Source organism: Rhamphochromis longiceps, linkage group LG9 (genome assembly GCF_057381845.1).
Source record: "Rhamphochromis longiceps isolate RC_006_pf linkage group LG9, R_longiceps_female_GT1.1, whole genome shotgun sequence".
NCBI classification, from domain to species: Eukaryota; Metazoa; Chordata; class Actinopteri; order Cichliformes; family Cichlidae; genus Rhamphochromis; species Rhamphochromis longiceps.
Window position 1 is genome coordinate 13698349 of NC_140565.1, and position 276518 is coordinate 13974866.

General features: G+C 43.0%; 7 protein-coding genes, 1 long non-coding RNA gene, 105 other non-coding genes and 3 pseudogenes across 114 annotated transcripts; 6 read left to right on the plus strand and 110 right to left on the minus strand.

Moving 5' to 3' along the window:
* Positions 1 to 2761: 2761 nt before the first annotated feature.
* Positions 2762 to 2833, minus strand: trnag-ucc (transfer RNA glycine (anticodon UCC)). Its single transcript has one exon. It is a non-coding gene; the product is annotated as a tRNA-Gly (tRNA).
* Positions 2834 to 4193: 1360 nt separating this feature from the next.
* trnas-aga (transfer RNA serine (anticodon AGA)) lies at positions 4194 to 4275 on the minus strand. The gene has a single exon. It is a non-coding gene; the product is annotated as a tRNA-Ser (tRNA).
* Positions 4276 to 4850: 575 nt separating this feature from the next.
* trnag-ucc (transfer RNA glycine (anticodon UCC)) lies at positions 4851 to 4922 on the minus strand. The gene has a single exon. It is a non-coding gene; the product is annotated as a tRNA-Gly (tRNA).
* Positions 4923 to 6282: 1360 nt separating this feature from the next.
* Positions 6283 to 6364, minus strand: trnas-aga (transfer RNA serine (anticodon AGA)). Its single transcript has one exon. It is a non-coding gene; the product is annotated as a tRNA-Ser (tRNA).
* Positions 6365 to 8371: 2007 nt separating this feature from the next.
* trnas-aga (transfer RNA serine (anticodon AGA)) lies at positions 8372 to 8453 on the minus strand. The gene has a single exon. It is a non-coding gene; the product is annotated as a tRNA-Ser (tRNA).
* Positions 8454 to 9028: 575 nt separating this feature from the next.
* trnag-ucc (transfer RNA glycine (anticodon UCC)) lies at positions 9029 to 9100 on the minus strand. Its single transcript has one exon. It is a non-coding gene; the product is annotated as a tRNA-Gly (tRNA).
* Positions 9101 to 15096: 5996 nt separating this feature from the next.
* On the minus strand, positions 15097 to 15178 carry trnas-aga (transfer RNA serine (anticodon AGA)). Its single transcript has one exon. It is a non-coding gene; the product is annotated as a tRNA-Ser (tRNA).
* A 15804-nt stretch (positions 15179 to 30982) lies between these two features.
* On the minus strand, positions 30983 to 31064 carry trnas-aga (transfer RNA serine (anticodon AGA)). Its single transcript has one exon. It is a non-coding gene; the product is annotated as a tRNA-Ser (tRNA).
* Positions 31065 to 31639: 575 nt separating this feature from the next.
* On the minus strand, positions 31640 to 31711 carry trnag-ucc (transfer RNA glycine (anticodon UCC)). The gene has a single exon. It is a non-coding gene; the product is annotated as a tRNA-Gly (tRNA).
* A 1360-nt stretch (positions 31712 to 33071) lies between these two features.
* Positions 33072 to 33153, minus strand: trnas-aga (transfer RNA serine (anticodon AGA)). Its single transcript has one exon. It is a non-coding gene; the product is annotated as a tRNA-Ser (tRNA).
* Positions 33154 to 33728: 575 nt separating this feature from the next.
* trnag-ucc (transfer RNA glycine (anticodon UCC)) lies at positions 33729 to 33800 on the minus strand. Its single transcript has one exon. It is a non-coding gene; the product is annotated as a tRNA-Gly (tRNA).
* Positions 33801 to 35160: 1360 nt separating this feature from the next.
* On the minus strand, positions 35161 to 35242 carry trnas-aga (transfer RNA serine (anticodon AGA)). The gene has a single exon. It is a non-coding gene; the product is annotated as a tRNA-Ser (tRNA).
* Positions 35243 to 35817: 575 nt separating this feature from the next.
* On the minus strand, positions 35818 to 35889 carry trnag-ucc (transfer RNA glycine (anticodon UCC)). The gene has a single exon. It is a non-coding gene; the product is annotated as a tRNA-Gly (tRNA).
* Positions 35890 to 37249: 1360 nt separating this feature from the next.
* trnas-aga (transfer RNA serine (anticodon AGA)) lies at positions 37250 to 37331 on the minus strand. The gene has a single exon. It is a non-coding gene; the product is annotated as a tRNA-Ser (tRNA).
* Positions 37332 to 37906: 575 nt separating this feature from the next.
* On the minus strand, positions 37907 to 37978 carry trnag-ucc (transfer RNA glycine (anticodon UCC)). The gene has a single exon. It is a non-coding gene; the product is annotated as a tRNA-Gly (tRNA).
* A 1360-nt stretch (positions 37979 to 39338) lies between these two features.
* On the minus strand, positions 39339 to 39420 carry trnas-aga (transfer RNA serine (anticodon AGA)). Its single transcript has one exon. It is a non-coding gene; the product is annotated as a tRNA-Ser (tRNA).
* Positions 39421 to 39995: 575 nt separating this feature from the next.
* Positions 39996 to 40067, minus strand: trnag-ucc (transfer RNA glycine (anticodon UCC)). The gene has a single exon. It is a non-coding gene; the product is annotated as a tRNA-Gly (tRNA).
* A 1360-nt stretch (positions 40068 to 41427) lies between these two features.
* On the minus strand, positions 41428 to 41509 carry trnas-aga (transfer RNA serine (anticodon AGA)). Its single transcript has one exon. It is a non-coding gene; the product is annotated as a tRNA-Ser (tRNA).
* Positions 41510 to 42084: 575 nt separating this feature from the next.
* Positions 42085 to 42156, minus strand: trnag-ucc (transfer RNA glycine (anticodon UCC)). The gene has a single exon. It is a non-coding gene; the product is annotated as a tRNA-Gly (tRNA).
* Positions 42157 to 43516: 1360 nt separating this feature from the next.
* trnas-aga (transfer RNA serine (anticodon AGA)) lies at positions 43517 to 43598 on the minus strand. Its single transcript has one exon. It is a non-coding gene; the product is annotated as a tRNA-Ser (tRNA).
* Positions 43599 to 44173: 575 nt separating this feature from the next.
* trnag-ucc (transfer RNA glycine (anticodon UCC)) lies at positions 44174 to 44245 on the minus strand. Its single transcript has one exon. It is a non-coding gene; the product is annotated as a tRNA-Gly (tRNA).
* Positions 44246 to 45605: 1360 nt separating this feature from the next.
* trnas-aga (transfer RNA serine (anticodon AGA)) lies at positions 45606 to 45687 on the minus strand. The gene has a single exon. It is a non-coding gene; the product is annotated as a tRNA-Ser (tRNA).
* A 575-nt stretch (positions 45688 to 46262) lies between these two features.
* Positions 46263 to 46334, minus strand: trnag-ucc (transfer RNA glycine (anticodon UCC)). The gene has a single exon. It is a non-coding gene; the product is annotated as a tRNA-Gly (tRNA).
* Positions 46335 to 47694: 1360 nt separating this feature from the next.
* On the minus strand, positions 47695 to 47776 carry trnas-aga (transfer RNA serine (anticodon AGA)). The gene has a single exon. It is a non-coding gene; the product is annotated as a tRNA-Ser (tRNA).
* A 575-nt stretch (positions 47777 to 48351) lies between these two features.
* On the minus strand, positions 48352 to 48423 carry trnag-ucc (transfer RNA glycine (anticodon UCC)). The gene has a single exon. It is a non-coding gene; the product is annotated as a tRNA-Gly (tRNA).
* Positions 48424 to 49783: 1360 nt separating this feature from the next.
* trnas-aga (transfer RNA serine (anticodon AGA)) lies at positions 49784 to 49865 on the minus strand. The gene has a single exon. It is a non-coding gene; the product is annotated as a tRNA-Ser (tRNA).
* Positions 49866 to 50440: 575 nt separating this feature from the next.
* trnag-ucc (transfer RNA glycine (anticodon UCC)) lies at positions 50441 to 50512 on the minus strand. The gene has a single exon. It is a non-coding gene; the product is annotated as a tRNA-Gly (tRNA).
* A 1360-nt stretch (positions 50513 to 51872) lies between these two features.
* On the minus strand, positions 51873 to 51954 carry trnas-aga (transfer RNA serine (anticodon AGA)). Its single transcript has one exon. It is a non-coding gene; the product is annotated as a tRNA-Ser (tRNA).
* A 575-nt stretch (positions 51955 to 52529) lies between these two features.
* Positions 52530 to 52601, minus strand: trnag-ucc (transfer RNA glycine (anticodon UCC)). Its single transcript has one exon. It is a non-coding gene; the product is annotated as a tRNA-Gly (tRNA).
* A 1360-nt stretch (positions 52602 to 53961) lies between these two features.
* Positions 53962 to 54043, minus strand: trnas-aga (transfer RNA serine (anticodon AGA)). Its single transcript has one exon. It is a non-coding gene; the product is annotated as a tRNA-Ser (tRNA).
* A 575-nt stretch (positions 54044 to 54618) lies between these two features.
* On the minus strand, positions 54619 to 54690 carry trnag-ucc (transfer RNA glycine (anticodon UCC)). Its single transcript has one exon. It is a non-coding gene; the product is annotated as a tRNA-Gly (tRNA).
* A 1360-nt stretch (positions 54691 to 56050) lies between these two features.
* On the minus strand, positions 56051 to 56132 carry trnas-aga (transfer RNA serine (anticodon AGA)). The gene has a single exon. It is a non-coding gene; the product is annotated as a tRNA-Ser (tRNA).
* A 575-nt stretch (positions 56133 to 56707) lies between these two features.
* trnag-ucc (transfer RNA glycine (anticodon UCC)) lies at positions 56708 to 56779 on the minus strand. Its single transcript has one exon. It is a non-coding gene; the product is annotated as a tRNA-Gly (tRNA).
* A 1360-nt stretch (positions 56780 to 58139) lies between these two features.
* Positions 58140 to 58221, minus strand: trnas-aga (transfer RNA serine (anticodon AGA)). Its single transcript has one exon. It is a non-coding gene; the product is annotated as a tRNA-Ser (tRNA).
* Positions 58222 to 58796: 575 nt separating this feature from the next.
* Positions 58797 to 58868, minus strand: trnag-ucc (transfer RNA glycine (anticodon UCC)). The gene has a single exon. It is a non-coding gene; the product is annotated as a tRNA-Gly (tRNA).
* A 1360-nt stretch (positions 58869 to 60228) lies between these two features.
* Positions 60229 to 60310, minus strand: trnas-aga (transfer RNA serine (anticodon AGA)). Its single transcript has one exon. It is a non-coding gene; the product is annotated as a tRNA-Ser (tRNA).
* Positions 60311 to 60885: 575 nt separating this feature from the next.
* On the minus strand, positions 60886 to 60957 carry trnag-ucc (transfer RNA glycine (anticodon UCC)). The gene has a single exon. It is a non-coding gene; the product is annotated as a tRNA-Gly (tRNA).
* Positions 60958 to 62317: 1360 nt separating this feature from the next.
* Positions 62318 to 62399, minus strand: trnas-aga (transfer RNA serine (anticodon AGA)). Its single transcript has one exon. It is a non-coding gene; the product is annotated as a tRNA-Ser (tRNA).
* A 575-nt stretch (positions 62400 to 62974) lies between these two features.
* On the minus strand, positions 62975 to 63046 carry trnag-ucc (transfer RNA glycine (anticodon UCC)). The gene has a single exon. It is a non-coding gene; the product is annotated as a tRNA-Gly (tRNA).
* Positions 63047 to 64406: 1360 nt separating this feature from the next.
* On the minus strand, positions 64407 to 64488 carry trnas-aga (transfer RNA serine (anticodon AGA)). The gene has a single exon. It is a non-coding gene; the product is annotated as a tRNA-Ser (tRNA).
* A 575-nt stretch (positions 64489 to 65063) lies between these two features.
* Positions 65064 to 65135, minus strand: trnag-ucc (transfer RNA glycine (anticodon UCC)). The gene has a single exon. It is a non-coding gene; the product is annotated as a tRNA-Gly (tRNA).
* Positions 65136 to 66495: 1360 nt separating this feature from the next.
* Positions 66496 to 66577, minus strand: trnas-aga (transfer RNA serine (anticodon AGA)). Its single transcript has one exon. It is a non-coding gene; the product is annotated as a tRNA-Ser (tRNA).
* Positions 66578 to 67152: 575 nt separating this feature from the next.
* On the minus strand, positions 67153 to 67224 carry trnag-ucc (transfer RNA glycine (anticodon UCC)). Its single transcript has one exon. It is a non-coding gene; the product is annotated as a tRNA-Gly (tRNA).
* A 1360-nt stretch (positions 67225 to 68584) lies between these two features.
* Positions 68585 to 68666, minus strand: trnas-aga (transfer RNA serine (anticodon AGA)). Its single transcript has one exon. It is a non-coding gene; the product is annotated as a tRNA-Ser (tRNA).
* A 575-nt stretch (positions 68667 to 69241) lies between these two features.
* trnag-ucc (transfer RNA glycine (anticodon UCC)) lies at positions 69242 to 69313 on the minus strand. The gene has a single exon. It is a non-coding gene; the product is annotated as a tRNA-Gly (tRNA).
* Positions 69314 to 70673: 1360 nt separating this feature from the next.
* On the minus strand, positions 70674 to 70755 carry trnas-aga (transfer RNA serine (anticodon AGA)). The gene has a single exon. It is a non-coding gene; the product is annotated as a tRNA-Ser (tRNA).
* A 575-nt stretch (positions 70756 to 71330) lies between these two features.
* trnag-ucc (transfer RNA glycine (anticodon UCC)) lies at positions 71331 to 71402 on the minus strand. Its single transcript has one exon. It is a non-coding gene; the product is annotated as a tRNA-Gly (tRNA).
* Positions 71403 to 72762: 1360 nt separating this feature from the next.
* On the minus strand, positions 72763 to 72844 carry trnas-aga (transfer RNA serine (anticodon AGA)). Its single transcript has one exon. It is a non-coding gene; the product is annotated as a tRNA-Ser (tRNA).
* Positions 72845 to 73419: 575 nt separating this feature from the next.
* Positions 73420 to 73491, minus strand: trnag-ucc (transfer RNA glycine (anticodon UCC)). Its single transcript has one exon. It is a non-coding gene; the product is annotated as a tRNA-Gly (tRNA).
* A 1360-nt stretch (positions 73492 to 74851) lies between these two features.
* On the minus strand, positions 74852 to 74933 carry trnas-aga (transfer RNA serine (anticodon AGA)). The gene has a single exon. It is a non-coding gene; the product is annotated as a tRNA-Ser (tRNA).
* Positions 74934 to 75508: 575 nt separating this feature from the next.
* Positions 75509 to 75580, minus strand: trnag-ucc (transfer RNA glycine (anticodon UCC)). Its single transcript has one exon. It is a non-coding gene; the product is annotated as a tRNA-Gly (tRNA).
* Positions 75581 to 76940: 1360 nt separating this feature from the next.
* On the minus strand, positions 76941 to 77022 carry trnas-aga (transfer RNA serine (anticodon AGA)). Its single transcript has one exon. It is a non-coding gene; the product is annotated as a tRNA-Ser (tRNA).
* Positions 77023 to 77597: 575 nt separating this feature from the next.
* Positions 77598 to 77669, minus strand: trnag-ucc (transfer RNA glycine (anticodon UCC)). The gene has a single exon. It is a non-coding gene; the product is annotated as a tRNA-Gly (tRNA).
* Positions 77670 to 79029: 1360 nt separating this feature from the next.
* On the minus strand, positions 79030 to 79111 carry trnas-aga (transfer RNA serine (anticodon AGA)). The gene has a single exon. It is a non-coding gene; the product is annotated as a tRNA-Ser (tRNA).
* A 575-nt stretch (positions 79112 to 79686) lies between these two features.
* trnag-ucc (transfer RNA glycine (anticodon UCC)) lies at positions 79687 to 79758 on the minus strand. Its single transcript has one exon. It is a non-coding gene; the product is annotated as a tRNA-Gly (tRNA).
* Positions 79759 to 81118: 1360 nt separating this feature from the next.
* trnas-aga (transfer RNA serine (anticodon AGA)) lies at positions 81119 to 81200 on the minus strand. Its single transcript has one exon. It is a non-coding gene; the product is annotated as a tRNA-Ser (tRNA).
* A 575-nt stretch (positions 81201 to 81775) lies between these two features.
* trnag-ucc (transfer RNA glycine (anticodon UCC)) lies at positions 81776 to 81847 on the minus strand. The gene has a single exon. It is a non-coding gene; the product is annotated as a tRNA-Gly (tRNA).
* Positions 81848 to 83207: 1360 nt separating this feature from the next.
* trnas-aga (transfer RNA serine (anticodon AGA)) lies at positions 83208 to 83289 on the minus strand. The gene has a single exon. It is a non-coding gene; the product is annotated as a tRNA-Ser (tRNA).
* Positions 83290 to 83864: 575 nt separating this feature from the next.
* trnag-ucc (transfer RNA glycine (anticodon UCC)) lies at positions 83865 to 83936 on the minus strand. Its single transcript has one exon. It is a non-coding gene; the product is annotated as a tRNA-Gly (tRNA).
* Positions 83937 to 85296: 1360 nt separating this feature from the next.
* Positions 85297 to 85378, minus strand: trnas-aga (transfer RNA serine (anticodon AGA)). Its single transcript has one exon. It is a non-coding gene; the product is annotated as a tRNA-Ser (tRNA).
* Positions 85379 to 85953: 575 nt separating this feature from the next.
* trnag-ucc (transfer RNA glycine (anticodon UCC)) lies at positions 85954 to 86025 on the minus strand. Its single transcript has one exon. It is a non-coding gene; the product is annotated as a tRNA-Gly (tRNA).
* A 1360-nt stretch (positions 86026 to 87385) lies between these two features.
* On the minus strand, positions 87386 to 87467 carry trnas-aga (transfer RNA serine (anticodon AGA)). Its single transcript has one exon. It is a non-coding gene; the product is annotated as a tRNA-Ser (tRNA).
* A 575-nt stretch (positions 87468 to 88042) lies between these two features.
* Positions 88043 to 88114, minus strand: trnag-ucc (transfer RNA glycine (anticodon UCC)). Its single transcript has one exon. It is a non-coding gene; the product is annotated as a tRNA-Gly (tRNA).
* A 1360-nt stretch (positions 88115 to 89474) lies between these two features.
* Positions 89475 to 89556, minus strand: trnas-aga (transfer RNA serine (anticodon AGA)). The gene has a single exon. It is a non-coding gene; the product is annotated as a tRNA-Ser (tRNA).
* A 575-nt stretch (positions 89557 to 90131) lies between these two features.
* On the minus strand, positions 90132 to 90203 carry trnag-ucc (transfer RNA glycine (anticodon UCC)). The gene has a single exon. It is a non-coding gene; the product is annotated as a tRNA-Gly (tRNA).
* Positions 90204 to 91563: 1360 nt separating this feature from the next.
* trnas-aga (transfer RNA serine (anticodon AGA)) lies at positions 91564 to 91645 on the minus strand. Its single transcript has one exon. It is a non-coding gene; the product is annotated as a tRNA-Ser (tRNA).
* A 575-nt stretch (positions 91646 to 92220) lies between these two features.
* Positions 92221 to 92292, minus strand: trnag-ucc (transfer RNA glycine (anticodon UCC)). The gene has a single exon. It is a non-coding gene; the product is annotated as a tRNA-Gly (tRNA).
* A 1360-nt stretch (positions 92293 to 93652) lies between these two features.
* trnas-aga (transfer RNA serine (anticodon AGA)) lies at positions 93653 to 93734 on the minus strand. Its single transcript has one exon. It is a non-coding gene; the product is annotated as a tRNA-Ser (tRNA).
* A 575-nt stretch (positions 93735 to 94309) lies between these two features.
* On the minus strand, positions 94310 to 94381 carry trnag-ucc (transfer RNA glycine (anticodon UCC)). Its single transcript has one exon. It is a non-coding gene; the product is annotated as a tRNA-Gly (tRNA).
* A 1360-nt stretch (positions 94382 to 95741) lies between these two features.
* trnas-aga (transfer RNA serine (anticodon AGA)) lies at positions 95742 to 95823 on the minus strand. Its single transcript has one exon. It is a non-coding gene; the product is annotated as a tRNA-Ser (tRNA).
* A 575-nt stretch (positions 95824 to 96398) lies between these two features.
* trnag-ucc (transfer RNA glycine (anticodon UCC)) lies at positions 96399 to 96470 on the minus strand. The gene has a single exon. It is a non-coding gene; the product is annotated as a tRNA-Gly (tRNA).
* A 1360-nt stretch (positions 96471 to 97830) lies between these two features.
* On the minus strand, positions 97831 to 97912 carry trnas-aga (transfer RNA serine (anticodon AGA)). Its single transcript has one exon. It is a non-coding gene; the product is annotated as a tRNA-Ser (tRNA).
* A 575-nt stretch (positions 97913 to 98487) lies between these two features.
* On the minus strand, positions 98488 to 98559 carry trnag-ucc (transfer RNA glycine (anticodon UCC)). Its single transcript has one exon. It is a non-coding gene; the product is annotated as a tRNA-Gly (tRNA).
* A 1360-nt stretch (positions 98560 to 99919) lies between these two features.
* On the minus strand, positions 99920 to 100001 carry trnas-aga (transfer RNA serine (anticodon AGA)). The gene has a single exon. It is a non-coding gene; the product is annotated as a tRNA-Ser (tRNA).
* Positions 100002 to 100576: 575 nt separating this feature from the next.
* Positions 100577 to 100648, minus strand: trnag-ucc (transfer RNA glycine (anticodon UCC)). The gene has a single exon. It is a non-coding gene; the product is annotated as a tRNA-Gly (tRNA).
* A 1360-nt stretch (positions 100649 to 102008) lies between these two features.
* On the minus strand, positions 102009 to 102090 carry trnas-aga (transfer RNA serine (anticodon AGA)). Its single transcript has one exon. It is a non-coding gene; the product is annotated as a tRNA-Ser (tRNA).
* Positions 102091 to 102665: 575 nt separating this feature from the next.
* trnag-ucc (transfer RNA glycine (anticodon UCC)) lies at positions 102666 to 102737 on the minus strand. Its single transcript has one exon. It is a non-coding gene; the product is annotated as a tRNA-Gly (tRNA).
* Positions 102738 to 104097: 1360 nt separating this feature from the next.
* On the minus strand, positions 104098 to 104179 carry trnas-aga (transfer RNA serine (anticodon AGA)). The gene has a single exon. It is a non-coding gene; the product is annotated as a tRNA-Ser (tRNA).
* A 575-nt stretch (positions 104180 to 104754) lies between these two features.
* Positions 104755 to 104826, minus strand: trnag-ucc (transfer RNA glycine (anticodon UCC)). The gene has a single exon. It is a non-coding gene; the product is annotated as a tRNA-Gly (tRNA).
* A 1360-nt stretch (positions 104827 to 106186) lies between these two features.
* On the minus strand, positions 106187 to 106268 carry trnas-aga (transfer RNA serine (anticodon AGA)). Its single transcript has one exon. It is a non-coding gene; the product is annotated as a tRNA-Ser (tRNA).
* A 575-nt stretch (positions 106269 to 106843) lies between these two features.
* trnag-ucc (transfer RNA glycine (anticodon UCC)) lies at positions 106844 to 106915 on the minus strand. The gene has a single exon. It is a non-coding gene; the product is annotated as a tRNA-Gly (tRNA).
* A 1360-nt stretch (positions 106916 to 108275) lies between these two features.
* On the minus strand, positions 108276 to 108357 carry trnas-aga (transfer RNA serine (anticodon AGA)). Its single transcript has one exon. It is a non-coding gene; the product is annotated as a tRNA-Ser (tRNA).
* Positions 108358 to 108932: 575 nt separating this feature from the next.
* trnag-ucc (transfer RNA glycine (anticodon UCC)) lies at positions 108933 to 109004 on the minus strand. Its single transcript has one exon. It is a non-coding gene; the product is annotated as a tRNA-Gly (tRNA).
* Positions 109005 to 110364: 1360 nt separating this feature from the next.
* On the minus strand, positions 110365 to 110446 carry trnas-aga (transfer RNA serine (anticodon AGA)). The gene has a single exon. It is a non-coding gene; the product is annotated as a tRNA-Ser (tRNA).
* Positions 110447 to 111021: 575 nt separating this feature from the next.
* trnag-ucc (transfer RNA glycine (anticodon UCC)) lies at positions 111022 to 111093 on the minus strand. The gene has a single exon. It is a non-coding gene; the product is annotated as a tRNA-Gly (tRNA).
* Positions 111094 to 112453: 1360 nt separating this feature from the next.
* Positions 112454 to 112535, minus strand: trnas-aga (transfer RNA serine (anticodon AGA)). Its single transcript has one exon. It is a non-coding gene; the product is annotated as a tRNA-Ser (tRNA).
* A 575-nt stretch (positions 112536 to 113110) lies between these two features.
* Positions 113111 to 113182, minus strand: trnag-ucc (transfer RNA glycine (anticodon UCC)). Its single transcript has one exon. It is a non-coding gene; the product is annotated as a tRNA-Gly (tRNA).
* A 1360-nt stretch (positions 113183 to 114542) lies between these two features.
* trnas-aga (transfer RNA serine (anticodon AGA)) lies at positions 114543 to 114624 on the minus strand. Its single transcript has one exon. It is a non-coding gene; the product is annotated as a tRNA-Ser (tRNA).
* A 575-nt stretch (positions 114625 to 115199) lies between these two features.
* On the minus strand, positions 115200 to 115271 carry trnag-ucc (transfer RNA glycine (anticodon UCC)). The gene has a single exon. It is a non-coding gene; the product is annotated as a tRNA-Gly (tRNA).
* A 1360-nt stretch (positions 115272 to 116631) lies between these two features.
* Positions 116632 to 116713, minus strand: trnas-aga (transfer RNA serine (anticodon AGA)). The gene has a single exon. It is a non-coding gene; the product is annotated as a tRNA-Ser (tRNA).
* Positions 116714 to 118720: 2007 nt separating this feature from the next.
* Positions 118721 to 118802, minus strand: trnas-aga (transfer RNA serine (anticodon AGA)). Its single transcript has one exon. It is a non-coding gene; the product is annotated as a tRNA-Ser (tRNA).
* A 575-nt stretch (positions 118803 to 119377) lies between these two features.
* Positions 119378 to 119449, minus strand: trnag-ucc (transfer RNA glycine (anticodon UCC)). Its single transcript has one exon. It is a non-coding gene; the product is annotated as a tRNA-Gly (tRNA).
* Positions 119450 to 120809: 1360 nt separating this feature from the next.
* Positions 120810 to 120891, minus strand: trnas-aga (transfer RNA serine (anticodon AGA)). Its single transcript has one exon. It is a non-coding gene; the product is annotated as a tRNA-Ser (tRNA).
* A 2008-nt stretch (positions 120892 to 122899) lies between these two features.
* On the minus strand, positions 122900 to 122981 carry trnas-aga (transfer RNA serine (anticodon AGA)). The gene has a single exon. It is a non-coding gene; the product is annotated as a tRNA-Ser (tRNA).
* A 2007-nt stretch (positions 122982 to 124988) lies between these two features.
* Positions 124989 to 125070, minus strand: trnas-aga (transfer RNA serine (anticodon AGA)). The gene has a single exon. It is a non-coding gene; the product is annotated as a tRNA-Ser (tRNA).
* Positions 125071 to 125645: 575 nt separating this feature from the next.
* trnag-ucc (transfer RNA glycine (anticodon UCC)) lies at positions 125646 to 125717 on the minus strand. Its single transcript has one exon. It is a non-coding gene; the product is annotated as a tRNA-Gly (tRNA).
* A 1360-nt stretch (positions 125718 to 127077) lies between these two features.
* Positions 127078 to 127159, minus strand: trnas-aga (transfer RNA serine (anticodon AGA)). Its single transcript has one exon. It is a non-coding gene; the product is annotated as a tRNA-Ser (tRNA).
* A 575-nt stretch (positions 127160 to 127734) lies between these two features.
* On the minus strand, positions 127735 to 127806 carry trnag-ucc (transfer RNA glycine (anticodon UCC)). The gene has a single exon. It is a non-coding gene; the product is annotated as a tRNA-Gly (tRNA).
* A 1360-nt stretch (positions 127807 to 129166) lies between these two features.
* Positions 129167 to 129248, minus strand: trnas-aga (transfer RNA serine (anticodon AGA)). Its single transcript has one exon. It is a non-coding gene; the product is annotated as a tRNA-Ser (tRNA).
* Positions 129249 to 129823: 575 nt separating this feature from the next.
* On the minus strand, positions 129824 to 129895 carry trnag-ucc (transfer RNA glycine (anticodon UCC)). Its single transcript has one exon. It is a non-coding gene; the product is annotated as a tRNA-Gly (tRNA).
* Positions 129896 to 131255: 1360 nt separating this feature from the next.
* trnas-aga (transfer RNA serine (anticodon AGA)) lies at positions 131256 to 131337 on the minus strand. Its single transcript has one exon. It is a non-coding gene; the product is annotated as a tRNA-Ser (tRNA).
* Positions 131338 to 131912: 575 nt separating this feature from the next.
* On the minus strand, positions 131913 to 131984 carry trnag-ucc (transfer RNA glycine (anticodon UCC)). The gene has a single exon. It is a non-coding gene; the product is annotated as a tRNA-Gly (tRNA).
* Positions 131985 to 135565: 3581 nt separating this feature from the next.
* Positions 135566 to 137216, plus strand: LOC146661987 (uncharacterized). Its single transcript, XM_085417760.1, has 2 exons — positions 135566 to 135884; positions 136339 to 137216. Exons 1-2 carry the CDS (start codon positions 135707 to 135709, stop codon positions 136851 to 136853), a joined length of 693 nt encoding a protein of 230 aa, XP_085273886.1. The 5' UTR covers positions 135566 to 135706; the 3' UTR covers positions 136854 to 137216.
* Positions 137217 to 140325: 3109 nt separating this feature from the next.
* Positions 140326 to 140407, minus strand: trnas-aga (transfer RNA serine (anticodon AGA)). The gene has a single exon. It is a non-coding gene; the product is annotated as a tRNA-Ser (tRNA).
* Positions 140408 to 142953: 2546 nt separating this feature from the next.
* On the plus strand, positions 142954 to 146909 carry LOC146661989 (uncharacterized). Its single transcript, XR_014913286.1, has 2 exons — positions 142954 to 143683; positions 146161 to 146909. It is a non-coding gene; the product is annotated as an uncharacterized LOC146661989 (long non-coding RNA).
* A 6061-nt stretch (positions 146910 to 152970) lies between these two features.
* On the minus strand, positions 152971 to 153052 carry trnas-aga (transfer RNA serine (anticodon AGA)). Its single transcript has one exon. It is a non-coding gene; the product is annotated as a tRNA-Ser (tRNA).
* A 575-nt stretch (positions 153053 to 153627) lies between these two features.
* Positions 153628 to 153699, minus strand: trnag-ucc (transfer RNA glycine (anticodon UCC)). Its single transcript has one exon. It is a non-coding gene; the product is annotated as a tRNA-Gly (tRNA).
* A 1070-nt stretch (positions 153700 to 154769) lies between these two features.
* LOC146661992 (uncharacterized) lies at positions 154770 to 164924 on the plus strand. The gene is made up of 2 exons (XM_085417871.1): positions 154770 to 154898; positions 162521 to 164924. The coding sequence occupies exons 1-2, from the start codon at positions 154770 to 154772 to the stop codon at positions 163013 to 163015; spliced, it is 624 nt and encodes a 207-aa protein (XP_085273997.1). The 3' UTR covers positions 163016 to 164924.
* Positions 164925 to 169939: 5015 nt separating this feature from the next.
* On the plus strand, positions 169940 to 173391 carry LOC146661993 (myelin-associated glycoprotein-like). Its single transcript, XM_085418402.1, has 6 exons — positions 169940 to 170282; positions 171881 to 172186; positions 172274 to 172555; positions 172718 to 172796; positions 172945 to 172984; positions 173149 to 173391. Exons 1-6 carry the CDS (start codon positions 169955 to 169957, stop codon positions 173389 to 173391), a joined length of 1278 nt encoding a protein of 425 aa, XP_085274528.1. The 5' UTR covers positions 169940 to 169954.
* A 5762-nt stretch (positions 173392 to 179153) lies between these two features.
* On the plus strand, positions 179154 to 181472 carry LOC146661994 (zinc finger BED domain-containing protein 4-like; annotated as a pseudogene).
* A 4630-nt stretch (positions 181473 to 186102) lies between these two features.
* On the plus strand, positions 186103 to 190756 carry LOC146661995 (myelin-associated glycoprotein-like). Its single transcript, XM_085418401.1, has 7 exons — positions 186103 to 186175; positions 186406 to 186789; positions 188507 to 188812; positions 188882 to 189142; positions 189300 to 189387; positions 189548 to 189587; positions 190496 to 190756. Exons 1-7 carry the CDS (start codon positions 186103 to 186105, stop codon positions 190754 to 190756), a joined length of 1413 nt encoding a protein of 470 aa, XP_085274527.1.
* A 394-nt stretch (positions 190757 to 191150) lies between these two features.
* LOC146661996 (myelin-associated glycoprotein-like) lies at positions 191151 to 195827 on the minus strand (annotated as a pseudogene).
* A 13340-nt stretch (positions 195828 to 209167) lies between these two features.
* LOC146661997 (B-cell receptor CD22-like) lies at positions 209168 to 212596 on the minus strand. Of its 2 annotated transcripts, XM_085418389.1 has the most exons (8): positions 212464 to 212596; positions 211645 to 212028; positions 211007 to 211312; positions 210636 to 210896; positions 210448 to 210535; positions 210256 to 210295; positions 209871 to 210098; positions 209213 to 209266 (listed from the first exon to the last, which is right to left on the minus strand). In XM_085418389.1, the coding sequence occupies exons 1-8, from the start codon at positions 212543 to 212545 to the stop codon at positions 209213 to 209215; spliced, it is 1443 nt and encodes a 480-aa protein (XP_085274515.1). In that variant the 5' UTR covers positions 212546 to 212596. The 2 variants fall into 2 exon arrangements, with proteins under 2 accessions (XP_085274514.1, XP_085274515.1); XM_085418388.1 differs by having other exon boundaries at positions 209168 to 210098.
* A 7643-nt stretch (positions 212597 to 220239) lies between these two features.
* On the minus strand, positions 220240 to 222875 carry LOC146661998 (cell adhesion molecule 3-like). The gene is made up of 7 exons (XM_085417872.1): positions 222803 to 222875; positions 222079 to 222462; positions 221428 to 221733; positions 221083 to 221343; positions 220790 to 220859; positions 220609 to 220648; positions 220240 to 220482 (listed from the first exon to the last, which is right to left on the minus strand). Exons 1-7 carry the CDS (start codon positions 222873 to 222875, stop codon positions 220240 to 220242), a joined length of 1377 nt encoding a protein of 458 aa, XP_085273998.1.
* A 15583-nt stretch (positions 222876 to 238458) lies between these two features.
* LOC146661999 (B-cell receptor CD22-like) lies at positions 238459 to 242741 on the minus strand. Its single transcript, XM_085418386.1, has 7 exons — positions 242669 to 242741; positions 242158 to 242541; positions 241117 to 241422; positions 240783 to 241043; positions 240612 to 240702; positions 240411 to 240456; positions 238459 to 240273 (listed from the first exon to the last, which is right to left on the minus strand). Exons 1-7 carry the CDS (start codon positions 242739 to 242741, stop codon positions 239962 to 239964), a joined length of 1473 nt encoding a protein of 490 aa, XP_085274512.1. The 3' UTR covers positions 238459 to 239961.
* Positions 242742 to 258420: 15679 nt separating this feature from the next.
* LOC146662000 (B-cell receptor CD22-like) lies at positions 258421 to 265610 on the minus strand (annotated as a pseudogene).
* Between the last annotated feature and the right edge of the window lie 10908 nt (positions 265611 to 276518).

Genomic DNA, 276518 nt, shown 5'->3' on the forward strand with positions numbered 1-276518 from the left:
CAGAAAGGTTTTCTGTTCAGCACACAACAGTAACACTGAAGTCACAGCTACAGTGAAGTAAATAACACTGATCATCTTGTTACAGTGTGATGTTCTGCCGGCCCCTGACATCCATATTGATGTTACTCCTGTAACATCAATATGGTTAGGTAAGGAGTGACATCAATGTGACATTTAGTTATCATTTCAAACCAAACAGACACAACAGCAAATATGACTGATGCAAATATTATAAGAGGTACTAACAAAAAGAATGCCAGACCACGTGACTGAGTAATTTTATTACAGAAAGCTGTCTGTACTCACACAGGTTGTGGAAACTGTGTCCGCAGCTTCCTGTTGACCAGCTTCCTCAATTTGTTTAAACACTTCTTGTTTTATTTAATGACTCATTTATCAGTTGAGCCACTTGGCCAAAAGCAGACATCTAAATATATTTCTCTTTCATCATATCTGGAGTTTTCCCTCTGAAAAAAAGTATCAAAAGTAATCATGTATCACGAGAAACTTCAGAGTAACACCACAATAAGCACAGTTAGGTTGTTGGGCAGGAACAACCTAACTCTGCTATGTTATCTGCTATCAGGAAACTTTAAGTCACATCACAGATTCCAATGTTAATCAACTTAAAAAGTAAATATTATGCATGTTTCATGGCTATTTCTTATTTTATCATCAATATTTGAAAATCATACAACCATACAACACCAAAGTGTTCCCAGGCCAGGTAAAAGAAATAATCACTCTGTCATGCCCTGAGCCTACCCCGGAGATGACTGAAACATCTCACAGAGGCTACGTTCACACCAATGTGTTTTTGTTTGAAAATGCATTGTTTTCTCTCTGTTTGGGCCTCCCGTTCACACTGAGATGGTGTTTTCGCTGATGGAAAATGCAGCATTTTGAAAATGCTCTGAAATACGCATACATTTCCAAACGGTGCTTTCGCGTCGCAGTGTGGACAGCGAAAACGGAGACTTTCTAAAACAATGACGCATGTTAGTCATATGATGCAGTCATGTGGCCAATTAAACTAAGATAGCAGAGGGCATTAAACAGCAGTTGCTTTGTTTGCTCGCAATTTTGACAGCCCTATTAAAGATTAATATCAGGTTGTACATGCTCCAGATAGCTTTTCTTCAAATTCTTTAAATCTCACTCGCTTTTGCAACTTTGTACTTTTCTGTTATTCGCAGCAACAACTCCACCTCATTGTTAATCTTGAAGATTTGAAAACAGCGTTGTCGTCTGAAAACGCTACATGTCCACACTAGCATTTTCAGTCACTTTCACAGAGTTGCGTGTCCAGGGAGCAAAATTAATTTTTCAAATCTGGGTGCATGATCTTATGAGTGTCCTGTGATTGAAATCAGGCATCAGAAGGCTGAGGACTTGGAGGCAGAGGGACCTCACATGCAGGCTCCCTTTCATTGTCTAAAACAGAGCTTCCCAAAGTGTGGGGCCCGCGGTATGAAAAGGGGGGAAATAAAAGAAAGAATGCTTGGACACTGCTAGCATAATGGACAGGTTTTTGACGGGACTCCCACACAAACGCAAAGCAGGAGATGAAGCATAGCTGAATATGTTTCCAAACCAACTTCATTCTAAGCCAAAGACTAGAAAATATGGTGAAGCATATCTTCCCTTTGGCTTCACCTGCACAAGTGCCAAGGTAGGTCTCCCCTGCAGAATTGGTTTTCCCTGCGTCAGGAGCAGCGCTGGGCTCTCCAAATCAGGGGCAAACAGTATCCCACAATCTTGATTTTTATTTCACAAACACTTGTCGTAATGACTAACTACTCCTGACATTTTGGAGATGTTAGTTCTTTATATAGTAAAGTTACAGCGGGATACAAATAACATCAGGCCGTTCTGCCACGATTTGTTCCAAACAGTACAAAACAGTATCCCACAGCTGTTTATGGTTTTGAACCCATTTTGCACAAAGAGGCATTTTTTGAAAAATGTTTTGATAGCAATGTCAAATATTATTACACAGGAAAAAACAACTACACGTAAAATAATTACACCGTGACGCATCTGCCTTTCTAAATGGAGGGACAGTAACTGTGTGTGTATATGTAAGCGTGTAAAAATTGCAGATAGTCAGATTAACAATTCATCTCATGTAAACAATAACGTGAGCACAGCGTGACGTGAAAAAAGGCACATAGCTTTGACGTTGCATGACGAACTCTGTATTCCTTGTCCACATGTAAACGCAAAAAAGGAGTTTTAAAAAATCTTAGTTTTCGGGAATTCGAAATGCTGTTTACGTGTGGACGAAACAGCTGCTTTTTCAAAAGTACCCGTGTAGGTGCGGACGTAGCATAAAAGAGTTAGTAGTTTATTAAGATGTGATTGTACGGGGACGGTGGGAGGTGCGCCTGAAGGGGCCTAGCAAAAAAAGTTTGGGAACCACTGGTCTAAAAAACAATGAAAGGGGAAACTTGATCATCCAAAGCAGAAAAGTCTTAATTTTATGAGTCTGTTTCTGTTAAGGAGGTCGATTCATTCCTTTTTCGTTTTCTACACTTTGCTTCCTACAACCTGCAATACAATACCCAGCTCGTTTTGAATCACTGGAGAAGAGAAGAATGCAGATTAAATTTTATGTAAGAAGGTATATGTATGAGGTGATAAAACATAAAACCCTTTCATATAACAGAACTATAATGATTTACAGAGAGAGCAGAGTTTTACTGGTTTTGTGTAAACCCGCATGATTAACTCATTCGCAAACAGCACAGCGAGTGGCAACTGCGATGGCCGGGAATCGAACCCGGGTCAACTGCTTGGAAGGTAGCTATGCTCGCCACTATACCACCATCGCTGTGAAAGACTACAACATCACTGATTCATTGTCCGGCTTCTACAGATTTTCAGGACAATTAACAAGGTGGGCATTGTGATTACTCGCTTGTCAGGTTCTAAACTGGTCAAAAGGTAGATCACTAAAAAGACTAGTGCTTTCATGCAACTGCACATTTAATCTCATCAGCAAAGCTTCTTTGCTACTCAAGTGTGGCCTCTCACGCATTTAAACTCTTGCGTGATTTTTAGCACCTTGAGAGTCGCAATGGTCACGCGAGTTCTTCAGGTCACAGCAGACAAGGTGAGAATAGGTGTGAATCTGTCTTGGGACGAATCTGGGACGAGGACGTCTTTGGCTCCTCTTTCAAGTTATTGGACTTTGGCAAAAAGGTTTTACGCTTCATTCAAAAATGAGAGCAAGTGTCTGTGTCCCGAATACAAAGTGGGAGCTGGTTCCACAGAGAGGGGCCTGAAAAGTGATGGCTCTGCCTTCCATTGCACTTTAAAATCCCCTCGGAAGCCAGCAGTCTGAGAGCAAAGCACTCTGTTGGGATGATATGGCACTGTGAGATCTTGTAGACAAAATTGGTGGTGATTATTCAAGACCTTGTGTGTGAGGGCAAGTATTTGGATTTTTATTTGGGATTTAATTGGGAGCCAATGAAGAGAGAAGTCCATATGGGGGAAATCTACTCTGTCCTTCCAGTCCCTGACTGTGCTCTGGATGCAGCGTTTTGGAAAACAGTGTAAAGGCTTTTCAGGAAGCTTTTAGGACACTGTGAAAATACTGAATTTGAATAGTGGAGGCTAGAAGTAGTGAATGTATCCTTCCTCTCTATCATTAGATGGAGAGAGTGTACAAAGGCCGGCATAGTGGGTCTGTGGCCACTCTTGCTTGCGCTTTTGCGTGTCTGTCAGCCAGCTGTGGAGAAGAGCAAAGTTTTTACATGCAAAGAGCTGTAGTGAAAAGCAGTGTTCCAAACAATGAAATGTTTCCACTCCTTGTGCTTTTCATGCAGTAATGTTTGAAGCTATTTCTGCTGTTGTCCCATTCCCGGTGAAATCCGCTGTGCCTCCAATCCCGATCCCAGTCCTCTTGCAAAGCAATCAGCATTTGTCAGACGCATGAGTCATTGGCGGTACTCAGACTGGATCCTGGACGACTACACGGGGGCACGTGTGGGGTGGCTAAGAGAGCAATTGAAGGATGCCATGTTTACTGAATATGTGCCTAATTTTGTCAGGACATAGCTGGGTCCATTGCTTCTGCGTGCTCTATTTTCACAAGCAAAGGCCTGGCTCTTTCTCCTGGCACCTTCTCAGGTGATCTCCATGCCTTCTTCTCAAATCAACGTCTGGACTGGCGCAAAAAAGCTGACCGTTGTCGACAGGATTCGAACCTGTGCGGGGAGACCCCAATGGATTTCTAGTCCATCGCCTTGACCGCTCGGCCACAACAACCACAGTGGGCTGTGGAACTACATACTTGAAATACATACGTCTTCCAAGTCCTACGCCACACATCTTTCAAGTAGGATGTGCACAACAACGGCCACACTGGATTGTAAATGCGGTAGCTGCATGACTTTGGTGCGAAAGCTTGTGGTTTTGCAGTTCCGTGAGATTGGTGCAGCACAGCTGCGGTTGAAGCTAGCTGGCTGACATTAGCTTGCTTGTTTGCATGAACAGTAACACACACAGCTGATGATTTTGCCACCGCAAAGAGCTGATCAGTACATGGTTAGTAAAATGTTATCTTCATTCCAAACATTCAGCACAATATTTAAAGTGGGACTGGGTGTCTTTATGAAGAAGTAGCGTGTCCAATCACAGTTTCATGTAAGAAGGTATAGGTATGAAGTGATGAGAACTCAAAGCCTGTTTGAACTGTGTCTTTCCACAGCAAACGGTAGCAGCGAGGCCGATGAAGAATGTACCTGGCCTGACATTGTAAGCATTTGCAGAAAGAGCGGAGAACGTTTTTAGTGTAAAATAGAACGCAGCCCACATGCTTGAACAGCACTGCGAGTGGCAACTGCGATGGCCGGGAATCGAACCCAGGTCAACTGCTTGGAAGGCAGCTATGCTCGCCACTATACCACCATCGCTGTGAAAGACTACAACATCACTGATTCATTGTCCGGCTTATACAGATTTTCAGGACAATTAACAAGGTGGGCATTGTGATTACTCGCTTGTCAGGTTCTAAACTGGTCAAAAGGTAGATCACTAAAAAGACTAGTGTTTTCATGCAACTGCACATTTAATCTCATCAGCAAAGCTTCTTTGCTACTCAAGTGTGGCCTCTCAAGCCTTTAAACTCTTGCGTGATCTTTAGCACCTTGAGAGTCGCAATGGTCACGCGAGTTCTTCAGGTCACAGCAGACAAGGTGAGAATAGGTGTGAATCTGTCTTGGGACGAATCTGGGACGAGGACGTCTTTGGCTCCTCTTTCAAGTTATTGGACTTTGGCAAAAAGGTTTTACGCTTAATTCAAAAATGAGAGCAAGTGTCTGTGTCCCGAATACAAAGTGGGAGCTGGTTCCACAGAGAGGGGCCTGAAAAGTGATGGCTCTGCCTTCCATTGCACTTTAAAATCCCCTCGGAAGCCAGCAGTCTGAGAGCAAAGCACTCTGTTGGGATGATATGGCACTGTGAGATCTTGTAGACAAAATTGGTGGTGATTATTCAAGACCTTGTGTGTGAGGGCAAGTATTTGGATTTTTATTTGGGATTTAATTGGGAGCCAATGAAGAGAGAAGTCCATATGGGGGAAATCTACTCTGTCCTTCCAGTCCCTGACTGTGCTCTGGATGCAGCGTTTTGGAAAACAGTGTAAAGGCTTTTCAGGAAGCTTTTAGGACACTGTGAAAATACTGAATTTGAATAGTGGAGGCTAGAAGTAGTGAATGTATCCTTCCTCTCTATCATTAGATGGAGAGAGTGTACAAAGGCCGGCATAGTGGGTCTGTGGCCACTCTTGCTTGCGCTTTTGCGTGTCTGTCAGCCAGCTGTGGAGAAGAGCAAAGTTTTTACATGCAAAGAGCTGTAGTGAAAAGCAGTGTTCCAAACAATGAAATGTTTCCACTCCTTGTGCTTTTCATGCAGTAATGTTTGAAGCTATTTCTGCTGTTGTCCCATTCCCGGTGAAATCCGCTGTGCCTCCAATCCCGATCCCAGTCCTCTTGCAAAGCAATCAGCATTTGTCAGACGCATGAGTCATTGGCGGTACTCAGACTGGATCCTGGACGACTACACGGGGGCACGTGTGGGGTGGCTAAGAGAGCAATTGAAGGATGCCATGTTTACTGAATATGTGCCTAATTTTGTCAGGACATAGCTGGGTCCATTGCTTCTGCGTGCTCTATTTTCACAAGCAAAGGCCTGGCTCTTTCTCCTGGCACCTTCTCAGGTGATCTCCATGCCTTCTTCTCAAATCAACGTCTGGACTGGCGCAAAACAGCTGACCGTTGTCGACAGGATTCGAACCTGTGCGGGGAGACCCCAATGGATTTCTAGTCCATCGCCTTGACCGCTCGGCCACAACAACCACAGTGGGCTGTGGAACTACATACTTGAAATACATATGTCTTCCAAGTCCTACGCCACACATCTTTCAAGTAGGATGTGCACAACAACGGCCACGCTGGATTGTAAATGCGGTAGCTGCATGACTTTGGTGCGAAAGCTTGTGGTTTTGCAGTTCCGTGAGATTGGTGCAGCACAGCTGCGGTTGAAGCTAGCTGGCTGACATTAGCTTGCTTGTTTGCATGAACAGTAACACACACAGCTGATGATTTTGCCACCGCAAAGAGCTGATCAGTACATGGTTAGTAAAATGTTATCTTCATTCCAAACATTCAGCACAATATTTAAAGTGGGACTGGGTGTCTTTATGAAGAAGTAGCGTGTCCAATCACAGTTTCATGTAAGAAGGTATAGGTATGAAGTGATGAGAACTCAAAGCCTGTTTGAACAGTGTCTTTCCACAGCAAACGGTAGCAGCGAGGCCGATGAAGAATGCACCTGGCCTGACATTGTAAGCATTTTCAGAAAGAGAGGAGAACGTTTTTAGTGTAAAATAGAACGCAGCCCACATGCTTGAACAGCACTGCGAGTGGCAACTGCGATGGCCGGGAATCGAACCCAGGTCAACTGCTTGGAAGGAAGCTATGCTCGCCACTATACCACCATCGCTGTGAAAGACTACAACATCACTGATTCATTGTCCGGCTTATACAGATTTTCAGGACAATTAACAAGGTGGGCATTGTGATTACTCGCTTGTCAGGTTCTAAACTGGTCAAAAGGTAGATCACTAAAAAGACTAGTGCTTTCATGCAACTGCACATTTAATCTCATCAGCAAAGCTTCTTTGCTACTCAAGTGTGGCCTCTCACGCATTTAAACTCTTGCGTGATTTTTAGCACCTTGAGAGTCGCAATGGTCACGCGAGTTCTTCAGGTCACAGCAGACAAGGTGAGAATAGGTGTGAATCTGTCTTGGGACGAATCTGGGACGAGGACGTCTTTGGCTCCTCTTTCAAGTTATTGGACTTTGGCAAAAAGGTTTTACGCTTAATTCAAAAATGAGAGCAAGTGTCTGTGTCCCGAATACAAAGTGGGAGCTGGTTCCACAGAGAGGGGCCTGAAAAGTGATGGCTCTGCCTTCCATTGCACTTTAAAATCCCCTCGGAAGCCAGCAGTCTGAGAGCAAAGCACTCTGTTGGGATGATATGGCACTGTGAGATCTTGTAGACAAAATTGGTGGTGATTATTCAAGACCTTGTGTGTGAGGGCAAGTATTTGGATTTTTATTTGGGATTTAATTGGGAGCCAATGAAGAGAGAAGTCCATATGGGGGAAATCTACTCTGTCCTTCCAGTCCCTGACTGTGCTCTGGATGCAGCGTTTTGGAAAACAGTGTAAAGGCTTTTCAGGAAGCTTTTAGGACGCTGTGAAAATACTGAATTTGAATAGTGGAGGCTAGAAGTAGTGAATGTATCCTTCCTCTCTATCATTAGATGGAGAGAGTGTACAAAGGCCGGCATAGTGGGTCTGTGGCCACTCTTGCTTGCGCTTTTGCGTGTCTGTCAGCCAGCTGTGGAGAAGAGCAAAGTTTTTACATGCAAAGAGCTGTAGTGAAAAGCAGTGTTCCAAACAATGAAATGTGTCCACTCCTTGTGCTTTTCATGCAGTAATGTTTGAAGCTATTTCTGCTGTTGTCCCATTCCCGGTGAAATCCGCTGTGCCTCCAATCCCGATCCCAGTCCTCTTGCAAAGCAATCAGCATTTGTCAGACGCATGAGTCATTGGCGGTACTCAGACTGGATCCTGGACGACTACACGGGGGCACGTGTGGGGTGGCTAAGAGAGCAATTGAAGGATGCCATGTTTACTGAATATGTGCCTAATTTTGTCAGGACATAGCTGGGTCCATTGCTTCTGCGTGCTCTATTTTCACAAGCAAAGGCCTGGCTCTTTCTCCTGGCACCTTCTCAGGTGATCTCCATGCCTTCTTCTCAAATCAACGTCTGGACTGGCGCAAAACAGCTGACCGTTGTCGACAGGATTCGAACCTGTGCGGGGAGACCCCAATGGATTTCTAGTCCATCGCCTTGACCGCTCGGCCACAACAACCACAGTGGGCTGTGGAACTACATACTTGAAATACATACGTCTTCCAAGTCCTACGCCACACATCTTTCAAGTAGGATGTGCACAACAACGGCCACACTGGATTGTAAATGCGGTAGCTGCATGACTTTGGTGCGAAAGCTTGTGGTTTTGCAGTTCCGTGAGATTGGTGCAGCACAGCTGCGGTTGAAGCTAGCTGGCTGACATTAGCTTGCTTGTTTGCATGAACAGTAACACACACAGCTGATGATTTTGCCACCGCAAAGAGCTGATCAGTACATGGTTAGTAAAATGTTATCTTCATTCCAAACATTGAGCACAATATTTAAAGTGGGACTGGGTGTCTTTATGAAGAAGTAGCGTGTCCAATCACAGTTTCATGTAAGAAGGTATAGGTATGAAGTGATGAGAACTCAAAGCCTGTTTGAACAGTGTCTTTCCACAGCAAACGGTAGCAGCGAGGCCGATGAAGAATGCACCTGGCCTGACATTGTAAGCATTTGCAGAAAGAGCGGAGAACGTTTTTATAGTGAAATAGTATGCAGCCCACATGCTCGAACAGCACTGCGAGTGGCAACTGCGATGGCCGGGAATCGAACCCGGGTCAACTGCTTGGAAGGCAGCTATGCTCGCCACTATACCACCATCGCTGTGAAAGACTACAACATCACTGATTCATTGTCCGGCTTATACAGATTTTCAGGACAATTAACAAGGTGGGCATTGTGATTACTCGCTTGTCAGGTTCTAAACTGGTCAAAAGGTAGATCACTAAAAAGACTAGTGCTTTCATGCAACTGCACATTTAATCTCATCAGCAAAGCTTCTTTGCTACTCAAGTGTGGCCTCTCACGCATTTAAACTCTTGCGTGATTTTTAGCACCTTGAGAGTCGCAATGGTCACGCGAGTTCTTCAGGTCACAGCAGACAAGGTGAGAATAGGTGTGAATCTGTCTTGGGACGAATCTGGGACGAGGACGTCTTTGGCTCCTCTTTCAAGTTATTGGATGTTAGCAGAGCTGCTCTGGGCAGCGTTATGGCACGATAATCTTAAGGGAGAATAAAAAGTCGACACACATATCTCATTCCTGACGGAGGACTCTCCCACTACACCTCTCCAGTGCATTCACAGAGTCGTTGCATGGTAAGACCTGGATGGGAAGTGGGCGGAGCCTTTTACCGTCATTTTATTACGGCGCAAAATACAAACACCTGTGGACACACAATCCAACACCCCCACTTGTACACAGGTTGGGGACAAACATCTTACATTCCAAACACAAACACAGAGAATTTTTCTAACTTAGACTTTGAAACTGGTTTCGTCATCATATCTGCTACCATTGACTCAGTTGGACAGTAATCAATGAGCACTTTCCTTTCATGTACAGCTGACCTTATAAAATGATATTTCACATCAATGTGTTTACATCTTTGTCTGTTCACTGGATCTTTTGACAAAGCGATTGTTCCCTGATTGTCCACCAATATCATAGGTATTTCATACTCAAACTCATCAAGATCTTGAATCAAATAAGTCAAATACATACATTCCTGAATTGTTGCTGCTAATGCCATGTATTCGGCTTCACAAGTTGATAGTGCTGTAGTTGACTGCTTTTTGGTTTTCCATGATATCAAAGGACCATTTTCATTTAGGCTTACACAATAACCTGTCATACTGCGTCTATCAGAAACATCGGATGCCCAATCTGCATCACTGTATGCTTGTAGACCTAGTTTTCCACTTGAACATTTCCTAAAGCACAGTTCTTTATCTCGACTACCTTTTAGATACCTCAGAACATGTTTCACTGCTGTCCAATCATCAACAGTTGGCGCATTGAAATGTTGTGACAGTTTGCTGACAACATAGCTTAAATCAGGTCGCGTACAATAGCTCAGATAAATAAGACATCCTACCGCTTCACGATATCTCCTCACATCTGGTAATGTCTCGAATTTATCAGAATGAGTCCATTTCTGTTCACAGGGTGTTAACCTTGGCTTACAGTTTTGCATGTTAAATCTCTTTAAAATGTTCTCAATATATATTTTCTGTGACATTTTGACACATTCTTTTTCTTGAAGAAAATCTATTCCTAGAAAATGGTTAAGTTTCCCCAGATCTTTCATTTGGAATTTAGAAGAGAGCATTTCTTTCACGCCTGAAAGCACATTTTCATTGTTAGCTGCAATGAGTAAATCATCCACCCACACTATGATGATTACTTTTTCACTTTCAGTTTCTTTTGAATACACACAATGATCAGCAATATTTTGTCTAAATCCACAACTGCTTAAATAATCATGTAAGGTTTGGTTCCAGTTACGACCGGATTGCTTCAGCCCATAAAGTGATTTCTTTAGTTTGTACACCAGTTTATTAGTCTCACTTGATTCTGTCTCAAAACCTTCTGGTTGTTGTATATATATTTCTTCATTTATTGGTGCGTGTAGATAGGCGGTTTTTACATCCATCTGGTGAACCAACATATCATCCTGAACCACTTTCTGCATCAAAACTCTCACACTCGATAAGTTAGCAGTCGGTGAAAAAGTCTCCTCATAATCAACTCCTTTTGTTTGACTAAAACCTTTAGCCACAAATCGAGCTTTATATCTGTCTGATCCGTCTGAGTTCTTTTTAACGGCATAAACCCATTTACCCCCCACTGCTTTCTTACCCTCTGGTAAAGTGGTTAAAGTAAATGTGTCATTCTCCTTAAGGGATTGGATTTCTTCATTCATCACTTTTTCCCATTCTTTTGACTCACTTGACACAATAGCTTCGCTAAATGATGTGGGTATTTCACACAACAATCTGTAGCAATAATCAACACTGGTTTGCATCTGTTCATTTTCACACTCTTTCACATCCGTGATATAATCACTCAAATAATCAGGTCTCTTTCTGATTCTGGATGGATAACGTGTAGCTCCAGCATCTACTTTATCATCAGTTTTAACCTCGGACTCAGTTTGACTGCTTTCACTACCATCTGGAATATCCTCATCCTTCGTCTGTTTGGGTTCACCATCTTTTCTGGATTCATAAACCTCATCTTCATACATCTGATCACTCTGTGTTTGTTGATCCATTGTCGCGGGTTTTAGTATTTTTATCAATCTGTGCTTTTCAACTTTCCCGGTTTTTGGGAAATAGATCAAATATGCTGGACTATTTTTGTCATATCCCAAGAAAACACCTTTGTCGCATCTTGGATCCAGCTTTCACCTATTTTGTTTATAAGCATAGCACAATGATCCGAATTTTTTCATTCTAGAAAGATCAGGTCTTTTTCCAGTTAACATCTTATACGCTGTCTGACCTGTGCGTTTGTTAAAACATCGGTTCCGAATCACTCCCGCGGTTTGTACTGCATATGGCCATAAAGACTTTGGCAATTCGCTCTCAACTAACATGCATCTCGCCATGTCAAAAAGTGTACGCCAGTTCCTCTCTGCTGTTCCGTTTTGATGAGGCGAATATGGCGCCGAAGTTTCCTGCCTAATGCCGTGTCTACTTAATAAATCTCTGAACTGTCTGCTTGTAAATTCAGTTCCATTATCAGAACGAATGCACTTGATTTTCCCATATGACGCCACCTCTGCAATAAATCTTTCAGTTGCTTGAGTTGTATCACTTTTGTGTTTCAGATTATATACAAATGTTGCACCTGAATAATCATCAACAAACGACAAAACATACTTAAACCCTTCTTTCGAGTTCGGCGTAATCGGACCAGCTAAATCCGTATGTACCAACTCTAATGCTGCCCTGGCCTTTTCATCTGGTTCTCGGTTCCTAGTTTGAGTAAACTTCCCTTGTATACAGGCTTCACATTGCATGTTTTTGTTGATTTTACCCTTAATTTCCATTCCATCAACGACATTTTGCAGATTTTGAACATCCTCATAATTACAGTGTCCTAGAATTTCATGCCACATTTGCATATCAAAACATCCATTACATTTCTCTTCAAACTCTTGCACAGTGTTTATAAAGAACAGTCTCTCGTGTTCATATATAGGGAATTTTGTTCCATCAACATGTTTAAGAAAACTGTCCCCGCGTTTGAATACCACAGTGGCTCCGTTACTAGTAGCTGCTTTTACTGACAAAATGTCCTGAGGAAACGATGGAATGTAGAGTGCTTGTTTCAATGTTACCTTGTGACTGCGTCCTTTACTGTCAATCATACTTATCTCAGCATCTCCTCGCCGCTTTGCAGCTCCTCTGCTCCGCCTTCCATCAGCCAACTCTACACAATGAGCCTCGGGTCGAAATGTGTCATCAAAAGTCTTAAAACTCTCGATCTTCGTAAAGATATGTGACGTCGCTCCCGTATCCACCAGTAGCTGGTTATTCAGCATCTCTTGGCCGCCGTCCGGGACCCTCTGGGGTTCGGAGCCCGTCCTGAACGCGTAGTCCTTCTCCACAACCCCTCTCGCTTCATCCCGTCTTAGCTTCCTTCTACAGGTCACATCTTTGTGTGTACTACTCCGGCAAAAACTGCACCATACTCTGGATCGGCACGTTCTTGCAGTGTGTCCCTTTAGTCCACATTTAAAACACACAATCTCATTATTCTTTGATCTTCGGTCATCTGCTCGCCATGAAGTAGAATCCTGGTCTAATTGCACTTTTGTCCTCATTACGTTGTCATCAGTTACAGCCGCACGCATTCTCTCGGTTTCTTCATAACTTCTGAGTTTTACTTTAAACTCTGAGAATGTGATTTTTGCTTCGCTCTGTGTAACGTGCACAATCAGGGGTTTAAACGTCTCTGGTAGACCTTTCATTATCATTGCGATCAGAAGTCCATCAGTTAATGACTCACCCGCATTTTTTAACGCTGTGATAATTGCTTCTGCTCGGATAATATAGTCCGTCACACTTTCATTCTTTTCATTTGTGAGAGAAGTAAGTTCGGTGTACAGACTTATGATCCTTGGCTTGCCCACTCCTGCATAATGACCTCTCAAAATTTTTAGGGCTTTCCGTCCGTCATCAACTGCATCTCTCATAACTAACGATAAACTTTTGTCATCCAGAAATTGTATCAACTCTGCATATGCTTCTGCATTTTTATCATCATCTTCACCATCGGCTTCTTCATCACCCTCAGCCTTTAAGATGACATCTTTCAAACCTTGTAGTCTGAGATGACCAAGGAACTTCGTTTCCCATATCTGATATTTCCTTTCATCTCCATCAAACTGCAAACGGGAATATCGACTGCCCGACTCTGCCGTGCGTCTGCTCATGATGCACAAAAACGCTTACTCACTCAATCGTGCCAAACTTTTAACACCTGCCGGTAACCTGCGGCTTTCCAGGAAACGCTGCCCTTCCTTTGGCAGTTACAGGATCTCTAGGATCTCTTTCCTGCTGCTCTGGGCCCATAACCTGTTAGCAGAGCTGCTCTGGGCAGCGTTATGGCACGATAATCTTAAGGGAGAATAAAAAGTCGACGCACATATCTCATTCCTGACGGAGGACTCTCCCAGTACACCTCTCCAGTGCATTCACAGAGTCGTTGCATGGTAAGACCTGGATGGGAAGTGGGCGGAGCCTTTTACCATCATTTTATTACGGCGCAAAATACAAACACCTGTGGACACACAATCCAACATTGGACTTTGGCAAAAAGGTTTTACGCTTAATTCAAAAATGAGAGCAAGTGTCTGTGTCCCGAATACAAAGTGGGAGCTGGTTCCACAGAGAGGGGCCTGAAAAGTGATGGCTCTGCCTTCCATTGCACTTTTAAATCCCCTCGGAAGCCAGCAGTCTGAGAGCAAAGCACTCTGTTGGGATGATATGGCACTGTGAGATCTTGTAGACAAAATTGGTGGTGATTATTCAAGACCTTGTGTGTGAGGGCAAGTATTTGGATTTTTATTTGGGATTTAATTGGGAGCCAATGAAGAGAGAAGTCCATATGGGGGAAATCTACTCTGTCCTTCCAGTCCCTGACTGTGCTCTGGATGCAGCGTTTTGGAAAACAGTGTAAAGGCTTTTCAGGAAGCTTTTAGGACACTGTGAAAATACTGAATTTGAATAGTGGAGGCTAGAAGTAGTGAATGTATCCTTCCTCTCTATCATTAGATGGAGAGAGTGTACAAAGGCCGGCATAGTGGGTCTGTGGCCACTCTTGCTTGCGCTTTTGCGTGTCCGTCAGCCAGCTGTGGAGAAGAGCAAAGTTTTTACATGCAAAGAGCTGTAGTGAAAAGCAGTGTTCGAAACAATGAAATGTTTCCACTCCTTGTGCTTTTCATGCAGTAATGTTTGAAGCTATTTCTGCTGTTGTCCCATTCCCGGTGAAATCCGCTGTGCCTCCAATCCCGATCCCAGTCCTCTTGCAAAGCAATCAGCATTTGTCAGACGCATGAGTTATTGGCGGTACTCAGACTGGATCCTGGACGACTACACGGGGGCACGTGTGGGGTGGCTAAGAGACCAATTGAAGGATGCCATGTTTACTGAATATGTGCCTAATTTTGTCAGGACATAGCTGGGTCCATTGCTTCTGTGTGCTCTATTTTCACAAGCAAAGGCCTGGCTCTTTCTCCTGGCACCTTCTCAGGTGATCTCCATGCCTTCTTCTCAAATCAACGTCTGGACTGTCGCAAAACAGCTGACCGTTGTCGACAGGATTCGAACCTGTGCGGGGAGACCCCAATGGATTTCTAGTCCATCGCCTTGACCGCTCGGCCACAACAACCACATTGGGCTGTGGAACTACATACTTGAAAGACATACGTCTTCCAAGTCCTACGCCACACATCTTTCAAGTAGGATGTGCACAACAACGGCCACGCTGGATTGTAAATGCGGTAGCTGCATGACTTTGGTGCGAAAGCTTGTGGTTTTGCAGTTCCGTGAGATTGGTGCAGCACAGCTGCGGTTGAAGCTAGCTGGCTGACATTAGCTTGCTTGTTTGCATGAACAGTAACACACACAGCTGATGATTTTGCCACCGCAAAGAGCTGATCAGTACATGGTTAGTAAAATGTTATCTTCATTCCAAACATTGAGCACAATATTTAAAGTGGGACTGGGTGTCTTTATGAAGAAGTAGCATGTCCAATCACAGTTTCATGTAAGAAGGTAGAGGTATGAAGTGATGAGAACTCAAAGCCTGTTTGAACAGTGTCTTTCCACAGTAAACGGTAGCAGCGAGGCCGATGAAGAATGCACCTGGCCTGACATTGTAAGCATTTGCAGAAAGAGCGGAGAACGTTTTTAGTGTAAAATAGCACGCAGCCCAAATGCTTGAACAGCACTGCGAGTGGCAACTGCAATGGCCGGGAATCGGACCCGGGTCAACTGCTTGGAAGGAAGCTATGCTCGCCACTATACCACCATCGCTGTGAAAGACTACAACATCACTGATTCATTGTCCGGCTTATACAGATTTTCAGGACAATTAACAAGGTGGGCATTGTGATTACTCGCTTGTCAGGTTCTAACCTGGTCAAAAGGTAGACCACTAAAAAGACTAGTGCTTTCATGCAACTGCACATTTAATCTCATCAGCAAAGCTTCTTTGCTACTCAAGTGTGGCCTCTCACGCATTTAAACTCTTGCGTGATTTTTAGCACCTTGAGAGTCGCAATGGTCACGCGAGTTCTTCAGGTCACAGCAGACAAGGTGAGAATAGGTGTGAATCTGTCTTGGGACGAATCTGGGACGAGGACGTCTTTGGCTCCTCTTTCAAGTTATTGGACTTTGGCAAAAAGGTTTTACGCTTAATTCAAAAATGAGAGCAAGTGTCTGTGTCCCGAATACAAAGTGGGAGCTGGTTCCACAGAGAGGGGCCTGAAAAGTGATGGCTCTGCCTTCCATTGCACTTTAAAATCCCCTCGGAAGCCAGCAGTCTGAGAGCAAAGCACTCTGTTGGGATGATATGGCACTGTTCTGTCCTCACTAAGCGTTGTCCTCGTGAACGTAGGGAACAGGCCAATGTGTTGAGTTGGATGATTTAATAAGGAAAAAGTGTGAAACTGTTGACAAAACCAGAAATAAACCAATAAAAATGTTGCCTCAATATACAGTATAACAAACACATATTCAAAAATATGAGCACAATATTTATCTGCTTAGTGAGTGCCCGAATAAAACATCAAATGAAATCACACTCATGATCAAAACGTTAAAGAAACCACATGACATATGAGCTAGCTTAACCTCACTAGCTTAGGTTATACATGCATTCAAATTAAATTCTAACTACAAACTATATCACGCCTTCACAACAAATAATAATGCACACAAGTTGTCTCAGTGATAACAAACAATATTACTCACAGATGATGCCGTTTATCAGCTTGTGAAGGCATGGATGGCAACAGATTAATGGAGGTGAAACTGCCTCTGGCTCGATCTTACAGAGTAAAAAAAATACACAAAAACAACCACTAGAGGGCAAACTGCTGCAGAACAGAAAATACCTAATGCCAGCATACTCCCCACCTGACATCCCCAGGATGTCAAACTGCACATCACTTGACAGAGTTTCTCTGCAACAGGAGTATAACTTCAGACACTGGCCTTAAGTAAAGTTTTGGAACACTGTCTCTGAAAACTTTCACCTCGACCTTCCTGACCTTCCCATCGTCACTTGGAAAAGTCCTCGTGATCAGTCCTGTGGGCCAGTCATGTCTCTTCAGTGAATTGTCTTTCATTAGAACAACGTCTCCGTCCATGAGATTAGGTCTCTCCGTTCTCCATTTCTTTCGACCTTGTAGACTACTGAGGTACTCCCTTTTCCACCTCTCCCAGAATGTGTTGGCCAAGCTTTGAACCTGATGCCACTGACGTCTGAAGATATTACTATCATCAAAGTTACCAGGAGGAACAGGAAGTACAGCAATCTTCTGAGTTAGCAGCATAGCAGGAGTGAGGATGAGAGGTTCGTCTGGATCTGTGGACACTGAAGTAAGTGGTCTGGAATTGACAATTGCAGTTACCTCTGCCATAAATGTTGTCAGGACCTCATGTGTGAGCTGAAAAGACCCAAGCTTGAGGAACATTGCGTCAAGGATCCGACGTGTGACACCGATCATCCTCTCCCAGCTTCCCCCCATGTGTGAAGAGTGGGGAGGGTTAAACAGCCATACACAGCCCTGATCAGACAGGTAGTTGGACACTTCCTTGTTGTTACAGCCTTTGGAAGTGATCCCAAGCTCTCGACAGGCTCCAACAAAATTAGTACCACAGTCTGACCTTAGCTGTTTGACAGGCCCTCTAACTGCAAAGAAGCGTCTTAGAGCGTTAATGAAGCTGGATGAATCCATTGATTCGATGACCTCGATGTGTATGGCACGCACGCTCATACATGTGAAGATGATTGCCCAACGCTTACTGTTGGCTAGCCCTCCACGTGTCCTCCTTGAGGTGACACACCATGGTCCGAACACATCCAATCCAACAAAGGTGAACGGAGGATCTGTACTCAAGCGATCAGCAGGCAGGTCTGCCATTATCTGCTCCTCCTCTCTCCCACGCAATCTTCGACATGTCACACAGTTGTAGACCAAACTGCTGACAGACCGTCTTCCTCCAACAATCCAGAAACCAGCACTCCTCAAAGCGCCTTCCGTCAAGTGTCGTCCTTGATGGCAGACTTGTTCATGGCAGTGTCTGATAAGCAAGGAGGTAACATGATGTTTACCAGGCATGATAACTGGCTGACCCTCTTCTGCTGTGAGCTGTGACTTTTTCAGTCGTCCTCCGACGCGGAGAAGACCTTCAGAATCAATGAAAGGACAAAGCTTGCTGAGAGAGCACTGTTTAGGGACCTGACCTCCCTTTTGTAAGCAGTGTATTTCTTCTGAATAGACCTGCCTTTGGACAGCAAGAAGAATTCTGATCCTTGCATGATGCAGCTGGTCTGGACTGAAAAGCAGCTTGCAGTTGTGCCAACCGTGGCAAGGACCTTCTTTTGCTGCCCTTGTAAAGGAGTAAGCAATGTGGCAGAGCCTGGCAATAGCTCTGGTGAGTGACCTCCAACTTGAAAATTGCTCAAAGCGTTTACTGCCCAGCTGAAATGACAAATTTGTGGCACAAGTCACTACTTCTGGACGTAGTTCCACATCTGTTGCGGGTTCAACTAGGCTGAAAGCTTCCTGTTTTAAGTGACAATGTTGCTTGTCTACAAGAAAGGCTGGTCCAGACAACCAGGAGGAAGCTGCAAGCTGGTTAGCTGGAATTGCTCTAGTTGCCTGGTCAGCTGGGTTGACATCAGAAGGAACATAGTTCCATTGGCTTTTGTTGGTTGAACATCTGATCCTTTGTACCCTGTTATGAACATAGACGTAGAACCGTCTAGAGTCATTAAATATATACCCAAGCACTACTTTACTGTCTGAGAAAAGCTTGATGTCGTCTACCTGAATGTCCAACTCTGCAGACATAACCTCTGCCAGTTCCACTGCAAGAACGGCTGCACAGAGCTCAAGCCTTGGGATGGTGATGTCAGGCTTAGGTGCCAACTTTGTTTTCCCAAACAGGAATCCAACTTCGCTATGTCCTGCAGCATCTGTGACTCTCAGATAAGCAACAGCAGCAATAGCTTTGGTAGATGCATCACAAAAGATACAGATCTCCTTGCTCTGAGCTGTGGAGAGTGGGACCATTGTGTAGGCCCTTGGGATCTTCAACTCTCTTAGGTCTTGAAGAGATGTGCACCACCTCTGCCACTGTTCAAGCTTTTCTCGGGGCAGTGGTGCATCCCAGTCACAAGTCTCAGTAGTGAGTTCTCTCAAAATGAGGCGGCCCTGAACACTGAAGGGAGCAGCGAACCCCAACGGGTCAAATAAGCTGTTGATAGTAGACAACACACCCCGACGTGTAAAGGGTTTTTCTGCGCAGTCCACATGGAAAGTTAGAGTATCTGTAGCAAGATCCCAACCAAGACCCAGGCTGCGCTGCATGGGAGGGGAGTCCTGACCCACGTCCAGGTCTTGCAGGTTGCTAGCAAGATCTTCAGCTGGAAATGCCCTCATGACCTCAACACTGTTAGACACAATCTTGTGTAGTCTGAGGTTGGATTGCGCTAGCATGTCTTGTGCACCTTTCAGCACTTTGATGGCATCTTCTGCACCGAGGAAAGATTTCAGGCCATCATCAACATAGAAATGTCTGTGCACAAAGCTCCGCACTTCGGGTCCATAGTCCTCTTCACCCTCCATAGCCGTCCTCTTCAGGCCATAAATGGCCACAGCTGGCGAGGGACAGTTACCAAACACATGAACCCTCATGCGGTACTCCAGCACTTTGTCATCAAGTTGGTGGTTACGAAACCACAAGAATCGGAGGTGGTCCCGATGATCCTCCCTCACTAGGAAACTGTGGAACATCTGTTGAATGTCTGTCATCACAGCCACTGGGTCCATTCTGAAACGCATGAGAACCCCAATTAGGGTGTTGTTGAGGTCCGGGCCTTGTAAGAGCACATCATTCAATGAGATGCCTTTGAACTGTGCGCTTGAATCAAAGACGATCCTTATTTTTCCCGGTTTCTGGGGGTGATAGACACCAAAGGAAGGTAAATACCAATACTCTTTGTCAGGCTCTGGTGGAGGAGCTGGCTCAGCGTGTCCATTTTTGAAAATATCCTCCATGAAATCTATGAAATGATGTTTCATCTCCGGTTTCCTATTCAAGGTACGGCGAAGTGACATCAGTCGGCTGAGGGCTTGCTCTCGATTATTTGGTAAACGTGGTCTTGGACTACGAAATGGCAGGGGAGTCACCCAGCTGTTGGAATCATCTTTCTTGAACTCCTTGTTCATGATCTGGAGGAAGATTTCATCTTCGATGGAGGGTGCCAGCTTATCATCCTCTTTTGAATGGCTGAAGACCAGCTCACCTAAGCTTGGCCGACTGGAAGTCAGTGTGTCAGGGGATATTAGCTGTTCCTCTATGAACTTTTCTTTGCAGATGATCCTGTTCTCACAAGGCTTGAAGTAGCTTGGTCGTCCATTCTCAAGGACATTGGTCTTGAATGTGTTGACAGTCGGCCGGTGAGCCCCACCGAGACAGACGTCACCGACTATTACCCAACCCAGGTCCACTTGTTGGGCATAAGGTTCGTTGTGACGGCCGTTACGCTGACTGCGCACTTTGTGAACTCTGATGATGTCCCTCCCAAGTAACAAAAGTATCTCAGCTGACGCATCAAGAGGAGGGATCCTGTCAGCAATACACCTGAGATGCTTGTGGCTTTGGGCGGCTTCTGGAGTAGGGATTTCGTCCCTATTATTGGGAATCAGGTTGCACTCAATAAGAGTCGGCAATGATAAGTGCAACTGTCCATCAGCTGACTCCACCATAAATCCAGAGGCCCTTCTTCCAGCAGTCTCGGTGATTCCTGAGCATGTTTTGAGGGTATAGGGGGAAGCCTCACCCTGGATGTCAAACATGTCAAAGAATGCTGATCTGGCTAGCGACACATTGCTTTGGTCATCCAGCATCACGTATGTCCTCACCTTTTGGTCTGGGCGACCCTTGGGATACACACTGACCAGACAGATTTTGGAACATGATTTACCTTTGAGACCCTGACCACACACGGCTGTGCATGAAGAGGCTGCTATGTCAGTGACACACTCGGTAGGCTCCCCACCATGCTCTGCAGAAGGTGGTCTGGAACTTGGAGCCCAAGGTGCCGGTCCAGGATGGAGTGCTGCAATGTGCCGGTCGCTGTCACACTCAGAGCAGTGGGTGTCAGCTTTACACTCTTTAGCTTGGTGAGTTGCTGAAGCACAACATTTAAAACATATGGAGTGCTCCACCAGGAAGCGTCTTCGCTCTGCAAGTGGTCTTTCTCGAAAGCCTCTGCATTTCCTGAGGGAGTGAGGTTTCTTGTGGAGAGGACACTCTCTGTCTAGATCAACGGTGAGTCCTTTGGAGGACTGAGAGGTGGGGGGGTTTCCTACCTCAGTTTTACTTACGGATAAAGGAGGTTTGGATTTCCATTGTTTGGAGAAGGATCCGTCACCTTTGAACACAGCTGAACTGAAGTTAGCAAAAGCAAAGCTAGGATCATTTCTCATCTCTGCATGGTTATACACGAAGTCCACAAAAAATGAGAAAGGGGGATATGGAACTTGGTGCTCCCTCTTATAGCGAGACCCCTGAGTTATCCACTGTTCTTGGACATTGTGGGGCAGTTTCTCCGCTATAGGGTTTATTCCCCTTGCAGTGTCTAGGAAGCTGAGCCCTGGCAAATATCCCTCTTGCTTAGCAGCTTCGATCTCTAGGAGCAGGTCTCCGAGTTCTTGAAGCTTCTGGTGATCTCTATTTGAAAGCTTTGGGAAGTGGTTCAATCTATCGAAGAGAGAAGCTTCAATGGCCTCTGGAGAGCCATAACACTTGTCCAGCCTTCGCCAAAGCATGTTCAAACCCATGAATGGATTGTTGACATAAACTGCCCTTATCCTCTTGGCGTGGTGTAGCGACTCCCCACCAAGCCACTTAATGAGCAGGTCCAGTTCTTCACTAGGTTTGAGGCTAAGTCCCTCCACAGCGTTAACAAAGCTAGATTTCCATGACAGATAACTAGCAGGCTGGTTATCAAACACTTTTAGTCCAGCTGTGACAAGGTCTCGATGCGCCAGATATACAGCTAACTCAGATACACCTTGAGCCTCCAGTGGTGAGCGGGGTGGAAGTTGGTTTGTTGAGTCTGTGCAGCGATGTGTGTGCATGGAGGGGACATCTCTATCTGTGTTAAAAGGCAGAGGGTCAGGGCGATTCTTTCTCTGGTTGCCTGGGTGCAGGCCTTCAGCCGAGCAAGCAGAAGGATACGGCTGTTGTGTGTCACGACTGACGCAATGAACTTTGATATCTGGGAGGTGTCTGTGTTGTGGTACAGAAGCAGCAGCCTGTGTTTCTTTCTCATTTTGAGCTAAAGCATAACTCTGCCCTGAAGAGAAATGTGCTTGGATGAACTCACCAGTTCGCTGTAATGACTGCTTCGTTGCTTGAGCATGACTGGCTTTACTCCCAAGGTCACAGTTGTCTAAATCCGCAGCAGCCTCAAACACTTGAGCCTCTGCTGAGGCAGCCTCAGCTTCACACTCTTCTTTTAGTGCATTCAATGTAGCCTCTATGCGTGCTTTCTCCACTTGCATGTCTATTTGACGTTTTGCATAGGCTGCTCGTGTGCGTGCAGCTTCCGCCTTTGCACGAGCTTTAGCAGCAGCGGCACTAGCTGAAGATTTATATGAACTTTGCTTGGAAAATGCAGCTGAGGCAGCACACTCTGACCTAACCTCCAGGCTCTGAATATCGGCGTCAATAGGGTTTGAGCTGGACATCGTTTAATACAGGCAGGTGAATGGGTCTTCAAATCCCGTAAAAAGATACAGAAGAAGCGAACGTAGCCTCTTTGATGTTTTTCTTCTACTTAGTGGTTACTGGTGGCGAAGAAATAGGCTGCCGAGATTCCTTCAAAGCTTGATGTGATGATTCATCTTTTCACTGTTCTGTCCTCACTAAGCGTTGTCCTCGTGAACGTAGACTCAGCTATACAGACAGCTAAACACTCTCCTAATCAAAATCCAGGGAACAGGCCAATGTGTTGAGTTGGATGATTTAATAAGGAAAAAGTGTGAAACTGTTGACAAAACCAGAAATAAACCAATAAAAATGTTGCCTCAATATACAGTATAACAAACACATATTCAAAAATATGAGCACAATATTTATCTGCTTAGTGAGTGCCCGAATAAAACATCAAATGAAATCACACTCATGATCAAAACGTTAAAGAAACCACATGACATATGAGCTAGCTTAACCTCACTAGCTTAGGTTATACATGCATTCAAATTAAATTCTAACTACAAACTATATCACGCCTTCACAACAAATAATAATGCACACAAGTTGTCTCAGTGATAACAAACAATATTACTCACAGATGATGCCGTTTATCAGCTTGTGAAGGCATGGATGGCAACAGATTAATGGAGGTGAAACTGCCTCTGGCTCGATCTTACAGAGTAAAAAAAATACACAAAAACAACCACTAGAGGGCAAACTGCTGCAGAACAGAAAATACCTAATGCCAGCATACTCCCCACCTGACATCCCCAGGATGTCAAACTGCACATCACTTGACAGAGTTTCTCTGCAACAGGAGTATAACTTCAGACACTGGCCTTAAGTAAAGTTTTGGAACACTGTCTCTGAAAACTTTCACCTCGACCTTCCTGACCTTCCCATCGTCACTTGGAAAAGTCCTCGTGATCAGTCCTGTGGGCCAGTCATGTCTCTTCAGTGAATTGTCTTTCATTAGAACAACGTCTCCGTCCATGAGATTAGGTCTCTCCGTTCTCCATTTCTTTCGACCTTGTAGACTACTGAGGTACTCCCTTTTCCACCTCTCCCAGAATGTGTTGGCCAAGCTTTGAACCTGATGCCACTGACGTCTGAAGATATTACTATCATCAAAGTTACCAGGAGGAACAGGAAGTACAGCAATCTTCTGAGTTAGCAGCATAGCAGGAGTGAGGATGAGAGGTTCGTCTGGATCTGTGGACACTGAAGTAAGTGGTCTGGAATTGACAATTGCAGTTACCTCTGCCATAAATGTTGTCAGGACCTCATGTGTGAGCTGAAAAGACCCAAGCTTGAGGAACATTGCGTCAAGGATCCGACGTGTGACACCGATCATCCTCTCCCAGCTTCCCCCCATGTGTGAAGAGTGGGGAGGGTTAAACAGCCATACACAGCCCTGATCAGACAGGTAGTTGGACACTTCCTTGTTGTTACAGCCTTTGGAAGTGATCCCAAGCTCTCGACAGGCTCCAACAAAATTAGTACCACAGTCTGACCTTAGCTGTTTGACAGGCCCTCTAACTGCAAAGAAGCGTCTTAGAGCGTTAATGAAGCTGGATGAATCCATTGATTCGATGACCTCGATGTGTATGGCACGCACGCTCATACATGTGAAGATGATTGCCCAACGCTTACTGTTGGCTAGCCCTCCACGTGTCCTCCTTGAGGTGACACACCATGGTCCGAACACATCCAATCCAACAAAGGTGAACGGAGGATCTGTACTCAAGCGATCAGCAGGCAGGTCTGCCATTATCTGCTCCTCCTCTCTCCCACGCAATCTTCGACATGTCACACAGTTGTAGACCAAACTGCTGACAGACCGTCTTCCTCCAACAATCCAGAAACCAGCACTCCTCAAAGCGCCTTCCGTCAAGTGTCGTCCTTGATGGCAGACTTGTTCATGGCAGTGTCTGATAAGCAAGGAGGTAACATGATGTTTACCAGGCATGATAACTGGCTGACCCTCTTCTGCTGTGAGCTGTGACTTTTTCAGTCGTCCTCCGACGCGGAGAAGACCTTCAGAATCAATGAAAGGACAAAGCTTGCTGAGAGAGCACTGTTTAGGGACCTGACCTCCCTTTTGTAAGCAGTGTATTTCTTCTGAATAGACCTGCCTTTGGACAGCAAGAAGAATTCTGATCCTTGCATGATGCAGCTGGTCTGGACTGAAAAGCAGCTTGCAGTTGTGCCAACCGTGGCAAGGACCTTCTTTTGCTGCCCTTGTAAAGGAGTAAGCAATGTGGCAGAGCCTGGCAATAGCTCTGGTGAGTGACCTCCAACTTGAAAATTGCTCAAAGCGTTTACTGCCCAGCTGAAATGACAAATTTGTGGCACAAGTCACTACTTCTGGACGTAGTTCCACATCTGTTGCGGGTTCAACTAGGCTGAAAGCTTCCTGTTTTAAGTGACAATGTTGCTTGTCTACAAGAAAGGCTGGTCCAGACAACCAGGAGGAAGCTGCAAGCTGGTTAGCTGGAATTGCTCTAGTTGCCTGGTCAGCTGGGTTGACATCAGAAGGAACATAGTTCCATTGGCTTTTGTTGGTTGAACATCTGATCCTTTGTACCCTGTTATGAACATAGACGTAGAACCGTCTAGAGTCATTAAATATATACCCAAGCACTACTTTACTGTCTGAGAAAAGCTTGATGTCGTCTACCTGAATGTCCAACTCTGCAGACATAACCTCTGCCAGTTCCACTGCAAGAACGGCTGCACAGAGCTCAAGCCTTGGGATGGTGATGTCAGGCTTAGGTGCCAACTTTGTTTTCCCAAACAGGAATCCAACTTCGCTATGTCCTGCAGCATCTGTGACTCTCAGATAAGCAACAGCAGCAATAGCTTTGGTAGATGCATCACAAAAGATACAGATCTCCTTGCTCTGAGCTGTGGAGAGTGGGACCATTGTGTAGGCCCTTGGGATCTTCAACTCTCTTAGGTCTTGAAGAGATGTGCACCACCTCTGCCACTGTTCAAGCTTTTCTCGGGGCAGTGGTGCATCCCAGTCACAAGTCTCAGTAGTGAGTTCTCTCAAAATGAGGCGGCCCTGAACACTGAAGGGAGCAGCGAACCCCAACGGGTCAAATAAGCTGTTGATAGTAGACAACACACCCCGACGTGTAAAGGGTTTTTCTGCGCAGTCCACATGGAAAGTTAGAGTATCTGTAGCAAGATCCCAACCAAGACCCAGGCTGCGCTGCATGGGAGGGGAGTCCTGACCCACGTCCAGGTCTTGCAGGTTGCTAGCAAGATCTTCAGCTGGAAATGCCCTCATGACCTCAACACTGTTAGACACAATCTTGTGTAGTCTGAGGTTGGATTGCGCTAGCATGTCTTGTGCACCTTTCAGCACTTTGATGGCATCTTCTGCACCGAGGAAAGATTTCAGGCCATCATCAACATAGAAATGTCTGTGCACAAAGCTCCGCACTTCGGGTCCATAGTCCTCTTCACCCTCCATAGCCGTCCTCTTCAGGCCATAAATGGCCACAGCTGGCGAGGGACAGTTACCAAACACATGAACCCTCATGCGGTACTCCAGCACTTTGTCATCAAGTTGGTGGTTACGAAACCACAAGAATCGGAGGTGGTCCCGATGATCCTCCCTCACTAGGAAACTGTGGAACATCTGTTGAATGTCTGTCATCACAGCCACTGGGTCCATTCTGAAACGCATGAGAACCCCAATTAGGGTGTTGTTGAGGTCCGGGCCTTGTAAGAGCACATCATTCAATGAGATGCCTTTGAACTGTGCGCTTGAATCAAAGACGATCCTTATTTTTCCCGGTTTCTGGGGGTGATAGACACCAAAGGAAGGTAAATACCAATACTCTTTGTCAGGCTCTGGTGGAGGAGCTGGCTCAGCGTGTCCATTTTTGAAAATATCCTCCATGAAATCTATGAAATGATGTTTCATCTCCGGTTTCCTATTCAAGGTACGGCGAAGTGACATCAGTCGGCTGAGGGCTTGCTCTCGATTATTTGGTAAACGTGGTCTTGGACTACGAAATGGCAGGGGAGTCACCCAGCTGTTGGAATCATCTTTCTTGAACTCCTTGTTCATGATCTGGAGGAAGATTTCATCTTCGATGGAGGGTGCCAGCTTATCATCCTCTTTTGAATGGCTGAAGACCAGCTCACCTAAGCTTGGCCGACTGGAAGTCAGTGTGTCAGGGGATATTAGCTGTTCCTCTATGAACTTTTCTTTGCAGATGATCCTGTTCTCACAAGGCTTGAAGTAGCTTGGTCGTCCATTCTCAAGGACATTGGTCTTGAATGTGTTGACAGTCGGCCGGTGAGCCCCACCGAGACAGACGTCACCGACTATTACCCAACCCAGGTCCACTTGTTGGGCATAAGGTTCGTTGTGACGGCCGTTACGCTGACTGCGCACTTTGTGAACTCTGATGATGTCCCTCCCAAGTAACAAAAGTATCTCAGCTGACGCATCAAGAGGAGGGATCCTGTCAGCAATACACCTGAGATGCTTGTGGCTTTGGGCGGCTTCTGGAGTAGGGATTTCGTCCCTATTATTGGGAATCAGGTTGCACTCAATAAGAGTCGGCAATGATAAGTGCAACTGTCCATCAGCTGACTCCACCATAAATCCAGAGGCCCTTCTTCCAGCAGTCTCGGTGATTCCTGAGCATGTTTTGAGGGTATAGGGGGAAGCCTCACCCTGGATGTCAAACATGTCAAAGAATGCTGATCTGGCTAGCGACACATTGCTTTGGTCATCCAGCATCACGTATGTCCTCACCTTTTGGTCTGGGCGACCCTTGGGATACACACTGACCAGACAGATTTTGGAACATGATTTACCTTTGAGACCCTGACCACACACGGCTGTGCATGAAGAGGCTGCTATGTCAGTGACACACTCGGTAGGCTCCCCACCATGCTCTGCAGAAGGTGGTCTGGAACTTGGAGCCCAAGGTGCCGGTCCAGGATGGAGTGCTGCAATGTGCCGGTCGCTGTCACACTCAGAGCAGTGGGTGTCAGCTTTACACTCTTTAGCTTGGTGAGTTGCTGAAGCACAACATTTAAAACATATGGAGTGCTCCACCAGGAAGCGTCTTCGCTCTGCAAGTGGTCTTTCTCGAAAGCCTCTGCATTTCCTGAGGGAGTGAGGTTTCTTGTGGAGAGGACACTCTCTGTCTAGATCAACGGTGAGTCCTTTGGAGGACTGAGAGGTGGGGGGGTTTCCTACCTCAGTTTTACTTACGGATAAAGGAGGTTTGGATTTCCATTGTTTGGAGAAGGATCCGTCACCTTTGAACACAGCTGAACTGAAGTTAGCAAAAGCAAAGCTAGGATCATTTCTCATCTCTGCATGGTTATACACGAAGTCCACAAAAAATGAGAAAGGGGGATATGGAACTTGGTGCTCCCTCTTATAGCGAGACCCCTGAGTTATCCACTGTTCTTGGACATTGTGGGGCAGTTTCTCCGCTATAGGGTTTATTCCCCTTGCAGTGTCTAGGAAGCTGAGCCCTGGCAAATATCCCTCTTGCTTAGCAGCTTCGATCTCTAGGAGCAGGTCTCCGAGTTCTTGAAGCTTCTGGTGATCTCTATTTGAAAGCTTTGGGAAGTGGTTCAATCTATCGAAGAGAGAAGCTTCAATGGCCTCTGGAGAGCCATAACACTTGTCCAGCCTTCGCCAAAGCATGTTCAAACCCATGAATGGATTGTTGACATAAACTGCCCTTATCCTCTTGGCGTGGTGTAGCGACTCCCCACCAAGCCACTTAATGAGCAGGTCCAGTTCTTCACTAGGTTTGAGGCTAAGTCCCTCCACAGCGTTAACAAAGCTAGATTTCCATGACAGATAACTAGCAGGCTGGTTATCAAACACTTTTAGTCCAGCTGTGACAAGGTCTCGATGCGCCAGATATACAGCTAACTCAGATACACCTTGAGCCTCCAGTGGTGAGCGGGGTGGAAGTTGGTTTGTTGAGTCTGTGCAGCGATGTGTGTGCATGGAGGGGACATCTCTATCTGTGTTAAAAGGCAGAGGGTCAGGGCGATTCTTTCTCTGGTTGCCTGGGTGCAGGCCTTCAGCCGAGCAAGCAGAAGGATACGGCTGTTGTGTGTCACGACTGACGCAATGAACTTTGATATCTGGGAGGTGTCTGTGTTGTGGTACAGAAGCAGCAGCCTGTGTTTCTTTCTCATTTTGAGCTAAAGCATAACTCTGCCCTGAAGAGAAATGTGCTTGGATGAACTCACCAGTTCGCTGTAATGACTGCTTCGTTGCTTGAGCATGACTGGCTTTACTCCCAAGGTCACAGTTGTCTAAATCCGCAGCAGCCTCAAACACTTGAGCCTCTGCTGAGGCAGCCTCAGCTTCACACTCTTCTTTTAGTGCATTCAATGTAGCCTCTATGCGTGCTTTCTCCACTTGCATGTCTATTTGACGTTTTGCATAGGCTGCTCGTGTGCGTGCAGCTTCCGCCTTTGCACGAGCTTTAGCAGCAGCGGCACTAGCTGAAGATTTATATGAACTTTGCTTGGAAAATGCAGCTGAGGCAGCACACTCTGACCTAACCTCCAGGCTCTGAATATCGGCGTCAATAGGGTTTGAGCTGGACATCGTTTAATACAGGCAGGTGAATGGGTCTTCAAATCCCGTAAAAAGATACAGAAGAAGCGAACGTAGCCTCTTTGATGTTTTTCTTCTACTTAGTGGTTACTGGTGGCGAAGAAATAGGCTGCCGAGATTCCTTCAAAGCTTGATGTGATGATTCATCTTTTCACTGTTCTGTCCTCACTAAGCGTTGTCCTCGTGAACGTAGACTCAGCTATACAGACAGCTAAACACTCTCCTAATCAAAATCCAGGGAACAGGCCAATGTGTTGAGTTGGATGATTTAATAAGGAAAAAGTGTGAAACTGTTGACAAAACCAGAAATAAACCAATAAAAATGTTGCCTCAATATACAGTATAACAAACACATATTCAAAAATATGAGCACAATATTTATCTGCTTAGTGAGTGCCCGAATAAAACATCAAATGAAATCACACTCATGATCAAAACGTTAAAGAAACCACATGACATATGAGCTAGCTTAACCTCACTAGCTTAGGTTATACATGCATTCAAATTAAATTCTAACTACAAACTATATCACGCCTTCACAACAAATAATAATGCACACAAGTTGTCTCAGTGATAACAAACAATATTACTCACAGATGATGCCGTTTATCAGCTTGTGAAGGCATGGATGGCAACAGATTAATGGAGGTGAAACTGCCTCTGGCTCGATCTTACAGAGTAAAAAACAATACACAAAAACAACCACTAGAGGGCAAACTGCTGCAGAACAGAAAATACCTAATGCCAGCATAGGCACTGTGAGATCTTGTAGACAAAATTGGTGGTGATTATTCAAGACCTTGTGTGTGAGGGCAAGTATTTGGATTTTTATTTGGGATTTAATTGGGAGCCAATGAAGAGAGAAGTCCATATGGGGGAAATCTACTCTGTCCTTCCAGTCCCTGACTGTGCTCTGGATGCAGCGTTTTGTAAAACAGTGTAAAGGCTTTTCAGGAAGCTTTTAGGACACTGTGAAAATACTGAATTTGAATAGTGGAGGCTAGAAGTAGTGAATGTATCCTTCCTCTCTATCATTAGATGGAGAGAGTGTACAAAGGCCGGCATAGTGGGTCTGTGGCCACTCTTGCTTGCGCTTTTGCGTGTCCGTCAGCCAGCTGTGGAGAAGAGCAAAGTTTTTACATGCAAAGAGCTGTAGTGAAAAGCAGTGTTCCAAACAATGAAATGTGTCCACTCCTTGTGCTTTTCATGCAGTAATGTTTGAAGCTATTTCTGCTGTTGTCCCATTCCCGGTGAAATCCGCTGTGCCTCCAATCCCGATCCCAGTCCTCTCGCAAAGCAATCAGCATTTGTCAGACGCATGAGTCATTGGCGGTACTCAGACTGGATCCTGGACGACTACACGGGGGCACGTGTGGGGTGGCTAAGAGACCAATTGAAGGATGCCATGTTTACTGAATATGTGCCTAATTTTGTCAGGACATAGCTGGGTCCATTGCTTCTGCGTGCTCTATTTTCACAAGCAAAGGCCTGGCTCTTTCTCCTGGCACCTTCTCAGGTGATCTCCATGCCTTCTTCTCAAATCAACGACTGGACTGCCGCAAAATAGCTGACCGTTGTCGACAGGATTCGAACCTGTGCGGGGAGACCCCAATGGATTTCTAGTCCATCGCCTTGACCGCTCGGCCACAACAACCACATTGGGCTGTGGAACTACATACTTGAAAGACATACGTCTTCCAAGTCCTACGCCACACATCTTTCAAGTAGGATGTGCACAACAACGGCCACGCTGGATTGTAAATGCGGTAGCTGCATGACTTTGGTGCGAAAGCTTGTGGTTTTGCAGTTCCGTGAGATTGGTGCAGCACAGCTGCGGTTGAAGCTAACTGGCTGACATTAGCTTGCTTGTTTGCATGAACAGTAACACACACAGCTGATGATTTTGCCACCGCAAAGAGCTGATCAGTACATGGTTAGTAAAATGTTATCTTCATTCCAAACATTGAGCACAATATTTAAAGTGGGACTGGGTGTCTTTATGAAGAAGTAGCGTGTCCAATCCCAGTTTCATGTAAGAAGGTATAGGTATGAAGTGATGAGAACTCAAAGCCTGTGTGAACAGTGTCTTTCCACAGTAAACGGTAGCAGCGAGGCCGATGAAGAATGCACCTGGCCTGACATTGTAAGCATTTGCAGAAAGAGAGGAGAACGTTTTTAGTGTAAAACAATACGCAGCCCACATGCTTGAACAGCACTGCGAGTGGCAACTGCGATGGCCGGGAATCGAACCCGGGTCAACTGCTTGGAAGGAAGCTATGCTCGCCACTATACCACCATCGCTGTGAAAGAACGCAAAATCACTGATTCATTGCCCGGCTTATACAGATTTTCAGGACAATTAACAAGGTGGGCATTGTGATTACTCGCTTGTCAGGTTCTAAACTGGTCAAAAGGTAGATCACTAAAAAGACTAGTGCTTTCATGCAACTGCACATTTAATCTCATCAGCAAAGCTTCTTTGCTACTCAAGTGTGGCCTCTCACGCATTTAAACTCTTGCGTGATTTTTAGCACCTTGAGAGTCGCAATGGTCACGCGAGTTCTTCAGGTCACAGCAGACAAGGTGAGAATAGGTGTGAATCTGTCTTGGGACGAATCTGGGACGAGGACGTCTTTGGCTCCTCTTTCAAGTTATTGGACTTTGGCAAAAAGGTTTTACGCTTAATTAAAAAATGAGAGCAAGTGTCTGTGTCCCGAATACAAAGTGGGAGCTGGTTCCATAGAGAGGGGCCTGAAAAGTGATGGCTCTGCCTTCCATTGCACTTTTATATCCCCTCGGAAGCCAGCAGTCTGAGAGCAAAGCACTCTGTTGGGATGATATGGCACTGTGAGATCTTGTAGACAAAATTGGTGGTGATTATTCAAGACCTTGTGTGTGAGGGCAAGTATTTGGATTTTTATTTGGGATTTAATTGGGAGCCAATGAAGAGAGAAGTCCATATGGGGGAAATCTACTCTGTCCTTCCAGTCCCTGACTGTGCTCTGGATGCAGCGTTTTGTAAAACAGTGTAAAGGCTTTTCAGGAAGCTTTTAGGACACTGTGAAAATACTGAATTTGAATAGTGGAGGCTAGAAGTAGTGAATGTATCCTTCCTCTCTATCATTAGATGGAGAGAGTGTACAAAGGCCGGCATAGTGGGTCTGTGGCCACTCTTGCTTGCGCTTTTGCGTGTCCGTCAGCCAGCTGTGGAGAAGAGCAAAGTTTTTACATGCAAAGAGCTGTAGTGAAAAGCAGTGTTCCAAACAATGAAATGTGTCCACTCCTTGTGCTTTTCATGCAGTAATGTTTGAAGCTATTTCTGCTGTTGTCCCATTCCCGGTGAAATCCGCTGTGCCTCCAATCCCGATCCCAGTCCTCTCGCAAAGCAATCAGCATTTGTCAGACGCATGAGTCATTGGCGGTACTCAGACTGGATCCTGGACGACTACACGGGGGCACGTGTGGGGTGGCTAAGAGACCAATTGAAGGATGCCATGTTTACTGAATATGTGCCTAATTTTGTCAGGACATAGCTGGGTCCATTGCTTCTGCGTGCTCTATTTTCACAAGCAAAGGCCTGGCTCTTTCTCCTGGCACCTTCTCAGGTGATCTCCATGCCTTCTTCTCAAATCAACGACTGGACTGCCGCAAAATAGCTGACCGTTGTCGACAGGATTCGAACCTGTGCGGGGAGACCCCAATGGATTTCTAGTCCATCGCCTTGACCGCTCGGCCACAACAACCACATTGGGCTGTGGAACTACATACTTGAAAGACATACGTCTTCCAAGTCCTACGCCACACATCTTTCAAGTAGGATGTGCACAACAACGGCCACGCTGGATTGTAAATGCGGTAGCTGCATGACTTTGGTGCGAAAGCTTGTGGTTTTGCAGTTCCGTGAGATTGGTGCAGCACAGCTGCGGTTGAAGCTAACTGGCTGACATTAGCTTGCTTGTTTGCATGAACAGTAACACACACAGCTGATGATTTTGCCACCGCAAAGAGCTGATCAGTACATGGTTAGTAAAATGTTATCTTCATTCCAAACATTGAGCACAATATTTAAAGTGGGACTGGGTGTCTTTATGAAGAAGTAGCGTGTCCAATCCCAGTTTCATGTAAGAAGGTATAGGTATGAAGTGATGAGAACTCAAAGCCTGTGTGAACAGTGTCTTTCCACAGTAAACGGTAGCAGCGAGGCCGATGAAGAATGCACCTGGCCTGACATTGTAAGCATTTGCAGAAAGAGAGGAGAACGTTTTTAGTGTAAAACAATACGCAGCCCACATGCTTGAACAGCACTGCGAGTGGCAACTGCGATGGCCGGGAATCGAACCCGGGTCAACTGCTTGGAAGGCAGCTATGCTCGCCACTATACCACCATCGCTGTGAAAGAACGCAAAATCACTGATTCATTGCCCGGCTTATACAGATTTTCAGGACAATTAACAAGGTGGGCATTGTGATTACTCGCTTGTCAGGTTCTAAACTGGTCAAAAGGTAGATCACTAAAAAGACTAGTGCTTTCATGCAACTGCACATTTAATCTCATCAGCAAAGCTTCTTTGCTACTCAAGTGTGGCCTCTCACGCATTTAAACTCTTGCGTGATTTTTAGCACCTTGAGAGTCGCAATGGTCACGCGAGTTCTTCAGGTCACAGCAGACAAGGTGAGAATAGGTGTGAATCTGTCTTGGGACGAATCTGGGACGAGGACGTCTTTGGCTCCTCTTTCAAGTTATTGGACTTTGGCAAAAAGGTTTTACGCTTAATTAAAAAATGAGAGCAAGTGTCTGTGTCCCGAATACAAAGTGGGAGCTGGTTCCATAGAGAGGGGCCTGAAAAGTGATGGCTCTGCCTTCCATTGCACTTTTATATCCCCTCGGAAGCCAGCAGTCTGAGAGCAAAGCACTCTGTTGGGATGATATGGCACTGTGAGATCTTGTAGACAAAATTGGTGGTGATTATTCAAGACCTTGTGTGTGAGGGCAAGTATTTGGATTTTTATTTGGGATTTAATTGGGAGCCAATGAAGAGAGAAGTCCATATGGGGGAAATCTACTCTGTCCTTCCAGTCCCTGACTGTGCTCTGGATGCAGCGTTTTGTAAAACAGTGTAAAGGCTTTTCAGGAAGCTTTTAGGACACTGTGAAAATACTGAATTTGAATAGTGGAGGCTAGAAGTAGTGAATGTATCCTTCCTCTCTATCATTAGATGGAGAGAGTGTACAAAGGCCGGCATAGTGGGTCTGTGGCCACTCTTGCTTGCGCTTTTGCGTGTCCGTCAGCCAGCTGTGGAGAAGAGCAAAGTTTTTACATGCAAAGAGCTGTAGTGAAAAGCAGTGTTCCAAACAATGAAATGTGTCCACTCCTTGTGCTTTTCATGCAGTAATGTTTGAAGCTATTTCTGCTGTTGTCCCATTCCCGGTGAAATCCGCTGTGCCTCCAATCCCGATCCCAGTCCTCTCGCAAAGCAATCAGCATTTGTCAGACGCATGAGTCATTGGCGGTACTCAGACTGGATCCTGGACGACTACACGGGGGCACGTGTGGGGTGGCTAAGAGACCAATTGAAGGATGCCATGTTTACTGAATATGTGCCTAATTTTGTCAGGACATAGCTGGGTCCATTGCTTCTGCGTGCTCTATTTTCACAAGCAAAGGCCTGGCTCTTTCTCCTGGCACCTTCTCAGGTGATCTCCATGCCTTCTTCTCAAATCAACGACTGGACTGCCGCAAAATAGCTGACCGTTGTCGACAGGATTCGAACCTGTGCGGGGAGACCCCAATGGATTTCTAGTCCATCGCCTTGACCGCTCGGCCACAACAACCACATTGGGCTGTGGAACTACATACTTGAAAGACATACGTCTTCCAAGTCCTACGCCACACATCTTTCAAGTAGGATGTGCACAACAACGGCCACGCTGGATTGTAAATGCGGTAGCTGCATGACTTTGGTGCGAAAGCTTGTGGTTTTGCAGTTCCGTGAGATTGGTGCAGCACAGCTGCGGTTGAAGCTAACTGGCTGACATTAGCTTGCTTGTTTGCATGAACAGTAACACACACAGCTGATGATTTTGCCACCGCAAAGAGCTGATCAGTACATGGTTAGTAAAATGTTATCTTCATTCCAAACATTGAGCACAATATTTAAAGTGGGACTGGGTGTCTTTATGAAGAAGTAGCGTGTCCAATCCCAGTTTCATGTAAGAAGGTATAGGTATGAAGTGATGAGAACTCAAAGCCTGTGTGAACAGTGTCTTTCCACAGTAAACGGTAGCAGCGAGGCCGATGAAGAATGCACCTGGCCTGACATTGTAAGCATTTGCAGAAAGAGAGGAGAACGTTTTTAGTGTAAAACAATACGCAGCCCACATGCTTGAACAGCACTGCGAGTGGCAACTGCGATGGCCGGGAATCGAACCCGGGTCAACTGCTTGGAAGGAAGCTATGCTCGCCACTATACCACCATCGCTGTGAAAGAACGCAAAATCACTGATTCATTGTCCGGCTTATACAGATTTTCAGGACAATTAACAAGGTGGGCATTGTGATTACTCGCTTGTCAGGTTCTAAACTGGTCAAAAGGTAGATCACTAAAAAGACTAGTGCTTTCATGCAACTGCACATTTAATCTCATCAGCAAAGCTTCTTTGCTACTCAAGTGTGGCCTCTCACGCATTTAAACTCTTGCGTGATTTTTAGCACCTTGAGAGTCGCAATGGTCACGCGAGTTCTTCAGGTCACAGCAGACAAGGTGAGAATAGGTGTGAATCTGTCTTGGGACGAATCTGGGACGAGGACGTCTTTGGCTCCTCTTTCAAGTTATTGGACTTTGGCAAAAAGGTTTTACGCTTAATTCAAAAATGAGAGCAAGTGTCTGTGTCCCGAATACAAAGTGGGAGCTGGTTCCATAGAGAGGGGCCTGAAAAGTGATGGCTCTGCCTTCCATTGCACTTTTATATCCCCTCGGAAGCCAGCAGTCTGAGAGCAAAGCACTCTGTTGGGATGATATGGCACTGTGAGATCTTGTAGACAAAATTGGTGGTGATTATTCAAGACCTTGTGTGTGAGGGCAAGTATTTGGATTTTTATTTGGGATTTAATTGGGAGCCAATGAAGAGAGAAGTCCATATGGGGGAAATCTACTCTGTCCTTCCAGTCCCTGACTGTGCTCTGGATGCAGCGTTTTGGAAAACAGTGTAAAGGCTTTTCAGGAAGCTTTTAGGACACTGTGAAAATACTGAATTTGAATAGTGGAGGCTAGAAGTAGTGAATGTATCCTTCCTCTCTATCATTAGATGGAGAGAGTGTACAAAGGCCGGCATAGTGGGTCTGTGGCCACTCTTGCTTGCGCTTTTGCGTGTCTGTCAGCCAGCTGTGGAGAAGAGCAAAGTTTTTACATGCAAAGAGCTGTAGTGAAAAGCAGTGTTCCAAACAATGAAATGTGTCCACTCCTTGTGCTTTTCATGCAGTAATGTTTGAAGCTATTTCTGCTGTTGTCCCATTCCCGGTGAAATCCGCTGTGCCTCCAATCCCGATCCCAGTCCTCTCGCAAAGCAATCAGCATTTGTCAGACGCATGAGTCATTGGCGGTACTCAGACTGGATCCTGGACGACTACACGGGGGCACGTGTGGGGTGGCTAAGAGACCAATTGAAGGATGCCATGTTTACTGAATATGTGCCTAATTTTGTCAGGACATAGCTGGGTCCATTGCTTCTGCGTGCTCTATTTTCACAAGCAAAGGCCTGGCTCTTTCTCCTGGCACCTTCTCAGGTGATCTCCATGCCTTCTTCTCAAATCAACGACTGGACTGCCGCAAAATAGCTGACCGTTGTCGACAGGATTCGAACCTGTGCGGGGAGACCCCAATGGATTTCTAGTCCATCGCCTTGACCGCTCGGCCACAACAACCACATTGGGCTGCGGAACTACATACTTGAAAGACATACGTCTTCCAAGTCCTACGCCACACATCTTTCAAGTAGGATGTGCACAACAACGGCCACGCTGGATTGTAAATGCGGTAGCTGCATGACTTTGGTGCGAAAGCTTGTGGTTTTGCAGTTCCGTGAGATTGGTGCAGCACAGCTGCGGTTGAAGCTAACTGGCTGACATTAGCTTGCTTGTTTGCATGAACAGTAACACACACAGCTGATGATTTTGCCACCGCAAAGAGCTGATCAGTACATGGTTAGTAAAATGTTATCTTCATTCCAAACATTGAGCACAATATTTAAAGTGGGACTGGGTGTCTTTATGAAGAAGTAGCGTGTCCAATCCCAGTTTCATGTAAGAAGGTATAGGTATGAAGTGATGAGAACTCAAAGCCTGTGTGAACAGTGTCTTTCCACAGTAAACGGTAGCAGCGAGGCCGATGAAGAATGCACCTGGCCTGACATTGTAAGCATTTGCAGAAAGAGAGGAGAACGTTTTTAGTGTAAAACAATACGCAGCACACATGCTTGAACAGCACTGCGAGTGGCAACTGCGATGGCCGGGAATCGAACCCGGGTCAACTGCTTGGAAGGCAGCTATGCTCGCCACTATACCACCATCGCTGTGAAAGAACGCAAAATCACTGATTCATTGTCCGGCTTATACAGATTTTCAGGACAATTAACAAGGTGGGCATTGTGATTACTCGCTTGTCAGGTTCTAAACTGGTCAAAAGGTAGATCACTAAAAAGACTAGTGCTTTCATGCAACTGCACATTTAATCTCATCAGCAAAGCTTCTTTGCTACTCAAGTGTGGCCTCTCACGCATTTAAACTCTTGCGTGATTTTTAGCACCTTGAGAGTCGCAATGGTCACGCGAGTTCTTCAGGTCACAGCAGACAAGGTGAGAATAGGTGTGAATCTGTCTTGGGACGAATCTGGGACGAGGACGTCTTTGGCTCCTCTTTCAAGTTATTGGACTTTGGCAAAAAGGTTTTACGCTTAATTCAAAAATGAGAGCAAGTGTCTGTGTCCCGAATACAAAGTGGGAGCTGGTTCCATAGAGAGGGGCCTGAAAAGTGATGGCTCTGCCTTCCATTGCACTTTTATATCCCCTCGGAAGCCAGCAGTCTGAGAGCAAAGCACTCTGTTGGGATGATATGGCACTGTGAGATCTTGTAGACAAAATTGGTGGTGATTATTCAAGACCTTGTGTGTGAGGGCAAGTATTTGGATTTTTATTTGGGATTTAATTGGGAGCCAATGAAGAGAGAAGTCCATATGGGGGAAATCTACTCTGTCCTTCCAGTCCCTGACTGTGCTCTGGATGCAGCGTTTTGTAAAACAGTGTAAAGGCTTTTCAGGAAGCTTTTAGGACACTGTGAAAATACTGAATTTGAATAGTGGAGGCTAGAAGTAGTGAATGTATCCTTCCTCTCTATCATTAGATGGAGAGAGTGTACAAAGGCCGGCATAGTGGGTCTGTGGCCACTCTTGCTTGCGCTTTTGCGTGTCCGTCAGCCAGCTGTGGAGAAGAGCAAAGTTTTTACATGCAAAGAGCTGTAGTGAAAAGCAGTGTTCCAAACAATGAAATGTGTCCACTCCTTGTGCTTTTCATGCAGTAATGTTTGAAGCTATTTCTGCTGTTGTCCCATTCCCGGTGAAATCCGCTGTGCCTCCAATCCCGATCCCAGTCCTCTCGCAAAGCAATCAGCATTTGTCAGACGCATGAGTCATTGGCGGTACTCAGACTGGATCCTGGACGACTACACGGGGGCACGTGTGGGGTGGCTAAGAGACCAATTGAAGGATGCCATGTTTACTGAATATGTGCCTAATTTTGTCAGGACATAGCTGGGTCCATTGCTTCTGCGTGCTCTATTTTCACAAGCAAAGGCCTGGCTCTTTCTCCTGGCACCTTCTCAGGTGATCTCCATGCCTTCTTCTCAAATCAACGACTGGACTGCCGCAAAATAGCTGACCGTTGTCGACAGGATTCGAACCTGTGCGGGGAGACCCCAATGGATTTCTAGTCCATCGCCTTGACCGCTCGGCCACAACAACCACATTGGGCTGTGGAACTACATACTTGAAAGACATACGTCTTCCAAGTCCTACGCCACACATCTTTCAAGTAGGATGTGCACAACAACGGCCACGCTGGATTGTAAATGCGGTAGCTGCATGACTTTGGTGCGAAAGCTTGTGGTTTTGCAGTTCCGTGAGATTGGTGCAGCACAGCTGCGGTTGAAGCTAACTGGCTGACATTAGCTTGCTTGTTTGCATGAACAGTAACACACACAGCTGATGATTTTGCCACCGCAAAGAGCTGATCAGTACATGGTTAGTAAAATGTTATCTTCATTCCAAACATTGAGCACAATATTTAAAGTGGGACTGGGTGTCTTTATGAAGAAGTAGCGTGTCCAATCCCAGTTTCATGTAAGAAGGTATAGGTATGAAGTGATGAGAACTCAAAGCCTGTGTGAACAGTGTCTTTCCACAGTAAACGGTAGCAGCGAGGCCGATGAAGAATGCACCTGGCCTGACATTGTAAGCATTTGCAGAAAGAGAGGAGAACGTTTTTAGTGTAAAACAATACGCAGCCCACATGCTTGAACAGCACTGCGAGTGGCAACTGCGATGGCCGGGAATCGAACCCGGGTCAACTGCTTGGAAGGCAGCTATGCTCGCCACTATACCACCATCGCTGTGAAAGAACGCAAAATCACTGATTCATTGTCCGGCTTATACAGATTTTCAGGACAATTAACAAGGTGGGCATTGTGATTACTCGCTTGTCAGGTTCTAAACTGGTCAAAAGGTAGATCACTAAAAAGACTAGTGCTTTCATGCAACTGCACATTTAATCTCATCAGCAAAGCTTCTTTGCTACTCAAGTGTGGCCTCTCACGCATTTAAACTCTTGCGTGATTTTTAGCACCTTGAGAGTCGCAATGGTCACGCGAGTTCTTCAGGTCACAGCAGACAAGGTGAGAATAGGTGTGAATCTGTCTTGGGACGAATCTGGGACGAGGACGTCTTTGGCTCCTCTTTCAAGTTATTGGACTTTGGCAAAAAGGTTTTACGCTTAATTCAAAAATGAGAGCAAGTGTCTGTGTCCCGAATACAAAGTGGGAGCTGGTTCCATAGAGAGGGGCCTGAAAAGTGATGGCTCTGCCTTCCATTGCACTTTTATATCCCCTCGGAAGCCAGCAGTCTGAGAGCAAAGCACTCTGTTGGGATGATATGGCACTGTGAGATCTTGTAGACAAAATTGGTGGTGATTATTCAAGACCTTGTGTGTGAGGGCAAGTATTTGGATTTTTATTTGGGATTTAATTGGGAGCCAATGAAGAGAGAAGTCCATATGGGGGAAATCTACTCTGTCCTTCCAGTCCCTGACTGTGCTCTGGATGCAGCGTTTTGTAAAACAGTGTAAAGGCTTTTCAGGAAGCTTTTAGGACACTGTGAAAATACTGAATTTGAATAGTGGAGGCTAGAAGTAGTGAATGTATCCTTCCTCTCTATCATTAGATGGAGAGAGTGTACAAAGGCCGGCATAGTGGGTCTGTGGCCACTCTTGCTTGCGCTTTTGCGTGTCCGTCAGCCAGCTGTGGAGAAGAGCAAAGTTTTTACATGCAAAGAGCTGTAGTGAAAAGCAGTGTTCCAAACAATGAAATGTGTCCACTCCTTGTGCTTTTCATGCAGTAATGTTTGAAGCTATTTCTGCTGTTGTCCCATTCCCGGTGAAATCCGCTGTGCCTCCAATCCCGATCCCAGTCCTCTCGCAAAGCAATCAGCATTTGTCAGACGCATGAGTCATTGGCGGTACTCAGACTGGATCCTGGACGACTACACGGGGGCACGTGTGGGGTGGCTAAGAGACCAATTGAAGGATGCCATGTTTACTGAATATGTGCCTAATTTTGTCAGGACATAGCTGGGTCCATTGCTTCTGCGTGCTCTATTTTCACAAGCAAAGGCCTGGCTCTTTCTCCTGGCACCTTCTCAGGTGATCTCCATGCCTTCTTCTCAAATCAACGACTGGACTGCCGCAAAATAGCTGACCGTTGTCGACAGGATTCGAACCTGTGCGGGGAGACCCCAATGGATTTCTAGTCCATCGCCTTGACCGCTCGGCCACAACAACCACATTGGGCTGTGGAACTACATACTTGAAAGACATACGTCTTCCAAGTCCTACGCCACACATCTTTCAAGTAGGATGTGCACAACAACGGCCACGCTGGATTGTAAATGCGGTAGCTGCATGACTTTGGTGCGAAAGCTTGTGGTTTTGCAGTTCCGTGAGATTGGTGCAGCACAGCTGCGGTTGAAGCTAACTGGCTGACATTAGCTTGCTTGTTTGCATGAACAGTAACACACACAGCTGATGATTTTGCCACCGCAAAGAGCTGATCAGTACATGGTTAGTAAAATGTTATCTTCATTCCAAACATTGAGCACAATATTTAAAGTGGGACTGGGTGTCTTTATGAAGAAGTAGCGTGTCCAATCCCAGTTTCATGTAAGAAGGTATAGGTATGAAGTGATGAGAACTCAAAGCCTGTGTGAACAGTGTCTTTCCACAGTAAACGGTAGCAGCGAGGCCGATGAAGAATGCACCTGGCCTGACATTGTAAGCATTTGCAGAAAGAGAGGAGAACGTTTTTAGTGTAAAACAATACGCAGCCCACATGCTTGAACAGCACTGCGAGTGGCAACTGCGATGGCCGGGAATCGAACCCGGGTCAACTGCTTGGAAGGCAGCTATGCTCGCCACTATACCACCATCGCTGTGAAAGAACGCAAAATCACTGATTCATTGTCCGGCTTATACAGATTTTCAGGACAATTAACAAGGTGGGCATTGTGATTACTCGCTTGTCAGGTTCTAAACTGGTCAAAAGGTAGATCACTAAAAAGACTAGTGCTTTCATGCAACTGCACATTTAATCTCATCAGCAAAGCTTCTTTGCTACTCAAGTGTGGCCTCTCACGCATTTAAACTCTTGCGTGATTTTTAGCACCTTGAGAGTCGCAATGGTCACGCGAGTTCTTCAGGTCACAGCAGACAAGGTGAGAATAGGTGTGAATCTGTCTTGGGACGAATCTGGGACGAGGACGTCTTTGGCTCCTCTTTCAAGTTATTGGACTTTGGCAAAAAGGTTTTACGCTTAATTCAAAAATGAGAGCAAGTGTCTGTGTCCCGAATACAAAGTGGGAGCTGGTTCCATAGAGAGGGGCCTGAAAAGTGATGGCTCTGCCTTCCATTGCACTTTTATATCCCCTCGGAAGCCAGCAGTCTGAGAGCAAAGCACTCTGTTGGGATGATATGGCACTGTGAGATCTTGTAGACAAAATTGGTGGTGATTATTCAAGACCTTGTGTGTGAGGGCAAGTATTTGGATTTTTATTTGGGATTTAATTGGGAGCCAATGAAGAGAGAAGTCCATATGGGGGAAATCTACTCTGTCCTTCCAGTCCCTGACTGTGCTCTGGATGCAGCGTTTTGTAAAATAGTGTAAAGGCTTTTCAGGAAGCTTTTAGGACACTGTGAAAATACTGAATTTGAATAGTGGAGGCTAGAAGTAGTGAATGTATCCTTCCTCTCTATCATTAGATGGAGAGAGTGTACAAAGGCCGGCATAGTGGGTCTGTGGCCACTCTTGCTTGCGCTTTTGCGTGTCCATCAGCCAGCTGTGGAGAAGAGCAAAGTTTTTACATGCAAAGAGCTGTAGTGAAAAGCAGTGTTCCAAACAATGAAATGTGTCCACTCCTTGTGCTTTTCATGCAGTAATGTTTGAAGCTATTTCTGCTGTTGTCCCATTCCCGGTGAAATCCGCTGTGCCTCCAATCCCGATCCCAGTCCTCTCGCAAAGCAATCAGCATTTGTCAGACGCATGAGTCATTGGCGGTACTCAGACTGGATCCTGGACGACTACACGGGGGAACGTGTGGGGTGGCTAAGAGACCAATTGAAGGATGCCATGTTTACTGAATATGTGCCTAATTTTGTCAGGACATAGCTGGGTCCATTGCTTCTGCGTGCTCTATTTTCACAAGCAAAGGCCTGGCTCTTTCTCCTGGCACCTTCTCAGGTGATCTCCATGCCTTCTTCTCAAATCAACGACTGGACTGCCGCAAAATAGCTGACCGTTGTCGACAGGATTCGAACCTGTGCGGGGAGACCCCAATGGATTTCTAGTCCATCGCCTTGACCGCTCGGCCACAACAACCACATTGGGCTGTGGAACTACATACTTGAAAGACATACGTCTTCCAAGTCCTACGCCACACATCTTTCAAGTAGGATGTGCACAACAACGGCCACGCTGGATTGTAAATGCGGTAGCTGCATGACTTTGGTGCGAAAGCTTGTGGTTTTGCAGTTCCGTGAGATTGGTGCAGCACAGCTGCGGTTGAAGCTAACTGGCTGACATTAGCTTGCTTGTTTGCATGAACAGTAACACACACAGCTGATGATTTTGCCACCGCAAAGAGCTGATCAGTACATGGTTAGTAAAATGTTATCTTCATTCCAAACATTGAGCACAATATTTAAAGTGGGACTGGGTGTCTTTATGAAGAAGTAGCGTGTCCAATCCCAGTTTCATGTAAGAAGGTATAGGTATGAAGTGATGAGAACTCAAAGCCTGTTTGAACAGTGTCTTTCCACAGTAAACGGTAGCAGCGAGGCCGATGAAGAATGCACCTGGCCTGACATTGTAAGCATTTGCAGAAAGAGAGGAGAACGTTTTTAGTGTAAAACAATACGCAGCCCACATGCTTGAACAGCACTGCGAGTGGCAACTGCGATGGCCGGGAATCGAACCCGGGTCAACTGCTTGGAAGGCAGCTATGCTCGCCACTATACCACCATCGCTGTGAAAGAACGCAAAATCACTGATTCATTGTCCGGCTTATACAGATTTTCAGGACAATTAACAAGGTGGGCATTGTGATTACTCGCTTGTCAGGTTCTAAACTGGTCAAAAGGTAGATCACTAAAAAGACTAGTGCTTTCATGCAACTGCACATTTAATCTCATCAGCAAAGCTTCTTTGCTACTCAAGTGTGGCCTCTCACGCATTTAAACTCTTGCGTGATTTTTAGCACCTTGAGAGTCGCAATGGTCACGCGAGTTCTTCAGGTCACAGCAGACAAGGTGAGAATAGGTGTGAATCTGTCTTGGGACGAATCTGGGACGAGGACGTCTTTGGCTCCTCTTTCAAGTTATTGGACTTTGGCAAAAAGGTTTTACGCTTAATTCAAAAATGAGAGCAAGTGTCTGTGTCCCGAATACAAAGTGGGAGCTGGTTCCATAGAGAGGGGCCTGAAAAGTGATGGCTCTGCCTTCCATTGCACTTTTATATCCCCTCGGAAGCCAGCAGTCTGAGAGCAAAGCACTCTGTTGGGATGATATGGCACTGTGAGATCTTGTAGACAAAATTGGTGGTGATTATTCAAGACCTTGTGTGTGAGGGCAAGTATTTGGATTTTTATTTGGGATTTAATTGGGAGCCAATGAAGAGAGAAGTCCATATGGGGGAAATCTACTCTGTCCTTCCAGTCCCTGACTGTGCTCTGGATGCAGCGTTTTGTAAAACAGTGTAAAGGCTTTTCAGGAAGCTTTTAGGACACTGTGAAAATACTGAATTTGAATAGTGGAGGCTAGAAGTAGTGAATGTATCCTTCCTCTCTATCATTAGATGGAGAGAGTGTACAAAGGCCGGCATAGTGGGTCTGTGGCCACTCTTGCTTGCGCTTTTGCGTGTCCGTCAGCCAGCTGTGGAGAAGAGCAAAGTTTTTACATGCAAAGAGCTGTAGTGAAAAGCAGTGTTCCAAACAATGAAATGTGTCCACTCCTTGTGCTTTTCATGCAGTAATGTTTGAAGCTATTTCTGCTGTTGTCCCGTTCCCGGTGAAATCCGCTGTGCCTCCAATCCCGATCCCAGTCCTCTCGCAAAGCAATCAGCATTTGTCAGACGCATGAGTCATTGGCGGTACTCAGACTGGATCCTGGACGACTACACGGGGGCACGTGTGGGGTGGCTAAGAGACCAATTGAAGGATGCCATGTTTACTGAATATGTGCCTAATTTTGTCAGGACATAGCTGGGTCCATTGCTTCTGCGTGCTCTATTTTCACAAGCAAAGGCCTGGCTCTTTCTCCTGGCACCTTCTCAGGTGATCTCCATGCCTTCTTCTCAAATCAACGACTGGACTGCCGCAAAATAGCTGACCGTTGTCGACAGGATTCGAACCTGTGCGGGGAGACCCCAATGGATTTCTAGTCCATCGCCTTGACCGCTCGGCCACAACAACCACATTGGGCTGTGGAACTACATACTTGAAAGACATACGTCTTCCAAGTCCTACGCCACACATCTTTCAAGTAGGATGTGCACAACAACGGCCACGCTGGATTGTAAATGCGGTAGCTGCATGACTTTGGTGCGAAAGCTTGTGGTTTTGCAGTTCCGTGAGATTGGTGCAGCACAGCTGCGGTTGAAGCTAACTGGCTGACATTAGCTTGCTTGTTTGCATGAACAGTAACACACACAGCTGATGATTTTGCCACCGCAAAGAGCTGATCAGTACATGGTTAGTAAAATGTTATCTTCATTCCAAACATTGAGCACAATATTTAAAGTGGGACTGGGTGTCTTTATGAAGAAGTAGCGTGTCCAATCCCAGTTTCATGTAAGAAGGTATAGGTATGAAGTGATGAGAACTCAAAGCCTGTGTGAACAGTGTCTTTCCACAGTAAACGGTAGCAGCGAGGCCGATGAAGAATGCACCTGGCCTGACATTGTAAGCATTTGCAGAAAGAGAGGAGAACGTTTTTAGTGTAAAACAATACGCAGCCCACATGCTTGAACAGCACTGCGAGTGGCAACTGCGATGGCCGGGAATCGAACCCGGGTCAACTGCTTGGAAGGCAGCTATGCTCGCCACTATACCACCATCGCTGTGAAAGAACGCAAAATCACTGATTCATTGTCCGGCTTATACAGATTTTCAGGACAATTAACAAGGTGGGCATTGTGATTACTCGCTTGTCAGGTTCTAAACTGGTCAAAAGGTAGATCACTAAAAAGACTAGTGCTTTCATGCAACTGCACATTTAATCTCATCAGCAAAGCTTCTTTGCTACTCAAGTGTGGCCTCTCACGCATTTAAACTCTTGCGTGATTTTTAGCACCTTGAGAGTCGCAATGGTCACGCGAGTTCTTCAGGTCACAGCAGACAAGGTGAGAATAGGTGTGAATCTGTCTTGGGACGAATCTGGGACGAGGACGTCTTTGGCTCCTCTTTCAAGTTATTGGACTTTGGCAAAAAGGTTTTACGCTTAATTCAAAAATGAGAGCAAGTGTCTGTGTCCCGAATACAAAGTGGGAGCTGGTTCCATAGAGAGGGGCCTGAAAAGTGATGGCTCTGCCTTCCATTGCACTTTTATATCCCCTCGGAAGCCAGCAGTCTGAGAGCAAAGCACTCTGTTGGGATGATATGGCACTGTGAGATCTTGTAGACAAAATTGGTGGTGATTATTCAAGACCTTGTGTGTGAGGGCAAGTATTTGGATTTTTATTTGGGATTTAATTGGGAGCCAATGAAGAGAGAAGTCCATATGGGGGAAATCTACTCTGTCCTTCCAGTCCCTGACTGTGCTCTGGATGCAGCGTTTTGTAAAACAGTGTAAAGGCTTTTCAGGAAGCTTTTAGGACACTGTGAAAATACTGAATTTGAATAGTGGAGGCTAGAAGTAGTGAATGTATCCTTCCTCTCTATCATTAGATGGAGAGAGTGTACAAAGGCCGGCATAGTGGGTCTGTGGCCACTCTTGCTTGCGCTTTTGCGTGTCCGTCAGCCAGCTGTGGAGAAGAGCAAAGTTTTTACATGCAAAGAGCTGTAGTGAAAAGCAGTGTTCCAAACAATGAAATGTGTCCACTCCTTGTGCTTTTCATGCAGTAATGTTTGAAGCTATTTCTGCTGTTGTCCCATTCCCGGTGAAATCCGCTGTGCCTCCAATCCCGATCCCAGTCCTCTCGCAAAGCAATCAGCATTTGTCAGACGCATGAGTCATTGGCGGTACTCAGACTGGATCCTGGACGACTACACGGGGGCACGTGTGGGGTGGCTAAGAGACCAATTGAAGGATGCCATGTTTACTGAATATGTGCCTAATTTTGTCAGGACATAGCTGGGTCCATTGCTTCTGCGTGCTCTATTTTCACAAGCAAAGGCCTGGCTCTTTCTCCTGGCACCTTCTCAGGTGATCTCCATGCCTTCTTCTCAAATCAACGACTGGACTGCCGCAAAATAGCTGACCGTTGTCGACAGGATTCGAACCTGTGCGGGGAGACCCCAATGGATTTCTAGTCCATCGCCTTGACCGCTCGGCCACAACAACCACATTGGGCTGTGGAACTACATACTTGAAAGACATACGTCTTCCAAGTCCTACGCCACACATCTTTCAAGTAGGATGTGCACAACAACGGCCACGCTGGATTGTAAATGCGGTAGCTGCATGACTTTGGTGCGAAAGCTTGTGGTTTTGCAGTTCCGTGAGATTGGTGCAGCACAGCTGCGGTTGAAGCTAACTGGCTGACATTAGCTTGCTTGTTTGCATGAACAGTAACACACACAGCTGATGATTTTGCCACCGCAAAGAGCTGATCAGTACATGGTTAGTAAAATGTTATCTTCATTCCAAACATTGAGCACAATATTTAAAGTGGGACTGGGTGTCTTTATGAAGAAGTAGCGTGTCCAATCCCAGTTTCATGTAAGAAGGTATAGGTATGAAGTGATGAGAACTCAAAGCCTGTGTGAACAGTGTCTTTCCACAGTAAACGGTAGCAGCGAGGCCGATGAAGAATGCACCTGGCCTGACATTGTAAGCATTTGCAGAAAGAGAGGAGAACGTTTTTAGTGTAAAACAATACGCAGCCCACATGCTTGAACAGCACTGCGAGTGGCAACTGCGATGGCCGGGAATCGAACCCGGGTCAACTGCTTGGAAGGCAGCTATGCTCGCCACTATACCACCATCGCTGTGAAAGAACGCAAAATCACTGATTCATTGTCCGGCTTATACAGATTTTCAGGACAATTAACAAGGTGGGCATTGTGATTACTCGCTTGTCAGGTTCTAAACTGGTCAAAAGGTAGATCACTAAAAAGACTAGTGCTTTCATGCAACTGCACATTTAATCTCATCAGCAAAGCTTCTTTGCTACTCAAGTGTGGCCTCTCACGCATTTAAACTCTTGCGTGATTTTTAGCACCTTGAGAGTCGCAATGGTCACGCGAGTTCTTCAGGTCACAGCAGACAAGGTGAGAATAGGTGTGAATCTGTCTTGGGACGAATCTGGGACGAGGACGTCTTTGGCTCCTCTTTCAAGTTATTGGACTTTGGCAAAAAGGTTTTACGCTTAATTCAAAAATGAGAGCAAGTGTCTGTGTCCCGAATACAAAGTGGGAGCTGGTTCCATAGAGAGGGGCCTGAAAAGTGATGGCTCTGCCTTCCATTGCACTTTTATATCCCCTCGGAAGCCAGCAGTCTGAGAGCAAAGCACTCTGTTGGGATGATATGGCACTGTGAGATCTTGTAGACAAAATTGGTGGTGATTATTCAAGACCTTGTGTGTGAGGGCAAGTATTTGGATTTTTATTTGGGATTTAATTGGGAGCCAATGAAGAGAGAAGTCCATATGGGGGAAATCTACTCTGTCCTTCCAGTCCCTGACTGTGCTCTGGATGCAGCGTTTTGTAAAACAGTGTAAAGGCTTTTCAGGAAGCTTTTAGGACACTGTGAAAATACTGAATTTGAATAGTGGAGGCTAGAAGTAGTGAATGTATCCTTCCTCTCTATCATTAGATGGAGAGAGTGTACAAAGGCCGGCATAGTGGGTCTGTGGCCACTCTTGCTTGCGCTTTTGCGTGTCCGTCAGCCAGCTGTGGAGAAGAGCAAAGTTTTTACATGCAAAGAGCTGTAGTGAAAAGCAGTGTTCCAAACAATGAAATGTGTCCACTCCTTGTGCTTTTCATGCAGTAATGTTTGAAGCTATTTCTGCTGTTGTCCCATTCCCGGTGAAATCCGCTGTGCCTCCAATCCCGATCCCAGTCCTCTCGCAAAGCAATCAGCATTTGTCAGACGCATGAGTCATTGGCGGTACTCAGACTGGATCCTGGACGACTACACGGGGGCACGTGTGGGGTGGCTAAGAGACCAATTGAAGGATGCCATGTTTACTGAATATGTGCCTAATTTTGTCAGGACATAGCTGGGTCCATTGCTTCTGCGTGCTCTATTTTCACAAGCAAAGGCCTGGCTCTTTCTCCTGGCACCTTCTCAGGTGATCTCCATGCCTTCTTCTCAAATCAACGTCTGGACTGCCGCAAAACAGCTGACCGCTGTCGACAGGATTCGAACCTGTGCGGGGAGACCCCAATGGATTTCTAGTCCATCGCCTTGACCGCTCGGCCACAACAACCACATTGGGCTGTGGAACTACATACTTGAAAGACATACGTCTTCCAAGTCCTACGCCACACATCTTTCAAGTAGGATGTGCACAACAACGGCCACGCTGGATTGTAAATGCGGTAGCTGCATGACTTTGGTGCGAAAGCTTGTGGTTTTGCAGTTCCGTGAGATTGGTGCAGCACAGCTGCGGTTGAAGCTAACTGGCTGACATTAGCTTGCTTGTTTGCATGAACAGTAACACACACAGCTGATGATTTTGCCACCGCAAAGAGCTGATCAGTACATGGTTAGTAAAATGTTATCTTCATTCCAAACATTGAGCACAATATTTAAAGTGGGACTGGGTGTCTTTATGAAGAAGTAGCGTGTCCAATCCCAGTTTCATGTAAGAAGGTATAGGTATGAAGTGATGAGAACTCAAAGCCTGTGTGAACAGTGTCTTTCCACAGTAAACGGTAGCAGCGAGGCCGATGAAGAATGCACCTGGCCTGACATTGTAAGCATTTGCAGAAAGAGAGGAGAACGTTTTTAGTGTAAAACAATACGCAGCCCACATGCTTGAACAGCACTGCGAGTGGCAACTGCGATGGCCGGGAATCGAACCCGGGTCAACTGCTTGGAAGGAAGCTATGCTCGCCACTATACCACCATCGCTGTGAAAGAACGCAAAATCACTGATTCATTGTCCGGCTTATACAGATTTTCAGGACAATTAACAAGGTGGGCATTGTGATTACTCGCTTGTCAGGTTCTAAACTGGTCAAAAGGTAGATCACTAAAAAGACTAGTGCTTTCATGCAACTGCACATTTAATCTCATCAGCAAAGCTTCTTTGCTACTCAAGTGTGGCCTCTCACGCATTTAAACTCTTGCGTGATTTTTAGCACCTTGAGAGTCGCAATGGTCACGCGAGTTCTTCAGGTCACAGCAGACAAGGTGAGAATAGGTGTGAATCTGTCTTGGGACGAATCTGGGACGAGGACGTCTTTGGCTCCTCTTTCAAGTTATTGGACTTTGGCAAAAAGGTTTTACGCTTAATTCAAAAATGAGAGCAAGTGTCTGTGTCCCGAATACAAAGTGGGAGCTGGTTCCATAGAGAGGGGCCTGAAAAGTGATGGCTCTGCCTTCCATTGCACTTTTATATCCCCTCGGAAGCCAGCAGTCTGAGAGCAAAGCACTCTGTTGGGATGATATGGCACTGTGAGATCTTGTAGACAAAATTGGTGGTGATTATTCAAGACCTTGTGTGTGAGGGCAAGTATTTGGATTTTTATTTGGGATTTAATTGGGAGCCAATGAAGAGAGAAGTCCATATGGGGGAAATCTACTCTGTCCTTCCAGTCCCTGACTGTGCTCTGGATGCAGCGTTTTGTAAAACAGTGTAAAGGCTTTTCAGGAAGCTTTTAGGACACTGTGAAAATACTGAATTTGAATAGTGGAGGCTAGAAGTAGTGAATGTATCCTTCCTCTCTATCATTAGATGGAGAGAGTGTACAAAGGCCGGCATAGTGGGTCTGTGGCCACTCTTGCTTGCGCTTTTGCGTGTCCGTCAGCCAGCTGTGGAGAAGAGCAAAGTTTTTACATGCAAAGAGCTGTAGTGAAAAGCAGTGTTCCAAACAATGAAATGTGTCCACTCCTTGTGCTTTTCATGCAGTAATGTTTGAAGCTATTTCTGCTGTTGTCCCATTCCCGGTGAAATCCGCTGTGCCTCCAATCCCGATCCCAGTCCTCTCGCAAAGCAATCAGCATTTGTCAGACGCATGAGTCATTGGCGGTACTCAGACTGGATCCTGGACGACTACACGGGGGCACGTGTGGGGTGGCTAAGAGACCAATTGAAGGATGCCATGTTTACTGAATATGTGCCTAATTTTGTCAGGACATAGCTGGGTCCATTGCTTCTGCGTGCTCTATTTTCACAAGCAAAGGCCTGGCTCTTTCTCCTGGCACCTTCTCAGGTGATCTCCATGCCTTCTTCTCAAATCAACGTCTGGACTGCCGCAAAACAGCTGACCGCTGTCGACAGGATTCGAACCTGTGCGGGGAGACCCCAATGGATTTCTAGTCCATCGCCTTGACCGCTCGGCCACAACAACCACATTGGGCTGTGGAACTACATACTTGAAAGACATACGTCTTCCAAGTCCTACGCCACACATCTTTCAAGTAGGATGTGCACAACAACGGCCACGCTGGATTGTAAATGCGGTAGCTGCATGACTTTGGTGCGAAAGCTTGTGGTTTTGCAGTTCCGTGAGATTGGTGCAGCACAGCTGCGGTTGAAGCTAACTGGCTGACATTAGCTTGCTTGTTTGCATGAACAGTAACACACACAGCTGATGATTTTGCCACCGCAAAGAGCTGATCAGTACATGGTTAGTAAAATGTTATCTTCATTCCAAACATTGAGCACAATATTTAAAGTGGGACTGGGTGTCTTTATGAAGAAGTAGCGTGTCCAATCCCAGTTTCATGTAAGAAGGTATAGGTATGAAGTGATGAGAACTCAAAGCCTGTGTGAACAGTGTCTTTCCACAGTAAACGGTAGCAGCGAGGCCGATGAAGAATGCACCTGGCCTGACATTGTAAGCATTTGCAGAAAGAGAGGAGAACGTTTTTAGTGTAAAACAATACGCAGCCCACATGCTTGAACAGCACTGCGAGTGGCAACTGCGATGGCCGGGAATCGAACCCGGGTCAACTGCTTGGAAGGAAGCTATGCTCGCCACTATACCACCATCGCTGTGAAAGAACGCAAAATCACTGATTCATTGTCCGGCTTATACAGATTTTCAGGACAATTAACAAGGTGGGCATTGTGATTACTCGCTTGTCAGGTTCTAAACTGGTCAAAAGGTAGATCACTAAAAAGACTAGTGCTTTCATGCAACTGCACATTTAATCTCATCAGCAAAGCTTCTTTGCTACTCAAGTGTGGCCTCTCACGCATTTAAACTCTTGCGTGATTTTTAGCACCTTGAGAGTCGCAATGGTCACGCGAGTTCTTCAGGTCACAGCAGACAAGGTGAGAATAGGTGTGAATCTGTCTTGGGACGAATCTGGGACGAGGACGTCTTTGGCTCCTCTTTCAAGTTATTGGACTTTGGCAAAAAGGTTTTACGCTTAATTCAAAAATGAGAGCAAGTGTCTGTGTCCCGAATACAAAGTGGGAGCTGGTTCCATAGAGAGGGGCCTGAAAAGTGATGGCTCTGCCTTCCATTGCACTTTTATATCCCCTCGGAAGCCAGCAGTCTGAGAGCAAAGCACTCTGTTGGGATGATATGGCACTGTGAGATCTTGTAGACAAAATTGGTGGTGATTATTCAAGACCTTGTGTGTGAGGGCAAGTATTTGGATTTTTATTTGGGATTTAATTGGGAGCCAATGAAGAGAGAAGTCCATATGGGGGAAATCTACTCTGTCCTTCCAGTCCCTGACTGTGCTCTGGATGCAGCGTTTTGTAAAACAGTGTAAAGGCTTTTCAGGAAGCTTTTAGGACACTGTGAAAATACTGAATTTGAATAGTGGAGGCTAGAAGTAGTGAATGTATCCTTCCTCTCTATCATTAGATGGAGAGAGTGTACAAAGGCCGGCATAGTGGGTCTGTGGCCACTCTTGCTTGCGCTTTTGCGTGTCCGTCAGCCAGCTGTGGAGAAGAGCAAAGTTTTTACATGCAAAGAGCTGTAGTGAAAAGCAGTGTTCCAAACAATGAAATGTGTCCACTCCTTGTGCTTTTCATGCAGTAATGTTTGAAGCTATTTCTGCTGTTGTCCCATTCCCGGTGAAATCCGCTGTGCCTCCAATCCCGATCCCAGTCCTCTCGCAAAGCAATCAGCATTTGTCAGACGCATGAGTCATTGGCGGTACTCAGACTGGATCCTGGACGACTACACGGGGGCACGTGTGGGGTGGCTAAGAGACCAATTGAAGGATGCCATGTTTACTGAATATGTGCCTAATTTTGTCAGGACATAGCTGGGTCCATTGCTTCTGCGTGCTCTATTTTCACAAGCAAAGGCCTGGCTCTTTCTCCTGGCACCTTCTCAGGTGATCTCCATGCCTTCTTCTCAAATCAACGACTGGACTGCCGCAAAATAGCTGACCGTTGTCGACAGGATTCGAACCTGTGCGGGGAGACCCCAATGGATTTCTAGTCCATCGCCTTGACCGCTCGGCCACAACAACCACATTGGGCTGTGGAACTACATACTTGAAAGACATACGTCTTCCAAGTCCTACGCCACACATCTTTCAAGTAGGATGTGCACAACAACGGCCACGCTGGATTGTAAATGCGGTAGCTGCATGACTTTGGTGCGAAAGCTTGTGGTTTTGCAGTTCCGTGAGATTGGTGCAGCACAGCTGCGGTTGAAGCTAACTGGCTGACATTAGCTTGCTTGTTTGCATGAACAGTAACACACACAGCTGATGATTTTGCCACCGCAAAGAGCTGATCAGTACATGGTTAGTAAAATGTTATCTTCATTCCAAACATTGAGCACAATATTTAAAGTGGGACTGGGTGTCTTTATGAAGAAGTAGCGTGTCCAATCCCAGTTTCATGTAAGAAGGTATAGGTATGAAGTGATGAGAACTCAAAGCCTGTGTGAACAGTGTCTTTCCACAGTAAACGGTAGCAGCGAGGCCGATGAAGAATGCACCTGGCCTGACATTGTAAGCATTTGCAGAAAGAGAGGAGAACGTTTTTAGTGTAAAACAATACGCAGCCCACATGCTTGAACAGCACTGCGAGTGGCAACTGCGATGGCCGGGAATCGAACCCGGGTCAACTGCTTGGAAGGCAGCTATGCTCGCCACTATACCACCATCGCTGTGAAAGAACGCAAAATCACTGATTCATTGTCCGGCTTATACAGATTTTCAGGACAATTAACAAGGTGGGCATTGTGATTACTCGCTTGTCAGGTTCTAAACTGGTCAAAAGGTAGATCACTAAAAAGACTAGTGCTTTCATGCAACTGCACATTTAATCTCATCAGCAAAGCTTCTTTGCTACTCAAGTGTGGCCTCTCACGCATTTAAACTCTTGCGTGATTTTTAGCACCTTGAGAGTCGCAATGGTCACGCGAGTTCTTCAGGTCACAGCAGACAAGGTGAGAATAGGTGTGAATCTGTCTTGGGACGAATCTGGGACGAGGACGTCTTTGGCTCCTCTTTCAAGTTATTGGACTTTGGCAAAAAGGTTTTACGCTTAATTCAAAAATGAGAGCAAGTGTCTGTGTCCCGAATACAAAGTGGGAGCTGGTTCCATAGAGAGGGGCCTGAAAAGTGATGGCTCTGCCTTCCATTGCACTTTTATATCCCCTCGGAAGCCAGCAGTCTGAGAGCAAAGCACTCTGTTGGGATGATATGGCACTGTGAGATCTTGTAGACAAAATTGGTGGTGATTATTCAAGACCTTGTGTGTGAGGGCAAGTATTTGGATTTTTATTTGGGATTTAATTGGGAGCCAATGAAGAGAGAAGTCCATATGGGGGAAATCTACTCTGTCCTTCCAGTCCCTGACTGTGCTCTGGATGCAGCGTTTTGTAAAACAGTGTAAAGGCTTTTCAGGAAGCTTTTAGGACACTGTGAAAATACTGAATTTGAATAGTGGAGGCTAGAAGTAGTGAATGTATCCTTCCTCTCTATCATTAGATGGAGAGAGTGTACAAAGGCCGGCATAGTGGGTCTGTGGCCACTCTTGCTTGCGCTTTTGCGTGTCCGTCAGCCAGCTGTGGAGAAGAGCAAAGTTTTTACATGCAAAGAGCTGTAGTGAAAAGCAGTGTTCCAAACAATGAAATGTGTCCACTCCTTGTGCTTTTCATGCAGTAATGTTTGAAGCTATTTCTGCTGTTGTCCCATTCCCGGTGAAATCCGCTGTGCCTCCAATCCCGATCCCAGTCCTCTCGCAAAGCAATCAGCATTTGTCAGACGCATGAGTCATTGGCGGTACTCAGACTGGATCCTGGACGACTACACGGGGGCACGTGTGGGGTGGCTAAGAGACCAATTGAAGGATGCCATGTTTACTGAATATGTGCCTAATTTTGTCAGGACATAGCTGGGTCCATTGCTTCTGCGTGCTCTATTTTCACAAGCAAAGGCCTGGCTCTTTCTCCTGGCACCTTCTCAGGTGATCTCCATGCCTTCTTCTCAAATCAACGTCTGGACTGCCGCAAAACAGCTGACCGCTGTCGACAGGATTCGAACCTGTGCGGGGAGACCCCAATGGATTTCTAGTCCATCGCCTTGACCGCTCGGCCACAACAACCACATTGGGCTGTGGAACTACATACTTGAAAGACATACGTCTTCCAAGTCCTACGCCACACATCTTTCAAGTAGGATGTGCACAACAACGGCCACGCTGGATTGTAAATGCGGTAGCTGCATGACTTTGGTGCGAAAGCTTGTGGTTTTGCAGTTCCGTGAGATTGGTGCAGCACAGCTGCGGTTGAAGCTAACTGGCTGACATTAGCTTGCTTGTTTGCATGAACAGTAACACACACAGCTGATGATTTTGCCACCGCAAAGAGCTGATCAGTACATGGTTAGTAAAATGTTATCTTCATTCCAAACATTGAGCACAATATTTAAAGTGGGACTGGGTGTCTTTATGAAGAAGTAGCGTGTCCAATCCCAGTTTCATGTAAGAAGGTATAGGTATGAAGTGATGAGAACTCAAAGCCTGTGTGAACAGTGTCTTTCCACAGTAAACGGTAGCAGCGAGGCCGATGAAGAATGCACCTGGCCTGACATTGTAAGCATTTGCAGAAAGAGAGGAGAACGTTTTTAGTGTAAAACAATACGCAGCCCACATGCTTGAACAGCACTGCGAGTGGCAACTGCGATGGCCGGGAATCGAACCCGGGTCAACTGCTTGGAAGGAAGCTATGCTCGCCACTATACCACCATCGCTGTGAAAGAACGCAAAATCACTGATTCATTGTCCGGCTTATACAGATTTTCAGGACAATTAACAAGGTGGGCATTGTGATTACTCGCTTGTCAGGTTCTAAACTGGTCAAAAGGTAGATCACTAAAAAGACTAGTGCTTTCATGCAACTGCACATTTAATCTCATCAGCAAAGCTTCTTTGCTACTCAAGTGTGGCCTCTCACGCATTTAAACTCTTGCGTGATTTTTAGCACCTTGAGAGTCGCAATGGTCACGCGAGTTCTTCAGGTCACAGCAGACAAGGTGAGAATAGGTGTGAATCTGTCTTGGGACGAATCTGGGACGAGGACGTCTTTGGCTCCTCTTTCAAGTTATTGGACTTTGGCAAAAAGGTTTTACGCTTAATTCAAAAATGAGAGCAAGTGTCTGTGTCCCGAATACAAAGTGGGAGCTGGTTCCATAGAGAGGGGCCTGAAAAGTGATGGCTCTGCCTTCCATTGCACTTTTATATCCCCTCGGAAGCCAGCAGTCTGAGAGCAAAGCACTCTGTTGGGATGATATGGCACTGTGAGATCTTGTAGACAAAATTGGTGGTGATTATTCAAGACCTTGTGTGTGAGGGCAAGTATTTGGATTTTTATTTGGGATTTAATTGGGAGCCAATGAAGAGAGAAGTCCATATGGGGGAAATCTACTCTGTCCTTCCAGTCCCTGACTGTGCTCTGGATGCAGCGTTTTGTAAAACAGTGTAAAGGCTTTTCAGGAAGCTTTTAGGACACTGTGAAAATACTGAATTTGAATAGTGGAGGCTAGAAGTAGTGAATGTATCCTTCCTCTCTATCATTAGATGGAGAGAGTGTACAAAGGCCGGCATAGTGGGTCTGTGGCCACTCTTGCTTGCGCTTTTGCGTGTCCGTCAGCCAGCTGTGGAGAAGAGCAAAGTTTTTACATGCAAAGAGCTGTAGTGAAAAGCAGTGTTCCAAACAATGAAATGTGTCCACTCCTTGTGCTTTTCATGCAGTAATGTTTGAAGCTATTTCTGCTGTTGTCCCATTCCCGGTGAAATCCGCTGTGCCTCCAATCCCGATCCCAGTCCTCTCGCAAAGCAATCAGCATTTGTCAGACGCATGAGTCATTGGCGGTACTCAGACTGGATCCTGGACGACTACACGGGGGCACGTGTGGGGTGGCTAAGAGACCAATTGAAGGATGCCATGTTTACTGAATATGTGCCTAATTTTGTCAGGACATAGCTGGGTCCATTGCTTCTGCGTGCTCTATTTTCACAAGCAAAGGCCTGGCTCTTTCTCCTGGCACCTTCTCAGGTGATCTCCATGCCTTCTTCTCAAATCAACGACTGGACTGCCGCAAAATAGCTGACCGTTGTCGACAGGATTCGAACCTGTGCGGGGAGACCCCAATGGATTTCTAGTCCATCGCCTTGACCGCTCGGCCACAACAACCACATTGGGCTGTGGAACTACATACTTGAAAGACATACGTCTTCCAAGTCCTACGCCACACATCTTTCAAGTAGGATGTGCACAACAACGGCCACGCTGGATTGTAAATGCGGTAGCTGCATGACTTTGGTGCGAAAGCTTGTGGTTTTGCAGTTCCGTGAGATTGGTGCAGCACAGCTGCGGTTGAAGCTAACTGGCTGACATTAGCTTGCTTGTTTGCATGAACAGTAACACACACAGCTGATGATTTTGCCACCGCAAAGAGCTGATCAGTACATGGTTAGTAAAATGTTATCTTCATTCCAAACATTGAGCACAATATTTAAAGTGGGACTGGGTGTCTTTATGAAGAAGTAGCGTGTCCAATCCCAGTTTCATGTAAGAAGGTATAGGTATGAAGTGATGAGAACTCAAAGCCTGTGTGAACAGTGTCTTTCCACAGTAAACGGTAGCAGCGAGGCCGATGAAGAATGCACCTGGCCTGACATTGTAAGCATTTGCAGAAAGAGAGGAGAACGTTTTTAGTGTAAAACAATACGCAGCCCACATGCTTGAACAGCACTGCGAGTGGCAACTGCGATGGCCGGGAATCGAACCCGGGTCAACTGCTTGGAAGGCAGCTATGCTCGCCACTATACCACCATCGCTGTGAAAGAACGCAAAATCACTGATTCATTGTCCGGCTTATACAGATTTTCAGGACAATTAACAAGGTGGGCATTGTGATTACTCGCTTGTCAGGTTCTAAACTGGTCAAAAGGTAGATCACTAAAAAGACTAGTGCTTTCATGCAACTGCACATTTAATCTCATCAGCAAAGCTTCTTTGCTACTCAAGTGTGGCCTCTCACGCATTTAAACTCTTGCGTGATTTTTAGCACCTTGAGAGTCGCAATGGTCACGCGAGTTCTTCAGGTCACAGCAGACAAGGTGAGAATAGGTGTGAATCTGTCTTGGGACGAATCTGGGACGAGGACGTCTTTGGCTCCTCTTTCAAGTTATTGGACTTTGGCAAAAAGGTTTTACGCTTAATTCAAAAATGAGAGCAAGTGTCTGTGTCCCGAATACAAAGTGGGAGCTGGTTCCATAGAGAGGGGCCTGAAAAGTGATGGCTCTGCCTTCCATTGCACTTTTATATCCCCTCGGAAGCCAGCAGTCTGAGAGCAAAGCACTCTGTTGGGATGATATGGCACTGTGAGATCTTGTAGACAAAATTGGTGGTGATTATTCAAGACCTTGTGTGTGAGGGCAAGTATTTGGATTTTTATTTGGGATTTAATTGGGAGCCAATGAAGAGAGAAGTCCATATGGGGGAAATCTACTCTGTCCTTCCAGTCCCTGACTGTGCTCTGGATGCAGCGTTTTGTAAAACAGTGTAAAGGCTTTTCAGGAAGCTTTTAGGACACTGTGAAAATACTGAATTTGAATAGTGGAGGCTAGAAGTAGTGAATGTATCCTTCCTCTCTATCATTAGATGGAGAGAGTGTACAAAGGCCGGCATAGTGGGTCTGTGGCCACTCTTGCTTGCGCTTTTGCGTGTCCGTCAGCCAGCTGTGGAGAAGAGCAAAGTTTTTACATGCAAAGAGCTGTAGTGAAAAGCAGTGTTCCAAACAATGAAATGTGTCCACTCCTTGTGCTTTTCATGCAGTAATGTTTGAAGCTATTTCTGCTGTTGTCCCATTCCCGGTGAAATCCGCTGTGCCTCCAATCCCGATCCCAGTCCTCTCGCAAAGCAATCAGCATTTGTCAGACGCATGAGTCATTGGCGGTACTCAGACTGGATCCTGGACGACTACACGGGGGCACGTGTGGGGTGGCTAAGAGACCAATTGAAGGATGCCATGTTTACTGAATATGTGCCTAATTTTGTCAGGACATAGCTGGGTCCATTGCTTCTGCGTGCTCTATTTTCACAAGCAAAGGCCTGGCTCTTTCTCCTGGCACCTTCTCAGGTGATCTCCATGCCTTCTTCTCAAATCAACGACTGGACTGCCGCAAAATAGCTGACCGTTGTCGACAGGATTCGAACCTGTGCGGGGAGACCCCAATGGATTTCTAGTCCATCGCCTTGACCGCTCGGCCACAACAACCACATTGGGCTGTGGAACTACATACTTGAAAGACATACGTCTTCCAAGTCCTACGCCACACATCTTTCAAGTAGGATGTGCACAACAACGGCCACGCTGGATTGTAAATGCGGTAGCTGCATGACTTTGGTGCGAAAGCTTGTGGTTTTGCAGTTCCGTGAGATTGGTGCAGCACAGCTGCGGTTGAAGCTAACTGGCTGACATTAGCTTGCTTGTTTGCATGAACAGTAACACACACAGCTGATGATTTTGCCACCGCAAAGAGCTGATCAGTACATGGTTAGTAAAATGTTATCTTCATTCCAAACATTGAGCACAATATTTAAAGTGGGACTGGGTGTCTTTATGAAGAAGTAGCGTGTCCAATCCCAGTTTCATGTAAGAAGGTATAGGTATGAAGTGATGAGAACTCAAAGCCTGTGTGAACAGTGTCTTTCCACAGTAAACGGTAGCAGCGAGGCCGATGAAGAATGCACCTGGCCTGACATTGTAAGCATTTGCAGAAAGAGAGGAGAACGTTTTTAGTGTAAAACAATACGCAGCCCACATGCTTGAACAGCACTGCGAGTGGCAACTGCGATGGCCGGGAATCGAACCCGGGTCAACTGCTTGGAAGGCAGCTATGCTCGCCACTATACCACCATCGCTGTGAAAGAACGCAAAATCACTGATTCATTGTCCGGCTTATACAGATTTTCAGGACAATTAACAAGGTGGGCATTGTGATTACTCGCTTGTCAGGTTCTAAACTGGTCAAAAGGTAGATCACTAAAAAGACTAGTGCTTTCATGCAACTGCACATTTAATCTCATCAGCAAAGCTTCTTTGCTACTCAAGTGTGGCCTCTCACGCATTTAAACTCTTGCGTGATTTTTAGCACCTTGAGAGTCGCAATGGTCACGCGAGTTCTTCAGGTCACAGCAGACAAGGTGAGAATAGGTGTGAATCTGTCTTGGGACGAATCTGGGACGAGGACGTCTTTGGCTCCTCTTTCAAGTTATTGGACTTTGGCAAAAAGGTTTTACGCTTAATTCAAAAATGAGAGCAAGTGTCTGTGTCCCGAATACAAAGTGGGAGCTGGTTCCATAGAGAGGGGCCTGAAAAGTGATGGCTCTGCCTTCCATTGCACTTTTATATCCCCTCGGAAGCCAGCAGTCTGAGAGCAAAGCACTCTGTTGGGATGATATGGCACTGTGAGATCTTGTAGACAAAATTGGTGGTGATTATTCAAGACCTTGTGTGTGAGGGCAAGTATTTGGATTTTTATTTGGGATTTAATTGGGAGCCAATGAAGAGAGAAGTCCATATGGGGGAAATCTACTCTGTCCTTCCAGTCCCTGACTGTGCTCTGGATGCAGCGTTTTGTAAAACAGTGTAAAGGCTTTTCAGGAAGCTTTTAGGACACTGTGAAAATACTGAATTTGAATAGTGGAGGCTAGAAGTAGTGAATGTATCCTTCCTCTCTATCATTAGATGGAGAGAGTGTACAAAGGCCGGCATAGTGGGTCTGTGGCCACTCTTGCTTGCGCTTTTGCGTGTCCGTCAGCCAGCTGTGGAGAAGAGCAAAGTTTTTACATGCAAAGAGCTGTAGTGAAAAGCAGTGTTCCAAACAATGAAATGTGTCCACTCCTTGTGCTTTTCATGCAGTAATGTTTGAAGCTATTTCTGCTGTTGTCCCATTCCCGGTGAAATCCGCTGTGCCTCCAATCCCGATCCCAGTCCTCTCGCAAAGCAATCAGCATTTGTCAGACGCATGAGTCATTGGCGGTACTCAGACTGGATCCTGGACGACTACACGGGGGCACGTGTGGGGTGGCTAAGAGACCAATTGAAGGATGCCATGTTTACTGAATATGTGCCTAATTTTGTCAGGACATAGCTGGGTCCATTGCTTCTGCGTGCTCTATTTTCACAAGCAAAGGCCTGGCTCTTTCTCCTGGCACCTTCTCAGGTGATCTCCATGCCTTCTTCTCAAATCAACGACTGGACTGCCGCAAAATAGCTGACCGTTGTCGACAGGATTCGAACCTGTGCGGGGAGACCCCAATGGATTTCTAGTCCATCGCCTTGACCGCTCGGCCACAACAACCACATTGGGCTGTGGAACTACATACTTGAAAGACATACGTCTTCCAAGTCCTACGCCACACATCTTTCAAGTAGGATGTGCACAACAACGGCCACGCTGGATTGTAAATGCGGTAGCTGCATGACTTTGGTGCGAAAGCTTGTGGTTTTGCAGTTCCGTGAGATTGGTGCAGCACAGCTGCGGTTGAAGCTAACTGGCTGACATTAGCTTGCTTGTTTGCATGAACAGTAACACACACAGCTGATGATTTTGCCACCGCAAAGAGCTGATCAGTACATGGTTAGTAAAATGTTATCTTCATTCCAAACATTGAGCACAATATTTAAAGTGGGACTGGGTGTCTTTATGAAGAAGTAGCGTGTCCAATCCCAGTTTCATGTAAGAAGGTATAGGTATGAAGTGATGAGAACTCAAAGCCTGTGTGAACAGTGTCTTTCCACAGTAAACGGTAGCAGCGAGGCCGATGAAGAATGCACCTGGCCTGACATTGTAAGCATTTGCAGAAAGAGAGGAGAACGTTTTTAGTGTAAAACAATACGCAGCCCACATGCTTGAACAGCACTGCGAGTGGCAACTGCGATGGCCGGGAATCGAACCCGGGTCAACTGCTTGGAAGGCAGCTATGCTCGCCACTATACCACCATCGCTGTGAAAGAACGCAAAATCACTGATTCATTGTCCGGCTTATACAGATTTTCAGGACAATTAACAAGGTGGGCATTGTGATTACTCGCTTGTCAGGTTCTAAACTGGTCAAAAGGTAGATCACTAAAAAGACTAGTGCTTTCATGCAACTGCACATTTAATCTCATCAGCAAAGCTTCTTTGCTACTCAAGTGTGGCCTCTCACGCATTTAAACTCTTGCGTGATTTTTAGCACCTTGAGAGTCGCAATGGTCACGCGAGTTCTTCAGGTCACAGCAGACAAGGTGAGAATAGGTGTGAATCTGTCTTGGGACGAATCTGGGACGAGGACGTCTTTGGCTCCTCTTTCAAGTTATTGGACTTTGGCAAAAAGGTTTTACGCTTAATTCAAAAATGAGAGCAAGTGTCTGTGTCCCGAATACAAAGTGGGAGCTGGTTCCATAGAGAGGGGCCTGAAAAGTGATGGCTCTGCCTTCCATTGCACTTTTATATCCCCTCGGAAGCCAGCAGTCTGAGAGCAAAGCACTCTGTTGGGATGATATGGCACTGTGAGATCTTGTAGACAAAATTGGTGGTGATTATTCAAGACCTTGTGTGTGAGGGCAAGTATTTGGATTTTTATTTGGGATTTAATTGGGAGCCAATGAAGAGAGAAGTCCATATGGGGGAAATCTACTCTGTCCTTCCAGTCCCTGACTGTGCTCTGGATGCAGCGTTTTGTAAAACAGTGTAAAGGCTTTTCAGGAAGCTTTTAGGACACTGTGAAAATACTGAATTTGAATAGTGGAGGCTAGAAGTAGTGAATGTATCCTTCCTCTCTATCATTAGATGGAGAGAGTGTACAAAGGCCGGCATAGTGGGTCTGTGGCCACTCTTGCTTGCGCTTTTGCGTGTCCGTCAGCCAGCTGTGGAGAAGAGCAAAGTTTTTACATGCAAAGAGCTGTAGTGAAAAGCAGTGTTCCAAACAATGAAATGTGTCCACTCCTTGTGCTTTTCATGCAGTAATGTTTGAAGCTATTTCTGCTGTTGTCCCATTCCCGGTGAAATCCGCTGTGCCTCCAATCCCGATCCCAGTCCTCTCGCAAAGCAATCAGCATTTGTCAGACGCATGAGTCATTGGCGGTACTCAGACTGGATCCTGGACGACTACACGGGGGCACGTGTGGGGTGGCTAAGAGACCAATTGAAGGATGCCATGTTTACTGAATATGTGCCTAATTTTGTCAGGACATAGCTGGGTCCATTGCTTCTGCGTGCTCTATTTTCACAAGCAAAGGCCTGGCTCTTTCTCCTGGCACCTTCTCAGGTGATCTCCATGCCTTCTTCTCAAATCAACGTCTGGACTGCCGCAAAACAGCTGACCGCTGTCGACAGGATTCGAACCTGTGCGGGGAGACCCCAATGGATTTCTAGTCCATCGCCTTGACCGCTCGGCCACAACAACCACATTGGGCTGTGGAACTACATACTTGAAAGACATACGTCTTCCAAGTCCTACGCCACACATCTTTCAAGTAGGATGTGCACAACAACGGCCACGCTGGATTGTAAATGCGGTAGCTGCATGACTTTGGTGCGAAAGCTTGTGGTTTTGCAGTTCCGTGAGATTGGTGCAGCACAGCTGCGGTTGAAGCTAACTGGCTGACATTAGCTTGCTTGTTTGCATGAACAGTAACACACACAGCTGATGATTTTGCCACCGCAAAGAGCTGATCAGTACATGGTTAGTAAAATGTTATCTTCATTCCAAACATTGAGCACAATATTTAAAGTGGGACTGGGTGTCTTTATGAAGAAGTAGCGTGTCCAATCCCAGTTTCATGTAAGAAGGTATAGGTATGAAGTGATGAGAACTCAAAGCCTGTGTGAACAGTGTCTTTCCACAGTAAACGGTAGCAGCGAGGCCGATGAAGAATGCACCTGGCCTGACATTGTAAGCATTTGCAGAAAGAGAGGAGAACGTTTTTAGTGTAAAACAATACGCAGCCCACATGCTTGAACAGCACTGCGAGTGGCAACTGCGATGGCCGGGAATCGAACCCGGGTCAACTGCTTGGAAGGAAGCTATGCTCGCCACTATACCACCATCGCTGTGAAAGAACGCAAAATCACTGATTCATTGTCCGGCTTATACAGATTTTCAGGACAATTAACAAGGTGGGCATTGTGATTACTCGCTTGTCAGGTTCTAAACTGGTCAAAAGGTAGATCACTAAAAAGACTAGTGCTTTCATGCAACTGCACATTTAATCTCATCAGCAAAGCTTCTTTGCTACTCAAGTGTGGCCTCTCACGCATTTAAACTCTTGCGTGATTTTTAGCACCTTGAGAGTCGCAATGGTCACGCGAGTTCTTCAGGTCACAGCAGACAAGGTGAGAATAGGTGTGAATCTGTCTTGGGACGAATCTGGGACGAGGACGTCTTTGGCTCCTCTTTCAAGTTATTGGACTTTGGCAAAAAGGTTTTACGCTTAATTCAAAAATGAGAGCAAGTGTCTGTGTCCCGAATACAAAGTGGGAGCTGGTTCCATAGAGAGGGGCCTGAAAAGTGATGGCTCTGCCTTCCATTGCACTTTTATATCCCCTCGGAAGCCAGCAGTCTGAGAGCAAAGCACTCTGTTGGGATGATATGGCACTGTGAGATCTTGTAGACAAAATTGGTGGTGATTATTCAAGACCTTGTGTGTGAGGGCAAGTATTTGGATTTTTATTTGGGATTTAATTGGGAGCCAATGAAGAGAGAAGTCCATATGGGGGAAATCTACTCTGTCCTTCCAGTCCCTGACTGTGCTCTGGATGCAGCGTTTTGTAAAACAGTGTAAAGGCTTTTCAGGAAGCTTTTAGGACACTGTGAAAATACTGAATTTGAATAGTGGAGGCTAGAAGTAGTGAATGTATCCTTCCTCTCTATCATTAGATGGAGAGAGTGTACAAAGGCCGGCATAGTGGGTCTGTGGCCACTCTTGCTTGCGCTTTTGCGTGTCCGTCAGCCAGCTGTGGAGAAGAGCAAAGTTTTTACATGCAAAGAGCTGTAGTGAAAAGCAGTGTTCCAAACAATGAAATGTGTCCACTCCTTGTGCTTTTCATGCAGTAATGTTTGAAGCTATTTCTGCTGTTGTCCCATTCCCGGTGAAATCCGCTGTGCCTCCAATCCCGATCCCAGTCCTCTCGCAAAGCAATCAGCATTTGTCAGACGCATGAGTCATTGGCGGTACTCAGACTGGATCCTGGACGACTACACGGGGGCACGTGTGGGGTGGCTAAGAGACCAATTGAAGGATGCCATGTTTACTGAATATGTGCCTAATTTTGTCAGGACATAGCTGGGTCCATTGCTTCTGCGTGCTCTATTTTCACAAGCAAAGGCCTGGCTCTTTCTCCTGGCACCTTCTCAGGTGATCTCCATGCCTTCTTCTCAAATCAACGACTGGACTGCCGCAAAATAGCTGACCGTTGTCGACAGGATTCGAACCTGTGCGGGGAGACCCCAATGGATTTCTAGTCCATCGCCTTGACCGCTCGGCCACAACAACCACATTGGGCTGTGGAACTACATACTTGAAAGACATACGTCTTCCAAGTCCTACGCCACACATCTTTCAAGTAGGATGTGCACAACAACGGCCACGCTGGATTGTAAATGCGGTAGCTGCATGACTTTGGTGCGAAAGCTTGTGGTTTTGCAGTTCCGTGAGATTGGTGCAGCACAGCTGCGGTTGAAGCTAACTGGCTGACATTAGCTTGCTTGTTTGCATGAACAGTAACACACACAGCTGATGATTTTGCCACCGCAAAGAGCTGATCAGTACATGGTTAGTAAAATGTTATCTTCATTCCAAACATTGAGCACAATATTTAAAGTGGGACTGGGTGTCTTTATGAAGAAGTAGCGTGTCCAATCCCAGTTTCATGTAAGAAGGTATAGGTATGAAGTGATGAGAACTCAAAGCCTGTGTGAACAGTGTCTTTCCACAGTAAACGGTAGCAGCGAGGCCGATGAAGAATGCACCTGGCCTGACATTGTAAGCATTTGCAGAAAGAGAGGAGAACGTTTTTAGTGTAAAACAATACGCAGCCCACATGCTTGAACAGCACTGCGAGTGGCAACTGCGATGGCCGGGAATCGAACCCGGGTCAACTGCTTGGAAGGCAGCTATGCTCGCCACTATACCACCATCGCTGTGAAAGAACGCAAAATCACTGATTCATTGTCCGGCTTATACAGATTTTCAGGACAATTAACAAGGTGGGCATTGTGATTACTCGCTTGTCAGGTTCTAAACTGGTCAAAAGGTAGATCACTAAAAAGACTAGTGCTTTCATGCAACTGCACATTTAATCTCATCAGCAAAGCTTCTTTGCTACTCAAGTGTGGCCTCTCACGCATTTAAACTCTTGCGTGATTTTTAGCACCTTGAGAGTCGCAATGGTCACGCGAGTTCTTCAGGTCACAGCAGACAAGGTGAGAATAGGTGTGAATCTGTCTTGGGACGAATCTGGGACGAGGACGTCTTTGGCTCCTCTTTCAAGTTATTGGACTTTGGCAAAAAGGTTTTACGCTTAATTCAAAAATGAGAGCAAGTGTCTGTGTCCCGAATACAAAGTGGGAGCTGGTTCCATAGAGAGGGGCCTGAAAAGTGATGGCTCTGCCTTCCATTGCACTTTTATATCCCCTCGGAAGCCAGCAGTCTGAGAGCAAAGCACTCTGTTGGGATGATATGGCACTGTGAGATCTTGTAGACAAAATTGGTGGTGATTATTCAAGACCTTGTGTGTGAGGGCAAGTATTTGGATTTTTATTTGGGATTTAATTGGGAGCCAATGAAGAGAGAAGTCCATATGGGGGAAATCTACTCTGTCCTTCCAGTCCCTGACTGTGCTCTGGATGCAGCGTTTTGTAAAATAGTGTAAAGGCTTTTCAGGAAGCTTTTAGGACACTGTGAAAATACTGAATTTGAATAGTGGAGGCTAGAAGTAGTGAATGTATCCTTCCTCTCTATCATTAGATGGAGAGAGTGTACAAAGGCCGGCATAGTGGGTCTGTGGCCACTCTTGCTTGCGCTTTTGCGTGTCCATCAGCCAGCTGTGGAGAAGAGCAAAGTTTTTACATGCAAAGAGCTGTAGTGAAAAGCAGTGTTCCAAACAATGAAATGTGTCCACTCCTTGTGCTTTTCATGCAGTAATGTTTGAAGCTATTTCTGCTGTTGTCCCGTTCCCGGTGAAATCCGCTGTGCCTCCAATCCCGATCCCAGTCCTCTCGCAAAGCAATCAGCATTTGTCAGACGCATGAGTCATTGGCGGTACTCAGACTGGATCCTGGACGACTACACGGGGGAACGTGTGGGGTGGCTAAGAGACCAATTGAAGGATGCCATGTTTACTGAATATGTGCCTAATTTTGTCAGGACATAGCTGGGTCCATTGCTTCTGCGTGCTCTATTTTCACAAGCAAAGGCCTGGCTCTTTCTCCTGGCACCTTCTCAGGTGATCTCCATGCCTTCTTCTCAAATCAACGACTGGACTGCCGCAAAATAGCTGACCGTTGTCGACAGGATTCGAACCTGTGCGGGGAGACCCCAATGGATTTCTAGTCCATCGCCTTGACCGCTCGGCCACAACAACCACATTGGGCTGTGGAACTACATACTTGAAAGACATACGTCTTCCAAGTCCTACGCCACACATCTTTCAAGTAGGATGTGCACAACAACGGCCACGCTGGATTGTAAATGCGGTAGCTGCATGACTTTGGTGCGAAAGCTTGTGGTTTTGCAGTTCCGTGAGATTGGTGCAGCACAGCTGCGGTTGAAGCTAACTGGCTGACATTAGCTTGCTTGTTTGCATGAACAGTAACACACACAGCTGATGATTTTGCCACCGCAAAGAGCTGATCAGTACATGGTTAGTAAAATGTTATCTTCATTCCAAACATTGAGCACAATATTTAAAGTGGGACTGGGTGTCTTTATGAAGAAGTAGCGTGTCCAATCCCAGTTTCATGTAAGAAGGTATAGGTATGAAGTGATGAGAACTCAAAGCCTGTTTGAACAGTGTCTTTCCACAGTAAACGGTAGCAGCGAGGCCGATGAAGAATGCACCTGGCCTGACATTGTAAGCATTTGCAGAAAGAGAGGAGAACGTTTTTAGTGTAAAACAATACGCAGCCCACATGCTTGAACAGCACTGCGAGTGGCAACTGCGATGGCCGGGAATCGAACCCGGGTCAACTGCTTGGAAGGAAGCTATGCTCGCCACTATACCACCATCGCTGTGAAAGAACGCAAAATCACTGATTCATTGTCCGGCTTATACAGATTTTCAGGACAATTAACAAGGTGGGCATTGTGATTACTCGCTTGTCAGGTTCTAAACTGGTCAAAAGGTAGATCACTAAAAAGACTAGTGCTTTCATGCAACTGCACATTTAATCTCATCAGCAAAGCTTCTTTGCTACTCAAGTGTGGCCTCTCACGCATTTAAACTCTTGCGTGATTTTTAGCACCTTGAGAGTCGCAATGGTCACGCGAGTTCTTCAGGTCACAGCAGACAAGGTGAGAATAGGTGTGAATCTGTCTTGGGACGAATCTGGGACGAGGACGTCTTTGGCTCCTCTTTCAAGTTATTGGACTTTGGCAAAAAGGTTTTACGCTTAATTCAAAAATGAGAGCAAGTGTCTGTGTCCCGAATACAAAGTGGGAGCTGGTTCCATAGAGAGGGGCCTGAAAAGTGATGGCTCTGCCTTCCATTGCACTTTTATATCCCCTCGGAAGCCAGCAGTCTGAGAGCAAAGCACTCTGTTGGGATGATATGGCACTGTGAGATCTTGTAGACAAAATTGGTGGTGATTATTCAAGACCTTGTGTGTGAGGGCAAGTATTTGGATTTTTATTTGGGATTTAATTGGGAGCCAATGAAGAGAGAAGTCCATATGGGGGAAATCTACTCTGTCCTTCCAGTCCCTGACTGTGCTCTGGATGCAGCGTTTTGTAAAACAGTGTAAAGGCTTTTCAGGAAGCTTTTAGGACACTGTGAAAATACTGAATTTGAATAGTGGAGGCTAGAAGTAGTGAATGTATCCTTCCTCTCTATCATTAGATGGAGAGAGTGTACAAAGGCCGGCATAGTGGGTCTGTGGCCACTCTTGCTTGCGCTTTTGCGTGTCCGTCAGCCAGCTGTGGAGAAGAGCAAAGTTTTTACATGCAAAGAGCTGTAGTGAAAAGCAGTGTTCCAAACAATGAAATGTGTCCACTCCTTGTGCTTTTCATGCAGTAATGTTTGAAGCTATTTCTGCTGTTGTCCCGTTCCCGGTGAAATCCGCTGTGCCTCCAATCCCGATCCCAGTCCTCTCGCAAAGCAATCAGCATTTGTCAGACGCATGAGTCATTGGCGGTACTCAGACTGGATCCTGGACGACTACACGGGGGCACGTGTGGGGTGGCTAAGAGACCAATTGAAGGATGCCATGTTTACTGAATATGTGCCTAATTTTGTCAGGACATAGCTGGGTCCATTGCTTCTGCGTGCTCTATTTTCACAAGCAAAGGCCTGGCTCTTTCTCCTGGCACCTTCTCAGGTGATCTCCATGCCTTCTTCTCAAATCAACGACTGGACTGCCGCAAAATAGCTGACCGTTGTCGACAGGATTCGAACCTGTGCGGGGAGACCCCAATGGATTTCTAGTCCATCGCCTTGACCGCTCGGCCACAACAACCACATTGGGCTGTGGAACTACATACTTGAAAGACATACGTCTTCCAAGTCCTACGCCACACATCTTTCAAGTAGGATGTGCACAACAACGGCCACGCTGGATTGTAAATGCGGTAGCTGCATGACTTTGGTGCGAAAGCTTGTGGTTTTGCAGTTCCGTGAGATTGGTGCAGCACAGCTGCGGTTGAAGCTAACTGGCTGACATTAGCTTGCTTGTTTGCATGAACAGTAACACACACAGCTGATGATTTTGCCACCGCAAAGAGCTGATCAGTACATGGTTAGTAAAATGTTATCTTCATTCCAAACATTGAGCACAATATTTAAAGTGGGACTGGGTGTCTTTATGAAGAAGTAGCGTGTCCAATCCCAGTTTCATGTAAGAAGGTATAGGTATGAAGTGATGAGAACTCAAAGCCTGTGTGAACAGTGTCTTTCCACAGTAAACGGTAGCAGCGAGGCCGATGAAGAATGCACCTGGCCTGACATTGTAAGCATTTGCAGAAAGAGAGGAGAACGTTTTTAGTGTAAAACAATACGCAGCCCACATGCTTGAACAGCACTGCGAGTGGCAACTGCGATGGCCGGGAATCGAACCCGGGTCAACTGCTTGGAAGGCAGCTATGCTCGCCACTATACCACCATCGCTGTGAAAGAACGCAAAATCACTGATTCATTGTCCGGCTTATACAGATTTTCAGGACAATTAACAAGGTGGGCATTGTGATTACTCGCTTGTCAGGTTCTAAACTGGTCAAAAGGTAGATCACTAAAAAGACTAGTGCTTTCATGCAACTGCACATTTAATCTCATCAGCAAAGCTTCTTTGCTACTCAAGTGTGGCCTCTCACGCATTTAAACTCTTGCGTGATTTTTAGCACCTTGAGAGTCGCAATGGTCACGCGAGTTCTTCAGGTCACAGCAGACAAGGTGAGAATAGGTGTGAATCTGTCTTGGGACGAATCTGGGACGAGGACGTCTTTGGCTCCTCTTTCAAGTTATTGGACTTTGGCAAAAAGGTTTTACGCTTAATTCAAAAATGAGAGCAAGTGTCTGTGTCCCGAATACAAAGTGGGAGCTGGTTCCATAGAGAGGGGCCTGAAAAGTGATGGCTCTGCCTTCCATTGCACTTTTATATCCCCTCGGAAGCCAGCAGTCTGAGAGCAAAGCACTCTGTTGGGATGATATGGCACTGTGAGATCTTGTAGACAAAATTGGTGGTGATTATTCAAGACCTTGTGTGTGAGGGCAAGTATTTGGATTTTTATTTGGGATTTAATTGGGAGCCAATGAAGAGAGAAGTCCATATGGGGGAAATCTACTCTGTCCTTCCAGTCCCTGACTGTGCTCTGGATGCAGCGTTTTGTAAAACAGTGTAAAGGCTTTTCAGGAAGCTTTTAGGACACTGTGAAAATACTGAATTTGAATAGTGGAGGCTAGAAGTAGTGAATGTATCCTTCCTCTCTATCATTAGATGGAGAGAGTGTACAAAGGCCGGCATAGTGGGTCTGTGGCCACTCTTGCTTGCGCTTTTGCGTGTCCGTCAGCCAGCTGTGGAGAAGAGCAAAGTTTTTACATGCAAAGAGCTGTAGTGAAAAGCAGTGTTCCAAACAATGAAATGTGTCCACTCCTTGTGCTTTTCATGCAGTAATGTTTGAAGCTATTTCTGCTGTTGTCCCATTCCCGGTGAAATCCGCTGTGCCTCCAATCCCGATCCCAGTCCTCTCGCAAAGCAATCAGCATTTGTCAGACGCATGAGTCATTGGCGGTACTCAGACTGGATCCTGGACGACTACACGGGGGCACGTGTGGGGTGGCTAAGAGACCAATTGAAGGATGCCATGTTTACTGAATATGTGCCTAATTTTGTCAGGACATAGCTGGGTCCATTGCTTCTGCGTGCTCTATTTTCACAAGCAAAGGCCTGGCTCTTTCTCCTGGCACCTTCTCAGGTGATCTCCATGCCTTCTTCTCAAATCAACGACTGGACTGCCGCAAAATAGCTGACCGTTGTCGACAGGATTCGAACCTGTGCGGGGAGACCCCAATGGATTTCTAGTCCATCGCCTTGACCGCTCGGCCACAACAACCACATTGGGCTGTGGAACTACATACTTGAAAGACATACGTCTTCCAAGTCCTACGCCACACATCTTTCAAGTAGGATGTGCACAACAACGGCCACGCTGGATTGTAAATGCGGTAGCTGCATGACTTTGGTGCGAAAGCTTGTGGTTTTGCAGTTCCGTGAGATTGGTGCAGCACAGCTGCGGTTGAAGCTAACTGGCTGACATTAGCTTGCTTGTTTGCATGAACAGTAACACACACAGCTGATGATTTTGCCACCGCAAAGAGCTGATCAGTACATGGTTAGTAAAATGTTATCTTCATTCCAAACATTGAGCACAATATTTAAAGTGGGACTGGGTGTCTTTATGAAGAAGTAGCGTGTCCAATCCCAGTTTCATGTAAGAAGGTATAGGTATGAAGTGATGAGAACTCAAAGCCTGTGTGAACAGTGTCTTTCCACAGTAAACGGTAGCAGCGAGGCCGATGAAGAATGCACCTGGCCTGACATTGTAAGCATTTGCAGAAAGAGAGGAGAACGTTTTTAGTGTAAAACAATACGCAGCCCACATGCTTGAACAGCACTGCGAGTGGCAACTGCGATGGCCGGGAATCGAACCCGGGTCAACTGCTTGGAAGGCAGCTATGCTCGCCACTATACCACCATCGCTGTGAAAGAACGCAAAATCACTGATTCATTGTCCGGCTTATACAGATTTTCAGGACAATTAACAAGGTGGGCATTGTGATTACTCGCTTGTCAGGTTCTAAACTGGTCAAAAGGTAGATCACTAAAAAGACTAGTGCTTTCATGCAACTGCACATTTAATCTCATCAGCAAAGCTTCTTTGCTACTCAAGTGTGGCCTCTCACGCATTTAAACTCTTGCGTGATTTTTAGCACCTTGAGAGTCGCAATGGTCATGCGAGTTCTTCAGGTCACAGCAGACAAGGTGAGAATAGGTGTGAATCTGTCTTGGGACGAATCTGGGACGAGGACGTCTTTGGCTCCTCTTTCAAGTTATTGGACTTTGGCAAAAAGGTTTTACGCTTAATTCAAAAATGAGAGCAAGTGTCTGTGTCCCGAATACAAAGTGGGAGCTGGTTCCATAGAGAGGGGCCTGAAAAGTGATGGCTCTGCCTTCCATTGCACTTTTATATCCCCTCGGAAGCCAGCAGTCTGAGAGCAAAGCACTCTGTTGGGATGATATGGCACTGTGAGATCTTGTAGACAAAATTGGTGGTGATTATTCAAGACCTTGTGTGTGAGGGCAAGTATTTGGATTTTTATTTGGGATTTAATTGGGAGCCAATGAAGAGAGAAGTCCATATGGGGGAAATCTACTCTGTCCTTCCAGTCCCTGACTGTGCTCTGGATGCAGCGTTTTGTAAAACAGTGTAAAGGCTTTTCAGGAAGCTTTTAGGACACTGTGAAAATACTGAATTTGAATAGTGGAGGCTAGAAGTAGTGAATGTATCCTTCCTCTCTATCATTAGATGGAGAGAGTGTACAAAGGCCGGCATAGTGGGTCTGTGGCCACTCTTGCTTGCGCTTTTGCGTGTCCGTCAGCCAGCTGTGGAGAAGAGCAAAGTTTTTACATGCAAAGAGCTGTAGTGAAAAGCAGTGTTCCAAACAATGAAATGTGTCCACTCCTTGTGCTTTTCATGCAGTAATGTTTGAAGCTATTTCTGCTGTTGTCCCATTCCCGGTGAAATCCGCTGTGCCTCCAATCCCGATCCCAGTCCTCTCGCAAAGCAATCAGCATTTGTCAGACGCATGAGTCATTGGCGGTACTCAGACTGGATCCTGGACGACTACACGGGGGCACGTGTGGGGTGGCTAAGAGACCAATTGAAGGATGCCATGTTTACTGAATATGTGCCTAATTTTGTCAGGACATAGCTGGGTCCATTGCTTCTGCGTGCTCTATTTTCACAAGCAAAGGCCTGGCTCTTTCTCCTGGCACCTTCTCAGGTGATCTCCATGCCTTCTTCTCAAATCAACGTCTGGACTGCCGCAAAACAGCTGACCGCTGTCGACAGGATTCGAACCTGTGCGGGGAGACCCCAATGGATTTCTAGTCCATCGCCTTGACCGCTCGGCCACAACAACCACATTGGGCTGTGGAACTACATACTTGAAAGACATACGTCTTCCAAGTCCTACGCCACACATCTTTCAAGTAGGATGTGCACAACAACGGCCACGCTGGATTGTAAATGCGGTAGCTGCATGACTTTGGTGCGAAAGCTTGTGGTTTTGCAGTTCCGTGAGATTGGTGCAGCACAGCTGCGGTTGAAGCTAACTGGCTGACATTAGCTTGCTTGTTTGCATGAACAGTAACACACACAGCTGATGATTTTGCCACCGCAAAGAGCTGATCAGTACATGGTTAGTAAAATGTTATCTTCATTCCAAACATTGAGCACAATATTTAAAGTGGGACTGGGTGTCTTTATGAAGAAGTAGCGTGTCCAATCCCAGTTTCATGTAAGAAGGTATAGGTATGAAGTGATGAGAACTCAAAGCCTGTGTGAACAGTGTCTTTCCACAGTAAACGGTAGCAGCGAGGCCGATGAAGAATGCACCTGGCCTGACATTGTAAGCATTTGCAGAAAGAGAGGAGAACGTTTTTAGTGTAAAACAATACGCAGCCCACATGCTTGAACAGCACTGCGAGTGGCAACTGCGATGGCCGGGAATCGAACCCGGGTCAACTGCTTGGAAGGAAGCTATGCTCGCCACTATACCACCATCGCTGTGAAAGAACGCAAAATCACTGATTCATTGTCCGGCTTATACAGATTTTCAGGACAATTAACAAGGTGGGCATTGTGATTACTCGCTTGTCAGGTTCTAAACTGGTCAAAAGGTAGATCACTAAAAAGACTAGTGCTTTCATGCAACTGCACATTTAATCTCATCAGCAAAGCTTCTTTGCTACTCAAGTGTGGCCTCTCACGCATTTAAACTCTTGCGTGATTTTTAGCACCTTGAGAGTCGCAATGGTCACGCGAGTTCTTCAGGTCACAGCAGACAAGGTGAGAATAGGTGTGAATCTGTCTTGGGACGAATCTGGGACGAGGACGTCTTTGGCTCCTCTTTCAAGTTATTGGACTTTGGCAAAAAGGTTTTACGCTTAATTCAAAAATGAGAGCAAGTGTCTGTGTCCCGAATACAAAGTGGGAGCTGGTTCCATAGAGAGGGGCCTGAAAAGTGATGGCTCTGCCTTCCATTGCACTTTTATATCCCCTCGGAAGCCAGCAGTCTGAGAGCAAAGCACTCTGTTGGGATGATATGGCACTGTGAGATCTTGTAGACAAAATTGGTGGTGATTATTCAAGACCTTGTGTGTGAGGGCAAGTATTTGGATTTTTATTTGGGATTTAATTGGGAGCCAATGAAGAGAGAAGTCCATATGGGGGAAATCTACTCTGTCCTTCCAGTCCCTGACTGTGCTCTGGATGCAGCGTTTTGTAAAACAGTGTAAAGGCTTTTCAGGAAGCTTTTAGGACACTGTGAAAATACTGAATTTGAATAGTGGAGGCTAGAAGTAGTGAATGTATCCTTCCTCTCTATCATTAGATGGAGAGAGTGTACAAAGGCCGGCATAGTGGGTCTGTGGCCACTCTTGCTTGCGCTTTTGCGTGTCCGTCAGCCAGCTGTGGAGAAGAGCAAAGTTTTTACATGCAAAGAGCTGTAGTGAAAAGCAGTGTTCCAAACAATGAAATGTGTCCACTCCTTGTGCTTTTCATGCAGTAATGTTTGAAGCTATTTCTGCTGTTGTCCCATTCCCGGTGAAATCCGCTGTGCCTCCAATCCCGATCCCAGTCCTCTCGCAAAGCAATCAGCATTTGTCAGACGCATGAGTCATTGGCGGTACTCAGACTGGATCCTGGACGACTACACGGGGGCACGTGTGGGGTGGCTAAGAGACCAATTGAAGGATGCCATGTTTACTGAATATGTGCCTAATTTTGTCAGGACATAGCTGGGTCCATTGCTTCTGCGTGCTCTATTTTCACAAGCAAAGGCCTGGCTCTTTCTCCTGGCACCTTCTCAGGTGATCTCCATGCCTTCTTCTCAAATCAACGACTGGACTGCCGCAAAATAGCTGACCGTTGTCGACAGGATTCGAACCTGTGCGGGGAGACCCCAATGGATTTCTAGTCCATCGCCTTGACCGCTCGGCCACAACAACCACATTGGGCTGTGGAACTACATACTTGAAAGACATACGTCTTCCAAGTCCTACGCCACACATCTTTCAAGTAGGATGTGCACAACAACGGCCACGCTGGATTGTAAATGCGGTAGCTGCATGACTTTGGTGCGAAAGCTTGTGGTTTTGCAGTTCCGTGAGATTGGTGCAGCACAGCTGCGGTTGAAGCTAACTGGCTGACATTAGCTTGCTTGTTTGCATGAACAGTAACACACACAGCTGATGATTTTGCCACCGCAAAGAGCTGATCAGTACATGGTTAGTAAAATGTTATCTTCATTCCAAACATTGAGCACAATATTTAAAGTGGGACTGGGTGTCTTTATGAAGAAGTAGCGTGTCCAATCCCAGTTTCATGTAAGAAGGTATAGGTATGAAGTGATGAGAACTCAAAGCCTGTGTGAACAGTGTCTTTCCACAGTAAACGGTAGCAGCGAGGCCGATGAAGAATGCACCTGGCCTGACATTGTAAGCATTTGCAGAAAGAGAGGAGAACGTTTTTAGTGTAAAACAATACGCAGCCCACATGCTTGAACAGCACTGCGAGTGGCAACTGCGATGGCCGGGAATCGAACCCGGGTCAACTGCTTGGAAGGCAGCTATGCTCGCCACTATACCACCATCGCTGTGAAAGAACGCAAAATCACTGATTCATTGTCCGGCTTATACAGATTTTCAGGACAATTAACAAGGTGGGCATTGTGATTACTCGCTTGTCAGGTTCTAAACTGGTCAAAAGGTAGATCACTAAAAAGACTAGTGCTTTCATGCAACTGCACATTTAATCTCATCAGCAAAGCTTCTTTGCTACTCAAGTGTGGCCTCTCACGCATTTAAACTCTTGCGTGATTTTTAGCACCTTGAGAGTCGCAATGGTCACGCGAGTTCTTCAGGTCACAGCAGACAAGGTGAGAATAGGTGTGAATCTGTCTTGGGACGAATCTGGGACGAGGACGTCTTTGGCTCCTCTTTCAAGTTATTGGACTTTGGCAAAAAGGTTTTACGCTTAATTCAAAAATGAGAGCAAGTGTCTGTGTCCCGAATACAAAGTGGGAGCTGGTTCCATAGAGAGGGGCCTGAAAAGTGATGGCTCTGCCTTCCATTGCACTTTTATATCCCCTCGGAAGCCAGCAGTCTGAGAGCAAAGCACTCTGTTGGGATGATATGGCACTGTGAGATCTTGTAGACAAAATTGGTGGTGATTATTCAAGACCTTGTGTGTGAGGGCAAGTATTTGGATTTTTATTTGGGATTTAATTGGGAGCCAATGAAGAGAGAAGTCCATATGGGGGAAATCTACTCTGTCCTTCCAGTCCCTGACTGTGCTCTGGATGCAGCGTTTTGTAAAACAGTGTAAAGGCTTTTCAGGAAGCTTTTAGGACACTGTGAAAATACTGAATTTGAATAGTGGAGGCTAGAAGTAGTGAATGTATCCTTCCTCTCTATCATTAGATGGAGAGAGTGTACAAAGGCCGGCATAGTGGGTCTGTGGCCACTCTTGCTTGCGCTTTTGCGTGTCCGTCAGCCAGCTGTGGAGAAGAGCAAAGTTTTTACATGCAAAGAGCTGTAGTGAAAAGCAGTGTTCCAAACAATGAAATGTGTCCACTCCTTGTGCTTTTCATGCAGTAATGTTTGAAGCTATTTCTGCTGTTGTCCCATTCCCGGTGAAATCCGCTGTGCCTCCAATCCCGATCCCAGTCCTCTCGCAAAGCAATCAGCATTTGTCAGACGCATGAGTCATTGGCGGTACTCAGACTGGATCCTGGACGACTACACGGGGGCACGTGTGGGGTGGCTAAGAGACCAATTGAAGGATGCCATGTTTACTGAATATGTGCCTAATTTTGTCAGGACATAGCTGGGTCCATTGCTTCTGCGTGCTCTATTTTCACAAGCAAAGGCCTGGCTCTTTCTCCTGGCACCTTCTCAGGTGATCTCCATGCCTTCTTCTCAAATCAACGACTGGACTGCCGCAAAATAGCTGACCGTTGTCGACAGGATTCGAACCTGTGCGGGGAGACCCCAATGGATTTCTAGTCCATCGCCTTGACCGCTCGGCCACAACAACCACATTGGGCTGTGGAACTACATACTTGAAAGACATACGTCTTCCAAGTCCTACGCCACACATCTTTCAAGTAGGATGTGCACAACAACGGCCACGCTGGATTGTAAATGCGGTAGCTGCATGACTTTGGTGCGAAAGCTTGTGGTTTTGCAGTTCCGTGAGATTGGTGCAGCACAGCTGCGGTTGAAGCTAACTGGCTGACATTAGCTTGCTTGTTTGCATGAACAGTAACACACACAGCTGATGATTTTGCCACCGCAAAGAGCTGATCAGTACATGGTTAGTAAAATGTTATCTTCATTCCAAACATTGAGCACAATATTTAAAGTGGGACTGGGTGTCTTTATGAAGAAGTAGCGTGTCCAATCCCAGTTTCATGTAAGAAGGTATAGGTATGAAGTGATGAGAACTCAAAGCCTGTGTGAACAGTGTCTTTCCACAGTAAACGGTAGCAGCGAGGCCGATGAAGAATGCACCTGGCCTGACATTGTAAGCATTTGCAGAAAGAGAGGAGAACGTTTTTAGTGTAAAACAATACGCAGCCCACATGCTTGAACAGCACTGCGAGTGGCAACTGCGATGGCCGGGAATCGAACCCGGGTCAACTGCTTGGAAGGCAGCTATGCTCGCCACTATACCACCATCGCTGTGAAAGAACGCAAAATCACTGATTCATTGTCCGGCTTATACAGATTTTCAGGACAATTAACAAGGTGGGCATTGTGATTACTCGCTTGTCAGGTTCTAAACTGGTCAAAAGGTAGATCACTAAAAAGACTAGTGCTTTCATGCAACTGCACATTTAATCTCATCAGCAAAGCTTCTTTGCTACTCAAGTGTGGCCTCTCACGCATTTAAACTCTTGCGTGATTTTTAGCACCTTGAGAGTCGCAATGGTCACGCGAGTTCTTCAGGTCACAGCAGACAAGGTGAGAATAGGTGTGAATCTGTCTTGGGACGAATCTGGGACGAGGACGTCTTTGGCTCCTCTTTCAAGTTATTGGACTTTGGCAAAAAGGTTTTACGCTTAATTCAAAAATGAGAGCAAGTGTCTGTGTCCCGAATACAAAGTGGGAGCTGGTTCCACAGAGAGGGGCCTGAAAAGTGATGGCTCTGCCTTCCATTGCACTTTAAAATCCCCTCGGAAGCCAGCAGTCTGAGAGCAAAGCACTCTGTTGGGATGATATGGCACTGTGAGATCTTGTAGACAAAATTGGTGGTGATTATTCAAGACCTTGTGTGTGAGGGCAAGTATTTGGATTTTTATTTGGGATTTAATTGGGAGCCAATGAAGAGAGAAGTCCATATGGGGGAAATCTACTCTGTCCTTCCAGTCCCTGACTGTGCTCTGGATGCAGCGTTTTGTAAAACAGTGTAAAGGCTTTTCAGGAAGCTTTTAGGACACTGTGAAAATACTGAATTTGAATAGTGGAGGCTAGAAGTAGTGAATGTATCCTTCCTCTCTATCATTAGATGGAGAGAGTGTACAAAGGCCGGCATAGTGGGTCTGTGGCCACTCTTGCTTGCGCTTTTGCGTGTCCGTCAGCCAGCTGTGGAGAAGAGCAAAGTTTTTACATGCAAAGAGCTGTAGTGAAAAGCAGTGTTCCAAACAATGAAATGTGTCCACTCCTTGTGCTTTTCATGCAGTAATGTTTGAAGCTATTTCTGCTGTTGTCCCATTCCCGGTGAAATCCGCTGTGCCTCCAATCCCGATCCCAGTCCTCTCGCAAAGCAATCAGCATTTGTCAGACGCATGAGTCATTGGCGGTACTCAGACTGGATCCTGGACGACTACACGGGGGCACGTGTGGGGTGGCTAAGAGACCAATTGAAGGATGCCATGTTTACTGAATATGTGCCTAATTTTGTCAGGACATAGCTGGGTCCATTGCTTCTGCGTGCTCTATTTTCACAAGCAAAGGCCTGGCTCTTTCTCCTGGCACCTTCTCAGGTGATCTCCATGCCTTCTTCTCAAATCAACGACTGGACTGCCGCAAAATAGCTGACCGTTGTCGACAGGATTCGAACCTGTGCGGGGAGACCCCAATGGATTTCTAGTCCATCGCCTTGACCGCTCGGCCACAACAACCACATTGGGCTGTGGAACTACATACTTGAAAGACATACGTCTTCCAAGTCCTACGCCACACATCTTTCAAGTAGGATGTGCACAACAACGGCCACGCTGGATTGTAAATGCGGTAGCTGCATGACTTTGGTGCGAAAGCTTGTGGTTTTGCAGTTCCGTGAGATTGGTGCAGCACAGCTGCGGTTGAAGCTAACTGGCTGACATTAGCTTGCTTGTTTGCATGAACAGTAACACACACAGCTGATGATTTTGCCACCGCAAAGAGCTGATCAGTACATGGTTAGTAAAATGTTATCTTCATTCCAAACATTGAGCACAATATTTAAAGTGGGACTGGGTGTCTTTATGAAGAAGTAGCGTGTCCAATCCCAGTTTCATGTAAGAAGGTATAGGTATGAAGTGATGAGAACTCAAAGCCTGTGTGAACAGTGTCTTTCCACAGTAAACGGTAGCAGCGAGGCCGATGAAGAATGCACCTGGCCTGACATTGTAAGCATTTGCAGAAAGAGAGGAGAACGTTTTTAGTGTAAAACAATACGCAGCCCACATGCTTGAACAGCACTGCGAGTGGCAACTGCGATGGCCGGGAATCGAACCCGGGTCAACTGCTTGGAAGGCAGCTATGCTCGCCACTATACCACCATCGCTGTGAAAGAACGCAAAATCACTGATTCATTGTCCGGCTTATACAGATTTTCAGGACAATTAACAAGGTGGGCATTGTGATTACTCGCTTGTCAGGTTCTAAACTGGTCAAAAGGTAGATCACTAAAAAGACTAGTGCTTTCATGCAACTGCACATTTAATCTCATCAGCAAAGCTTCTTTGCTACTCAAGTGTGGCCTCTCACGCATTTAAACTCTTGCGTGATTTTTAGCACCTTGAGAGTCGCAATGGTCATGCGAGTTCTTCAGGTCACAGCAGACAAGGTGAGAATAGGTGTGAATCTGTCTTGGGACGAATCTGGGACGAGGACGTCTTTGGCTCCTCTTTCAAGTTATTGGACTTTGGCAAAAAGGTTTTACGCTTAATTCAAAAATGAGAGCAAGTGTCTGTGTCCCGAATACAAAGTGGGAGCTGGTTCCATAGAGAGGGGCCTGAAAAGTGATGGCTCTGCCTTCCATTGCACTTTTATATCCCCTCGGAAGCCAGCAGTCTGAGAGCAAAGCACTCTGTTGGGATGATATGGCACTGTGAGATCTTGTAGACAAAATTGGTGGTGATTATTCAAGACCTTGTGTGTGAGGGCAAGTATTTGGATTTTTATTTGGGATTTAATTGGGAGCCAATGAAGAGAGAAGTCCATATGGGGGAAATCTACTCTGTCCTTCCAGTCCCTGACTGTGCTCTGGATGCAGCGTTTTGTAAAACAGTGTAAAGGCTTTTCAGGAAGCTTTTAGGACACTGTGAAAATACTGAATTTGAATAGTGGAGGCTAGAAGTAGTGAATGTATCCTTCCTCTCTATCATTAGATGGAGAGAGTGTACAAAGGCCGGCATAGTGGGTCTGTGGCCACTCTTGCTTGCGCTTTTGCGTGTCCGTCAGCCAGCTGTGGAGAAGAGCAAAGTTTTTACATGCAAAGAGCTGTAGTGAAAAGCAGTGTTCCAAACAATGAAATGTGTCCACTCCTTGTGCTTTTCATGCAGTAATGTTTGAAGCTATTTCTGCTGTTGTCCCATTCCCGGTGAAATCCGCTGTGCCTCCAATCCCGATCCCAGTCCTCTCGCAAAGCAATCAGCATTTGTCAGACGCATGAGTCATTGGCGGTACTCAGACTGGATCCTGGACGACTACACGGGGGCACGTGTGGGGTGGCTAAGAGACCAATTGAAGGATGCCATGTTTACTGAATATGTGCCTAATTTTGTCAGGACATAGCTGGGTCCATTGCTTCTGCGTGCTCTATTTTCACAAGCAAAGGCCTGGCTCTTTCTCCTGGCACCTTCTCAGGTGATCTCCATGCCTTCTTCTCAAATCAACGACTGGACTGCCGCAAAATAGCTGACCGTTGTCGACAGGATTCGAACCTGTGCGGGGAGACCCCAATGGATTTCTAGTCCATCGCCTTGACCGCTCGGCCACAACAACCACATTGGGCTGTGGAACTACATACTTGAAAGACATACGTCTTCCAAGTCCTACGCCACACATCTTTCAAGTAGGATGTGCACAACAACGGCCACGCTGGATTGTAAATGCGGTAGCTGCATGACTTTGGTGCGAAAGCTTGTGGTTTTGCAGTTCCGTGAGATTGGTGCAGCACAGCTGCGGTTGAAGCTAACTGGCTGACATTAGCTTGCTTGTTTGCATGAACAGTAACACACACAGCTGATGATTTTGCCACCGCAAAGAGCTGATCAGTACATGGTTAGTAAAATGTTATCTTCATTCCAAACATTGAGCACAATATTTAAAGTGGGACTGGGTGTCTTTATGAAGAAGTAGCGTGTCCAATCCCAGTTTCATGTAAGAAGGTATAGGTATGAAGTGATGAGAACTCAAAGCCTGTGTGAACAGTGTCTTTCCACAGTAAACGGTAGCAGCGAGGCCGATGAAGAATGCACCTGGCCTGACATTGTAAGCATTTGCAGAAAGAGAGGAGAACGTTTTTAGTGTAAAACAATACGCAGCCCACATGCTTGAACAGCACTGCGAGTGGCAACTGCGATGGCCGGGAATCGAACCCGGGTCAACTGCTTGGAAGGCAGCTATGCTCGCCACTATACCACCATCGCTGTGAAAGAACGCAAAATCACTGATTCATTGTCCGGCTTATACAGATTTTCAGGACAATTAACAAGGTGGGCATTGTGATTACTCGCTTGTCAGGTTCTAAACTGGTCAAAAGGTAGATCACTAAAAAGACTAGTGCTTTCATGCAACTGCACATTTAATCTCATCAGCAAAGCTTCTTTGCTACTCAAGTGTGGCCTCTCACGCATTTAAACTCTTGCGTGATTTTTAGCACCTTGAGAGTCGCAATGGTCATGCGAGTTCTTCAGGTCACAGCAGACAAGGTGAGAATAGGTGTGAATCTGTCTTGGGACGAATCTGGGACGAGGACGTCTTTGGCTCCTCTTTCAAGTTATTGGACTTTGGCAAAAAGGTTTTACGCTTAATTCAAAAATGAGAGCAAGTGTCTGTGTCCCGAATACAAAGTGGGAGCTGGTTCCATAGAGAGGGGCCTGAAAAGTGATGGCTCTGCCTTCCATTGCACTTTTATATCCCCTCGGAAGCCAGCAGTCTGAGAGCAAAGCACTCTGTTGGGATGATATGGCACTGTGAGATCTTGTAGACAAAATTGGTGGTGATTATTCAAGACCTTGTGTGTGAGGGCAAGTATTTGGATTTTTATTTGGGATTTAATTGGGAGCCAATGAAGAGAGAAGTCCATATGGGGGAAATCTACTCTGTCCTTCCAGTCCCTGACTGTGCTCTGGATGCAGCGTTTTGTAAAACAGTGTAAAGGCTTTTCAGGAAGCTTTTAGGACACTGTGAAAATACTGAATTTGAATAGTGGAGGCTAGAAGTAGTGAATGTATCCTTCCTCTCTATCATTAGATGGAGAGAGTGTACAAAGGCCGGCATAGTGGGTCTGTGGCCACTCTTGCTTGCGCTTTTGCGTGTCCGTCAGCCAGCTGTGGAGAAGAGCAAAGTTTTTACATGCAAAGAGCTGTAGTGAAAAGCAGTGTTCCAAACAATGAAATGTGTCCACTCCTTGTGCTTTTCATGCAGTAATGTTTGAAGCTATTTCTGCTGTTGTCCCATTCCCGGTGAAATCCGCTGTGCCTCCAATCCCGATCCCAGTCCTCTCGCAAAGCAATCAGCATTTGTCAGACGCATGAGTCATTGGCGGTACTCAGACTGGATCCTGGACGACTACACGGGGGAACGTGTGGGGTGGCTAAGAGACCAATTGAAGGATGCCATGTTTACTGAATATGTGCCTAATTTTGTCAGGACATAGCTGGGTCCATTGCTTCTGCGTGCTCTATTTTCACAAGCAAAGGCCTGGCTCTTTCTCCTGGCACCTTCTCAGGTGATCTCCATGCCTTCTTCTCAAATCAACGTCTGGACTGCCGCAAAACAGCTGACCGTTGTCGACAGGATTCGAACCTGTGCGGGGAGACCCCAATGGATTTCTAGTCCATCGCCTTGACCGCTCGGCCACAACAACCACATTGGGCTGTGGAACTACATACTTGAAAGACATACGTCTTCCAAGTCCTACGCCACACATCTTTCAAGTAGGATGTGCACAACAACGGCCACGCTGGATTGTAAATGCGGTAGCTGCATGACTTTGGTGCGAAAGCTTGTGGTTTTGCAGTTCCGTGAGATTGGTGCAGCACAGCTGCGGTTGAAGCTAACTGGCTGACATTAGCTTGCTTGTTTGCATGAACAGTAACACACACAGCTGATGATTTTGCCACCGCAAAGAGCTGATCAGTACATGGTTAGTAAAATGTTATCTTCATTCCAAACATTGAGCACAATATTTAAAGTGGGACTGGGTGTCTTTATGAAGAAGTAGCGTGTCCAATCCCAGTTTCATGTAAGAAGGTATAGGTATGAAGTGATGAGAACTCAAAGCCTGTGTGAACAGTGTCTTTCCACAGTAAACGGTAGCAGCGAGGCCGATGAAGAATGCACCTGGCCTGACATTGTAAGCATTTGCAGAAAGAGAGGAGAACGTTTTTAGTGTAAAACAATACGCAGCCCACATGCTTGAACAGCACTGCGAGTGGCAACTGCGATGGCCGGGAATCGAACCCGGGTCAACTGCTTGGAAGGCAGCTATGCTCGCCACTATACCACCATCGCTGTGAAAGAACGCAAAATCACTGATTCATTGTCCGGCTTATACAGATTTTCAGGACAATTAACAAGGTGGGCATTGTGATTACTCGCTTGTCAGGTTCTAAACTGGTCAAAAGGTAGATCACTAAAAAGACTAGTGCTTTCATGCAACTGCACATTTAATCTCATCAGCAAAGCTTCTTTGCTACTCAAGTGTGGCCTCTCACGCATTTAAACTCTTGCGTGATTTTTAGCACCTTGAGAGTCGCAATGGTCACGCGAGTTCTTCAGGTCACAGCAGACAAGGTGAGAATAGGTGTGAATCTGTCTTGGGACGAATCTGGGACGAGGACGTCTTTGGCTCCTCTTTCAAGTTATTGGACTTTGGCAAAAAGGTTTTACGCTTAATTCAAAAATGAGAGCAAGTGTCTGTGTCCCGAATACAAAGTGGGAGCTGGTTCCATAGAGAGGGGCCTGAAAAGTGATGGCTCTGCCTTCCATTGCACTTTTATATCCCCTCGGAAGCCAGCAGTCTGAGAGCAAAGCACTCTGTTGGGATGATATGGCACTGTGAGATCTTGTAGACAAAATTGGTGGTGATTATTCAAGACCTTGTGTGTGAGGGCAAGTATTTGGATTTTTATTTGGGATTTAATTGGGAGCCAATGAAGAGAGAAGTCCATATGGGGGAAATCTACTCTGTCCTTCCAGTCCCTGACTGTGCTCTGGATGCAGCGTTTTGTAAAACAGTGTAAAGGCTTTTCAGGAAGCTTTTAGGACACTGTGAAAATACTGAATTTGAATAGTGGAGGCTAGAAGTAGTGAATGTATCCTTCCTCTCTATCATTAGATGGAGAGAGTGTACAAAGGCCGGCATAGTGGGTCTGTGGCCACTCTTGCTTGCGCTTTTGCGTGTCCGTCAGCCAGCTGTGGAGAAGAGCAAAGTTTTTACATGCAAAGAGCTGTAGTGAAAAGCAGTGTTCCAAACAATGAAATGTGTCCACTCCTGGTGCTTTTCATGCAGTAATGTTTGAAGCTATTTCTGCTGTTGTCCCATTCCCGGTGAAATCCGCTGTGCCTCCAATCCCGATCCCAGTCCTCTCGCAAAGCAATCAGCATTTGTCAGACGCATGAGTCATTGGCGGTACTCAGACTGGATCCTGGACGACTACACGGGGGCACGTGTGGGGTGGCTAAGAGACCAATTGAAGGATGCCATGTTTACTGAATATGTGCCTAATTTTGTCAGGACATAGCTGGGTCCATTGCTTCTGCGTGCTCTATTTTCACAAGCAAAGGCCTGGCTCTTTCTCCTGGCACCTTCTCAGGTGATCTCCATGCCTTCTTCTCAAATCAACGACTGGACTGCCGCAAAATAGCTGACCGTTGTCGACAGGATTCGAACCTGTGCGGGGAGACCCCAATGGATTTCTAGTCCATCGCCTTGACCGCTCGGCCACAACAACCACATTGGGCTGTGGAACTACATACTTGAAAGACATACGTCTTCCAAGTCCTACGCCACACATCTTTCAAGTAGGATGTGCACAACAACGGCCACGCTGGATTGTAAATGCGGTAGCTGCATGACTTTGGTGCGAAAGCTTGTGGTTTTGCAGTTCCGTGAGATTGGTGCAGCACAGCTGCGGTTGAAGCTAACTGGCTGACATTAGCTTGCTTGTTTGCATGAACAGTAACACACACAGCTGATGATTTTGCCACCGCAAAGAGCTGATCAGTACATGGTTAGTAAAATGTTATCTTCATTCCAAACATTGAGCACAATATTTAAAGTGGGACTGGGTGTCTTTATGAAGAAGTAGCGTGTCCAATCCCAGTTTCATGTAAGAAGGTATAGGTATGAAGTGATGAGAACTCAAAGCCTGTGTGAACAGTGTCTTTCCACAGTAAACGGTAGCAGCGAGGCCGATGAAGAATGCACCTGGCCTGACATTGTAAGCATTTGCAGAAAGAGAGGAGAACGTTTTTAGTGTAAAACAATACGCAGCCCACATGCTTGAACAGCACTGCGAGTGGCAACTGCGATGGCCGGGAATCGAACCCGGGTCAACTGCTTGGAAGGCAGCTATGCTCGCCACTATACCACCATCGCTGTGAAAGAACGCAAAATCACTGATTCATTGTCCGGCTTATACAGATTTTCAGGACAATTAACAAGGTGGGCATTGTGATTACTCGCTTGTCAGGTTCTAAACTGGTCAAAAGGTAGATCACTAAAAAGACTAGTGCTTTCATGCAACTGCACATTTAATCTCATCAGCAAAGCTTCTTTGCTACTCAAGTGTGGCCTCTCACGCATTTAAACTCTTGCGTGATTTTTAGCACCTTGAGAGTCGCAATGGTCACGCGAGTTCTTCAGGTCACAGCAGACAAGGTGAGAATAGGTGTGAATCTGTCTTGGGACGAATCTGGGACGAGGACGTCTTTGGCTCCTCTTTCAAGTTATTGGACTTTGGCAAAAAGGTTTTACGCTTAATTCAAAAATGAGAGCAAGTGTCTGTGTCCCGAATACAAAGTGGGAGCTGGTTCCATAGAGAGGGGCCTGAAAAGTGATGGCTCTGCCTTCCATTGCACTTTTATATCCCCTCGGAAGCCAGCAGTCTGAGAGCAAAGCACTCTGTTGGGATGATATGGCACTGTGAGATCTTGTAGACAAAATTGGTGGTGATTATTCAAGACCTTGTGTGTGAGGGCAAGTATTTGGATTTTTATTTGGGATTTAATTGGGAGCCAATGAAGAGAGAAGTCCATATGGGGGAAATCTACTCTGTCCTTCCAGTCCCTGACTGTGCTCTGGATGCAGCGTTTTGTAAAACAGTGTAAAGGCTTTTCAGGAAGCTTTTAGGACACTGTGAAAATACTGAATTTGAATAGTGGAGGCTAGAAGTAGTGAATGTATCCTTCCTCTCTATCATTAGATGGAGAGAGTGTACAAAGGCCGGCATAGTGGGTCTGTGGCCACTCTTGCTTGCGCTTTTGCGTGTCCGTCAGCCAGCTGTGGAGAAGAGCAAAGTTTTTACATGCAAAGAGCTGTAGTGAAAAGCAGTGTTCCAAACAATGAAATGTGTCCACTCCTTGTGCTTTTCATGCAGTAATGTTTGAAGCTATTTCTGCTGTTGTCCCATTCCCGGTGAAATCCGCTGTGCCTCCAATCCCGATCCCAGTCCTCTCGCAAAGCAATCAGCATTTGTCAGACGCATGAGTCATTGGCGGTACTCAGACTGGATCCTGGACGACTACACGGGGGCACGTGTGGGGTGGCTAAGAGACCAATTGAAGGATGCCATGTTTACTGAATATGTGCCTAATTTTGTCAGGACATAGCTGGGTCCATTGCTTCTGCGTGCTCTATTTTCACAAGCAAAGGCCTGGCTCTTTCTCCTGGCACCTTCTCAGGTGATCTCCATGCCTTCTTCTCAAATCAACGACTGGACTGCCGCAAAATAGCTGACCGTTGTCGACAGGATTCGAACCTGTGCGGGGAGACCCCAATGGATTTCTAGTCCATCGCCTTGACCGCTCGGCCACAACAACCACATTGGGCTGTGGAACTACATACTTGAAAGACATACGTCTTCCAAGTCCTACGCCACACATCTTTCAAGTAGGATGTGCACAACAACGGCCACGCTGGATTGTAAATGCGGTAGCTGCATGACTTTGGTGCGAAAGCTTGTGGTTTTGCAGTTCCGTGAGATTGGTGCAGCACAGCTGCGGTTGAAGCTAACTGGCTGACATTAGCTTGCTTGTTTGCATGAACAGTAACACACACAGCTGATGATTTTGCCACCGCAAAGAGCTGATCAGTACATGGTTAGTAAAATGTTATCTTCATTCCAAACATTGAGCACAATATTTAAAGTGGGACTGGGTGTCTTTATGAAGAAGTAGCGTGTCCAATCCCAGTTTCATGTAAGAAGGTATAGGTATGAAGTGATGAGAACTCAAAGCCTGTGTGAACAGTGTCTTTCCACAGTAAACGGTAGCAGCGAGGCCGATGAAGAATGCACCTGGCCTGACATTGTAAGCATTTGCAGAAAGAGAGGAGAACGTTTTTAGTGTAAAACAATACGCAGCCCACATGCTTGAACAGCACTGCGAGTGGCAACTGCGATGGCCGGGAATCGAACCCGGGTCAACTGCTTGGAAGGAAGCTATGCTCGCCACTATACCACCATCGCTGTGAAAGAACGCAAAATCACTGATTCATTGTCCGGCTTATACAGATTTTCAGGACAATTAACAAGGTGGGCATTGTGATTACTCGCTTGTCAGGTTCTAAACTGGTCAAAAGGTAGATCACTAAAAAGACTAGTGCTTTCATGCAACTGCACATTTAATCTCATCAGCAAAGCTTCTTTGCTACTCAAGTGTGGCCTCTCACGCATTTAAACTCTTGCGTGATTTTTAGCACCTTGAGAGTCGCAATGGTCACGCGAGTTCTTCAGGTCACAGCAGACAAGGTGAGAATAGGTGTGAATCTGTCTTGGGACGAATCTGGGACGAGGACGTCTTTGGCTCCTCTTTCAAGTTATTGGACTTTGGCAAAAAGGTTTTACGCTTAATTCAAAAATGAGAGCAAGTGTCTGTGTCCCGAATACAAAGTGGGAGCTGGTTCCACAGAGAGGGGCCTGAAAAGTGATGGCTCTGCCTTCCATTGCACTTTAAAATCCCCTCGGAAGCCAGCAGTCTGAGAGCAAAGCACTCTGTTGGGATGATATGGCACTGTGAGATCTTGTAGACAAAATTGGTGGTGATTATTCAAGACCTTGTGTGTGAGGGCAAGTATTTGGATTTTTATTTGGGATTTAATTGGGAGCCAATGAAGAGAGAAGTCCATATGGGGGAAATCTACTCTGTCCTTCCAGTCCCTGACTGTGCTCTGGATGCAGCGTTTTGTAAAACAGTGTAAAGGCTTTTCAGGAAGCTTTTAGGACACTGTGAAAATACTGAATTTGAATAGTGGAGGCTAGAAGTAGTGAATGTATCCTTCCTCTCTATCATTAGATGGAGAGAGTGTACAAAGGCCGGCATAGTGGGTCTGTGGCCACTCTTGCTTGCGCTTTTGCGTGTCCGTCAGCCAGCTGTGGAGAAGAGCAAAGTTTTTACATGCAAAGAGCTGTAGTGAAAAGCAGTGTTCCAAACAATGAAATGTGTCCACTCCTTGTGCTTTTCATGCAGTAATGTTTGAAGCTATTTCTGCTGTTGTCCCATTCCCGGTGAAATCCGCTGTGCCTCCAATCCCGATCCCAGTCCTCTCGCAAAGCAATCAGCATTTGTCAGACGCATGAGTCATTGGCGGTACTCAGACTGGATCCTGGACGACTACACGGGGGCACGTGTGGGGTGGCTAAGAGACCAATTGAAGGATGCCATGTTTACTGAATATGTGCCTAATTTTGTCAGGACATAGCTGGGTCCATTGCTTCTGCGTGCTCTATTTTCACAAGCAAAGGCCTGGCTCTTTCTCCTGGCACCTTCTCAGGTGATCTCCATGCCTTCTTCTCAAATCAACGTCTGGACTGCCGCAAAATAGCAGACCGTTGTCGACAGGATTCGAACCTGTGCGGGGAGACCCCAATGGATTTCTAGTCCATCGCCTTGACCGCTCTGCCACAACAACCACAGTGGGCTGTGGAACTACATACTTGAAAGACATACGTCTTCCAAGTCCTACGCCACACGTCTTTCAAGTAGGATGTGCACAACAACGGCCACGCTGGATTGTAAATGCGGTAGCTGCATGACTTTGGTGCGAAAGCTTGTGGTTTTGCAGTTCCGTGAGATTGGTGCAGCACAGCTGCGGTTGAAGCTAACTGGCTGACATTAGCTTGCTTGTTTGCATGAACAGTAACACACACAGCTGATGATTTTGCCACCGCAAAGAGCTGATCAGTACATGGTTAGTAAAATGTTATCTTCATTCCAAACATTGAGCACAATATTTAAAGTGGGACTGGGTGTCTTTATGAAGAAGTAGCGTGTCCAATCCCAGTTTCATGTAAGAAGGTATAGGTATGAAGTGATGAGAACTCAAAGCCTGTGTGAACAGTGTCTTTCCACAGTAAACGGTAGCAGCGAGGCCGATGAAGAATGCACCTGGCCTGACATTGTAAGCATTTGCAGAAAGAGAGGAGAACGTTTTTAGTGTAAAACAATACGCAGCCCACATGCTTGAACAGCACTGCGAGTGGCAACTGCGATGGCCGGGAATCGAACCCGGGTCAACTGCTTGGAAGGGAGCTATGCTCGCCACTATACCACCATCGCTGTGAAAGAACGCAAAATCACTGATTCATTGTCCGGCTTATACAGATTTTCAGGACAATTAACAAGGTGGGCATTGTGATTACTCGCTTGTCAGGTTCTAAACTGGTCAAAAGGTAGATCACTAAAAAGACTAGTGCTTTCATGCAACTGCACATTTAATCTCATCAGCAAAGCTTCTTTGCTACTCAAGTGTGGCCTCTCACGCATTTAAACTCTTGCGTGATTTTTAGCACCTTGAGAGTCGCAATGGTCACGCGAGTTCTTCAGGTCACAGCAGACAAGGTGAGAATAGGTGTGAATCTGTCTTGGGACGAATCTGGGACGAGGACGTCTTTGGCTCCTCTTTCAAGTTATTGGACTTTGGCAAAAAGGTTTTACGCTTAATTCAAAAATGAGAGCAAGTGTCTGTGTCCCGAATACAAAGTGGGAGCTGGTTCCATAGAGAGGGGCCTGAAAAGTGATGGCTCTGCCTTCCATTGCACTTTTATATCCCCTCGGAAGCCAGCAGTCTGAGAGCAAAGCACTCTGTTGGGATGATATGGCACTGTGAGATCTTGTAGACAAAATTGGTGGTGATTATTCAAGACCTTGTGTGTGAGGGCAAGTATTTGGATTTTTATTTGGGATTTAATTGGGAGCCAATGAAGAGAGAAGTCCATATGGGGGAAATCTACTCTGTCCTTCCAGTCCCTGACTGTGCTCTGGATGCAGCGTTTTGTAAAACAGTGTAAAGGCTTTTCAGGAAGCTTTTAGGACACTGTGAAAATACTGAATTTGAATAGTGGAGGCTAGAAGTAGTGAATGTATCCTTCCTCTCTATCATTAGATGGAGAGAGTGTACAAAGGCCGGCATAGTGGGTCTGTGGCCACTCTTGCTTGCGCTTTTGCGTGTCCGTCAGCCAGCTGTGGAGAAGAGCAAAGTTTTTACATGCAAAGAGCTGTAGTGAAAAGCAGTGTTCCAAACAATGAAATGTGTCCACTCCTTGTGCTTTTCATGCAGTAATGTTTGAAGCTATTTCTGCTGTTGTCCCATTCCCGGTGAAATCCGCTGTGCCTCCAATCCCGATCCCAGTCCTCTCGCAAAGCAATCAGCATTTGTCAGACGCATGAGTCATTGGCGGTACTCAGACTGGATCCTGGACGACTACACGGGGGCACGTGTGGGGTGGCTAAGAGACCAATTGAAGGATGCCATGTTTACTGAATATGTGCCTAATTTTGTCAGGACATAGCTGGGTCCATTGCTTCTGCGTGCTCTATTTTCACAAGCAAAGGCCTGGCTCTTTCTCCTGGCACCTTCTCAGGTGATCTCCATGCCTTCTTCTCAAATCAACGACTGGACTGCCGCAAAATAGCTGACCGTTGTCGACAGGATTCGAACCTGTGCGGGGAGACCCCAATGGATTTCTAGTCCATCGCCTTGACCGCTCGGCCACAACAACCACATTGGGCTGTGGAACTACATACTTGAAAGACATACGTCTTCCAAGTCCTACGCCACACATCTTTCAAGTAGGATGTGCACAACAACGGCCACGCTGGATTGTAAATGCGGTAGCTGCATGACTTTGGTGCGAAAGCTTGTGGTTTTGCAGTTCCGTGAGATTGGTGCAGCACAGCTGCGGTTGAAGCTAACTGGCTGACATTAGCTTGCTTGTTTGCATGAACAGTAACACACACAGCTGATGATTTTGCCACCGCAAAGAGCTGATCAGTACATGGTTAGTAAAATGTTATCTTCATTCCAAACATTGAGCACAATATTTAAAGTGGGACTGGGTGTCTTTATGAAGAAGTAGCGTGTCCAATCCCAGTTTCATGTAAGAAGGTATAGGTATGAAGTGATGAGAACTCAAAGCCTGTGTGAACAGTGTCTTTCCACAGTAAACGGTAGCAGCGAGGCCGATGAAGAATGCACCTGGCCTGACATTGTAAGCATTTGCAGAAAGAGAGGAGAACGTTTTTAGTGTAAAACAATACGCAGCCCACATGCTTGAACAGCACTGCGAGTGGCAACTGCGATGGCCGGGAATCGAACCCGGGTCAACTGCTTGGAAGGCAGCTATGCTCGCCACTATACCACCATCGCTGTGAAAGAACGCAAAATCACTGATTCATTGTCCGGCTTATACAGATTTTCAGGACAATTAACAAGGTGGGCATTGTGATTACTCGCTTGTCAGGTTCTAAACTGGTCAAAAGGTAGATCACTAAAAAGACTAGTGCTTTCATGCAACTGCACATTTAATCTCATCAGCAAAGCTTCTTTGCTACTCAAGTGTGGCCTCTCACGCATTTAAACTCTTGCGTGATTTTTAGCACCTTGAGAGTCGCAATGGTCACGCGAGTTCTTCAGGTCACAGCAGACAAGGTGAGAATAGGTGTGAATCTGTCTTGGGACGAATCTGGGACGAGGACGTCTTTGGCTCCTCTTTCAAGTTATTGGACTTTGGCAAAAAGGTTTTACGCTTAATTCAAAAATGAGAGCAAGTGTCTGTGTCCCGAATACAAAGTGGGAGCTGGTTCCATAGAGAGGGGCCTGAAAAGTGATGGCTCTGCCTTCCATTGCACTTTTATATCCCCTCGGAAGCCAGCAGTCTGAGAGCAAAGCACTCTGTTGGGATGATATGGCACTGTGAGATCTTGTAGACAAAATTGGTGGTGATTATTCAAGACCTTGTGTGTGAGGGCAAGTATTTGGATTTTTATTTGGGATTTAATTGGGAGCCAATGAAGAGAGAAGTCCATATGGGGGAAATCTACTCTGTCCTTCCAGTCCCTGACTGTGCTCTGGATGCAGCGTTTTGTAAAACAGTGTAAAGGCTTTTCAGGAAGCTTTTAGGACACTGTGAAAATACTGAATTTGAATAGTGGAGGCTAGAAGTAGTGAATGTATCCTTCCTCTCTATCATTAGATGGAGAGAGTGTACAAAGGCCGGCATAGTGGGTCTGTGGCCACTCTTGCTTGCGCTTTTGCGTGTCCGTCAGCCAGCTGTGGAGAAGAGCAAAGTTTTTACATGCAAAGAGCTGTAGTGAAAAGCAGTGTTCCAAACAATGAAATGTGTCCACTCCTTGTGCTTTTCATGCAGTAATGTTTGAAGCTATTTCTGCTGTTGTCCCATTCCCGGTGAAATCCGCTGTGCCTCCAATCCCGATCCCAGTCCTCTCGCAAAGCAATCAGCATTTGTCAGACGCATGAGTCATTGGCGGTACTCAGACTGGATCCTGGACGACTACACGGGGGCACGTGTGGGGTGGCTAAGAGACCAATTGAAGGATGCCATGTTTACTGAATATGTGCCTAATTTTGTCAGGACATAGCTGGGTCCATTGCTTCTGCGTGCTCTATTTTCACAAGCAAAGGCCTGGCTCTTTCTCCTGGCACCTTCTCAGGTGATCTCCATGCCTTCTTCTCAAATCAACGACTGGACTGCCGCAAAATAGCTGACCGTTGTCGACAGGATTCGAACCTGTGCGGGGAGACCCCAATGGATTTCTAGTCCATCGCCTTGACCGCTCGGCCACAACAACCACATTGGGCTGTGGAACTACATACTTGAAAGACATACGTCTTCCAAGTCCTACGCCACACATCTTTCAAGTAGGATGTGCACAACAACGGCCACGCTGGATTGTAAATGCGGTAGCTGCATGACTTTGGTGCGAAAGCTTGTGGTTTTGCAGTTCCGTGAGATTGGTGCAGCACAGCTGCGGTTGAAGCTAACTGGCTGACATTAGCTTGCTTGTTTGCATGAACAGTAACACACACAGCTGATGATTTTGCCACCGCAAAGAGCTGATCAGTACATGGTTAGTAAAATGTTATCTTCATTCCAAACATTGAGCACAATATTTAAAGTGGGACTGGGTGTCTTTATGAAGAAGTAGCGTGTCCAATCCCAGTTTCATGTAAGAAGGTATAGGTATGAAGTGATGAGAACTCAAAGCCTGTGTGAACAGTGTCTTTCCACAGTAAACGGTAGCAGCGAGGCCGATGAAGAATGCACCTGGCCTGACATTGTAAGCATTTGCAGAAAGAGAGGAGAACGTTTTTAGTGTAAAACAATACGCAGCCCACATGCTTGAACAGCACTGCGAGTGGCAACTGCGATGGCCGGGAATCGAACCCGGGTCAACTGCTTGGAAGGCAGCTATGCTCGCCACTATACCACCATCGCTGTGAAAGAACGCAAAATCACTGATTCATTGTCCGGCTTATACAGATTTTCAGGACAATTAACAAGGTGGGCATTGTGATTACTCGCTTGTCAGGTTCTAAACTGGTCAAAAGGTAGATCACTAAAAAGACTAGTGCTTTCATGCAACTGCACATTTAATCTCATCAGCAAAGCTTCTTTGCTACTCAAGTGTGGCCTCTCACGCATTTAAACTCTTGCGTGATTTTTAGCACCTTGAGAGTCGCAATGGTCACGCGAGTTCTTCAGGTCACAGCAGACAAGGTGAGAATAGGTGTGAATCTGTCTTGGGACGAATCTGGGACGAGGACGTCTTTGGCTCCTCTTTCAAGTTATTGGACTTTGGCAAAAAGGTTTTACGCTTAATTCAAAAATGAGAGCAAGTGTCTGTGTCCCGAATACAAAGTGGGAGCTGGTTCCATAGAGAGGGGCCTGAAAAGTGATGGCTCTGCCTTCCATTGCACTTTTATATCCCCTCGGAAGCCAGCAGTCTGAGAGCAAAGCACTCTGTTGGGATGATATGGCACTGTGAGATCTTGTAGACAAAATTGGTGGTGATTATTCAAGACCTTGTGTGTGAGGGCAAGTATTTGGATTTTTATTTGGGATTTAATTGGGAGCCAATGAAGAGAGAAGTCCATATGGGGGAAATCTACTCTGTCCTTCCAGTCCCTGACTGTGCTCTGGATGCAGCGTTTTGTAAAACAGTGTAAAGGCTTTTCAGGAAGCTTTTAGGACACTGTGAAAATACTGAATTTGAATAGTGGAGGCTAGAAGTAGTGAATGTATCCTTCCTCTCTATCATTAGATGGAGAGAGTGTACAAAGGCCGGCATAGTGGGTCTGTGGCCACTCTTGCTTGCGCTTTTGCGTGTCCGTCAGCCAGCTGTGGAGAAGAGCAAAGTTTTTACATGCAAAGAGCTGTAGTGAAAAGCAGTGTTCCAAACAATGAAATGTGTCCACTCCTTGTGCTTTTCATGCAGTAATGTTTGAAGCTATTTCTGCTGTTGTCCCATTCCCGGTGAAATCCGCTGTGCCTCCAATCCCGATCCCAGTCCTCTCGCAAAGCAATCAGCATTTGTCAGACGCATGAGTCATTGGCGGTACTCAGACTGGATCCTGGACGACTACACGGGGGCACGTGTGGGGTGGCTAAGAGACCAATTGAAGGATGCCATGTTTACTGAATATGTGCCTAATTTTGTCAGGACATAGCTGGGTCCATTGCTTCTGCGTGCTCTATTTTCACAAGCAAAGGCCTGGCTCTTTCTCCTGGCACCTTCTCAGGTGATCTCCATGCCTTCTTCTCAAATCAACGACTGGACTGCCGCAAAATAGCTGACCGTTGTCGACAGGATTCGAACCTGTGCGGGGAGACCCCAATGGATTTCTAGTCCATCGCCTTGACCGCTCGGCCACAACAACCACATTGGGCTGTGGAACTACATACTTGAAAGACATACGTCTTCCAAGTCCTACGCCACACATCTTTCAAGTAGGATGTGCACAACAACGGCCACGCTGGATTGTAAATGCGGTAGCTGCATGACTTTGGTGCGAAAGCTTGTGGTTTTGCAGTTCCGTGAGATTGGTGCAGCACAGCTGCGGTTGAAGCTAACTGGCTGACATTAGCTTGCTTGTTTGCATGAACAGTAACACACACAGCTGATGATTTTGCCACCGCAAAGAGCTGATCAGTACATGGTTAGTAAAATGTTATCTTCATTCCAAACATTGAGCACAATATTTAAAGTGGGACTGGGTGTCTTTATGAAGAAGTAGCGTGTCCAATCCCAGTTTCATGTAAGAAGGTATAGGTATGAAGTGATGAGAACTCAAAGCCTGTGTGAACAGTGTCTTTCCACAGTAAACGGTAGCAGCGAGGCCGATGAAGAATGCACCTGGCCTGACATTGTAAGCATTTGCAGAAAGAGAGGAGAACGTTTTTAGTGTAAAACAATACGCAGCCCACATGCTTGAACAGCACTGCGAGTGGCAACTGCGATGGCCGGGAATCGAACCCGGGTCAACTGCTTGGAAGGCAGCTATGCTCGCCACTATACCACCATCGCTGTGAAAGAACGCAAAATCACTGATTCATTGTCCGGCTTATACAGATTTTCAGGACAATTAACAAGGTGGGCATTGTGATTACTCGCTTGTCAGGTTCTAAACTGGTCAAAAGGTAGATCACTAAAAAGACTAGTGCTTTCATGCAACTGCACATTTAATCTCATCAGCAAAGCTTCTTTGCTACTCAAGTGTGGCCTCTCACGCATTTAAACTCTTGCGTGATTTTTAGCACCTTGAGAGTCGCAATGGTCACGCGAGTTCTTCAGGTCACAGCAGACAAGGTGAGAATAGGTGTGAATCTGTCTTGGGACGAATCTGGGACGAGGACGTCTTTGGCTCCTCTTTCAAGTTATTGGACTTTGGCAAAAAGGTTTTACGCTTAATTCAAAAATGAGAGCAAGTGTCTGTGTCCCGAATACAAAGTGGGAGCTGGTTCCATAGAGAGGGGCCTGAAAAGTGATGGCTCTGCCTTCCATTGCACTTTTATATCCCCTCGGAAGCCAGCAGTCTGAGAGCAAAGCACTCTGTTGGGATGATATGGCACTGTGAGATCTTGTAGACAAAATTGGTGGTGATTATTCAAGACCTTGTGTGTGAGGGCAAGTATTTGGATTTTTATTTGGGATTTAATTGGGAGCCAATGAAGAGAGAAGTCCATATGGGGGAAATCTACTCTGTCCTTCCAGTCCCTGACTGTGCTCTGGATGCAGCGTTTTGTAAAACAGTGTAAAGGCTTTTCAGGAAGCTTTTAGGACACTGTGAAAATACTGAATTTGAATAGTGGAGGCTAGAAGTAGTGAATGTATCCTTCCTCTCTATCATTAGATGGAGAGAGTGTACAAAGGCCGGCATAGTGGGTCTGTGGCCACTCTTGCTTGCGCTTTTGCGTGTCCGTCAGCCAGCTGTGGAGAAGAGCAAAGTTTTTACATGCAAAGAGCTGTAGTGAAAAGCAGTGTTCCAAACAATGAAATGTGTCCACTCCTTGTGCTTTTCATGCAGTAATGTTTGAAGCTATTTCTGCTGTTGTCCCATTCCCGGTGAAATCCGCTGTGCCTCCAATCCCGATCCCAGTCCTCTCGCAAAGCAATCAGCATTTGTCAGACGCATGAGTCATTGGCGGTACTCAGACTGGATCCTGGACGACTACACGGGGGCACGTGTGGGGTGGCTAAGAGACCAATTGAAGGATGCCATGTTTACTGAATATGTGCCTAATTTTGTCAGGACATAGCTGGGTCCATTGCTTCTGCGTGCTCTATTTTCACAAGCAAAGGCCTGGCTCTTTCTCCTGGCACCTTCTCAGGTGATCTCCATGCCTTCTTCTCAAATCAACGACTGGACTGCCGCAAAATAGCTGACCGTTGTCGACAGGATTCGAACCTGTGCGGGGAGACCCCAATGGATTTCTAGTCCATCGCCTTGACCGCTCGGCCACAACAACCACATTGGGCTGTGGAACTACATACTTGAAAGACATACGTCTTCCAAGTCCTACGCCACACATCTTTCAAGTAGGATGTGCACAACAACGGCCACGCTGGATTGTAAATGCGGTAGCTGCATGACTTTGGTGCGAAAGCTTGTGGTTTTGCAGTTCCGTGAGATTGGTGCAGCACAGCTGCGGTTGAAGCTAACTGGCTGACATTAGCTTGCTTGTTTGCATGAACAGTAACACACACAGCTGATGATTTTGCCACCGCAAAGAGCTGATCAGTACATGGTTAGTAAAATGTTATCTTCATTCCAAACATTGAGCACAATATTTAAAGTGGGACTGGGTGTCTTTATGAAGAAGTAGCGTGTCCAATCCCAGTTTCATGTAAGAAGGTATAGGTATGAAGTGATGAGAACTCAAAGCCTGTGTGAACAGTGTCTTTCCACAGTAAACGGTAGCAGCGAGGCCGATGAAGAATGCACCTGGCCTGACATTGTAAGCATTTGCAGAAAGAGAGGAGAACGTTTTTAGTGTAAAACAATACGCAGCCCACATGCTTGAACAGCACTGCGAGTGGCAACTGCGATGGCCGGGAATCGAACCCGGGTCAACTGCTTGGAAGGAAGCTATGCTCGCCACTATACCACCATCGCTGTGAAAGAACGCAAAATCACTGATTCATTGTCCGGCTTATACAGATTTTCAGGACAATTAACAAGGTGGGCATTGTGATTACTCGCTTGTCAGGTTCTAAACTGGTCAAAAGGTAGGTCACTAAAAAGACTAGTGCTTTCATGCAACTGCACATTTAATCTCATCAGCAAAGCTTCTTTGCTACTCAAGTGTGGCCTCTCACGCATTTAAACTCTTGCGTGATTTTTAGCACCTTGAGAGTCGCAATGGTCACGCGAGTTCTTCAGGTCACAGCAGACAAGGTGAGAATAGGTGTGAATCTGTCTTGGGACGAATCTGGGACGAGGACGTCTTTGGCTCCTCTTTCAAGTTATTGGACTTTGGCAAAAAGGTTTTACGCTTAATTCAAAAATGAGAGCAAGTGTCTGTGTCCCGAATACAAAGTGGGAGCTGGTTCCATAGAGAGGGGCCTGAAAAGTGATGGCTCTGCCTTCCATTGCACTTTTATATCCCCTCGGAAGCCAGCAGTCTGAGAGCAAAGCACTCTGTTGGGATGATATGGCACTGTGAGATCTTGTAGACAAAATTGGTGGTGATTATTCAAGACCTTGTGTGTGAGGGCAAGTATTTGGATTTTTATTTGGGATTTAATTGGGAGCCAATGAAGAGAGAAGTCCATATGGGGGAAATCTACTCTGTCCTTCCAGTCCCTGACTGTGCTCTGGATGCAGCGTTTTGTAAAACAGTGTAAAGGCTTTTCAGGAAGCTTTTAGGACACTGTGAAAATACTGAATTTGAATAGTGGAGGCTAGAAGTAGTGAATGTATCCTTCCTCTCTATCATTAGATGGAGAGAGTGTACAAAGGCCGGCATAGTGGGTCTGTGGCCACTCTTGCTTGCGCTTTTGCGTGTCCGTCAGCCAGCTGTGGAGAAGAGCAAAGTTTTTACATGCAAAGAGCTGTAGTGAAAAGCAGTGTTCCAAACAATGAAATGTGTCCACTCCTTGTGCTTTTCATGCAGTAATGTTTGAAGCTATTTCTGCTGTTGTCCCATTCCCGGTGAAATCCGCTGTGCCTCCAATCCCGATCCCAGTCCTCTCGCAAAGCAATCAGCATTTGTCAGACGCATGAGTCATTGGCGGTACTCAGACTGGATCCTGGACGACTACACGGGGGCACGTGTGGGGTGGCTAAGAGACCAATTGAAGGATGCCATGTTTACTGAATATGTGCCTAATTTTGTCAGGACATAGCTGGGTCCATTGCTTCTGCGTGCTCTATTTTCACAAGCAAAGGCCTGGCTCTTTCTCCTGGCACCTTCTCAGGTGATCTCCATGCCTTCTTCTCAAATCAACGACTGGACTGCCGCAAAATAGCTGACCGTTGTCGACAGGATTCGAACCTGTGCGGGGAGACCCCAATGGATTTCTAGTCCATCGCCTTGACCGCTCGGCCACAACAACCACATTGGGCTGTGGAACTACATACTTGAAAGACATACGTCTTCCAAGTCCTACGCCACACATCTTTCAAGTAGGATGTGCACAACAACGGCCACGCTGGATTGTAAATGCGGTAGCTGCATGACTTTGGTGCGAAAGCTTGTGGTTTTGCAGTTCCGTGAGATTGGTGCAGCACAGCTGCGGTTGAAGCTAACTGGCTGACATTAGCTTGCTTGTTTGCATGAACAGTAACACACACAGCTGATGATTTTGCCACCGCAAAGAGCTGATCAGTACATGGTTAGTAAAATGTTATCTTCATTCCAAACATTGAGCACAATATTTAAAGTGGGACTGGGTGTCTTTATGAAGAAGTAGCGTGTCCAATCCCAGTTTCATGTAAGAAGGTATAGGTATGAAGTGATGAGAACTCAAAGCCTGTGTGAACAGTGTCTTTCCACAGTAAACGGTAGCAGCGAGGCCGATGAAGAATGCACCTGGCCTGACATTGTAAGCATTTGCAGAAAGAGAGGAGAACGTTTTTAGTGTAAAACAATACGCAGCCCACATGCTTGAACAGCACTGCGAGTGGCAACTGCGATGGCCGGGAATCGAACCCGGGTCAACTGCTTGGAAGGAAGCTATGCTCGCCACTATACCACCATCGCTGTGAAAGAACGCAAAATCACTGATTCATTGTCCGGCTTATACAGATTTTCAGGACAATTAACAAGGTGGGCATTGTGATTACTCGCTTGTCAGGTTCTAAACTGGTCAAAAGGTAGGTCACTAAAAAGACTAGTGCTTTCATGCAACTGCACATTTAATCTCATCAGCAAAGCTTCTTTGCTACTCAAGTGTGGCCTCTCACGCATTTAAACTCTTGCGTGATTTTTAGCACCTTGAGAGTCGCAATGGTCACGCGAGTTCTTCAGGTCACAGCAGACAAGGTGAGAATAGGTGTGAATCTGTCTTGGGACGAATCTGGGACGAGGACGTCTTTGGCTCCTCTTTCAAGTTATTGGACTTTGGCAAAAAGGTTTTACGCTTAATTCAAAAATGAGAGCAAGTGTCTGTGTCCCGAATACAAAGTGGGAGCTGGTTCCATAGAGAGGGGCCTGAAAAGTGATGGCTCTGCCTTCCATTGCACTTTTATATCCCCTCGGAAGCCAGCAGTCTGAGAGCAAAGCACTCTGTTGGGATGATATGGCACTGTGAGATCTTGTAGACAAAATTGGTGGTGATTATTCAAGACCTTGTGTGTGAGGGCAAGTATTTGGATTTTTATTTGGGATTTAATTGGGAGCCAATGAAGAGAGAAGTCCATATGGGGGAAATCTACTCTGTCCTTCCAGTCCCTGACTGTGCTCTGGATGCAGCGTTTTGTAAAACAGTGTAAAGGCTTTTCAGGAAGCTTTTAGGACACTGTGAAAATACTGAATTTGAATAGTGGAGGCTAGAAGTAGTGAATGCATCCTTCCTCTCTATCATTAGATGGAGAGAGTGTACAAAGGCCGGCATAGTGGGTCTGTGGCCACTCTTGCTTGCGCTTTTGCGTGTCCGTCAGCCAGCTGTGGAGAAGAGCAAAGTTTTTACATGCAAAGAGCTGTAGTGAAAAGCAGTGTTCCAAACAATGAAATGTGTCCACTCCTTGTGCTTTTCATGCAGTAATGTTTGAAGCTATTTCTGCTGTTGTCCCATTCCCGGTGAAATCCGCTGTGCCTCCAATCCCGATCCCAGTCCTCTCGCAAAGCAATCAGCATTTGTCAGACGCATGAGTCATTGGCGGTACTCAGACTGGATCCTGGACGACTACACGGGGGCACGTGTGGGGTGGCTAAGAGACCAATTGAAGGATGCCATGTTTACTGAATATGTGCCTAATTTTGTCAGGACATAGCTGGGTCCATTGCTTCTGCGTGCTCTATTTTCACAAGCAAAGGCCTGGCTCTTTCTCCTGGCACCTTCTCAGGTGATCTCCATGCCTTCTTCTCAAATCAACGACTGGACTGCCGCAAAATAGCTGACCGTTGTCGACAGGATTCGAACCTGTGCGGGGAGACCCCAATGGATTTCTAGTCCATCGCCTTGACCGCTCGGCCACAACAACCACATTGGGCTGTGGAACTACATACTTGAAAGACATACGTCTTCCAAGTCCTACGCCACACATCTTTCAAGTAGGATGTGCACAACAACGGCCACGCTGGATTGTAAATGCGGTAGCTGCATGACTTTGGTGCGAAAGCTTGTGGTTTTGCAGTTCCGTGAGATTGGTGCAGCACAGCTGCGGTTGAAGCTAACTGGCTGACATTAGCTTGCTTGTTTGCATGAACAGTAACACACACAGCTGATGATTTTGCCACCGCAAAGAGCTGATCAGTACATGGTTAGTAAAATGTTATCTTCATTCCAAACATTGAGCACAATATTTAAAGTGGGACTGGGTGTCTTTATGAAGAAGTAGCGTGTCCAATCCCAGTTTCATGTAAGAAGGTATAGGTATGAAGTGATGAGAACTCAAAGCCTGTGTGAACAGTGTCTTTCCACAGTAAACGGTAGCAGCGAGGCCGATGAAGAATGCACCTGGCCTGACATTGTAAGCATTTGCAGAAAGAGAGGAGAACGTTTTTAGTGTAAAACAATACGCAGCCCACATGCTTGAACAGCACTGCGAGTGGCAACTGCGATGGCCGGGAATCGAACCCGGGTCAACTGCTTGGAAGGAAGCTATGCTCGCCACTATACCACCATCGCTGTGAAAGAACGCAAAATCACTGATTCATTGTCCGGCTTATACAGATTTTCAGGACAATTAACAAGGTGGGCATTGTGATTACTCGCTTGTCAGGTTCTAAACTGGTCAAAAGGTAGATCACTAAAAAGACTAGTGCTTTCATGCAACTGCACATTTAATCTCATCAGCAAAGCTTCTTTGCTACTCAAGTGTGGCCTCTCACGCATTTAAACTCTTGCGTGATTTTTAGCACCTTGAGAGTCGCAATGGTCACGCGAGTTCTTCAGGTCACAGCAGACAAGGTGAGAATAGGTGTGAATCTGTCTTGGGACGAATCTGGGACGAGGACGTCTTTGGCTCCTCTTTCAAGTTATTGGACTTTGGCAAAAAGGTTTTACGCTTAATTCAAAAATGAGAGCAAGTGTCTGTGTCCCGAATACAAAGTGGGAGCTGGTTCCATAGAGAGGGGCCTGAAAAGTGATGGCTCTGCCTTCCATTGCACTTTTATATCCCCTCGGAAGCCAGCAGTCTGAGAGCAAAGCACTCTGTTGGGATGATATGGCACTGTGAGATCTTGTAGACAAAATTGGTGGTGATTATTCAAGACCTTGTGTGTGAGGGCAAGTATTTGGATTTTTATTTGGGATTTAATTGGGAGCCAATGAAGAGAGAAGTCCATATGGGGGAAATCTACTCTGTCCTTCCAGTCCCTGACTGTGCTCTGGATGCAGCGTTTTGTAAAACAGTGTAAAGGCTTTTCAGGAAGCTTTTAGGACACTGTGAAAATACTGAATTTGAATAGTGGAGGCTAGAAGTAGTGAATGTATCCTTCCTCTCTATCATTAGATGGAGAGAGTGTACAAAGGCCGGCATAGTGGGTCTGTGGCCACTCTTGCTTGCGCTTTTGCGTGTCCGTCAGCCAGCTGTGGAGAAGAGCAAAGTTTTTACATGCAAAGAGCTGTAGTGAAAAGCAGTGTTCCAAACAATGAAATGTGTCCACTCCTTGTGCTTTTCATGCAGTAATGTTTGAAGCTATTTCTGCTGTTGTCCCATTCCCGGTGAAATCCGCTGTGCCTCCAATCCCGATCCCAGTCCTCTCGCAAAGCAATCAGCATTTGTCAGACGCATGAGTCATTGGCGGTACTCAGACTGGATCCTGGACGACTACACGGGGGCACGTGTGGGGTGGCTAAGAGACCAATTGAAGGATGCCATGTTTACTGAATATGTGCCTAATTTTGTCAGGACATAGCTGGGTCCATTGCTTCTGCGTGCTCTATTTTCACAAGCAAAGGCCTGGCTCTTTCTCCTGGCACCTTCTCAGGTGATCTCCATGCCTTCTTCTCAAATCAACGACTGGACTGCCGCAAAATAGCTGACCGTTGTCGACAGGATTCGAACCTGTGCGGGGAGACCCCAATGGATTTCTAGTCCATCGCCTTGACCGCTCGGCCACAACAACCACATTGGGCTGTGGAACTACATACTTGAAAGACATACGTCTTCCAAGTCCTACGCCACACATCTTTCAAGTAGGATGTGCACAACAACGGCCACGCTGGATTGTAAATGCGGTAGCTGCATGACTTTGGTGCGAAAGCTTGTGGTTTTGCAGTTCCGTGAGATTGGTGCAGCACAGCTGCGGTTGAAGCTAACTGGCTGACATTAGCTTGCTTGTTTGCATGAACAGTAACACACACAGCTGATGATTTTGCCACCGCAAAGAGCTGATCAGTACATGGTTAGTAAAATGTTATCTTCATTCCAAACATTGAGCACAATATTTAAAGTGGGACTGGGTGTCTTTATGAAGAAGTAGCGTGTCCAATCCCAGTTTCATGTAAGAAGGTATAGGTATGAAGTGATGAGAACTCAAAGCCTGTGTGAACAGTGTCTTTCCACAGTAAACGGTAGCAGCGAGGCCGATGAAGAATGCACCTGGCCTGACATTGTAAGCATTTGCAGAAAGAGAGGAGAACGTTTTTAGTGTAAAACAATACGCAGCCCACATGCTTGAACAGCACTGCGAGTGGCAACTGCGATGGCCGGGAATCGAACCCGGGTCAACTGCTTGGAAGGAAGCTATGCTCGCCACTATACCACCATCGCTGTGAAAGAACGCAAAATCACTGATTCATTGTCCGGCTTATACAGATTTTCAGGACAATTAACAAGGTGGGCATTGTGATTACTCGCTTGTCAGGTTCTAAACTGGTCAAAAGGTAGATCACTAAAAAGACTAGTGCTTTCATGCAACTGCACATTTAATCTCATCAGCAAAGCTTCTTTGCTACTCAAGTGTGGCCTCTCACGCATTTAAACTCTTGCGTGATTTTTAGCACCTTGAGAGTCGCAATGGTCACGCGAGTTCTTCAGGTCACAGCAGACAAGGTGAGAATAGGTGTGAATCTGTCTTGGGACGAATCTGGGACGAGGACGTCTTTGGCTCCTCTTTCAAGTTATTGGACTTTGGCAAAAAGGTTTTACGCTTAATTCAAAAATGAGAGCAAGTGTCTGTGTCCCGAATACAAAGTGGGAGCTGGTTCCATAGAGAGGGGCCTGAAAAGTGATGGCTCTGCCTTCCATTGCACTTTTATATCCCCTCGGAAGCCAGCAGTCTGAGAGCAAAGCACTCTGTTGGGATGATATGGCACTGTGAGATCTTGTAGACAAAATTGGTGGTGATTATTCAAGACCTTGTGTGTGAGGGCAAGTATTTGGATTTTTATTTGGGATTTAATTGGGAGCCAATGAAGAGAGAAGTCCATATGGGGGAAATCTACTCTGTCCTTCCAGTCCCTGACTGTGCTCTGGATGCAGCGTTTTGTAAAACAGTGTAAAGGCTTTTCAGGAAGCTTTTAGGACACTGTGAAAATACTGAATTTGAATAGTGGAGGCTAGAAGTAGTGAATGTATCCTTCCTCTCTATCATTAGATGGAGAGAGTGTACAAAGGCCGGCATAGTGGGTCTGTGGCCACTCTTGCTTGCGCTTTTGCGTGTCCGTCAGCCAGCTGTGGAGAAGAGCAAAGTTTTTACATGCAAAGAGCTGTAGTGAAAAGCAGTGTTCCAAACAATGAAATGTGTCCACTCCTTGTGCTTTTCATGCAGTAATGTTTGAAGCTATTTCTGCTGTTGTCCCATTCCCGGTGAAATCCGCTGTGCCTCCAATCCCGATCCCAGTCCTCTCGCAAAGCAATCAGCATTTGTCAGACGCATGAGTCATTGGCGGTACTCAGACTGGATCCTGGACGACTACACGGGGGCACGTGTGGGGTGGCTAAGAGACCAATTGAAGGATGCCATGTTTACTGAATATGTGCCTAATTTTGTCAGGACATAGCTGGGTCCATTGCTTCTGCGTGCTCTATTTTCACAAGCAAAGGCCTGGCTCTTTCTCCTGGCACCTTCTCAGGTGATCTCCATGCCTTCTTCTCAAATCAACGACTGGACTGCCGCAAAATAGCTGACCGTTGTCGACAGGATTCGAACCTGTGCGGGGAGACCCCAATGGATTTCTAGTCCATCGCCTTGACCGCTCGGCCACAACAACCACATTGGGCTGTGGAACTACATACTTGAAAGACATACGTCTTCCAAGTCCTACGCCACACATCTTTCAAGTAGGATGTGCACAACAACGGCCACGCTGGATTGTAAATGCGGTAGCTGCATGACTTTGGTGCGAAAGCTTGTGGTTTTGCAGTTCCGTGAGATTGGTGCAGCACAGCTGCGGTTGAAGCTAACTGGCTGACATTAGCTTGCTTGTTTGCATGAACAGTAACACACACAGCTGATGATTTTGCCACCGCAAAGAGCTGATCAGTACATGGTTAGTAAAATGTTATCTTCATTCCAAACATTGAGCACAATATTTAAAGTGGGACTGGGTGTCTTTATGAAGAAGTAGCGTGTCCAATCCCAGTTTCATGTAAGAAGGTATAGGTATGAAGTGATGAGAACTCAAAGCCTGTGTGAACAGTGTCTTTCCACAGTAAACGGTAGCAGCGAGGCCGATGAAGAATGCACCTGGCCTGACATTGTAAGCATTTGCAGAAAGAGAGGAGAACGTTTTTAGTGTAAAACAATACGCAGCCCACATGCTTGAACAGCACTGCGAGTGGCAACTGCGATGGCCGGGAATCGAACCCGGGTCAACTGCTTGGAAGGAAGCTATGCTCGCCACTATACCACCATCGCTGTGAAAGAACGCAAAATCACTGATTCATTGTCCGGCTTATACAGATTTTCAGGACAATTAACAAGGTGGGCATTGTGATTACTCGCTTGTCAGGTTCTAAACTGGTCAAAAGGTAGATCACTAAAAAGACTAGTGCTTTCATGCAACTGCACATTTAATCTCATCAGCAAAGCTTCTTTGCTACTCAAGTGTGGCCTCTCACGCATTTAAACTCTTGCGTGATTTTTAGCACCTTGAGAGTCGCAATGGTCACGCGAGTTCTTCAGGTCACAGCAGACAAGGTGAGAATAGGTGTGAATCTGTCTTGGGACGAATCTGGGACGAGGACGTCTTTGGCTCCTCTTTCAAGTTATTGGACTTTGGCAAAAAGGTTTTACGCTTAATTCAAAAATGAGAGCAAGTGTCTGTGTCCCGAATACAAAGTGGGAGCTGGTTCCATAGAGAGGGGCCTGAAAAGTGATGGCTCTGCCTTCCATTGCACTTTTATATCCCCTCGGAAGCCAGCAGTCTGAGAGCAAAGCACTCTGTTGGGATGATATGGCACTGTGAGATCTTGTAGACAAAATTGGTGGTGATTATTCAAGACCTTGTGTGTGAGGGCAAGTATTTGGATTTTTATTTGGGATTTAATTGGGAGCCAATGAAGAGAGAAGTCCATATGGGGGAAATCTACTCTGTCCTTCCAGTCCCTGACTGTGCTCTGGATGCAGCGTTTTGTAAAACAGTGTAAAGGCTTTTCAGGAAGCTTTTAGGACACTGTGAAAATACTGAATTTGAATAGTGGAGGCTAGAAGTAGTGAATGTATCCTTCCTCTCTATCATTAGATGGAGAGAGTGTACAAAGGCCGGCATAGTGGGTCTGTGGCCACTCTTGCTTGCGCTTTTGCGTGTCCGTCAGCCAGCTGTGGAGAAGAGCAAAGTTTTTACATGCAAAGAGCTGTAGTGAAAAGCAGTGTTCCAAACAATGAAATGTGTCCACTCCTTGTGCTTTTCATGCAGTAATGTTTGAAGCTATTTCTGCTGTTGTCCCATTCCCGGTGAAATCCGCTGTGCCTCCAATCCCGATCCCAGTCCTCTCGCAAAGCAATCAGCATTTGTCAGACGCATGAGTCATTGGCGGTACTCAGACTGGATCCTGGACGACTACACGGGGGCACGTGTGGGGTGGCTAAGAGACCAATTGAAGGATGCCATGTTTACTGAATATGTGCCTAATTTTGTCAGGACATAGCTGGGTCCATTGCTTCTGCGTGCTCTATTTTCACAAGCAAAGGCCTGGCTCTTTCTCCTGGCACCTTCTCAGGTGATCTCCATGCCTTCTTCTCAAATCAACGACTGGACTGCCGCAAAATAGCTGACCGTTGTCGACAGGATTCGAACCTGTGCGGGGAGACCCCAATGGATTTCTAGTCCATCGCCTTGACCGCTCGGCCACAACAACCACATTGGGCTGTGGAACTACATACTTGAAAGACATACGTCTTCCAAGTCCTACGCCACACATCTTTCAAGTAGGATGTGCACAACAACGGCCACGCTGGATTGTAAATGCGGTAGCTGCATGACTTTGGTGCGAAAGCTTGTGGTTTTGCAGTTCCGTGAGATTGGTGCAGCACAGCTGCGGTTGAAGCTAACTGGCTGACATTAGCTTGCTTGTTTGCATGAACAGTAACACACACAGCTGATGATTTTGCCACCGCAAAGAGCTGATCAGTACATGGTTAGTAAAATGTTATCTTCATTCCAAACATTGAGCACAATATTTAAAGTGGGACTGGGTGTCTTTATGAAGAAGTAGCGTGTCCAATCCCAGTTTCATGTAAGAAGGTATAGGTATGAAGTGATGAGAACTCAAAGCCTGTGTGAACAGTGTCTTTCCACAGTAAACGGTAGCAGCGAGGCCGATGAAGAATGCACCTGGCCTGACATTGTAAGCATTTGCAGAAAGAGAGGAGAACGTTTTTAGTGTAAAACAATACGCAGCCCACATGCTTGAACAGCACTGCGAGTGGTAACTCCGATGGCCGGGAATCGAACCCGGGTCAACTGCTTGGAAGGCAGCTATGCTCGCCACTATACCACCATCGCTGTGAAAGAACGCAAAATCACTGATTCATTGTCCGGCTTATACAGATTTTCAGGACAATTAACAAGGTGGGCATTGTGATTACTCGCTTGTCAGGTTCTAAACTGGTCAAAAGGTAGATCACTAAAAAGACTAGTGCTTTCATGCAACTGCACATTTAATCTCATCAGCAAAGCTTCTTTGCTACTCAAGTGTGGCCTCTCACGCATTTAAACTCTTGCGTGATTTTTAGCACCTTGAGAGTCGCAATGGTCATGCGAGTTCTTCAGGTCACAGCAGACAAGGTGAGAATAGGTGTGAATCTGTCTTGGGACGAATCTGGGACGAGGACGTCTTTGGCTCCTCTTTCAAGTTATTGGACTTTGGCAAAAAGGTTTTACGCTTAATTCAAAAATGAGAGCAAGTGTCTGTGTCCCGAATACAAAGTGGGAGCTGGTTCCATAGAGAGGGGCCTGAAAAGTGATGGCTCTGCCTTCCATTGCACTTTTATATCCCCTCGGAAGCCAGCAGTCTGAGAGCAAAGCACTCTGTTGGGATGATATGGCACTGTGAGATCTTGTAGACAAAATTGGTGGTGATTATTCAAGACCTTGTGTGTGAGGGCAAGTATTTGGATTTTTATTTGGGATTTAATTGGGAGCCAATGAAGAGAGAAGTCCATATGGGGGAAATCTACTCTGTCCTTCCAGTCCCTGACTGTGCTCTGGATGCAGCGTTTTGTAAAACAGTGTAAAGGCTTTTCAGGAAGCTTTTAGGACACTGTGAAAATACTGAATTTGAATAGTGGAGGCTAGAAGTAGTGAATGTATCCTTCCTCTCTATCATTAGATGGAGAGAGTGTACAAAGGCCGGCATAGTGGGTCTGTGGCCACTCTTGCTTGCGCTTTTGCGTGTCCGTCAGCCAGCTGTGGAGAAGAGCAAAGTTTTTACATGCAAAGAGCTGTAGTGAAAAGCAGTGTTCCAAACAATGAAATGTGTCCACTCCTTGTGCTTTTCATGCAGTAATGTTTGAAGCTATTTCTGCTGTTGTCCCATTCCCGGTGAAATCCGCTGTGCCTCCAATCCCGATCCCAGTCCTCTCGCAAAGCAATCAGCATTTGTCAGACGCATGAGTCATTGGCGGTACTCAGACTGGATCCTGGACGACTACACGGGGGAACGTGTGGGGTGGCTAAGAGACCAATTGAAGGATGCCATGTTTACTGAATATGTGCCTAATTTTGTCAGGACATAGCTGGGTCCATTGCTTCTGCGTGCTCTATTTTCACAAGCAAAGGCCTGGCTCTTTCTCCTGGCACCTTCTCAGGTGATCTCCATGCCTTCTTCTCAAATCAACGTCTGGACTGCCGCAAAACAGCTGACCGTTGTCGACAGGATTCGAACCTGTGCGGGGAGACCCCAATGGATTTCTAGTCCATCGCCTTGACCGCTCGGCCACAACAACCACATTGGGCTGTGGAACTACATACTTGAAAGACATACGTCTTCCAAGTCCTACGCCACACATCTTTCAAGTAGGATGTGCACAACAACGGCCACGCTGGATTGTAAATGCGGTAGCTGCATGACTTTGGTGCGAAAGCTTGTGGTTTTGCAGTTCCGTGAGATTGGTGCAGCACAGCTGCGGTTGAAGCTAACTGGCTGACATTAGCTTGCTTGTTTGCATGAACAGTAACACACACAGCTGATGATTTTGCCACCGCAAAGAGCTGATCAGTACATGGTTAGTAAAATGTTATCTTCATTCCAAACATTCAGCACAATATTTAAAGTGGGACTGGGTGTCTTTATGAAGAAGTAGCGTGTCCAATCCCAGTTTCATGTAAGAAGGTATAGGTATGAAGTGATGAGAACTCAAAGCCTGTGTGAACAGTGTCTTTCCACAGTAAACGGTAGCAGCGAGGCCGATGAAGAATGCACCTGGCCTGACATTGTAAGCATTTGCAGAAAGAGAGGAGAACGTTTTTAGTGTAAAACAATACGCAGCCCACATGCTTGAACAGCACTGCGAGTGGCAACTGCGATGGCCGGGAATCGAACCCGGGTCAACTGCTTGGAAGGGAGCTATGCTCGCCACTATACCACCATCGCTGTGAAAGAACGCAAAATCACTGATTCATTGTCCGGCTTATACAGATTTTCAGGACAATTAACAAGGTGGGCATTGTGATTACTCGCTTGTCAGGTTCTAAACTGGTCAAAAGGTAGATCACTAAAAAGACTAGTGCTTTCATGCAACTGCACATTTAATCTCATCAGCAAAGCTTCTTTGCTACTCAAGTGTGGCCTCTCACGCATTTAAACTCTTGCGTGATTTTTAGCACCTTGAGAGTCGCAATGGTCACGCGAGTTCTTCAGGTCACAGCAGACAAGGTGAGAATAGGTGTGAATCTGTCTTGGGACGAATCTGGGACGAGGACGTCTTTGGCTCCTCTTTCAAGTTATTGGACTTTGGCAAAAAGGTTTTACGCTTAATTCAAAAATGAGAGCAAGTGTCTGTGTCCCGAATACAAAGTGGGAGCTGGTTCCACAGAGAGGGGCCTGAAAAGTGATGGCTCTGCCTTCCATTGCACTTTTATATCCCCTCGGAAGCCAGCAGTCTGAGAGCAAAGCACTCTGTTGGGATGATATGGCACTGTGAGATCTTGTAGACAAAATTGGTGGTGATTATTCAAGACCTTGTGTGTGAGGGCAAGTATTTGGATTTTTATTTGGGATTTAATTGGGAGCCAATGAAGAGAGAAGTCCATATGGGGGAAATCTACTCTGTCCTTCCAGTCCCTGACTGTGCTCTGGATGCAGCGTTTTGTAAAACAGTGTAAAGGCTTTTCAGGAAGCTTTTAGGACACTGTGAAAATACTGAATTTGAATAGTGGAGGCTAGAAGTAGTGAATGTATCCTTCCTCTCTATCATTAGATGGAGAGAGTGTACAAAGGCCGGCATAGTGGGTCTGTGGCCACTCTTGCTTGCGCTTTTGCGTGTCCGTCAGCCAGCTGTGGAGAAGAGCAAAGTTTTTACATGCAAAGAGCTGTAGTGAAAAGCAGTGTTCCAAACAATGAAATGTGTCCACTCCTTGTGCTTTTCATGCAGTAATGTTTGAAGCTATTTCTGCTGTTGTCCCATTCCCGGTGAAATCCGCTGTGCCTCCAATCCCGATCCCAGTCCTCTCGCAAAGCAATCAGCATTTGTCAGACGCATGAGTCATTGGCGGTACTCAGACTGGATCCTGGACGACTACACGGGGGAACGTGTGGGGTGGCTAAGAGACCAATTGAAGGATGCCATGTTTACTGAATATGTGCCTAATTTTGTCAGGACATAGCTGGGTCCATTGCTTCTGCGTGCTCTATTTTCACAAGCAAAGGCCTGGCTCTTTCTCCTGGCACCTTCTCAGGTGATCTCCATGCCTTCTTCTCAAATCAACGACTGGACTGCCGCAAAATAGCTGACCGTTGTCGACAGGATTCGAACCTGTGCGGGGAGACCCCAATGGATTTCTAGTCCATCGCCTTGACCGCTCGGCCACAACAACCACATTGGGCTGTGGAACTACATACTTGAAAGACATACGTCTTCCAAGTCCTACGCCACACATCTTTCAAGTAGGATGTGCACAACAACGGCCACGCTGGATTGTAAATGCGGTAGCTGCATGACTTTGGTGCGAAAGCTTGTGGTTTTGCAGTTCCGTGAGATTGGTGCAGCACAGCTGCGGTTGAAGCTAACTGGCTGACATTAGCTTGCTTGTTTGCATGAACAGTAACACACACAGCTGATGATTTTGCCACCGCAAAGAGCTGATCAGTACATGGTTAGTAAAATGTTATCTTCATTCCAAACATTCAGCACAATATTTAAAGTGGGACTGGGTGTCTTTATGAAGAAGTAGCGTGTCCAATCCCAGTTTCATGTAAGAAGGTATAGGTATGAAGTGATGAGAACTCAAAGCCTGTGTGAACAGTGTCTTTCCACAGTAAACGGTAGCAGCGAGGCCGATGAAGAATGCACCTGGCCTGACATTGTAAGCATTTGCAGAAAGAGAGGAGAACGTTTTTAGTGTAAAACAATACGCAGCCCACATGCTTGAACAGCACTGCGAGTGGCAACTGCGATGGCCGGGAATCGAACCCGGGTCAACTGCTTGGAAGGGAGCTATGCTCGCCACTATACCACCATCGCTGTGAAAGAACGCAAAATCACTGATTCATTGTCCGGCTTATACAGATTTTCAGGACAATTAACAAGGTGGGCATTGTGATTACTCGCTTGTCAGGTTCTAAACTGGTCAAAAGGTAGATCACTAAAAAGACTAGTGCTTTCATGCAACTGCACATTTAATCTCATCAGCAAAGCTTCTTTGCTACTCAAGTGTGGCCTCTCACGCATTTAAACTCTTGCGTGATTTTTAGCACCTTGAGAGTCGCAATGGTCACGCGAGTTCTTCAGGTCACAGCAGACAAGGTGAGAATAGGTGTGAATCTGTCTTGGGACGAATCTGGGACGAGGACGTCTTTGGCTCCTCTTTCAAGTTATTGGACTTTGGCAAAAAGGTTTTACGCTTAATTCAAAAATGAGAGCAAGTGTCTGTGTCCCGAATACAAAGTGGGAGCTGGTTCCATAGAGAGGGGCCTGAAAAGTGATGGCTCTGCCTTCCATTGCACTTTTATATCCCCTCGGAAGCCAGCAGTCTGAGAGCAAAGCACTCTGTTGGGATGATATGGCACTGTGAGATCTTGTAGACAAAATTGGTGGTGATTATTCAAGACCTTGTGTGTGAGGGCAAGTATTTGGATTTTTATTTGGGATTTAATTGGGAGCCAATGAAGAGAGAAGTCCATATGGGGGAAATCTACTCTGTCCTTCCAGTCCCTGACTGTGCTCTGGATGCAGCGTTTTGTAAAACAGTGTAAAGGCTTTTCAGGAAGCTTTTAGGACACTGTGAAAATACTGAATTTGAATAGTGGAGGCTAGAAGTAGTGAATGTATCCTTCCTCTCTATCATTAGATGGAGAGAGTGTACAAAGGCCGGCATAGTGGGTCTGTGGCCACTCTTGCTTGCGCTTTTGCGTGTCCGTCAGCCAGCTGTGGAGAAGAGCAAAGTTTTTACATGCAAAGAGCTGTAGTGAAAAGCAGTGTTCCAAACAATGAAATGTGTCCACTCCTTGTGCTTTTCATGCAGTAATGTTTGAAGCTATTTCTGCTGTTGTCCCATTCCCGGTGAAATCCGCTGTGCCTCCAATCCCGATCCCAGTCCTCTCGCAAAGCAATCAGCATTTGTCAGACGCATGAGTCATTGGCGGTACTCAGACTGGATCCTGGACGACTACACGGGGGCACGTTTGGGGTGGCTAAGAGACCAATTGAAGGATGCCATGTTTACTGAATATGTGCCTAATTTTGTCAGGACATAGCTGGGTCCATTGCTTCTGCGTGCTCTATTTTCACAAGCAAAGGCCTGGCTCTTTCTCCTGGCACCTTCTCAGGTGATCTCCATGCCTTCTTCTCAAATCAACGACTGGACTGCCGCAAAATAGCTGACCGTTGTCGACAGGATTCGAACCTGTGCGGGGAGACCCCAATGGATTTCTAGTCCATCGCCTTGACCGCTCGGCCACAACAACCACATTGGGCTGTGGAACTACATACTTGAAAGACATACGTCTTCCAAGTCCTACGCCACACATCTTTCAAGTAGGATGTGCACAACAACGGCCACGCTGGATTGTAAATGCGGTAGCTGCATGACTTTGGTGCGAAAGCTTGTGGTTTTGCAGTTCCGTGAGATTGGTGCAGCACAGCTGCGGTTGAAGCTAACTGGCTGACATTAGCTTGCTTGTTTGCATGAACAGTAACACACACAGCTGATGATTTTGCCACCGCAAAGAGCTGATCAGTACATGGTTAGTAAAATGTTATCTTCATTCCAAACATTGAGCACAATATTTAAAGTGGGACTGGGTGTCTTTATGAAGAAGTAGCGTGTCCAATCCCAGTTTCATGTAAGAAGGTATAGGTATGAAGTGATGAGAACTCAAAGCCTGTGTGAACAGTGTCTTTCCACAGTAAACGGTAGCAGCGAGGCCGATGAAGAATGCACCTGGCCTGACATTGTAAGCATTTGCAGAAAGAGAGGAGAACGTTTTTAGTGTAAAACAATACGCAGCCCACATGCTTGAACAGCACTGCGAGTGGCAACTGCGATGGCCGGGAATCGAACACCGGTCAACTGCTTGGAAGGCAGCTATGCTCGCCACTATACCACCATCGCTGTGAAAGAACGCAAAATCACTGATTCATTGTCCGGCTTATACAGATTTTCAGGACAATTAACAAGGTGGGCATTGTGATTACTCGCTTGTCAGGTTCTAAACTGGTCAAAAGGTAGATCACTAAAAAGACTAGTGCTTTCATGCAACTGCACATTTAATCTCATCAGCAAAGCTTCTTTGCTACTCAAGTGTGGCCTCTCACGCATTTAAACTCTTGCGTGATTTTTAGCACCTTGAGAGTCGCAATGGTCACGCGAGTTCTTCAGGTCACAGCAGACAAGGTGAGAATAGGTGTGAATCTGTCTTGGGACGAATCTGGGACGAGGACGTCTTTGGCTCCTCTTTCAAGTTATTGGACTTTGGCAAAAAGGTTTTACGCTTAATTCAAAAATGAGAGCAAGTGTCTGTGTCCCGAATACAAAGTGGGAGCTGGTTCCATAGAGAGGGGCCTGAAAAGTGATGGCTCTGCCTTCCATTGCACTTTTATATCCCCTCGGAAGCCAGCAGTCTGAGAGCAAAGCACTCTGTTGGGATGATATGGCACTGTGAGATCTTGTAGACAAAATTGGTGGTGATTATTCAAGACCTTGTGTGTGAGGGCAAGTATTTGGATTTTTATTTGGGATTTAATTGGGAGCCAATGAAGAGAGAAGTCCATATGGGGGAAATCTACTCTGTCCTTCCAGTCCCTGACTGTGCTCTGGATGCAGCGTTTTGTAAAACAGTGTAAAGGCTTTTCAGGAAGCTTTTAGGACACTGTGAAAATACTGAATTTGAATAGTGGAGGCTAGAAGTAGTGAATGTATCCTTCCTCTCTATCATTAGATGGAGAGAGTGTACAAAGGCCGGCATAGTGGGTCTGTGGCCACTCTTGCTTGCGCTTTTGCGTGTCCGTCAGCCAGCTGTGGAGAAGAGCAAAGTTTTTACATGCAAAGAGCTGTAGTGAAAAGCAGTGTTCCAAACAATGAAATGTGTCCACTCCTTGTGCTTTTCATGCAGTAATGTTTGAAGCTATTTCTGCTGTTGTCCCATTCCCGGTGAAATCCGCTGTGCCTCCAATCCCGATCCCAGTCCTCTCGCAAAGCAATCAGCATTTGTCAGACGCATGAGTCATTGGCGGTACTCAGACTGGATCCTGGACGACTACACGGGGGCACGTTTGGGGTGGCTAAGAGACCAATTGAAGGATGCCATGTTTACTGAATATGTGCCTAATTTTGTCAGGACATAGCTGGGTCCATTGCTTCTGCGTGCTCTATTTTCACAAGCAAAGGCCTGGCTCTTTCTCCTGGCACCTTCTCAGGTGATCTCCATGCCTTCTTCTCAAATCAACGACTGGACTGCCGCAAAATAGCTGACCGTTGTCGACAGGATTCGAACCTGTGCGGGGAGACCCCAATGGATTTCTAGTCCATCGCCTTGACCGCTCGGCCACAACAACCACATTGGGCTGTGGAACTACATACTTGAAAGACATACGTCTTCCAAGTCCTACGCCACACATCTTTCAAGTAGGATGTGCACAACAACGGCCACGCTGGATTGTAAATGCGGTAGCTGCATGACTTTGGTGCGAAAGCTTGTGGTTTTGCAGTTCCGTGAGATTGGTGCAGCACAGCTGCGGTTGAAGCTAACTGGCTGACATTAGCTTGCTTGTTTGCATGAACAGTAACACACACAGCTGATGATTTTGCCACCGCAAAGAGCTGATCAGTACATGGTTAGTAAAATGTTATCTTCATTCCAAACATTGAGCACAATATTTAAAGTGGGACTGGGTGTCTTTATGAAGAAGTAGCGTGTCCAATCCCAGTTTCATGTAAGAAGGTATAGGTATGAAGTGATGAGAACTCAAAGCCTGTGTGAACAGTGTCTTTCCACAGTAAACGGTAGCAGCGAGGCCGATGAAGAATGCACCTGGCCTGACATTGTAAGCATTTGCAGAAAGAGAGGAGAACGTTTTTAGTGTAAAACAATACGCAGCCCACATGCTTGAACAGCACTGCGAGTGGCAACTGCGATGGCCGGGAATCGAACCCGGGTCAACTGCTTGGAAGGCAGCTATGCTCGCCACTATACCACCATCGCTGTGAAAGAACGCAAAATCACTGATTCATTGTCCGGCTTATACAGATTTTCAGGACAATTAACAAGGTGGGCATTGTGATTACTCGCTTGTCAGGTTCTAAACTGGTCAAAAGGTAGATCACTAAAAAGACTAGTGCTTTCATGCAACTGCACATTTAATCTCATCAGCAAAGCTTCTTTGCTACTCAAGTGTGGCCTCTCACGCATTTAAACTCTTGCGTGATTTTTAGCACCTTGAGAGTCGCAATGGTCACGCGAGTTCTTCAGGTCACAGCAGACAAGGTGAGAATAGGTGTGAATCTGTCTTGGGACGAATCTGGGACGAGGACGTCTTTGGCTCCTCTTTCAAGTTATTGGACTTTGGCAAAAAGGTTTTACGCTTAATTCAAAAATGAGAGCAAGTGTCTGTGTCCCGAATACAAAGTGGGAGCTGGTTCCATAGAGAGGGGCCTGAAAAGTGATGGCTCTGCCTTCCATTGCACTTTTATATCCCCTCGGAAGCCAGCAGTCTGAGAGCAAAGCACTCTGTTGGGATGATATGGCACTGTGAGATCTTGTAGACAAAATTGGTGGTGATTATTCAAGACCTTGTGTGTGAGGGCAAGTATTTGGATTTTTATTTGGGATTTAATTGGGAGCCAATGAAGAGAGAAGTCCATATGGGGGAAATCTACTCTGTCCTTCCAGTCCCTGACTGTGCTCTGGATGCAGCGTTTTGTAAAACAGTGTAAAGGCTTTTCAGGAAGCTTTTAGGACACTGTGAAAATACTGAATTTGAATAGTGGAGGCTAGAAGTAGTGAATGTATCCTTCCTCTCTATCATTAGATGGAGAGAGTGTACAAAGGCCGGCATAGTGGGTCTGTGGCCACTCTTGCTTGCGCTTTTGCGTGTCCGTCAGCCAGCTGTGGAGAAGAGCAAAGTTTTTACATGCAAAGAGCTGTAGTGAAAAGCAGTGTTCCAAACAATGAAATGTGTCCACTCCTTGTGCTTTTCATGCAGTAATGTTTGAAGCTATTTCTGCTGTTGTCCCATTCCCGGTGAAATCCGCTGTGCCTCCAATCCCGATCCCAGTCCTCTCGCAAAGCAATCAGCATTTGTCAGACGCATGAGTCATTGGCGGTACTCAGACTGGATCCTGGACGACTACACGGGGGCACGTGTGGGGTGGCTAAGAGACCAATTGAAGGATGCCATGTTTACTGAATATGTGCCTAATTTTGTCAGGACATAGCTGGGTCCATTGCTTCTGCGTGCTCTATTTTCACAAGCAAAGGCCTGGCTCTTTCTCCTGGCACCTTCTCAGGTGATCTCCATGCCTTCTTCTCAAATCAACGACTGGACTGCCGCAAAATAGCTAACCGTTGTCGACAGGATTCGAACCTGTGCGGGGAGACCCCAATGGATTTCTAGTCCATCGCCTTGACCGCTCGGCCACAACAACCACATTGGGCTGTGGAACTACATACTTGAAAGACATACGTCCTACAAAGTCCTACTCCACACATCTTTCAAGTAGGATGTGCACAACAACGGCCACGCTGGATTGTAAATGCGGTAGCTGCATGACTTTGGTGCGAAAGCTTGTGGTTTTGCAGTTCCGTGAGATTGGTGCAGCACAGCTGCGGTTGAAGCTAGCTGGCTGACATTAGCTTGCTTGTTTGCATGAACAGTAACACACACAGCTGATGATTTTGCCACCGCAAAGAGCTGATCAGTACATGGTTAGTAAAATGTTATCTTCATTCCAAACATTGAGCACAATATTTAAAGTGGGACTGGGTGTCTTTATGAAGAAGTAGCGTGTCCAATCACAGTTTCATGTAAGAAGGTATAGGTATGAAGTGATGAGAACTCAAAGCCTGTTTGAACAGTGTCTTTCCACAGCAAACGGTAGCAGCGAGGCCGATGAAGAATGCACCTGGCCTGACATTGTAAGCATTTGCAGAAAGAGCGGAGAACGTTTTTAGTGTAAAATAGTACGCAGCCCACATGCTTGAACAGCACTGCGAGTGGCAACTGCGATGGCCGGGAATCGAACACCGGTCAACTGCTTGGAAGGCAGCTATGCTCGCCACTATACCACCATCTCTGCGAAAGAATGCAACATCACTGATTCATTGTCCGGCTTATAAAGCTTTTCAGGACAATTAACAAGGTGGGCATTGTGATTACTCGCTTGTCAGGTTCTAAACTGGTCAAAAGGTAGATCACTAAAAAGACTAGTGCTTTCATGCAACTGCACATTTAATCTCATCAGCAAAGCTTCTTTGCTACTCAAGTGTGGCCTCTCACGCATTTAAACTCTTGCGTGATTTTTAGCACCTTGAGAGTCGCAATGGTCACGCGAGTTCTTCAGGTCACAGCAGACAAGGTGAGAATAGGTGTGAATCTGTCTTGGGACGAATCTGGGACGAGGACGTCTTTGGCTCCTCTTTCAAGTTATTGGACTTTGGCAAAAAGGTTTTACGCTTAATTCAAAAATGAGAGCAAGTGTCTGTGTCCCGAATACAAAGTGGGAGCTGGTTCCATAGAGAGGGGCCTGAAAAGTGATGGCTCTGCCTTCCATTGCACTTTTATATCCCCTCGGAAGCCAGCAGTCTGAGAGCAAAGCACTCTGTTGGGATGATATGGCACTGTGAGATCTTGTAGACAAAATTGGTGGTGATTATTCAAGACCTTGTGTGTGAGGGCAAGTATTTGGATTTTTATTTGGGATTTAATTGGGAGCCAATGAAGAGAGAAGTCCATATGGGGGAAATCTACTCTGTCCTTCCAGTCCCTGACTGTGCTCTGGATGCAGCGTTTTGTAAAACAGTGTAAAGGCTTTTCAGGAAGCTTTTAGGACACTGTGAAAATACTGAATTTGAATAGTGGAGGCTAGAAGTAGTGAATGTATCCTTCCTCTCTATCATTAGATGGAGAGAGTGTACAAAGGCCGGCATAGTGGGTCTGTGGCCACTCTTGCTTGCGCTTTTGCGTGTCCGTCAGCCAGCTGTGGAGAAGAGCAAAGTTTTTACATGCAAAGAGCTGTAGTGAAAAGCAGTGTTCCAAACAATGAAATGTGTCCACTCCTTGTGCTTTTCATGCAGTAATGTTTGAAGCTATTTCTGCTGTTGTCCCATTCCCGGTGAAATCCGCTGTGCCTCCAATCCCGATCCCAGTCCTCTCGCAAAGCAATCAGCATTTGTCAGACGCATGAGTCATTGGCGGTACTCAGACTGGATCCTGGACGACTACACGGGGGCACGTGTGGGGTGGCTAAGAGACCAATTGAAGGATGCCATGTTTACTGAATATGTGCCTAATTTTGTCAGGACATAGCTGGGTCCATTGCTTCTGCGTGCTCTATTTTCACAAGCAAAGGCCTGGCTCTTTCTCCTGGCACCTTCTCAGGTGATCTCCATGCCTTCTTCTCAAATCAACGTCTGGACTGCCGCAAAAGAGCTGACCGTTGTCGACAGGATTCGAACCTGTGCGGGGAGACCCCAATGGATTTCTAGTCCATCGCCTTGACCGCTCGGCCACAACAACCACATTAGGCTGTGGAACTACATACTTGAAAGACATACGTCTTCCAAGTCCTACGCCACACATCTTTCAAGTAGGATGTGCACAACAACGGCCACGCTGGATTGTAAATGCGGTAGCTGCATGACTTTGGTGCGAAAGCTTGTGGTTTTGCAGTTCCGTGAGATTGGTGCAGCACAGCTGCGGTTGAAGCTAACTGGCTGACATTAGCTTGCTTGTTTGCATGAACAGTAACACACACAGCTGATGATTTTGCCACCGCAAAGAGCTGATCAGTACATGGTTAGTAAAATGTTATCTTCATTCCAAACATTGAGCACAATATTTAAAGTGGGACTGGGTGTCTTTATGAAGAAGTAGCGTGTCCAATCCCAGTTTCATGTAAGAAGGTATAGGTATGAAGTGATGAGAACTCAAAGCCTGTGTGAACAGTGTCTTTCCACAGTAAACGGTAGCAGCGAGGCCGATGAAGAATGCACCTGGCCTGACATTGTAAGCATTTGCAGAAAGAGAGGAGAACGTTTTTAGTGTAAAACAATACGCAGCCCACATGCTTGAACAGCACTGCGAGTGGCAACTGCGATGGCCGGGAATCGAACACCGGTCAACTGCTTGGAAGGCAGCTATGCTCGCCACTATACCACCATCGCTGTGAAAGAACGCAAAATCACTGATTCATTGTCCGGCTTATACAGATTTTCAGGACAATTAACAAGGTGGGCATTGTGATTACTCGCTTGTCAGGTTCTAAACTGGTCAAAAGGTAGATCACTAAAAAGACTAGTGCTTTCATGCAACTGCACATTTAATCTCATCAGCAAAGCTTCTTTGCTACTCAAGTGTGGCCTCTCACGCATTTAAACTCTTGCGTGATTTTTAGCACCTTGAGAGTCGCAATGGTCACGCGAGTTCTTCAGGTCACAGCAGACAAGGTGAGAATAGGTGTGAATCTGTCTTGGGACGAATCTGGGACGAGGACGTCTTTGGCTCCTCTTTCAAGTTATTGGACTTTGGCAAAAAGGTTTTACGCTTAATTCAAAAATGAGAGCAAGTGTCTGTGTCCCGAATACAAAGTGGGAGCTGGTTCCATAGAGAGGGGCCTGAAAAGTGATGGCTCTGCCTTCCATTGCACTTTTATATCCCCTCGGAAGCCAGCAGTCTGAGAGCAAAGCACTCTGTTGGGATGATATGGCACTGTGAGATCTTGTAGACAAAATTGGTGGTGATTATTCAAGACCTTGTGTGTGAGGGCAAGTATTTGGATTTTTATTTGGGATTTAATTGGGAGCCAATGAAGAGAGAAGTCCATATGGGGGAAATCTACTCTGTCCTTCCAGTCCCTGACTGTGCTCTGGATGCAGCGTTTTGTAAAACAGTGTAAAGGCTTTTCAGGAAGCTTTTAGGACACTGTGAAAATACTGAATTTGAATAGTGGAGGCTAGAAGTAGTGAATGTATCCTTCCTCTCTATCATTAGATGGAGAGAGTGTACAAAGGCCGGCATAGTGGGTCTGTGGCCACTCTTGCTTGCGCTTTTGCGTGTCCGTCAGCCAGCTGTGGAGAAGAGCAAAGTTTTTACATGCAAAGAGCTGTAGTGAAAAGCAGTGTTCCAAACAATGAAATGTGTCCACTCCTTGTGCTTTTCATGCAGTAATGTTTGAAGCTATTTCTGCTGTTGTCCCATTCCCGGTGAAATCCGCTGTGCCTCCAATCCCGATCCCAGTCCTCTCGCAAAGCAATCAGCATTTGTCAGACGCATGAGTCATTGGCGGTACTCAGACTGGATCCTGGACGACTACACGGGGGCACGTGTGGGGTGGCTAAGAGACCAATTGAAGGATGCCATGTTTACTGAATATGTGCCTAATTTTGTCAGGACATAGCTGGGTCCATTGCTTCTGCGTGCTCTATTTTCACAAGCAAAGGCCTGGCTCTTTCTCCTGGCACCTTCTCAGGTGATCTCCATGCCTTCTTCTCAAATCAACGACTGGACTGCCGCAAAATAGCTGACCGTTGTCGACAGGATTCGAACCTGTGCGGGGAGACCCCAATGGATTTCTAGTCCATCGCCTTGACCGCTCGGCCACAACAACCACATTGGGCTGTGGAACTACATACTTGAAAGACATACGTCTTCCAAGTCCTACGCCACACATCTTTCAAGTAGGATGTGCACAACAACGGCCACGCTGGATTGTAAATGCGGTAGCTGCATGACTTTGGTGCGAAAGCTTGTGGTTTTGCAGTTCCGTGAGATTGGTGCAGCACAGCTGCGGTTGAAGCTAACTGGCTGACATTAGCTTGCTTGTTTGCATGAACAGTAACACACACAGCTGATGATTTTGCCACCGCAAAGAGCTGATCAGTACATGGTTAGTAAAATGTTATCTTCATTCCAAACATTGAGCACAATATTTAAAGTGGGACTGGGTGTCTTTATGAAGAAGTAGCGTGTCCAATCCCAGTTTCATGTAAGAAGGTATAGGTATGAAGTGATGAGAACTCAAAGCCTGTGTGAACAGTGTCTTTCCACAGTAAACGGTAGCAGCGAGGCCGATGAAGAATGCACCTGGCCTGACATTGTAAGCATTTGCAGAAAGAGCGGAGAACGTTTTTAGTGTAAAACAATACGCAGCCCACATGCTTGAACAGCACTGCGAGTGGCAACTGCGATGGCCGGGAATCGAACCCGGGTCAACTGCTTGGAAGGAAGCTATGCTCGCCACTATACCACCATCGCTGTGAAAGAACGCAAAATCACTGATTCATTGTCCGGCTTATACAGATTTTCAGGACAATTAACAAGGTGGGCATTGTGATTACTCGCTTGTCAGGTTCTAAACTGGTCAAAAGGTAGATCACTAAAAAGACTAGTGCTTTCATGCAACTGCACATTTAATCTCATCAGCAAAGCTTCTTTGCTACTCAAGTGTGGCCTCTCACGCATTTAAACTCTTGCGTGATTTTTAGCACCTTGAGAGTCGCAATGGTCACGCGAGTTCTTCAGGTCACAGCAGACAAGGTGAGAATAGGTGTGAATCTGTCTTGGGACGAATCTGGGACGAGGACGTCTTTGGCTCCTCTTTCAAGTTATTGGACTTTGGCAAAAAGGTTTTACGCTTAATTCAAAAATGAGAGCAAGTGTCTGTGTCCCGAATACAAAGTGGGAGCTGGTTCCATAGAGAGGGGCCTGAAAAGTGATGGCTCTGCCTTCCATTGCACTTTTATATCCCCTCGGAAGCCAGCAGTCTGAGAGCAAAGCACTCTGTTGGGATGATATGGCACTGTGAGATCTTGTAGACAAAATTGGTGGTGATTATTCAAGACCTTGTGTGTGAGGGCAAGTATTTGGATTTTTATTTGGGATTTAATTGGGAGCCAATGAAGAGAGAAGTCCATATGGGGGAAATCTACTCTGTCCTTCCAGTCCCTGACTGTGCTCTGGATGCAGCGTTTTGTAAAACAGTGTAAAGGCTTTTCAGGAAGCTTTTAGGACACTGTGAAAATACTGAATTTGAATAGTGGAGGCTAGAAGTAGTGAATGTATCCTTCCTCTCTATCATTAGATGGAGAGAGTGTACAAAGGCCGGCATAGTGGGTCTGTGGCCACTCTTGCTTGCGCTTTTGCGTGTCCGTCAGCCAGCTGTGGAGAAGAGCAAAGTTTTTACATGCAAAGAGCTGTAGTGAAAAGCAGTGTTCCAAACAATGAAATGTGTCCACTCCTTGTGCTTTTCATGCAGTAATGTTTGAAGCTATTTCTGCTGTTGTCCCATTCCCGGTGAAATCCGCTGTGCCTCCAATCCCGATCCCAGTCCTCTCGCAAAGCAATCAGCATTTGTCAGACGCATGAGTCATTGGCGGTACTCAGACTGGATCCTGGACGACTACACGGGGGCACGTGTGGGGTGGCTAAGAGACCAATTGAAGGATGCCATGTTTACTGAATATGTGCCTAATTTTGTCAGGACATAGCTGGGTCCATTGCTTCTGCGTGCTCTATTTTCACAAGCAAAGGCCTGGCTCTTTCTCCTGGCACCTTCTCAGGTGATCTCCATGCCTTCTTCTCAAATCAACGACTGGACTGCCGCAAAATAGCTGACCGTTGTCGACAGGATTCGAACCTGTGCGGGGAGACCCCAATGGATTTCTAGTCCATCGCCTTGACCGCTCGGCCACAACAACCACATTGGGCTGTGGAACTACATACTTGAAAGACATACGTCTTCCAAGTCCTACGCCACACATCTTTCAAGTAGGATGTGCACAACAACGGCCACGCTGGATTGTAAATGCGGTAGCTGCATGACTTTGGTGCGAAAGCTTGTGGTTTTGCAGTTCCGTGAGATTGGTGCAGCACAGCTGCGGTTGAAGCTAACTGGCTGACATTAGCTTGCTTGTTTGCATGAACAGTAACACACACAGCTGATGATTTTGCCACCGCAAAGAGCTGATCAGTACATGGTTAGTAAAATGTTATCTTCATTCCAAACATTGAGCACAATATTTAAAGTGGGACTGGGTGTCTTTATGAAGAAGTAGCGTGTCCAATCCCAGTTTCATGTAAGAAGGTATAGGTATGAAGTGATGAGAACTCAAAGCCTGTGTGAACAGTGTCTTTCCACAGTAAACGGTAGCAGCGAGGCCGATGAAGAATGCACCTGGCCTGACATTGTAAGCATTTGCAGAAAGAGCGGAGAACGTTTTTAGTGTAAAACAATACGCAGCCCACATGCTTGAACAGCACTGCGAGTGGCAACTGCGATGGCCGGGAATCGAACCCGGGTCAACTGCTTGGAAGGAAGCTATGCTCGCCACTATACCACCATCGCTGTGAAAGAACGCAAAATCACTGATTCATTGTCCGGCTTATACAGATTTTCAGGACAATTAACAAGGTGGGCATTGTGATTACTCGCTTGTCAGGTTCTAAACTGGTCAAAAGGTAGATCACTAAAAAGACTAGTGCTTTCATGCAACTGCACATTTAATCTCATCAGCAAAGCTTCTTTGCTACTCAAGTGTGGCCTCTCACGCATTTAAACTCTTGCGTGATTTTTAGCACCTTGAGAGTCGCAATGGTCACGCGAGTTCTTCAGGTCACAGCAGACAAGGTGAGAATAGGTGTGAATCTGTCTTGGGACGAATCTGGGACGAGGACGTCTTTGGCTCCTCTTTCAAGTTATTGGACTTTGGCAAAAAGGTTTTACGCTTAATTCAAAAATGAGAGCAAGTGTCTGTGTCCCGAATACAAAGTGGGAGCTGGTTCCATAGAGAGGGGCCTGAAAAGTGATGGCTCTGCCTTCCATTGCACTTTTATATCCCCTCGGAAGCCAGCAGTCTGAGAGCAAAGCACTCTGTTGGGATGATATGGCACTGTGAGATCTTGTAGACAAAATTGGTGGTGATTATTCAAGACCTTGTGTGTGAGGGCAAGTATTTGGATTTTTATTTGGGATTTAATTGGGAGCCAATGAAGAGAGAAGTCCATATGGGGGAAATCTACTCTGTCCTTCCAGTCCCTGACTGTGCTCTGGATGCAGCGTTTTGTAAAACAGTGTAAAGGCTTTTCAGGAAGCTTTTAGGACACTGTGAAAATACTGAATTTGAATAGTGGAGGCTAGAAGTAGTGAATGTATCCTTCCTCTCTATCATTAGATGGAGAGAGTGTACAAAGGCCGGCATAGTGGGTCTGTGGCCACTCTTGCTTGCGCTTTTGCGTGTCCGTCAGCCAGCTGTGGAGAAGAGCAAAGTTTTTACATGCAAAGAGCTGTAGTGAAAAGCAGTGTTCCAAACAATGAAATGTGTCCACTCCTTGTGCTTTTCATGCAGTAATGTTTGAAGCTATTTCTGCTGTTGTCCCATTCCCGGTGAAATCCGCTGTGCCTCCAATCCCGATCCCAGTCCTCTCGCAAAGCAATCAGCATTTGTCAGACGCATGAGTCATTGGCGGTACTCAGACTGGATCCTGGACGACTACACGGGGGCACGTGTGGGGTGGCTAAGAGACCAATTGAAGGATGCCATGTTTACTGAATATGTGCCTAATTTTGTCAGGACATAGCTGGGTCCATTGCTTCTGCGTGCTCTATTTTCACAAGCAAAGGCCTGGCTCTTTCTCCTGGCACCTTCTCAGGTGATCTCCATGCCTTCTTCTCAAATCAACGTCTGGACTGCCGCAAAAGAGCTGACCGTTGTCGACAGGATTCGAACCTGTGCGGGGAGACCCCAATGGATTTCTAGTCCATCGCCTTGACCGCTCGGCCACAACAACCACATTAGGCTGTGGAACTACATACTTGAAAGACATACGTCTTCCAAGTCCTACGCCACACATCTTTCAAGTAGGATGTGCACAACAACGGCCACGCTGGATTGTAAATGCGGTAGCTGCATGACTTTGGTGCGAAAGCTTGTGGTTTTGCAGTTCCGTGAGATTGGTGCAGCACAGCTGCGGTTGAAGCTAACTGGCTGACATTAGCTTGCTTGTTTGCATGAACAGTAACACACACAGCTGATGATTTTGCCACCGCAAAGAGCTGATCAGTACATGGTTAGTAAAATGTTATCTTCATTCCAAACATTCAGCACAATATTTAAAGTGGGACTGGGTGTCTTTATGAAGAAGTAGCGTGTCCAATCCCAGTTTCATGTAAGAAGGTATAGGTATGAAGTGATGAGAACTCAAAGCCTGTGTGAACAGTGTCTTTCCACAGTAAACGGTAGCAGCGAGGCCGATGAAGAATGCACCTGGCCTGACATTGTAAGCATTTGCAGAAAGAGAGGAGAACGTTTTTAGTGTAAAACAATACGCAGCCCACATGCTTGAACAGCACTGCGAGTGGCAACTGCGATGGCCGGGAATCGAACCCGGGTCAACTGCTTGGAAGGAAGCTATGCTCGCCACTATACCACCATCGCTGTGAAAGAACGCAAAATCACTGATTCATTGTCCGGCTTATACAGATTTTCAGGACAATTAACAAGGTGGGCATTGTGATTACTCGCTTGTCAGGTTCTAAACTGGTCAAAAGGTAGATCACTAAAAAGACTAGTGCTTTCATGCAACTGCACATTTAATCTCATCAGCAAAGCTTCTTTGCTACTCAAGTGTGGCCTCTCACGCATTTAAACTCTTGCGTGATTTTTAGCACCTTGAGAGTCGCAATGGTCACGCGAGTTCTTCAGGTCACAGCAGACAAGGTGAGAATAGGTGTGAATCTGTCTTGGGACGAATCTGGGACGAGGACGTCTTTGGCTCCTCTTTCAAGTTATTGGACTTTGGCAAAAAGGTTTTACGCTTAATTCAAAAATGAGAGCAAGTGTCTGTGTCCCGAATACAAAGTGGGAGCTGGTTCCATAGAGAGGGGCCTGAAAAGTGATGGCTCTGCCTTCCATTGCACTTTTATATCCCCTCGGAAGCCAGCAGTCTGAGAGCAAAGCACTCTGTTGGGATGATATGGCACTGTGAGATCTTGTAGACAAAATTGGTGGTGATTATTCAAGACCTTGTGTGTGAGGGCAAGTATTTGGATTTTTATTTGGGATTTAATTGGGAGCCAATGAAGAGAGAAGTCCATATGGGGGAAATCTACTCTGTCCTTCCAGTCCCTGACTGTGCTCTGGATGCAGCGTTTTGTAAAACAGTGTAAAGGCTTTTCAGGAAGCTTTTAGGACACTGTGAAAATACTGAATTTGAATAGTGGAGGCTAGAAGTAGTGAATGTATCCTTCCTCTCTATCATTAGATGGAGAGAGTGTACAAAGGCCGGCATAGTGGGTCTGTGGCCACTCTTGCTTGCGCTTTTGCGTGTCTGTCAGCCAGCTGTGGAGAAGAGCAAAGTTTTTACATGCAAAGAGCTGTAGTGAAAAGCAGTGTTCCAAACAATGAAATGTGTCCACTCCTTGTGCTTTTCATGCAGTAATGTTTGAAGCTATTTCTGCTGTTGTCCCATTCCCGGTGAAATCCGCTGTGCCTCCAATCCCGATCCCAGTCCTCTCGCAAAGCAATCAGCATTTGTCAGACGCATGAGTCATTGGCGGTACTCAGACTGGATCCTGGACGACTACACGGGGGCACGTGTGGGGTGGCTAAGAGAGCAATTGAAGGATGCCATGTTTACTGAATATGTGCCTAATTTTGTCAGGACATAGCTGGGTCCATTGCTTCTGCGTGCTCTATTTTCACAAGCAAAGGCCTGGCTCTTTCTCCTGGCACCTTCTCAGGTGATCTCCATGCCTTCTTCTCAAATCAACGTCTGGACTGCCGCAAAATAGCAGACCGTTGTCGACAGGATTCGAACCTGTGCGGGGAGACCCCAATGGATTTCTAGTCCATCGCCTTGACCGCTCGGCCACAACAACCACAGTGGGCTATGGAACTACATACTTGAAAGACATACGTCTTCCAAGTCCTACGCCACACGTCTTTCAAGTAGGATGTGCACAACAACGGCCACGCTGGATTGTAAATGCGGTAGCTGCATGACTTTGGTGCGAAAGCTTGTGGTTTTGCAGTTCCGTGAGATTGGTGCAGCACAGCTGCGGTTGAAGCTAACTGGCTGACATTAGCTTGCTTGTTTGCATGAACAGTAACACACACAGCTGATGATTTTGCCACCGCAAAGAGCTGATCAGTACATGGTTAGTAAAATGTTATCTTCATTCCAAACATTGAGCACAATATTTAAAGTGGGACTGGGTGTCTTTATGAAGAAGTAGCGTGTCCAATCCCAGTTTCATGTAAGAAGGTATAGGTATGAAGTGATGAGAACTCAAAGCGTGTTTGAACAGTGTCTTTCCACAGTAAACGGTAGCAGCGAGGCCGATGAAGAATGCACCTGGCCTGACATTGTAAGCATTTGCAGAAAGAGAGGAGAACGTTTTTAGTGTAAAACAATACGCAGCCCACATGCTTGAACAGCACTGCGAGTGGCAACTGCGATGGCCGGGAATCGAACCCGGGTCAACTGCTTGGAAGGCAGCTATGCTCGCCACTATACCACCATCGCTGTGAAAGAATGCAAAATCACTGATTCATTGTCCGGCTTATACAGATTTTCAGGACAATTAACAAGGTGGGCATTGTGATTACTCGCTTGTGTAGAATAAGGAGGGGATGTTTTTCTCATTATCATTTAATATTTTAATATGCCATTATTAGTTCATTAGAAGTATATAACCAGCTTTGCATTAAGCATAAATTGAAGTTTTTGATCTTACATTATTCTTTGCATTACAGTGATGGTGATAACTTTAGTTTGATCTTTTCTTACAGGTACCAGAATAATAACATGATTTTCCATTGCAGATGTAACCATGATCATTCCATACACATTGCAGTTTGTTGCTTATTCTAGAGTTGTGCTCAAGGTAATTAAAGGTTAAAAGCTACAGCCAGCGCGAGTCTGGCTGATCTATGGAGGGCAAAGGCTTTGAGCTTGGAAGGCCGCACGCGCTTACACAGCACTTATAAGATGTTATTCTTGGTGATTTTGTGCTTAGTCATGTTTTAATATGTTTTAAGTAGAAGTAGCTGATCCAGCAATATTCATTTAATATTATATACTTGATTTAGAGCAATACACACTGATGGTCTTAATAAATGAAAGAGTCCTTGTAGCTGCCATGTTGTGTCTTAGCAGGGTACAGACGGTTCCAGGAGAAGGGGGGCAGGTAGCGTCTGCCCTCGGGAAGGAGACAATGTTATTCTTTCTGTTAAATAAAATTGTCAACATTGATTGTATTACACCTGTCACTACGCATGAGGGGGCGTTCCAATACCCTGATTTCATAAAACTATGGTGATGTGTTTTTTGAGATGAGATCTGAGACTGTCTGCATACAGTGTCCATCTCCCACGTGTGTGATCATTAAATCATCGTTTGACTCAACCCGACCGGACCAGTGTTGTTATTGTGGGTTTTTTCCTCTGGTGTCCATCCCAATATTCTGAACCTTAACATTTTGGGGGCTCGTCCTGTGGTATTGGGGTGGAAGTGTGAGGTGTGGACGGTCTGAGGTTGTCGAGCGGACAGGCACGGACCAGGGATCTGATGTGAGTGAGCTTCCCGGGTGCATCTAAAAGGTAAGGCACTGCCTGTTGAGTTGATTCCCAAATTGTGCCAAATTGGGCTGCATTAAATTAAAAGCCTACTCACTGACGTTGCTGGTGGGTGTCTGTTTTGATTTTGATGAGAATCACCGTGTGTTATGCAGTTAAAGTTGTTTAAGAGTGTTTAATGAAGTTGAAGAAATAAGAAACTGTTCTGGAGGTAACAGATATAATGTTGGGTTTGAGTCCCTGGATATTGAGCTGAAGGCTCAGGTAGTTTGGTAGGGAGATTAGGACAGAAACTGTTCTGGAGGAAACAGAGACTGGTTAATAGTTTTACAAATTAGGTCAGAAACTGTTCTGGAGGTAACAGATACTGTTTAATTGATATGTTAAAATTTGTCAAAATCGGTTAGGTGAAAATTGTTATAGGACGGCACTGGAAGATGCTAAGAAGCACATAGCCCGGAGGTTACGCTCCCTCCTGGCCGTGGACGCGCGGTCTTGACCTGTCGGCGAACAGGGCTAGTTCAGTTTGGTTTAACTGTGGGGTACAGGGCATCCCGAAATAAGCTAGGAGTTACCGAGTCTCCTCATCGTTTAAAACGGTGTCATGTGCTTGTTTGGACACAGTTAAATTGAGTTAGGGATTTTAGAAATCAGGCCATAGGCTGTTCTGGAGGAAACAGATACTGGTTAATTGATTACAAAAAAGTGAAACTTTCTTCGGTGAGACCCGTTATTTTAAATTTGTCGAAATTTGTTAGGTGCTGAATCTGTCAGGCCTGTCAGTGATTGTAAATATAAGACGTCTTTTGTGAATAGAATTCTATCTGAGCTTTGTGTGACCCTGTGTGTGATGAGAGCGCAGCTGCAGCGCTGCGAGCTATTTTTAGACGGTGTGAACATGCAAATGAGCGTGTGGCTGGGAGGAGAACGGAGCTTTTCACTTCCTGCCCAGAGTGTGTGTGAGCCTTAGAAGCAGAAGGCTTTTTATTGCTGAAAGTTTATAAATATGCTGCTGGTTTTGATGTTATAACAATGTAAATAGTTTTTGATTTAAAAAGAGTGGTTTAAATAATTTTCAGACACACCTTGCAAATGTGCTTATAATGAGTTGGCACTCGGCCTTTGAAGGTCAGAAGCTTCATTCGGCGTGACTGTCCGGATTGATAAAGTGTAGTAAATGCCTTGAGTGCAGAGGGTTAAATGCAAACAAGCTTACAAACACATAGGTTATGATCAGAATAGGTCCCTAGAAGGCTTTTGAATGTTTTAAACCAAGTGGGAATCACTAGAAGGTTATTTGTTAATCACAGTTGATTTATGTAATGTAAAAAGCATTTAAGACTGAGTAACTTCAGTTTTTGAGGAGCATAAAAGAGCGTTCCTAGATCAGAGTAAGCTGCTGTAAGTCAATTGAAAACAATTTAATTAAATCTTAAATATTTTATACTGATAACACAACTGATTTTAAGTCATACCTTTAAATAAGTAAAGTTCATGAACTTTTCTGAGCTGCCTTGGACGCCTGAAGCTGAAGCCGCATTTATTAGGGTAAAACAGGATTATGCAGGCACAGATTTAGCCACACCCAATTATGATGAGCCATTCTATTTGGATGTTTCTGAAACAAACTCAATTGTAAATGGAGTGTTGTTTCAGAAAAAAGGGGGGGGTAGAGATGTGCTCATGTATGTTAGTGTAAAACTACATCCAACAGAAGCAAAGCATCCTACATGCACACAACATGCAGCAGGGGTCGCTAGAATTATCCAAAAAACAGCACATGTAGTGAGAGAACACCCACTAAAAATACTCACTACACATAGCATAGTGGCATACGTGAATTCACAAGCATTTTGTATGTCACCACGGGCACAACAGAGACTGAGCAAAGTCTTAGAGGCCCCAAATTTGACATTCACACATGAAGGAATTAACATGGCAGATTTAATGGGTGTAGGGGAACCACATGACTGCGCCAAAAGAGCACAGATCGAGGAAAAGATTAGAGAGGACCTGAAGGCCGAACCCATACCGGGAGCTGAGGACTGGTTCACCGATGGATGTTGCCACCGAGACGAAGGAGGACTGAAAGCAGGGTATGCGGTGGTTTGCAGAGTAGAAGGAGATTATCAGGTCAGAGAGTCAGGAAGGATTGAGGGAAAGCAGTCGGCCCAGAGAGCTGAAGTGATAGCCTTAGCTCGAGCTTTGAGACTAGCCAAGAACAGGAGAGTGAACATCTACACCGATTCGGCATATGCGTTTGGAGCAGCGCATGTGGAGCTGCCTCAGTGGAAAAGAGCAGGATTCAGAACAGCAACCAATGCACCTATTTCCCACAAACATGAAATGGAGGAACTGGAAAAGGCCTTGGCTGACCCAGAGGAGGTGAGCATTATAAAATGCAAAGCTCACTCCCAAGGAACCAGCATGGTGGAAAAAGGAAACTAGAGAGCAGACGAAGCCGCAAAGGAGGCCGCAGGCTACAAAGGACGGAGACAAATGATACAGGTAACCCCAGAAGAAGAGATACCTGTTGACCTGATTGAGGAAGTTAAACGGGCCCAGGAGGAGGCATCCCCAGAGGAAAAGGGGGTGTGGAAAAACAAAGGAGCCTGGCAGGATGGACATTTGTGGAGGGGGCCAGACGGGCGCCCCGTGCTGACAGCCAAAATGGCAGAACAGAAGGTGGATGAAGCCCACGGACTTGCCCACGTGGGGAGAGCCCAGATGGAAAGAAATTTGTGTCATTGGTGGCATCCTGAGCTGCGAGGAATGATAAGGGAGAAGGCCAGGATGTGCTTAATCTGTGGGGCACACAATCCTAAGCCAGCAGTAAAACCGGAAGTGGGTAAGTTTCGGCCCCCTGAGAGGCCGGGAGAGGAGATTGTTATTGATTTCACTGATATGATTGATTCCGGGCCGGGCGGTGTAAGATATTTGTTAGTGTGTTGACGCTCTGACCGGCTGGCCAGAGGCCTGGGCTACAAAAAAGGAGGATGCTAAGACTGTCGTTAAGTGTTTAATCAATCATTACATTCCCCGTCATGGGTTCCCGAAAAGAATTAGATCAGATAATGGAACCCATTTTAAAAATTAAGATTTGGAAAAAGTAGAAAAAATGTTGGGCGTCCAGCATAAATTTGGAACGGTCTATCATCCTCAGTCTCAGGGGAAAGTAGAAAGAATGAACCTAAATTTGAAAAACAAATTGGCAAAAATCTGCGCGCAAACAGGGCTAAATTGGGTCGCAGCCCAGCCGGTTGCGTTGATGACCATAAGATGTTCTGTTAATCAATCCACAGGTTTTACACCATACGAGCTGCAAACCGGGAGACAGTTTCCGGCACCTTGGACGGTGGCCTCGGTTGAACGGGACGAAAAGGGGAACCGGTCCCACGCAGACTACTGGAACGAGCTAAAGGCGCTAGTGTCCAGTTTCACGAAACAGGCGGCTTGTAAAGGGCCCACAGGAGAAGGAGAGGTCCCGGACGCGAAAACAGTGTGGCTGAGAGTCATCAAACGAAAGTGGAAGGAGCCCCGCTGGACTGGTCCATATGAGGTATCGGCTCGGACGGCGACAGCGGTCCAACTGAAGGGGAAAGGCGACACCTGGTATCACTGGACGCAGTGCGCAGCCGCGCACGAGGGCTTGGTGGGGAAGGATCAATCTCAACCCGACGCAGGTGAAATTGAGCGGCAGAATAATCCCTCACACCTGTGTAACGGGCCGACCGGTGGTCTACCCGGAAGGTCGAAGAAAGAAGAGCAGCCAAGGAGGAGATCGCCGCGCCAACGAAAAGGAGCGGTACCACACTGAACACCTAAAACAAGAGAGAGGCTCTGATAAAGGGCTTTGAACTTTTTACTACACCATAACATTCACATACCACCATGCCATCACAACAATTAGACACTGGTGATGAAAGAAGAGTTTCAAAAGCCATCACAATGTTCAAAATTATTATGAGTTTGATGTTAACTATGTTGCTAATCATGGCTATTTGTTTTTTTGATTTGTTTGTTGCAGACCGACCCGGGAAACCAGTCTGAGCACGGAGGCCATGCCAGTCCGGCGTTGTTTGATACACCAATTACATCACGCGTGATCTATAGTGATTTAAAGCTGCGGGCAAGAGTGAAGCGCGAGGTCTCTGGTAAAAAGGATGAGTGTCTCAGCACATATGGTGGTTTAGAATTAGATTATGTTATTGGCGCCACAACTTCCTTTACGTTTGATCTGTGTGATGTTGTTAATTGCAGGGACGTCGGCAGTGCCTGGAGGGGATACAATGTGTGGGTCTGTTGGGATTATTCAGTGAGTACGCACTGCGAGAGGGGAAATCGTCCTTATGACAGCTGGTGCCGTAATTGGGACCAGGTAAGGGGTTACACTGGGCAAAAATTGGGAACCGTTAGAACTAGGATCAGAAAACGGGCTTAACTACAGAGGGATTTCAGCCCCTCTGGAAACGCGTTAACCTTATCATTGGGGAATTGGCATCGCAAACAATCTATGTATTTGGTTCTGGGGGTGGAAATAGCGGGGGTTGATCTAAAAGGGTTAAGAACACAAGAATGTAGATAGGATTAATTAGGTTCACTATAATGTACTGAGGCTCTCTAACCTCACCAGAGACGGCATGGAGGGGTTGGCGGAGCAGGTGGGTCCGACCTCGTTAATGGGAGTGCAGAATAGAATGGCCCTTGATATGTCGTTAGCGGACAAAAAGGGGGCGTTTGTCCTATATTGGCCGATCACTGTTGTAATTTTATTCCAAACAAGACTGCTCCAAATGTGTCGGTAACCAAGGCTCTGGAGGGCCTAAAGAGCCTTTCTGAAACTATGCATGATCACTCCGGTGTTGATAGTCCGTTGGAAGGCTGGCTGACCTGAGTGTTCGGACGGTGGAAGGGGGTCATCGCTTCGGTCATGTTTTCTTTGTCTGTTGTGGTGGGTATTATAGTTATTTGTTGTTGTCTCATCCCTTGTGCCAGAAGAATGTTTAAAAGTATGTCTGTGAGGGCAGTGGACCCTGGAGTCATTACTCCAATGTCCATGATGCCAAGGATGCATGTGGAACTGAATGTGTAGGCCAAGGAGGGACACAACTGTTTGTGACCTCTGGATTCTCCAGAGGTCAACAGAGGGAATTGTAGAATAAGGAGGGGATGTTTTTCTCATTATCATTTAATATTTTAATATGCCATTATTAGTTCATTAGAAGTATATAACCAGCTTTGCATTAAGCATAAATTGAAGTTTTTGATCTTACATTATTCTTTGCATTACAGTGATGGTGATAACTTTAGTTTGATCTTTTCTTACAGGTGCCAGAATAATAACATGATTTTCCATTGCAGATGTAACCATGATCATTCCATACACATTGCAGTTTGTTGCTTATTCTAGAGTTGTGCTCAAGGTAATTAAAGGTTAAAAGCTACAGCCAGCGCGAGTCTGGCTGATCTATGGAGGGCAAAGGCTTTGAGCTTGGAAGGCCGCACGCGCTTACACAGCACTTATAAGATGTTATTCTTGGTGATTTTGTGCTTAGTCATGTTTTAATATGTTTTAAGTAGAAGTAGCTGATCCAGCAATATTCATTTAATATTATATACTTGATTTAGAGCAATACACACTGATGGTCTTAATAAATGAAAGAGTCCTTGTAGCTGCCATGTTGTGTCTTAGCAGGGTACAGACGGTTCCAGGAGAAGGGGGGCAGGTAGCGTCTGCCCTCGGGAAGGAGACAATGTTATTCTTTCTGTTAAATAAAATTGTCAACATTGATTGTATTACACCTGTCACTACGCATGAGGGGGCGTTCTAATACCCTGATTTCATAAAACTATGGTGATGTGTTTTTTGAGATGAGATCTGAGACTGTCTGCATACAGTGTCCATCTCCCACGTGTGTGATCATTAAATCATCGTTTGACTCAACCCGACCGGACCAGTGTTGTTATTGTGGGTTTTTTCCTCTGGTGTCCATCCCAATATTCTGAACCTTAACACTTGTCAGGTTCTAAACTGGTCAAAAGGTAGATCACTAAAAAGACTAGTGCTTTCATGCAACTGCACATTTAATCTCATCAGCAAAGCTTCTTTGCTACTCAAGTGTGGCCTCTCACGCATTTAAACTCTTGCGTGATTTTTAGCACCTTGAGAGTCGCAATGGTCACGCGAGTTCTTCAGGTCACAGCAGACAAGGTGAGAATAGGTGTGAATCTGTCTTGGGACGAATCTGGGACGAGGACGTCTTTGGCTCCTCTTTCAAGTTATTGGACTTTGGCAAAAAGGTTTTACGCTTAATTCAAAAATGAGAGCAAGTGTCTGTGTCCCGAATACAAAGTGGGAGCTGGTTCCACAGAGAGGGGCCTGAAAAGTGATGGCTCTGCCTTCCATTGCACTTTAAAATCCCCTCGGAAGCCAGCAGTCTGAGAGCAAAGCACTCTGTTGGGATGATATGGCACTGTGAGATCTTGTAGACAAAATTGGTGGTGATTATTCAAGACCTTGTGTGTGAGGGCAAGTATTTGGATTTTTATTTGGGATTTAATTGGGAGCCAATGAAGAGAGAAGTCCATATGGGGGAAATCTACTCTGTCCTTCCAGTCCCTGACTGTGCTCTGGATGCAGCGTTTTGGAAAACAGTGTAAAGGCTTTTCAGGAAGCTTTTAGGACACTGTGAAAATACTGAATTTGAATAGTGGAGGCTAGAAGTAGTGAATGTATCCTTCCTCTCTATCATTAGATGGAGAGAGTGTACAAAGGCCGGCATAGTGGGTCTGTGGCCACTCTTGCTTGCGCTTTTGCGTGTCTGTCAGCCAGCTGTGGAGAAGAGCAAAGTTTTTACATGCAAAGAGCTGTAGTGAAAAGCAGTGTTCCAAACAATGAAATGTGTCCACTCCTTGTGCTTTTCATGCAGTAATGTTTGAAGCTATTTCTGCTGTTGTCCCATTCCCGGTGAAATCCGCTGTGCCTCCAATCCCGATCCCAGTCCTCTTGCAAAGCAATCAGCATTTGTCAGACGCATGAGTCATTGGCGGTACTCAGACTGGATCCTGGACGACTACACGGGGGAACGTGTGGGGTGGCTAAGAGACCAATTGAAGGATGCCATGTTTACTGAATATGTGCCTAATTTTGTCAGGACATAGCTGGGTCCATTGCTTCTGCGTGCTCTATTTTCACAAGCAAAGGCCTGGCTCTTTCTCCTGGCACCTTCTCAGGTGATCTCCATGCCTTCTTCTCAAATCAACGTCTGGACTGCCGCAAAACAGTTGACCGTTGTCGACAGGATTCGAACCTGTGCGGGGAGACCCCAATGGATTTCTAGTCCATCGCCTTGACAGCTCGGCCACAACAACCACATTGAGCTGTGGAACTACATACTTGAAAGACATACGTCTTCCAAGTCCTACGCCACACATCTTTCAAGTAGGATGTGCACAACAACGGCCACGCTGGATTGTAAATGCGGTAGCTGCATGACTTTGGTGCGAAAGCTTGTGGTTTTGCAGTTCCGTGAGATTGGTGCAGCACAGCTGCGGTTGAAGCTAGCTGGCTGACATTAGCCGGGAATCGAACCCGGGTCAACTGCTTGGAAGGAAGCTATGCTCGCCACTATACCACCATCGCTGTGAAAGGCTACAACATCACTGATTCATTGTCCGGCTTATACAGATTTTCAGGACAATTAACAAGGTGGGCATTGTGATTACTCGCTTGTCAGGTTCTAAACTGGTCAAAAGGTAGATCACTAAAAAGACTAGTGCTTTCATGCAACTGCACATTTAATCTCATCAGCAAAGCTTCTTTGCTACTCAAGTGTGGCCTCTCACGCATTTAAACTCTTGCGTGATTTTTAGCACCTTGAGAGTCGCAATGGTCACGCGAGTTCTTCAGGTCACAGCAGACAAGGTGAGAATAGGTGTGAATCTGTCTTGGGACGAATCTGGGACGAGGACGTCTTTGGCTCCTCTTTCAAGTTATTGGACTTTGGCAAAAAGGTTTTACGCTTAATTCAAAAATGAGAGCAAGTGTCTGTGTCCCGAATACAAAGTGGGAGCTGGTTCCACAGAGAGGGGCCTGAAAAGTGATGGCTCTGCCTTCCATTGCACTTTAAAATCCCCTCGGAAGCCAGCAGTCTGAGAGCAAAGCACTCTGTTGGGATGATATGGCACTGTGAGGTCTTGTAGACAAAATTGGTGGTGATTATTCAAGACCTTGTACTTAAACCCAGATGGACTGAGACGAAAGGGCAGATCAGACTGTTGAAGTTGACGTGCTGCCGTATTAACAGGAAAACACTCACTTTTCCCCAAATTTAATTTATAACCTGAAAACGAACTGAAGTTCTCCAGAACACTTAAAACAGCAGGGATGGAGCATGCCGGATCAGTCATATATAATAACAAGTCATCCGCATACAATGATACTTTATGTGTAATGCCATTACGGATGATTCCCCTGAATACAGAAGAAGATCTCAATGTAATAGACAGAGGCTCGATGGCAATGGCAAAGAGTAAGGGAGACAAAGGGCAACCTTGATGACAACCACGACCCAGCGCAAAATAATCAGAGTAAACATCATTAGTATGAACACTGGCTTTAGAGGATGAATAAAGAAGCCGAATCCAGGAAATAAATTTATCGCCAAAACCAAATTTCTCTAAAACAGCAAACAAGTACTCCCACTCCACCCTATCGAAAGCCTTTTCAGCATCTAAAGAAATCACAAGTTCAGGAAGTTCAGATCGACGCTTTGCGTAAATAACATTGAAGAGTGTACGGGTATTAAAAAACAATTGCCGTCCCTTTATAAAGCCATTCTGCTCTTCAGATATAATTCGAGGAAGCACATCCTCAAGGTGAGATGCAATTACTTTAGCCAATACCTTTGCATCGGCATTAAGCAGAGATAATGGCCTGTAGGAACCACAGGAGGTTGGGTCCTTGTCATTTTTGAGAAGGAGCGCTATGGTTGCTTGTGTGAAAGTAGGTGGTAATGAACCCATTTCCAAGGATTCGTTAAACACAGACAAAAGCAATGGTGCCAATTTACCAAATGTTTTATAGAATTCAATTGGAAACCCATCCGGGCCCGGGGCTTTATTAGACTGCATAGCTGTAATAGCTTTTAATACTTCTTCAACAGATAATGGGGAGTCCAATTGCCCCGCATCATTAGTACCAATAACAGGGTTTGAAAGATTATGAAGAAATGCATTCATTTTAGCTTTATCCGTGGGAAATTCGGACCTGTACAACAAAGAGTAAAATGTTTTAAAGGTAGAATTAATTTCCAAGGGATCTGTAGTAATATTGTCATAAGAGTGTTTAATACTGGGTATCACACGCGAGGAGGCCTGACGTCGTAACTGATGTGCCAACAAGCGGCTAGCCTTGTCACCATATTCGTAATATGAGCCACGACTGCGTAGTAATAAGTGCTCAGCCTCTTTGGTTGACATAAGATCAAATTCTGCTTGCAAATCAAGGCGCTGCTTCAGTAATTCTGGAGAAGGGTTCAGTGTATAACTTTGATCAAGGTTACTAATTGCAGCTATAAGTTCTTTAAGGCTGGCATTAATCTTTTTATTAGCACGGACAGAGTAAGAAATAATTTGACCTCTCAGGTAGCATTTAAGAGTCTCCCATAGCAGAGAATATGAAACAGAATCATCCTGATTGAAGGACAAGAACTCCTCAATAGAGCTTGAAATAAATTCACAAAATTCTTTATCCGCCAGAAGGAGAGAGTTAAATCTCCAAAGTGGAGGGCTACGTTTATGGGTAGAAAGCTGAACATCCAATAGCAGAGGAGAATGATCAGATATTACAATACCAGAATAGTCGGAAGAATTAACACATGAATTAAGAGTTCTGTCGATGAAAAAATAATGTTAGATTATTCTGTTATTATATGTTACCTTATATATGTAATCAAAGTAGTTGAATTAGAATACTGCTGTAGATCACATTATACCCTTTAATATAGAGTGTGTGAGCTGTATGTAGTTTAGTTCTCATTATACTTTTGAGTTAACAGAACATATTCACATATTAGTTCATTAGATAAATGTGCATCACTCTGTATCCTTGATCTGCTGGGAATGTGTTACACTGTTTTCTTGACATGCTTAATTGTTGAATCATGAAGAGAAGGTTGTAAGCAGGAGACTCTGTGTCTAAAGACAGGGGAGATAGATAGACCACATTCCACACCCCCACCTTACAGAAAGCAGAGAAACAACTGCCGAGGTCATAACTTAGGCGCTGTAACAGAGAAAGAATGTGATGTTTTGGCTTTTACGACTAGCTGGGGGCCACTAGAGACTATAAAAAGCTGAGCAACCCGTCACCATTTTGAGACATGTGCCTGACCCTCTGGTAGCATCTCTCCCGTCCGGACGTTGTAATGCTCTGACTGTTGAATTGTATGGAAATAAATGATTGTTGATTGAGCATTTATACACCGAGTATTGTCCCTCCTTCAGCCCAAAGATTCAAAGAATTGGGAGATTTCAACAACTTGGTGCCGTGTGACCCGGATCTTTGGTGTGCTGAGGAGGTGCAGATTTGACCTTTGGTGAGATCGTGAGGCAAGGTGAACAGAGGACCGGTCCAAAAATAAAAAGGTAAGCACAGTCTGTTGTATTATAAATACCAAATGTGCATATTGGGCTTTCCAAATTAATCTGTTCACTGAGTTACACGTATTTTCACAGTAAATTTGTCGGTGTCTGGTTTTTGGCGCAAGATACTAACAACATAAGTTGAGGCTGAATTTCAGTGTGTTAAATAAACTGCTTCTACCGAGATACTAATAACATACTACGTTGGACTAGTTGCAGTAAACTGCTTCTACCGAGATACTAATAACATACTACGTTGGACTAGTTGCAGCCACTTTACCTTCCACATTTAATTTTGTCTAAATACTGGCTTCTGTAGCAATAATACATTAGAATTTCTTCTGAAGACGCGGCCATTAGTTCAGTACATTGAAGTCGAGGTTTGAAGTTTGTTTATGGTGTCGGTTACGTCCTGGCTCTTGCCGGCCATGAAATAGAAGTTGATTTAAGGAAAAGCAGATGCTGGCTCACGGTGCGGTTGAACGCTGGCAACGCGAGAGCGAAACACGTCCGTAGGTTTGGTTTATGATACGGCCGTGTTCCGGTGGTGCGGCCGTGAAGTGCAGTAGTGGTTGGTGCTAGTTTAGTACATTGAATAGAGGTTTGACGGTGGTTTGTGGCGTCAGTCGAGTTTTTTTTTAAGGGCTGCGGTCATAAAACAAAGTAAAATTTTACTTGCCAAGAAGTACATAGAGCAAAACCTGGTTTATGATGTCGGGTATAACTTCGGGGATGCAAGCATCACTTTTATGATGCGATTTTGCCCCGTTGTGGCGGTCATAAGCGCAGAGAAAGGGGTATTTTGGTCTATGGTTGTTGTGCTTCAGAAGAGTCTAACAGTTGAGCTCAGAGGTTTCTGTGCAAACTTCCACTGATGAGGAACGCTCTCTGTGTGTCTCACTGATGGTGTAAGGCGCTGTGTGTGTAAGGCGCGCTCTGGCTGTGTGTGAGGTGCGCGCTGAGTGTGTTTCTGTGTGTGAAGTCTGAACACAGTGACAGTGACGGTTGATGTGTTTGATTAGGAGGACGCTAGAGCAAAGACACATTTTAGGATCAAAGGTTGATGCCTAGTGTACCTGTGGAAATAATTTTGCCCTAGGAGTGGCGACCCTCCTGTTCGTGGACGCGCGGCCAGGACCGGCGGCGTCCGGATGCCGAGGTGGTGACTTGGGGAGGTGAGGGCCCCCGCATAGCTACGGAATAACACTGGGACCGCAGCGTAATCGCGGGTTCACATTTATTCCGGACTAGAACAAGACACATTTTGCGAACAAAGGTTGAGTCTAGATTAGTAAAGAAATAAAAAGGTTAAATTCCTCGTTTCAGTGGTTGAAATTGTTGTGTGCCTGTCCCCTGACGAGTGTGAAATTAAAATAAAGAGGGAATTTGGAGCCACATAGAGATAGACGGGCATAATTGGGTGTATTACTCTGTGGTGTAATAAAAAAAAAAGAAAAGAGAGAGATAGTGAGAGGTGTGCAGTGGAGAATTGTGGAGGAGTAGAGAGAGGAATGTGTTGGGAGACTGGCGTGCAGTTTACGCTGTCAAGGTAGGCGTGTTGCCTGCTTATCTGTTTAACATGTGATGAAAATGAAATTAAATAAATCTCTTAGTGTGTTAATACAGGAAGCTGCGGACCTGGACCAACTGCCCCCACAAGCACAGCGGCCGAAGCAAAATTATAAGTAATGGGAACCACACCCAGCACGAATCAGCAGCTGTGAAACAGACAGCAGCGAGGAGAGAATTAGAGGAGAAATGAAGGTTTTAAGAGCACATGAAATTGGGTTGAATTTTGGGGCCAACGGACTTGTGGAGGTTGGGAAGGCGTCCGGAGCATCACAACAAAAAGGTGAAACAAAAACACACAAGCAGAGAAATCTGAGAGAAAGGCTCCTTTTAAGGTAACGCCTAGTTTGAGAAAAAGATAAAATTAACCTGCCTGCCTACAAATGCACATACACGCAATGAAGAAACAGCTTACACTCATGAACACGTGAAGATTTTCCAGCAAGGCTAAAGCAGCGAAACTTAACATACATCTGTTGTTAAAGGATAAATACATTACTGACAAATAAACTCTCTGGGTTGCAGGACAACAATTTAACTTAAAAGAAAAAGACACTGGTCTGACCAACCAGTGAAGACATGACAAATTTAGGGGTTAAAAGATTCAAATTGTGACATGTTTTCTGCTGATTGATTGATACAAGTGATTACTGAATGAAAGAAAATTTCCTTTTGGGCTTTTAAACATGATCTTAAGAATTTTAACAGGTGCATGTTGTCCTGTCAACTTGGTGGGTTAGGAGTTGATTATATCGGGAGAGAAAAAACAAAAAAAGGGGGAGAGAAGGCTGACACAGGGCCTGGCCCCGTTGTCTCCCCTCTGAATAACACAGCCAACACAACATCATTTTCCTGTTCGTTTGTTTTTGTTTTGTTTTGTTTTTGTTTTTTCTATACATATTTAATTACAGGCTGCTTTGCCGGCCCTGAAAGCCGAGGCTGACTGGACTCCTGCTCTCCCCCATACGTGACACTGACCAAATGCTGCAACAGCTGGACCCACAACAACGACCTGAGAATGTCAACAGACCTGCAGGAATGTGATCTCATGCAGCCGAGATGGAGAGCACTAAACCTAAGGCCCGTTTCACTACACGGGGGAAAATTCCCAGACTGCGTCAGCTGACAGAGCTCAGCTGTGACGAGACGCCCGCCAAGCCCGAATGAAAAGTAAGGCCGAGCGAAAGAATGCTGACCTTGATAACTTTGCATTCACACTGTGCAGGACAGTGATGGACCAACACGGATGATCGGGCGGCAAAAAGGGCGTGACCGAGACAGGAGGAGTAACTGAGGTCAGAAGGCACCTCAGAATGGACAAAAAACACAGAAGAAGATGCAGGTTTTACCTGCGGTGAACATCGACACTGGAGAAAGGACTGCCCCAATTGGGGTCAGAACCAGGACGGACAGAACTTTGAGCAGCAGCAGCAGCAATGGTCGCAAACAAACTGAAAAGGAGGGGGGCAGGACCCCAGGGCATGCTTCAGGCCGTGGTTTACCCAAGACACCAGAACAGGAAAGTGATGAACAAACACACACACACACACACACACACACACACACACACACACACACACACACACACACACACACACACACACACACACACACACACACGTCTCCAAACACACAGATTCAGAATGAAGTGAAATACACACATGAACACGTGCACTCGTTGAGTGAGTGAGAAATGACACACACACACATATACACACACACATACACACACACACACACATTGGAATGCTGATTCACTGAGAAGTGATCCACATACACACACACACACGCTGATGCAATGAAGAATGCTTTGCTTATGCTGATATGCAAAATGCTGCACACAAACATCCCAATGCATAATTTTTATGAGGAGCCATGGATTACCATTGATTACTTAGAATGTGTTATATGTCACCTAGAAGGCATTTATGTAGAGTTAATAAGGTCTAAAACGGTTTGGTTATGAAAACAATGTCTGTGCGTGATGTCTGTTTATGGCTCAAGGCCTTGACTGAATTCTTTGCTGTGCTTCACACAGCCCTGATGAGGAACAGTGGCACAGAGTGAAGATGATGAATTAATAGTGTAAGTTTAGGTCGGAGTACGGCATTTTCTGTAATTGAGATTTGATTCAAGGAGGAACAAAAGGTGTTACGGCACCTGAGGTTCTCATTCCCACGCAATATTGTCCCGGCAGGAAGCAAAATGTTCCTGTGAATTTCTGGTTGATTGTTTGGTTTTGCTTAGTGCTAGCTTGATTTTATCAGTGAGCTTTGGCTTGTGCTCTTTCTCGTAAGCGAGAGAGGATAGTTTTATGCTTGGATATGTCTGCAACGGGCCCTAGTTTATGTTATTGTTATTAGTGTTTTGTTGGTTACGTCTGTTTTCGTTTTTGTTACAGTGCACTGGAGAAAAAACATCTGAGAGGTGTGATCCACCGGTGGTGATATGGTGATATTTTGTGAGTTCATGATTTAACAATCAGCTCTTTAAACAAGGCCTGAAAGATTGAAATTTAAAGCGCTATGAAATATTCTTACAAAAACAGTTGCAAAGTGTGCTTCTCCATGATTGTAATTGGCTTGGGAGAAATTCACTTATAGGGAACACTGAGAAGTTCTGAGTCTAAAAGGATTGCATCGAGTCAATCCGGCCCAAAAAACAACAAGGAATTGTTTTCCTTTAAAATGATGACGTCATCTTGCTGGTGATGGAGGCTCGAATAGGTTGCGCGGGAGACTCCATTATCAGCAAAATCTGGTATGAATGTGTGTGGAGGTATGCATGTGAATGGACTGTGATGGACTGACGACTACAAGTTTTGACTGACTTGATACTGAGACAATGACTGCACCCACTTTAGGATTAGTAAATGCCAATAAACAATTCACCCAGCGGGCAAGAGAAGGGTGGATGCTTCGCTTTGTTTTGTTTTGTTTTTGCAGGAGCAGGAGGATAAGAGAGACTGGAGGAGGAGACTCTAGCTTCACATAAGTATGAACTGCAGACTTAACACTTTGGTTGCTGAGTCTGAGTTACTGATGTTTGCATTAAGAAAACTGTGCTATATTAGCTGTGTTTTGATTAAGGTATCATGTTATATTATTGGGAATGCCAAATGCTACAGTGGAGACAACTATTGATATCACTCATGACTGGAATATGTTACTATTAACCACAGCAGGCCACTGTAAAAAAGTCAATTAATTGTTATAGAGGAAAATCGCCAAAATTTAACAATACCTATGAATGGCTTGCCACGTTCAGAATAGAGATATGGAATAATGAACATTGGTCCACGTGATTTAGGTTCTCATTTGAAATAGTAAGTTATTAGATGTAGAATATAATTGACAGGGACATTTGATAGGATGTGGTACTGCAAAAGAACAAGAGCAAAGTAAATAAAGAAAATATTGTGTTTAGTTTGGATAAATTCAAATTAAAATGTACCATTACACTCAGAGGATCAATATGGAATAAAACATATGCAAAATTTGTATGAAGTACATGACTGATAACTGTTCTGTCCTGAGCGTTTGTTTCTAGAGCACCCACTTGACCACACCAACAGTTTCTCGCCACCAACAGGGGGTATTTGCAAAGAATAGGGAGGAATATCATCAAAAACTGGGAAAGGTAAGCCCTGAAGGGGGTGATGACACCATAACTTTCACTTATGGTCAAATTCTTAAAATTTGACCCCAAACTTGAAGATTCTTCAAACATTTAGAGACAGAGTGGATAAACATAATGTCGCAAACCACATAAGGATGGAGCATTTGAATCAATAAGATGGTGAAATAACACGCAGTAAAATGTGGATCATGTTGATTATGTTTATTCCAGTGTGCAGAGGAGTCAATTCCCTTCACAAAGTTTATAAATTCACTTGAACCAAAATTAGGAGCACCCGGTGCTGCAAGAGTTAATAGTCACAATACCCAAGGACAAGCACAAGAGCATGACTGATATGATGGGACTGGGATTTTGCTACACTTAATTATTGCAGACACAACTAAAACTAGAACTATAACTAATCAAAACTAAACTAAACTAGCAAACAATTGGTAAAAACTGATTAAAACTGATATAAAATTGAAAATCTGAAGTCGAAGCTAAATAAAAATAAAAACTGATGAAAATTGCAAAACTATTACAACCCTGGTCCAGACTAAGATGGCGTTGGACATCTTCAGGGCAGAAAAGGGTTGGTGTGACCAAGGTGTGGTTTGGCTTGTTGTATGTACATTTCAAAATGTTACAGCTCTGGATGGACCAGTTACCAGGGCATGGAAGGATGACAGACTTCATTACATGAGGAGAAGGGAAATTTCCGGGATTGAGGATCCTCTGGGATAACAAGGCTGGAGCAACGGTACTCGAGAGAAGAATTTCTGATACTTTCTGAGATATGATGTCACTAACCTTCTCTTTTAATTGTCTAGCTCCAATGAATTGACACATGGGAGTGTGTCAAAAAGGGGGAGTTGAGTCCAAACATCAAACAATGGTTTTATGAACATCTTATGACGTTATTTCTGTGTTTAATAATTTAGCTATGGTAAAACTTAAGCTTATAATGTGCTAGACTTAGAAAGGGTTCACTAATTTTTGATTTCTTTTACATACACATAGATTATGATTAGAATAAGTCCCTGGGTGAGAGAGTCTGAACATAATATTTTAAATGGCCTGTATTTATATAGCGCTTTACTAGTCCCTAAGGACCCCAAAGCGCTTTACATATCCAGTCATCCACCCATTCACACACAGGTGACGGCAAGCTACATTGTAGCCACAGCCACCCTGGGGCGCACTGACAGAGGCGAGGCTGCCGGACACTGGCGCCACCGGGCCCTCTGACCACCACCAGTAGGCAACGGATGAAGTGTCTTGCCCAAGGACACAACGACCGAGACTGTCCAAGCCGGGGCTCGAACCGGCAACCTTCCGATTACAAGGCGAACTCCCAACTCTTGAGCCACGATCGCCCCATTTAAACCAAATTTGAATCATTAGAACAACAATGGATAACAATATTAGATTATCAAGGCTAGGGAGAGAGGTGTTTTGGTTTTCTGTCTCTTGCAGAGAAAGGAAGAGACACCAGATGGGGACACGGAGATGTGAGGACCCTTCACAGCAGAGACAGATGTAGGGACTGCCGAGACAGCAACTGGGGTCAAGTGTCATGGCGTTTGGGCTCCTGGAGAAGATGGATCCCACAAACACAGCAATAACCATGAAGGGGTTGGCGAAAACCAGGAACACCAGACCAACGAGGTTCGAGAGGCTCTTGGCAAAAAGGGGGACACGGCGGTGACCCCAAAACACACAGATCTTTGTTTGAAATCGGGGCAGAATAATCCCCAGAACTGTGCAATGACTAAAGGGTGGTCTAACCCCGGAGGTCGAAGAAAGAAGCTGAGAATCACCCAACTGGAAGACACTGGTAGCTGCAGCAATAGAAACAAAGGTTAAAAGTTCCTTAGACAGAGGTTCTAGTCTAAGTACATTTGAAAGGTATAAGGTGACATTAAAAAAGGGGTGGAAAACTGGAACACCAAAATAAAGCTGTGGGAAAATTGGGAGTGATGGGAGTGTCATCTGTAACTGCTGTTATGGTTGTAAATCTAACTTTGCTTGCATCTGAACTGCGTGAACACAGAGGTCATCCCACAGATGGTCCACCCATTAAAGGGGGACAGAGGGCCTCAGGATCAAGAAGACCTGGACCTTGCGACCCTGGAGTGCATGTTGTAAGTGATCTCTTTCAGAGATCAAAAGGGGGAATTGTTAGATTATTCTGTTATTATATGTTACCTTATATATGTAATCAAAGTAGTTGAATTAGAATACTGCTGTAGATCACATTATACCCTTTAATATAGAGTGTGTGAGCTGTATGTAGTTTAGTTCTCATTATACTTTTGAGTTAACAGAACATATTCACATATTAGTTCATTAGATAAATGTGCATCACTCTGTATCCTTGATCTGCTGGGAATGTGTTACACTGTTTTCTTGACATGCTTAAGTGTTGAATCGTGAAGAGAAGGTTGTAAGCAGGAGACTCTGTGTCTAAAGACAGGGGAGATAGATAGACCACATTCCACACCCCCACCTTACAGAAAGCAGAGAAACAACTGCCGAGGTCATAACTTAGGCGCTGTAACAGAGAAAGAATGTGATGTTTTGGCTTTTACGACTAGCTGGGGGCCACTAGAGACTATAAAAAGCTGAGCAACCCGTCACCATTTTGAGACATGTGCCTGACCCTCTGGTAGCATCTCTCCCGTCCGGACGTTGTAATGCTCTGACTGTTGAATTGTATGGAAATAAATGATTGTTGATTGAGCATTTATACACCGAGTATTGTCCCTCCTTCAGCCCAAAGATTCAAAGAATTGGGAGATTTTAACAATAATCAAACCTGGAATAAGACTGGTGGACCTGAGAGAAAAACGAAATTTTTTTGATTGAAGGGTTGCGAAATCTCCATGGATCAACAAAATCATTCCGTTTCATAAAATCTGAGAATGTTTTAGACATAGATGATTGAGTCAAATTACGAGGATTAGATCGATCCAAAATTGGATCAAAAACACAATTCAGATCACCACCAAGGATAAGCAAATGTGTATTCAGAAAGGGGATGTTACTCAGCAGTCTATTAGCGAAATCAGCATCATCAAAATTCGGGGCATATACATTTACCAACAAAACCTTTTTCTGCATTAGGGTACCAGCAACAATGGTGTATCTACCATTCGAAGAGAATTGAACTTTCTTATTAATGAGAATGGCCACTCCTCTAGCCTTCGAATTAAAATTTGAGTGAAAGACCTGACCTACCCAAGGGCAATATAACCTGTAATGATCCTTAATGTGAAGATGAGTCTCCTGTAAAAATGCTATGTCAGAATTTAGACGTTTCAAGTGAGTAAAAACCTTAGATCTCTTAACAGGGTTACCCATACCTCTGATATTCCAATTAATGAATCTAAGAGGCATACCTGACCCAGCAATGCTGGGGTCTATATTGCCATTAACCATTTAGAAAAAGGAAGAGGAAAAAGACCAAACCAAAATGCCAGTGGCCATGAAGAGCCGAAAATACTGAATTTGAATAGTGGAGGCTAGAAGTAGTGAATGTATCCTTCCTCTCTATCATTAGATGGAGAGAGTGTACAAAGGCCGGCATAGTGGGTCTGTGGCCACTCTTGCTTGCGCTTTTGCGTGTCTGTCAGCCAGCTGTGGAGAAGAGCAAAGTTTTTACATGCAAAGAGCTGTAGTGAAAAGCAGTGTTCCAAACAATGAAATGTGTGCACTCCTTGTGCTTTTCATGCAGTAATGTTCGATGTTTGAAGCTATTTCTGCTGTTGTCCCATTCCCGGTGAAATCCGCTGTGCCTCCAATCCCGATCCCAGTCCTCTTGCAAAGCAATGAGCATTTGTCAGACGCATGAGTCATTGGCGGTACTCAGACTGGATCCTGGACGACTACACGGGGGCACGTGTGGGGTGGCTAAGAGACCAATTGAAGGATGCCATGTTTACTGAATATGTGCCTAATTTTGTCAGGACATAGCTGGGTCCATTGCTTCTGCGTGCTCTATTTTCACAAGCAAAGGCCTGGCTCTTTCTCCTGGCACCTTCTCAGGTGATCTCCATGCCTTCTTCTCAAATCAACGTCTGGACTGGCGCAAAACAGCTGACCGTTGTCGACAGGATTCGAACCTGTGCGGGGAGACCCCAATGGATTTCTAGTCCATCGCCTTGACCGCTCGGCCACAACAACCACATTGGGCTGTGTAACTACATACTTGAAAGACATATGTCTTCCAAGTCCTACGCCACACATCTTTCAAGTAGGATGTGCACAACAACGGCCACGCTGGATTGTAAATGCGGTAGCTGCATGACTTTGGTGCGAAAGCTTGTGGTTTTGCAGTTCCGTGAGATTGGTGCAGCACAGCTGCGGTTGAAGCTAACTGGCTGACATTAGCTTGCTTGTTTGCATGAACAGTAACACACACAGCTGATGATTTTGCCACCGCAAAGAGCTGATCAGTACATGGTTAGTAAAATGTTATCTTCATTCCAAACATTGAGCACAATATTTAAAGTGGGACTGGGTGTCTTTATGAAGAAGTAGCGTGTCCAATCCCAGTTTCATGTAAGAAGGTAGAGGTATGAAGTGATGAGAACTCAAAGCCTGTGTGAACAGTGTCTTTCCACAGCAAACGGTAGCAGCGAGGCCGATGAAGAATGCACCTGGCCTGACATTGTAAGCATTTGCAGAAAGAGCGGAGAACATTTTTAGTGTAAAACAGTATGCAGTCCACATGCTTGAAAAGCACTGCGCGTGGCAACTGCGATGGCCGGGAATCGAACCCGGGTCAACTGCTTGGAAGGCAGCTATGCTCGCCACTATACCACCATCGCTGTGAAAGACTGGAACATCACTGATTCATTGTCCGGCTTATAAAGCTTTTCAGGACAATTAACAAGGTGGGCATTTTGATTACACACTTGTGAGGTTTTAAAAGAAGTTGAATTTAGATAATAAAAATAACAAAAACACTTTTTACAGTAGCTTCACTCGTGCTACCCTTTTCTAATGTTGATCTGCCGGTGTTCCTTCAGGTAATCTGGATCTTTAAAAGTCTTATCACATATATCACAATCAATCCTCCTATTTATTTACGAAAGTGAATAGGAAAACTGTATGTTTGTATGTATGTGTTCCCAGCATGTTGCAGATCTGAAAGAATATAACCTCCGTCACCACTATGTGAGTCTTCATGCCGATAAATATGACAACTTTCAAGGACAGTGAAGTAGAGAGAAGGTGAATGAACCGTTGGTGGGTCTGAAGAAACAGCCGTCTGTATTTACTCACAGCCTAGACATCAGTGACGATGCAGTGAAAGCTAGCTACCTCATCGCTAATGAAATTGCACTAGCATCAAAACCATTTATTGAGGGTGAATTTCTAAAAACGTATAATGAAGGCATCGGAGATAGTGTACCCTGAAAAGCGCCAGGCCTTTGTAAATATCAGCCTGACAAGAAACACAGTTGCCAACAGGATTTCTGATCTTTCAGAGGATTTGGACAGCCAGTTGAAGCAAAAAGTAAAGTTATTTATTACGTTTTCAGTTGCAATTGATGAAGGCATGGACATTACAGATGTTCCGCAACTGGCAATTTTCATCCGCGGAGTTGATGACACATTGACCGTTACAGAGGAGTTCGTGGAGTTGGTGCCGATGACAGATACAACGACCGCAGCTGTTATTTTCACCGCACTTGTCGGCGCACTGGACAGGGTTGGAGTGGAGTAGTCCCACGGTGTCAGCCTGGCTACAGCTGGTGCGCCCTCAATGATTGGGAAAAAAGCAGGCGCCGTAACCAAGTTCAGAGATAAAGCGCAATCTGCAAATGGAGTATTTGATTTTTGGGCTTTTCACTGTATTTTGCACGAGGAAGCTTTGTGTTGCAAGTCATTAAAAATGGATAATGTCATGAAGGTGGTCATCCAAATTGTTAATCCCATCTGTTCCAGAAGCCTCAATCACCGTCAGTTTGTCAGCCTTCTCAGAGAAAAAGACCACATCTATGGCCTGCAATACCACACTGAGGTAAAATGGATGAGCTGAGGTGCTATGCTGAGTCATTTCTTTGATTTACAACAAAAAAATTGAACAGTTCATGGAAGAAAAGGGCAAACCAGTGTTAGAATTTCATTCCGCAGAATGGATGCAGAACTTGCATTTATGGTGGATGTTACAGAGCACCTGAATAACTTGAACAAACAGCTTCAAGGATGCAATAAAGTTGTCGCGCAGTATTATGACAGCATACGTTCTTTCAAGTTGAAGCTGTCATTGTGGGAGACGCAGCTCACTGGTGGTGATCATAGCTGGACTGGCCATCGGGCATACTGGGCATTTGCCCGGTGGGCCGATGAGTTTTTTTTCTTTTTTTTTTCTCGTAACGGTATAAACACTGAAAGGTGGTGGATTGGCCAGATGCTGGGAGATGTGTAAAAATAACTCAATTGTTGTTTGGTGGTGGCTATTGCGGAGCTTCCACAGATTCAGTAATGTTAGAAAGTGGTGGAGGCCAGCAGGTGGATGATGGAAAGGTGAGGCAGGAAGAGCAGAGACCTGAGGTGGCCGTCGGTCCGAGTGTCAGGTGAACTGAACTTCAAGTGAGAACTTATGACCTGCAGTCTGTCTGGGTCAGATATAAACCAAGTTTAGGTGGAGTTTATTTTCGTTATGCTGACTTTTTACAGTCAGTTACAATAACTCTGCGTACTAGCTAGCATGACGGAGTTTATATACTGCTGGGCGGGTGCTATGATGTTACTGATGTTTAACTTTATTTTATTTATAAGGTAAGTTATTAGAGTTTCCAACCGTCCCGTAAAAAACCGAATCGTCTCGTATTCAGAGAAAATATTCCGCGTTTCGTATTGACCTAAGGAGCACAGTTTGTCCCGGACTTCAGCTAGAATGGAAAAAGACACAAAGCTGGAGTTTTTCTGCGTCTTTACGCTGTCAGCTGTCTCTTCTTCTCTCATCCTCTCCCCCTCCCTCTCCTTTTGCTACCACAATCATGAAACTGATCAATGATCAGATGATCGGCTTTTCTGATGCAAGTCCTGTCTCTCTTGCTTGTTTATTGTCCACTTTGCACCAGAACAAGGAACCCAGAGGAGGTCGCGCTAAACAACAGCAGCACGTTTAAACTTGATCAGCTGTTGTTAGAATTTATGTAATATTAATTTCTACTATCAGCTGATGTTTTCTGGAGCCACAGCTGTAAAGCTGCTGGTCATGATATCGGTTTGGATATGTGGTGAGAGGGAAACATGAAGATGAAACCAGGAGATGTCCTTACTGAATCATCAGAGCTGAACAGGTGATGGAGAAACAGGTTTACCTTTTAGGTGACATGAATGAGTTGAAGGGAAGTTATGAACTGTTTCTGAGAGACAAATAACACCAGGATCCTTTTTCTATGTAGCTGACAGCTGGTAACTGTGCAGGGGCGGGTCTAGCAAAATTTTGCCAGGGGGCCAGGTAGGGCATTAACAGGGAAAGTGGGGCACAAGGACTACTTTTCTTTTATTATTCTCAATTAAAATGTCTAGCTTTTACCAAAAATTATTTGAATCTTACAACAAACATTTTCATCTGATGTAAAATGTATAGAAATCCATTATTGTACATAGTAATATTTTTTCAGGGTCCCATTATACTGTATAATTAAGTTTTATTCTTTCTCACCTGTCTTTCTGTCTCCTTTCACTTTTTAAAGGTTGCCATGTTAAAAAAATATTTTGTCCTGCCATGCTGTTTATTGATGTGGTAAATGAATAATTTATGAAAATATATCTAAATCTGTCATTTATTATTTTTAATATTCAGTAATGATCATGTCTCACCTTTAGTCTTCTCTGTCTTGATTTCAGGTTTCCACCATATGTTGTAGATAGTTCAGGAGGTTAACTCGACCGAGCAGTCTTTGGGTTTCGGCTAAGTACTGTTTAGAATACCAGAATAGAGAGGATGCTGTAGGTTTAAGTTTATTAGATTGATACATATATACCAACAAGACAGTGTACATCACTGTCACAACAGCGTTTGTTTTCATTCAAAGGCTTTATGGTTTTTCCTATAAAAAAACCATAGGAATATTCCTATTCCTATAATACCTGGTGGGCTGGTCGCTAGTCAAAATGCCCGGGCCGTTTTTTTGTCCCAGTCCAGCCCTGGTGGTGATGCAGCTCACTTCCCCTGTTTGAAAAATGTGTGCATGACCCAAAGTGTGGTAGACATGAAGCAGTTCAAAGATAAAATAACGGGACTGTTACTGGAGTTTGAGCAATGATTTCAGATTTTTGGTGAACTGGAGAAAGACTTCAAGTTTTTTGCTCGCGTTCACCATGAATCCCTCTGATCTGCCCATCAGGATCCAACTTGAAATAATAGTGTTACTTTTATATTGTTGGATTGTCATTTATGCTTAGAAATATATACTCATATATCCTTAGAGGTATACACTGTAAAAAAATTTGTAATATAAAAGTATTTTACTGTGTATTTTACAGTTTTGTACTGTTCTTCTAAAATATCATTAAATTTACATCAATAGACTGTGATTTTACATTTCAAATGTAAATTAACGTAAAATCACTGTATTGTAATAAAACATAATTTTCTTGTTTTTTTAAATGTATTTGTCTGTACATATGCATATTTAGATTGTTAAAATACATTCACAAATGTTTGTCCGTTATTTGAAAGATTGAACTGTTTAATTCAAATGTAATGCTATGGAAAAATATATAAAATGATTCTTATAAATTTTTTTTACATCAAATAATTATTATTATTATTGCCATTTAGGGCGATCGTGGCTCAAGAGTTGGCAGTTCGCCTTGTAATCAGAAGGTTCGAGCCCCGTTGTCGAACTGACAACGTTAGGCAAGACACTTCACCTACCACCTACTGGTGATGGCCAGAGGGGAATTATAAAGTGGAATTGTAAAGCACTTTGAGGGTCTCAAAAAGCACTATATGAATGCAATCCATTATTATTTAAACCAACTGTTAACTGTATATTTCTGTACATTTCAGTATTATTATTCATATTGCCGCATTCATGGACCTTGTTTATAGGTAATTTCATTGTTTAATCACATTAAAATGTTCCTAATTTAATGTTTAAAAGCATTTGAAAAAGGCAAAATCCCATGTAAAATTAGGGCAACAAACTGTATTGTCATTACTGAAAATAACTGTAATTTCATGTGAAAGTTATTTACTGTTATTTTATGGTATTATTTTGGCTCCCCAGCTGCCGGAATGTTACCGTTTTTTTAGGATTTTTTTTTTACGGTGTATAATCGATTGCATATTGATAGGATGTGTAGGAGCCATTCTTGGGTTAATACCTTATGTGGTCGCTAGAGGTCACCTTTTTCTGTTTTGATCATGTAAAGGTATTTAAGGTAGACGCACGTACTCGGCGTCAGGTGTGTCATTAATTGTAAGAAGGCAAACAGTTTGTGACCGTTGCGCTGTTATGTTAAGTTGATATGGGAATAAAGACCAAAAAGGACAAGATAAGTACTGCTGGGGTTATTGGACTTTTTACTTAATTCATACATACCAGTGACATCGCGTCACCCCGGTTAACGACCACCTCAGTGGCTTCAAGCATAGGCTTAGCCTCTACAGGATGTCTGATCCTTAGCAGTTAGCAAAGACTCTGTGTGCCTCCCAGAGCACTCTGGCATGCACACACATCCTAAGGTCATGAGAGAGGTTGTACCTTCTCTTACTGATTTATGGTATAGGAGGACACCTACTCTGTATCTGTTTAAGTATAAGACATCATATGTTAATGAACCTACGCATATTCATGTAATCTCAATAAAGAGCAGTGTGGTACTGTGTGGTTGTGTGTTCATTGTCCTCAAAATTTTAAAATAACTTGAATTAATAGCTATGTTGTGCTTTTGGACACACTGTCCTCGGGCTCCAACTTTATGTTTATATGTTTTATGTTGATGTGCTACTGTTTCTAATTGATTATATTTATATATTTAACCTATTCTTGACTCTGTGTTTTTTGCACTTGTTTGGGGATTTCATTATTTTTATCTACATTTCTGCCTGAGAAATGACACCCTGATATAGTTCTGTGATCTGTGAAACAGTTTTGCAAATCACTGAGGCACTGTGTGTTTGTGTGTTCTTTGTCCTCAGAGTTTTCAAATAACTTCCGGTGTTTTATGAATAATGTTATGCTTGTACTATTTTGAACATACTGTCCTGAGGCTCTAGCTTTATTTTTTATGTTGATCGCATTAAAACAAAAAAACAATGCTTGTACCAACATTATGGACTCAATTGCTCCTCTAAAATGTAGATGGCAAAAATTTAAAACTCAGCCTTGGCTAAATAAGGCCACTCGTGGCGTCAGACAGGAATGCAGGAAAGCAGAACGAAGAAAGATAAGCTCCACGGTCCTTTTGAACCACCTACATGTTCATTCTTTTTCTCCGAATTTAAAGCAGTCTCATTATCCCATCTTACTGATATAATAATGCACATGAAACCAACTATGTGCCCCTTGGGTGTGTTACCTACGCCATTTCTCAGAGATGTGCTGAAGACAGTCGGCCCCAACATCCTCGCTATTGTAAATGGCAGTGTTTCAAATGGAACTGTCCCTCATTCATTTAAACAAGCTGTTGTCCAGCCACTTCTAAAAAATCCTGGTTTGGACCTGTCAGTATTTGGCAATTCTAGACGAATCTCTAAGCTGCCATTTTTGTCTAAGGTTTTCGAGAAAGTTGTCTGTTAGATTTGTATTGTTGATTGTCATTTATGATTAGAAATATTTACTTATATATGCTTAGAGTTTTGTAATTAGTTGTAGATTGGTAGAGGTTTTGATCCTTGATAGTCTGCAAACTTTGTGTGTATTAGACAGCACTTTGGGAGCATGAGAGGTCATACCGTGTCTTATTGTTTTATGGTAGGATTAACGTAGTTGCGTCTGTTCTAGTCTAAGTGCTCTTTGTTTAGATGAACTGCAGGACTTCCTCACCATGTTATCTAGGATGAACCATCTAGGGTGAGGGGGAGGCTACCCTCTCCCTGACCAAGGATGTTTGACCCTTTGATCAGCAGTCCACACACACACACACACACACACACACACACACACACACACACACACACACACACACACACACACACACACACACACACACACAGGCAAGGTACTCTTTGTGTGTATGTAGACGTCATATGTTAATGAACTTATGCATATTCATGTAACCTCAATAAAAGAACAGTGGTACGGGAGAACGGGCGAGAGCAACTGGGGTCAAGCGAAGGGACGGCGCTTTGTCCGGTTCTCTCCCGTGCACGAGTAACATGAAGCTTGCCTATTTGTGTCTTGCTTTGCAGTGTAATTATATTGTCTTCAACGTTCCAGCGGATGGGTTCAAGCTACAAACCTATCATTAATTGGTCCTTCGAGCCGGAGCCCTGGAATCGCATTCACCGAGGGGAGGAGGGACACGCCGAAAGACTGACGTCAGCCAGGAAGTTCCTGTGGATTCGCGGTCTATCTTTCTCCTCGATGAATGTCGATCGGCGGGATTCGAGGGTGATATTACACGCTAAGCAACGCCAAGTAAGTTTGAAGAGGCCGACTCTATAACCGTGTCGTTGTGCAGTCTCCGCCATTTTGTGAGGCGTTGAGAAGTTCGCTGCTTTGTGGAGCGATAACTGGGTTAGTGTCCCGAAAAGAAGTTTTGGTTAAATCGCCCAAGGGTCCCATGCGTCCGGTGAGTGTCCGGTTTTGAAATCGCCCTGGGTGTGTGTCCCGAGCGTCCCTTCATTGGGTTTTGTCGCGCGAGTGGGTGAGCGTCCCACAACTGGGTCATGGTCCCGAGCGGTCCGGTGTGAGTCCGGAGTAGGCCTATTTTGTGTTATTGTCATCTTCGTCGTCGTCTCGTTGTTGTTGTTGTTGTGTGAGTGTGTGCGGAGCAGAACACGTGGTCTGTGACACCGACTGTTGTTGTTATCATGGGTTTCTAAGCAACCAAGAGTGAGTTGGAGGGAGACAGACGTTTGTGCTGGACTTTGCTCCTGGCAGCTGACACAAAATGTTAACTCTTTAGCTTGCCCTGATCGACAACAGCCTGTGTGCCAGACCATAGACGTAATTGAGGTGGATAGTTGTTAAAAGTAATCTACATTAAGCGTGTGGTTGCTTAAATTCAGTACGATGACATATGAGGAGAAGTGATATAGGCAAATATTTAAACTAATGAAGTGCATAGAGGCACTTGACCTGTGTGAAAGACTGTCGTCTTGTTATGAGCCATTGTTGAGATATGGAGCACACCTGTGAAAACAACTAATATGCTGAACCGTGTATGAAACATCTAAAAGTACATGATGGAGAAGCTGTGTTGAATATGAAAGTGTAAGACTTTGCCGCTGTGGGCAGAGCATGCAACTACTGTGTGATGTTGCGTTGCAGTTTTTTTTTCTGAGCTGATGAGCAAGCTACACATTAGCAGATCAAGAGCTGTCTGGGAACTACTCAAAGAGGGGGAAACAGGGAGTGTGCAGCGTTTCCGTGAGCAGTTTTCCTGCATCTTGACTTGTGTGTAGAGTGTTCATAACATCAGCATCATGTTTTTGTTTATTTGTTTTGTTGGGTTGAAAATAATTAAATAAACGTGTGATCATGCCTATGGATCACCATGGCACATATCTCCAGCCATATGGTTTATTTATGCAGATGAAAAAGTGAGTGTGAATGTGTCTGACATCACAGTGTTTTTGTGCACTGTGCAAAAGTAATTGCCTTTGATTGTGAGTGAGAGCGGTGATTCTGCAGGTCACCAGCTATTGTAACGAAAAAAAGAAAAAAAAAGAGTGAAAAAGAAAAATCATAGGAAAAAGGTTTTGTGTTGATCAGCCAAAAACAACTACAATTTCATTTTCTGCTTTTAAGAAAAGACTGTTCACAAAAACACAGAGGGAGAGAGAGATGTGTGTTGATTAAGCAGTGATGATAATAATGAAATGTCTTAGTTTGTCACTTTCAGGTGAAAAGCAGACCTGAATCAATTTTCCACATGCAGCAGTCGGAAGAAAGTTATAGTTTAACATCATTGGAAACATGCAGGCCAAGTTTCTGGCTGACTTATTTACAGTGCCATGTGTCTCTCAACCTCACAAGCAAGCAAGCTCTCACCCCTCCCTGAAGACAAGGAATGCAGCTCCAAAGCAATAACATGATAAAGAGACAGCAGCAAGTCCTGAGCAAAGAGTCCCAGCAAAGCAGCAGCAATGTGGACAAACAGCATCAGAGAAGAAAAGCAAACCCATCTTCCTATCTGATTGGATGAATTCCACGGAGGGGCGAGCAAGATGGCGGCGTGAAGAGGAGTTTTTGTTTGAACTCTTAGAACGAGACATTTATTTGACGTCTTTCTGGCTTTCGGGACCTTTTGGAGATCAGCGCGCTAAGCTTGCTGGATCTGAGGCCAGGTTCGGCGGCGGCAGCATGTCAACATGTTCAGAAAGGACTGAGTGACTCGGCAAGCCACATGCGGCTACCATGCTGGCTAGCGACCATAGCTACATGAAAGAAATGGACCCTTAATGTGCCGGCTGTGGTCGGAAAAGCTCCATCATAAACACGCCCTGTGCAGAGGTCCAAGCCGAAGAAGGTCGGCCCCAGCGTGAGCGAGCTGATCGTGAAAGCCGTGGCCGCTTCTAAGGAGCGCAACGGCCTGTCCGTGGCCGCTCTCAAGAAGGCTCTGGCTGCCGGAGGCTACGATGTGGACAAGAACAAGGCCCGTGTCAAGACCGCCATCAAGAGCCTGGTGGCGAAGGGCACTCTGGTGCAGACCAAGGGCACCGGGGCCTCCGGATCCTTCAAGATGAACAAGGCTACTGAGAGCAAAGCCAAGAAGCCCGCCGCGGCCAAAGCCAAGAAACCGGCAGCAGCTGCTAAGAAGTCGCCCAAGAAGGCAGCGGCAGCACTTCAGACACTAGCACAAAGTCAACCGCATCAGAGGAGGGACAGGACAAAGCTGAAGGAGAAACTGCCTGCTATTGGACTATTGAAGTGGCAGAGGACAATAGTGAGAGTGGTGAGAACACAAATTTTGTTATTAAATGTGGGAAATCAAAATTTGGGTTAGCAAACTTGGGAAAAAGAAAACTGACTGCTTAAGTTGGAAAATTGTGAAGGAGTCTGAAACATATACAAACATATACAGAATCACACAGAACATGCATTAACCCTACTAACACAAACACAAGAGAGCTTATGAAGATTAGACAACATCTTAAGCGTGTGAGTCTGTTTATCATCTTGTCCAAGTCACCTCGTGTGATGCAAAGACCAGTGGACTCACAGCACATTAGTTAAGAAATGATTAAATAATAGCAGAGAAGTGTGTAGGAAAGGCAGCTTTAAGAACATGCTCTGCTGGATATGCAGCTCCACAGACATGCATTAAACCTGCCTAATAACACAAACACATGTAATGAAAATTATCTTGTTATCTTTCATCAGTGTTAAAATAGTGTCAATTTAGCAGACACTTGTTATCAAATGGTGAATTTATCCAATGCAAAAAATTGACTCTCTAGGTTGCAGGACAACAATTTAAACTTTTGTGGGAAAAAAGATTCTGGTTTGACCAACCAATGATCAGATAATAAATTTAGTGTTAATATAGTAAATTGGGAGAAGCTTCCTGCTTGATTGATGCAGCACAAGTTTACTACTAAATTTACTGTATGAGGGAAATTCTCTTTTAGTGATAACATTTTGAACATGCATTTCTGTTGTCCTGTCAACTTAGTGGGTTAATAGCCGATATGCAAATTATTTGATTGGGTTTTAGATTAATGAAAGGTGACTGAATTCTAGCACGAGTGAATGAGATGTGTTGGAGTTTGTTAGAGTGGAGACTCTAAAACACTGAGTTTCCTGTTTTGATGTGCGAGTGAATCCTGTATTTAGATACACAACTCTGAATACGTCAGAACAAACGTCTTTTGTGAAGTGCATGACAGCATGTCACATGTTTTATGATGAAGGGAAAAAGGAAAAATTGAATAAAATAGATCTGTGGCTTAAATGAGTGAAGAGCACAGACCGGGTGATTAAACTCATAGCTAATATGACATTAGGGTTATGTTGTGTGTTGTGCAGTTGATGGTTGGTTTGGAGTGAATCTAGCTGATGATTCTTCTCCTGTTGTGAAGATGATGAGGAGTTTGTGTCATGACTTAACAAGGCCTTTTTATTTTGATACTTTCACAGTGCACTGAGAGTTTGGTTTGATAATCTCTGTTATTTTTTATTTTTCATTTTTGAACAAGCACTGATTTTTGCTTGTGAATTTCTTTTCTTTGAGCAGATCTGCAAGTCGGGAATTAAAAGCGTTACACGTCGTCAAGAAAATTGTTGCAAGTGAGTTTCTCCACATTTAAAATGGGCTCAGGAGAAAGCCACTTATTTGGGACAATTAGGAAATGAGAGTCCCCCCCAAAAAGGATTCAACGAGGAAATCCAGTCTAAATTATTTTTCTTTTTGAAATATCGTCGTTTTGCTGAGCGTGGAAACGAATGCGATGATAATTTCCACAATTAGCAAAAGAAGGAACCACTGAGTGAATGAGTAAGAATTTTAAAATAACTGACTGACTGACTGAACATGATTGTGTGAAGTTAACCCCCACCTGACAAAGGTGCAGATGAACCCATGTGTTTCCTTTTACAGGAGCAGAAAGATGACAGCAACACTCGAGGTTGCATGATGATTTAACCTTTTAAATGCCATTTTCTGTGTCTGTGCATTTATCAGGTGTGTTATTCATAGGCTTGTGTTGCTCACAGAGATAACTGTGACAAAGTATGCATACGCCTGCGCAAGCGCTAATATTTGCATTTTCTTTTCTTACAGCATGCCAGTTCTTCATGTGAATTGATGATGCGATTTATACCAGGACAACTGGTTGATGTTTTTTCCTACTACAGGATTTCTGGGTTTATGTGTGAGGAAAACTGTGTTTACAGGTTATGAGTGGTGATGCTGTTGCATTGTGTTGATGGGAAAATGTGAAGGTTACTTTGATAATGTGAATAACATGTGTGAAATTTCCTGTGTTGAAAACTGGTGTTACTTCTTTCCACAGCTATAGATGGCTAATTTTATGGTCTTTTTATGGCACCTCTGGAACCTGTCGACCTGCGTCTGACCACCAATGGTCACTGTGTTGCTAATGTTTGTTTTTCTATGACTGCGTGTAGAGGATTCGGCAGAAGCGGACAAGTGACATGAGAAAAACAGATAGGAGATGCAGTGTTTATGGAAAAGTTGAATATGGGCTCTTAGCTGGCCACTTTGAGCCCATAGTAATATACAAGTGGAGTGACTTTGCTTAAGAGCAGTCACCGATTACATTAATGTTGCCTGAGTACATGGGATGATCCATGTCTGAGGCGACTTATGAAAATAATTGTAGTTTACTGATTTGAGAAAACCTGCACATGACACTTGTCTTGCTGATGTTGAATGCTTCTTGTTCTTATGATACAATTGTTTACAGGTATGAAGTTTGATTTTACTTCCAGATTTTGCTTTCCAGGCCATGATGGTGTGTATGCAGGCTCCTGGGAGAGCCAGGTGTTAAGCAAACTTAATATGCAAAACACACTAACATTTTTATTGCAGGATTATAGGTCCAGGGTGGTGCTGCTCCAGGGGAGGAGATGCCCTGATGTTGCCTGGGATATGATCTAGCTAATCTTTTTCTTTAAGACAGGAATCCAGGTTTGGTGAGTTGACGCATGGGTGTGTCCATGCGTCAAGAGGAGGGGTCCAAGGATTAACATTAAACAATGTTTTTTATTATTGTTGCAGTGATTTGTGTGATTAGCCATTTTATTTACAAATATTAAACCTATGCAAGTGGTGCACCCATGTTCAGATGAGGCTTTGATGGCCTATAAGGGAAGTTCACTGAACTAAAGAATGTGGTTTGATGATTGTTGACATGCTCTCCAAATAGTTTGTCTTCCTAGCAAGGAAATACAGGTGCAGCAGTAATCTCCTGAGAAATCTTCAGAGGCCCAGTGAGAAGCGCATAGCTGACAGGACCAGGCAGTGGTTGAGGTCAAAGGTCGAGCTGGTTGGGGCCCATCATGAGATCAGACCTTGGAGCCACAGCAAGGACCATTTTAACTGCCTGCAAAATAGCGAGAGACCCTCCTGGATTTATCAGAGCCACTGCAAGAGGTCGAGGTCCCAGGAAACCCCGGCACCCTCAAGACAGCACAATAGAGAAATCTCACACTTGGTTGTTTCAGTGGTGAGGGGGGAGTGCTGATTGAGCCCCCGTAGGGTAAGCTCGCACTTCAACCTCCAGCCTCTGATCAGCTCTAGGGCAACCAAGTGCGAGGCGTGACGGACCTGTGTGCGACCAGGACCCTCTTGGTTACCTTGACTACGACGCTCATCCTTATAGGACCCCAGCTGGTGCCGGAAACAGCTGAACCAGGAGGAAGGCAGAGGAGATGGACACATGACAACTCTCACCTAAGAGAGACAGATCCAGCAGGCCCAAAATCAGGACTATGCATGACGAGAAGGAGTGCCTGAGAGGATCGTCCACAGGATGGGAGCTGAGACCCATGTTGACAAACAACAAAACCAACTGGTATGTTTGAATGTCTATTCTACATACATTTGGACTCTGGTCCTATGGACAGTGATGGAAACAACTGGAAGAGACATTCATGACGCCCTGCAGAGCTTAAACCACTCTGCAGAGAGACATGTGATGTGCACACCCGGAGGAAGCACCACCAAGCTGAGATGTTTTTGAAAATGTTATCTTCTTATTTTCACTATTAAATTAACAATTTCTTTGTTTGTTTGTGGGATGCAGTTTGCCATGAGATGAGATCAATGAATGGGATAACTGCTAATACATTTGTTAAACTGTGTACCTTTTCAGTAATTTAGGGTGATTTGACATATGCTGAGTATAAAAATGTTTGCATTGAAACTGTCAGACATGAGGTATTCATACCTGGGAACTTTTCAAGCATAAAGGTCAAAAAGGGGGGAAATGTTAGATTTGTATTGTTGATTGTCATTTATGCTTAGAAATATTTACTTATATATGCTTAGAGTTTTGTAATTAGTTGTAGATTGGTAGAGGTTTTGATCCTTGATAGTCTGCAAACTTTGTGTGTATTAGACAGCACTTTGGGAGCATGAGAGGTCATACCGTGTCTTATTGTTTTATGGTAGGATTAACGTAGTTGCGTCTGTTCTAGTCTAAGTGCTCTTTGTTTAGATGAACTGCAGGACTTCCTCACCATGTTATCTAGGATGAACCAGCTAGGGTGAGGGGGAGGCTACCCTCTCCCTGACCAAGGATGTTTGACCCTTTGATCAGCAGTCCACACACACACACACACACAGGCAAGGTACTCTTTGTGTGTATGTAGACGTCATATGTTAATGAACTTATGCATATTCATGTAACCTCAATAAAAGAACAGTGGTACGGGAGAACGGGCGAGAGCAACTGGGGTCAAGCGAAGGGACGGCGCTTTGTCCGGTTCTCTCCCGTGCACGAGTAACATGAAGCTTGCCTATTTGTGTCTTGCTTTGCAGTGTAATTATATTGTCTTCAACGTTCCAGCGGATGGGTTCAAGCTACAAACCTATCATTGTCCTCCACCAATTATATTCATTCTTAGACACACATAATATTCTGGATAAATATCAGTCTGTTTCAGAGCCTTCCACAGCACAGAGTCCGCTCTACTGAAGGTGTTCAATGATGTGCTTTTCGCTGCTGACTCTGGAAAAAGTACAGTTTTAATTCTTCGAGACCTGAGTGCAGTATTTGACACTGTCAACAATCAGAATCAGAATCAGACTGTAACAGGCTGCACGCTGGTTGGCGCAATCTTAACACAATCTTATTAAACTGTCTAAAGACGTGTCAGCATTCAAGGCTCTGCTTTAAAATGGTTTGCCTCCAAAAAATTTTTTCCCCTCTGTTACAGATTTTTTTTTTTTGAAGTGCCACTTTGTCCTCTGTTTTCTTTTTGGGGGGAAGGGGGGGGGGGGGGGGTTCATACACTGAATTGATACTATGTTTTTGGGTAATTGGCTCTAATGCAATTATTTTGTTGCTGAAATACAAAACAAAACAAAAGACTTTTCCTTAAAATAAAAATAAAAATGCAGAGTCCTAACTTCTATGTTAAAAAAAACAAACACACACAAACATGGAGAGGAAGCTCAAAATAGCCACTGGTCTCAGAAAACGCATATCAGAACTGATAAGAACAAAGCAGAACAGACAATGCCAAAGGAGAGTACATAAACTGCTTCATGTTCAAGGGAACTACTGAGAGATTGAGGAATATGTTTGCATGTGAGTGGAGGGTTCAGAACAGATGAATCTAGAGGCAGGTGGGAGTTGCAGCTTTCTAAAATGACAGCAGAGTGCATGATGGGAACATAAAAAGCAGACTGACTGAAAAAAGAAAGACAGAAATCCAATCACAGGTCGCTCATGCTGGGAAAATGCAGATAAGAGGGGACCATCTCTAGTGGAAAGTTAATGAGACACTGTTGTTTAGACTAGAATGAGAGAGCTTCTGTAATTAAACTTTTAGGGGCACACCAACATTTTGAGATCCGTGGCAGTGTGTCATGCAGGACGCATCTCCCGTCTAGAAGTAATGTGAAAGAGAAATAAAGAGTTAAATGGTCAACTGAGCAGTGTTTTGTCTTCCATCGGATGCCTCTGAGGAATTAAAAGAACTTGGTGAAGTGTCGATATTTACACAACATGAGTAGAATGAAAATGATTTGATTGTTATACTTATACACTCACCTCTTGCCAGTCTCCTCTGTCACTATAAAAAGGGAAGAGAGTCACTAATCCCATCAAAATCACCTGTCCACTTTGACATCCCAGCACTGTCCCATAAGCTCAGCAGCAGCAGGCCAGAGACCACACCCCTGCCACATGGACATTAATTTGGCAATCTTTTGTGAAAGTGCTGCAGATTTTTTTTTTAAGGCATGCCACGTTTGTCCTCTATTTTTCTTTCTTTCTTTTTTTGTGTGGAAAATACAGTGTACACCATGTAGATACTATGTTTTTGGGTAATAGCTCTTTGGCAATTATTCTGTTGCTGTAAGAAAAAAACCCCCAATATATCTAAAATATTTTTAGATACAAATAAAAATGAAAAGTCCTTATTTAGCAAATAAAATAAAACAAACACACGGACACTAAGGTCAGTCTCAAAAAACGCAGAACAGACAAAGCCAAGGGAGGCGTACATGGAAGGGAACTACTGAGAGAATGAGGAATATGTTTGCATGTGAGTGGAGTGTCAGGCGAATCTAGAGGCAGGTGGGAGTGGCAGCATCTGAAGTGTCAACAGAGTGCATGATGGGAACAAAAAGCAGACTGACTGATTAAAGAACAACAGAAAACCAAAATTATCACAGGTCTGTTTGCTTTGACATTACAACATCTAAACAGAGAAGTGTTTCACTCACACTGCTAAAATCACACACTGACTTTTACGTTGTCGTCTCTCCTGTGTTGCAGACTGATCATTTGGTAAGAAAACCTTTACACAGTTTATTAATTTTGTGCATTGCAATGAAAAAAAAGGCTTTATTAGATTTTTTTTAGTTTTTGTTTTGTAAGTGCTTTACAAAATGAGGCAAGTTCCTGTTTTTGTGTCTTATTTGTGTAATGATTCTTTTCTTCATGTTTTTCCAGGTGATGGGTTTTATGACAGACATCATGTTACTGAGTTTCCTCATTATTCCAAGTGAGCCATCTCATTTCAGTCATTTACAGTCTGACAGATCAGAGCAGACAGATACTTTACAAAGTCAAGTATCTGAGGATGTCAAAAGAACAAGGGATAAAAAGCAAACCCACGACTCTTAAAGTCAGATTGTTCATCATGGATTTTCTCTTTATCTACATTTCTATATTTTCATGATATTCTGTTTTTCAGGCACTGTGGCTGTCCTCCAAACACACACCTGTTCATCACTGCACCAACAGAGATGGAGGCTCTGAGTGGATCTTGTTTACAAATCCCATGTAACTTTAGTGAAACTGGACCAGTAAAGTTTGACAGCACACAACCTGTTTTTGCAGTGTGGATTAAAAGTCATACTAATTTTAAACTTTATCCAGAAAACGTGATCTTCAACAGCAGTGGGACAGTTAACATCTATCCAATGAATATTACAGGAAACCTGACACAGAGAAACTGCACCACTCTGTTTTCCAATTTAATCACAAATTATACAAACACATACTACTTCAGAATTATGAACTTGCCGTTCAGGGCAACAGCTGTTTGTGATTCTCTTCAAATAACAATTAAAGGTAAGAAAGTTTCCTCTAATTTCTATAAACAAAGTATAATCAGCTGCAGCTTTTATTCAAAACAACTAAAAAAGAAATTATGAACAAATGTAACAGAAATAAGCACATTTAAGTGTTTTGTGTTTAGCTGGAAACTCGGAAAATTAAGACGGCTCAGGACAATAATTAGTCTTCTGGGGTCTTTATTGTGAGCAGTAAAATTGGGAATCAGTAAAAAAAAAACTGTAGTAAAGACAGAAAAAAACAGAAAATAAAAAATAAAAGAGAAGAAATCCTGCATACAAAGAAAAAGTCACTGTTTAAAAGCATATTTATGATTTTTTGTTATGTTTAAATTGTCACGGCAGGGTGTGCCGGTGTGTAGATGAGGTAGATCCAAAAGCAGACAGGGTGAAGACAGAACTATGTTTCCAAAAATAAAGCGAGCCTTTATTGTGGCTGATGGCATGAGAACAACTCTAGAGACACACTGAAACTGGGAAAACTAAGGGGACTATGAACACTGTATAAACTAAAAGACAATGACACTCTGTGAAAAGATTATGAAATACTATGAATACAGAGTAACTAGGAATGCTATGAAACTGTAAACCCTGTGGCAAAGATAACAGACGACCTGACAAAAAACATTAAGAGACAAAGGACTTAAGTATACACATAATGTGATTAGGGGGAGTGGAGACACATGAGGAAGCAGCTGACTAGGATGAACATAATGATGCACAGGAAATGTAAACCAAAAACACAAAGACATGGAAACTGGACTTTCACAATAAACAGGAAAACATGACAAGACGCAGGCATGACACAAACTTGACAACATTAACCAGAAAGGCAAGAAACATGACCAATAACAAACAATAAACAACAAGGGGAGTTTTAACATAGGGAAAGATGACACAAAGAAATTAAGAAACAAAGGACTAATGGCAACCTAGAAATTGACTGGATGAGCTAAACTGAAACTAGAACACAAATTAGTCTGTTAGTGATTAAAAACTAAAACGGCATTTGCATATTTGTCACTTCTGCATGTTTCAACTGAAATAATATTTTATGATAAGACAACGACAATCTGACTGAATAAAAATTGCAGTTTTGAATGGTGATTTTATTTTTAAGGAAAAATGTTATCCAATCCCCTGTGTTAGTACTTAAATGTCTTGGCAGCAAGAACTGCAAGTGTTTTTGATAGCTGGTAATGAGTCATTCACAGTGCTATTGAAGAATTTTGGTTCCCTCTTCTTTGCCTAATAATTTTATTCAGCTACATTTTCCAAGCATGAACAACTTGTTTAAAATCAAAGCATTACATTTATTTTGGATTTCACGTGGTAAACGTCACCTTCAGGTTTTTTTTAATTTTATTCTTTTGAGTCAAGGACCATAACACAACCACCACCATCTTTTACTCAGGTTATCTTTGTCTAATATTAAACTGAGTTTTAATCCGAAACCTTTAAGTGAGACAAATATGCAGGATTTCAGGAAGGAGGACAATACCTCACTTTGGTTTTTAATCCATTGTTGTGGCTGATCTTCATCTGTTTCTTGACGGTATTATTAGTTTACAAACTGTGTTTAATGTGAAACCACAGATTCTCCTTGGAGGCCCAATATTACAATCCCAGGTGATCTGAAGGAGAAGGAGTCTGTCACTATAACCTGCTCAGCTCTCACTCCCTGTCCACACTCCCCTCCTCAACTCACCTGGAATCTCCAACAAGACTCTCACAACAAAATAGAGGAAAACACAGATGGAAGCTTTACAACTAAAATCCAGCAGAACATCACTCTGTCAGACACACATGATGGAACGAAGATCAGCTGCTCTGCCAGATATCCTGTGAACCAAGGAAACGACACCAAGACAGCAGAGACAGAAGAGACTCTCAGTGTTTCATGTAAGACAATCAGAGTTTGTTGTTGAACTGAATCCTTCAGGACACCATGGTATATGGGATATCACTTTCTCTCTTTTATTTCTCCAGATGCTCCTAAAGACACCTCAGCATCCATCAGTCCATCAGGTTTGGTGTCAGCAGGCAGCTGGGTGAACCTGACTTGCTCCAGCAGAGCCAAACCTCCAGTCAGCAACTTCACCTGGTTCAAGAAGAGCAGAGATGGAGCTGTGAACGTATCTGAAGGAGAGATTTACAGCTTCAATGTAACAGATGGAGGAGTTTATTACTGTGTGGCCACTAATGATCTGGGTAATCAGACATCAGCAGAGATTAACATGACTGTTAAAGGCCCATTGCCTAAAGAGGAAAGTATGTGCTCCCATCATTTTTTAAAAACTTTTTTGTATCTATTATATCTTTCATTTAAAAAAAACTACTTCAAGTAGTAACGAAGCCCAGCCTGAATCAATATGTCAACATAAAATCCTTTTTTTTGTTACTTCATGATTTCTGTAGATTGTGCTTCAACAGACAAACTGTGGCAACATATTGGCGTAATTATTGGGATCATTTTACTCTTAATCTTACTCTGCTTGATAATCTTTGTTTGGTAAGTATCACACATGAAAGTAGAAAACACATACTGTTAGTGTCAAAGATATTTTAGCTGCAAATTAAAATATCTGTTTTCCAATAGATTAACTTTATTCACAATTATATTTAGTAAAGTTAATTTAACAGCCTCTTGTGTCTTCCAGCTGGTTAAAATCAAAGCATCAAAGACAAGAACAGACTCAGGTAAGGGAATTAAAACAAAACAAAACAAAAATCTATCTGCAGGATAACTGACTGTTCTAGTGATTATTTACAGTAGCATCTTTGTCAGAGCAGTCTGATCATTTAATGTAACAAAAAAATAACAGAGTCAGCTTAAGGAGTATTCTATTATTTTAATTCCATAGATTCAAATAAATGAAAAGCAGGTTGTTGAAGAACCAGGAAGTAAAACAGAGGAAGTTGAAGAAAACATCCATTATAGTGAGATTAACATTTCCAAGCATCAAGCATCCTCTGACTCAGTGCAGGACAGAAGACAGGAGCAGGATACAGAGTACGCACAGGTGCAAATCAGCAAGCCAGAAAACAACTTAACACAGAGTCCTCATGTCCAGGAGGAACTCTACAGTGAGGTGAAGAAAATTTAAAATGTTGTAAAATGACATTACTTCAGCGTCGACATACACACATGGAGCCTTTCTGTGGGTCATTTTCACAGTTCAGTGATGACAAAGAAACAACACCCTGCAACTTTTCATGTTCTGTTTTCATTTTCTTGTGTTCATGAAAAATCTGAATAAGCAGAAGTTTCAGCACTTCAATAAGGAACTGGTTTCACATGTCAGTTCTGTAAAACTGAAAATCAAAACCTACACATGCTGCAGCTTCGTTTGAGTTTTTTTCTGCACTCTGCACTCAACACTTGTGTCAAGCTCACGTTTCCCAGTCTACGCCTCTTTTTTATTTTGACATTCTTGTGTTCCATGTCCAGTGTGTTTCGTTTTGCTTCCCTTGTGTCATCGTGTTTATTTGTATCGGCTGTTTCCACTTCCCCCATTATCCCTCTGTGTATTTCAATCTTCTGTCTCCCTTTGTTTATCTGTTTTTATTTGTGTCATGTCACTGGAATTCTCAAGTCTCATCATGTTCATGTTTCTCAAGTCTAGTCCTAGTTCACCCAGTATAGGTAATAGTTTAGTTTTCAGCTTTGTGTGCCTTTGCCATTTGCTTTTGTATTTTTTCACCAGCCGGCTCGCTTTTTGTTAAAGAGAGGACAGCTGATGTCATTATGCATCAGACTGTCAGGGTTCATATGCCTTTTTCAGGATCAAATTCAAGCACGTTCAGCACTTTCAACGTCCCTTTTCAAGCTTTTCCAGCCCCCCCGTTAAAATGCATGTTTCAATTTGCATCACCTCAGTATTTAAACAAATCATCCTAGGTGAACTTTGTTCCTTTGTTCCCCTTTTGTTAAAAATGCACCACACAAAAATACTGCAAAAGGAAACGGTCCTCTTATATACACAGTGTATAAACTCGAAATGCACATTCCACTTAAAAATTAAGATGTGAAAATGTGAACAAATCAACTGTTAGAGATTTTCTTCTCCTGTTGAAAAAAAAAAACTAAATAAATGCGTCTTCTCATCAGATACTGATGCTTCTTTCCTGTGTGACAAAAAATAGGAGACATATGTTTGTTTGTTTGTTTTTTAAGTTAATTCCCAATAAAACTGTTCTATTGCTAACTACATTGCTGTCTGTATTATTGCTGGAGTCCTAAATGATCACATTTGAAGTGTTTGTGCTAATAACATCATGTACAGTCAGACAGGAGAACATGGAGAACAGCACTGACTGGGAGGCTTTGAACAGATCACATAGTTCAATTCAACATATAAGACTTTAAGGATGCACAAGCATCTACTTAAAATCTATTGAATTTATCATCTGTGTTATTATTATGTACAATTCCAATGTATTTTGTTTATCTCCCTTAAATAAACAGAAAGCCTTAAAGTATGAAATATTCATGTACAAATACACATATAAATGTGTGTACTGTACTTGTGCCCCACAGGCCTCAGTGTGAGCTTGAAGACATTTATAATGTTTAAGTAGTTTAATGTGCAGGTGCTGACCAGAAACACATTTTGAATGAAAGCCGGGGAACTTTGGTAGCACAGAAACAAGTGGCTATTCTTTGTGACCATATGGATCGGTCCCTCATATTACCATTGTTTCACCCAAAGGCACCAAGTTAATACTCAAAAAAGCTGCAGCAATACACACAAATATAAACAGTACTTGGTGACAACTTTACTTTTAGCCTTTAACCCTCTGGGGTCCAGGGTATAATTGGCCATTTTTGACTACTTTTGATTTGGCCTCTATATTTCACCTTTAAAAACTGTTTATCTTGCCAATCTGTTATTTTCTCATTTTGACAAACTGTATCAGCACAATTTATTTAAATTCAGACAAAATTTAAAATACAAGTAGAAAGTGATATTTTTGACTGTAAAAACCACAAGCATGTTTAACGAATCATTTTCATAACTTGAAATGCAAATAGAAATGTTACATTTTTAAAAAAAAGTTTTGCAAATAACAAAGTTATATGGTACTATTTACTTACAAATACGGCCAAGGCGTTTTTTATATAACCATTTCAAACTATTTACAGAACAATCAGGTGTTCTGCATCATATAAGAAGGCACACAAATTATTTATGCAACTCCAAAAAATAGTTTGTGTCCACTATAACACAGATGAGAACAGCACAGGGATAAACCTGCAGGTCTGACAGCAGGTGTGTCACTCAGCGTTTACACTGCAACCTGCCTTTGGTGGCTTTTTTGCAGCAACTGTGACGTTCACTAGTAGAACAAAACAACGACTACACTACACACTAACTACACAAGACAACACACTAACTTGAGACTCCAAACATGGTAAACGTCACAAATCTCTCACGTATCAAAACACACTCTCTCTCTTTCGCTCACTCGCTCTCTGTCGCCGGTCACTCCTAAAACTTCCACCTCTTCCCAAGTAACCAAATGCCACATGTTGCCATATCATTTTTTGATTGGTCGAAATGGTACATTTTTCCACCAATAGGGAAAAAGTGCTTTTTCTTTCTCTTTTTTTACTCACAAGCAAAGCGTGTTTGCTAGCGCTCTCCATAGAAAACGCCGTTTATACCGTTTCTTCCCGGAGTAAACACCACTGTTTTATTCAGAAACCCCCCTCAAAAAACTTCAGTTTTACATGACCTATCAACACAATTTAAAAACTGGTATATAGTTTGAAGTCCGCGAGTTCGACCCAAGTTGAAATGGAGACTCTGGGTCCGTCGACCCCAGAGGGTTAACCAGAAAGCCTAAATTGGCTAGTTATGTATTAGGCTAATGTTTAAAGCTTTCACTTGAGTAAATTAACTCACATTACTGCTAAGTAATGTTACCTAAGTTCACAGCATATCCCATAATAGTGTTGCCATACTGCATCACACTCAGTGCATTTCAATCATTTCTCCAGCGAGTTTGATAGCAAAATAATAATCATAATTTTAAAAAATAGCATGTGTAACGTACACGTACTGGAAAATTATTTACTAGCACTCGCCTATCATGTGACTCCGCCATTGTCGTTTTCCATCAAACACTCATTAAAACAGCAACCTACAGTTATAATAGCGCACTCATCCCCGAGTGTCCGAGGGAGGGGATGAAACAGACAAGGCAGCCCAGGCGGGGAAATTTTGCTTTTACATTTTGCGACTCATTTTATTTCTCTATCTGATAAGAAAACTATTCATTCAGAAAGTTATTTGTGGTGAATGAACTACAGTTACACTTTCAAGCACTTTTAAGCACCACATCTGAAATTCAAGCACTTTTCAAACCTTGAAAAGGCAATATTAAAATTCAGACATTTTCAAGGATTTCAAGCACCCGTACGAACCCTGGACTGTTTATGTGAAATATTTCTGACATAGTTCTTTTAAGTCATCTTCTTCTTCTTTCAGCTGCTTCCTTTAGACCCTTTAGAGTCCCGACTGTTACCTCCACACTCCTCCGTTTATACTTTGACCCTGGCTCTCAACGTTTCCCCTTTCCTTTTCCTTTCCACACGCACCATGTTGAACAATATCAACAGGGGGAGTTAATCTAGGCTTGAGCTGATCTGCATTGAAATATCATTCTTTATATCCACATGTTTTATTTTGCATAGCATCTACGTTGGATGCTCTTCCCGATGCAACCCTCGCTATTTTGGACTAACACCAGGAGTAGAAGCACATGTGGCTGTCATATGGTTACATAATATTGAAAGAACAATATTATGTTTAGTAGGCTGTTTCCTTTAAGCCAGAACTACACAGTTTTCTCCACTGGGTTGTGCTATCCATACAAACAATCAATATAAACAATATTTACTGGTTGTTTTCTGCAGTGACATCCTGGCACCCCACGACTCTGTTGTACTTTGGCTGTAAACAAGTTGAGAGCCAATCTTCACTTTGGCTGTTTGGCATGGACAGGTAGTTAGAGACTGCGCAACCTACTCCACCCTGGAGTCCACTGTTTCATGATCATCTCTGCAAAGTAACAGCTCTTGTCAGTCCGAGCATTCTCTGTTCCTACTACCAGTGTTGGGAAGTAATGGAATACATGTAAAATACAAAATATGAGTTACTGTATTCCGTTACAGTTACCATTTAAATGGGTGGTAATCAGAATACAGTTACTTTGTTGAAATAAATAGAATACATGGTGGTCATTTTGTGTTTCATGTGTTAGGCTTCCCATCTCTATGCCTTCTACAAATCTGGTGATTTAATGCAGTTGGGCACAGGTTTTCGCTCAGCTGGCTGAGCATGTAGTCATATATCGCAAGGCTGAAAGCGGGGCGATCGTGACTCAAGAGTTGGGAGTTCGCCTTGTAATCAGAAGGTTGCCGGTTCGAACCCCGGCTTGGACAGTCTCGGTGGCTGTGTCCTTGGGCAAGACACTTCACCCGTTGCCTACTGGTGGCGGTCAGAGGGGTCAGCCTCACCTCTGTCAGTGCGCCCCAGGGTGGCTGTGGCTACAATGTAGCTTGCCATCACCAGTGTGTGAATTAGTGGACGACTGGATATGTAAAGTGCTTTGGGGTCCTTAGGGACTAGTAAAGCGCTATATAAATACAGGCCATTTAACCCTTTCACTCCTTTGCTTTTTTTCCTCCTATCTCTTCTTTGACATCAAGTCTGTCTTTGTATGGACCGGCATTGTTCTCCTTCATTTTGTACATAACCTTTTTGGGGAACAAAGAAAAAGCAAGAAGGTATTGGAACCGGAGAATGAACGTTTTGCGGTGCTGCAGATGCTTGCGTTTGATGCATTGCTTTGATTGTTTTGCCACGAGTACCCGGCATGCAATGCGCGAAAGTCACGTGGTCTGTCAATCTCTATAAAAGAGCAGTGTTACGGGGGAGCGGATGAGAGCAACAGGGGTCAAGCGAAGGAACGGTGTTTGTCCAGTTCTCTCCCGTGCACGAGAAACATAAAGAACTTGCCTACTTGTGTCTTGCTTTTGCTGTGTAATTAAATTGTCTTGAACGTTCCAGCGAATAGGTTTAAGCTTCAAACCTATCATTAATAAAGAAAAAAAAAACACATAACAAAAAACAAACAAACAAAAACACAAGAAAACTGCTGATGTGCACCCCTCCTCTTAAAATTCTAAGAAAAAGAAAAGAGAAACTAACTTACTGTCATGTTCCTGGGTCTGTTGAGGCTTTGTGTTTCATGCCGCATGTCTTATGTTGTCAAGTTTATATTGTCTTGTCTGTGTCTCATGTTTCCTGTTTTATTTTGAAGGTCTGTGTCCTATGTCAGTGTAGTCAGCTTTGGTTCCATTGTCTCATTATGTCAGACTTGTGTCAGGTGTTTCCACTTCCCCTAATCACCCTTGTGTGTATTTAGTCTGTGGCTGTGTCCCAATTTAGAGACCGCACGCTTGGAGTATGCATTTTGAGTGCGATTACGTCATCGCCACACGACGACAGCTGTCCCAATTTGAAGTGTACTTCAAATGCAAATGTAATATATGTGTGAAGGAGCGAAACAAATGCCAAGATGTAAAAATATTTTAAAGGGGATATTTTAAAGCGCCCTGAGACGACTTTTGTTGTGATTTGGCACTATCTAAATAAAATTGAATTGAATTGAATTAAAAATATGACAGAGAACCCCCTGACCCCAACCTAGGGCCTGATAAAGTAAATGTTTTGCCCCAGTCAGTGCTGCTCCCGTCCCGCAATAAACCGTTTTGCCTGACATTTCAGTGTGTATGTCCCACACAGCTGTATATGCTGAACAGACGGCAAACGGAGAACTGCTAAAACAGAAGTGCAGGATGGTGGGGAATGTAATCCATGTTGCATTACAGGGACCAAGGAGAAGCTTCTTCAGTTCAGTTCTGAAGAAGCTTCTCGGATGAGAGGTGAAACGTCTTCAAGCAACTTAAAGAAGTCCAGACGCTTTTCTTTGCAAGCTCCTTTGACAACAAAATAACTTAAAGCAAAGATTGGGAAACGTAAAGTCCGAAGTCTTTATATTAAGGGCCATTAGTCAAACAATACTGTTTGCTCTGGGTCTAAACAGAGCGCGTTGTGTGTGACGTCTTCTTTTGCGCATGCGGGCCGCTTTGAGCGTTCATACTAGAGCGCGTTTGCTGTCGCATTTTATTTGTAGTGTGAACAAGCAGACAAAAAAATTGGATTTGATCAAAAAATCGGAACTGTGCATTAAGACCTGCAGTGTGAATGTAGCCTTATACCTTGCTTGGTATTGCGTGGAGAAAAGCAACCTCATCCAGAATTTGGCACAGGTTAACAAGGTCGCTATCACCTGTGATGGATGGACCAGTATTGCTCAGGACCATTTCCTCACAGTGACTGTTCACTACATCTACGAAGGCAAAATGAAGCAGAATGTGCTCAGCACTGAAGCAGTTTATGAGTCACAAACAGGTCCAGTTGTCGCTAAAGAAATATCAAGCGTTGTGGAGCAATTTCACTTGGGAGGGAAAATAATTGCTGCCACTGTAGACAATGCCTGTAACATGGATGTTGCTTTGAAAAAATTGGACTTTTTAAAAGTGTGATGCTTTGCTCATACCCTCAACCTGGCCACACAAAAGGTGTATGACATGTATGTATGTGTATGCAGTTTCCAGCTGGTGTGCCAAAATCCGTTCAGTTGTGGTGTGGCTCAAACGTTCATTCTTGAGCAAAACTGTGCTCAGAGAAAAGCAGCGAATCCTGAGTAAGTAGCGCATGCAGTTACATATCAAGAAGTATTGTTATTCATATTACCTTTTTTATAGTAATTTAAAATATGTTTGTGTCTATCTGTGCTTTAGATTTGCCAGAGCATAATGTAATTCTTGATGTTAAGACGCGCTGGAATTCTCTCTTCCTAATGCTGGAGAGATTTATGGAGCAGTTTGATGCAATCCAGGCAGCTGCTCTGGATCAACGGTTGAGGAAGCCTATAGAGAAGGACAAGTAAGTGAATGACATGAGCATCACTTGCAAGAGCTAAATTACGTCAGTTACCTTTAACATTGTGAATATTTTTCAACAGGGTAGAAAGGTTCACGCACACTGATTTAATCAAGGCAGAGGAGTTTATTAAGTGCATGCAAGTCCTGTACACGTCAACCATGTGTGTCTCAAGTGACAAGTCACCCACGTGCAGCCAAATCATCCCCATCCTGGCCAAGCTGGAGGCACATTTCAGACGATGTGATGAAGACAGTGTTTTCACCTCTTCAATAAAAGAAAAAGTCTGGGGTAGTCTGCAGAAAAGATATCAGGTATTTGCAGACAATGTCAATGCGCATGAAAAATAGGGTTACCTTTTTTCAGTATCAGCTCCTATGTTATATCTTGTTTTACTTAAAGGATGAAAACCTTCAGAAATTTCTGAAGGAGGCCACGATGATGGACCTACGTTTTAAAGGCAGGCTAGATGGTGAGGCAGCTACTGACATCTGGGACAGGTTGGAGAAGGCAGCAGTTGCAAATGCCACAGCAGCAATTGCGCAGGTATTTTCATTGTGTGTGTGTACAATCTTGTCCTTTTGCATCATGATGTAGTTTCTATGTTGAAGGAATGCTCTTTTACTATCTGTGTGTCCATAGCCTCCCACTGAGGACCCCAAAGCACACAGCGAGGTGGATGATGCTGACATGGACAAGCCAGAAAAATATGTAATTTCAGATTTTTTCTAACACAATCACTACATTCTAAAAGTGATCTTTATTTATTTTGCAAACCTCACACATCTTTTTTTGTTGTTTTTCAGCTAAGTAAGGTCCAGAAGTCACCCTTAGAAAAGCTGTTTGAGGATGAAGACAGAGAGCTTCAACAGGCTGCTTCTCAAGCGGGTAGAGTCCCCTCAATCACAGAGCAGGTACAGAAGGAGCTTTAAATATACAAAAGACTGCCAGGAATTACCTCTGGACAAGACCCTGTGGCCTGGTGGTGGAGTAAGAGGGATACACTCCCCAATTGATCTGCCATATCAGAAAAATACTTGTGTGTCCCAGCCTCATCAACGCCTTCTGAAAGAGTTTTCTCTTGTGCTGGGCATGCCATCAGCCAAGAGCGATGCCGTATAGCTCCAGAAAAGGCTAATATGATTATCTTCTTGCCAAAAAACTGCTAAACATCACAGGTTTCATGACAAAGTTTGTGTTTTCAATTGTTTAAGCACTGGCTCCAACCAAAGACGTTATGTTTTATTGACAGAAAGGGCTAACTTTGTTATAATTTTGCTTAAAAAAAAAACTGGGAAAAATAAAAACACAAGAGGTTTTTGGACGAAGTTTGTGTTCTTTATTCTTTAAGCACCGGTTCGAGCACCGGTTCGAGCACCGTTTAAGCACCGGCACCGTTTCAAAAGTACCGTTTTGGCACCGGTATCAGATAAAACCTAAACGATACCCATCCCTAGTGACACAGACAGAAAATGACACATGGAACTACAAATACAACTATACTACACAGACACAACCGAAGAATAAATCCTTAACATGAATAAACAGACACATAGAATTCTAATAATAATCAAAGAACAAGAGTAACAAACCGATCATTCAAAAATAAACCAAAACATTAGAACTCAAAATACTGGGTCGCACCGACCCAGAACCGTGACAATATGAAACAGGAAAATACCGCCGTGTAATCCATTTATGTCAACAAAGTAACTAAATAAATACCACCTTTTTAAACTGTAACTGTAACGGAATACAGTTACTCCTATTTAGTATTTTAAATACGTAACGGCGGTACACGTATTCTGTTACTCCCCAACACTGATAACTAATACAGTTCCTGGTGAATTTGTCATGAATGATTGTGTTCATATAAAAGCACAAAAACTGTCTTTAAACAAATGAGGAACAGTTTAGCGTGGTTACTTGTGTCAATTTATTTATTTTGTTATTTAATCTTTTGATTCCATATGTGAGGAGTTTTGTGACAGACAATCTGTGAACTGGCTACGAAGCCACTCTTTTATTAGGACCAGAACTCTGACCAATAAAATAAAAAAGACATTTTGTCAAGTTATTTGTGTTGGATGCTAGCTACCTGCTAAGTTTAGATAATGTATTTGTTATGACCTGGGTGGCCGGTGTGTTTGAGGAGCGGACCCAAAAGCAGAAAAGAAGAGGGAGAGTAATGAAGTTTAATAAAAAGCGAGCCTTTTATTCTGGCTGTTAAAAAATGTAGAAACAAAAAGGCAATGGCGACAAATAAACTATACCACTGAACTAGTGAAGCTAAAGCCAGACATGGAATGTGCAGCTACTAGTGCTTTGTGTACTAAAGCTGGTAGGTCTAAATGTCACCCCAGAAAATTCTTTCTCTTACAAGGAGGAGGGGAGCAAGTGAATCAGAGCTCAGGGCACAGAGACTAAATAGGTCTTAAACAGACCATTTATTCCAGAGAAGGAAGAAAAAAGAGAATTAACAAACACAATTTTAAAAGATACTTGTGCAATAAAAACATTCTCTGTATGCTAAAGTCTCTGTTGACAGGAATAAATATACTTTACACACCAATACATAGTGAGATCAAGACAACACAAACCATAAAACAAATACAAATTTCCACTCTGTGACACATAAACCTGAGAAAAACTGAGACACACACGATTTTCCAGAAGCCTTAAAATAAATATGGTCAGTACAACAAATGCTCCCCTTTAGATTCACCCCTGCCTGCTCCAAGTATGATTGTGATGTGGGGTGGTTGATGTCAGCAAGCTACCAATTTAAACATCGTATCAGATAAGTGTAAACGATACTGGCTCTGTATTTACTTGGTATTGGATCAAAACCAAAAATTTGTAGTGTGGCACAGCACTGCTGTGAATGAAAGAAAGTGTGAATGTTGAATGTTTTTGTTGAAATTTCCAGGCAAGTATATATATGTTAAATGACAAGATAACAAGATACACATATTTTCAGTTGTGTTTCTATGGGTGTGATCCTTTCTCTAAAGAAAACAAACCCTGCTCCTGCTGCAGGTATTACTATGTTAATGTTAGTTAGAAAAACTGCTTTAAATCCTGTTTGGACATTAGACTTTAATGTTGCTTAGACTTTAATAAAGATGTAACTGGTTAGTATATGATGTATCTGATGACTGATATGGTATGAAATTTACACTTCAGTAGTTTGCTTCTCTTCAGAGAGCTCTGAGTTTGATTCGTGTGTTCATATATGTGCATAAAAGGCTGACTAAATCACTAGAGATCATATTTAGATGACATCATGTGTGGAAGAAAGGAAATTGCAAAGGTTTGTCACAGAGATTTGTGTGCCTGTACTCACACAGGTGGCAGAAACTTTGACTGATAACAAACTTCCCCAATGTGTTTAAATGTTTCTGCTTTTATTTAATCAGTCATTTATTGGTTGATAAATAGATTTACATGTCAGCCAAAAGCTGCCATATAAATGGGTTTCTCTGCTGTGTCTGGAGTGGTTCTTTCAGTGCCAACAATAAATCATATATTGTGAGAAGCTTCACCACAATAACGACAGTTTGTTGTGCAGTGACATCAGGTGAGCTTAATAGTTTCAATTGATTATTTTACATCTGCTGTCAGGAGATGTTAAAACACATCACAGATTTGCATGTTCATGTGTTAGTAAACTGAAGTATGATGCATGTGTCCACATCTATATTTTTATCCCGGAAGTGGAAATCAGAGGGGTGCTACAACTGGACAAAAACTAAACACAAAAACTAACAAACAAACAAACAAAAAAAAAACCTGGGGCACTATGACCCTGTCACAGTTCGCTTGAGGACTCACACGCAGGACTCAGAAGCTTAGAGGCACAATGTAGAGATTTATTACAGTTCCACCAGGTGTATATACAAGTAGTCCAGGGGTGGTGCTATATACAAAGTGGTGACAGGGAAAAAGGCTCCGGGGGAATCCAGGTAGGGAAAAAGACACTTGCTCCTCTTCAGACAATCTCCACTCGCAATCAGTCTCTCTCCAAACACTCGCAAAAACAGGAATCCAATCAGGGAACACAAGGTCGATCCAGGGGATCTATGTACAGAACAAACACACGTTAGAAGGATTGCGCAGAGAAACGAAAGTGAACTTGCTCTGAGCTAGGCTGCACTGATGCGAGTCACACGCAACGATCCAGCGAAGAGTAGAAGCCACTCCCTGGCTTAAATTCTGCCTGCACTGATGAGGCCCAGGTGTTTCCTCTTCAGAGGGGCGTGGGCCGAGGGTGTGAACCCGCAGTGAGTTCTGCCCTGGCAAGAAAGAGATAGAGAAGGCGAGAGGGAGAGAGAGAGAGAGACAAAACCACTAATCAGCGGCCTGCTGATCCTCCGGGCCGTGACAGACCCAGGAGGAGAGCAAGACATGTAAAGACGAGTGAAGGCTACAAAGAACTCTGAGGTGAAGAAACTGAGGTGAAGAAAATACGAGAACTGTAGTGACGTAGCATTACATTAACAAGGAATACGCACATGAAACCTATAAATGTGTCTCTTTTACAGTTTAGTGAAATTACACAAACAACATCCTGCCACTTTTTAAGTTCATTTTTTGTCTTAACTTCACCTGTAATAACTGTTTTCAGGTGATTTCTTGTGGTTATAACAAGAAGCAGAAGTTGAAGGAGGAACTCCTTTTTCCACAAAAACAGAAATAGTTCTGCAAAATGTAATCTCCACATACTTCAGCTTTTTAAATTTGAGTCTTTATGTTCCTGCCAACATGTTTTGTATCTTCTTATGGGATTTGTTATTCATATGGGAGCAATCTTGAAATAAATGTCCAGCTACCATTGGGTGAAACTCTGTAGGCTATGGATGTATACAAAAAGTGTGACATGTTGTTAAAAGTGATCAGAGTGTTCAGTAAGACAAGAAAAGCACTGTGTAAATCCAGCCAGCAAACTGAGAAGAAACATATCAAAAAGGGGGTTTGGGGGCTCAAATGATTAAATTGGAACCTGAGCTATTATTTCAATGAGTGTGGGAAACACACATGAAAAATTTCCCAACACTGCTTTGAATGTGCAGACTATAGTAGTTTGAAATAAGCAGTGCTTGTCTGGGGTAACACAGGTCGTGATACTGTGTGATAACACGTTTGGCTCCAAAAACAATTATTATAAAAATAAATTTATGTTACAGTTTTGCGACAGAATGATTGTGAGCCAACAGCATGTCTCAGGAGTGAGATATAAGATTTTAAAAGTCTTTATTTAAGGGAAAAATGCAAGGTCAAAAAGTCAAAGCATCCAATAGTCACAAATAATGAAGATCAGATTGTAGGACAGAAAAACTTGATCGGACAAAACAAAGTAAAAAGACAACTGAAATGAGCGACTCTGAGTACAAGGGACATGTTGAAGGAATGAGGAACAGGTTAGTGTGTGAGTGAAGGGTCAGCACAGGTGAATGTGGAGGCAGGCAGGTGGGAGTGGCAGTGTCTGAAGTGTCAGCAGAGTGCATGATGGGAACATAAAAAGCAGATTGACTGAATAAAGAAAGACAGAAAACTAAAATTTGCTTTGACATGACAACATCTAAACAGAGAAGTGTTTCACTAGCTCTGTTTCTGCTGAAATGACACATTGACTTTTACTTTGTCGTCTCTCGTCTGTAGCAGTCTGATCATTAGGTAAGACATTTGTTTTAAAATTTAAGCAATTGTGCATTTTACAAAAAACCCAAACACCTTATAAAAGATAATTTCTGGTTTGATATTTTATTTGTGTAATTATGTATTTTCTTTATACAGGTGATGAGTTTTGTGACAGTCCAGTCTGTGAACATCATGACAGGCATCATGTTACTGAGTCTCCTCTTTATTCCAAGTGAGCCGTCTCATTACAGTCATTTACAGTCTGACAGATCAGTGCAGATAGAGAAACTTTACAAAGTCACACATTTTATATTTGTAAGTTAAGTGAAACATTTTGTACCGAAGGTGTAGAAAGAACAGGAGAAAAAAGCAAATCCATGACACTTAAAGTCAGTTTTGTAAATATGAATTTTCTCTTCATTTAGATTTTCAACTTTTATTTTTTACTCTCTGGATTCCCAGACTCTTTGGCTGCTTGTCCTCCAAACATACACCTGTTCATCACGGCACCAACAGAGATGGAAGCTCTGAGTGGATCTTGTTTACAAATCCCATGTAACTTTAGTGATGCTGGACCAGTAAAGTTTGACAGCACAAGACCTGTGTTTGGAGTGTGGATTAAAAATAATTCTGATATTTTTGCACATCCAGAAAATGTGATTTTCAACAGCAGTGGGACAGTTAACATCTATCCAATGAATATTACAGGAAACCTGAAGGAGAAAAGCTGCACCACTCTGTTTTCCAATTTAATCACAAATTATGCAAACACATACTACTTCAGAATTATGAACTGGCCGTTCAAGGCAACAGCTTCTTGTGATCCTCTTAAAATAACAATTAAAGGTAAGAGAGTTTCATTTCATTCTTATTAAGAATATAAAGTCCAATCATTAGCAGTTTAAACATCAAAAAGCATTATGGTCAAATAAAGAGGCTGATATCACTCTGTTTATTTGACCACAACTGTAAAGTGAACTGGAATGCAGAATATTATAATAATATTATAATAATATTATAATAATATTATATTTTGTATTCTTTATTGTGAACAGTAAAATTGGAATTCAGTCAAAAATACGTTTAAAAAGTATTTAACAGTGCTCTGCGGTAAACATAGGTTTTAAAAATCTGTACTGCACACTGTCAACAGATATATTTACCACATATTACTCAAACCTCCTTGAGGTCAATACCAGCTTGTTCAGAAGACCTTAATCAGCTTGTGCAAAGCCCTTAAAAATGAACACAACTTCAGCAAAACTGCAAGAAAACTGAAAATTAAAAATCAAAGAGAAGAAATCATTCAAATGAATAAGTAGTGACTCCTTCACAAGTTACTGATGCATCAACACAAACTAACTTCCTGACACAAATCTATCTTTACATCTCTTTCCCAACATTCCCTGCACTTAGAGGGGACGCAAAAGGAGAAATCCTTTCTGTTAGTGATTAAAAACTTAAACAGGTTTTGCATATTTGTCACTTCTGCATGTTTGAAATGAAATAAAGTTCACGATTAAACAAATATAACCTAAGTAGATTTAAACATTCACTTTTTAATGGTCATTTTATGTATTTGGGGACATCCAGGGTTTAGGCAGACCTATCTGACCCTGTATGAAAGATGGCACTTTCTTTAAAAACACATCGCAACCACATTTTCCCAAAATTTTCCAAGCAAGACCAAAGCATTACATTTTTAGGGGGATGTAAGGTACTGAGTTTGTTTGTTCTTTTTTTTTTCTTGCTGGTGCGTTTTGGACCTTTGTCCTGCTGCATAACCCAAGTGAGCTTCAGGACACAAACAATTGGCTGGAGATTTTTCTTCAGAATTTTCTGGTAGAGATCAGAGTTCATGGTTCCATCAATTAGGGAAAATCATCCTGAAGCTGCCTCAGACTGTCACACAACCACCACCATGTTTGATTATTGGTATAATGTTCTCTTGATGAAATGCTTTGTTAGTTTTATGCCCGTTGTAACAGGAAATTTCAAGTTTCATCTTGTTACTCGAAAGAGTATTTTTGGCAGATGTAAGTTGTGCCTTTGTGTTCTGTTAGCTCTATTTATTTTCTCCTTAAACTTTCCCATGGAGACCATTTATTGCCCAGTTGCGTATTCTTATTTTTGAATCATGAACTCTGACCCTAACTGAGAAAAGGGAGGCCTGCAGTTCTTTGGATGATGTTCTGGGGTCTTTTGTGAACTCCTGGATGAATCATAAATACACTCTTGAGTAATTTTGGAAGGTTGGCAAGAAACTTCACCACTGTTCCAGATTTTCTCCATTTTGTGGATAATGGTTCTCACTGTGGTTCATGCGGCATCACAAAGCCTTAGAAATGCTTTTGTGATCCTTTCAGCCTATAATATGTCAATGACTTTGTTTCTCAGCTGGGTCTTTAAATCATGGAATAATGTGCTGCTGTTTGAGGAGTAGTCTGGGAGTAGTCAGTAATTGTCACATCTTGTATTGTTTTTATTCAATGTTGTCACGTTTTTCTATCCTTTTCTTGACTGTATTATCAGTGTACAAACTGTGTTTAATGTGAAACCACAGATTCTCCTTGGAGGCCCAATATTACAATCCCAGGTGATCTGAAGGAGAAGGAGTCTGTCACTATAACCTGCTCAGCTCTCACTCCCTGTCCACACTCCCCTCCTCAACTCACCTGGAATCTCCAACAAGACTCTCCTAACGAAATAGAGGAAAACACAGATGGAAGCTTTACAACTAAAATCCAGCAGAACATCACTCTGTCAGACACATATGATGGAAAGAAGATCAGCTGCTCTGCCAGATATCCTGTGAACCAAGGAAACGACACCAAGACAGCAAAGACAGAAGAGACTCTCAGTGTTTCATGTAAGACAATCAGAGTTTGTTGTTGAACTGAATCCCATCGGACAACATGATTTATGTTTTTCTCTCCAGATGCTCCTAAAGACACCTCAGCATCCATCAGTCCATCAGGTTTGGTGTCAGCAGGCAGCTGGGTGAAGCTGACCTGCTCCAGCAGAGCCAAACCTCCAGTCAGCAACTTCACCTGGTTCAAGAAGAGCAGAGATGGAGCTGTGAAAGTATCTGAAGGAGAGATTTACAGCTTCAATGTAACAGATGGAGGAGTTTATTACTGTGTGGCAACTAATGATCTGGGTAATCAGACATCAGCAGAGATTCATGTGACTGTTGGAGGTAAAGGCTAAAGTCATAAATGTGTTAGATATTCTCCAAAATGTTCCTTTTTTTCTTTTTCTTTCATCTAACTTCAGGTTGTGAACAAGAACAGCCTCGATCAATGAGTCAACATTAAATCATGCTTTATTTGTTTTTTACTTGCTGTTTTCTGTAGGTCATGTTTCATCCCAGTGTCCACGTATAGGAGGAATCATTGGAATCATTGTACTCTTAATCTTACTCTGTTTGATTGTCTTTGTTTGGTAAGTATCGTCTATCTAAGCAAAACACATGAGTCAGTTAGTTAATTTTATTTTTACCTTATAATAAAGACTGTTTTTTCCATCACACTTGACTTTGCTCAAACATATATTTAAACTAAAACAGAATATAGTTAATACAACTGTCTCTGACGTCTTCCAGGTGGTTGAAGTCAAAGCATCAAACTCAACAACAGACTCAGGTAAGAAAACTGAAATACAACACGACCTGTAGTGTTACCTGACTCTTCAGAAAAGTATTTATTGTAATACTTCTATCAGAGCAGTCTAACTATTTAACACTTTTGTTGTCTTCACATTCTATACATAGCTGTTGCTCTCAGGGTCAGAATTGTCCCATTATCACCAAAGATCTAAAATAAAGCCATTTAATTTTAAATGCCAACACCATTTTGCATGAAAAAAACCTGTATGGGAATACCAGAGTTTTCCTTTTTCCCAGTGCAGAATGACTGCATTCATCCAGTTGCAACCACTCATTATTATCTTAAGAAAGCTGCCATATTATGTGTTTCTCTACAGCAACACATAACAAACATTTATGTCTGAATGGAACCAGCTGCCTGTTGGGTGTTACTTCAGTGCTAGGGTTGTAGAGTTATGGCAGCCACTTCACTCAATTGTCCCAGACCTCTCTTACGGCGGGGCATTAGTATATCTGGAATGTGTTTACAATGCTTCACTTGTCACACGCCTTATTCCTAAATGGATTGATCCATATCTGCCATCTCCAGAATGGCATGTTGTTTTCTGATAGCTAGTGAGATTACCAGATGAAATGTTTGGACAATTTTCTCAAAAGGGGAAACTGCATATATTTTGGGTCGTAGAGCCATCTCTGTGACATTTAGTGGTGCCATGCTCCCCTAGTTGTCATATGATGGTGTGGATTATGTTATCTTGCCATTTTTTGTTATACCCTTTGAATTTGAAAAACCAACATCTAAGGGGTTTTCTGTTGTTAAACACATTTTAATGCCGTTTTTGAAACAAGGAAAAAAGGAAGGTTAATGTAAAATGTCTAAAAACATGAATAAGAATAGACCCAACTCACAGAATCATAGAACCTTCTGTTGTTTTATTTCAACAGATTCAAATAACTGAACGTCAGGTTGATGAAGAGCCAGCAAGTAAAACAGAAGGAGAGGAAGAAAACATCCATTATGGAGAGATCAATTTCTCTACGCTGGGATACGAAGTGCCCTCTGACTCAGTGCGGGACAGAGGTGAGCAGCAGGATACGGTGTACGCACAGGTGAAAGTCAACAAGCCAGAAAACAGCTCAACACAGAGTGCTCTTGGCCAAGAGGAACTTTTTCCTGAAGAAAAATTGAGAACTATAGTGGAATAACAAGAAGAAACTCGTCCAAATGACTGCAAGGAAACTCTGTTACTCTGATTTCTGGGTAACATCCGTCCCTACTTTACCTTCCACCATTTAATCCTCCCCTCCACCTTCCATCTTCTTGAGTTCCAAAGTCCTCCTACAGACTACCCAATGATGCTGCCTACCTACATTCTCCTCCGACACCACCTCACTGTCTCCTGTCTCTTTTCAGATTGCAACTTCTGTCCACATGTGTACAACTTCCTCCACTTTTATTCATCATCTTATATTCCTCCTCCTTCCTGAAGTAGATGTCAACCACAGCTATTTCAGTCCTGTTCATAAAATCCACTATTTGTCCTTCTCTTCTTAAGACCATACTTACCCTAAATCTCTTCATAGCCCTTTTTAACTTCACCTAATAGGTCATGGGAATTTCTTTTTCTACTGACATCCAACCTGTGGGGAATACACACTGACAACAGCAAGACATCACAATTACCATGAATTCCAGGATTAAATGATTCTAATCCCTTTTCTTCAGCATTTTAAAAAAGTCAGCATGCTGCATTAATAAAATAAATACTGCAGATTCACACCACCAGGTGGTGATGACCTGACATCTCTGCTACACTTTTTATCCAAGTGTTTGGATAAAACACATTTGCAGTTTTTTGATACTTTTCCTTAATCCTTCGATGTTAAATGCATCTCACTGTGTTGAATGAGTGTTTAGGATAATTATTTTGTATGTCTTGCTTTGTGGTACATAAGAATGAATGAGATTTGAAAAATAAAATGTAATATTGTTACACCTTGTGAGTCCATATGTGTCTTACTTTAATATGGAAAAATGCCTACCATTTATAATCTGGAACAAAATAAATAAATAAAATAACCCCAAACCAACTGCAGAATCATTGGTCGCTGTTTTATTTTGTATTCTGACTGAAAGACCCTGATGATATGTGGAATTACTGGAATTCTTTGTATTTCTAGGACAGCTTGACTCTGAGGAAGTTCTTTCACAGAGTTTATTCACAGAGTGTAAAAAAGTTCAGTGAAGAAGATGTTGATGAATGTCAGACTTTGCAGTTAAACACTTATAAATTTAACACGTGTGTCTTAGGCATTTTTTAGTCAGCAAAGCTTTCCACAACATCAAGCAAATAAAATCCAAGAATTTGAATAAAAGATTTAATAATTACATTAATTCCAGTTGTAATGTATTGCCACTTCACATTTGCAAATGTAAAGAACACAAAATACAACTTATTAACTGCTTAATTTCATAATTGTATTGTACATATACAATTAAAATAAAGGGTTATTCTATTCTATTTGATAAGGCAGAGTTCTTAATTTAATATTTTTTAATAAAACATGCTTTAATGGCAACCCCTTAATTTTCACTAACATTTTGGCAAAATCCCACTTTGTCAAAAATTGTACTTAGTTTATTATTGTGTGATGAATCAGAAGTATCACAGTATCACATTTAATCTTTACAGAATTGCTTTCAGGATGGTTTTGTTGCATTTGGACATCATTTGAACAACATTTTTGTTAACTCTGATACATTTATACCAAGATATCTAACATACAAATAAATCACAGGAGAGCACACACAGCATCTGAGCATGGAAAAACTGTATAAACATGATCATAAACAAAGGAGCTATATTTAATCACCAGGAAGAAATAAACAGCAGTTAAATTGAGTACAGTATTTAATTTAGATTTGAGAAAAATTAAATGTGATTTGAAACAAATATTTTTAATGTGCAGGTAACATATTTGTGTCAGCAACTTTTTTTCTGTTTTCTGCTTTGAAGTGTGATACTTACCAAACAAAAACCATTAAGCAGAATAACATTACAGAAGTAAGAGGTCAACAATCCAAATGATTCCACCAATAAGTGGCCACAGTGTGACTCCAGATGAAATGAGACCTAAAGAAAAGATCAAGTAACAACAATTAATTTTGCATGGACACAAAGAAAAACTCATTTGAGAACAGATCTTGGCTACAGCTGTTACCTGCAACAGTCACACGAATCACTGCTGATGTCTGATTACCCAGATCATTAGTGGCCACACAGTAATAAACTCCTCCATCTGTTACATTGAAGCTGTAAATCTCTCCTTCAGATGCTTTCACAGCTCCATCTCTGCTCTTCTTGAACCAGGTGAAGTTGCTGACTGGAGGTTTGGCTCTGCTGAAGCAGGTCAGGTTCACCCAGCTGCCTGCTGACACCAAACCTGATGGACTGATGGATGCTGAGGTGTCTTTAGGAGGATCTGGAGAAAAAAAAATGAAGTCCTTTAAACATTTTTTTAATGACAGGATAAAAAAACAACAACCAAACAACGAGTGTCTTACATGAAACACTGAGAGTCTCTTCTGTCTCTGCTGTCTTGGTGTCGTTTCCTTGGTTCACAGGATATCTGGCAGAGCAGCTGATCTTCTTTCCATCATGTGTGTCTGACAGAGTGATGTTCTGCTGGATTTTAGTTGTAAAGCTTCCATCTGTGTTTTCCTCTATTTTGTTGTGAGAGTCTTGTTGGAGATTCCAGGTGAGTTGAGGAGGGGAGTGTGGACAGGGAGTGAGAGCTGAGCAGGTTATAGTGACAGACTCCTTCTCCTTCAGATCACCTTGGATTGTAATATTGGGCCTCCAAGGAGAATCTGTGGTTTCACATGAAACATTTTGTTACACCAATAACGCAGGAAATAGAGTCAAGAAAAAGATGCAGATCAGTGATACCATTGGATAATAAAAAATATACACCGTATGTAGTGGACAAAAAGTATTTGCATACATTTTTAACATGTTTTTAATTTTTCGTGGTTCTCTAAATATGTTTGAAGAACTAAAAAAATGTGTGTAAAAAAGTAAATAAGATATTGTACAAAATACCATTGCAAACTATGTTATGATTTTCAATCGCTGTCAGAGAACAATGCTCTTTTTGTATCTCATTGTAAGCACAGGCAATAGTGGAGAACAGAGAGAATCGCAGTAGGATTCTAGTTTGTGATGACCATTAGTTATTTTCCTTTGAAATCAACTTGTTATACAAACATGAATATGCATTCACATTGTGTATTTTGCATTATTGCATTCATGCTTTAACTGATATTTTAATTTGTTGCTTTGAGTTTTACTAGAAGGAGCCACTAAGAGTTTTTTCTTCATTTGCATGATTTTTTTCGATTTTTAATTTTCTGTTTTCTTGCAGTTTTGCTGAAGGCTTGTTCCTTTTTAAGGGCTTTGCACAAGTAGCTTAAGGTCTTCTGAACAAGATGGTTATTGAACTCTGTGAGGTTTGGATAATATGTGGTAAATATATCTGTTTGTTAACAGTGTGAAATATAGTTCGTATTTTAGGTTTTAAAAACTGTGTTTACTATACACTGTAAAATAAATTGTAATATAAAAGTATTTTACTGTGTATTTTACAGTTTTGCACTGTTCTTCTAGAACATCATTAAATTTACATCAATAGACTGTGATTTTACATTTCAAATGTAAATTAACGTAAAATCACTGTAAATCTAATAAAACATAATTTTCTTGTTTTTTAAATGCATGTCTGTACATATGCATACTTAGATTGTTAAAATACATTCACAAATGTATCATCATTTCACCAATATTTGTCCGTTATTTGAAAGATTGAACTGTTAAATTCAAATGTAATGCTATGGAAAAATATATAAAATGATTCTTATAAACTTTTTTTACATCAAATAATAATTATTATTATTGTTACTTAGGGCGATCGTGGCTCAAGAGTTGGCAGTTCGCCTTGTAATCAGAAGGTTGCCAGTTCGAGCCCCAGCTCAGAGACTCTCGGTCGTTGTGTGCTCGGGCAAGACACTTCACCTACCACCTACTGGTGATGGCCAGAGGGGAATTATAAAGTGGAATTGTAAAGCACTATATGAATGCAATCAATTATTATTTAAACCAACTGTTAACTGTATATTTTTGTACATTTCAGTATTATTATTCATATTGCCGCATTCATTGACCTTGTTTATAGGTAATTTCATTGTTTAATCACGTTAAAATGTTCTTAATTTAATGTTTAAAAGCACTTGAAAAAGGCAAAATCCCATGTAAAATTAGGCAACAAACTGTATTGTCATTACTGAAAATAACCGTATTTTTATGAGAAAGTTATTTTCTGTTATTTTCTGGTATTATTTTGGCTCCCCAGCTGCCGGAATATTACTTTTTTTTAGGATTTTTTTTTTTTTTACGGTGTAGAGCACTTTTGAACACATTATGAATTGTTTTTTTTTTCATCCCCCATGTCTTTGTTTCTCATGAAATGAAGTTACAATTTTCCATTACAAATCAATTAAACAGGTTGATTTGCACATTTGACCACAACTGCTTTGTGTTGTTTACACAAAAGTTGTAGCTGTTTAGGATTTATGTTCTTAATAAATTGAAAGAAAACTTTCTCACCTTTAATTGTTATTTTAAGAGGATCACAAACAGCTGTTGCTCTGTAGGGTCAGTTCATAATTCTGAAGTAGTATGTGTTTGTATAATTTGTGGTTAAATTGGAAAACAGAGTGGTGCAGTGTTTCTCCTTCAGGTTTCCTGTAATGTTCATTGGATAGATGTTAACTGTCCCACTGCTGTTGAAGATCTCATTGTTTGGATGTGCAAAAATATCAGAATGATTTTTAATCCACACTCCAAACACAGGTCTTGTGCTGTCAACCTTTTCTGTTCCAATTTCACTAAAGTTACATGGGATTTGTAAACAAGATCCACTCAGAGCTTCCATCTCTGTTGGTGCAGTGATGAACAGGTGTGAATCTTGAGGACAAGCAGCCAAAGTGCCTGGAAAAGGTAAGAGCTAAATTAAAAGGTGCAAATCTGAATGAAGATAAAAATTATAATGACAAAATCAACTCCAAGAGCCATGGATTTACTTCGTAAAGTATATCTATCTTCACTGATCTTTCAGACTATAAATGACTGTAATGAGACGGCTCACTTGGAATAAGGAGGAGACTCAGTAAAATGATGTCTGTCATGATGTTCACAGACTGGACTGTCACAAAACTCATCACCTGGAAAAAAAATATAAAAAGCCATAATTAGACAAATAAAAGATTAAAACAGAAAATCATGTCACAAATTTCTAAACCTAAGGAGTAAATTTAGGCAGTTACTTTTTAGAGTATTATACAATTTTATATAATTACTATATGTAAAAAAAAAAGTCTTACCAAATGATCAGGCTGCTACAGAGGAGAGACGACAACGTAAAAGTCAATGTGTGATTTTAGCAGAAACAGAGTGAGTGAAACACTTCTCAGTTTAGATGTTGTAATGTCAAAGCAAACAGGCCTGTGATGCTTTGGGCTTTCTGTCGTTCTTTATTCAGTCAGTCTTTTTATGTTCCCATCATGCACTCTGCTGACACTTCAGATGCTGCCACTCCCACCTGTCACCTGTCCTGACCCTCCTCTCACATTTTAACGTGTTCCTCATTCCCTCAAAATGTCCCTCATACATAAAGCTGCTCATTTCCATCAGTTGTCTTTTTACTTGTCTTTGTCTGAGCTTTCCAAAGATGTCCAAAGATTTCCAATTTTTTTATTCCTGCCAATTCTGAGCTTCATTTTCTGTGACCACTGGCTACTTTGACCTTTGCATACTTGTTTAATAACGTAAATTTAGACTTTTCATTTTATATCCCACTCCTGAGTTGTACTCTTAGTCCATAGATCTGATCACTTAAGACAATAAAATAAAAGTCTCACTTTTCTGTGAATAATAAAGAGCGAACTCAAGTTCATTACAGTATGTGTATGTGAGTACATCCTGCAAAGGCTGCCAGTCTATCTCATGGCAGTTAACCATTCAGGCTCACATTCACAGCTATCTAAATCACCAGTTAATCTACTGGTCTACACTATCTGCATGTCTTTGTATTGTGTAATGAAGCTGGAGTACCCAGAAAGAACTCACAGACAGGCCCTGGCTGGATGGTGGATTCATACTCACGGCCTTCTCGCTGTGAGGCAGTGGTTAGTGTCTGTGTAACTGTTTTATCATACTGTTTTATCACACTTTTAATATATTTATAGAGGTGCTTTTTATGCTAGCCTCCCTGCAGTCATTTGGACAAGTTTCTTGTTATTTAAGACATTTATTTCCATCTTCTTCTATCCTCCTCTGTCCTGTGGCAGTCAAATCCCAGCACAGAGCAGCTGATCTCTTCATAGTTTTCTTCCTCTGCTTATTTTTTAATTGACAGTTCTTAAGTAACCTGCTCTTCATTTATTTCATACAAGAAAATAAATCATATGTGATCTATCATATAGACCTTCTAATTTTGTAACCACCTGTTAGATATTTTAAAGTAAAAGAACAGATTGCTCAGGTACAGGTACTATAGTAAAAAAAAAACGATCTGAAGAGAGAAGGAGAAGTCTGTTGAGCTTGATGCTTTAGCTTTTACTACCTGTAAGTCCAGAGAGAATTTCTCCTTCTTTATCTGGGACTGGAGACTTTTCCTTGTTCCCATCTTGAGACAATATCTCACATTTTGACTGTTTCTGCAGGACACTCACTTTTCCGAAGTCTGGTTTTTAATCTCCACTTGGGAAAACAACTTGTGCCCTTTGGGTAGTGACAGATTCCTAGAAATTAGCTGTCTCTGATAGCTCTGGTAGCTGGCTTCGTCTTTAGAGATAGGGCAAAGAGCGGGTCCATTCAAGAGGGGCTCAGTGTAGAGCCACTTTTTCACCATATCAAAAGAAGCCAGTTGAGGCGGTTCAGGCATGTGACTAGCATGCCTGCAGTGGACCTTTTGGGTGGGGTAGAACCCAGGTACTCTGGAGAGATTTGGCTGGATAGATATAGGTATATAGCATGTGTCACTTTGAGTTTGATTGATGCCTTTGACCTTGGGACTTTCCCACCTGTCACCTGACTTGAAGTTTTGTTGCATCACTGTTCTGGGTAATACACCAGATCAGGGATGCATCAGAATCTTTGGTCAAAGCACATATGGCTGCTTATAGACACAGATTGATCATGGTAGTTAGCCTGCTTCTGTCAATTTTTCCTATGTTTTCTGTTAAGTAAGTGTAGGTGGCAGCTGGCCATTAGTTGGAGCTTGGAGGAGGCAACTTTAAACTGGGACCTGACATGACTGGCATTGCTCTGCTTAGTTCCTACTGCAGTGATCCTGTTGCTTCTACTCATACTATCCTATTCTGTTATCTTGTAATATTGTACATACGTCAAAGGTTTAACTGACTGATGAAGTACACATTGCTACACATATTATGCACATTATCAGACACATTATTAACTTTCTAAGCTTATTGAATACAAAGTATTCAGCAGCAGTCATGATAAGAAAGCGGCTTGATTTAACAAAGGAAAACTTTCTTCTTGCTCCATGATCAACCTCCAACTGTTAAATGTTTACTCAATATTACTGCAATGTAACAACAAAGTCAGTTTTTTCTAAACCCAAAACATCCCTTTCACATTCCCATAGACTGGGGTTGTCACCGAATTAGCTTCTGTGAGAAAAAAAAGGCTTTAGGTACTGACTTGCTTTTAGAACCAGCCTTAAGTGGCCTTTAGAGACACTACAGTTTTTACTGTAGTGTAAAAACTGTAGGAATTCCTCCTCTCTATACTTACACTCAATGAGCTCCTCCCTAACAAATGCCAAGTTATTTTCTCCATACTGTTTATATGTGCGTGTAATTTCATCGCAAAAATCCAACATCGGTGTACTCAAGTGCATAAGATGGAAGACAATTAATTCTGAAAAAATACAAACCAAGAGTTGTTTGTTGACAGTATAGTATTTTTTTTAACCTCTTACCACCCACCGGGTCCCTGGTGACAGGCTAGCCATGTCAGATGCCGGTCATTTAAGCGACCAATAATTTTTTGGAATTTAAATTGTGCTGACTCACTTTGTTCAGCACAACCCAGAGTAAAATGAAACATAAAACATAGTAGAACTTATTTTGTTAGACACAAGAACAATTCGAGCATCTTTTTTGGGAGCCAAGCCCAGGCTTAAAAGTTTTGCCGTACCCCTGGGACCAGCGCAAAGTTGTGTGGCAGGTCCTGGCATGGAAGCTGAGGGTCCAGCCAGCCGGAGAAAAGACCGGTTGATGCCTGGATGTGCATTGGAGCCGCACTACCCCCACAGCGCAGACTTTGCTACCTGCACAGAGCGTTTCAGGTGTTGCTTATGCAAAAGAGAATTGCAACAATACAGCGTGTTTCTCTACTTCAAGACACCTGCAACCTTTCACACAGTAAGCATGTCTGTTATAGCCTGCGCTTCATAAATGTCTGTTTGATTATTCAAACCTGGTTTAAAACGTGACTCATTTGTTGTCCAAAAACCTTTCCTCTTGATATGGAAAGTTACTGATTTAAAAATATATGTATATTTTCAAGTTTTTAGCTGGATGTGAAACATATGATAAACTCTTGAGCATATTTATATTGCAAAATCCATAATGGTTATGGCAAAATCTTTACCATAGATCATTTATAGGGAACAAAAAAAAAAAGAGGAAAGGAGGATAAAGTGTCACTTCAGCAAAGCTGCTGGGAGACAGAAGTGTTCACACGTTTTTAACAAAAGGCTTAAAACACAAAACTCTAATATCAGTTGCAACTGGTCAGATGATGAGTTTTACTTCTCACTGTTCACATTATGGTATGCTACTTTTGCTCTGTGGGACTGCAAAAATGTCTTTGTATTGATGGTATAAACCAGACTTTGTACTTTTTACTGTTTTTTCTTCTTTTGTTCACTCCTAGGCTGATAAAAAATCCAAAGACATTCGCTAACCACAAACACAGAACCCACTAACTAAATAACTATTAGCCTTACCTTCTGCTTGGATTTTAGATGTATTCCTCATGTTTACAGTCAGTCTACTATATAGGACTTGCTGCTTACACCCTGAGTTACACAATGAGTCTTTCAGATGTCCACAATGGAATAACCAGCTGCACACGTAGTTACACTGGACACCGCATGGTCTTATTTTTATTAGCCCTCGACTCAGTGGCAAAATGCTTACAATTAGTTACGGGGTCAGTTTCCTTTTCATCAGAATTATTTGCCTTCATCCAGACATAAGTTGAGCAATGGTTTTTACCAATTTCTCATTAAAGGGAAGCTGGATTTAAAAAGAACATGGGATGTAAGTTAAGGAAATACAAATATAAGTGTGACTATGGAGCACATCTCCTTCAGCGTTCATGATGACCCAAGTGGATGACATCAGGTGTTTCTCTCAGTCAGCTGACCAACTGTCTAGGGAAAAAAATCAGCTAATAGTTATTTAGCTAGTGGGTTCTGTGTTTGTGGTTAGTGGATGTCTTTGAATTTTTTATCAGCCTAGGAGTGAACAAAAGAAGAAAAAACAGTAAAGATGTAGACTGTGAAAATCTGGTTTATACCATCAATACAAAGACATTTTTGCAGTCCCACAGAGCAAAAGTAGCATACCATAATGTGAACAGTGAGAAGTAAAACTCATCATCTTACCAGTTGTAACTGATATTAGAGTTTTGTGTTTTAAGCCTTTTGTTAAAAACGTGTGAACACTTCTGTCTCCCAGCAGCTTTGCTGAAGTGACACTTTATCCTCCTTTCCTCTTTTTTTTGTTCCCTATTAATGATCTATGGTAATTAATAAAGATTTGTCATATTGTCCCTATAAAACACCATGTTTTTATAGAAATTATTATGATACAGAGATTTAGATTCTTGTTGCACGTTGTGCATGAAGTAAAAAAGTAATTTTATTAAGAGTGAATGTACTTTTATGTTTACCAACAGCTCGCGAAGTCCTCGGTCCAAACTGACTTTATAGTTTATAAATGTCAACTCAGAAAGCTCCTGTCGTGACCTCTCATCTGCAAGCATGCACAAACACACACACACACACACACACACACACACACACACACACACACACACACACACACACACACACACACACACACAGATTTGTTTCTCTTTTCATGTATATCCTACTACTAAGATGAGTGATTGAAAAAGAAAAACAGCTGTTTCTATAAAGCAAAAAGGAGAAAAAAAAGATTTCTAAAAAGGGAAATTTATTTTATTTATTTTTATTTTATTTTAATTTTCCTCAAACGTGTCAAATATATATTTTTATGTATATTTAAATGTCCACTGAGCTGTGAGCCATGGGGCGGTAATGCACTTTAACATTGGTTGCCAACCAAGAAGAAGAAGAAGCTATGAGCCAGGAGGAAGGGGGTGAGTGAGAGAGGGATTCGTTTATGCTACGATTCAGCACAGCAAGGGAGGGGGTGAGTAACTCAAATATGCTGTTAGCATGTTAGCTGAGCGATGCTACTGTGAACCGAGGAGCTATTATCTTGATGTGAGTTTCTACTCAGGGTTTTTTTCTTCCAATTCAGAGCAGAAATGTTTTTCTTAAGAAACTGGCTGTTGTTTATTTTCCCCACAATTTTAATTTAAAGCTAGATATATTTCTACTGATGAAAATAGTTTGCTAACAGCAACAGGGATGAGTCAGTGAGTCAGTTGGGCTTGTGAATCATGATTCACGAGTCAGTAAAGTGATTCTCGAGTATTGAACAATTCGTTCACAATTCACACTTCACTATAAAGAAGAACTCAGTAAGTACAAACAACCATAGTTTAAGGACATTTTCTAAAATAAAAAGGATTCATCATCTGCAGTTTGTGGGGGAAAAAAAGGTGTCACATTAACCCTTTAAGACCTACCATAGAACCAAATCCGCCACAGCTTATATTATATTTTTACATGCTGTGGAGCCATTTTTGGGAGCATTTCAAGTTGCTATACATCAATACAACCATTATAGCCCAAATTGTAATGATATGTATGCATTAAGTGCATAGTAATTACATAAATTGCAAAAAAGTGCAATAAACTACAAAGAAATTTAAAATCGTTTTTGTTTTTTTAACATATATTTCTAGTTAAAGAAATTTAAGAGGCTTATCCCTCAAAATTCTAAATACAAAAAAGTTGCACAAAATAGTTTCCTACCACAGGAAATTTACTTTAAGTGTCTTCATAGTTTTATTTTTGAAATACACCAATTTTTATATACTGCAGGAAAAATAAAAATAATTAAATAATAAATAAATAATAAATAATAATAATAAAGAAACGACACAGAAAGTCATAGAGTCAAACATAACTTTTAAAAACACCAGTATAAGCTCATAAGGTCCTGATGGTAAAAAACTACATTTCCACAAAATGACGTCACTTCCGGTTTCGGGCAGGTCATGGCGGACATGCGATAGTTCACGCTGATGGATGTAGGAAGTGTTACAAACAGCTGATCGGATCGGCAAAGCGTGTTTCTGGAACATTATGTTTTTGTTGCTGCAAGTGCATTTTATGCAGTTTTTGCAAAGCTTTATGTGGAATATGTCTGTGAAGGTTCTCAGTCATCCAGGTCATCGTAGTCAAAGGAGCTTGCAAAGAAAAGTGTCTGGACTTCTTTAAGTTGCTTGAAGACGTTTCACCTCTCATCCGAGAAGCTTCTTCAGTTCTAAGGTCAAATGGTGGAGAGTCCCAGATATAAACCTAGTGGGAGTAACAGAGGGACAAAAGGACCCCCTGATGATCCTCTAATCGCCTGAGCCAAGGTGTGAAACTGGGTGTGGGTTCCAATCAGCCAGAGTTTCGGGTGTGTTCATTGTGAAACCTGGCCCCACCTTATCATGCGAATTCCTGAGGTCAGATGGCCCAGGATGTGAGTGGGCATTAAGGCGTCTGGGAAGGGATCTCAAAACTGGATTATAGATGGCAGACAGTTGGTGTCGTAAACCCCCGCCTCTGTTCAAAGATGGTCGCTCACAGTGGACATAGATGGCTTCTTTCACTCCTCTTTCAAACCATCTGTCCTCTCTGTCCAAAATGTGAACATATATGTGGAACTATATGTGGAAGGAAACTGTGACCGAGGACAAGCTGATGGCATAAGATGTAAGTACAACTCCTCCGGTTTCATATGAAAAAAAAATTATTGCGCTAGCTTACGTGGTTGCAGTGCTACCGGGATTTAAAAATAGTTACGCAAAACAGAGCGTGCCCGCTCCGACCGGCTTTAAAGGGTTAAAAACAAATCAGTAGATTCACAAATTATGGATACAGACTCTTTTCAGCTATAGAGGTAGAGGTACACTTCATGTACTGATTAACATACAGTTCAAAGACTTGCATTAGTGTGCGCACTTGGGCACCTTTTATTTAGCGTGGTTATAACATTATGGATTTTGCTATATAAATATGCTCAAGAGTCTATCTATCTGTTTGACATACAGCTAAAAACTTGAAAATATACATGTATTTTTAAACCAGTAACTTTCCTTATCAAGAGGAAAGGTTTTTGGACAACAAATGAGTCACGTTTTAAACCAGGTTTGAATAATCAAACAGACATTTATGAAGCGCAGGCTATAACAGACATGCTTACCGTGTGAAAGGACCTTTATGCTGCGCACTGTGACTCACAGCAATGGTCCCGGGTCAGCCCTGACTTTGTGTTAAACTAATCCTAAAGTAATAATGTTATTTCTAATCACTGATATACCACAACTTTATCCTTTCAACAGCTAATGAAAGTTAGGGGACCTAGCTTCTATCGGATATTTATATAGAGATCCTCCAGCTTCAAACTGTATCACCCTTCAAGGACCTGAAGCTCCATAAAGCGCCCCTCCGACAGCCAAACCCATCTGTTCTCCAATTGAATAGTTAATTTTGTGATTGACATGACATTGACCAATCAGATGAAAGGAAAAAAATAGGCTCAAAATTTGTAGTTGAGTGCAGAGTTTCACATGTATTTTTTGGCTAAGTCCACATACAATCTTTTTTACACATACAAATCCTGATTTAAAAGTACAAAAACTGATTTACAAGTACAAAATATTTATGACCACAATTTGAGCCCATAGTCTTTTCTCTGGCTGGCTGGACCCTCAGCTTCCATGCCAGAATCTGCCACACAACTTCGCGCTGGTCCCTGGGGTACGGCAAAACTTGTAACCCTTAGTCCGGCTCCCAAAAAAGATGCTCGAGTTGTTCTTGTGTCTAAAAAAAAAAAGTTCTACTATGTTTTATGTTTCATTTTACTCTGGGTTGTGCTGAACAAAGTGAGTCAGCACAATTTAAATTCCAAAAAATTATTGGTTGTTTAAATGACCGGCATCGGACATGGCTAGCCTGTCACCAGGGACCCGGTGGGTGGTAAGAGGTAAAAAAAATACTATACTGTCAACAAACAACTCTTGGTTTGTATTTTTTCAGAATTAATTGTCTTCCATCTTATGCACTTGAGTACACCGATGTTGGATTTTTGCAATGAAATTACACGCACATATAAACAACGGACTCGTTCCCGGTGGGTGATGGGCTCTGCCAGGGCTGCCCTTTGTCACCGGTTCTGTTCATAATTTTTATGGACAGGATTTCTAGGCGCAGCCAAGTGGCGGAGGGCTTTCACTTTGGTGGCCTCAGAATCTCATCTCTGCTTTTTACGGATGATGTGGTTCTGTTGGCTTCATCGGGTGAGGGCCTCCAGCTCGCACTGGAGCGGTTCGCAGCCGAGTGTGAAGCAGCGGGAATGAGGATCAGCACCTCCAAATCTGAGGCCATGGTTCTCAGCCGGAAAAGGGTGGAGTGCCCACTCCGGGTTGGGGATGAGTTCCTGCCCCAAGTGGAGGAGGTCAAGTATCTCTGGGTCTTGTTCGCGAGTTATGGGAGAAGGGAGCCGGAGATCGACAGACGGATTGGGGCTGCGGCTGCAGTAATGCAGACGCTGCACCGGTCCGTCGTGGTGAAGAGGGAGCTGAGTGTAAAAGCGAAGCTCTCAATTTACCGGTCGATCTACGTCCCTACCCTCACCTATGGCCACGAGCTGTGGGTAGTGACCGAAAGAACGAGATCGCGGATACAAGCGGCAGAAATGAGCTTCCTCCGAAGGGTGGCTGGCCTCTCCCTTAGAGATAGGGTGAGAAGTTCGGCCATCCAGGAGGGGCTCAGAGTTAGAGCAGCTGCTGCTCCACATCGAAAGGAGCCGGCTGAGGTGGTTCGGGCATCTGACAAGGATGCCTCCTGGGCGCCTCCTGGGTGAGGTATTCTGGGCATGTCCCACCGGGAGGAGGCCCCGGGGCAGACCCAGGAGACGCTGGAGAGATTATATCTCTCGGCTGGCCTGGGAACGCCTTGGTGTTCCCCCGGATAAGCTGGAGGAGGTGGCTGGGGGTGGTCTGGGCCACTCTGCTTAGGCTGCTGCCCCCGCAACCTGGCCTAGGATAAAGCGGATGAAGATGGATGGATATAAACAGTATGGAGAAGATAACTTGGCATTCGTTAGGGAGGAGCTCATTGAGTGTAAGTATAGAGAGGAGGAATTCCGACCGTGATTTCTCATTCATGTACTCTGCATTGTGCATCGTATTGAGACTGTATATATATGTCCTTGTACCATGATTATTTCTTTTCAGAATAAAGGGCTAAGAAAGAAAATATTTAAGTTGAGTTAAGTGGTAAAAAAAAATTCTTCATAGACACTGGAGTTTTTGGAAAACTTTGGAACGTTGGGATGTTCTTTTTTTTGTTAGATGTTCAGTATAGTAAGCCATGTAAATAATAAATCTTTGATATAATATATATTTTGTCACTACTTATTTTTTTTAAATGAATTGAAAAAATCAATGTGAAGCGTTGTTTGGGAAGCTAAAGAGTGAGCTCTTTTCAGTGGGCTGAGCCATAAGAGAGCTTGAATTATCATCATTACTGCTTCGGTTCACACCAGAGAACTCTGAGTTTATTTAAAAATAATAATATGATAAGTTAACATACATGTCTGTGTTTTCATATATGAGATAACATTTCCTGGGTTGCCAATTTTTTTTTTTTCGGGTTTTTTGTCCAGCTCTAGTGAAGTTCACCTCGATGATTACTACTTAAGAATTAAAACATAGATGTGCAACATGTCAAGACTGATTCTTTCTAAGCCCTAGTTTGGCTCGCAAAGGAGTACATTTACACCAAGTGTCAGATTTTGGCTGACATTTAAATGGATTTATGATAAGGGACTCATTAAATAAAAGCGGAAACATTTAAACACATTGAGGAAGCTCGTCAACAGGAAGCTTCCCAGACAAACAAATTCCTGTAATAAAATTACCCAGTCATGTGGTCTGCCATTCTGTGTATTATCACCTCTTGCAATAGCTGCAGCAGTCACATTTGTGGTTGTGTTTATTTGGTTTAAATGACTGATTAACTGATTAACTTGCATTAATGCAGTTATAGCGTTAACATCAATTTAACGAGATTAACGCTGACAGCACTACTTAAAAATAATCAATTTGCACCCTGATGAGACTGAGCTAAAACTTTTCAACGTTTCAGTGTTCTCATAGCGGGTTTGTGATAGGAGAGCACGACTCAGGAGAGGGATAAAAAAAGCAAAGAGTTTTTAATTAGGGAAAATATAACAAAACAAAAATTTGATACAGACAAACAAAGAAGAAGTTCATGAGCATGGCAACATTAACTCATAAAGCAAAATACTGGAAAGCTGAGGCACAACAATAATGCAGAAGACAGGAAATGATGACATAAGCTGCTAAAAATACTATATACCTAATGAGAGAATGAGGAAAGTGGAAAAAAATCAATTTTATTTATAAAGTGAAAAATAACAACTATGGTCACCTCAAGGCACCTTACATTGTAAGGTAGACCCTACAATAATAAACAGGTTACTATGTAAGTGGAGGGACAGGTGAGGTGAATCTAGAGAAAGGTAGGTGGGAGTGGCAGCAACTAAAATGACAGCAGAGTGCATGATGGGAATATAAAAAGCAGACTGACTGAATAAAGAAAGACAGAAAACCAAAAGCATCACAGGTCTGTTTGCTTTAACATTAAAAGATCTAAACAGAGAAAAGTCTCATTGTTTCATCAACGACAGCAGTATTATTGTAATTCTTTCTTTTAATACTTTAAGTACATTTTCCTAATTTTAACAATTTCATTCTTCTAAAATTTTTCCTGTTTCCTATTTTATTTTCACTACAGGAGTAGTGTGCCTTCTCCATAAACATTACTTCTGTATCATTAACTGTAAAATTAAAATGAACACAAATACAAATCAGCTTGATGCGTCACACAAAGAGGTGCAGAAACGTCCCACACAACCACAACTACATCATTGCGCACACATACAAAGAGAGGGATGGATGAAATGCAGTACTTAACTCGATAAATCCAATAACAATATTTAAGGAGCTAACCTGAATGCTACAGCTCAAATTAAGTTATCTTATTTTTGAAAGGAGGATAGCATAGAATAGCATAGAGAATCATTCACTTTGGCAAACATGCCACACAGGTCAGTCATGTGGAGCAGCATAACATGTGATGGAAAAGTCCTGTTCGCTCTCATCGCTCTTCAACTGCTGTACAAGTATTTTTGCAACATCTACCACACAGAAAAGCACACTGCTCCATCTGCTGGCTGTTTAATGACTTTTCACCAAAACCCTTCAGGCAGGGAACAACTCTCATGAAACCATCCTGCCTAAAGAAGTGAAGAAAAAAAGAAAGTAATGCTCATTTTTTAAATGAGCATTTTTTGGGGGGTCCCATTTAAGCCATACTATGATCTCTGAGTGATTTAGTCAGCCTTTCATAAACATACATGAACGCTCTAATCAAATTCAGAGCACTCAAATTCAGTCGCACTGCATTACATCACAGTATTTGTTGAAATGTTACATGGTGCCTGATATTGTGTAATCCTTTGCTTTCTTAAAGACATTTGCTGCAAAAACAAATACAAAAATATACAACATCTGTTTAGTAATTCATTAGGATGCATAAGTACAGTTTTTGAGAAGGAAAATTTCCTGCAGTCCCAGAGTGCAGCTTAATGGCCGTTTTCCCAACACTCAAACCTATATCATTTGGCTCTGATAGAAAATAAATCTACCTAAATCAGTCAACATCATGTAGAAAGCTCTGTGTCTTCATGCTTCCTCTTTACACACTGAATGAAGAACTGAAGCAGATGGCACTGAAATCCAAAAAGTGACATCAAAGATGGATATGAAGAGCTTTTTAACTCTTCAAAACAAACAGCACATTGTCACATTGATTTAACTCAACATTAAAACAAAACAAAAGAAGAAATGAAACAACAGATAAGACAATAATAAAGAATGAATGCTTTTCTTGAGTTTTTCCCCCTTTCTAGTAACCCAACGCTGAAAGGATTTTAATTTTTTTTTCACTTATCCAGTTTTAATGGCTAAAAATACATTTTTAAGAAAGTATTACAGATAACATTACTGAGCACTTCCCGTTTTCAGCAGTCAGAGCCAAAGTCTGTACATGCCATGTAAATTACATTATATTTATGTTATAGTAACAAAGACAACACTGGACCATATGATAAAATATGTTAAATACTTAAATAAGATGAATTCACCAACAATTGAACATAATGGATAGTCATTTTTTATTGATTAAACCAAAACATTGCAATATGCAAAAAACCCCAAACAAAACCCTTTTTGGAATGGATGAATGGACCGGTGGCGAACAGATAAAAATAGTCTAACCTTTAACTATTTTTCACATAGATTCACATTGAATTTTTCTGTTTCTGGTTTCCTGTTTTCTCAACAGTTCAGAAGCCCAGACTCTGTAAGTTCTTAGTTTTCCAAAAATAAACTGTTAAATTGTTTCTGGTGTCTGAGTCGTGCATTTGGGTTCATATTTACTGGGATTATGACAGAGTGATCTGCCCAAACATTAGCTGTACACACAGCTGTTACACATCAGTGTTGTGAAGTACTAGCAGAGTCACAGGTTGTTAGTTGAGCACTGATGTCCAGACCAGCTGAACAGTGCTACACAAAGACAGAAATGCACTTCTGCACTGAAACTGACCCAAGCATTGCCTGAGCACAAATCCAATGATTACCAAAACCAGTTCATTGTAGAGTTTAAAAAGGTTTTTGATTTTGCTCTCTAAGAGGGTGAGGCTGCTAAATGCCTCTTTAATTCACAGCAGCTTAGTGGAATTTTAATTTGAATGCCATGTTCAGGTAGTGGGGAACAAAAGGTTTTGCACTGAACATTTTTGCATTATGCTGTAACTACCCTGGCAGTGAAAACTGATAACTATACATGGAAAGGCCAGAGAAAGACACTCCTATTGTGTGCATTTCCATTTCCTCTTTGCCTTTCCAACTCTCCAGGAGAACATTTAGATTACCCGATGCAGATCGGCAGTGTTAAACTTACCCTGGAGAAGCCAAAAGAAAATGCCCACCAGCATGAATGGGAATACTGGTTTGTGGTTCCAGTGCTGCATTTTAGACATCTGGGAACTCAGATGTTGGAACTTGGACTGATGTGTATCTGGAGTGATGCAGCATAACACTTCTAAAAAACACGTTAACGGATAGAGCCTGATCAATGCTCTGCGTATGGCTTATTTAGTGAGACAAAATACAGAACAATGGTAGTTCAGATTCAAAGTTTACAGTTTTAATTCTGTTTAGATTCAGTGCTGCCATCTTGACCTGTTAGTTCAGGGGGCGTGCCACAAAAACAATTTGGAAGCAGAACTTCAGAAATGCAACTGACAAAATCAAACAACAGCTCACACAGCGTAGCAGCATGCAAATACTTTAGGAACATAATAACTTAAAATATACTTTAAAAAAAAAGCGACAGTATGTTGAGGTTTTAAGTTTTAGTTTTGCAGAACAGCATCTGTTGTTGTGTAAAACTAGTTCTTTTTTTGGAGTGCTGCAATTTCTCACTTACTCATTTAGTCACATTTGCCATGAACACAGTTAATCATCTGAAAACAGCCGTGTAAAGTTAGCATGGAAAATAGGACATAAAAAAGCCATGGAATGGGATTTTAGTTGTTTTACTTCACTGAACTGTAGGCAGTGAAAATGACACATTTACAGGCACCATGTGTGTATTTATATGTTAATGTAAAATTATTTCACAACAGTTCTCATTTTTTCTGCACCTCAGCGTAGAGTTCCTCTTGGCCGTGAGCCCTTTGTTTTAAGCTTTTTTCTCGCTTTTTGATCTGTGCGTACACCGTATGCTGCTGCTGTCCACTGTCCCGCACTGAGTTAGACGATGCATCATATGCCAGTGTGGAGAAGCTGATCTCTCCATAATGGATGTTTTCTTCCTCTTCTTCCTTTTTACTTGCTGGTTCATCAACCTTCTGCTCTTCATCTATTTGAATCTATAGAGTTAAAAAACAGAAAGCTCGGTGAATTAGGTTCATTCTTATTCATGTTTTATTAAATAAATAGACTGCTCTGATGAAGTTACTGCTGTAATCGCCAAAACATTCAAGTAACCCTGCAGCTAGAATTTTTTTTTCTTTGTAATTTCCTTACCAGAATCTGTTGTTGAGTTTGTTGCTTTGACTTTAACGACCTGGAAGACACAAGAGGCAGTAAATAATTATCTCTGTGTATGTTAAATATATGTGAACAAAGTTAAGCTTGAAACAGAAATTTTTAATGTGTAGCTAAAATATCTGTGAGAGTAGCTAATTGTGTTTTTCTGCTTTGATGTGTGATACTTACCAAACAAAGATGATCAAGCAGAGGAGAATTATAAGTAAGAGTACAATGATCCCAATGATTACTCCAGGAAGTAGCCACAGTGTGTCTCCTAAAGAAAAACAAAGGTTACTACCTGAAGTTATTTTTAAAGTTTGGAGTTTGAATGGATAAAAAGAAACAGGAGCATGTAACACATGAGTGGCTTTTACCTCCAACAGTCACGTTAATCTCTGCTGATGTCTGATTACCCAGATCATTAGTGGCCACACAGTAATAAACTCCTCCATCTGTTACATTGAAGCTGTAAATCTCTCCTTCAGATACTTTCACAGCTCCATCTCTGCTCTTCTTGAACCAGGTGAAGTTGCTGACTGGAGGTTTGGCTCTGCTGGAGCAGGTCAGGTTCACCCAGCTGCCTGCTGACACCAAACCTGATGGACTGATGGATGCTGAGGTGTCTTTAGGAGCATCTGGAGAAAAAGATTGACAGAAATCACCATTATTCATTCTAAACAGTGGACCTCCCAATGAATCAAATGCTATGTTGACAGGATCCAACTACAAATTCTGATTTTCTTACATGAAACACTGAGAGTCTCTTCTGTCTCTGCTGTCTTGGTGTCTTTTCCTTGGTTCACAGGATATCTGGCAGAGCAGCTGATCTTCTTTCCATCATGTGTGTCTGACAGAGTGATGTTCTGCTGGATTTTAGTTGTAAAGCTTCCAACTGTGTTTTCCTCTATTTTGTTGTGAGAGTCTTGTTGGAGATTCCAGGTGAGTTGAGGAGGGGAGTGTGGACAGGGAGTGAGAGCTGAGCAGGTTATAGTGACAGACTCCTTCTCCTTCAGATCACCTGGGATTGTAATATTGGGCCTCCAAGGAGAATCTGTGGTTTCACATCACAGACATATTAACACTACAGAGCACACTGCAGTTTATACCAGTGTTTAAAATCTCTAAACCACTCATCTTATCTTAAATTTACATATAACTTTATTAATTTCATAAAGTCTTCATTTATTGAGTATTTATTTATTAAAGTATTTTTTTAGCTTAATAATAAAACATTCGACCAATATTAAACTGTATTCTGGGACAATCATTATGACTGAAATGTAATATTTCTTCAACAAATGCTGATGAAACTTAACTGAGGCAAGTCAAATAAACCCAATAAAGTAAAAATATAATTCTAATAAAAAACTCAAAATCACTCACCTCTGACTGTTATTTGAAGAGGATCACAAGAAGCTGTTGCTTTGAATGGTTCTCTCTCTACTCTGAAGAAGTATGTGTCTGTGTATGTGGTGGTTAAATTAGAAAACAGAGTGGTGCAGTCTCTCTGACTCAGGTTCCCAGTAATACTCATTGGATAGATGTTAACTGCTCCACTACTGTTGAAGATCACATTGTTTTGATTACCATCAAATTGGGATTGATTTTTAATCCACACTCCAAAGGTTTTTCTTGTGCTGTTATATTTCTGTTCGTCTTTGGGTCTGAAGCTACATGGGATTTGCAAACAAGATCCACTCAGTGCTTCCAGCTTCTTTGATGCATTTATGAAGACTGCTGCTTCATCAGGACATTTAGCCAAAGCACCTGTAAACACAGTGTCACAACTAACCTATTAATTAATTAATTTTATTACAATCATTAACTTGTCTTATTTTAATTTGTCCTCCATAGGACTTAAGATATAAACTTTAATCAAAGTACTCCTAAAATTAAATAATTGTTTATGTAAAATTAAATTTATAATAGATCATCCAGAAGTGACAGTCACATTTTCACCATCTGCCCTTTTTGATTAATGATGCTAAATTACATAGTTGTTGCTTGAAATATAATCTATTGTAACATGAACAACATGTCTTTGATTCTGTTGGTAACAAAAAGTATTTCAATTACCTGTCAGACTATGAACAGTATGAAAAAACAAAGCTTTATCTCCATCAGCCTTTTAACTTTGTTCCTTAAAGCTGATAATGATTTAAATCAATCCAATAATGCCTTTATAGTGAACAAACAGCTCACCTGAAACAAAGAGGACCATCAGTAACATGCCGACTATCACCATGTTCACACACAGCTCAGGAGAGGTTTTTACAGTGAACATAATTTCTTAACCAGAATTACAGGGGAACACATCGCCTAACTGTTGTTAGAATAAGGAAGCACAGAAGAGGACATACTGTTTAAGAAAGTGCAATGTCAGTTTGCTTGATCGTATTTGCTATAGGTGTTGAGAAATATTCTGCGGAAGTACAATCAGTTTGCTAATATCCTGTGATAGAGGAAGTCAGGCGATAGATTTTTAAAGTTTAAAATTACCTGTCAAAATAACCCACACACGCAAATACTTTTCACTAACTTGAGTTATTCCAAGCTTGCAGACTTTTACAGATTTTATAACTCAGAGTATCATACAGCAGGCAAGTAGCTGCACAGGTCTTGTGGAGCTATGAAAACACAAGTAATTGAGGAAAATTATGATTTCCTTAAACCTGAAAGTTTTAATCAACTATAAGTGAGTTTAAACCATTTTGGTTGTGCTAGAGGAAATTTGATTTGAGGACCCTTAAAAATAATGATATTTATAGTAGTAATCACAGAGCATCTTAGTATTATTTACTAACATTGTCATCAAATGTTATATTTTCCTAAGTTGTCTACTGACGTCAGTACAGGATAGAACGTCCAGTGTTGTTGATATCATGATGTTACAGTGCTCTCACACAGGGGGGTCATCAATCACCCAATACAGGGGTGTCCAACTCCAGGCCTCAAGGGCCAGTGTACTGCAGGTTTTAGATGTGTCCTTGATCCAACACAGCTGATTTAAATGGCCAAATGACCTCCTCAACATGTCTTGAAGTTCTCCAGAGGCCTGAACTAATCATTTGATTCAGGTGTATTGACCCAGGTTGATATCTAAAATCTGCTTATTTTTATTTGTTCTCCAAATAGTGTTAAAAGCGTTAGCTAATGTATCTTAAATCACTAGAGATTATTAACTAATTTGAACCTTCTGATCCACTAGTCTGCTGTTATATCGCAATTTGCCACCAAGGAGCTGATGTGCTTTAACTAAGCAGTGTGTTGTAAGATTAGGCCTCTGTTTTGATAAAGCTTAGAGTTAGTCCTCATCACATTCATCCACCCAGACCTCAGAGAGCATCTGGGTGGATGAATAGTAGGAGACTTAGGTGGCTGATGGACTTGGCAGGAGCCACTGAGCACGTCTTGTCCACTCCTTTTTCAATTCCCGTTAAGTTCAATTTATATAGTGCCAAATCACAATAACACTCGCCTCAAGATGCTTTATTCTGTAAGGAAAAGACCTTATAATAATAGAACGAAAGCCCAAACAACAACTTTGACAGTGGGAAGGAAAAACTCTCTTTTAACAGGAAGAAACCTCCAGCTCAGGGAGAGGCAGCCATCTGCTGTGACCATTTGGGGTGATGGAAGGATGAAAGGATAAAGACACTGTGGAAGAGAGCCAGAACTTAATGACTCATAATTAAAGGCAGAGTGGTGTATAAACACATAGTGAGTGAAAAATGTGAGAAGAAACATTTAGCAACCTAGGCTATTGCAACTTAACTGAGCAACAGTGCTGGTCTAGTTACTTGAAAATAGCAATTATTGACTAATTACTTCTCCAGGAAAGTAATCCTGTTACTTCACTGAATATTTTCAAAAGTAATTAGTTACTTTATTACTTAGTTACTTTTAAAAAACATGATACACAACTGAGTACATAATAAAGCAGTAGACTTTTCTGCATAATCCATCATATAAAATTGAATCAAATGAAAAAGTAATTTTTAAAACTTGTTTTATTACTTTTGACAGACAGACAGACGATCAGATAGATAGATAGATAGATAGATAGATAGATAGATAGATAGATAGATAGATAGATAGATAGATAGATAGATAGATAGATAGATAGATAGATGAAACTTTAATTCAGTTTCCAGTAGCACAGCTTTGACAGAAGTTGCATGTTACAGACACAATAAGGGGAATGAGAATAAGGATGTAAGCATAAATATACACATATACATATATATATAAATACAGAATATATAATGTATTTACTGGAGGGGATAGGGAGGGGAAACAGGGGGACAAGGAGGACAGGAACAACTGAGCTGTAGTGCTTTTTTACACTGTGCAATATTTGCAGTATTTTTTTTTGTGCAATATAGTCACTCAAATCTGCAATCCTAAATAGGATTGCAGATTTGAGTGACTATATTGCACAGTCGAATATAAAAAAAAAATACTGCAAATATTGCACAGTGTAAAAAAGCACTACAGCTCAGTTGTTCCTGTCCTCCTTGTCCCCCTGTTTCCCCTCCCTATCCCCTCCAGTGAGGAGTTAAACAGTTTGATGGCGTGTGGGACAAAGGACTTTTTAAGTCTGTTTGGGTCTGCTTTGACTTTGGGAGAAGCAACTTGTCGCTGAATAGGCTCCTCTGATTGTTTACGCCCATGTGCAGATGATGCACATGTTCCTGCCCTAACTATATGTTTTAGTGAAAAGGAAAGTTTTAAGCCTAATGTTAAAAGTAGAGATAGTGTCTGCCTCCCGTGTCTAAGCTGGGAGCTGATTCCACAGAAGAAGGACCTCACAATTTTACAGGAGGCCAAGTTAATGTCATCCAGAGTAAACATCTGGATAGTGACTATTTTTTTAGGGGCAAGTACAATAACATCAATTTTATCTGAATTTAGAAGCATGCATTTAGAGGTCATCCAGGTCTTTATTTCTTTAAGACATTCCTGCAGTTTAACTGTGGTACATAGCCCAATAATAGAGATAGCTTGATCTTATTTAAGATTGAAGCATTAAAAATGGTATGACTTCTTTTAGCAGTCTTAAAGGAATATGATCTAATAGACACTGATCATTTAGAGGCAGTAATTACTGAAGTAAGCTCAGAAGCATCAATCAGAGAGGGTGATTCCAAATATCAGCAGTGTTGAAGGTAATTGTTTAAAGGAGAGTGTTTGACAGTTATACCTTGGAGCCAAGTACCCAGAGTCATATACAGTGAGGATGCAACACTATTAATGAGATAACCAGGGCCGTGCAGAGAGGTTTAAAGGGGCGGGTGCTCAAAGTTAAAAAGGGGCACATTGAACCATGCTGAATAACAACAACACACATTCATCAAGAATCTAATATGGGAAGGGCAGGGCTGTGTTGATCTGAGACTGTAGACATTAAAAAGTCCATCGGAGAGATGGTAGCTGATTAAACAAGTGTCATGAGATAATAACAAAATGCAAAGATTGGTGACAGCGCTTGGAACCATAAGGCAACGAAAAACTGTGAGAAATAATTTAGGCTCTGCCTGTGAATCACTCTTTGCTTCTCTTCTTCCTTCCATCCCATCATTTCATACATCACTCTCCACTTGCTGTCTATCTGAGAACAAGGCACAACTTGCTATTGCAATAAACTATAATCTAATTATCCACACCTAACAACATTTGCACTTAATCGAAAATAAAATGATAACAGAAAAATGTTATAGCACTGCCTTTAGTAGCCTCACACAACTCTACTGTTTCCTCCTCATGTCCTTACCAGGCATGTCTGGACAATGTTATATCATGAGTAATATTTTTTTTAAAAATCCATCTGAATAAAACACACACATGCACGCACACACAGTGACATTTTAGACCTTCTTCAGAATACTGTATATACTATGGGCATCACTGTGCTGATCCAGAATCCTTTTTTTATTATTTATTACTAGAGCTACAATAATAAAGCAATGAGGAGGGGGAAGTAATAAATATGAAATAATGTATTTATGATGATTCCATTTGTTTCACTATCCACTCTGTGCAGGGCAAAGCTTATTACATTTTTAAACTGTAGAGATACAATCATTTTACTGCTGTAAAATCCAAATTTTGTCTTATTTAAAATATAAATCTAATATAATCTGCTTCTTAATGTATGTTCTTTAAAATACAGCGTGTGTTTTTTAATATATTATAATTATAATAATGCATAATTATGTGGACAAGCATATTAGATCGTTTTTTAGTGAAATATAATCCCTCCAGAAAGGCAGGAAAAGCCCGGAAACTTGCTTTAAAACTAAATATGTTCTAAATACTTTAAAACTAAATATGTTCCCTAAAACGGTGACAGAGCTACAGACCCATGACAGCCTTACACAGGTAGCCAGCAGCTATGACCAGCACTACTTGTGCAGTTAATAAAAGGACAGGTAATGTTTGTCGCGCTGTTGCACACACAGCACGCTTGTTTGTTTCAGTTCGTCAGTTGCAACAAGACAGCTTACCAACGTGTACGTAATAAGCCAATACTCCTGGGTGCTACACACTACAGTGTACGCTGTACACCTACTTACTGGTTTTGTTGCATCAGTCTGTGTCTCTGAGTTAACTTGTGTTTCTCCTACAGCTCCGGACCGCTAAAAATGCGCGTGCTCTTTGTCACTCTTCTCTTCCCCTTCATCCACAAACCAACCATGGCAGATGTTGTTACTCTCTGAGCCTGGTTCTGCTGGCAGTTTGTTTATGTTGAAAGGGTGTTTTTCCTCACTGCTGTTGCCTATGAGTACTTGCTCATAGGGGATCATTGATTGTTGGGGTTATCTGTCTGATATTTGCAATATACCTCGATACTATACATCTATACTGTTATTGTGAATTAGTTCTATAGAAATAACAATGAACTGAAATTAAATACATTTTTTTTAGCCGTCATAGTTTTTTCTCCTTCACTTGCATAAGTGACACATTTCACGTTTCCTTCTCTTTACATGCCAAGCATTTTGAAGTAGACTCTTCTGTAAAAGAAAAAGAAACTGTGGAGAAAAAAGAGGCCACTAATGTGAGGAGTTTTGTTCTTAATGTATTTCAATGTTCTTATTTTTTACATGCTTTATATTTTATCTTGTCCTTTGCTGCTTGGTTTAGTTTACAGGAGAGGTTACGCAAAGGCCTTTTATAAGACGTAGATATGGTTGGAAAGTGAATTACAGGACAAGGAAGGATTGATTGAAAACGTCACTGACTGCTGGTCAGAGACACACTGTGACCACTGTTTCTCTACATTGTTAAGATTCGTTGTCATGTTGGAGACCAAAAAGCGCTCCAGAGAGTGATCCGTACAGCAGAACGCTGCTGCAGGATTGCTCTCCCCCCGCTTCAGGACACCTACACCAGGAGATGCCGGACTAGAGCAGCGCAGATACTGAAGGACCCGTCCCATCCTGGCAACAAACTGTTCCAACTTCTGCAATCTGGTAGAATGTACAGAATTCACCTGCGTGCTGCTACTACTGCACATTCACCCAATGTATATACTATATATATATATATATATATATATATATATATATATATATATATATATATATATATATATATGCTCAGTGGCTAGAGGATCTGAGGGCAGACCACAGCGACCTCCCTGAACAGGGTCCAGTAACCATCACAGTGGCAGATATCCAAGAAAGGGTCTCCAGTATGAAGAGTTGGAATGCACCAGGGCCCGACATGGTTCACGCCTACTGGCTGAAGAAGCTGACTGCACTCCACGAGCGTCTGGCAGCACAAATGAACCAGCTGCTAGTTAACGAGAGACACCCGGAATGGCTAACTGAAGGCCGGACGGTCCTGATCCCCAAGGACCCCAAGAAGGGACCGGTCCCCTCCAACTACCGACCAATAACCTGCCTCAGTACTACATGGAAGCTCCTGTCAGGCATCATATCGGCTAAGATGAACAGGCACATGGGTCAATACATGAGCGGGTCAATCTTATTGTATTTGACATTGCTGTTCGTTTTTACCGTACTGTTTTTCCATTTAAGAACATTTTTTCTTATTTTTTTTAATATGTCATGTAAATATAATAAAAGGGATTCTTTTTAAAAAAAAATGTTTGTACAGATGTTGCTTTTCAGCCAAATTATTAAAACATTGCTAAAATGCAACTAATGAGCAGTTTAATTTCAAAGATCTTTCTTTGTTTTTTTTTTAATGTTTGATGTTGCTCATTTAAAAGCAGATCTTGAAAGCCAGACTTTTGTGGTTCAATATATTGGCTTCTCCTTTTCTCATTAGTGTCAACAGGTTAAGTGTAAATGTGTCTTTGTAAAGTATCTCTGTCTGCAGTGATCTGTCAGACTGTGAATGACTGAAATGAGATTTGCAATGAAGAGGAGACTCAGTAAAATATTTGTTAAGTTAAGTTCACATATTGCAGTGTCACAAAACTCATCACTGAACAGGCTGCATCACCTATGAAAACACAGCATGAAACACAAATGTCTCCATTTGTTTAAATAAATTAACTCATCAGTTCTTCTTCACCAGTGAAGTAAATCAGCCACAAACAGACACTTTATCTTTCATCATATGTGGAGTGGTGCCTTCAGCACAAACAATTCACAGTAACACTACAGTGTGGTTTTTGTAGAGCAGACAGTTGATTATTGATAAAAGCCCAATATAGTGATTATTTTATATCTGCTATCAGCAAATGTTAAGGCCAGTCAGAGATTTGGATCCTAACATGTTAACTAAGTTAGCAATAGGATTCACATCCAAATGTTAACATTACTTGAGTACTATACAGATGTTTGTGTCAGCATGCAGATATTAACACTGCTGATCTCTGAGATGTGTGTTCTCTTCTTGCAGACACTTTAATTATTAGACTGTGATGCAGCTCTGTTCATGTGAACTCTTAGTAAATAAATAAATATGACCTACTGTATAGACCAGCTTTTCTTTAAAAAAAAACCCCTCCTCAAACAATAAAACAAATCCATTAAAAGAGAAACTGCCACTACAAAAAGTGTCGACCCTAATATATAAAAAAAGAGTGAAATTTGAAGACAAAATAAATTTTTTTATCCACCTATTTGGATATGAAAAAGACATCCCACGTTTCATATCATTAACAATACAGAGTAAACTTTTAGAATAATTATATTAAATATCACACAAAAACGGCAGTACGGTGGCACGGTGGTTATCACTGTTGCCGCACAGCAAGAAGGTCCTGAGTTCAATTCCAACATCAGGCCGGTGTCTTTCTGTGTGGAGTTTGCATGTTCTCCCCGTGTCTGCGTGGGTTCCCTCCGGGTACTCCGGCTTCCTCCCACCGTCCAAAGACATGCAGCTTGTGGGGATAGGTTAATTGGATAATCCAAATTGTCACTAGGTGTGAATGTGTGAGTGCGAATGGTTGTCTGTCCCTGTGTGTTGGCCCTGCGACAGACTGGCGAACTGTCCAGGGTGTACCCTGCCTCTCGCCCTATGACAGCTGGGATAGGCTCCAGCGCCCCCCTGAAAAGGATAAGCGGAAACGAATGGATGGATGGATCACACAAAAACATGTTACATTGAATAATCACATTTTATTTAATGTGTTTAATAAATTTACAGACGTGTTTTGATGCCATTTTCCCTGCAGTCTTTTAAACAAATTACCTGTGAAGAAGTCTTACATTCATTTCAACATGTCTACAATGTAAATATTAAATCATACAAGAGCACACACAGCATGCCAGCATTCAAATACTGTATGAACATGATAATAACTAAAATAATAATAAAAAATAGCTACATTGTGTAAAGGTTTTTAATGTTCAGTCTTCTCTGCTGTCATGTGAATTAGTTCTTTATTGGACTGCAGTGAAATTAAAGTTGAACATAAAAAGCTGCAGGATGTAATTTTTTTTTAAGTTAATAAAAATTTTGTGTGTGTGTTTTTTAATACACTGTGTTAATGTAATGTTATAACTTTTTCTTGACCTCAGCGTACAGTTCCCCTTGGCCATCAGCACGCTCTGTGTTTTTTGGCTCGTTGACTTTCACCTGTGCGTACACTGTATCCTGCTGCTGGCCTCTGTCCTGCACTGAGTCAGAGGATGCTTCATTTCTCAGCACAGAGAAGCTGATCTCTCCATAATGGATGTTTTCTTCTCCTTCTGATTTACTTGCTGGCTCTTCAACAACCGACTCTTCACTTCTTTGATTCTATAAAATAGAAACAAATAGAAAGGTTCATTTGAATCTAGTGAGCAGACACTCGTGGAGGTACAAGAGTAAATAACTTTCTGAACACAGTTCAGTAAATTACAGAGAAGTTGAGTATTTTCTTACATGAGTCTGTTGTTGAGTTTGATGCTTTGACTTTAAGCACCTGAAAGATATAAGAGGCTGTTAAACTAACTATCCTCTGTTTTAGGTTAAATATATTTGTGAGTAAACAGATAATTTCACGTTCAGCTACCATGTCAGTGACAGAAATTGATCATGTTTTCTAATGTGATGTAATATTTACCAAACAAAGATGATCAAGCAAAGTAACATCATCCCAAGGATTCCTCCAAGAAATGACCAGAGTGGGAATCCTGGTAGAAAACCAATATCAAGATGAAACAACACAAGAGTTAAACAGATCGTGAGGTTCTTCTTTTTCTTTTCCGTTATATTACCATGATGTTTAATTTTACACTTTGTACAGCACTATTTAGAAAAAACAAAACACTTCAAGAGATTTAATGAGTTACTCAATAAACAAAGAAGAAAAAGTTAGATAATAGCATAAAACTGTTCAGTGGCATGAGCCATTACCTTTAATAGCCACATGAATCTCTGCTGATGTCTGATTACCCAGATCATTAGTGGCCACACAGTAATAAACTCCTCCATCTGTTACATTGAAACTGTAAATCTCTCCTTCAGATACTTTCACAGCTCCATCTCTGCTCTTCTTGAACCAGGTGAAGTTGCTGACTGGAGGTTTGGCTCTGCTGGAGCAGGTCAGGTTCACCCAGCTGCCTGCTGACACCAAACCTGATGGACTGATGGATGCTGAGGTGTTTTTCGGAGCATCTGGAGAAAAAATAAGAAAGTCATATCCCATAAATCATGTTGTCCTATAGGATTCAGTTCAACAACAAACTCTGATTGTCTTACATGAAACACTGAGAGTCTCTTCTGTCTCTGCTGTCTTGGTGTCTTTTCCTTGGTTCACAGGATATCTGGCAGAGCAGCTGATCTTCTTTCCATCATGTGTGTCTGACAGAGTGATGTTCTGCTGGATTTTAGTTGTAAAGCTTCCATCTGTGTTTTCCTCTGTTTTGTTGTGAGAGTCTTGTTGGAGATTCCAGGTGAGTTGAGGAGGGGAGTGTGGACAGGGAGTGAGAGCTGAGCAGGTTATAGTGACAGACTCCTTCTCCTTCAGATCACCTGGGATTGCAATATTGGGCCTCCAAGGAGAATCTGTGGTTTCACATCAAGCTCAATTTTTACACTGATAATACAGGAAACACAGTCAAGTAACAGATGAAGATCAGTGTAGTTGTGTTAAAGTCTTAATTTTACATGTTCATGCTGTTCAGTCAGGAAATTATTTTATTCTGAGTTTATTATTTCCTCCATGTAGGAGAAATACCTGAGCTTTGGAATCAGCACAGTAAGCAAACTTTGTTTTTGGTTTTTTTTGCACTGAACTGGACAACACATTTTTAACTGCCAAATATAAAGTTAGTACATTTATGTCTTAGCTGTTAATATTCAAATCAGATTTTTTTTTTATTATCAACAATAAAATGAAAACTTTCTCACCTTTAATTGTTATTTTAAGAGGATCACAAACAGCTGTTGCTCTGAACGGCCAGTTCATAATTCTGAAGTAGTATGTGTTTGAATAAGTTGTGGTTAAGTTGGGAAACAGAGTGGTGCAGTTTTTCTCCTTCAGGTTTCCTGTAATATTCATTGGATAGATGTTAACTGTCCCACTGCTGTTGAAGATCACGTTTTCTGGATGAGCTATAATGTTGTTATCATCTTTAATCCAGACTCCAGAAACAGGTCTTGTGCTGTCAAACTTTTCTTGTCCAGCATCACTAAAGTTACATGGGATTTGTAAACCAGATCCACTCAGAGCTTCCATCTCTGTTGGTGCAGTGATGAACAGGTTTGAATCTTGAGGACAAGCAGCCAAAGTACCTGGAAAAAATCATACACATGATGGGAAACAGAATTATGATACACTGAGTTTATTAGACGTGTGTTGCAGTTCAGTTTCAGTTTTATTTGTCATATGCAAGTTAGCACAGGGTCAACATTGCAATGAAATGTATTTGACGAGCAGAAGACAAGTCACAAGACAAATGGAATATTGCACATGAGATAAAGTGGCAGGAGTGAGCAGCAGCACAAACTGAGCAGTACAAACTTTTTGAGTGGCAGTTAGTACAGTATTGCACGGAGTGATGTTTTTTTCTGTAAAGTATCTCCATCTGCACTGATCTGTCAGACTGTAAATGCCTGAAATGAGACGACTCACTTGGAATAAAGAGGAGACTCAGTAACATGATGCCTGTCATGATGTTCACAGACTGGACTGTCACAAAACTCATCACCTGTATAAAAAAAACATAAGATCACATAAAGGTTTGATCAAATCAGGAACTTGCATTGTTTTATAGAGCAATACAAAATTTACATTTATTTTAAATCAGACAAACAAAAATAAAGCAGTTCTTTTTATTGTGATATAAAAATCTTGTAAGATGCAAAAAATGTTTTCTTACCTAATAATCAGACTGCTACAGAGGAGAAATGACAAAATAATGTGAATGTGATTCCAGCAGAAACACAGCGAGTGAAACACTTCTCCGTTTAGATGTTGTAATGTCAAAGCAAACAGACCTGTGAAGCTTTTGTCTTTCTTTTTCAGTCAGTCTGCCTTTTATGTTCCCATTATGCACATGTTGTCAGTTTAGTAGCCACCACTTCCATCTGCCTGTTTATAGATTCACTTGACCCCCCACTCACACACTAACCTGTTCCTCATTCTCTCATTAATATTAATATTTGTGTCTTAGCTTTTCTGTTCTTCTTTTTGTGTCTCTGTGTGTGTCTGTACTCACACAGGTTACAGCTTTGTGTTGATCAACTTCCTCGATGTGTTTAGATCTTTCTGCTTTCATTTAATGATTCCTTCTTCAGTTGATCCACTCGGCCAATAGATGTCTAAATGTTTTTATATTTATTGTTTGTAGTGTGTTTCCTTCAGCACCAAAATAATTGCATATAGAGAGAAGGTAATTATGGAGAGAAGAAAACAGTTGGAAAAACAAAATGCAATGAACAGAATATTACTGACAAAGTGACAGCAAAACTAAAGAAAGGTGCCAGAATAGACAGTCTATTGCAGTTTGTTGTGTATGGGGCATATTCAGACACATATTCAGTAATTGCAAATTATTTACATGGCAGTGCACTACAGGCATAAATCTAGACCCCTAGATAAAACATTATGGGTCATTCCCACAACCACACACAGCTTTACTGTGTTCCAGAAAAGTATCCAATAGCGGTGACAACTGCTCCACAGTAGCAGGTGGGATTTTTCTTTTTTGAGGACGGCTCCTTTTACCTGTCACTACGGACGGTCTCTTTATGTTTTGATCAAGAGCCTTTTTTGGGCAGCTGAAGAGGAGAAATCCATCTTATGGCCAACCTCTGGCTGTATCTTGGTCATATTACCCAGCGAAACCCAGTATGCAGGTTCATCTGTAACAGTCCTCGTGCCACAGATCCGCACTGTTGCTTCTACAATAAACAGAAGATGGGTGCAGGTCTCCACGACTCCGGCCATACAGGTGCAGTGGGTGGCTTCAACCTTCCCTGTGATGCTCACAATCTACTTTATCATAAATGTAACAACGTGTTTATAAAGTTAGCACATGCATGTAATTTTTCATTTTTTATGTGTCCATCTAAAGAACGCTGTATGTTATAGTCTAACTCTTCCTGTTCTCTCTCAGAAAACCTGCCTGCAGAAATTGAACCTAAAGTATGCAGTGCAAGGATGTAATCACTTTAGAGATGAAGAAAGCATAACGTTTGACTTTAAGTGACAATTATGGACACCTAATATGATAATGAGATTCTGCAGGTCATTAAAACTAAAATAAAATGTACTTTTAGTGACACAGGACACAAACACGGAAGAAAGATGTATAATTAGAATTATTTATACTAAACATGAATAAATCATTGCAATTTCTTTAACCAGAAAGAATAACTAAATCCTTCAGGACAATATCACATCAATGCACTGAATTCACTATGTTATCCCTCTAACAGAGCCTCCACATGTTCTCACTGTAATTTCCCCCTCATGACTGAATTTATGCTGCACTAATTTGAATGTTCGGTGGAAAATCAAACGCATTTTACTCACAGTACTCGAGCTGACTTACCTTTGTTTGAATGATGACGTACTCACAAATCTTGTACCCATGTGTGTGTGTGTGTGTCCCTCCAGAGATTTGTAATTGCAAAACTGGTTCACCTTGTACTCGCTGACTCCACAGACATGGTAGGTCTCCTTATTTCATACGGGTCCACATTTCCAATGCACGCTATTTTCTCTTTGCATTAAACTGCTTTTGCTTTTAAACATGTTTCTAGCAACCATCCTTCCAACATAGTGTGTTTGCTTTGATTCGTGGCCCAGGAAGATGGCGCCGCGCTCCCACAATGCATTGCGGGTTGACGTCAACTCCAAAGCCATATTCTGTGTGTGTGGGTGCATGTGTGTGTGCTTCCAGCCATACTATACATAGACATATGACCTTACAATGAACTTAAACTGCGTGTATGAGGTATGCAGAAAAGCAGAAGTAAACGTTTTGCTAAACTATAAAAGCAGGAATTTGTAATAGGTCATATCTCAAATGCACATTTAAAGGTGTGAAATCTTCACCTCAAGAAACAGAAAGGTTTGGTATCAAAAGCTATAATGGGATTATAACGTCGAGGCTGCTTCCTGTCATCTCATGGTACACAAGTGCACACAGAATCTTATCAGACCTAATAAGGAGATGATTCTTATCAGCATACAAATGATTATATGTTTCTAAGCACAAATGACAATATAAGAAAAATCTATTTCAACAAGCTGTTTAAAAAAAATATGATAATGCCTTATCGCCTCTTGGATGAACCTTTCAGAAAGCTAAACTGAAGACACCTGATTCTCCCAGAACTAGCCAGAGTTTATGTTGGAAAAAGTCAAACGCAAATCTATTTCTAAATCAGCAGTCTGGAATAATTTTACTCTATTTCATTTTCATTTTTGTTCCTCTTCACAGACTGAAGGAAGAACAGAAGCTGAACCTGAAGCTTCTCAGATCCAAAGAAGTGACATCACAAGAGTTCGTCACAAATGACACATTTCCACATGAATTTAACTAAAAAAACTAATGTCCAGCAACAAGAGATGAAAAGACTGTTTGAATGTTTATTAAAAGGACGTCACAGGAAGAATCAGAATCGGTATACTTTATTAATCCCGAAGGAAATTATGGGTTACAGCAGGCAGCACACTAATGGCGCATGCGCACTTACAAAGGAACCTTCTGACCATTACACAGGCATCACATTGGCATCACAATGTCAGTGAGGTAGGCTGATAGTAAAAAAAACAAAAAAAAACAATGAAATACATAACATTAGGTGAGAGGAGGAGAAAAATATTCCACTCAGACTCCTAATAGGAGAACAGTTTGAGAACAGAAAAAAAACACCCCAGCACAAAAAGCACTTTGTTGGGTCCTCAGCTTCCATCTCGTCGACGCTCTTCTTCTTGTCGACGCTCTTCCTTACTCGCTTCTTCTCATGGTACCTGACACTCCTCTTGTGCCACATGGCTCACGCCATGTGTCAACTCCCCAATGAGACATGTACAAGAGTGTTGCACAGTCTCCTTAAAACAATCTCCAGGGTTTGTCCTTTGGAGCAGCTTCACTCCAACCTGTAACCCTGTGTATAAACATTAGTCAGTAATTAAATATTTAGCTTGTTTAACTCCCAGCTCCACCTGGAGCCTGTATCCTACAAGTCTTTAAGTTAAAACAACTCACATTTGCAACCAACTGCAACTCATAAGTGTAATAAAGTATTCAGCAACACAGAGACAAGTATCATTGCAGGTTTATTCTAAACTCATTAAACCCCTACTTTTTTTTTTTTCCATAATTTGCTCCAAATCATTGAACATCTCATCGTCATTCCACATTATAATCAGTGACTTCCCTTAAGTTTGTCACTCACCATGAGCCCAATAGTGGTCAGATAATGAGCCCAGAGATGGGCAGTTACTGTAATCCTGTACTGTATTACAGTAACTGTACTGTACTGTAATCCTGTTACTGTAATTCGATTACTTTTTTCAAGTAACGAGTAAAGTAAGGGATTACTATTGCAAAAATGGTAATTACATTACCGTTACTTTCCCGTAGGAACGCTGCGTTACTGCGTTACTAAAACCGTGATTTTTTTGCGAGAATGTCTCATGACAGTGACGTAAGCAAGTGCGACGTTCGTGACAACAGCTGTCTGCAGATCAACAGTGGATAATATATCGAGTGCGGAGAGAGTATGAGCGTGCAGCGTTTAAAGCGTGGAAGTACTGACCTTACTTTAAGTTTGATTCCATAAAAAGTGACAAAAACATTAGCGTCCATCGTGCGTGGGAAGAAAACTTCTTTTTACAGCGAAAAAACCCTTAAACTTCCAAGCAAGCACCGAGTGCGCTACGACGTAATGGGAAATTCACAGAGAAACCCGTGGATTCTTCCACTGACCGCCGCGGCACACCTGCACCAGGGTAAACCTCCGCCTACCCTACTCCTGCTTTACAGGTGAAAATAGAGCAACAGGACCGCTAGTCTTTGATTTTATTTATTTTCTGCTGTGTTTTACTTGCATCTATTTGAAAGAGTGAGTGTAAACACACACAATATCTATCTATATATATATATATATATATACATATATATATATATATATATATATATATATATATATATATATATATATATATATATATATATATATATATATGTGCTGGAATGTGCAGAAAATAGGTTTAAATATTAAACAAATTTCTTCCAGTCAGAGAATGTTGCATATAATTAAATTTTTGCTTGATGCATAAAGTTAAAAGATTAAAACTAATAAAACAAGTTTTAAAAAGGGACTTTTCCATTTGATTACATTTTGTATGATGGATTATGTGGAAAAAGTAGAATTGGGCTGAAAGAGCTATTGCTTTATCACCTATTCAGGTTGTAAATCATGTTTTTAACAAGTAACTAAGTAATTAAGTAATTAATTACTTTTGAAAATAAGTAATCAGTAAAGTAACTGGATTACTTTTTGGGGGAAGTAATTACTGATTACTTTTTCAAGTAACTTGACCAACACTGAATGAGCCCTATGTAACTATTCTGTAACCACTGCACATCTGTTCAATTGTCACTTGTCTGTCTGTGCTGAATCCTCTACAAGCACTCTTAAAGGAAAACAAACATTAGCCAAACACACGGTTCATCCTGGTGGTCAGGCGTCGGTCATCCAGATTCCAGAGGTGCTGTAAAAGGTCATAATGTTAACACTCTGCTGTAAAAAGAAGCAACACTAGTTTCAAACACAGTATCACACTGTATTCACTTTCTCCCCTGTAACATTCACATTTTCTCCAACATTTTCTCAACAATACAGTGGGATTTCATCACCAACATATAGCCTGTAACCACAGTTTCCTTCACACAAAATCTCAGTAATCCTGTGGTAGAAAAACATTAAGTTGTGTCCTGCTGTAAATCACATGATCAAATCACATGATTAATCCTCTGTTGTAGAAAAGAAATGTAAATGTTATCGCTGGTGTATACACTCTTTCTCACAGTGATCTCTGTGAGCAACACAAGGTAGTGAATAACACACCCACGGTAAATTCAAAAATTACAGTTAAAAAGGTTAAATTTGCAGAGTTCACATAGTCATGTAACCCAAGTTTCGTCTCCTTCTGCTCCTGCAACAGAGACACACACAGATACATCCACACCTTTGTCACGTGGATGGGGGTTAACTTCACATAGTGGTGTTAAGTCAGTCAGTCTTGTCAGCTTTAACCAGCTTTTACCAGTCAGTCAGTTCCCCATTTTTTTTATTTTCACTCATTCATTCATCCATTGATTCTTTCTTTTGCTTATAGTGGAAATTATAGTCGCATTTCGTTTCCACCCTCAGCAAAACGACGACAAAAGAAGAATTTTAGATCAGATAGCCTCGCTGAATCCTTTTGGACAGGGACTTGCTTCCTTAATTGTCCCAAATAAGTGGCTTTCTCTTGAGCCCGTTTTAATTTTGGAGAAACTCACTTTGCAACTGTTCGCAACAACATGGTGTGTAGTTCTTCCTATTCAATGTTCAGATCTGCTTAGATGACAAAGAATATTAAACAAAACTTTCAGTGCACTGTGAAAGTAACAAAATAAAAAGAATAAAAGAAAGGAAAGGAAAGGCCTTCTTAAATCATGACACGTGTTCTTCATCTCAGGGGGATAAATCATACCACACCCAATTGGCAGGCTCAACTTAGTAATAAAAGACAAATCAACAGCCAGTTTAATCTCAAACATTCATCCAATCAGCCACACCACACACAACATACAGCATAACCCTGTTGTCTCATTACATAATAAGTTTCTTCTCATCTATAGGGAGTGCAGAATTATTAGGCAAGTTGTATTTTTGAGGAATAATTTTATTATTGAACAACAACCATGTTCTCAATGAACCCAAAAATCTCATTAATATCAAAGCTGAATGTTTTTGGAAGTAGTTTTTAGTTTGTTTTTAGTTTTAGCTATTTTAGGGGCATATCTGTGTGTGCAGGTGACTATTACTGTGCAGAATTATTAGGCAACTTAACAAAAAACAAATATATACCCATTTCAATTATTTATTTTTACCAGTGAAACCAATATAACATCTCCACATTCACAAATATACATTTCTGACATTCAAAAACAAAACAAAAACAAATCAGCGACCAATATAGCCACCTTTCTTTGCAAGGACACTCAAAAGCCTGCCATCCATGGATTCTGTCAGTGTTTTGATCTGTTCACCATCAACATTGCGTGCAGCAGCAACCACAGCCTCCCAGACACTGTTCAGGGAGGTGTACTGTTTTCCCTCCTTGTAAATCTCACATTTGATGATGGACCACAGGTTCTCAATGGGGTTCAGATCAGGTGAACAAGGTGGCCATGTCATTAGTTTTTCTTCTTTTATACCCTTTCTTGCCAGCCACGCTGTGGAGTACTTGGACGCGTGTGATGGAGCATTGTCCTGCATGAAAATCATGTTTTTCTTGAAGGATGCAGACTTCTTCCTGTACCACTGCTTGAAGAAGGTGTCTTCCAGAAACTGGCAGTAGGACTGGGAGTTGAGCTTGACTCCATCCTCAACCCGAAAAGGCCCCACAAGCTCATTTTTGATGATACCAGCCCAAACCAGTACTCCACCTCCACCTTGCTGGCGTCTGAGTCGGACTGGAGCTCTCTGCCCTTTACCAATCCAGCCACGGGCCCATCCATCTGGCCCATCAAGACTCACTCTCATTTCATCAGTCCATAAAACCTTAGAAAAGCCAGTCTTGAGATATTTCTTGGCCCAGTCTTGATGTTTCAGCTTGTGTGTCTTGTTCAGTGGTGGTCGTCTTTCAGCCTTTCTTACCTTGGCCATGTCTCTGAGTATTGCACACCTTGTGCTTTTGGGCACTCCAGTGATGTTGCAGCTCTGAAATATGGCCAAACTGGTGGCAAGTGGCATCTTGGCAGCTGCACGCTTGACTTTTCTCAGTTCATGGGCAGTTATTTTGCGCCTTGGTTTTTCCACACGCTTCTTGCGACCCTGTTGACTATTTTGAATGAAACGCTTGATTGTTCGATGATCACGCTTCAGAAGCTTTGCAATTTTGAGACTGCTGCATCCCTCTGCAAGATATCTCGCTATTTTTGACTTTTCTGAGCCTGTCAAGTCCTTCTTTTGACCCATTTTGCCAAAGGAAAGGAAGTTGCCTAATAATTATGCACACCTGATATAGGGTGTTGATGTCATTAGACCACACCCCTTCTCATTACAGAGATGCACATTACCTAATATGCTTAATTGGTAGTAGGCTTTCGAGCCTATACAGCTTGGAGTAAGACAACATGCATGAAGAGGATGATGTGGACAAAATACTCATTTGCCTAATAATTCTGCACTCCCTGTATGTGTACCCGATGGCGCGATATGGCAGCCTCGCTTCTGTCAGTCTGCCCCAGGGCAGCTGTGGCTTCAACCGTAGCTTGCCTCCACCAGTGTGTGAATGTGAGAGTGAATGAATAGTGGCATTGTAAAGCGCTTTGGGTGCCTTAAAAAGCGCTATATAAATCCAATCCATTATTATTATTATTATTATGTTAAAACTTCTTCACACACTAGAAGCTCAACAATCAGCTCACTCATTGAAAACCCCTCATCAGCATTCTGTTTTCTCCCAGGTTATGATGCAACCATCTGACCTAACCTCCAACTTGCAGTTGTCACACATGGAAATCAAATGTGTGAGAAGCTGCAGGATTCAAACAGAAGTGTAACTTATAAATACATGTTCATACTTTTATTCCACAATCAGAGAGAAAGAAACAGAGAGAGAGTGCAGGACAGACAGACAGGTGACAGTCTCAGGTGTATACACTGCTGCAAAACAGCACGAGAGAAGGAAGATTTAGTGTTTGTGTTATTACGAGTGCTAAACAAGAAGAGTTCCCAGATGGTACAGTGGACACATGTGTGACTCCTGTGATTAAAGCATCTTTCTTTCAGCTTAACGAGTGAACCGTCAGCTCGTTCAAACACACGTTAAAGTCCGTTTGGCTCGACACCACTGAACAGAGGCAGCAATATAACATAGCTAACATTAACAGTGCAGTGAATCCTGCTTGTGCCGTGATATTCAGGACTGCAAACCGAGCAGCATCACTGACTTTCAGCTTGTTGTGTTTGTGGATATATGACTGACTTTAATTATCCATAAAATCATCACATTCTCTATAAGATCAAGGTCAACTATTGAACGGCGTATATTTTGAAGTAAAGGCTTTAAAACCAAGTTAGTACAAACATCGCTAATGACACATAACTTTCCCGACATTTAGCCAACAGTAATGTTTTAATGTTCTTCATTCTTAAACATTTGCAAAAAACTAAGTGACATAATATTAAGTACTTTTACAAGTTTACTCTTCGGCCACTGCATTTCGAGCAGCGTTTGAATTGTACCTTAAAATGCGGCTTTGGGATACAGCCGTTGAGTTAGATACCGGTGGAAAACACCTACAAAGATAGAACAACCATACTCATATATATTCAAATAATTAAAAAAATGTTAATTTACCTGTTACTACCACACACCAAATCCAGTCATTGGTACTTCCTGGCTTGTGTAGTTACTAGGTAACAAGAGCTCAACACTGCCCCTAGCATCCTGGAGCACTTCCATTGTGTTTTGGAGTTTGCATGGGTTTTGGAGTTTGCATGTGTTTTGTCTCTAGGGGCCACTGTAGGAGGGGCCTTCGGCAGCGCAGTGGCTCCAATCAGGCGCTCCAGAACCTGGGTCTGCTGGTCCGCCTGCTTCTGCAGCTTACCGGAATGAAAATGTCGGGAGCACAAAAAATGATGGCAGAGAACTCGATATCAGCTCGTCTCACTGCTGCTATCCAAGCCTGACGTCTTTGTTTGGTAACATCAGATACATGAGCTCCGTCACGTTGCTTTTCCAGTCCATTTTCCAGCTTATTCCCTTCCCGATCGTGCAATCTAACATTGCAACCGACAACACAGCAAGTACGAGCCATAGCTGATGTTTCCGTGTGCTTTCGCTCCTGTAGCCCTTTGTTTGGCCAACTAAGGCTACGTTCACACTGCAGGTCTTGATGATCAATTCTGATTTTTTGATCAAATCCGATTTTCTTGTCTACTTGTTCACACTAAAAATAAAATATGACATCAAACGCGCTCTAGTGTGAACCCTCAAAGCGGCCCATATGCGCAAAAGCAGATGTCACAGACAACGCATTCCGTTCAGACTCAGACCAAACAGTATTGTTTGACTGATGGATCTTAATATAAAGACTTGTTTCGTACTTTACGTTCCCCAATTGTGCTTTAATTTATTTTGTTATTTACATATGGCCTAATAATTATCCTTATTGCTATTTTAGAGAGGAGCGGTGCTTCAAAGGATAGCGGCAGATTTCTGTCAGAATTTGCAGATTATACAGTACAAATAAAATGTTCACGTTTCTCCAACGTTGTCTTCCCAACAGTTTCACTAACATCTACACTGGATGGACAGGAAGCGTTCACGATGTCTTCTCCAGCACTGATAATTGGCGTCTGTTTTGTGTCAGTGATGTAAAAGACATGACCATTCAAACAGCAGTCGCTTTTTAAAACATCAGATATGTATCGGATTCAATACCACATACGAAAGTGACCCAGATCGGATTTGTGCTGTTCAGACTGTCATACCATGATCGGATATGGGTCGCATAGGATCAAAAAAGTCGGATTTGATAAGCTTTTGCCTGCAGTGTGAACGTAGCCTATGATGGTGGTGATGATCGTGACCTCGCCCCCTCCCGTGACATCACGCTCCAAAGCCCTGTATGAGGTTAGTCATTAATATATTTCAACAACATGGGAATAGAGCAGCTAAAAGAGAATTCAAGATTAATAAATCAATTGGAGGAAGCAATAAGAATCAATTGTGTAAAGTTTGATTTATCTGACTGATTTGTTTCACTTAGTGTGCCTTATAATCCAGTGCGCCTTATGGTCCGAAAAATACAATAACGTTTAAACCAAAGCAGTGGAGTGGTTTGGTTTAAACTAGATTAAAACCAACAATGGTCTTAAAAAATTATATATTTTAAAACAAAAGAATTAAACACACTAACCGAAATTGGATTTAGCTAAATTCTGGACCATGTTTCAAGATTGCAGTAGCTAGATGGCTGATTGGAGACCATAACAGCTAATAAGAATTTTTGCATCCAAGTCTGTAATTGGTTGGGTTAGTGGCACACTTATAACGTGTATAGAAAGAGTTAAGGGTGCAGGGTGCAGAGGTGTGGAGAGCAAGAGTGAAACTGAGAGCAGGTCCACAGATGTCTATTATGGTCTGTCAGCACACTGATCAGAGATCTGAGCATGAGCCAATGCCAACAACTGAGCAAGAGGGGCTGTTATTGTGTGTGTGAAATACATTTCTTGCTCAAATTAAACTATTCTTTGCTCAAAAATAATTTTCTCCTCAAAATGTAACATTAGACTTGCCAATTTTCTTAGATGTGCTCAGAATAGAGGCAAAAAATAACAGCACAGTTTATTTTTGTGTTTTTGTCTCCCTCTAGGGTTTCCTGTGAAACAGTTGGATCCACTTTCAAGTTCACTAAACTGTTGAGAGAGAACAGTATTGGGCTTGGTACTAAAGAAAAATAATGTATTACACATTACCAGTTACTTTTCTTAAAATTAATGCTTTATGTTACTTAATTACTCACTGGAGAAAGTTAATTGTTACACTACTTATTACATTACATCGCTGTCACTCTAAAAACTGACACTGTCACATAATTAGCAGTTAACAATAAAAACTTAAAGATTACAGGCCCACACACCCACACAATGTGTGTCGCCCTAATGAAGACACACATACAATCTTTCTTTTAGTTTGTATGTATGAACACAAAGTCGACAACAGCGTGTGTTTTTCTTTGTTAACACGTTTCTGTAATGTGATCTCCTTTTAGACATTCATATTTTCTTCGCCTCAGAGTTGCTCTGTGTTGAACTGTTTTCTGGCTTGTTGACTTTCACCTCTGCAAACACCAAATCCTGCTGTTGTCCTCTGTCCTGCACTGAGTCAGAGGATGCTTCATAGCCTAGCAAAAACACGTTTATATCTCCATAATGGATGTTTTTCTTCTTCTCCTTCTGATTTACTTGCTGGCTCTTCAACAACCAGCTCTTCACTTATTTGAATCTATAAAATGAAACAAATAGAAAGTTTCATTTAAATCTATTAAGCAGCTGGTGGAGGTACTACAGTTCCTCACCGACCGCAGACAGAGAGTGAGAGTGGGACGTTACACATCTCCAGCCCTAAATCTAAGCACTGGGTCGCCACAGGGCTGCGTGCTTAGTCCACTGCTCTACTCGCTTTATACACACGACTGCACCCCCGCCCACCAGAGCAACGCCATTGTAAAGTTCGCAGATGACACTACTGTGGTGGGGCTCATATCTGGGGGAGATGAGTCTGCCTACAGAGATGAGGTGGAGCGGCTGTCTTCATGGTGCAAGGATAACAACCTTCTCCTAAACACGAAAAAGACCAAAGAACTCATAATTGACTACAGAAGACACAAGACAGAAATCCAACCACTAATCATCAGCGACGACTGTGTGGAGAGGGTGGCAGACTTCCGCTTCTTGGGAGTCAGCATAGAGGGAAACCTATCCTGGAGTGTGAATACCTCTGAGCTACTGAAAAAGACACAACAGAGACTGTACTTTCTGAGAGTGCTTAGGAAGAACAACATCACACAGAGACTGCTGGTGTCTTTCTACAGAGCCTCCATCGAAAGCATACTAACGTACTGCATAGGCATATGGTACGCTAGCTGCACAGTGGCTCAGAGGAAAGCACTCCAGGGAGTAATCAACGCTGCCCAAAGGACAATCGGCTGCCCTCTCCTCAAACTGAAAGACCTACACAGTTCCCGCTGCCTCAAAAGAGCCCATAACATCATAAAGGACACCTCACACCCTGGACACTCCATGTTCGAACTGCTGCCTTCAGGTAAACGGTATAGAACAACATACACAAGACTAACAGACTCAAACACAGTTTCTACCCAATTGCAATATCATGTCTCAATGCTACTAAAAGCAGATGACTTTCATTGCCCCTGTTGTCATTTGTGCCCTTGATGTTGGAATGCTTTCAGACATGTTTTGTTGGATGCGCTAACAAATTGACTGAGTGATTGATTGTTTGAGTGATATATCAACTAGGTCGTATGTTGAGTGTCTGTATGGGGCCTTAGGCCTGGATTGCTTGGGTGTATCTACGGTATGAGTATACTGTATTTTATATGTATTTCTATCTTTTATATCCTATCATTATAGTTTTTAAGTATTTAATTATAGTTTTTAAGTATTTATCTTTTGTGATGTTGCACTGACCAGAGACATCTTTCAATTTCATTGTACCTGTGACAATGACAATAAAGAATATTCATTCATTCATTCATTCATTCATTCATAACCTTCTGAACAGTTCAGTAAATTACAGGGAAGTTTAGTATTTCCTTAGAGTCTATTGTTGAGTTTGATGCTTTAATTTTAAGCACTTGTAAGACATAAGAGGCCATTAAACATGACTTAACTATCCTGTGTTTGAGGTTAAATATATGTGTAAGTAAACAGATAATTTAACATGCAGGTAACGTGTCAGTGACAGCAACTGATCATGTTTTCTACTGTGATGTAATATTTACCAAACAAAGATGATCAAGAAGAGTGACATCATCCCGAGGATTCCTCCAAGAAGTGACCACAATGGGAAGGAGCTACTATCCTGCTCTTCTGGTAAATAAACAAGATCAATATGAAACAAACAAGAGTTAAAGTAAACACTTGCCTTAATAAATATGATTCATTTTTTTTAAAAGACATAAATCTGTCACATAGAAATATTTTCTGAGCTTAGTTCATTACTTTTGGTACTTTTCGGAGTTCAAGTGGGTCTCAACATCCACAGCCGTAGTATTTAAGTCAGAGTTATAGATATACACAGTTATGTTTAATAAGTGAATAACACTCATCATCTTGTTACAGTCCAGTGTTCTGTTGGGTTCTGATGCAGGTATTGTAAGAGCCACTAACAGAAATAATGGCAGACCAAATGATTAAGCAATCTTCTTGCATAAACTTGTGTGCTTGCAGTCACTTTGCACAGACTGTGCCTTCAGCTTCCTGTTGACAAACTTCCTCAATGTGTTTAAATGTTTCTGCTTTAATTTAATGAGTCATTTATCAGTTGAACCACATGGCCAAAAGCATCCATTTAAATGTATTTTCTTTCTTCACCAGCACCAAAATCATAATCACATATTGTGAGAAACATCTCAGTTACACCACAGTAAGTACAGTTTGGCTGTGATGCAGCAAAAGCAGGTGGCTGATTCTTCACAGCTGAATTTATTAGTTACAGATAGCAATTATTTTAAGCCTGCTATAAGTAAATGTCACATATTCTTCTGTTTCTTTGTTAGCTAACTTTAGAAGTAAATATTATGAATGTTTTATGTCTATGCTTTGTGTTAACATAAGTGTTTGGGAATCATACATGTGAGCATATTTTGCAGCTTTAAATACTCAGCTTCACAGAGCTGCTTACATAGCAGCAGACTCTAGTTTTACTGGATAAAAGAACTTGTTTCCTTTGTTATAAGAACTCAATGATCTATCTACAAAGAAAATTCAATAATCAATTCTTTAAAAAAAAACTAGCATGATGTTTTTGCTGTGTGCTTTGTACCTAAGATCATTATTTAATTAAATGCATTTATTCATTTTAATCTTTTTTTTCCTTTTGACTGCTCTATAAAAGTTATTGTGTGTCATTATGTAGCCACACCCAGGCCTGATTACTGCCACACCTGTTTTCAATGAAAAAATCACTTAAATAGGACCTGCCTGACAAAGTGAAATAGACCAAAAGAGCCACAGATCATGCCGCCATCCAAAAAAATTCAGGAAATGATAAGAAACAAAGTAATTGAGATCTTTGAATCTGGAAAATAAAGTTTGGTATAAAGACATTTCTAAAGCTGTGGGAATCCAGTGAATCACAGTGAGCCATTATCCACAAATGGTGAAAACATGGAGAAGTGATGAATGTGAAGCTGATTAATATTACCCCAAGAGCACAGCAATGACTCATCCAAGAGGTCACAAAACCCAGAAAAACATCCAAAGAACTGCAGGCCTCACTTGCGTTTATTAAGGGCAGAGTTCATGACTCCACTATAAGAAGGAGACTGGGCAAAGATGGCCTGTATGGCAGAGCTCCAGGATAAAAACCACTGCTGAGCTAAAAGAACATGAAGGCTCATCTCTGTTTTGCCAGAAAACATAATTTTGATGCTCAACACTTTTGGGAAAAAACTCTGTGGACCAACAAGACTTTTGCACATCTGAGTTTGGGTTTTCTTAGGAATAAGCAAAAGCATCAGGTCTAGACATACAGATCCAGCAGTTCAAACTGATACAATGAGTTTTGGACAAGTTGTAGGTGAGCAATAGAGAAGAAAAGAAAAGAAAGAGAAGGTTGATGCAAGGGGTTCTGCTGTTGAAACTGGGTCTAACAACATGGCTTCTATGTGCCATCTACCTCTCGATGTCACTAAAGCAGTCAAGGAGAGGCTGGACGGAGTATATACCAGAGTACTTTAGTGCAAAATAAACTTGACTGTTGTCTGCCAAACAATGAAAGGAAATATGTTTTGAGAAAATAGTGTCAAGTGGCAGCAGGTGAAAGGAGAAAAGGAGAGGTCCAAGAATTAAGCCTTGTGGTCCTTACTGGGGGGGCAGAGGTGGCGATAAAACCATCATTGCTGACACAGAGATGAGGATCTCATGGTCCAATGTGTCAGAGCACACAGTTCCCGAAATCAGTTGCTGAAGGAATATCATTAAATTCCCTTAGTAGTGTTGTGGTAAACAGTGTTGTGGTGAGTTTTATACGCAGACTGTAAAACTTTCAGGATTGCATGTTCATCTAAGAAGGATTTAGATTTTGGTTTAGGCATTTTTTCCAGGAGCTAAACAAAAAAGGTTGCTTTGACACAGGGCTAAAGTTTGACAAAGCAGAAGAATCAGGCTGGAGTTTTTCAGCATGTGTTGCACAACAGCATGTATAAAATGTTTGGCACTACTGAAAAATTCAGGGTCCTTCAAAGTAAACCAAATCACTGTAACACCATTTTTAAAATATAAGACGTTTTATAACAAAGTCATGTCAAGTCAATTTATTTATAAGAACAATATTGAAAAACCAGTAAAACCATAAGACAAGAAATAGAGAGAGTAGAGAGCTGTTGTTGTGGTGTGAAGTACTTGCGGCTGGTAGCTTGTGAGCTGCAGCCGCGGTAAATAAAATGGCTCAAAACCTCGACCCGTGGACTCGCCGTGTCTCATTCACATTCTTGAAGTCAGTAGATGATAGAACTGGAAAGTTGTCCAGAGTTCATAAGAATCTGACCAAAAATAACTCATTTAAATACCATTTATTTAACACCATCACTCTGAAATATGACTATAATTGATTTCAGTTTCGTGGGTTCTCCTCAAAGGATGAAGAAAGAAGTGAAGCAGAGCCTGAAAACGGCACTCAAATCCAAAAAGTGGCATCACAGGAGATCTTAACAACAGACACATTATTGGTTAAATTTCACTCAACACCAAAAGACAAAACTCTAAATCACCATTTGAATTTTAGTGTTCCATCACTCCACACTAACATGAAAAAACAAGAACACATTTCACTGAGCTCATCATCAGACAAAGCATCCACAACAATACTTGGAGGAACAAACAGGCACTAATAAGAGCCTTATTAGAACATCCAAATCAGAAAGCTTACAGTAGTTTATGCTGTGTCTCGCAGTGGTTTTTATATTATGCCATACGGATTTAGGGATATGCTGGTTAGACATGCAGCTCATACATTTAAAGATAAGATACGAATGTAGTCTGATTTACAGAAAAGTAATGGCATTTGCTCTTCAATGTGATCAATGTACTGTAACTTTGCAGCAGAAACTGAACTGCTGGGTCAATATTGACTTGTTTTAACATTTGTGGTGTGCTCAAGGCCAGAAAGGCCACTTTATGTGCTGTCTGGATCATATCACTCGGAGGAGTATTTGTAGGGTTCAGTGCTTTGTGGTCTGGGCAGTGGTATATGCTCATAAATAAGGGCTGAACATCAGACTAAAACAAAATCTGCAAATATTTGAAGTTTACACTCTCTAATTCTTAAGAGTTTTTTGTAAATCAAGTTCTATTTTCATGTGGAGTTTTCCTTCCTTTTAGATGTTGCAGCCAGAGATTAGGGAGACACTGTATGAATTGCAATATTGTTTTGTAAGCTTTACAACAGAGCTTGAAGCAATATGTGTTGGATTAAAATCCACCAGAAACTTTCTCTGTTCCATGAAACGTTGGGCGTAGTCAAACAATCATATTTGATTAGAGGGAGATTCGTAATGAAGTGAGGTGATCTGGAAGTATCTGACTGGCCACTTTAACGAGAGCTGGTCAGATTATCACTTCACAGGTGAACTCTCAACATCATGTTGGTGATGTTTCTGATCCAGTGATGTTTCCAGAAATCTTATTCCACTAGTGAGACAGATATGCAAGCATCTAAATGAAGTTTAAAGGGAAAGCAGAACCCCCCCCCCCCCCCCCCCCCCCCAAAAAAAAATATGCAGGAAGTGGTTTGCTGGGTTAACTTCATTGATTTCTGTGTTTCTTTGTTAATGGACTTTGGTAATGTAATGTCTTAACACAGCTGTTCTCACTTATTCGGACCTCAGCGTAGAGTTCCTCTTGGCCATGAGCTCTCAGTGTTAAGCTGTTTTCTGGCTTGTTGACTTTCACCTGTGCGTACACCGTATCCTGCTGCTGTCCTCTGTCCTGCACTGAGACAAAGGATGCTTCATATCCAGGCTCAGAGAAGTTGATCTCTCCATAATGGATGTTTCCTTCCCCTCCTTCTGTTTTACTTGTCGGCTCTTCAACAACCAGCTCTTCACTTCTTTGACTCTATGAAATAAACCAGGAGGGTTTGTGGCTGCATTTCAAACTATTCTTATTGCTATTTTCAGACAATTTAAAGTGAACATATTGCCCTGATGAAATTAGTAATCATCTGAACAAACTAAAACTTCGTATTTTCCTACCTGAGTCTCTTGCTGAGTTTGGTACTTTAACAACCTGAGAGCTCTGCTGTAAAAGGTAGACACATCAACTATAGTCACTTAGTTGTTAAATATTTTTGTGAGTAAAGTTAAGCCTGAAAGGAAAAGGACATTTTTAATATGTAGCTAAAATATCCGTGACAGTAGCTGAACATGATTTCTGTTTTGATGTGAGATACTTACAAAGCAAAGATAATTAAACAGATCAGTAAGACCAACCCAAGGATGCCTCCAAGAAGTGGACCCAGTGGTAAAGAACCATTATTCTGATGTCCTGATAGAAAAATATGAAAAAAATAATGTTCCCAAAAAAAGATGTTATTTAATTTGCCATATGATGTAGTTTAACTTTACCTGCAACAGTCACGTTAATCTCTGCTGATGTCTGATTACCCAGATCATTAGTGGCCACACAGTAATAAACTCCTCCATCTGTTACATTGAAGCTGTAAATCTCTCCTTCAGATACTTTCACAGCTCCATCTCTGCTCTTCTTGAACCAGGTGAAATTGCTGACTGGAGGTTTGGCTCTGCTGGAGCAGGTCAGCTTCACCCAGCTGCCTGCTGACACCAAACCTGATGGATTGATGGATGCTGAGGTGTTTTTCGGAGCATCTGGAGGAAAAGATAAAGTCCCATAAATGATGATATGTTGACAAAGTCCAACAACAAACTCTGATTGTCTTACATGAAACACTGAGAGTCTCTTCTGTCTCTGCTGTCTTGGTGTCTTTTCCTTGGTTCACAGGATATCTGGCAGAGCAGCTGATCTTCTTTCCATCATGTGTGTCTGACAGAGTGATGTTCTGCTGGATTTTAGTTGTAAAGCTTCCATCTGTGTTTTCCTCTATTTTGCTGTGAGAGTCTTGTTGGAGATTCCAGGTGAGTTGAGGAGGGGAGTGTGGACAGGGAGTGAGAGCTGAGCAGGTTATAGTGACAGACTCCTTCTCCTTCAGATCACCTGGGATTGTAATATTGGGCCTCCAAGGAGAATCTGTGGTTTCACATCACAAACGTATTTGTAAATCGATAATAGAGAAATACAGCAAATACAGACAGAGCTCAGTGTAGGTGTTTGAAAGTCCCCATACATGTTTCTACTGTACAATCGAGAACAAATGTAAAATGTATTCAGGTTATATTATTTGCAGAAAGTAGCAGACATGTTTGAGCTCTGGATTAGTGTTGTGATAATACAGGAAATACAGTCAAGACACAGAGAGTAATGTGGGACTTTTGCTGCATTCAGGGAATATATTTTATTAATTTTTTTTTACAATATGTTTATGTCATCTATCCTCTAAATATTGTTAATTACTTATTTACTTTTTTGCACAGTTTCATGTCTTTTAGGGTTTATTTTTCTCTTTCTGTTTCTTGCAGTTTTGATGGAGTCTTGGTATTTGCATAATACAGACTATAGTCCATATGTCTATGTATGTTAACATTGTGCAGTCAGGTTGTGTTTCGTATGTGTTTATAAACTTTACTAAACAACATTTATGCTGAAATGAAAACCTTTTTTATTTTTGACTAAATCCTTTTATTGTTCACAATAAAGAACACAAAAAATCATCTAAATACAAAACAATTACAGAAACATATTTTTGTTATATTGGACTTTGTTGTGTTGGATTTGTTTTTTGTTGTTTAAAACAAGGCTGCATTTAACTTTATATTTTTGTTTCAATAAAAATTGCATCGACTGATGAAAAGAAATGTATCTTACCTTTAATTTTTATTTTAAGAGGATCACAAACAGCTGTTGCTCTGAACGGCCAGTTCATAATTCTGAAGTAGTATGTGTTTGTATAAGTTGTGGTTAAGTTGGAAAACAAAGTGGTGCAGTTTTTCTCCTTCAGGTTTCCTGTAATCTTCATTGGATAGATGTTAACTGTCCCACTGCTGTTGAAGATCTCATTGTTTGGAAATTTATTAACATTGGAGTGATTTTTAATCCACACTCCAAAGACAGCTCTTCTGATGTCAAACTTTACTGGTCCAGCATCACTAAAGCTACATGGGATTTGTAAACATGATCCACTCAGAGCTTCCATCTCTGTTGGTGCAGTGATGAAGAGGTCTGAATACTCAGGACAAGCAGTCGAAGGCTCTGGAAAAAACAAACAAACAGAGTATATCATTAAAATGTTGAAATCTCTCAATTTTTTTCTCCTGTCCTCTCAACATCTTCAATATAAAGTTAACTGAATGTAAATGACTGAAATGAGTCGACTCACTTGGAATAAAGAGGAGACTCAGTAACATGATGCCTGTCATGATGTTCACAGACTGGACTGTCACAAAACTCATCACCTGGAAAAATATGAAAAAATACATGAATCCAGTGATGAATAAGGAACATGTAAATTCTTTAAAAAAGTAATTTGTTATTAAAAATAGAAACACAATATCACAGTCTGATATAAACAAACAAAACTGCAAATGTGTTTTCTTACCAAATGATCAGACTGCTTCAGCAGAGAGACGACAAAATAAAAGTCAACGTGTGATTTCAGCAGAAGCAAAGTGAGTGAAACACTTCTCTGTTTGGATGTTGTAATGTCAAAGCAAACAGACGTCTGATGTTCCCATCATGCACTCCAGTTTTTCAGATGCTGTACTCCTCATCTGTCTGCCCTTAGATGTTCTGATTTTAACTGTGTTTGTGATTAATTTATAGTTTACCTGAGTTTATCAATATCTCATGTAGACACAGGATTAAAACCATAGATGCGTGAAGTAAATAACACTGATCACTGATCTCACAGTGCAATGTGCTGCTGGGTCCGTGCATCCATGTGTGTGTTACTTTGACATAAATCAATTTTAGATGCTTAAGAGAAAACAATCTTAAAGCAAACATCACACAAAAAGAAGTAATAAAGAGGCCAAATGAAGAAATTGTGTTGCAGAAAGCTGTATGTCTACAGCTTTGTACACACACAGGTTGCAGAAACCTGTTGACCAATTTCCTCAGTGTAGAAAATATTTCTTCCTTTGCTTTGTGCTTCAGTCGAGACATTCAACCAAATGCAGATATTGGAATTTATTTAACTTTTTTATTTATTTCACGAGTGGCTCTTTCAGTGCCACAATTAGACACTAAACATGAGAAACTACACGCTAACAGTAAGTGCACAACACACAGACAGAAAGTATGAAGTTTAACATCCAAATGTTAACACTGAAAGGCTCAAAGGGCCCACTGGAACCCTAAGTTATTTTTCCTTGACCTTGTGTGTGTATTTTCTTCCTTCCCACTCCTCATAAGTGTTCTGGTACCCCAACATCTGACACAGACACTCATATTTTTGAGTTAGGTAGTCTTGTGTAGCATTGATTGTTTAAGCTGGGGACTGTTACTGGAAGCTTGCCCCGATTGGGAAGCTGCTGGCTAACACAAGCCAGGGCACTCTGATCATGAAGCATCCCCACCAGGATTATTTGTCTGTAACACTGTGGCTCTGATGTATCACACTTTAGGCCATTACTATTTTACTTTCCTATGTGCACCATGGTTTAATCATGAAAGCATTGTACATCCTCAGAGGGTAATTCTACAAGCACTAATAATAACATTAACCTCCTAAGACCCGAACTCTTCCACAGCATGCATTTTTAATTTCTCTTTGATATTTGGGCATATTGGGACCCGATGAATGTAAAAACAAAGAATTACCTGATTTTGGGTTTTTTTTTTTACCTGATTTTTGTTTCTAAGAAAAATGAGAGCAACATATGAGGATATTAGTTTAAAATTTCGATAGAACAGTAGCAGTACCTGGATCCTGGACTACCTCACCGACCGACCACAGTATGTGAGGACTCAGGGCTGTGTGTCGGACAGGGTCGTCTGCAGTACGGGGGCCCCACAGGGAACGGTTCTGGCTCCGTTCCTCTTCACCATCTACACTGCAGACTTCTCCCACAATTCCACCCAGTGCTTCCTGCAGAAGTTCTCTGATGACTCTGCAATAGTCGGCCTCATCACTGATGGGGACGACAAGGAGTACAGAGGTCTGACCCAAGACTTTGTGGACTGGTGCCAGCTGAACTACCTCCAGATCAACGCCAGTAAAACCAAGGAACTGGTGGTAGACTTCCGCAGGCACAAGCATTCTCCACTGCAACCACTGAACATCCAAGGTATGGACATTGAGGCTGTGGACAGCTACAGGTACCTTGGTGTTCATCTGAACAATAGACTGGACTGGACTCATAACTCAGACGCCCTCTACAGGAAAGGGCAGAGCAGGCTGTACCTGCTGCGGAGACTCAGGTCGTTTGGAGTGGAGGGCCCACTCCTGAAGAAATTCTATGACTCTGTTGTGGCTTCTGCTATCTTTTATGGTGTGGTCTGCTGGGGCGGCAGCATCTCTGCTGGGGACAGGAAGAGACTGAACAGGGTGATCCGAAGGGCCAGCTCTGTTCTAGGATGCCCTCTGGACCCAGTGGAGGTGGTGAGTGACAGGAGAACGGCGGCTAAGCTGTCATCCCTGATGGACAACATCTCCCACCCCATGCAGCAGACTGTGACAGCACTGAGCAGCTCCTTCAGTGGGAGACTGCGGCACCCACGGTGTGGGACGGAGAGATTTCGCAGGTCTTTCCTCCCCACTGCTGTCAGACTCCATAATAAAGACTTTAACTGATCAAGCACACACATCCATACATATGCAATAATACTAAGTGCAATAATCCTTTCTGTCATCGTTGTATTTTTACTCAGTTGTATATAGTATTTGTATTTGTATTCTATTTTTATCTTATTGTATATTTATTTTATTTTATTCTACTGTATATAGTATTTTATTTTATTCTATTCTGTACAGTTGTGTACTGTATTTATTCTTATTGTATTCTAATTTTTGCCTCATAACTTTTGCACTGTCCACTTCCTGCTGTGACAAAACAAATTTCCCACGTGTGGGACTAATAAAGGTTATCTTATCTTATCTTATCTTATATCAGGCTCTTCAATGCAGCACTGAACTCAATACATCCCGTAATAATATTTAGGAAGGCAACCCGCTACTGCAGTCCAAATTTGGAAGTTGGCTTATGTTTGATAATCAAAGTAGGAAATACTAATGAAAATCTTTCAGCTTTGAGATGAGATCATAGAAGATCGTTCATTCTGGTAAATGTCCCTGGTCATGTGTGTGGAGCAGCAACACGTGATATCTATCTCTCCTCTCTTCAACTGCTGTACAAGCACTTCTTTTTCTACAGCACAGACGAGTGTGCTGCTGGTTGTTTTGAGAACTGTTCATCGAAAGTGTTTGAGCACTGACTCAAGAAACAAGCTGCGAGGTTTGTTTTCTTTTTCTCTCATGTTTAGATTATTTTTCTAAATGCATGGCTAAAGACAAAGGGTTCAGCTGCTAAGCAGTCACATAGATGTGGTTAGTACCTGACAGTTAGATTTGATAGGCTAAACTGTTGCAGGAGGAATCTCGGTTGAGAGTGATACTGAGGTTGAGCTTAATTTATTTCTTCTTCTGCTCATGATATTATTTTCTGACAAACTCAACCTGCTCTGTTTCACCATCATTTTTAACTTCATCTATATTAAAAGCAGCAAGCAAAACATAAATTTCTGCCCTCATTACAAAGCACAGCTATATACTGAGTGAACACAAAATATCACTCAAAACATTTCCACTCAAAGGTTACTTGACAATTAGAACCAGAAGACAAATTGCTGTTTGAATATTTGGTGTTTATTTAACACATTTAAACAAAAGACAAGAGACATTAATACATTTATTCAAAATTAAATTAAATTTTAGCTGACAAACTAATTTTCAGTTATGACCAATAATATTGGAAGAAATCCTCTGCTGTTAAATATTCCTTGAATGAAATAAAGAAATTACTATTTTTATTAGAATGTACTAAAAGTGTTCAAATGCAGTAAATAAAGTGCTATTTTAAGGCACATTGTCCTTACTGGATGTGTTATGGTGTGACTCTACTCTTCTATCAGTTTTCTGTCTCTGGTTTGTTGGAGTGTTTTGATGAACCATCTGACAGAAATGAAAAAAAAAAAACCTTCCTTTTTGACTTATTACAGACAAGTTAATCTGTAGATTTGTCCTTTGTTCACAATTCAAAGACATGCTCACAAGCATTAAGACTACTAATGTCTTGAGTATATGAAGGACACCAAATAATATCTCATAATAATATGTTCACCTGTAATGCAACAAAGGTCAAAGAAGTTTGAGCCTAAAACCTCCTAAAACATAAACATTTAGACAAAACACTGTCTCCATTACCTTGCAAGGCATACTACCAAGAAAAGAGGTAAATCATGAAAAGATTGAACTCAGTAAAATAATTATTACTAACTTTACCTTTAACAGTCACATCAATCTCTACTGTTGACCCTGATCATTAGTGGTCACACAATAATGTTACATTGAAGCTGTAAATCTCTCCTTCAGATACTTTCACAGCTCCATCTTCTTGAACCAGGTGAAGTTGCTCACACCAAACCAAATTTCAGCCATCATCTCTGACATATTAACATATAACATAATGTAGTCCATAATCACTTTGTATGATTGAGATCAGGACTCTGGGTGAGCTATTTATGTTGAGTGCAGTGATGCTGGAACAGGAAGACATGTTCTACTAGAAGGACGTCCTGAAGTAGACTCAGGAAACACAGATTCACATAATGAGAAAAGGCTTCTTACAGACAACTGTACAAGAGTTCAGTAGAGACACATATTACTTGTAGAAACACACAACAAAGAATCAGCTCTTCTGCCCCACTCTGTGATGATTCAACAGCACATGAATAAATATTAATAATTCAAATTTAAGTCATTTCCCCTTCCCATCAGCCTCAGGGTAACCTTCATTTCCTCTGCTCTGTATTCCTCTCTGTCACATACTCTTGCTCACTGTCTGCTACACAGACACACGCTCTACAAAAAATGAAGTGGTTTAGTAATACACGAAGATGTTAATGAGAGTGTATCACTGTGGTATTTTAAAAATGCTATTTCATCAGCCTGAAACACACTGGCTTCCTCAAAATGCTTTCCTTACTGCTTGACAGCCACTGGTAAAACATACAATTAATCTAAGGCTTAACATTAGTAGTGCTTTTACTTACCTTAGTCCCCTTCCAGTAAAATATGTTGGTGGTAGTCCGATGGTATCAGAACTCTGCCGTCTACTAAAAAATGCTGAATGACAATGTTCAGCCATTTGTTTGAGAGCTCAAGCTAAAGCGCACTTAGGTTCAGCAGCAGGAACAGGATCCAAAACACATCAGTACGTCCACCTCCGAATGGCTTAAGTAAAACAAAATGCTGACTTCGGATCAGCCTAGTCAAAGTCTTAACCTGTACCTGAATCAGATGCTGTGGCATGACTTCAAAAGCAGTTCATATTGAAAACCCTCCAATGTTGCTGAATTACAGCAATTCTCCAAAGATGTGTGGGCCAAAATTCCTCAACATAGGTGTAAAAAACTCATTGCCAGTCATCGCAAATGCCTGATTGCAGTTGTTGCTGCTAAGAGTGCCCCGACCAGTTATTAAGTTTAGGGGGCAATCACCTATCAAATCAAATCACTTTTATTGTCACATCACATGTGCAGGCACACTGGCACAGCACATGCGAGTGAAATTCTTGTGTGCGAGCCCCACAAGCAACAGAGATGTGCAAACACAACAACACAAACGAGCAAAATACAAGAATGGCCAACCTGAAACTAATAAATATATGTACAATATATAATAGTGTATGCATTTCTGGATGTGTATACTAAATATTTTCCTGTGTGTGTGTGTGTGTGTGTGTGTGTGTGTGTGTGTGTGTGTATACACATTTTTACAAATTAAATAGTAAAAATAATAATAATAATAATAATAATAATAATAATAATAATAATAATAATAATAACAATAATAATAATAATAATAATAATAATAATAATAATAACAATAATAATAATAATAATAATAATAATAATAATAATAATAAAATATATAAAATATACAGAGTTGAAAATGTGCAAAACAGTGGCATTACTGTACAGTATGGAGTGCATAATGTTGAAGTTCCAGTAGTGAAGCTGAGGTGTCTATGACGTGTTCAGCAGTCTGATGGCCTGATGGAAAAAGCTGACTCTCAGTCTGCTGGTACGGGACCGGATGCTGCAGAACCTCCTTCCTGATGGAAGCAGTCTGAACAGTTTATGGCTGGGGTGACTGGAGTCCTTGATGATCCTCCCCGCTTTCCTCAGGCAGCGCTTCCTGTAGATGTCTTGGAGGGAGGGAAGCTCACCTCCAATTATCCGTTCAGAGCACCGCACTACTCGCTGGAGAGCTTTGCAGTTGTAGGCGGTGCTGTTGCCATACCAGGTGGTGATGCATCCAGTGAGGATGCTCTCAATGGTACAGTGATAGAAGGTCCTGAGGATGCGGGGGCTCATGCCGAATCTTTTCAGTCTCCTGAGAAAGAAGAGGCGCTGCTGCGCCTTCTTCACTGTTTTGTTTGTGTGTACTGACCACGTAAGATCCTCAGCCAGATGTACACCAAGGAACCGGAAGCTGCTCACTCTCTCCACAGCAGCGCCGTTGATGGTGATGGGGGTGTGTACTTCTCTGCACCTCCGGAAGTCCACTATCAACTCCTTTGTCTTTGCGACGTTGAGGGTGAGATGGTTGTCTTGACACCAGTGGGTCAGGGCGCTGACCTCCTCCCTGTAAGCCGTCTCATCACCGTTGGTGATAAGACCCACCACTGTAGTGTCGTCCGCAAACTTCACAATGATGTTGGAGTTGTTAGTGGCTGTGCAGTCGTAGGTGTAGAGTGAGTACAGGAGAGGGCTCAGTACACACCCCTGTGGAGCACCAGTGTTCAGTGTGATGGGGGATGAGGTGATGCTGCCCAGTCTGACCACCTGGCGTTTGTCAGACAGGAAGCTAAGGATCCAGCTGCAGAGGGAGCTGCTCAGTCCTAGATCCTGCAGTTTCCTGTCCAGCTTCGAGGGAACGATGGTATTGAATGCTGAGCTGTAATCTACAAACAGCATTCTCACATACGTGTCTCTCTTCTCCAGGTGTGACAGGGCAGTGTGTAGTGTCAGGGCTATGGCATCATCAGTGGACCTGTTGTGGCGGTATGCGAACTGTAGAGGGTCCAGTGAGTCGGGTAGTGCAGAGCAGATGAAGTCCCTGACCAGCTTCTCGAAGCATTTGCTTACGATGGGGGTCAGGGCTACAGGTCGCCAGTCGTTCAATGAGGAGATGGTGGAGGATTTGGGTACAGGGACGATGGTGGCCATTTTGAAGCAGGCTGGGACTACAGACAGAGAGAGGGAAAGGTTGAAGATGTGTGTGAACACTCCAGCCAGCTGAGCCGCGCATGACTTGAGGACGCGGCCGGGAATCCCGTCCGGACCAGTAGCTTTGCGCGCGTTCACCTTCCTGAAGCACTTCCGCACATCCTCCTCAGACACAGTGTGCGCACTGACGTCATCCGCGGTGCGCACACTGTCCGGTCTCATGGTGTTCGCTGCGTCGAATCTAGCGTAGAATACGTTTAGATCCTCACACAGAGAGGCCGTGGTCTGCGGTGTGCTGGTTTTCCCTCTAAAGTCTGTGATCGTGTTTAGTCCCTGCCACATACTCCGAGGGTTGTCAAACTGTTGCTCCACCCTGTCCCTGTACTCACGTTTGGCTGCTTTGATCGTCTTCCGGAGTTGGTAATGTGCGTGTTTGTAGTCCGATGTGTTCGCGGAGGCAAAGGCGGTGTTCCGTGCCGCCAGTGCCGCGCGAACATCTCCGTTAATCCAGGGTTTTTGATTTGGGAAGGATTTAACTGTTCTGGATGGGACGACATCTTCCACGCATTTCCTGATAAATCCACAGACTGAGTCTGTGTACTCATCAATGTCTCTGGCGGCCACGTGAAACATTTCCCAGTCCGCGTGATCAAAACAGTCCCGCAGCGCAGACTCCGATTGGTCCGTCCAACAGTGCACCGCTATTCACACACAGCTATGTAGGTTTGGATTTTTTCCCCCTTAATCATAAACACCTACATTTAGTATGGAAGAGGGTTAGGGTCCCTGAAAGAAAAAACAAGAAAAAGTGGGCACGTCTTTTTTTTTCAGAATTCTGGAAAAAAAAAAAAAAAGAAAGATCTGAAACATGTAAGTGTGACAAAAATACAAAAAAAAAAAAAACAAAAAAAACAAACCCAAACAGGAATTCAGGAAGTAACATGTTTTCACACCATAGAGAGTCTAACGGTGTCATCTTTGGTGACATCTGGTGGTCAAAATTATGAAGAGCAGCTTAATCCTAAAAACTTGAACTGGACTGCTTCATGATGATGACCTGCTCTGCAGAGCTGAGCTAAAGATTTTGTTTAACATCACGTGACAGTTGTAATAGCAAGCTAAAACTTTGGTGCTTTGAACATTATGTCTATTTGAATAATAAAGAATTTCATTATAGGTTGGGAGCAAGCTTGTGGTGTGAGGTCCATGCCTCTATGTGCTCATGTAAATAACCAGCGGACCATTTATATAAAATATACAATAACTTATATGTATAGTTTATTTCTTATGTATATTTTTGACCTGGGGTTGCTTGTGAACTAGTTTTTATTTATTTGTCTATCCATGAAGCCAGGCATCTAACCAGACGCTCACTCTGGATTTCATGACCTTAGCCTCCAGTAATACAGCGAGGAATCTTGGAGGCGTTTTTGACCAGATGTGTTTTTATTCATCTTTTAATGCCTAAAAATGAATACTTAAAATACATTAAAAAAAATTAAAAATACTTTTTAAAAAATCCATTTAATACTGATTGGGAACATTTCCTGCAAAATGGAAACAAAATGGCATTGTTGGCTGGCTGCCACGAGATGGCGCCATCAACACTAAAGTTAGATGTTCAACGTGCCCATAGAGCTGAGAAATACTACAGTCAGAAAGTTGGAGTTGACCTGTCAGAGAAGGTGAAGACTGAGCTGAAGACACTGTAGGAGAGAGTTTAAAAGCCTCTTGACAGGAAGCCCATGATCACCAAGCTCACCAAGAATTATAAAATGTTAATAAATAAATCAAGAAACAAATTTATGAATGAATATGGAGATAAATTCTTCTTAAAAGGTTGATAAATGCATACAATTTAACCCTCCTGCCATCCTTTAAAAAACTCACACCCATCACCCCAGGGACCATTCTCAGCCACGCCATAAAAAGACCATATATCCATATTTTATTCCACTTTAAATTAGCCAACCTTGTAAAACTACTTCTCCCTGAAATATTCATGTAAAGTTTTAATTATATTTTCGTTGTTTTAACCCTTCAAATCCCAGTGTTATTACATGAGCGCCCTGTGTTATAAGCCCCAAAAACCAAAAAACGAAACTAAATATTTCCACAAAAAACCAGTTGAAGTAATATGTGATTGTCATTATAAGTAGGCCTTTAGATGGACCAAAGATTGGCACCAACATACATTTTGACCTGCCATTATTTTTTTTGCATTTTTTTTGCAATTTAAAAATTAAAACTTCAAGGCCCTGAGTCTTCATTGACATCCAAGAAAAGAAGAAAAAATAAAATCATACGATGATAATTTGGGGTTGAAAAATAGCGTTTATAATGGAAGTCAATGGGCAGAAAATGGTCCCCAGGGTGATGGGTGTGGGGATTTCTGCTGCTCAGCCATTTTAGGCTGATTTAAGGAATTCACACTGGAATATTAACATTGACAGGTAAAAACTATCCTGTGGCAAGTTTGGTTATATTCCACTGAACACAGTGGAAATGGCAGCCATTTAACACATAGCAGTGGCACAAAAAGGTCCCAAGAAGGCAGGAGGGATATTATAGTACATAACCCATAAGCCTAAACTGAGATATACAAATGTTTGTGAGTAATTTTACAAATGCATGTTTGAAGCCACACACAAATTCAAATTGATTCAATCACACATAAAATTGTCTGTGAAGGTTCTCAGTCATCCAGGTCATCGTAGTCAAAGGAGCTTGCAAAGAAAAGCGTCTGGACTTCTTTAAGTTGCTTGAAGACGTTTCACCTCTCATCCGAGAAGCTTCTTCAGTTCTAAGATCAAATGGTGGAGAGTCCCACATTGGAGAGACCAAACAGCCACTTCACAAGCGCATGGCACAACACAGAAGAGCCACCTCCACAGGACAAGACTCAGCAGTCCATCTGCATCTTAAGGATAAAGGACACTCTTTCGAGGATGCCAATGTTCACATTTTGGACAGAGAGGACAGATGGTTTGAAAGAGGAGTGAAAGAAGCCATCTATGTCCACTGTGAGCGACCATCTTTGAACAGAGGCGGGGGTTTACGACACCAACTCTCTGCCATCTATAATCCAGTTTTGAGATCCCTTCCTTAACGCCCACTCACATCCTGGGCCATCTGACCTCAGGAATTCGCATGATAAGGTGGGGCCAGGTTTCACAATGAACTCACCCGAAACGCTGGCTGATTGGAACCCACACCCAGTTTCACACCTTGGCTCAGGCGATTAGAGGATCATCAGGGGGTCCTTTTGTCCCTCTGTGGGGGGATACTCCCACTAGGTTTATATCTGGGACTCTCCACCATTTGACCTTAGAACTGAAGAAGCTTCTCGGATGAGAGGTGAAACGTCTTCAAGCAACTTAAAGAAGTCCAGACGCTTTTCTTTGCAAGCTCCTTTGACCACACATAAAATTATTTTACAAATGCATTTATATGTACAAAGCTGAACTTCCTACTGTATCTTTACAATTTCTTTGTTTCATATCAGACATAATGGCAAAAATAATTTGTGTCACAAATAATCTGAAAATCTGACACTTTTATCAATTAAGATAAAATATTTATATTTAAATAAATAATTTATAAACTGAAAATGTTTGCAGATGTGTTTTTGTGCTAGCTTCCCTATATGGGACATTAATTTTAACAAGCCTGCTAAATAAATAACAAATCAAACAAGAGCATGTCAATGTGTAAATACTGCATTAATTTGGCAACAAGTAAAATAATAGTAATGAAAAAGATCACTTTGCTCAGGTTGAGGTGTGGGTCATCAACCAATTGGAAGGACAGTGGATTGATTGCTTTCTCCACATGATAAAGTATCCTGACCAAGATGCTCGACTCCAAGTTGTTCCTTGTTCTTCCATCAGAGCCTGAATATATGTAACTGCAGTTACATATATGCATAGAGAAATGCTATATATGTACACTATATTGCCAAAATTATTCACTCACCCATCCAGATTATTGAATTCAGGTGTTTCAATCACTTTCATGGTGATAGGTGTAAAAAATCAAGCACCTAGGCAAGCAGACTGTGTCTCCAAACATTTGTACAATGCAAAGTGTTGGCTGTAGTGGTGTAAAGCATGCTGCCACTGCACACCACAGCAGTGGAGATGTGTTCTCTGAAGAGACAATTCACGCTTCTATGTTTGGTAGTCTGATAGACAAATCTGGGTTTGGTGGTTGCAAGGAGAATCGTGGATTAAAGACATGGATGAGCGAGTTTTGTGTGGAAGAACTTGACTGGCCTGCACAGAGTCCTTATCGAACACCTTTAGGATGGATTCGAGTGGAGACTGCGAGCCAGGCCTTCTTATCCAACATCAGTGTCTGACCTCACAAATGTGTGTCTGGAAGAAGACACTCCTAAACCTGTGGAAAGCCTTCACTAAAGAGTTGAAACTATTATGTGACGTCTGTGGCAGCAACAGAAGTGTGTATCAACAATGGATAATATGGAGTGCGGGAGAGAGTACCACCGTGCAGGATTTAAAGCGTGGAAGTACTGACATAACTTTAAGTTTTAGTCCGTAAAAAGTGACAAAAACATTAGCATCCACTGTACACGTGTGGGAAGAAAACTTCTTTCTACAGCAAAAATTAAACTTAAATTCTGAGCAAGCACAAGGAATGTGAAATTCACAGAGAAACCCCCGGATCCTCCTGCTGACATCCCCACTGCAGCACTGGGCAAACCTCCACTGGCCCCACTCCTGCTAAACACGTGAAAACAGACTTAAGAGCGACAGGTAGTGATGGCCCGCTTGAAGCTGAAGCTCCGGTGCGTGTGTCAAAAAAACCAACACACTGCTTCAGAAGCACTGTGTCGAAGCTTGATTCGTTTGGCTAGAGTCACGTGATCAGTGACGTCCGAAGCTTCATTTAGAACCTAACTGCTTCGGTATCTGATTCAATGGTTTATAAGGAAGCGAATCATTCACGGGATTTGTGGAGTGTTTTGATGGTGACAGATAGCGAACCACTGATCATTCCACTGAGAGATTTGGAGCCAGTGAGGAATAGAGGAGGTTCTGTTGTGTGGGAGAATTTTGAGTTGATTTTTGTCAATCGGGTAGGTTTTCCAGCTTTGTGTTCTTGTTGTTTGCTTTTGTTTTGTGCGTGTTTATTATATCTGAAAACGGGAAAAAGGTAAAATGTAAAAAATCTGCTTCCATAATATAAATATCATTAAATAACTTTAGACAAACTTCCACTCGACTCTTTACATGTAATGTTGTAAAAATATATATTTTATTGTTTAATTAATCTGAAAATGTTAGTCTGCCAAATGTGCAGCAATTTAATCTATTTATTCTCTTTAGCTGATAGTTGGTGGGGCCCAGGTAGACTGTAAAACTGCATCTCTACCAGTTTCTCTGCACTCCAGCCTCCTCTGTTCCATGTGAAGGGATTTTCCTTAAGGCAGGATAAATGATCTCCACGAAAAGGAACAGGTTCGGCCATCGCACACTAGAACAAATTCTCTTTTTAAATAAAAATGAAAAAGGGCTACCTTAAATGCATCATGTTTTTAATTTGCAATTTCATAAGCATTTTTCCTTTCCATTTCACAATCAATTCTGCCCCCAGGTCAAAAATATGTCTGGGAAAATTTCCCTAATATAATATTATTTATAAATACACCTGTCTAGCGATTAATTGCATAAGTGCATGGAGGCAGGACCTCAGAGCAGAAGCATACTCCATAATGTGTTGTACATTTTATATATATATATATATATATATATATGTATATATATATATATGTAACGTGGTATTTTTCAATTATTGTATTTACTAACATCAAGAAGTCACAAGCAAAGGAAGACCACACCATGGTGCATGTTTAAACAAGGAGAGTTTACTGGTCAAAACTATTTATTAAACAAATAAAACACATTTTTTTAACCACCAAAAAATACACGTTCAAAGCAACACAACAGCGGCCCAATATCAGACAAAACTCCACTCTGTAGAGTGGGCAATCATAATGAAGCAGTTGGTTTTATTTTGTGGATTCAAGCTGCTCTTTGTATTTTTGGCCACCAGATGTCACCAGAGAGGACTGTGTTGAAAAGCTTCGAGTAATGAACCGTTTTTCAATACAAGCTTCAGTGCTTCAGAAAGCTTCATTTGGCCATCACTAGCGACAGGACTTAGTGCCACTCAATCTTTGATTTTATTTATTTTTTGCTGTGTTTTACTTGCATCTACTAGAAAGAGCGCGTGTAGACACAAAACATTATTTTATTTTATATGCTAGAATGTCGTGATTCGGCTGTGTGGCAGGCAGGAAGTGGACCCAAACGCAAGCTCACAGAAGCAGGAATGAACTCAAAACACAGCTTTATTGCTGGAGGGAAACAGCGAAACAAACTGATAAGAAACTACACTGGGAAGCAATACACTAGCACACAGAGAAACACACGGCCATGAATGAGGGAGAATGCGACACTAAACAGAGGGAGACGCGGACATAAATACACAGAGGTTTAACGAGGGAGGTGGGAGCACACGGGGAACACAGCTGACACAGATAATCATAACGAGACAGGGCAGGAGCAACACAACATGACGCATACTGACGGGAGACTGTCAAAGTAAAACAGGAAGTACACAGAGGCGCAGACAGGAGGAGAGAGGGAGCACGGGGAGAGCACAGACATAACGGGCTGGGGAAAACATTAAATGAAACACGAGGGGAAACAAGGGCTCACAGATACACAGAGAGGCACACAGGGGGTAAAAGTCACAAGGGGAAATCAAATAAGGAACAAAATACAAAAATACATGAAACTAAGAATGCTGGGCCAACATGGCCCAGGATCATGACATAGAATATGCAGAAAATGGGTTTAAATGTCTTCAAGTCAAAGACAGTTGCATATAATTACATTTTTTTAAAAGATTAAAACTCATAAAACTATTTTTAAAAAGAGGCTTTCCATTTGATTCAATTTTATATGATAGATTATGCATAAAAAACATAATTGAGGCCGCCTACAGGGAGGAGGTGGATCGTCTGGCTGAGTGGTGCGACAGAAACAACCTGCTGCTTAACACCGAGAAGACCAAGGAGCTCATCGTGGACTACAGGAGGAATGCTGACCCACATCCACCCATCCACATTAAGGGGACGGCTGTGGAGCGTGTGAGCAGCTTCAAGTTCCTGGGAGTCCACATCTCCGAGGATCTCACCTGGACGACCAACTGCTCCAAGCTGGTCAAGAAGGCTCACCAGCGCCTCTTCTTCTTGAGGACTCTGAGGAAGAACCACCTGTCCTCAGACATCCTGGTGAACTTCTATCGCTGCACCATCGAGAGCATCCTGACCAACTGTATAACAGTCTGGTACGGGAACTGCTCTGCCTCGGACCGGAAGGGGTTGCAGAGGGTCGTGAAAACTGCCCAGCGCATCGCCGGAGCACCACTTCCTGCCATAAAAGACATCTACAGGAAGCGGTGTCTGAAAAGGGCTGGGAAAATCATCAAAGACCCCAGTCACCCATCGCATGGACTCTTCACCCTCCTGCCCTCTGGGAGGCGCTACAGGAGCCTCCGGACTAAGACCACCAGGTACCGGAACAGCTTCTTCCCCACAGCTGTCAGACTCCTGAACTCTGCCTCCTGACATCTGACCCACGTTAAACTCATGGACTGAACATACACACACACACACAATGGACAACTGTACCCTCAAACACACAATAATAACATGGACTGAACCACCACTCACAACCACTAGCACTTTATATAGCCTCTGTAGAAACTATCTACACCCTCACTTATCTTAACTGCACTACTGTATAGCTCTGTGTAAATAATCATTCTGTACATTCGATAATCTTTAATCCTACAACTGTTTACAACTTGCATAGTTCCCATTTCTGTATAGCTGTATATCTCAGATTCTGTAAAGTTATTTATTTCATATTCTGTATAGTTTTTCATATTTATATCCTGTTCATAGCCTGTACATAGCTTGTACTCACTACAGCCTGTACATACTTATAGTTATAGAATATTCACAACATACTTCATACCGTGTACATTATAACATACCATAATAGACCCATTTCTGTAATATACTTACATATCTATATTATTGCTAATATATGTTGTAATATATCTATATCACTAAAGCACTTCTGGATGGATGCAAACTGCATTTCGTTGCCCTGTACCTGTGCATGTGCAATGACAATAAAGTTGAATTCTATTCTATTCTATTCTATTCTAATTGGCCTGAAAGGTCTGTTGCTTTATTCAGGTTGAGTATATATATTTCTAAAGTAACTAAGCAACTAAATACTTTTGAAAATTAGTAATCAGTAAAATAATGGGGTTACTTTTTGGAGAAGTAATCAGTAATTAGTTACTAATTACTTTTTTCAAGTAACTTGACCAACACTTTACATAAGTACCAGTCACTTTACCGTTCCCTGCTGAACTGCTGCAACTTCTATTTACGCATATTTAATATCATAAGAGATCGAAATCTGAAACCAGCCGTATGGAATTACTACAGGAGGGTGAACATAAAAAAAAGCTTTTTTTTACATCACTGAATTGTTCGGCAGTGACTATGACACATTTTCATTTAAAGGCTCCACATTCATATTTCATTCTTTACAGTTTGTAAACGCATACTTCTCATTTTTTCTTCACCTCAGCGTAGAGTTCCTCTTGGCCATGAGCTCTCAGTGTTAAGCTGTTTTCTGGCTTGTTGACTTTCACCTGTGCGTACACCGTATCCTGCTGCTGTCCTCTGTCCTGCACTGAGTCAGAGGATGCTTCAAATGCCAGCTTAGAGAAGCTGACCTCACCATAATGGATGTTTTCTTCCTCTTTTTCTGTGTTATTTGCTGGCCCTTCAACAACCTGCTCTTCGTGAGGTTGAATCTATGAAATAAGCAAAGTAAAATCTGTGATTTAGACCTATAGAGTCCATTCTTAATCATGTTTTTAGACATTTGAAAGCATGTGACTAGGTGGCTGTTTACAATCATGTAAACAGCTACAGAGTTCAGTATTGTCTTACCCAAGTCTGTTGTTGAGTTTGACGCGTTGACTTTAACCACCTGGACGACATAAGAGGCAATAAAAATGTATCTGTTTATGTTGAATATATGTGTGAGTAGATTTCAGCTTGATGGAAAAAAAAACATTTTAAAGTGCAGCTAAAATATCACAGTTAAATATCATGTCTTCTAATGTGATGTCTGATACTTACCAAAGAAAGATTATCAAACAAATGAGTAAGATGATCCCAGAGATTCCTCCAAGAAGTAGGACCAGCATGGAGTGATTGTTCTGCTTTCCTGGTACATGAAAAATAAACTCTGTGTGAGTCGAACAATATATAATAATGTGGAGTTAAAGATACCCTTGTTAAAGTTGTTTTGGTTACATTATCGTCAAGTTTCAGTGCACCAATGTTATTAATAGATCAACAAGGAAAACCTAAAAGATAAATGGGAGAAAAGCATGGCATTAGTGGCTTCAGCCTTTATCTTTACCTCCAACAGTCACATGAATCTCTCCTGATGTCTGATTACCCAGATCATTAGTGGCCACACAGTAATAAACTCCTCCATCTGTTACATTGAAGCTGTAAATCTCTCCTTCAGATACTTTCACAGCTCCATCTCTGCTCTTCTTGAACCAGGTGAAATTGCTGACTGGAGGTTTGGCGCCTGCTGGAGCAGGTCAGGTTCACCCAGCTGCCTGCTGACACCAAAGCTGATGGACTGATGGATGCTGAGGTGTCTTTAGGAGCATCTGGAGAAAAAAGAATATCCCATAGATCAAACTCTGACTGTCACCACTCACACTGATCAGTGTGCTCACAAGCATTATGATTCCCACAGTCTTCACTATAGTGAAGACACCAACCAGATTTCTGTAATGCAAGAAATTACAGCCAAGAAAACTTTTTGAAGTAACAGAAGAAATGTTTAATAGTAAATAAGACCATTTAAAACGAATCAAAGTGATGGAAATGTTTACTTTTAAACAACAGTGTAAAGGATGTTGCAGTAAAAAACTTGTATCTTTAATGTTTAAAAGCTGAATTAATGCACTGTGAGAGATGAAGTATAATCTTGATTTTTATCAAATAAAATTCAGTATCTTATAAAGCAAACTTCTTTTTATCCTCTCTCATAAAGTATATCACAAAGAAAACTAGAAAAGAAGGAAAATGGAATTTAGAGGATTCAAGATGGCTGCTAGGGTGCAGACACACAGCTTGGCAGGTCCTCTGCTTTTTCAAAAAAAAAAAAAAAAATCTAAAAAAAACATCTAAAAACCCCTGGATATTGATATCAGCTTGTTTTTTTTTATACATTTTTATCTTCTGTGGAGTTCGACATGTCCAAGAAAGCAGGATAATTATACCATTTTCCCAGCCAAATGGAGTCAACATCTTTTGTTCACAAGATTCTTGGATTTTGGTCATGCTAGACCACCCCCAGGTAAACATGAACAATTAAATACACCACAATTGTCCCTGGAGATTCTGAAACTTGTTCTGATGGTACTTTTAGCTGGTGATATAGAACTAAATCCTGGACCTAATTCAAACATTAGTGATTTGGACTGGCTACAGCTAATTAGGCTAGTTAGCCTATGGGCACAGCTGTCTCTGCATTGCTTCCCACCTCAACTAACTGTGCTCCAACCACCGTCCCAGTTAGTAAGGCTACATCTGCAACTAATAGTGTTTACGCCCCTGTTGTCCGGGCCTCCGCTTCTGCTGTTTGGGTTACCACCTCAGCTGCTTGGGAATACGCCTCATTTGCTTGGGTTTCTGCCTCGGCTGCCTGGGCCGCCTCAGTTGCCTGGGTTTCTTCATCAGCTGCCTGGGCCTCCATTTCAGCTGCCTGGGCCGCCATCTCGGCTGCCTGGGCTTCCACCTCAGCTGCCTGGGTTTCAGTCTTGGCTGCCTGGGCCTACACCTCAGCTGCCTGGGCCTCCACGTCAGCTGCTCGGGCCTCCACCTCGGCTGCCTGGGCCTCCACCTCGGCTGCCTGGGCTTCCACCTGCTGTACCCCAACTACAGTCTCCGATAAAGGGTTTCTCATCATTAAATGCTCATAGCATTGTCAACAAAAGGACAAGAAATCCTGCTATTAAAAGTTACAGAGGAACAATGATCTGCAAGACACTAAAAATAAACCAAAGGGGCTTCTATGTGGACACGTTAACATTCGCAGTATGTTACCAAAGCATGAGCAACTGGAACATATTCTAAGCAATTCCAATATTTCTATTTTGGGTATCTCTGAATCTTGGCTCACAAGTTCTTCTCCTGAGTCTGCGGTTGTCTTTCCAGAGTACACAGTATTCAGAAGGGATAGAATTGGAACAAGAGGAGGAGGAATACTTATGTATGTAAAAAACACACCTGGATTGCTCTTTACTTAGTTCACCAATAGATGTTGAAATAGGACATATTTCTGTTAAAATCACTCTTTCCCCAGAAATGTCATTTACGTTGATCTGTTTATATCGCCCTCCTTCCGCAAAGAATATTTTTTATGAACAAGTACAGATATTACTTAAATATCATACTATAAATAATAAGTCTAATGAAATAATTGTAATGGGAGATTTTAATGTCAACTGGGACTGTTAAAAGAACAGAAAAACACTCAAGGACATAATGGAGACTTTAAACTTTACTCAACACATTGAACAACCCACAAGAATAACGAGACACTCTAGAACTAAAATAGATGTGTTTTTCAGCAATAAGCCCGAGCAAATTATTAAATCTTATAATTTTATCACTGGTATTTCAGACCACAATTGTATATTATTTTCTAGAAAACTTTTAAAATCACGGGTTAAGAATCACTTTCATAGTTCATCTAATAGGAGATCCTTTTATGAATTTATACCAAGAAGTCAGCAACAAAAGTAGCAAAAGCATTAGCATCAGCTAACTGGGAGCGTTTATTGTGTAGTGAAGATCCACAATTCTGCAGCAGTCACTTCACTGACACTGTCAAGGATGTTATATCGACATACTCCATTAGAGGTCGACAAAAAATAAAGACATCTAATCTGCCCTGGTTAACTCTCTCAGGCTCAAATTAAGTTTTTGAGAATACCTGCAGTGGTACTTCTGAGTAAAAAAACTCATAAAATATGGATGTGGGGTAATCAGGTTGTTAGCTTTTACTTGTTGCAAATCTGCAACGCCCTTGAGAGGGTTAAACAAAGAGTGGAAGAATCTAATGAAAACAAGAGATCAATTACTAAAGCAGTTCCTGAAAACAGGTCTAACTCTAGATAGACAGAGATTTGCTTCAATGCGGAACAAAGTAACAAGAAGTTTGAGTACAAGCCAAAGCAAATTTTTTTATAAATGTAATTGAAAGAGCCAAAGGTAATGGTAAAATTATCTGGCAACACTTAAATAAATTACTTGGCCATCATTCAAACAAAAGCAAAAATACAATTGAACTTTATGTAAATAACTCTATTGTTAGAGAGCCTCTATCTATTACCATTAACTGAAACACTTTCTTTATTTCATCTGTTAAGGAAATCAGTCAGAGCTTTGACTCAGTCGTATGCTCTGATAGTGTGAATGATGCTGTCAAAATTTGTTCACCATTACTCATATTTCAGACACTGAAGTTGCTAAACTAATTACAGGTTTAAAACAATCTAAAGCACTTGATGTATATGGTATTAACACAAATTTCCTAAAGGAACATATGAATTTGCTTGTACGTCCAACAACTCATGTTTTGAATATGTCTTTCGAACACTCCATTGTTCCAACAGATTGGAAAATTGCTGCAGTTACACCAATTTTCAAAGCAGGTGTGAAGACTGATATGGCTAATTATCACCCCATAAGCATACTCCCGGTCATATCTAAAATAGCTGAGAAGTGGGTGGTTAAACTCCTCACTGCTCACCTAGAAAACACCCAACCCTCATTACATCCATTGCAGTTTGGCTTTCGGGCACATCACTCTACAGATACTGCAAATAGTGTCCAGCAGGTGGCAAAAGATCTTACAGCTGCTTTAGCATTAATGCATAGCTGGCTGGAGGACTCATGCCTAATGTTGAACACCTCAAAAACTGTCTGCATGTATTTTTCAAAACACCCCTTAAACTTGAAGCAGTCAAACACATTCCTGCATGGAGTAGAGCTTGAATTACCTCCAGAACTTAAATATCTTGGAGTCATTCTAGACCCAACATTATCCTTCAAGAGTCACATAAATAAAGTGTCCCAGGTACTTAAATTTAATAATCGAAATTTTAATCATATACGTAATAATTTAAAGATGAATGTTGCAAAAACTTCGTCCTGGTCACTTGCTTGTCCAACAACACTTAAAACTATTGAAAACATTTATAAAAAGGAGTTTAAAACTACTTGACAAAAACACGACTTCCCACCACCACTGTCATGTGTTAAAAAAAACATAAATTACTGAACTTCAATAACTTAGTGAAACTTAAAAGAGTGTGTTTAATATATAAAGTCTTACACTCCCTTGCTCCACCACCACTAAAGCAGTTCATTAGGCATAAAGAAAGCTCAGACAGGACCACTCGAGCTACAACCTGAGGAGACTTGTTTATACCCCACAGACGGACATCATTTGGGCAGAACGTCCTTTCTGTCCAGGGTGGCCATCTGTGGAACAGTCTTCCTCAATCCATTAGAGAATGCTCGACGTTCAACTTGTTTAAGGCACAGGTTAAAAACTGGTTATGGACAAATCAGGTGTGTGATCATGTATAAGTTTTATAGTTTTAATGTTTTATTTGGGAATAAAATGGTGTGTATGCGTGAGTTTGGTGATGGAGTTTTTATTATGAATGAATTATGATTTTTTATGAATTATTATGTCTATTTTTTTATGTTTTATGGACAACAGATGGAAATTAGCCCTTGGCTATAATCTGGTATGTTTACATTCATGTATTTTTTTTACATGTATATTCATTAACATACACTGTCCTAAATAAATAAATGAAATAAATTTTTTAAAAATAACTGGTGAGTAATTTTACCTCCAACAGTCATGTTAATCTCTGCTGATGTCTGATTACCCAGATCATTAGTGGCCACACAGTAATAAACTCCTCCATCTGTTACACTGAAGCTGTAAATCTCTCCTTCAGATACTTTCACAGCTCCATCTCTGCTCTTCTTTAACCAGGTGAAGCTGCTGACTGGAGGTTTGGCTCTGCTGGAGCAGGTCAGGTTCACCCAGCTGCCTGCTGACACCAAACCTGATGGACTGATGGATGCTGAGGTGTCTTTAGGAGCATCTGGAGAAATAAATTATATCCCATAAATCATGTTGTCATATGGGATTCAGTTCAGCAACAAACTCTGATTGTCTTACATGAAACACTGAGAGTCTCTTCTGTCTCTGCTGTCTTGGTGTCGTTTCCTTGGTTCACAGGATATCTGGCAGAGCAGCTGATCTTCTTTCCATCATGTGTGTCTGACAGAGTGATGTTCTGCTGGATTTTAGTTGTAAAGCTTCCATCTGTGTTTTGCTCTATTTTGTTGTGAGGGTCTTGTTGGAGATTCCAGGTGAGTTGAGGAGGGGAGTGTGGACAGGGAGTGAGAGCTGAGCAGGTTATAGTGACAGACTCCTTCTCCTTCAGATCACCTGGGATTGTAATATTGGGCCTCCAAGGAGAGTCTGTGGTTTCACATACATATTCATTATAAAATCACAGTGACATTTGTACCACTGATTCAAATCTGCAAACTTGTTCTAAATTCATACTTTGATTTATAAATGTTATCAAGTCCTTAAAATAAAGGCAGAGTAGAATTCATAAAAAACAAGCAATCTTCTGAGTGTCATGCTGGGACAATCATTACTACTGTAACACAAAATTTGCTCAACAGATATTGATTATAATCAAACAATACATCAAAGTCCTGAATGAAGGTTTATTAATAGGCAAAACAAAATACTGGAAAAACAAAAACAAAACACTATTACCTCTGACTGTTATTTGAAGAGGATCACAAGCAGCTGTTGCCTTGAATGGTTCACTCTCTACTCTGAAGAAGTATGTGTCTGTGTATGTGGTGGTTAAATTAGAAAACAGAGTGGTGCAGTCTCTCTGACTCAGGTTCCCAGTAATACTCATTGGATAGATGCTAACTGCTCCACTACTGTTGAAGATCACATTGTTTGGATATTTGCCAAATTGGGATTTATTTTTAATCCACACTCCAAAGGTTTTTCTTGTGCTGATAAATTTCTGTTCATCTTTGGGTCTGAAGCTACATGGGATTTGCAAACAAGATCCACTCAGTGCTTCCAGTTTCTTTGATGCATTTATGGAGAGGTCTGTTTTATTAGGACAATCAGCCAAAGCATCTGTAAATACAATTTAATTATTAATCAATTCACAAATTAATCTTAGTTGACTACATGTTTCTTTATGCCCAAACACAACTTTACAAACAATTTATTTAGGGAGTTAATATTTTTGTATGTGAATATTTTCTTGTAAAATTAAACATTTAGCTGATAATCCAGCGATAACAGGAACATTTCAGCCACCATCTGCTGTTTGGATGTAAAATGAAAATATTCATAATCAGAGTTTCAACACTTGTCTATTGTAATGCTTGAAAGTGCCAACACTTAAAACACCACTTAAAACATTTTAATTTAAAGTCAGCACAAACCGTAGCTCCATGTTTTCTTTGTTACTACATGAAGTTCATGATGTAAAATTACTCTAATAATGCCTTTAAAATAACTGAAATACTCACCTGAAACAAAGAGGACAATCAGTAACATGCTGACTGTCTCCATGTTCACACACAGACTACTCTACTGCCTGGATTAAAAAAACAAGACAATTTCACGTATGAAGCTCTAACACTGTACTTTTTTTTTAGTGTTTTCGATTTGTACATCTCTTGTTTTCTTTTCTTGTAGTGCTATGTTGAAATAAAGAAAAATGTAACACAAAGCAGTAAAACTAAAACATCAGTAAATAAAATTACTTTACACGTACCTGTCAGTGTAGTAAAAGAAATATAAAAAGTTACTGAATAAAAGCAATAAAATGTTTCCTTACCAAACAAGCCCAACTGTAGTCTTATCACTTTACAGTTTTAGAAGAATTACAGTGAACTGTGTTGCCCAACCAATGTTAGAAAGAAGGAAGTACAGAAAGAGAACATGCTGTTTATGTGCATTAAAGTCACAAAGCTGTTGTAGGCGTCACCTGATGCCTCTGAGAAAAAGTCTTCAGTTCTGCTGCATACTGTGATAGAGGAAGGCAGACAGTACATTTAAAGACACAAATTACCTACACACCCTCAAAGACCTCTTTATTCACTTTAGTTTTTTTCAAGCTTGCAAACTTTTATAGAATATATTAATCAACATGAAATAATTATTGATTACTAGGAATTATATACACATGTATGTAGAAAACACAAATGATGCAGAAAGGATAAGTAAGATACCAATTTCCTGAAAAGTGATTTTTTTTTTATTCACTTTCCTTGTTTCATTAAAAATGCATGTTTATGTTATTAAATACATTTCATATATTCATTTGGTGGAAATTTTTAGCTGATATTTACTCTCATGAATCGACACAAAAGACTTTGTTGACCAACTTCCTCAAAATCCAGTCACAGTGAAGTCCCTCTGTCACAAGCACTTACATTTACATTTATCTTGTAGCAAATCTGCAGCGACTGCATCAGAACTAAAATAAATCACAAAGTGTGAGAAAGGGCACAGTAACAGTACAATTTGGTTGTTGAGCAGCAACACCAGGCATTTGTCTTTTGACACATGAGTTTAGTTGTGGACAAAAACAATTTTATATCTGAGCTCAGTAAATATTCAGCCATTTTTAATTAAGCCATGAATTCAAATATAGATGCTAAAATAATAATGAATATGACATAAGAAATATAAGCTATTAAACCCCACCATCTAATATAACGAAGTTTTTCTAGATACACTCAATGATAAATCATTTCTAATTTAACTGGTCTAAATGCAAAATGATTATAAATCTGTAATTAGTTCATCTAGTAGACTTATTTAATAGAATCTAAAACAGAATTGGTTTGTTCCTCAAAATCAGATCTCAGTGAATGTAATGGTCAGTGTTGCCAACTTAGCGACTTTGTCGCTATATTTAGCGAGTTTTCAGACCCCTTACGCTTAGCGACTTTTTTTCTAAAAAAAGTCGCTAAAAAAAGACGTGAACGCGCGTATCGCTTTTACCCTCAACAAGCAGCGGGTGCTGTAACGCAGTCAGTTCTTCTTTTACTCTTTTACTCTTATGCTGTTTTGTGGATCACAAGGTTTAAAACTACTTATAAACACACACACACAAAGTAACTCCACCAGAGGGCCTATTTTGGGTCACTTTTGCCGGTCCAGTAAAGGAGCAGGGTTGGAATTGTGACATTAACAAAAACAATAATTGCTAAAAGAAATTTAATTTGTAGTTCTAAATAAACTCTAAATGCATTTAGGACGTTTTTTACTCACTTTATGTCTCTTCCACGATGTTATTTCTCTCTCCAACAACATAGGTTACAATTAGATTAGCATGACCAATTATGCAAATTAGGCAATGACGTCATTTAGCGACTTCTAGCGACTTTTAGGACAGCCAATAGCGATTTTCCTTACTGAGGAGTTGGCAACACTGGTAATGGTCTTTGTCTTAACCTCTTAAGCCCCCAAGGGTTTTTCTGAGCTTCCTGCTCAAAAATGAAACACCCCAAATTAATTGATTATTTCTCTGCAATTATAATCCCTGTGTCTATAATCTTGGTATCAAAATAAAGCTAACACTTGTGAAATTCCATCAGAGGTGTAAATATTGCAGAAGATGTTAGTGTGTCAAAGTTACTAACACTGGAACACAGAAAAAGTAAGTCAATTTTTTCCTCACCCAATTTGTTTATTTATTTATTTTAGCATATAACCCTTTTAAAAATATTCTTCACTTTACATTACATAGTCCAGAAATTCAGTAACTAACATATAAACATCATCTGTTCAAAGATTTATGTTTCTGAAGTGAAACAGTGAAAAATGACAGCACTGTCTATCCGATTATTAAGTGATGCCGTGACGAATCCTACTTCCGGGCTAAAGTAGTCTGCATTTAATATGGCTTTTGTGTTGTTAACATGTTTAATGCTTTGTATTTTCTTCTATTTAATCTCAAAAAGCTCCTAAAAAAAGTCAGTGATCACCGTTGACCTCCCTCGGCTTTTATTACCGCTAATCATTTATTTAAGCTCAGTTTTTAAAACCTTAGGATGTGGATGGATTATCTCAGTTGTTCTCCTGGCTGAAGTTTGGTCCTTTTACAGCATCCTGCCATGCGATTACATTTGTTCCTGACCACTGAGAACCCTCACGTTAACTTTTATCGAGTAGAAAAAAAGTTAGCTTGTTTATATTATGCTAACATAGCTGTGTCGCTAGCGGTCACGTAGCACATCATTATATACCAGCTAGCCAAACTTCAGTAAGCCTACAAACGTCACTGCTGTTTAGTTTTCTGTCTTCATTTATGTTGGAAGTGATAAGAAAGCTGTACGTTTTAATTTGTTTCCAAAACCCCGCAGTCAGGACATGCTATATTGTATTTAGATGGAAGCTAGCGAGCTAACTTCCTGCTAACTTCTAACTCCGTTAAATGTCATAAATTCCATTTTCATGGATACCTGGATGTTAAACTCAGTTGTTACACCTGGTAGAGCAGAACGCTGATCATTTTATTAAAGATGAAAGACTTAAGACAGTGTTTTAACTCTCAGTAATGCCATAGTGATCATTTGATATATGGACCTGCAGCAGAGTTTAGGCCCAGACACAGCTGACTGAACGATCGGATACATAAATACCCAGACTTTGTACAAAAATGTCCAATTTCGGCACACAATCGACAACATGTCAGTTGAATTTTTCAGGTATTAAAGAGCAGAAATGATTTAAGTTTATTATCAGGATCTTGGAGCTACAAGCTCCCCACCTGATCCAAGCCAACTTAAAAAAAACAGCCCCCCCTCACTCAGTGACAACAGTTACACAAACACCCCATTGTAAAACAAATATAGTGCGTCGTAAAAGCTAAGCCACTGTGTGTGTGTGCATGCATGTGCGAGCATGTGAGTGCATGCGTGTGCATGTGTGTCTATGTGCATGACTTCCTGGTTACAACCATTTTAACAACATCTCTAGTCATAAAAGGGTCATCTGCCCTCACCCAATATATGGCTTAACCCATTTAACGGTCCACCATATACAAGCACAGGTGAGCCCATAAATGGCAGGAAGTAAACATTCCTTACTAAATAAGGAAACCAGAATATTTCATGCAATGTTCCTGCAGTTAAACACTATAGATAATAGCTTCCCCCAACATCCTACATGTAGGGATTAACCGAAAAATATCTAATAGTGCAGTTCAAGACAAGGTTTACAAATTGTAAACACAACAATCACAACTTTTAACGAAATCACTCCAACAACTACACATTCACTTGGCAATGGGCCTTTTGTGCCGTGCACATAGAGCAATTAACTGGCCTCTGGCCCTTTAAACTCTGAGGGGCTATAACTTTGGTTTCTTTTGGCCAATTTGCATGATTGACACCTTCTTTTAATCATTTGAGCCAATAGGATCACAGTAATAATGCCAGGTTCACGTCACTTCAACCAATTAGAAGTTGCAAGGCCAAACCCCACGGGGGCCCAAATTTACTGCATGTGGCATCTATCCAGTCACGTGTCTGTAGCTGGGTCTAAAATGGAGGTTGTTGACGGAAGTGGCTCTGATGCAGCTAGTTAGCCATGGTAGGTGGTGATAATCATAAGGCTATCGGCAACCAGCGAAAATGACGGAGGAAATCAAGATGGTAAGCCAATTTCTGTCTTAGCACATTTGTGGTTGTCTTTTGCAGCTCCTTCAGTGAATTATGATCAGAGCGTGGCAAAACTTGGTGTGAGGAATCCGTGATAGCTAACTAGGCTTTCTTTAGCCAGTTACATTAAGTCTGAAGAATTTCTGGTTTGGTTTTGTTTGTTTAGTGGACTTTTGTGCATTTACGTAACTGCTCTTTTATATGGTTTATATGAGATTTTAGCTGAGGTTCAGAGGTTTCTGTGGATACCATAAATGTCAGGACTGTTTCTGACCCCATGTTATAACTGATTAAACATGATCTTCTCCCTTTTGCCCCCCGTACCAGGGGCGTGGGGCTGGTCCTGCCCACTTAAGATCAAAGAGCTGTCACGGTTCTGGGTCCGTTGGACCCAGTATTTTGAGTTTATTGTGTTTTGATTTAAGTTTGCATCAGGGATTGTGTTCTTGTTCTCTTGTCGTGTTATGGTAATGTTTATGTCTATTATTAGAGTTCCATGTTTCTGTTTATCTGGGTTTAAGATGTGGGTTTAGTTTCATATGTCATTTCAAGTCTGTCTCTGTCTAGTCTGTGTCTTAGTAAAGTGTGTTTTGTTTCCTGTTTTATTGTGAAGGTCTGCGTCTCATGTGAGTGTGTTCAGTTTTACCTTTGTCTCGTCTTGTTGATTATTCCCAGCTGTGTCCACCACCTGTGTGTAATTCCCCCTGTGGTTCTCTGTGTAAGTCATGTCTTCCGTCATTGTTATTGCTGGTCCGTCTGTGTTTCCACCCTGCCTCATCTGTGTGTTTCCCTGCAGTCAACCATCATCTGTTTCCGCCCGCTCTCATTCAGGTTTGTGCTTTGTAGTTTTAGTTGTTTCCCAGTATAGTTTAGTTCTCCGTGTTGCCGTTTGCCTCTCTTTTTGTGTTCAATAAATCACCTTTTACACCTTCACGACTGCCTGCGTGTGGATCCTCCTTTTCCTCCTCCGCACGGCTCCTCTCACTCGCCGTGACAGTACGGACCAGCCAGATATGGATCCAGCGGCAGTCACCCCACCCAGGGAGCTTCAGGAGGCCGTTATCCGCTCCGCCTCTAAGTTGGTTTACCGGCTGCTTGAGCATGAGGGAGGGGCGCCTCTTCACTCCGTGGAAGCCGATCTACAACACCTCCTTACCTGTTATCCCTGGCTACTGGACTCTTTGCATCCGCTCGTGCAGGATTACGTTCTCCACGAACTTCACCTCCATCCTCCAGCCGCTACCGCTTCCCAACCCAGCCGGGCGGTGAAGGTTTTTCCCGGCCTGCCGGAGGTTTTTCCCGGCCCGCCGGAGGTTTTTCCCGGCCCGCCGGAGGTTTTGCCCGGAAGGAAGCGACGATCGCGCCGCTGGCGCGTCACCCCACAGCCGGAGATTAGGACTCCTGAGTTGCCGGCTGTGGTGAGTGGAAAAGACACACTGTCTGTTTCGCCAGATCTTGTGACTGTTTATACCGGGGCTGGGTTTGTTGAGTTAGCTTCCCAGCCAGAAGCTCAGTTAGCTGCCCAGCCGTCACCTCCATCACATTCAGCCTCACTACCCATAGCCCAGTTACAGTCTCAGCCAGACTTAGTAGACACTATGTTACAATCCATAGCCCAGTCAATAGCTCAGTTGGTAGAAGACTCATCAGCCTTATTATCAGCTCAGCCACCTTTTCAGCCATCATCTTCACCAACTCCTCCTGCACAACAAGTTAAGTCCATTCAACCCGAAAAGAACTGTTTTTCATCTGTTCATTACAAGCAGGGAACACACTCCACCACAACATCTGCTGGTTCTCTTACGCTGGCCATGTCAGAGACAGTTGCTCCCTCTAGGGCCTCCCCAGAGGCTGGGTGTCAGTCACCAGCCAACTCTGGACCTCTAGAGATCAAGACGCCAGTGCCAGCAGCCTCACCGGAGAACTCACCTGACCAGTCTCAGCTCTCAGCACCCCCTGAGAGTTCAAGTGAGTTCACCCGTCCGCCTCAGTCCTCTGCTGAGCGTATTGGGGAACACTTTCAGCCCTCTGAGGACTGCATCCCACTGTTGCTGCCTGAGTTTAGCCACTGTGCTGCTCAGTCCCAGCCAGTGTCCACACTGGCAGAGGTCTCCGTACCTGCTGCTTCAGTGTCTGTTTCCACTGGAGGGCCAGAGGAGCCCGTCCAGGCTCAGGCCATGTTAGCTGGGGGTTCAGGTGAACCCAGCCAGCGTCCTGCCTCGTCGGCTGGAGGGCCTGAGGAGCCCATCCAGCCTCAAGTGTCGTCTCAGCTGGGGGTTCGGGAGAACCCAGCCAGCCTCAAGTGTCGTCTGCTGGAGGGCCCGAGGAGCCCGTCCAGCCTCATGCCACGTCAGCTGGAGGGCCCGAGGAGCCCGTCCAGCCTCATGCCACGTCAGCTGGGGGTTCAGGAGAACCGCACCAGCCTCATGCCACGTCAGCTGGAGGGCCCGAGGAGCCCGTCCAGCCTCATGCCACGTCAGCTGGAGGGCCCGAGGGCCCGTCCAGCCTCATGCCACGTCAGCTGGGGGTTCAGGAGAACCGCACCAGCCTCATGCCACGTCAGCTGGAGGGTCCGAGGGGCCCGTCCAGCCTCCCGTCTCCGCTGGAGGGTCCGAGGGGCCCATTCAGCTGCCTGCTGCTCCATCAGCTCCGCCCACGCCGTCGTCTGGTCCAGCCTCTGCTTCGGCTTCAGCTTCAGCTTCGCCTGGTCCAGCCTCCGCTTCGGCTTCAGCTTCAGCCTCGTCTGGTCCAGCCTTCACTTTAGCCTCGTCTGGTCCAGCCTTCACTTCAGCCTCGTCTGGTCCAGCTTCAGCATCCTCATCAGCCTCGTCTGGTCCGGCCTCCGTGCCTTCATCAGCCTCGTCTGGTCCGGCCTCCGTGCCTTCATCATCCACGCCTGGTCCGGCCTCCGTGCCTTCATCATCCACGCCTGGTCCAGCCTCCATGCCTTCATCCACGCCTGGTCCAGCCTCCGTGCCTTCATCCACGCCTGGTCCAGCCTCCATGCCTTCATCCACGCCTGGTCCAGCCTCGTCTGGTCCTGCCTCGTCTGGTCCTGTGGTTGCCACGCCGCTGTCAGAGCCAGCTCGACCTGTTCCGCCTAGCCTCTGCCGGCCATTTTCCAGGCCTATAAGGTGGCATCATGGCCTTCGGGGACGGCCTCCGGAAAAGGTTTGTCGCCGCCGCTGGCATCGTGGCCGCCCTCCGGACTTCTGTTGCCACCCCCGCCTTCTGCGTGGACGACCTCCTACCCGCCGCCGTTGCCGTCCGCACGGCCGGCCCCCGGACCTGCTTCCTCGCCGCCGTTGCTGCACGCACGGTCGGCCTCCAGAACTGTTTGCCCGTCGCCGCCGTTGCCGTGTGCACGGTCGGCCTCCAGAACTGTTTGCCCGTCGCCGCCGTTGCCGTGTGCACGGTCGACCCCCGTGCTTTGCTGTGGACTAGTGAATAGTCTTGTTTTGTGTTGACCTGTTTTTGGTTTGTTCTGGTCTCTTGTGCTCCTTGTTTTTTGTTTCGGACCCTCCTTCCTGGACCCCCTCCGCCCGCCCTGGCTTGGTGCTTCATGCTTTTTTATTTTGTTTAGGGCTGTCGGGAGCCAGCCCTTAGAGGGGGGGTACTGTCACGGTTCTGGGTCCGTTGGACCCAGTATTTTGAGTTTATTGTGTTTTGATTTAAGTTTGCATCAGGGATTGTGTTCTTGTTCTCTTGTCGTGTTATGGTAATGTTTATGTCTATTATTAGAGTTCCATGTTTCTGTTTATCTGGGTTTAAGATGTGGGTTTAGTTTCATATGTCATTTCAAGTCTGTCTCTGTCTAGTCTGTGTCTTAGTAAAGTGTGTTTTGTTTCCTGTTTTATTGTGAAGGTCTGCGTCTCATGTGAGTGTGTTCAGTTTTACCTTTGTCTCGTCTTGTTGATTATTCCCAGCTGTGTCCACCACCTGTGTGTAATTCCCCTGTGGTTCTCTGTGTATTTAAGTCATGTCTTCCGTCATTGTTGTTGCTGGTCCGTCTGTGTTTCTACCCTGCCTCATCTGTGTGTTTCCCTGCAGTCAACCATCATCTGTTTCCGCCCGCTCTCATTCAGGTTTGTGCTTTGTAGTTTTGGTTGTTTCCCAGTATAGTTTAGTTCTCCGTGTTGCCGTTTGCCTCTCCTTTTGTGTTCAATAAATCACCTTTTACACCTTCACGACTGCCTGCGTGTGGATCCTCCTTTTCCTCCTCCGCACGGCTCCTCTCACTCGCCGTGACAAGAGCGCTATATGTGACCTGCAATGTAAAATGAGTTTGACATCATTCATGTAGAGACCTTCGTGGAATGGGTTTCCATGCTTGAGCAGCTTCATCATTACATCACCAAGCACAATGCAAAGCATGGACTACAGTGGCATAAAGCAAACCACCACTGGACTCAATGCAATGGAGACGTGTTCACTGGAGTTATGACCTTTGACATATACCAGGATTTACTCATTAAGTCCATACTGGTCAGTGCTGTTTCCCTTGTATTGTAGCCTGTTGTTATGCAACTTTGATAGTTGCTTCCTGTTGCTGATGGCAGATCACTGAGCTAACAGGTGCTTTATAGTCATATAATTGAGAAGAAGACCAGCTTCCACCTTGTCTCACATGCATTACATGTCACGTTTTGCTACTATAGTACAGATACAGCAACTTAAAATGGACAGCAGATCTGTGATGGGCTCCCAGCTGGGCCTTAACCAATCCTTGGCTGGTCTTTGGACTTGCTAGTATAGTATAGTAACATCACAAATTAGTTGTGACACTCACAGTGCAGCTCTCGTGCAACTTACCGTATTTCTCGGACTACAAAGCGCACCTGAATATTAGCCGCACAAGCTAAAATCAGGGGAAAATCCTGTTTTGTACATACATTAGCCGCACCTGACTAAAAGCCGCAGGTGTTTCAATGTTGACTTATCATATGTAAGAGAATATGCACAAAGGGAATTGTCAGGAAAGAGATGGCTGTTTGGAGACACATCACTTCTATTAATATTTTGAAAAACAAGTTATGGGCACATATTTGCATAACATTTTAGGTATATGTACAAGTAGCGGTAATTACAAGTACGAAACATGTACTGTGCTTCATAAATGAGTAACAAATGTAGTACATAACAATAACCTACAGCACACCAGAAAAATAGATTCGGACTACCTTTTTGCCTCAGGTGCAGTGACACGGCTTTAATAAGAAGAAAAGTCAGTCATTCACCACCATCCTTCTCTTCTTCCTGCGCACTAAATCCACCGAAGTCCTCTTCTCCAGTGTCAGATATGAACAGGCTCAGGGTGGCTTCGTCATCCACTCTCCGCTTCTTTCCTTCATTGTCACTTTCAAAACCAAACAAATCCTCGTTGTCAGTGTTGGAGTCAAACACCCTCAGAAGGGCCGTGGCGGTGTCCTCCTCTCCATCATGCAGCAGTCCAGGCCTACGAAATCCGTTGGTGATCATGGATGTTTTCACACTTTTCCACGCTGTCAGATTCCACCGGTGGAGTTGAGCATAACTTGCTTTTCGCAAGTTTATCGCCGCTCATCATCCACGCCTCCTGCTGAACGCGTAGCGCTACTTTGAAGTTTGTTTTTCGTGCTACTTGTACGGCACTATGTTGCCTGGCGGATGGACATGTGACCAACATACCACTCTTGAATCCCGATACTGTGTGTCTGATCACATGCCCTTCCGCCAGGCAACGTAGTGCCGTACAACAGAGGAAAAAATAAAACAAATCGTCTTACGATATGACAAAAATCATGGACAATCCATAGAAAAGCCGCACCTGACTAAAAGCCGCAGGGTTCAAAGCTTGTGCAAAAAGTAGCGGCTTATAGCCCGACAATTACTGTACAGTACTTACATTTTCAACCTGTCACAGTCTGGCGAGGGCAGACTGTATGAATTGAAAAAAGGACCCAAAATGCAGACTCCAAGGAACAGGGAACAAAACTTGAATGTTAACAAAAGGTGAGCCGTTTAATATGGCTGGTAGAAAAGGTACAAACAAAGGGCAAGGCAAACTGAAGCAAAATTAACACAAACCTAAACTGGGGAATCTAAACAAACTGTTACGACCCCCTCTGCTAGGCGTCAGGGAGGGAGTAACATACACGAGCCCCCCAACACAAAACTGAGTAAAGCAAAAGGTTTTAATTCCAAACTTTAAACAGAAAACCGACAGGGCTGTGCAACAGACCACTGGGCAGACAATTATTACATAAAGAAAGAACAGTCACGAGTAAAAGTTAAAGGGTAACTAAGGCAGGCTGGCCGCACACAAAATAAAAGCTAGGGTTTTAACTAAGGCAAGCCAGCTTCACGCAATCCTACTCACAGCCAGCTAGCAGCTCAAAACTCTAATCAGGCTAGGTTTAAAGCATGCACCAAGGTTCGACAAAGGTCAGCAATATGAATAAGTTCAACAAAGATCGACGAGGGAGGCATGAAGGGCAAACTGCATGTTCAGTCCTAAGCAGCCGCCACTGAGTGAAGGACCTCCAGCCTTTTGTAGCCACAGGTGGGTACGATCAGCCACTGATTGCCTCTTGGAGCATCATGGGATCCCGGGGCAGCCAATCGTCCGTGTGGTCTGGCACACTTCATTCTGCATAAGTGAGGGTTGGCACGGGTCTCCCAGTAACCAATCACACACGAGTCCTGGAACACATTGATTTACCTAGAGGAAGGCGGGGCCACCTGAGGCCGGAGGCCGTAACACCCCTCCCCTTAAAACACCAACTAAGTCGGGCAGAAGCGGACGTTGCAGAGTGTGAACAACAACAAAGAACAAACA

Coding starts and splice junctions, on each gene's coding strand:
- LOC146661987 (XM_085417760.1), top strand. CDS start 135,707: ATGGCAGAACAGAAGGTGGATGAAGCCCACGGACTTGCCCACGTGGGG. Junction 135,885..136,338: donor AGCAGTAAAACCGGAAGTGG/GTAAGTTTCGGC, acceptor ATCAATCCACAG/GTTTTACACCATACGAGCTG.
- LOC146661992 (XM_085417871.1), top strand. CDS start 154,770: ATGGATAATGTCATGAAGGTGGTCATCCAAATTGTTAATCCCATCTGT. Junction 154,899..162,520: donor GCCTGCAATACCACACTGAG/GTAAAATGGATG, acceptor CGCCCTGTGCAG/AGGTCCAAGCCGAAGAAGGT.
- LOC146661993 (XM_085418402.1), top strand. CDS start 169,955: ATGGAGGCTCTGAGTGGATCTTGTTTACAAATCCCATGTAACTTTAGT. Junction 172,797..172,944: donor TGCTTGATAATCTTTGTTTG/GTAAGTATCACA, acceptor TGTGTCTTCCAG/CTGGTTAAAATCAAAGCATC. Junction 172,985..173,148: donor AAAGACAAGAACAGACTCAG/GTAAGGGAATTA, acceptor TTAATTCCATAG/ATTCAAATAAATGAAAAGCA.
- LOC146661995 (XM_085418401.1), top strand. CDS start 186,103: ATGAGTTTTGTGACAGTCCAGTCTGTGAACATCATGACAGGCATCATG. Junction 186,790..188,506: donor TCTTAAAATAACAATTAAAG/GTAAGAGAGTTT, acceptor GTGAAACCACAG/ATTCTCCTTGGAGGCCCAAT. Junction 189,588..190,495: donor AAACTCAACAACAGACTCAG/GTAAGAAAACTG, acceptor TTATTTCAACAG/ATTCAAATAACTGAACGTCA.
- LOC146661997 (XM_085418389.1), bottom strand. CDS start 212,545: ATGTTCACTGTAAAAACCTCTCCTGAGCTGTGTGTGAACATGGTGATA. Junction 211,313..211,644: donor TCTTCAAATAACAGTCAGAG/GTGAGTGATTTT, acceptor GTGAAACCACAG/ATTCTCCTTGGAGGCCCAAT. Junction 210,536..210,635: donor GATTAACGTGACTGTTGGAG/GTAAAAGCCACT, acceptor GTTTTTCTTTAG/GAGACACACTGTGGCTACTT.
- LOC146661998 (XM_085417872.1), bottom strand. CDS start 222,875: ATGAGTTTTGTGACAGTCCAGTCTGTGAACATCATGACAGGCATCATG. Junction 222,463..222,802: donor GAGTCTCCTCTTTATTCCAA/GTGAGTCGTCTC, acceptor GATTTTTTCCAG/GTACTTTGGCTGCTTGTCCT. Junction 220,649..220,789: donor TGCTTGATCATCTTTGTTTG/GTAAATATTACA, acceptor TATATCTTTCAG/GTGCTTAAAGTCAAAGCATC.
- LOC146661999 (XM_085418386.1), bottom strand. CDS start 242,741: ATGAGTTTTGTGACAGTCCAGTCTGTGAACATCATGACAGGCATCATG. Junction 241,423..242,157: donor TCTTAAAATAAAAATTAAAG/GTAAGATACATT, acceptor GTGAAACCACAG/ATTCTCCTTGGAGGCCCAAT. Junction 240,457..240,611: donor TGTTTAATTATCTTTGCTTT/GTAAGTATCTCA, acceptor TACCTTTTACAG/CAGAGCTCTCAGGTTGTTAA.